Source organism: Colius striatus, chromosome Z (genome assembly GCF_028858725.1).
Source record: "Colius striatus isolate bColStr4 chromosome Z, bColStr4.1.hap1, whole genome shotgun sequence".
Lineage (NCBI taxonomy): Eukaryota > Metazoa > Chordata > Aves > Coliiformes > Coliidae > Colius > Colius striatus.
Window position 1 is genome coordinate 85176852 of NC_084790.1, and position 288358 is coordinate 85465209.

Below are 288358 nucleotides of genomic sequence, written 5' to 3' on the forward strand. Positions count from 1 at the left end.
CTCCCCTTAGTCTCCTCCAGACTAAACAGCCCCAGGTCCCGCAGCCTTTCCTCGTATGAAAGATGCTCCAGTCCCCTGATCATCTTGGTGGCCCTGCACTGGCCTCTCTCCAGCACTTCCCTGTCCCTCTGGAGCTGAGGAGCCCAGAACTGGACACAGGACTCCAGATGAGGCCTCAGCAGGGCAGAGCAGAGGGGGAGCAGAACCTCCCTGGCCCTGCTGCCCTCACCCTTCTCGATGCCCCCAGGCTGCCATTGGCTTCTTGGCCACAAGGGCATGTTACTGGTTCATGGTCAGTTTATTATCAACCAGGATACTAGTTTATTATCAACCATCTCACTCCTCTCCAACTCTGACACCAGGGATTTCACAGAATCATAGAATGGCAGGGGTTGGAAGGGACCTTTAGAGATCATCCAGTCCAACCCCCCTGCAGAAGCAGGGTCACTTAGATGAGGTCGAGATTTCTCTCTCTAATGCCACTCAGGTAGCCTAAGCAACAATACAAGAAGGCTAAAATCGTGGTACAACACCCAACTCAACCCCAAAACTTGGCAGACACCATCTGCCTAAAAGGAGTGGCCAGAACAACAGGAAATAGCAACCGAGGGCACAGAAATACATCACATCTAGGCTGGGCTGGAGGAGACAGTCCTGTCCCTCCGTTGCTCTTACCCTAGGACTGCAGCTTCCCAGAGCCAGACTCTGTTGGGTCTGTAGCAGATGAGTTGACAAGAGCCATCCCTGAGGTGGGATTCAGCACGGCACTGCAGCATGACACATCCCTTCTTCCACCAGGCACAGATTTAAACAGTCCTCTCCTCACACAATCAATAATATAACGTTCCTCTCATTACACATCACAGAATCACAGACCGCTAAGGGTTGGAAGGGACCTGGAAAGCTCATCCAGTGCAACCCCTCTGCCAGAGCAGGACCACCTAGAGCAGGGCACACAGGAGCTCGTCCAGGATGTTACAGAACCTCACGCACACTGGGCTTGGTGACCACACCACGGCCATCATGTTTCACCACGCAAAACAAAGACCAACCACAGCCTGGATTTACAGTTGTCTTTATTTTTATTATTATGCATAATAAATCCTTCACACAAAGTAATGAAAAGGATCCTTAAGGTGATACTTTACAGATCTGAAGGAAAACAGAGTATTTGTGACCGTGCCAGGCTGCAGACATCAGGACACTGCCAGACCCATACAATGCTCAAACTTTTGGGACAGCCAAAGGTGCTAGCGTGGTTTTCAGCATAAATCTCGGTCTGGCTCTGCTGTTTCAGCTTTGGATTGTTAACTCCAGCTGCTCCAACCCAGCTGGGCTCTGGGAGTACTGCATGTTAATGAAAAGCACAAGGAAATTATGTGATTGGAACAAATCCATTCCTCCCGTACTTCAGTGTCATCGCAACAAAAGGAGAGTGAGAAACAACTTTCTGTGCAACTCGTACATGGGATCAGCAGCTGGTCTGACCCATTCTATCAGATTGCTGTTTTGTGCACCCTTCTCTTTATAAAAAGCCCTTTCAAAGAACAAAAGAAAAACCCATCGCCTTCTCTCCAGCCTGACACTTGGCTGATGAGCATTTGCTCTGGCTCAGCCCTCTTTTCTTCCACTTGTGCTGTAGGGAGTGGAGTGCAAGGTGCTCACCTCAGGGCAGTTTGAAGTGCTCGTGGGCACTGAAGACAAGACGAAAACAGAGCCATGCCAGAAGCTTCAGAATCCACCCTTTTAAAAGTGCATCTTGAGGCTGACCCTTCTGAAGGCTGCGCAGCCTGGCTGACTTACAAACACTCGTGAGTCTTTTAACAAAGATAAAATCACAAACCTCTACAAGAACCAAGAAGAGCCATTCGTCTTTGGCTGAAAGACTCAAAGATCCCCAAAAAATATTCCGAAACACAGCATAAAAACATGCAGCTCAGTCACGGTGCATTCATTGCTCATATTTTCCTAAGGAAAAAAAAAAGCTGTATCCCCAGTCTTGCTATTGCTTTTTCTCAAAAGCTTCTACTGTTGAAGTCCTAAAGGTGCTTGGGCTGTGTATGTCACTCTGTAGCTTTGTTCAAATGAAATTGGAAAGCTTTTCTCTTTTTGTTGGGTTTTTCTTTTGGTTTTTCTTTGTTTCCAAGCCAGCATTTCCATTTGTTTAGGACTCAAATGGACTTTCAATTCTGAATAAGCAGATAAAAGGGAAAGTACAACCCTAGTGCATCCTTCAGGGGGAAAAATAGAGAGAAAAGAGAGAGCAAGAAATTCTAATTCAAGCCACTCCAAGGACTGTCTGAAAGCAAATGCACCTGACTCTTCAGGTCAGTAACCAGAACATGCTGGAGCAGGCAGTGAATACAAGGGGTTGCTGTGTACATATAGGAGCTAATTCCTGGGTATTTGTGTTTTGGCATGCAGCACGTGGGATTTGGAGAGCGTCTGCATGCGTGTGTGACGGGCACCGTCAGCAGCCTCCTCAGAGAAAGAATGATCCCCATGTCGGAAAAGGAGCTGCTCCTTCAGAATCAGGTCGAGCCACTTCTTTTGTTCTTCCAACTGCAGAAACAGGTATATCAGGAAAGGACACTTTAAAACAGCAACAGCAACAAAAAAAGGAGAGAAGTATTCTACATTCAGGTAAACTTACACTTCTGCGGTAAAACCTTTAATAGCGAACGGGGTTTTCAACACAAAACTTTGCCAAGGATCCCCATGACACACTGTCACCATTACACACAGTTTTGCAGGACGTTGCTCTATTTTATAATCCCGTAACTATTTTCTTTGGAGATACTTTCCCACTCCCCACCCTCCCAACGCTCGATTTCCAGGAACAACTTTTGCACGGGAGCACAGCAAAACACGGCCTTGGATCTGAAAGCTGGTGTTTCTAGCTCTCCACTACACATTTGCCAGTCAAATAAACAAACAGAAAAATAAGACTTGCTCTTGAAAATCCTCCCACAAACATTTTGACATCTAAATCAAGTGTTTTGAATCTGCCTGGGAGCTAATCTGGTTAATGCGCTGCTTTGCTTAGCTCGCTCGGATGACAGCGAGGACACCGGTGTAGCAACTGCAGCCTTGGCAGTGTCACCAAATTAAAGGGCTGTGAGTGAAAGCACAGGATCAGGTAACAAGCAACCCATGGCAGAACCCAAGAGACCACAGAAAACCCGACCCAACGGGCGCTGCCTGGCTTGAAACTTAACGAAAACACAAAGGCTGCTTCCAAATCAAACGTCTGCGATCTCTTTCCTCATTTACCCTGTCAAGTTAAAAGAACAATCAGGTTTGTGGTTGGCAGTAACATCACACCCCATGTGTAAGGCCTCATTTTCATCGGACAAGCTCTAGGTTATGGGACTATAAATACAAGGGTGCCTACAAGCCATCAGTCCCTCACACCACAGCCTGTTGCCAGCGTATCGGTGGCAACCTGCTCCCAAAAACGCTGACGTCGGGCTGTACACGAGCGGAAAGCTTCATTCTCCGAAAGCTGTGGGGTCAGAGGGTGCACGCTGGAAGGGGGTCACGTATCAAACACGCCGTGTGAAGTTTCTTTTTCTGTAAGAAGACGGAGTTGGGTTGGGTCGGCTGGGGCATCCGCTTCAGCCAGAGTCCATAGTGAAGAGCTGGATGTCGTGAGGGTTCCAGTACAGAGCCACGGCAGAGTTGTAGACCAAGGACCACACGTAAGGGATGAAGAACTCCTCAGGCTGCTCCTCCTCCACGTACTTGAACTTCAGCTCGGGGAACTTCTGCAACAAGAAACCAGAGACTGTTGAGGGAGGGTTTGCATGTCTGCTTGGAAACAAGCAGCCCATATAAACACTGAAGACAGAGGTCTGGTGAACAAAATAATGGCAGGAACTGCATCACCAGACCCAAAGGAAAAGATTTAAGGGATAAATAGGTCATTTATAACTTCTTCTTTGAACTTAGTGCTACATTGGCATATTGTATTCAACCCTTTTACCATTGGTCACACTTAATTTGCCTGTTAACAGCAACTAAACATGTGAATCCTTTACGAAACACAAAGGTCTTAAGGAACACTGCCAGGTTTAGCAGCCTCACAAAAACCTTCTTGCTTGTGCTATGAACTGTACTCAGCTCCCAAGCAGGACAATCCTTTGGAGAGGCTGTAAGAACAGACACAGCCTGTGACATGTTTTCAGGAACATACTGCAAGTTGACTTTTTCCATCTCACTCTCAAAGACTTGGTGTGTGGAGAAGTCTCCGGGAGAGAAACTCTCTTCCTCCAGTACACACGGTGGGAAGCGTGTAGACTCTGTGGGCTGCCTCCTGAGGCCTAGAAGGCCCAGTTTTGCTCTGTACTTTTGAGTAGGTCCTTACCTCCAGGCCTTGTCCTTCCCATTGCTGAGGAGCATCAATGTGGCACCACTGTTGCAAACAGAGCGCAAAGCCCCGTGAGCTCCTCGACCCCAACACATCATGCATCTACCCCACCCTGGCCTCTAAGGCCTTATTGCCCATCCACGCAGACATCTCGCCCTCCTGGATCCTTCAGGCTGAATGATACAATTGCCACAAAAGCCCTGGTTTCCAGCACCAGCTTTAAGCAAAGCACGTCCAGAGTTAACACACACCAGACACACCAGCCCAGCCCATTCTAATTGGGCAGACGTGCTGCATCCTTCATTGTCCCTGTTTCTCTCGTTTCTTCCCTCCCAAAGCAGCACACACACTTCAGACCCACTGTGTCCACTTTTGGGAAGGGTGTGTTTCGAGGGAGAGCTGAGACTACTTTTGTACCACGCTCTTCAGTCACTTTATCTTCTTCTAAATGTTGCCTGTGTCGAGAGCTTGGCAGAGCCTCAGATAAAAGCCGCATTACAATGATCACTGGGGTAAGTTAAAACATGACCCACTGTATTATTTATAAGGCTGTGGCTAAGACTAAGAATAACTCTACAGTGTGACATGAGCAGAACAAGCACAGCAATGGCTAAGAAGCCTCTTTGCCCATTAATAATGAAGGGACACAATCATCTTCCTTGAGCTCACAGCACCCTGTTTCCTCGCATAAAGGTACAAGACTCCTTTGAAGGGGCACTTCTTGGCCACTTGGCTTTGAGGGTTATTCATTCCACTTTTACACACCTGGGTTGTTTGTATCCTTGGAGTCAGGAAACGTGGAAACTATTCTACTCCTTCCCTGCGTGGCTGCACCTACTGCAGCAGTTTGGTGCAAACACCCAGCACGCAACTACACCGAGCCACGAAGGTGCCACGTGCATTGTGCTTTCTGAGGAAGATGTCTCCATGCACAGCTTCATTTGACCACAGGTGACAAAGTGTCATCTCCTACCTGTCTTCTGTGGACAGCTTTTTGGGTTTCACTCAACCACAGCCTTGGGTAAAAATGTGCTACCTCCCTGGTCGATGAGGACCCTGGTGGCAGCTTCCAGGGTGCTCCAATGTCCTGGAGCGGCCATGGTTTGGCTGGTGTTGGGGCCAGGCCCTTCACCACAGCTCTATTTCACTAGACCTCAATACTTAGCTTGAGAAGAACCATTTTGGCCATCAGTGTGGCTGTCATTGTTGTACTTGATGACCTCAGAATGTCCTTACAGCGATCGGGGAGGGGAGGGCACTACTGTTTGCACCACTATGATCTCTGTTTAAGGAACTAAGGCAGCTACAAGATAAGGTTGTTAAAGGCATTTCTGCATCTTAATTCCTGTTGAGTTCAAAGCCCAAAACCTCAAAGGTACATCAGCAGGTTTCATTTCCTGCATCCAACAAGCAGTTTGAGGTAAGGAAGCTCTTCCATTGCCCTTTTGTGCACCTAAACCATATTCTGCCACCTCTCTGCACCCTCTCTCCCTAAGTCTGTTTTGACCAGCCTTTTTAACCTTCCACATTTTGTTTCCTCATTCTAAGCTCTCTTGCACCCATACTCACCTCAATCTCTAATTTCCTGTCTCTTAGTACACTCCCACCCACAACTCCCTTCCACTGCAACTTTACAGTCTCTCTTTAGTGTAACTTTCCATGTCATAGAATCATAGAGTGGCTTCAGCTGGCAGAGACCTCTAAGCTCATTGAAGGCAGCCTTTGTCCCAGCTCTATCAACCACTAAACCCTCTGTGCAACATCCACCTGGCTCTGAAACCCCTCCAGGGACAGTGACTCCAGCACCTCCCTGGGCAGCCCCTTCCAATGCCTCACAACCCTTTCCTCATCAGCCTTGTGAGATCCTCCTTTTCACCTACATCCTCTATCCTTTCCCAACTCATCTCCAAGTCCTCAAGCCGTGCCTGCCTTTCCCCTCTGCCTCCCCATCCCTCATCTCAGGACACCACAGTTCTTTCAGCAGCTGAAGCCTGACTCCAAAACCTTTATACCAAACCCTGATATTCTACTCTGTTTATCCTCGGTGTAATCTTCTCCACCTCCTTCTTAAACGCTTCCTGACTTGTGGTCGGTGTAGACAGGAACACATTCAGTTCAGTATTGCATCAGCAGAATGAATGGTTAAACCTCATGATTAAACCACTGCAACATTTCCTAGCAGAGAGAAGCCCTTACACAGCTGTCATTCTTCACCCCAAAGGTGGCTGCACGCTAGTACTGCAGCCTCTAGCAGCCCTTGTGGGAGTGAAAGGGGGAAAGAAAAGTGATTAAAGATGCTGATTTGAGTAGAATTCAACACAGATAACTTCTTTCACCTTCAGAGTCACAGACTGCAGGTACTGGTTTTGCTACTTGGCAGTAGTCTGGGGCCATTCTGGACTCTCATGGAGGTTAACAAACATCTTTAGCTTTAAAGCAGCAGGAGATAAAACTGTGTTAGAAATTCCATCAGCTGCATCTGAGATGCTCAGCTCTTGCTGTGCCATTACCTCTCAGCTGGAAGGACAGCATAAAATAAATGAGACAACATTCATATTTCCAGGTGATAACAGGCCTGCATTGATGTTATTATTAAGCCTTCCCCCAGACTGATCGATGTTGCCATCTATTGTGACCTTACCCTAGCAATTTAATACTCAATTTCAGATGAAAGACTATAACTCACTGCAATCAGCTTGGACTCTCTCACACTCAACATATGCCTTCAACAGTCTGCAGGTTTGTCTTGGGAACGCAGACAAGGGTAAGGAGGTTTTTTAACGAGATCTAACACATGTTGCCATTACATACCCGTGATTTCAAATGCATCTATACAAAGATGGCAAGTAATGGCAGAAGTGATGGATTTTGGGTGAACAGTGGACCCAGGACAGCTCAGTGCATAGCTAACAAGGCACAGAGAATTCAACTTCCAAGTCAGTAATTCAAACCCAGCTTCTGAGTGGCTGCCACGATCCATGGTTGTATGATGGTCACATCTTCTCATTCGTTAACAATGAGAAATTCTAGAGGCCCAGCCTGGAGACAATTGCACCAGGGTCTACCTTGCAAGATGCACCAGTGTGGCAGTCATCCACTGCTGAGATAAAAAATTACTGACACAGTTTCACCACTACAGTGCCCACTGCGAACAAAAGTTGTTAACACTCAAAATCACCAAACTTAAGTCATCTCAAAAAGCTTCTGACTGACTGACTTTAAAACAATTCATAACAGCAAGGGTTAAACACCATGTAAAAAGCTTGACTGATGCCATAAAGCCTTAAGGTTTTTGATGGCTGACAGTTGAAGGAATGTTTAACTTCAGCTCTGTGCCATTTACCTCCTGCATGTGCTGCTTCTGAATCAGCCATCAGGAGCCTTAGCTATGTGCTTCAGACAGACAGGAGATGACACCAAATGAATGTTTCAGGAGAGCTGTAGAACAATCAGGTCACAGGAGTCTCAGGGCACTCCCAGAACCTGCCCAGCCATCACTGGTGAGGGTTTTAGCACAGTTAACACGATTCCCAAAGTGGCACATCGAGGCAGCGATGCAGAAAACCATTTTCTTCTGCTTTGCTGCTGTTGGCGTCTGACTCAAACCCTGGAAAGGCATTTGCTCTCCAGCTGGTGACACCCAAATGAACCTGATTTTTAGCACTTTCTGAAGAGAGACCACTCTGAGGCATCTTAAATGGTAGTCTTAATGAAAGAGGAAAAGCCTTGGCATGGGATAAATCATCCCTTTCTTTTCCTTCACGGGCTTGTTCATTCAGCTGGATGGTGTTGAAAGATGTCCAAATACTTCGTCCGCGTTGCTATTTAAGTTTTTGAACTCATTGCCCTGACATAAACGGGTCCAGTGGAGACATTATTTGCATTTCTCTCCAGTCATTACCAGAGGAGAGACAACCCCAGTTAGTTTAAATCAAACCACCCCGAGACAGTACTTGAAAACCTGAGAGCCAGAGGTAACGCCAGGATTTGAACGGCACAGTTTAAAACACAGACACACCACTTATCAGCTCTGGTGAATCAACCTACCACAGCACCCTATCTTGTTTTCTTCTGCCAGACAAAGCAGAAGTCAGATTTAGTGGTTGGGGTGAGGGCATAAACTAGACAGACCAAGAACTCTGCAGACTGTCTGTGCTGTCAATCATATGATTCGATGAAAAACCACAGGAAGTCCAATGAACAGATGCAGAACTGAGCTGCAATAACTCCCTTACCACAAAAGTTCAACAACATAGGGTTGTTTGTTGGTTTGGTTTTTTTTTTTTTGGCTTGGTTTTCTTTCTTTTTTGTATTTTCTGGCAGTTAACGATTAGGGAGATAGCATCAGGGACAGCCAACAGCGGCTGGCACAGCTCCAGGCAACTCGGTGGCATTTCAGCTACAGGGTTTGAGCCATGCATGGAATTAAACAAAACCACCCAAATTAAGAAAAAAAAAAATCCCCCTTCCCTTCACAAATGAACCATCAGAGGTGCTGTCAGGCTGCAGTGCCGTGTCAGCAGATCATCTCCACACAACAAGGGCAGATGGAGCTGCTTCCAGAGAGAGGGAGCGAAGCCGTGTCTTTGCTCCTTCACTGATCTAGACTGGATCTGACTGGATGAAAAGCAGCTCTCATCAAAGAAACAGGGCAGTGGAAAAGAAAGAAGTAAAAAAACTGGATTAATATAAAACTGGAGAATCCTCTTGTCCTGGAGGCCTTGGTTAGAAACACTCTTCCGAAACAGGACTCCATCGTGAGATGGTGTTTTCAAAAGCATGTGACTGGTTCAGGTACTGTTCAAGTTCAAGTACTGTGTCCAAAGGAGACTGAACACATTTGAGATTCAAATTTCATGTTAACCTTCCATCAATCCAAAGCTTCAAAGTCCTTCTGAAAATGGGAGTGAGTTTGAAAAGCTTACCATGAGATCTGTTTGGTAACCTAGTGACGTGCTGGCAAATGATGTGTTTCGCACTGCTTCAGCTACATACAGTAGTATTGTCTGGGGAGCATGTGCAGGATTATCACTAATCACATCTTATTAGTGATACATGTAAACTGGCAAAGAAAGAAGAAAGGGCTGAGATTCAGCACTGTACCACAAAGAGTATTTACCTCAGCATGGTTTGGTCCTACAACACGCCTTGCACCACACGCACCAGCCTGTAAGGAGTCTGAACTGGGAAAGGACATTTATAATGCTGTGCAAAATCCACAACGCTGCTTTGAAATCTGGCTCTTAAAATCCCTGAGTCAAATGATCTTGGAAACAACAGTCATAGAACCATAGAATCAATGGTAGGGGTTGGAAGGGACCTTTAGAGACCATCCAGTCCAACCCCCCTGCAGGAGCAGGGTCACCTAGATCAGGTCACACAGGAACGTGTCCAGGTAGGTTTTGAAGCCCTCCAAGGAAGGAGCCTCCACACCCTCCCTGGGCAGCCTGGGCCAGGGCTCCATCACTGAAACACTGAAACAGTTTGTCCTGATGTTTAAATGAAACTTTTTGTGTTCCACATTCATGGGAAGAAACAACCCCATGCACCAGAACAGGCTGGGGGTCAAACTGGTGGAGAGCAGCTCTGTAGACTTGGGAGTGCTGGTTGATAATAAACGAAACGTGAGCCAGCAACGTGCCCTCATGGGCAAGAAGCCAATGGCATCCTGGGGGCATCAAGAGGAGTGTGGGCAGCAGGTCAAGGGAGGTTCTTCTCCCTCTCTACTCTGCCCTGGTGAGGCCTCATCTGGAGTCCTGTGTCCAGTTCTGGGCTCCTCAGCTCAAGAGGGACAGGGAACTGCTGCAGAGAGGCCAGTGCAGGGCCACCAAGATGATCAGGGGACTGGAGCATCTTACTGATGAGGAAAGGCTGCGGGAACTGGGGCTGTTTAGTCTGGAGAAGAGGAGACTGAGGGGAGATCTCATTGACAAATATCTCAGTGGTGGGTGTCAGGAGGTTGGGGCAGCACTTTTTTCTATAGTATCTAGCAACAGGACAAGGGGTGATGGGATGAAGCTGGAACACAAAAAGTTCCACTTAAATATAAGACAAAACTATTTCAGTGTTTGAGTGAGGGAGCCCTGGCCCAGGCTGCCCAGGGAGGGTGTGGAGGCTCCTTCCTTGGAGGGCTTCAAGACCCACCTGGACATGTTCCTGTGTGACCTGATCTAGGTGACCCTGCTTCTGCAGGGGTTGGACTGGATCTCTGAAGGTCCCTTCCAACCCCTGCCATTCTGTGATTCTATGATCCCATTACCCCTTGTCCTGTCATTAGATACCATCAAAAAAAGTGCTGCCTCAACCTCCCGACACTGTTCATGGGACACATATGCACATAAACACTGATACATTGAATTTTTATACAAATATAAGCATTTAAGTGCTTTGGCCGAGCAGAAGTTACTGAAGAAAACTTCTCAGTACTTTTAAAACACCGACAGATTGTATTTGATGCAATTACCTATTTTTTTCTGGGCAAATACTGCCGTTTGACCTTTCTCTGTTTTTCCTTGTGTCTACGGCGCGTCTCTTTGACTTCAGACAGAGTCTGTGTGGCTTTGCTGAAATATCTGTATGGGCTACACCACACCTGCACGATATCATCTTGTGTCTCCTTCTCAGGCCTGAAGTACAGACAGCCCAGCAGAAGATAATGCTGGGGAGATGAAGGCAGCAAACAGGAAATCTGCTAGACTAAGCACGAGCCGCACGCCTTGTTCAAAGATCTGCGCAAGGAATCGGTGCACACTTAAAGGCAGAGAAGAAAAACAGTGGCTCGAGGCGTGTCAGGAGGTTTAGAAAGAGAAATAGAAAAGACAAGATGATAAAAGGAAGTTCAAAACAATCTATGTTTGGGCTAAACACCCCTAACTTAAGCAATCACATGAGCTGTAGTGGAGCATATCATCCTCTTCTTTTTCCCCCAAGGAGTAAAACTGGGTAAGTTACCATACTCATCTAAGGACTCAGGGAAGTTCATCTACAGGGAGACAACTGTTTCAGCAAGTTGGGGTCACTGATATGCCATTTCTCTTTGCAGACCACTCAGAGTAAAGGTTTGCAGAAGTATGGCTGCAGGAAAACACAAACTGAATTGGCACTGTGAGCCGTGAATTACCATCGGAGAAGCAGACGTGCCTCTGGGGAGAGTTCAGCAACTGCAGTTTGTTTTAACTGAGGAGGCAGGTCAGTTTTGGAAAAATCAACCACACAGCTGTGCACAGCCTGGGCCAGGGCTCCATCACCCTCACACTGAAAGAGTTTTATGTTTAAATGGAACTTTTTGTGTTCCAGCTTCATCCCATCACCCCTTGTCCTGTTGCTACATACAACAGACAAAAGTGCTGCCCCAACCTCCTGACATCCACCATTTAGATATTTGTAATTGTTAATTAAATGCCCCCTCAGTCTCCTCCAGACAAAACAGCCCCAGGTCCCGCAGCCTTTCCTCATAAGGAAGATGTTTCAGTCCCCTGATCATCTTGCTGTCCCTGCACTGGCCTCTCTCCAGCAGTTCCCTGTCCCTCTGGAACTGAGGAGCCCAGAACTGGACACAAGACTCCAGATGAGGTCATTAAGCCAGTTCTTGATCCACCTCACTGTCCACTCATCCAAGCCACACTGCCTCAGCTTTCTGATGAGGATGTTGTGGGAGACAGTGTCAAAAGCCTTGCTGAAGTCAAGGCAGATGACATCCACTGCTCTCCCCTCATCCAGCCAGCCGGTTATGCACTCATAGAAGGCATCAGGTTGGTCAAACAGGATTTCCCCTTGGTGAACCCATGTTTGCTGGTAAAAACACAATGATTTAAAGAAGTGAAATATTTGTAGTAACCCTGCCAGGGTGCAAGGCATTGTGGAGTACCACATTGCTAGAGGGAAAAAGATTGAACTTCCTTACATACAGGTTGGCAAACACTGAGAGCTTTGAAGTCCTTCTAGAGTCAGGGATGTTCACACATAACACATTTGTTTCTTTTCATTAGAGCCAGGAAATACTGATGATAAATGTCAATAGCTCCAAACTGTGCCATAGAAATCACTTCTGTCTGCACACTGAGTTTTCCACCCAGATGGGCTGTGGAGTCTCCTTCTCTGAGGACACTGAAAACCCAGCTGGACGAGTTCCTGTGTGCCCTACTCTAGGTGGTCCTGCTCTGGCAGGGGGGTTGCACTGGATGAGGTTTCGAGGTCCCTTTGAATCCTTGAGATTCTGTGATTCTGTGCTCTGTACAAATTCCAAAAGCACTGTATAAAAGTATTCAGACTGTCCTCAGAAACATTTGGCTCTGAGATGCTTCTAGAAGGGACAGTCAATAAACTGGACCACTGGTTTGCAGCTTCTTCATCAAACCCATCTGAAGAATATGCCACTTGAAGACCTGACCCAGAGAAAACCTCTCAAGTGGTTAGTTAAGAGAACATCTGATTCCTGCTCAGCTCTGGGGATACTGTGTCTACCTGGAGAAGTTTAGAAATGGGAAAGAAAGACGAAGAAAAAAAGCACGACTAAAGTAGGACTCTCCTATTATGTGCTGTTAAGCATCATTAATCTCTAAATAACATGGTATCATGCATATAAAATCACAGTTCAAGGATTTACAGTTACAATTTGCTTGCCTTGTCAGGACTGTTCTGTACACCACGTTGTCTGGATGGATGTACATCTTTTCAGAGCACTTCTGAGATGACAGCTCAACTGTTAGGAGCCAGACAGGGCTGTGACATGCTGCCAGACCACAGTGAGACAGGGAAATGCAGCAGGAACATGACAGAGGCCTTTGTAAGACTGCAGAAGTTACGATAGATGCTGGCTTTGACAAACAGTAAGGAAAAAAGGACTAAAGACATGTAGTTATACCTTAATCCTGAGTTTGAAGGCATGATGTGCAGATAAGAAAAAACAGAGCTTTCACCCACTTCAGGGCTTAACCTGAAACAACAATCCTTTGAAAATAGAGAGGCCTTTGAGAGGAAAGAACGCAGGCATGGGATCTGAGCAGACAATGAAGAACCTCAGAATGACAACAGGTAAAAATAAGAAACAGCTTAAAAAATGTAATAAAACTAACTAATAAAAGATTTAAACACATGGTGAGAAGAAAGCGACCGGCCCAACTCACCAAAATGTTCCAGTGCCTGACTGCACCAGAGCGAGTGCAAGCCCCAGGCTGGCTCAAGGACAAGTGCAGAGTCCTGCACCTGGGGAGGAACAATCCCCTGCACCAGAGCAGGCTGGGGATTGACCTGCTGGAGAGCAGCTCTGCAAAGAGAGACCTGGGAGTGCTGGGTGATAATAAACTAAACATGAGCAGCAACGTGCCCTTGTGGCCAAGAAGCCAATGGCAGCCTGGGGGCATCAAGAAGAGTGTGGGCAGCAGGTGGAGGGAGGTTCTGCTCCACCTCTGCTCTGCCCTGGTGAGGCCTCATCTGGAGTCCTGTGTCCAGTTCTGGGCTCCCCAGCTGCAGAGGGACAGGGAACTGCTGGAGAGAGGGCAGTGCAGGGCCAGCAAGATGTTCAGGGGAATGGAGCATCTTCCTTCTAAGGAAAGGCCGTGGGACCTGGGGCTGTTTAGTCTGGAGGAGACTGAGGGGGGATCTTGTTAATACAAGTATTTGAAAGATGGATGGAAAAGGGATGGGGCAGCACTTCTTTCTGTAGTGTCTGGTGACAGGACAAGGGGTAATGGACAAAAGCTGGAACACAAAAACTTCCACATAAACTTAAGGAAAAAGTGCTTAACTGTGAGATGAGGGAGCCCTGTCCCAGGCTGCCCAGGGAGCGCGTGGAGGCTCCTTCTCGGGAGGTTTCCAAACCTGCTTGGACGAGTTCCTGTGTGACCTGACCTAGGTGGACCTGCTTTGGCATGGGGGGTTGGACTAGATGATCTTTTCAACCCCTACCATTCTGTGACAGTGTGATTCTGTGAGCATTTGTGATCCTGTTACATACACGCACTGGCTACTCACGTAAGTAACTCAAATCCTTTGTGTGCTTTTGAATTTAGGGCATTAAAACCTGAAAACCAGAATAATCCTTGGACCCATTTCTCTGTAGCATTAAAGGGCACCACTGCACAAATGGGGATGAACCTATCAACTCAGAACTAACTTTAACTGATATGAAGTGGATGTGTAAGCCTTCCTACCACAGGATTTGCAGAAAATGCACATTTTGTAACAGCAGACTCTATTTTTGCCAGTGCTAAAGAAGATGTAAAGGAGTTTAAGCCCTGGCTTCTTCCATTTCAGCTCACAATCCACCCCTCTCTAGAACAATATACAAAGTTTTACACAGCAGTGGAAACCAGTATATTTGCAGCAAATATTTGTGTTACAACTGGAATACATTTAGAAATCACTCACTCATTGCCAACTTCATATAGAAGATTTGCATAGTTGCTAAGAAAAGATTAGGAATAGGTTTTGGACGCTTCACTCTGCTACAGCTCACAAATCAATGATGCCTCAGGAACAACCTCAGAGAAGGGCTTGGACATCCTTGAGTTTCCCAAGTCTATGAATGAAACCCTGTAACCTTGTAACGACTTCCCAACACACCATTCTCCCTGCAAACAAAGCAGACTCAAGGCTGGCTTTTTTTCTCTTTTCAGAATTTTATGAATGAGACAGTTGAAAATCTGCCACTTTCCAAGTATGCTGAATGTAAACTGTAAACAAAGACATTTAGCTTTAACACTGCAGCTGGGAACCTCTCGCTCACTTCTGCGTATTGTGTAAAACCAGAGCAAGAGGGGAACATTAACTCTTGGAAGGTCTTGGATTGGGGAACTTAAGCTGTCCTAAATCCTTATGTATGCAGCTTGGATCACTCTGCCAAAGCTAAGAAATACTAAGTTTAGCTAGCAAGTGAAGGCAGGTGAGGACTGGTTATGAACAGTCAACCAGCAGGTCTGTGAGAAGCTGAGGTGCTCGGTCCCTCCAGAGAGAGCTCGCTGATACCACAGAGCTCCAGCATCACCTGCTCAGTGGTGAAACCCTTATTTAAAACAAAAATAAGCTGTTTATGGGTCAGGACTTGTCAGAGATCAAAAGAATTCATCCCGTACAATTTGATTATTTGCAACAATGTGGAGGAACTCGAAGGAGAGTAAAGCAGAGGTGCAAAAGGCAAAGTCTCCTCTTGGAGATATTGACAAGAGAAGCCTGACAGGTGAAGACAGCAGAGAACAATTAATTCATGAATCTGGGCTACAAAAATCTGCTCCAGCTCATGGATAAAAATTACAGATCTACCTTCCCTTCATCAACTTTATTTTTGTTTTTGAAAGCAAATCAATACTAGAAATGCCAAGACTTTCATCAACAATGTTCATCAATGACCTGGCTGAGGGGACAGAGGGACCCTCAGCAAGCTCCCTGCTGGCACCAAACTGGGAGCACTGCCTGATTCACCAGAGGCTGTGCTGCCAGTCAGCGGGATCTTGACTGTCTTGACAGTTGGGCAGGGAGGAACCTCATGAGGTTCAACAAGGACAAGGGCAGAGTCCTGCACCTGGGGAGGAACAACCCCCTGCACCAGGACAGGCTGGGGATTGACCTGCTGGAGAGCAGCTCTGCAGAGACAGACCTGGGAGTGCTGGTAGATAATAACCATGAGCAGCAACGTGCCCTCGTGGGCAAGAAGCCAATGGCAGCCTGGGGGCATCAAGAAGAGTGTGGGCAGCAGGTGGAGGGAAGTTCTGCTCCCCCTCTGCTCTGCCCTGGTGAGAGGAGACTGAGGAGGGATATCATTAATATTTACAAGTATGTAAATGGTAGATGTCATTTACATTAATGTTGGGGTATCCCTTTTTTCTGTTGTACCTAGAAAGGCCTATGAAGCGTGTGAACAACAGGAGGTTTGGACAATGGGTATGCACTAAAATGTGTGTCTATATGCTGACAGACATGCCGACCCTACACAAATCTTGGCACCACTTGTACTATATTTCTACATTTAAGTCCCAGCAGCTGTTTTGACTTTGACAGCTGACCACTGTAAAATACAAGGAATGCTATTTATTGTGGAAATGCTTTGTGCTCCAGGTAACATCACCAGTGATGCTCCACTCCATCCTCCTAAAGCAAAGCACAGATAAACCTCTCGCTGCCCCTCAACCTCTTCTGCTCCCACCAAAACCTCAGCAGTGGTGCAAATAAGACCTTTGGCATGGTGTGTGCCGTGCGACCAGCAACACAAAAAGAGAACAGGGTGCTTGCTACAAGTGTGACAATGAAGGAAACTATTAGACTTCAAGAACATGACCCACGGTTTTGTGTTTTGGTAAGGCACTGGGGCAAGCACTCATCTGCAACAAGGACACCTTGGGAACATTTTCTGGACAACATGCAAATTCTGACCCATTCAATTCTTGCTGGGGGAGGTGGTGACCAGTAATGATGACCATGAAGTCTCTAGCTCTGATCTCTCTGCTCTGAAGGGAAGCTGCTGACAGCATAAACCACACTCATTTAATAGGGGATTTTTCCTTTGGGAAACTAACTACATGAGCCCACTTTGCTTTCCTGCTACAGCCTTGGGATTACCCATGTGAAGCACAGAGGCAGAGGAGCGACAGGGCAAAACGCTGTTTTCACCCACCTACTTCCTTCAACCAAAGGCCAGAGCTCCTGCAATGCCACAGTTGTTTGTTTTCTCGTTTAGTTGTGTAGGACATATTCCCCCAACACAAAGGTGGCAGGAGAAGAGCAGAGTGATTCAGTTTGCATATTTTTCCAGTGACGAGGTCCCAGACATGCTTTCACTGGAAACTGGTGCAACGCTGCAGCAGCATCCAAAACATCCCACCAAGCCAAAAAGAACATTCCTTCAGACAACAGGGACCAAAGCCCTCTGTTATCACTGTACAGGGGTCCAGAACATCGCCTAGCCTTTGGCTTCGTGCACGGACCAGGGAAACGAGACCCTCCTCCCCGCTGAGTTTAACACCTTGGATGTGCCTGGCAGAGGACGACGTTTACAGCGCGTTTCCTCACACCGAGGGCTCCTCACGGAGCGTTTTACAAGGCCTGACTTTTACATAACAGCAGCCACAAAGACGAAGCTCGAGTCGACATCCTCGTCCGGTCCCTCCTCCCCAGCACGGCGGCACGCCAAGCCCAAACATCCCTTCCCCACCCCCCGTCCCCGAGCGCCCGCGGAGGAAAACCTCCTTTTGATTCTGTTGCTTTTTAATCTGAGAGAGCCAGGCCTGTAAATATTACCAGAGAAAAAAAAAAAAGTGATAACAATGACTTAAGAACAGAGACAGACTCGCTGTCACCAACTGTTAACTCTCAGATCAGGGCAGCCTAGGAAGTGGACCCTTATCTGCCTGAGGTTCAGGACGTGCTGACTAACACCCCTATTGAGCCTGCAGACCTTTGGCTCCCTAATCTCCCCAAACTGGAAATATGTACACCCCAGCGGACATACTCCCTTCTTAAGCATTCCAAGCCTCAGCAAACAGACAAACTGTGTTGTGAGACGAGCAGTGCTGCCCTGCTACACGCAGGAAATACAACTTGTTTGTCTTGAGGAGCTGAATGTGAAATGACAGTAAGACCTTTCCAGCGTGCCAGGCTGCTGCCTTATCTCCGCTGGGACCGTGAGACAAGGAATTGGTGCCAAACGTGGACATTTACAGTCTTTAGTTTGTGGATGTGGACTTCAAATGCTGAGAGTCCTGTGAAGACAGATCCAAGGCAGGGGGAGGGGTTTGAGTTGACCTCAACATGTAACACCAGGGTGTTTTTTCTTAAATAGATTTCTTAGGTCACTCATCCTGTTTCACTCATGAAGGACGTGAGGCCTGTGATAGCATGTTCAAATTAGCTACTGGAAACAAGCCTTTATCAATGATAGAGGCAAACAGTGTGAAGGAGGGAGAAATACCTACTAATGAGTAGGACAAGGATTCCTTCAAGGTTGGAGACATCTTGAAGCTGGGCAACTACATCCTGACTGGCTAAATACAAGCAGCCAGGAGCTGATTGTATCCAAGAAGTGGTCTGTACACTCGGTGCCCTCCTGAAGCCACCACTTAAAAAGCAGCACTCTCCTACAGTGAAGCTGCTTTTTTTCCTAATGCAAACTATCGCCTCCATCTGAAAAGCAACCTCAAGTGAGCTTCTCTTTCAATAATGCATGAAAATTACTTGTGTTCTGTTTTACTGTGCTTCAGAAGCAGTACTTCCAGATTGGTTTGCCTTCACTGACCTTAACTGTATTAAGACCTCCCATTCTGCTAAAGCTTGGCTTTAGGATATGAGTCAGTTCTAGAGAACACTTCACCTCAGGCTGGGCAATTTAAAAAGTCATTTATTCATAAATGGTATGATGTTCCTTTGCTATCAAACATACCTGCCCCCTTCTACCCTGTGCTTTCAGGTCAAGGCTGTTTACCCTGGTGAAAACAACCAGTTTTCGCTGGTCTTAGCACAGGAGGATGGAGCTTGGCAAATCCTGATGGGACACATAAGAAGGGGGAATTCACATAAAATTCTGCTGCCTGACCCTGAGCTCACTTGAATCTCTTGGGTCTTGCATTAAAGACAACACATAAGTCTAAGGCCTGTGCTCTTCTCCCACTTTACTGCATAGATACAAAACCTCCTGCCCTGTTTTGGAACTGCCAGTTGCTCACACCATCTAGCAGATCTTCCTTCAGTGAGCTGCCTCGTTTCCTGTATGTGAAAAAACAGTCCTTGCTGGGTTTTTGATAACTAACACGCCGTGGCAAAGGAAGGGAAACCTTCCTCCTGGAGCATCTGGAGGCTGCTGCAGCATTATCACAGTGGGAAATTTTCACCCCCCTGCTACCCTATCTGTCCTCCAGCTGGGCTCACCTCAGGAGCCACAGGTTGGTTGCTCTCCCCACAGTTTAAACATCTTTTGTGACAAAGAATTAGTACAAATTACCTAGCTGGCATGCAAGGAGTAAAGTATGCCCTGCAGGGCTTGCTGTCTTTCCTCATTTCTCCATGTCCCAGCTCCAAGGTAGCTGAAAACACTTAGCACCTATCTGGAGTGCTAGGACAGTCATTAAGTGTAAGGAGAAGAGACTCTAGTAGTGTTTTTGTTAGGGTCAGCAGTCAATATGAAAACACAGTCCAGAGAAATGGCTCCTTGTTTCCAAGTTGAGTTGAGCATTACAACCTTAGGAACCCTAAACCCAGCCTAAACTCACGTGGATTCGAGACTCAGTGCAATCATCTGCTCCTACGTCACAGATACAGCTACAGGAAAGGCATGGTGACCTAAAGAGCAGCTGCTCTCTAAATCCTAATGGCAGTGATGCTGATATACGTGAGAAATGCCTTGTTTGGCCAGGAAAAAGCCATCTACATCACTAATCATCCTAAGCAGGAACAAACAGCCTGTAAATCAACCAGAGAGAAGCACTGCAACTTGTACCAAAGGTTGTGACAAAACTGAACTCAGTATGGGAACGCAGTTGAGGCAGCCATCAGCTGACAAAGTACATTTCTTCCTCATTCTCACTTCTTAGTGTAAACACTCAAGACATGTCTCTGATTTATGCATTTAATTAAAAGATATCTGTAACATTCATGCTGTTTACACTTAACCCAACTGCTGCAATGAAAGCTGCAATTTCGCCTCAGATTTATATTACGTACTCAAATTTATTTTGATTCCTTGATTTAAACACACACAGAAGTGAAAGTATATCAAATCATGAAAATGGAAATGATTACACTCCATTATCTAGTTCATCTGTCAGCTAGGGCAGAAATCCTCTTCTCAATCTGCCACGTGTTATGGAAACATAATTTAAAAGACCAATTCAGAAAAGACAGCTAAACCTTGAAAGTGAATGAGCAACTGGGCTGGTATGACTGGAAGCTGGTTACATGACTTTTTTCTCCTTCTATCTTTTATTCATTTGTTCATAACCCACTGAATCTTGCACCTTCTGGGATAAAACTGTTGGCCCCCGACACATATTTCTCTATGCAGTAGAAAACCAACACATAGGTTGGTAACAGCTCTCGAGTGAGGAGAAAAGAAACAAGTAATTCAGAGCATTTCAGTGCAATTTTACTTCTCTTTGACCAAAGTTGCAAGATATTTGGAATCAGCATGCCATGCACATGCAGTGTGTTTGTCGATGGGCTGTTCATTAGGCTCACAACACATGCAGCTAAGCAAGGGAAGGCTGCACAACACGTGTAAAGCAGATTTGGTCACAGCAAAAAAACGTAATAAAAATATAGGGTGGCTTTCTAGGGTATGGAAGAGGGAAACCTGGGCAATGTTCCTGAGCTTGAGGAAATGTATAGCTCCTAAATTCATTGGGGATGGGCTCTGGCTTGCAGTCCTCCTGTAAGATGTACTGGACAGGGAGTTATGGGCTGCTCATGAGTACTGGGCTCCTGCCAAGCTGCTGTGAAGCCAGCAATGCTCTGCAGCTCTGGGCAGGGAAGCTCCTCTGCACTCTCCTGCAAAAAAATATATATGGGATTATCCTTGAAGGTTAACAGAGTTCAAACGATGTGGCAGGCGAGCGCTGAGGAGAATGGAAGTAGCTGCAATGAGAAAATATACACACAAAACGTTGTTTACCAGTCTCAGGGATCTGTTACTATGGGGAGAGACTTGGAAAGTCTCACACTGCTTTTCCCATCCTCTCATTTCTCCAGTGCCTGCTTTCTGCCTTGATATTTTCTATTGCTGTCTTGTAGTAGCTTCCTTAAACCAATGAAATCAACTAATTTGAAGTAGCTGGAGACAAACAAGCAAACACACAAAGACAAGACTGTTTCATGTTACAGTCTCTGTGAAGTTTAAATTCTTCTGCCCAGCCTCTGCTTGTGCCTGTCCCTCCTAGAGAATGACTCTCTCTATATGTGCCACTGAAAAATATAAGGAGTATTTCTTTATTTGTAAATGGCACAGCCAGATCAAAGTGGATGCACTGACAGGCAATGCAGCTTCTCAGGAGCTCACGTGGAAAAGTCAGATTTTGCTGCTACACTCGCTTCCAGACTCGTCGGGTATTTCACAGCACAATGAAAGGCCAAGATCAGACCTCAGTTGCACATAAAGAAACATTGGATTGATCTCTTTTGGCAAACCACGCTCCTTTCAGTGACTGGAGTTTGTATGTCATGTCCCGACCCTTCCTCTGCACACAGGTTGCAGAGCACCTAACTTCAGGACCTCTGCTGATCACGACCAGCAATGCCTTGGGCAAGGATTCTCTGCCATCTGGAGAGGAGCAGCAGGAAGGAAACTATTCCTCATCCTGGGTCATAGAAAGAAAATGCCACCATTTACCACCGTTTTGTGTTCTCCTCCAAAACAATATTCCTACCAGTGTAGTCTCCTGCTCATTACTGCAAAACAGCTTCCTTCTGGGTGTCTGGGCATGAAACAAAGATGCTGAAGGGCCCCTCTCATGCTGACTATGCCACCAGCAGAACACAACCAGACTCTTCTGATTCAAGGCAGAGGATTGTTGCAGTGGACTTCCCTTCTGCCCCTTACAGAAATAATTTCCTGCTCCCTACAGGATTTATCAAGAATTACATATCTATTTCTTAAGAGTCATATTTAGATACCTGGATATTTTCATACAACACCAACTTTGTATGTGTTGCTCTAGATCAGGAGAAAAGGCAAATGTTAACTGCTAGTTAAGAGGTACTTATTGTTGTTTGGTATACTTCCCTTCACACTCCTTCCTAGTTTTCATCACCATGAGTGAAAGGATGCTGATTACACCCTCAGCGAATGCTGAACAGCCAGTCCCATGCTCCTGTCAGTGCTGCTCCTTCCCAGGGTACTTGTCCAACAGCTCTTTCACCTCTTTCTTAGTGGTTTTGGGGTTTTTTTTGTTAGGAACTTTAATCACAAACACGAATAAACAACTTTATTATTACCTGGCCACATGATGCCTTTGAAAATCCTGATAAAACCCTCCACCTTCTCCTGTTCTGCCCATACCTCAGCTCTGCTTCTGCTCAGGTTCAAAGGAATCTGTAACTTTACAACATCAATAGTTTCCTGATGGCCTAATCCTGGGTCAGAAAGCAAAAAAACCCCACCCTTTAATAACTGTTGTTAGAGGACACTATTCCATCTTCTAAAGCCTCTGCATGTAACTGCATGAATTCTCATCTGCTGTCTTAATGGGAAGCAGTTAATTACAATCCACAAACTGCCACAGGCAAGGCTGAGACATTAATCGCTTTGGCTGTGTATGGGGCTGTAACTGCAGCTACAGCTCAGTGTAGCAGCAAAAAGACTAAACCCAGGTGATGGCAAAGTGAAGGCAACCACGTGAGAACCCTACTGGGGAAGAGCAAAACTCCAGCACTGGTGATCACCCTGCTCCTAGAACGGTTTATTTCCCCTTTCTCATTTTCCTTGTTTTGAAGAACTAGTCTCAGAATCACTAACAATATATATATATGATTGTATTAATACAATGTGATTGCATTTCCATTTATACAATTAAACTGCAGTTAACACTACTTATTCCATTTCTCCCGGTTGGGTAGAGGGGACTTTGTCACCTGAAAGCTTCAGTTCACACTCAAAACTGGTTTTGGGTAACTGAAATACTGTCCAGACTTCCACAGAGAGCTGACCTGCAGAACAACGTTACTGAAGAGCTCTTCTGAGGCAGCTGTGGCAACTCCAGAATAAGGTGATTTCATTCCACAGTGTAATTGTTCAGCTTTGTGAAAAAAGCAATTACTCTGGAATGAAGTGACTGAATCCAGAATGCAGCTTCCAGAAGGTAACTCGGAGAGCCTTCAGGGGTGGAGGGAACAGACATTAAGCCTCCATGTAAATATTAGTCTCCATGCAGACAACAGCTTGGGAATAGGAGTGTCCTGTGCTAGCCCACCCTTCATCTTCATCTTGGCCAATGCACCTCATTCCTGAGCTGCAGAATCACTGTTACTCAAGTCACTCACTCTGGTGGAAGCACCACCCTCCCAAACTACCTTGTGTTCTTGTGCAATGGCCAGCAATAAAATTTGCTTCTCTGGATTCCACGGAATCACAGAATCTCAAGGGCTGGAAGGCACCTCAAAAGATCATTTAGTCCAACACCCCTGCCAGAGCAGGACCACCTGGAGTAGGTCACACAAAGTAGATCATTGCAATAAGGAAACAAAGTCCTGTGTACGAACAGGATGCATCTTTCCAAGAGAAATGTGATCAAACCACAGGTAGGATGTAAAAGAAGTAATAAAAATACACAAAATGTTGGATTTAAAACATACATCTGCCACCACAAATCCCAAAGCCAATGAAAGCCTCACCAGTGCTTCTGGAAACCATACACGTGAAGGTTTCCTACATTCTGTTTGCATTTATGCAATTCACTTGTTATTATTATCTACTACATAAAATTAGTCAATTCTCGGCCTGTCATTTATCTAGTAGATATTAAAAACAAAAAAAGAAGATCCTATGCAAAGGCTGAAGAAAGAAAGTGGATTAAACTGTCTGGAGCTTTACCTGATGATAACAACTGTTTGTCTTTCTAGGACCGTGACAGGTTCACGGATTCTTCAACAATTAAAGTGAGCGTGGATTTGAGTGTTAGGGCCTCTGTGCCCTTCACCATCACCACCATCTCATTGACAGACATAAGCAGTGGCCAGGCAGGCACAGTCCTTAGCAATCTGCTGGCTTCCCTGGCTCCGAATGGGAAGGACCAATGTTCTGAGAGCCCCAGCAGTGTGTACGGTGCTCTTAATTTAAATGTCTGGATTTTTAAAGGAAAGCCACGCTTCTTCTGCTAAACCACAACTCCTTTAAAAGCAAAGAATGCTAAATGTGTAATATTTTAAAGTTAACTTTGAAATATCTGTTTTTTAACACATATCAGTTATGTCAGCAACAACCCATCCTCTGCAGCAGCCTTGCAGGGTGCAGGCTGTGAACGGGGCCCTCACTGGCATCGGCCACATGCTGATCCTGTGACATCAACAAGTTCACTGAGTGGTAGATGAGACATCCAGGGTGCTTTCAGACGCAGCAGACAAACTGCTCTCAGCAAATTTTTGTTTACAAAGGATCTAAAATGGCAACAAAACTAAATGAGCTAGAGAAGCTCCAAATACTTTCACAGAAACCCTGAATGGTGGGGGCTGGAAGAGCCTTCCACAGTGTATCCAGTCCAACCCCCTGCTAAAGCAGGTTCTCCTCGCTCAGGGGGCACAGGAACGTGTCCAGGTGGGTTTGGAAACCTCCAGAGAAGGAGCCTCCACACCCTCCCTGGGCAGCCTGGGCCAGGGCTCCCTCACCTCAGCACCAAAGGAGTTTCTCCTCCTGTGCTGGGGCTGTGCTCCAGCCTGTGCCTGTTACCCCTTGTCCTGCCAATACCTACCACAGAACAAAGACTGGCCTCATCCTCCTGACACCCACCCTTTAGGAATTATCAGCATTGATAAAGGGCCCATCTCAGCCTTCTCTTCCCAAGACTGACCAGCCCCATGTCCCGCAGCCTTTCCTAGACCGAGAGATGATCTAGTCTCCTCAGCATCTTGGTAGCTCCCAACTTGATCACTTTTCACAGTGATCCATTTTTAATACACAGGAGAAAGAGCTGTGACATAACACAGTGCAAAAATCCTCTTTAAAGGATCATCATGTAAGAAGCACTGAAATTATGTAAGGTTGTTATTACTCGCTACTGCTATCAATTAATGCAGCCACCACTTCCAGATGTAATTATTACCACATGTGCATTGTGCTTTACCTCTGGGCTTATTAATTTCATACATAGGAGGTCACAGCTATCGATTGCATTAAAACTTATTTGTATTTTCCAGTAGAAATGCTCCCACTGCAAGGCAGCATTGCACAGGCCGGAATGAGTCGGGTGGTACGGAAACAGCCGTCGGTGGGTGACTTGCTGATGGTCATTTCTCCATCCCCTTAACCACACACACAGAGTATTGCACGAGGAGGAGGACAGCATTTAGTTCAGCTGCTCAAGGACAGAAATTACAGGGTCCTAAGAGACAGATGTTGACCACTGGATAAATGCAAAGCTAGTAGTAATACATTAATAAAAACAAAGCTCATTTCTGACTGCTGTTTGCCTCACTCTGCATTTGCTCATGCAGAAGCGATTACTAGCCAGAGGCTCAGGGAAACAGGCCTTTGGATTTTTAAAAGTGCATTTGATTTTGCAGGTTCACTGCAAACTTGATAATGGAAGAGAATGACACTTAAACAGCACGTAAGAAAAGGGGTGTCTGCATTGCCATACCCCAGCTGGGTGTCTACATGCAAACACAGTGATACCTCAGGAACAACTGCACTCTGTTTGCACTTGGCTTTTTTTTCTTGCCATGCTAGCTGCATAATTGAAGAGATATTTCCATGCAACTGTGGTTAAGCTTCTACAAATCAAATAACCCATCTGAAAACCTCCCCGTAAACAACACAACATTGTTTGTGTTTTTAATGGATTTTAGTTTTCCCTTTTCTACTTCAGACAACATATTTCAAAAGCAGGAATCCACTGAATTCAGTAGGTGAATCTCACATTAAAATAATTCAACTGCCTTGAAATAATTCATCTGTCCTAAAATAATATTTATAAAGACAGTGCCAACCGTGATGCAAAGGAACAAACGTTACAGGCAATGCTATCCAGTTTGCTGCACTGGTGGTAGATTCACACAGAGTCCAAGTGCCTCAGCAACTTCCAGAAATCTTTATGAGTTAGAAAGAACCGGGTGTTGTTTTATTTTTCCAACAGAAGCAACAAAAACAAGTACCAAGCACAAAGAATTAATGCATTCTTCCTACTTCTGAAAGCAGGAACGAGCCCGATTTCGTCAGTGAGGTTTGGCAACGTGCGAAATCCTGTAACCAATTTCATTTCCTGATAAATGAACGGTCCGCAGGGGAAAGTCAGCCAGAGGCTTTGGGAACTGTGAGAGCTCAGACATGACCGAGAGGCTCCTGGAAGGAGCCAGACTGTCTCTTTGCTTATCACCGCTCAGCCAAACGGCACCATCCAAACGCCGCCACTGCCAGACTCCGGGTTGAGCCGGAGCTGAAGCGCAACGTGATCGTGTTTCATCAACACACGGGATGCCCTGGAAAAACAAACCAGTCCCACCACACATCCCTGCACTGGACTTTAAGCAACTGGGCTGAAAACACATGGTTGTAGAAAACAGACGTTGGGATGTAACTTGTAACGCTCTGCGTTGTTTATGTGGTTTAAAAGCCAAGTGCTAGGAGTGACTCGGATTTCTGGAGTTTAGAATCTCCCTCCTTCGCCCTTCCAACAGGAAAAAGCCAAACACAGAAGGATAAATCACTCGTTATTGGACAGACTTTGGCATTAATGGGACTGCAAAGGATGCATTTCCAACTGGAATTCTACGCCGTGATGCGTGGAAAGCTGAACGTCACACGGTTTTAAACCATTCTCAGTTTTAGACTCAAACTTGAGTTTTAGACTCAAACTAACTTTTTAAAAGCAATTCTCAGAAATGTGACTGATGATCTTACTGAACGTTAACAGTAAATATCAAGCCTGTGAAACGACAAATGTGCCTCCACACAAGCTCAGCCCTGAGCTTCTGAGTTATTTAAACATAGTCACAAAGTCAACCTGAACGTTTGTTCCCTTTGATATTACTACAAATTGGTTCACAGCTCCAACATTTTTGCAGGAAATTTAACTAGCTTGACACACAGAGATTAGAACTTCTAAAGAAGTCTAAAGTTTTGAGCCTGTAAAAAACCAAAATATTGCCAATCTGATGACCCCTGAAGGGAAGATAAAAGGAAAAAAAAAAAAGAAAGAGCTCAAATAATAACTTCAGGCCCTTCATTACCAAAATCCTGGGTAACTTTTCAAGTGGCTTGCAGGCTTGTAATAGCAACAACATCTGCAACTGATTAACTACCCCACCACAACCAGATGTCACAGTGACAGGGAGAAAGTACTTGGTTCTAGAGTTTACTGGGAAGCAGAACATCGTCTCACTGAAAAGCAAAGTATTGAAAAAGGAAGTTGGGGGACCTAAAGAAATATTAGGCCTGTCTTCAAGCAAAATGTCCAAATTCAGGCTTATTTAATCTTCTAGTTCTCTGGAAAGCCCGGGATGAGTTCTTTCCTGCTCTCAAGGAAAATGCTGCTCACTTGACTCAGTCTGCCCTTTGTCACACCATCACTACTCATTCCTCTGCTGGGATCTTTGATGCATTCTGCTCAAGACAATGACTAACACAAGCTGATAATATCAAAACAAGAGAGTTAACCACGTGCCCAGGTTTGCAAACAAGGCACATGGCCTTGGAGGAATTACAGAGCACTACTCCAGACACACTAAGATCTATGCTTAGAGCAAACAAACTCCAGGAGCTCCTTCCCTGACTTTACTCGTGTTATTTAATGCATGCTTTAGACCCCACGTGAGAGAAGCAATGAGACTACCTGAAAGACGACATGAAGAGGATCAGTTCTTCCAGAGCATCTTGATAGTCACAACACTGTAGCCTTTGAAAGTTTCCTTCATACTTTTTGAGATTCTGCTTTGCTTTGTCCAAATATTGTCATGACTCCACACATGAGTAAGAAAGGTTATGGCAGGAAAACAAGTAGTCCACTTTCTTTTCTCTACAAGGCTGTGGCATTGAAACAGAGGATAATACTCCAGGGTATGACACATCATAGACTGGTTGACATAAACAAAAACCAGCATTGTAGTCTTAGCATTCATATACTACTTCAAAGACGAGCACTCAAAGGACATGGAAGGGATTTAGCTGTAGATAATGATGACTCACTCCCAGCTCCTCTGAGCTGACCCGTTTACCAGTTAACAGGCTCTACCTCCATCCCTTCTCCTCCAGCTGCTTCTCTCAAGCCACTTCAACTAAGCTCTCTGAAGCTCACCAATTCATTTTTGCTGCTTTGTTCATGGACAGCACAGGAGGGAAAACCAAGGTCTCATGCTGTGAGTTCTTTACCGTCCTGCTGACCACTGTGGGCATGAGTGCCCTACGGTGGCATGGACAGCTTTGCTTGGCAGCCCTGTGAACAATTGCTTTAGGCAATTTAGGCAATGGGGCTGGTGTCCTTACACCTACATCATGTCATGCAAAAAATCAGTCCCATGTTGTCCTCTAAAGCTCTCCTCCAAAGAGGAGAGACTAAGCCAGGATAAACTGCTCAATTAGTTTAACCGCTACAGAACAGGCAAATGAGGGAGGAAGGCGACAAAGAAAAGGGAAGCACAGTCCCTCCTCTCTCCTATCACCCATCAGAGTCCCATCCTGCACATCACAGAATATGCAAGTGCAAGGCACCTGCCCACATCGTGCCTGGTAGCATCTCAAAACGATGAAGACAACATCTTGAAAACCTGAAGGCTGTTGAAGCCACCAGCAGAACGCTTCAGTGAGAGCAGGATTTTCCTCATGGACCTCTGAAGCATTAGGACATAGCAATGAATTTCAGTTTCAGTGGCTGGGAAAAAAACAAGGTCGAAGTTCTCCATTCACTCTCAACCTGTGATGGAAGGCTTTATACAGTGCTCTCTCCAAGTTGTTCAAAGTGATTTTGGCTGCTTTACAGTAAGAAACTGATATTACATGAGAAACAGGATGAAGATGAGAGATTCAAGAGTTTGCTAATGCATGTTTTCCTATGCTGATGGTGCAATGATGTTTACATTACTCCTCAACAGGGAGGTGTCACAAAAGCATTAATATGTTTTGAACTGTGTGCCAGGCAGGCAAGGAAAACAAAATAGCTGTTGGGTTTTTTTTTCTTGTTCTGGTCAACAACACCAAAAGTTGCTGTTTATTTTTCTCCACCCCCATGGAAGAATTTATAACTGTTGAAGTAAAATGAAGTTTAAAAGCTGGTTTTAATCCCAAAATTGACTGACAGCTGCTATATAAAAGAAAACCCCTTTGGGTTCTCAGGAGCATTCACATTACGTTTCCTGGAACCACTGGAGGGGTGTTTTGGGATTTTTTCTGGTTCCTTCCCTTCCATAAAAAAAAATAATATTCCTAAAAAAAAAAATATTAAAAATGTGATACTGAGTAATTTTTACATTCAGAAGACAACTGGGGAGAGGTAGAGAGCACATCCCCTTTTCAAATAGCCTTGCAAGTAACATCTAAATATGGTATTGGTTACAGCGTTCACTAACTCTCTCTGGGAGTGCCAAAGAGAGGTTGTGAATGCCACAGAACACATTGCTGCTGTTAGACCTGGCAATACTCAAACAGATAATATACTCAGCTGTAACTGAGACCTTATGTCGTACACCACACCAAAAAAACCCAAATCTTGACATGCATGACATTCCAAATCCGTGCAAACACTTACTGGAATGGGAACTGTGTGAAGAGTGCTGGTTGGTTTTTGACTTAAAAATATTAGAGCAAACTTGGAAGAATAAATAAATACGCTTCATAAGTGGCTCACCAACACTAAGGCAACATTTTAAACACCTTGAGCGCAGCAATGTGAGGCTCTGTGGCTTTCCGTGGATTGCAAGTTTCAAGTCAAACTGCATTTCAAAGGATTGCAGTATCCTCTGAGTTAACTTCTGAGTTAACCCATTTCCTCTGTCTTACCTGAAGGGTGCTTCTGAAAAGCAAGTGTTGTTAGCATTCAATCCAACTCATCAACTGTATTTGCATTATACACAGCTACAAACAAGTCTCTCAAACAGCTGAAATCCACTTTACAACTGTGGAACAGGAGTCCACGCTTAGAATCCACAGAGGCTAAGAGCAGATTTCCTTTGGCCCTTGGTTTCTTTGGTGTTAAAAACTCCATGAGCAGACATAATAATCAAAAGTCTTTTGTTACCAGGCTATATATTCTAACCAGCTACTCTGGTCTACCTCCCACTAAGGACGCATTTCTGTGGATTACCACGTTAACGTTTAAAAGTGATGGTGCCATTTACTTCTGAGCTACAGCCCCAAAGTTTTGGTTTTCTTCTGGGATGACAGAATTAAAAGCTTGATTTCAGACTTTCTCTGATTTTCTGAAATGCCTAGTCAGGCATTCCCCTATCAGTACATCAGCAAGTACCTAAATGCTATCATAGTCACAGTTTTTCCACATTTTTCACATACTTTAGACCTTGCCTACAACACAAGCTTGCACCATTGAATTAAGTAGATTTAAGTGATATAAAACTCCTGCTTGGACATACTTATTCATACTTATTCATACTTATTCTTACTCAGTTTAGTTTCAACTCATTCTCGACAATTTAAGCAGCTAGGCTTGCATTAACAGAAGATCACATGTGTAAGGGTTTGCCCTGGTTCAGACAGACAGGTTTATAATCTCACTTCAAGATTAGCCAGAGCCAGCTGAGTGCAGACATGTCTTCCACTGCCTGCTCACAGCTTCACGATGATAAGTTATTTTCTGACCACAAAGCCCACCAAATCTTTCAAGATCATTTTTCCTGGAATTTTGATTACCCCAAATCCTCTTTCTCAAGGGATGGGGAGTATATTCCTCGCTACCCGAGGCCTCTGAGAATCTGACCTCTAAAATGAATGCCTTTAGAAAACCTGTGAACTATTGCTCATCATTTACAGGTCAGCTCACGGAAGCAGGGAAGGTTGACATCTTAATTGAGGGTATAAATTGTCAGAAGGAAATATACAATCCATAAATATTATTATTCTTAGCATATGTTTGGTGTTTTGGAAAGGACCAAAAAGCCTTTTTGTTTAAAAGTTCCTTACACTCCTCTCACTAATCCAATCTTCTTCAGGTTAAGGGTTAACAGCAGCTGAGGGTCAGCAAAAGGAAGCCTGCATTATAGATGCCTGCCTAGCCTCAGATTTAAGGATGTATTAGACACAATCGGCTTCCACTACAGTAAGATCTTTGACCCTTCAGCTAGCAAAACATAAATCAGGAAGAATTTGATTAATTTCTTTTTAAAGGAAGTCTTCTGTCTCTCTTTCTTAGTTTTACGCCCTGGAACTCTGTAAAGGAGTCTGGTCTTGGTAACACCTCTGCCCAATTGTCTTTACAGAGTATCAGAGTTAATTTGTGCAGCCTTCTACCTAAAACCTGTGGTAGTGGGATACTGTCACAGCTGTAAAACAAATGCAAGAACACCATACAAAGGCCTGTAGTGACAGAACAAGGGGTGATGGCTTCAAACTGAAAGAGAGGAGGTTTACTTGGGACATTAGGGACAAGTTGTTCCCTGTGAGGGTGGTGGCTCCCTGGCACAGGCTGGCCAGGGAGGCTGTGGCTGCCCCATCCCTGGCAATGTACAAGGGCAGGTTGGATGGGGCTTGGAGCAACCTGGGCCAGTGGAAGGTGGCCCTGCCCATGGGAGAGAGGCTGGAATAAGATGAGCTTTGAGGTCCTTTCCAACCCAAACCATTCTATGAATTACAGATCTGTCCTGAGGTTTAATTTAAATCATTAAAGACCACTGGTCTAGATTCTGAAACCAGCATCTTGCTGTGGCCAAACAGCCTCTGAGGTCTAAGGACATTAGGACTGTGAAAAAAACACCCACATGAGGAACAACTGTAATGGACGAAAGGACAATGAGTGGTCTCTTGGCATCAAAATCACTTCAGGTAGGGTGCATATGTAAAAAATGTCACCCATCTCCTACACGGTGGTGGGCATTGAGGACTACCCATGTCCTGCCCCTCTGCGTGGTGTGATGGTGCAAATGACTATTGAACAGACGACGACTCCTCCCTAGGAGGGGCACCTGCAGAAGTAGAGCAACTTTTCCAGAGCAAGTTCAGTAACTAAACCAAGGGACTGTTCATAGACTCTCCCAGTTCTGAGGATTTCCTTTATGGCTACACCTTCTTTTCAGAGTTGAAAGTCCCTATGCTTGATGCCCCCCATCAAAGTCACCTCCACCTCAGTCAATAACTGTGTTACTTTACTGATAGTTTTGGCAGATGAACTTTTGGTGTTGGCACTGCTTCCCTAGGAGCGAGGACACAGACACAAAGCTGCTCTGGCCCAGCTACCATCACTCTCATTTACTCTCTTCCCATGTGCTCTAGTGCCTCGATGATTGGGGCTTTTTCCATTGGGACAAAACAGATGCTGAAGAAGCTGGAAGTACATCATTATTAGAAGGAGAAACCTATGGGAAATGCTTTTAACACCTAGAGCGAAGCTTGTTCTGTCAAGAGACTGAAAGCTTTTACATCTGCTCCTTTTACATATTCTGTGAAATTTTAATGCCCAAACTCAAATGCATTTCAATAAATATTAAATTTTGCACCACATGTAAAAGGTGCAGGTTGATGGCATAATGGCATGTCTGCATAGCACATCGAGGCCACGTGACAGAGTGCACACTAATGACAAAATACTCATTGACACAGCGAGAAAAGGAACAGCAGAAACAAAAAAAGCAGCTCAGAATACGTTCATGAAAGTGAAATCTCTGCTTTAAGTGCCTCAGCTAATGGGAACTCTTCTTTACTGCAGCATTAAATGTGGCCTCCCAAGTGTGATCGTCCCACGAACAAAAATGTCAGCTTCCAGTCACTAGCTGGCCATTAGAAACAAGTTTTCCCACTGGTTGTAAACAAGTGGTTATCTGTTGGCTAACTCTCCTCAAAACCCTGAGATAACTGGCAGGCTCCAGACACAGCCCCACTTCTCTCACGCTCCTAATCCTGAAAAGTACAGATAGTTCACCAAAGGGAAGAAAGGCAGCCTGAAATCTTTAAAAAATATATATAATAGTAATGAAAGAATGAGGCCAATTTTCACCTATCAGTATGATCTCTAAATTGCCTTTAATAAGCTTCTGCAATAAAACAGGGAGCCTGGATTGTGGGCTGCTCGTCTGTGAAGGAGACAGCTCTATCTCTGCGCCGTGGCTTCTGCCTCCGTCCCAGGCATATTAACTTCATTTGTCTCCTCCCACAGACTGAAGGAGAAATAACTAGCTCTTGATTTCAGCACCTGCCCTTTATCTCTCTGTTTATGCAGAAGTCTTCTAAAAGGCTAATTACTCAGCTTGGACTTTCCCTGCCTTCCACAGTACACGGCTAAAAGCGTATGCTTAAAATAATGTTAATTATATTGTTTGTCTCCAGTCAGATTGCTCCAGGACTGGAAGGAAAATGTGAGTTAGATCTCCCCTTTCCCAACAATTATTTGCTAAGAAAACGTAGCATATCTTCCCTAACACGCACATACGACCCGTTTCAAACACACACGCTCGCTTTGCATCTCATGTTGCTTCCCACAGTGAAAGGCAGCAGCAGTGCTAGGGTGTGCTACAAAACTGGTAAGCTCCAGATCAGGATGCAGATCAGGATCGTGGCTCTAAGAGCTGTTATTTTTACTTAATGTTTATTCATGGTTGAACTATATGGTCTGAGCAACAGACTCAAGACCTAAAAATTCCTCTCGAATGTTCACTTCCTCCACAAAGGCCAAGATAAGCAACTTGGAAACATTCACTATATTTATCTGTGCATATATTAGATGCTTATATATGAGAAAAACCCCAGCATTGTCTGAGCTGCAGGGAAGCAAGTGAGTAAAAGTGCTGCTTCAGTCCTCATTTTTCCAAATCAAAACCTCTTTGTGTCTCAGCCGCCTCCCTCAGGGTGCTTCAGATGAAGATGGTGATTTCTAGGGGGTAGGAGCAGTATCTCTGCAAGGTTTCTTATACTTCAGAGCACTTCAGTATGTTATGGAAAGGATGGCTTGAAAATTAATTAGCAATTAACTGAAAAGCTGAGCTATGAATTCTCAGGAGTAAACTCCACAGCTTTGAGAGTGGTAATGACGTGTATGTCACATCAACCCAGATGCAACAGACCCACAATGCCTCCACATACTAGCCAAGCTGGCCAGGCACAAGACAACTCCTATCCAGAAGCCACTTCTCTGAGCTGGCTGTGCCCAAACCAGCCTGTGTTAGAAAGCTGTCCTTTCAGCAGGTGATATTCATTAGGCTATACAGCTAGAGAGCTTCCAGCTCCCAGTTGTGAGCTTAGCGATGCAAACAGACGTGGAGCCTACTGTGCAGGCAAAGCAACTGTGGGTAGGGCTGCTCCCACCCATCCAGACATGCCCAAAGAGTGTCATTAAAGACCTGTGGATTAAAGCTTTCTCCTTTATTTAGCGGCTGAAATTCCTCAGAGTTGCCAGAGCTATTGCATAACAATATCTTCAGTCTGATCTTAATGTGATTTTGTCAAGCTTTTTCCCCTGAAAAGCTGAGAGACTGAAGTGGGAAGGTGTGAGGAACTGCAAGGCTGCTAGGAGAGAGAGACAAAGACAGAGGGTGTGAGGACCCACAAGGTAATTTCTGCATGAGAGAATCACGTGCTGCTCATCACTAGGACAAGAGAGAATGTCCTCAAGTTGTGCCAGGGAAGATTTAGACCGGATGTGGGGAAGAATTTTTTCACAGAGGGAGTTGCTAAGACAATGTCCCAGGCTGCCCAGGAAGGTGGGAGAGTCCCCATCCCTGGAGCTATTGCAAAGCCGTGGAGCTGAGCTGCTAAGGGACATGGGTTAGTGGTGGGCTGAGCAGTGTGAGGAGAGGGCTTGGACTTGATCTTAAAGCTCTTTTCCAACCAAAATGATTCTGTGGTTCTGTATTTATTTTTACATAAAGACGTTATATGAATTTACAAATTAATGTGTGACCTTGAGGATATCAAGGTCAGTCTCACCAACTTTTCTCCACACAGAAGTCACCTGCTCTGGCCAAACTGCTGCTTAGCAAAAGGATTTGGGCAAAATTATACAATCCAGTAGATGAGAGTGAATATTGTAGAAGAACTACGTGCCGGATTGACTGTGTTCACTTGTTAAACCTGTCCCCAAACTCAAATCCTTCAGAGGAAAGGTAAGTGCTCTAAGTCACACTATAAGCATCCTTAAAATTGGAGGCACTTGACTGCTTGGTGAGGACTTACAGAGCTTGGCACTTGTCAAAAAATCCTGCTCTGTTGATTTAAGTGGCAATATAAACATGTCATTTTGAATGCTGTGTATCATTAATGTGCAAAATATAAACCTGATGGGATTTCACTCCAGAAGCAACTTTTCTTTAAGTTGTGGCCCAAAACATAGATGATCTGGTACAACAAGTAACAGATAAAAACTCAACCTTTTTGTAAGCAGGGAATGTTTTTGGTGATGGTTCTATGTCAAAAAAGAACCACTGTAGCCTCCTAACCTAAGAGCTTTTAGTTATGTGCATGTAAGAATGAGTTGTCATAGAAAAATCATAGAGCCACAGAATCTTAAGGGTTGTATTGGACCTCAAAAGCTCATCCAGTGCAACCCACCTGCCAGAGCAGCACCACCTAGAGTAGGTCACACAGGAACTCATCCAGATGGGTTGGAATGTCTCCAGAGAAGGAGACTCCACAGCCCATCTGGGCAGCCCCTGCCAGTGCTCCCTCACAAGACTGGAGAGATTTTCAGAATGGAACAGAGGGGTGGATTATGCAAGATTTTGCAGAAACCTCATCATGGTGTTGATCAGACATCCAGGTCCCCATTTGCACCTGGTTTGTTAATTCTTAACTAAAGTCCCACAGATTTACCTTTGTAGCGTTTTACACAGACCCAGATGGAGGGGCAGAAGAGTAGAGAAAGAAGAGTAAGTTTGCCTACAGCTGAACTAAACAACGGATGGAGAGGTGAGGCGGCAGCTTTGAGATACAACAAAGAAAGCCTCAGCAAATTTTAGTTCCTCCACAGGCTTCAGATTAATAACTAGTGAAGAAAATTCACCTCAACATTCTAACACAAATCGGGAATTCAAATTGAAACATACCCATACAGCAACCCACGATGTAATACTTCATCAGTCGCTATGGGTAGGAGAAATGATGTTTGGACAATACAGATACAAAGGGTACCGATGTAATTGATTGGAATGGTACACTTTAATTGATGATGTCTTGAGCACTTACTCTTAGCCTGTCTTTGGGCAAAGCAACAGCTCCTTGCTTGATGATTTCCAGAACTCGCTCCACTGACAGCTCAGCTCCAGCTTGCTCTAAGCGGGAGCTGAAAAAGCTGATCACCTGCAACGAAAAATCAGAGCACATAAATAAATACAAAAGATCTTTGTATCAGTTTACACATGAAGCTGTCATCTTCCTTCCTGGTATCACTATATCCACACTTCTGAAAGAATAATCACATTCTTGCTTGGGTTGCTGCAAGGGAGGTTTTGTTAATGTCAGATATGCACAATTACCAGCATCCTCCTGCAGTCATTTTTAACAGATAGATGATTTTACAATATAATACACCCAGATGAATCAATACATTCACATTTTTGAGTACTGTGCCCTGACATAGGTTTACATTCCTATCAGTCAGTACTTCTGCATGTCACGATTTTTGAGGCCTTACAGTTTACTTTCATTTTCAAGCATTAAAGTAAAAAACATTGCAGTTCCAATGACTGCTGGACAGAAGGCTTTCAGACAACTATTAAATAGTCTCAGTACTGCTACGACAATCTTCACAACTTCCTGGTTGTTTTGTTAACAAACCCCTCTTCTCCCTAAGACTCACAGTGCCCCAAGTACCTTCCCCATCACAGATTCCAGGCCCGAGGACCTGTACATTCCCCCTCAATGCTCTCATCCATCTATCTCCCTGGTGAGACCAAGTTGATTTTCACCATATTTCCCTTCCTACCTCTTTTTCTGTTACCCAGCTTGTCCTTGTTAGCTAGAACACAGTTAGGTCAGGCTTTAACTTTCATCCCTCTCCAAGCTCAGCAGGTCACACCAGAAGCAGGCACCCCACTGACAGTTCTCCATGTGGGACATCAGAAAACCTCCGTTTCTGCAGTTCCTTTCATTCACAAGGAGCACACTTTGCAAACCCCATCTCATACTCCTGAGGAACTCGGCAGTCACACAAGGAATATGAAACTCAAAACAACACAAAAAATAAAAGGGTGCAGAGCACAGTTTCAACACCTACTTTGAGACCTTCGAAAGTACCACAAAATGGTCACAAAATGGTCAGAGAGGTTGGGACATCCCTTTTTTCTATAGTAGCTAGCAACAGGACAAGGGGCGATGGGATGAAGCTGGAACACAAAAAGTTCCACTTAAACATAAGAAAAAACTATTTCACTGTCAATTGAGGGAGCACTGGCCCAGGCTGCCCAGAGGGGTTGTGGAGTCTCCTTCCTTGGAGGTCTCCAAGACCCACCTGGACACGTTCCTATGCGACCTGATCTAGGTGAACCTGCTTCTGCAGGAGGGTCGGACTGGATGATCTCTAAAGGTCCCTTCCAACCCCTGCCATTCTATGATTCTGTGACTTGGTAAAGCCCACACACGTGAGCACCCAGCTACCCCTTGGCCAGAGGCTCACCACATAGGTTCTCAGACATCTCATAGGCTTCTGACACACTCTCCTCTGGAAAGTATTAATGCCCACTTGCATCTGAATCACAGCTCACACTACAGAATCACAGAACCAAGTAAACTTTGTTACTTCTCTCAGTAAAGGGGGAGAAAAGTGTATTATGCTACAAACTCTCTTTGTTCTGCAGGGAGACACAGCTGGAGCCAGAAACCATTACCCTAATTATGCCTCCCAGCTCAGCTGCTGTTAATAAAACAAAGACAGCCGATGGCTTGATTACTGTGAGATTCAAATTTGTTGTTCCTTGCTTGTGATCCCTGAAACCCTAGCCCTTGCTTTCAGAAGGTAGCCTTGCTGGATGGCAGAGCAATTCTCTCTAGAAGCTGAAGCACCAAGGGAGACAGAGGACACTTGCGGGAAGTTTTCTTTTGAGGTTGTTGTGGGTTTGGGAGGGTTTGGTGGGGAGTTTTTTGGTCCTGTTTTGTTTTAAACAACAGAAATATAGAAACCAGTCAAAAGAAAATTCAAATTTAACCTTCTGTCCTGCCCTTGAGACTTATCTCCATGCCTAAATAGAAGGGAGAATATCACTGCCTCTGGCAGGTGCTGCAGGTATGTTTCACATTCTTACAGATAAGGACCTGGTGTAGTGCTGTGATCTCCGGTCCTTGGAAGAGAAAAACTGGAGTAGGGAGATGTGCTGAGTTCATAAGCAAAGGAGCTGGAGGAAGGAACCAGAAATTACAGAGGCGAATGGCAAGAAACAGCTTGCGCAAAGAGCGTGAGGACCTTGGAGTGCGGCTGACATGGTTTTGGCATAGAGTCTGCGACAAATTGCTGGTAGAGGATCCACAGATCACAGAGGAACGAGAAAGTTGCCCACAGACTTTGAAAGGAAAAAAACCCCATCTTCCTGCGTTTCAACACTCCTCTGTTGTCAGTAATGGCTGGTGAAACCCATCCTCGCCCAGGGCAGGCTCACGCAGAGAATCCACCCCGCTAGTGCTGCCTTGTTAGCTCAAGTTTTGCTAAACCACAACAAAAGCAAGATGTATTATTAGGCTTTTAATCAAAAGGACAAAATACTATCATAATGCACACGCATAAAAAACCTGAATGAAGCTCACAGATACTGCCTGGGTTCTGGCGCTTCCTATTGTGGAAAGTCAAAGCCTCCAATTTCAACATGTTTTTAAAATACTTTTATGTTTTTGTGGTGAAGGTACTAATCTTGGTTGAGTTATATTCCACAAAGAACAAAAGAGAGATAGGCTTCCAAAAATTTTCAGGCTATGTCAGCATTTCACAGAACTTTGTGTGACTATTTTTGGTGTGCAGTTGACAACTGAAATTAGAAATATCTACTTCAATAATGACGCTTATGTCTAAGAGTTATTTGCCTTACTACTTCAGACAATATCAAATGGAGTAATTCTCTTTCTAGCCTTGATAGCACAGTCCTTCAAGGAGATACTCAGGTACCCAATGAGTGCCACAGTGAACTATGAAAAAAAAAACAAACCCAAAAAGGGAGAAAAGAAAAAACAGGAGTTGTACAGCAGAGATCCTAATAGAAGCAGTTGCTTAGTACCATTGGATCAGCAATAAAACCAAAAAGCATCCCTTTTTTTGAAGGTAACTAGCAACAGGACAAGGGGTGATGGGATGAAGCTGGAACACAAAAAGTTCCAGTTAAATAAAAGAAAAAACTGTTTCAGTGTGAGGTGAGGGAGCCCTGGCACAGGCTTTTCCTCCCAGGGAGGGTGTGGAGGCTCTTTCCTTGGAAGCAGGAACTTTGGCAGCAGAGATAATAATCATAGGATCACGGAATGGTAGGGGTTGGAAGGGACCTTTAGAGCTCATCCAGTCCAACCCCCCTGCAGAAGCAGGATCACCTAGATCAGGTCACACAGGAACGTGTCCAGGTGGGGCTTGAAGCCCCCTGAGGAAGGAGACTCTACAACCCCTCTGGGCAGCCTGCGCCAGGGCTCCCTCACTCAAACACTGAAACAGTTTTTTCTTCTATTTAGGTGGAACATCCAAGTCAAGCTGTGTGCTGAAAAGCCCTCTCCATGCAAAGGAACATAACTTGCTTGAAAAAGTTCTCTCTTCAGTCTGGCTTCCATATTAACAGAGATTAAAAGGCACATCTAACCCTGCATCAGACAACCCCTCATCAGGAGCAGCTCCTCAGTGCCCAGACGAAGCAGTGTGCCTACAGTGATGTGCCTGGTGCAGAGAGCTCAGGTCTGGCTGTGGAAGATACTCAGCTATGAGGTGTGACGGGAATGCAGTGATGTGGCTTGGTCACCATCAGCTCAGGGATTCCCAGGCTTTCTATAGCGATTTCCCCAATCACATGCACCGGTACAGGCTGGGGGTGAGCTGCTGGAGAGCAGTTCCACGAGAGGGACCTGGGAGTGCTGCTGGATAATGCACTAATCATGAGCCAGCAATGTGCCCTCGTGGGCAAGAAGCCAATGGCATTCTGAGGGGCATCAAGAGTGTGGGCAGCAGGTGGAGGGACATTCTGCTTCCCCTCTGCCCTGGTGAGGCCTCATCGAGTCCTGTGTCCAGTTCTGGGCTCCTCAGCTCCAGAGGGACAGGGAACTGCTGGAGAGAGGCCAGTGCAGGGCCACCAAGATGATCAGGGCACTGGAGCATCTTCCTAATGAGGAAAGGCTGCGGGACCTGGGGCTGTTTCGTCTGGAGAAGAGAAGGCTGAGACAGGCCCTTATCACTGCTGGTAAATCCCTAAAGGGTGGATGTCAGGAGAATGGGGACACACTTTGTTCTGTGGTGCCCAGTGCCAGGACAAGGGGTGATGGGCACAGGCTGGAGCACAGGCAGTGCCACTGGCACAGGAGGAGAAACTCCTTTGGTGCTGAGGTGAGGGAGCCCTGGCCCAGGCTGCCCAGGGAGGGTGTGGAGGCTCCTTCTCAGGAGGTTTCCAACCCCACCTGGACACGTTCCTGTGCCCCCTGAGCCAGGGGAACCTGCTTTAGCAGGGGCTTGGGCTGGATGAGCTCTGCATGGCCCTTCCAACCCCCAACATTCAGGGATTCTATGAAACATTTTCCATTTAAGAGGTCACTTTTCCCCCTCAAGAGACTCATTTTTCATCTTTTTCTTCTCTAAACATACAAAATATTTCCAGAGATACGTAGTACATAGCACTACGTTGAGCTTCCTAAGTGCTACAAGAAAGCTAAAATGATTTAAAAGAGACATTTTAGGTTTTGGAGATATATTTTTTTTAAGACCATGAGGGAATAACTATGATGTCTTCTACTTCCCCCATCTATTACTTTTTCAGTGGATGCTCAAGTGATGCCCCAGCCCATTCCCAAGCAGTGCTGCTGCCTAATACCTAACACTACAGCTCCTGGCTTTCTCCTCCAGCTAAAAATAAGTGTGATTCGCTGCCACCTCATCTGCCCATGACTGCAAAAGAGAAAAAAAAACCCAAGTTGGTACCAAATGAGAAAGTTCTAATTCCTTGTTTGCCCTTTTTTTTTAAAAAAAAAGTACTTTTGGACAGTGATGAGAAGGATGCACATTCTGACACTAGCTATTCTGCATTCCCAGCCACATTGACCACACTGCATTGACAGCACACAGAAAGGAGATGAAAAGGAGAAAACAAGCCTCTTGTTGTAAAGGACTGCTGGATTAGCACTTGCTAAGCAGCTTCCTTAGGAAAAAATCAATCACAGCAATGTTAAGCAGCTGATAGTCATATCCTCTTGTCCTGGTGCAAAAGTGAGGGAAAGCCAACTCTCTGTGATTTAAGAAGGGCTCCCCAGCTCCAGAGGGACAGGGAACTGCTGGAGAGAGGCCAGTGCAACGCCACCAAGATGATCAGGGGACTGGAGCATCTCCTTTATGAGGAAAGTCTGGAGGAGACTGAGGGAGGATCTCAATAATAGATACAAATATCTAAACGGTGGGTGTCAGGAGGTTGAGGCAGCACTTTTTTCTCTTATATCCAGTGACAGGATAAGGGGTAATGGAAAGAAGCAGCAACTCAAAAAGTGCCATTTAAACATAAGGTCAAACTGTTTCAGTGAGGGAGCCCTGGCACAGGCTGCCCAGGGAGGGTGTGGAGGCTTCTTCCTTGGAGGGCTTCAAGACCCGCCTGGACACGTTCCTGTGTGACCTGATCTAGGTGGGACCTGCTTCTGCCAGGGGTTTGGGCTGGATGATCTCTAAAGGTCCCTTCCAACCCTAACATTCTGTGATTCTATGAAATGGTTTCAGGTGCTTGAATAGCAGGAGAAACATAAAAGGTTTATCAGCAAACTTGAAGTACTGAAGTTTTTCAGACTCAACATGAAACTAAGAGCATGTTCAAAGACATGAGAACTTTTCAAGGGACTCTGTTCATCTCCCCAGATCCAGTGAAGAAAGTAGGCAGGAGTAAGTAGGAAAAAAAAGAAAACAAACCCCACTTAAAGCATTTTATCCAGGCTCTAGTAATCAGCAGGATCAAGGTTTTTCTATCAGTGTTTTAAGGAAAATCATGACAAGTCAGTTCTCATGTCCACTGCAGGCCAGGAAGCAGAAGTCCACTCAAGCAATTTTAAAATCTAGTATGGAAAGGTCTTTGGAGCATTAAAGTCTTAGTTGGGATTTACATCAATTGAACTCTTTGCATCACTAAACTATTCCTCCCAGCCTCCTGATTTCTTTCAGACTATTTTGCAAACAAAATTCTAGCAGCTTCTTAGTTAAGCCTATTCAACCACATGATATCTATCACTAGCTCATAGGAAATATGGAAGTAATCACACAGAATCACAGAATGTTAAGGGCTGGGAGGGACCTCGAAAACTTATCCAGTGAAACCCCCCTGCCAGAGCAGGACCACCTAGAGTAGGTCACGCAGGAACTCATCCAGCTGGGTTTGAATGTCTCCAGAGAAGGAGACTCCACAGCCCATCTGGGCAGCCCCTGCCAGTGCTCCCTCACCTCAACAGGGAAGAAATTCTTCCTTGTGTTTCTTTGGAACCTCTTCTGTTCCAGCTTGTACCCATTTGCCCCTTGTCCTCTCATTGGCAATCACTGAGCACAGCCTGGCTCCATCCTCCTGACACCCACCCTTGATGGATTTGTAAAGATGAATGAGGTCAACCTTCAGTCTCCTCTTCTCCAAGCTACAGAGCCCCAGCTCCCTCAGCCTTTCATCACAAGGGAGATGCTCCCCTCCCTTCATCATCCTTGTGTCCCTGCGCTCAGCTCTCTGCAGCAGCTCCCTGTCCTTCTGGAACTGAGGGGCCCAGAACTGGACACAATATTCCAGATGTGGTCTCACCAGGGCAGAGCAGAGTGAGAGCAGAACCTCTCTCCACCTACTGCCCACAGTCCTTCTCATCCACCCCAGGATGCCGTTGGTCTTCTTGGCCACGAGGTCACGTTGCTGGCTCACCAGCACCCCCAGCTCCCTTTCCCCTACACTGCTCTCTAACAGTTCATTCCCCAGCCTGTACTGGCACATGGGGTTGTTCTTTCCCAGATGCAAGACTCTATACCTGCTCTTGTTGAATTTCATTAGATGTCTCTCTGCCCAGCTCTCCAGCCTGTCCAGGTTGAATGGCAGCACAGCCTCTGGGGTGTCAGCCACTGCCCCCAGTTCAGTATCCTCAGCAAACTTGCTGCCAGTGCCTCTGTGCCCTCAGCAAGGTCATTAATGAATAGATTGAACACTACTGGTCCCAGCACTGACCCCTGAGGGACTCCACTAGACACAGGCCTCCAACTAGACCCTGCCTCATTGATCAGCACTCTCTACCTTCTTCCACCAGTTCACAATCCACCTCACTAACTGAAAATCCAGCCCATACCTTCGCAGTTTTGCTGCCAGGATGCTGCGGGTGACAGTGTCAAATATTCTACTGAAATCCAGATAAACCACATCCACTGCAATGCCACCATCTGTGAGTTCTCAGAATGGCCGTGAAACAAACACATCTTTAGGAATTCCTAGAGAAGAGTCCCCACCAAATTCCTGATACATCTGAAGTTGCTGACCAAATTACAGACCACCTCTGAAACAGACACAGACAGACAGTTCACAGCTGAAATCTTCTGCAGGAGGCCAGAAGGAGAACCATAGCATTCCTCTTTGTTCATCATCCAGAGGAAGAATATCCCATTTAGCTAAACAAGATGCACAATATCCAATTAAGATGACTTTCTAAAATGAAAAGTAAATTAATAGGAAACAGAAGGTATTTTGATTTCAGTCTCTTCTGCTCAGCATTAACTGTTCCCACATGTTCCCCATCAGCTGGCAATGGTGATTTTTTTTAGCTTATTAATAAAAACCCAGAGGCAAATAAGTAGTTTTCAATAATGTGTTCTGCACACTGATGACCTTTAGCCATTCATCCCTTTTTCCCTCAACGATGAAGCACACAGGAGTTAAATGTTATATCCAGAGTAACCTGAATGGTCCAAACCCTGAGACAAAGTTCTGGGTCACTGTGACCAAATCTGTACCACAGTTAAGTGCTCTGGAAAAGCCAGTGGAGCTGCAGAGCCATCTCCATATTCACATGTGCCTACAGCCATGTCTGCTCTGTCCTCTGCTCCAGTGTCATCTTGCCAAATATCTGCTATCCAGAGGTCTCTGACTTAAAGTTCCCAGAAATCTACCACAGTGCTTTGTTACTAGTCACATTAGAAAGCCTTTCCTTATGCTCTACAAATACACAAGCATGTGAAACAGGGCTGTCCAGCCCTGTCCCAGGCTGCCCAGGGCAGTGGTGGAGTCCCTATCCCTGGAGGGCCTCCAAAGCCATGTAGCTGTGGGGCTGAGGGACAGGGGTTAGTGGTGGCTGTGGCAGTGCTGGGGCAACAGTGGACTTGAGGAGCATTAAGGGTTTTTCCAACCTCAACGACTCTGTGATTCTATGATTTCTGTAGCACACAGCACAAAGACTGGTTCTGTCTGGGATGGCAGCGCTGCTGATACCATGTATGAGCTGGAGGATGTGACAGGGTAGAAGAAGAGTCAGCTGAATCTAATCTTGTATTCAGATCCACAAGCCTGACAGCTCTCACCACCTGCCAGCTGATGACAGGTACATTTGAAAAAAAAACAACCCATCTTTTTTTTGACATCCTTGCTTCTCTAACAAAGGAGCTATTTAAAAATTCAACACACTCCCTTGGAAAGCTTTAAATAGTTTCTGAATGTAACTGGCATTATGCTGTAACCCAATATTAAATATCTTCGGGGAGGAACTGTTTAAATTGTGGAAGAAATCCTACATGTAAGTGTTACAAGGAAAGAACATGCTGCTGTCTGTGGGAGGCATGAGGCTGTCATGCAGAAGTATGTGGCCACCAGCTTTCCTGGATGTGGACAAGTACCCAGAGAAGGTCCCTGTCTCAATCAGGAATGAAGAAGACTGTTATCTTTGCTGCACCATATCCTCTCTTAACACAACTTGTCCTAATCATCCAGCCAGTATCATGCTGGCTGTATCTGCCAAAAAAGTTTTGTACCTGCCAAAGAGTTTTAAGCTCCAAATCCTCTGCCCTCCGAGCAGACCAAAAGATATGAAGTGAGAACAGAAGAGGAGGGGATAGGTACAGAGCAGGATTTCAATTCAGCATTTAAAACCAGTTTCCTTTATGGATCATCAGGAATCTGTCAATCTTCTGTAACATTTTAAAATAAAAGCATATCAAGCCAAAACCTCAGCAGATTTTGATTCACACTGAATAAATGTGCTGTTCACTGCAGTAAGAAATTTCACATTCTGTTCAGCCTCCTCTTCCAGTATTTAACATCCAGTGATACCAGTGTGACTCCAAGTGTTGCTCTGCTCTGCACATACTGACTGGAGGACAGAGAAATATTTCTTGCACTTAAAATCTGTTGCTTTCTAGCAGGAACCACTACTTGGGTTCTTGATATGAACATGAAAGCCATTACTAGATGAGAAGCAATTAATTAGCCACTAACTGTTTTCCAAAGTCTTACTTTGGAAATGTATGGAGAGGCACACCAGTAACAGCTTCTGATCCACAGCTATTTCATATTGTTTTCTTACTCAAGGAGACTGCTGCATAGAGACACTTTGGAGGTGAAGGCAGCACACATTCAGATACAGCCCAGGCAATAAGGCATCTGAATGGGTGCACTTCGCTGTTTAAAAAACATATTCTCTGTAATCATTAGTAGGCTGGTGATAGGAGTAAGAGGAAAATAAGGGGACTCTGCCCTGCTGAGGCCTCATATGGAGTCCTGTGTCCAGTTCTGGGTTCCCCAGCTCCAGAGGGACAGGGAACTGCTGCAGAGAGGACAGCACAGGGCCACCAAGATAATCAGGGGACTGGAGCATCTTCCTTCTGAGGAAAGGCTGTGAGACCTGGGACTGTTTAGTCTGGAGAAAAGGAGACTGAGGGGGGATCTCATGAATATTTACAAGTGTCTAAATGGTGGGTGTCAGGAGGTGGGGGCAGCACTTTTTTTTATTATATCCAGCAACAGGACAAGGGGTGATGGGATGAAGCTGGAACACAAAAAGTTCCATTTAAACCTAAGAAAAAACTGGTTCAGTGTTTCAGTGAGGGAGCCCTGGCCCAGGCTGCCCAGGGAGGGTGTGGAAGCTCCTTCTTGGAGGTCTTCAAGACCCACCTGGACACGTTCCTGTGTGACCTGATCTAGGTGGGACCTGCTTTGGTAGGGGAGTTGGACTGGATGATCTCTAAAGGTCCCCTCCAGCTGTTACCATTTCTGTGATTATGTGATGATGAAAACCTGTTTTTTCTCCCCAGAAACACAGGTTTCTAACCAAAGGGGCATCTGTCATCCCTAGGAGGAGTGAAAGATGTGTCAGAGCTTGGCAATTCTTTCCCACAGGCTTCTCAAATCCTCCTAGCTTTGCTGAGTTCCAGGTGCTGCCCAGGACACGTTACAGTGGAGGCCCAGAAAACAGGGGTGAGAAACTCAACATTTTAGTACTTTCTGAAAGAAACTGATAGAAATGATAAATATTTTCCACCTCTCCAAAGGACAAAGAGATCCAATAACGATATGTAAGCATCCTTTAAATACTGTATCACTCACCAGATCTATATTTTGCATGATGTCCTGGAAGGAAGGGTGAGTCCGAAACTGCTCAAACAGATCCCTCTTGTAAAGCAGCGCGTACACCAGGTTTGGGTTGTGATGAAGGGAATTGGTCAGGCAGGAGTTGATGATCTCCAGCATCATTCGGATCACTTCCTCGATCACATTCAGGTCTTGTGCCTTGAAGAAAGGGATTAAAGGTTAGTGTGCCCTTTTCCAGTGTAAAATACACTAGGTAATAAAGGCAGCACACAGGTAATGATTATGAGTGGAGCTAACAGCTGGTTAACTTCTCAGTGGTGAGCAAAGCTGGAAAGAGATCTGTTTTCTCCTGTAACAACCAAAATTTTAACCAATATGTACTGCACTCTAGTTTTCTGCCTCATGGCTTGATGCTCTCAACAGAAGACATCTTCTCATGCCAAAAAGCAGTAAGGTACTCTTATCAGCCAAATTCGCTAAGAGTTAAGTGAACTTAAGAAGAGAGAAAAAGAAAAGACTGTTGAATGACAAAAAAAAAGACAGGAGAAGGAAATCTGAGAGGATCAAGCCCCATTCCACCTTGAACATCTGCCATTGCTCTCCAGACTTTATACTTGGCCTTTGCTTTTCTTTTTTTTCTGGTGTTTTCCTGGCATTGAAGAAGACTTGCAATTAATGAAAAAGCGAATCTCCTTTTGTAGTGCACTAAGCCTTAATGCTTTGTAGAGCTTGTAAAACTCATAGAGCTTTTCATCTTGTCAATGCCTTTGACAAACCACTCCTGATGATTCTGAAACTCTAACTTTGCAAGCTGAACCCCCACTAGCCCTCTGGATTTCTCTCCTTGGGCTGAACATCAGGATATGCCTGATGCAGTTGTTCAGACCAGAAAGTTATCTGTCCTCCCTTGGGATAGGGTAAAAAAAGGCAAATCTACTTTGCTGGTATTGTTAGGTCTCTCTACCACATCAAACATTGGACTGTGAGACTTGATAGGTCTGGCAGGAACGTGAATCATACCAAACCAATGTGAGGTTTTGTGAGTAGGAACACTAACACTGCTGGCATTTCCTTTTGCCAACTGCCTACAAAGCAATCATTTTCTGAGTTATTGTAAGGCACTTAATACTTCATCACAAGGCTGTACTTGCAAGAGCATTTTGTTGGACTCTCATTCAGTCTGGACAGAGTTGAGTGATTTTCTCCTATAAGGCTGTGTTGTTGCAATTGTCATTCATCAGATCTACAAGGCAGAAGAGAATAGGGGAAACTTGCCATTATCCTGGTTTACATAAAGAGTAAAATCTTTTGCTCTGGCTACTTTCAGTGGAAAGCAAAGGCAAGTTTCTTTCTGCAAGTATTGACGTGGCCCTGCAGAAGGCAGCATCATTCCCCTAACCTGCTCCTGCATCTTTTCCATGGTGTTGAGGACCATGGAGAAGGGAGTGCCCATCCTCATGCAGCTGCTGATACACACTTCTCTTCTGCACATGCAGAGGAGACTCAAGTGATGAAAACCTTTGGAAACTCCTGTTTGAAGAACAGTATTTGGTGTGCATGCTGTAATGAATTTTCCCTCTTCAGCAGTGATGTCTGAGTGACTGTGGAGGTTACAGATCCTTTTTCAAACATAAGGATCTCCTCCTCTTTCAGCTTTGCCTCAGACACCTGAATTACCCTTGTAGTGCAGCTACCCCTGTAGTGCACTGTTGGCAGAAACCCTTACAAAGCTGATCACTGCAATGGGATTGCACTCCTCTATGACAGAAATAACCTTTACATTCAAAACACAGGTGGTTCCTCCGTCTGTAGGTTCCGAGCTGGGGTGCTATGAAGTAGAATCCCAGATAGATGCTGTGAAATGGATGTAATGCAAAATATTAGATAAAACCTGAAATAACTGCTTCAGCTGGTATCTGAAAAAAACCCCATAGACCTGGCTAAAACCTCTGTGGAGTGACATGTGCTTAAATTTATTTCAGAATATGGTGTATCATGGCAGCCTTTAAAGAGCTCTGAGCATTGGTGTAATTCTCTCCCCAGTGCAACGGAATGATCTAGTGACTGATACATCATCCAAAAATACAAAATATGTTACTTCTGCAGAAACATTATGACTTGGGATCAAGTGAGATCCATCAGTTACCGGAAAGGTAACAAGCCTCACAGTTGCTTTTCAAGTTAAAAGTCACCAGAGGTTAATTCTCAGTGATTGTATCTGAAGTTTGAGAAGCTCATGGACAGAACCAGCCACCACGTTCCAGGTGAAGAATCTAGGACCCAAATGAAAAAATCCAAGAGCTACAGCATACCCATAACTGACTACACAAAAACCACCCCCATTTATAAGAAGAATGAGCTCCATAAAACACAGAGAAGTGGGACTGCAGCCCGGCCTTGCATATATGCTATCTGTAGATAGAGCTGTATGCTCCTATAATTAGTGATTAAAGCATTTGTAAAGGCTTAAAAAGTTTTCAAAACAGGAAAAAACAAGCAGAAAAGCCAAGGACAGCATTTGGATGAGACAATGGAGAAATGCTGTAAGAGCTGATAAAATGCTGTGGGCTTTTGTTGCTCTTTATCACCAGTATCAAGCTGTGGCCCCTCTGCATCTAGATGTGGCGTCACGACAGATAGAAATAAGGTTACAAAAACACTTCACAGTTGAAGAGAAGAAATCTCTCACCCTGAGTATTAACTTTCAAACCAGCTGAACACCTATGGCCAAGACAAGGACTATCAGATCATCCACAGCAACCTTGCAAGATGATTTTTTTTTTGGACAGAATTACCTGTTTTATGAAAAGCCAGAGTTTGATTTGGGGGGTGGGGACAGTTAGATGAGTTTCAATCTAATAAACAGCATATTTAAGTGAGAAAAAAAAAATTAAAGGGAATGGCTTAGAAGTGAAAAATTCAATGTGACATCCACATTTAAAAGTATTACAGTATTCCTTTTCAAAACAGGGTTCAGATAATGCCTCTGTCAACACTGATGAATGCCAGTCCTCCCTCTCCCTTTTTTTCCTTCAGTTTATGACCACGGAAATAATTACACCCATCTTTGAAACAAATGTGGAAGTTAAAGCTTGGTATCAACTTTATGAGTTGCCTCCAACTAGGTACCAACTTTATGAGCATGCCTACAAAAGGGATGGAAATGTAGGCAGATTACTGTGGGTAATCCCAGGTAATCACCTCATGGTTCCTTCTCAGAATAGGAATTAAATGTGGTAGTTGTTTGCAAATATTTTTATTCTTCAAGGCAAAGAGTCAGATGCTTGGTCATGTTTTAATTACACATGGCACAAACAAGTCAGCAACAGATACAGGAGATACAGGTAAGATTCTGGGTAGTCTGGGTCTCTTTTGTTGAAAGAAAAAGGAACAAACAAGTGTTAATGCCAGAAAAACAAGAGAATGGAAACAAGCTGAGAGGATGTAGAGGAAAACACGTCGAGCACAGGAATGAGAACATCATCTGGAGAAAAAATAATCTGAGTTTGATAAACACTAACGAGACACACACAAAGGTGCAAATGCAAGGCAAACTGTGGGCAGTGTTGGATGTTCTCAATCTCTGATCATCCTGGAATACTGCTGCTTTCCTTACTGCAATATAATGAATAATTAGCATGACATTCTCCTGGGCAAAGACTTCCAGAGAATTCAATGCACACGGATGAAAAGAGCTGATACATAAACACAGTCAGAGAAGTCAGAGAACTGATACATAAAATGTCAGAGAAGTCATAGAAACATAGAATGGTAGGGGTTGGAAGGGACCTTGAGAGATCATCTAGTCCAAGCTCCCTGCAGAAGCAGGTTCACCTAGATCAGGTCGCATAGGAACGTGTCCAGGTGGGTCTTGAAGCCCTCCAAGGAAGGAGCCTCCACACCCTCCCTGGGCAGCCTGTGCCAGGGCTCCCTCACTCAAACACTCAAACAGTTTTTCCTTATATTTACGTGGAACTTTTTGCGTTCCAACTTCATCCCATCACCCCTTGTCCTGTTGCTAGATACAATAGATATAAGGGATGACACAACCTCCTGACACCCACCCTTTAGATATTTGTAAATGTTAATAAGATCTCCCCTCAGTCTCCTCTTCTCCAGACTAAACAGCCCCAGGTCCCGCAGCCTTTCCTCGTATGAAAGATGCTCCAGTCCTCTGATCATCTTGGTGGCCCTGTGCTGGCCTCTCTGCAGCAGTTCCCTGTCCCTCTGGAGCTGAGGAGCCCAGAACTGGACACAGGACTCCAGATGAGGCCTCACCAGGGCAGATGAGAGGGGGAAAAGAACCTCCCTGGCCCTGCTGCCCACACTCTTCCTGATGCCCCCAGGATGCCATTGGCTTCTTGCCCACGAGGGCACGTTGCTGGCTCATGGTCAGTATCCACCAGTAGTCCCAAGTTTCTCTCTGCAGAGCTGCTCTCCAGCAGGTCACCCCCAGCCTGGCCTGGTGCAGGGGGTTGTTCCTCCCCAGCTGCAGGACTCTGCCCTTGTCCTTGTTGAACCTCAGCAGGTTCCTCTGTGCCCAACTCTCAGCCTGCCCAGCTCTCACTGAATGGCAGCACAGCCTCTGGTGAATCAGCCAGTGCTCCCAGTTTGGTGCCAGCAGGGAACTTGCTGAGGGTCCCTCTGTCCCCTCATCCAGGTATTTGATGAAGATGTTGAACAAGACTGGCCCCAAAACCCATTCCTGTGGAACTCCACTGGCCACAGGCCTCCAACTCGATTCAAGTAGCCTAAACACCAAACCCCGGTCCTGTGCTCACAAATAGGTTCCTTACAAGCAAAGTTACCCACCAGAAAATAAAGCAGTTGAATCACTGTCAGTGCAAGATCTCAAGGTCACCAAAAACCTGCTTCATGTTACTCATCCTCTGGTTCCTAGATTGACACCTTCTGAGTGATCATCCTTTTAATTTAATTTGACAATAACTTGATTTTAATTTTTATAATTATAGAGAAGTGCTTTAAAAAGTTCTATTAGGAATAAATGCAAATCTCCACTCTCTAAATGTCAACAATTCTCAAGAGAAAAAGCGAGGCATGTCCATGTGATTCAGAGTAACTCCGCTTAAGCATCCCTCATAGCTTGTATTGTCTAATAAAAACCAAGGCTAAACAACTGTGCTTTCTGTTTTCCTCCCTCCTATGTCAATTTGTACAGAAAATAGCAGTTGTTTGAAAACCAGAATTTCAGCCACTCGAGATGTTATGAAAAGACATTTCTGAGCAAGGGTGGACATGAGGTTTTGCAATGAATTAAGCTCTGTACTAAATTTCAGAGAAATGAACATGTTTTTTAAAGATTTCTGGTAGTCTTGATGAAGCCATTTCCTCTGTGACTGCAGCCTGCAATTTCAGCAGCCTGATGTTCACTTCTGCGCGACCTTAGCTGCCACCTGAGATGTGTCCTCACCACAGAGCTGATTCAAGTGCTCCTGTGCCTGCACAGAAGCCCCTTGTTTGAGCCCAGCTCATCTTTTGACCTTCAGTCCTGGGTACAGGGCTTAAGAACAAAATTCTTTATGCTGAGGGTGGTGAGGTATTGGTACAGGCTGCCCAAAGAGGTTGTAGACATCCCACCCCTGGAGAAAAGAAGGCTCAGGGGAGATCTTACTCTCTACAACTACCTGAAAGGAAGCTGTAGCCAGGTGGGGTTGGTCTGTTCTCCCCATTGACAATCAATAGAACAAGAAGAAACAGCCTCAAGTTGCACCAGGGGAGGTTCAGGCTGGATGTGGGGAGGAATTTCTTTGGTGCCAGGGCTGTCAGGCATTGGAAGGGGCTGCCCAGGGAGGTGCTGGAGTCACCATCCCTGGAGGGGTTTCAGAGCCAGGTGGATGTTGCACTGAGGGAAATGGGCTGGTGGGTGATAGGGCTGGGACAAAGGCTGCAGTCCATGAGCTTAAAGGCCTCTCACAGCTGAAATGATGGTATGGTTTAGTGGAAGGTGTTTCTTCCCATGGCAGAAGGCTTGAACTAGATGCCCTTTGAAGGTCCCTCCCAACCCAAACCATTCTGCCGTTCTGTTCCATGACTCTGAAGTCTCATACTAAGTCCATGTGATGTATTATGATTACATTTACTGTGAGCTGGAATTCACTTAAATACAACTGTTTTGTTTTTTTTTTTTTTTTTACAGGGATATACAGCAATGCACAATACAAAGCAACTTCAAAAATCAGAGATCTCACAGCAGCACATCTTTTCCTTTGTGGTGGTACCCCCAGGAACGGTGCTGCGCAGGACACAACAGTATCTGTGTGCACATCCAGGACATTCTGCCTGGGAAAAAGCTCCACTTCTCACTGTGCATTTTCCACCCACCTGATAGTTTCAGCAACATAATTGCTAGAGGTTTCTGCCTGTTGAAATGGCACAATGACAAATGCTATCAAAAAAGGTAGTTGTACAGTTAGCACAATCCAAGCAGGATGAAGCTTATCTGCCTAAAGAAACAAACCCTGAGCAGGGATGGGAAATGCAATATGCTGCAACTGCACAGTGTAAATAGGGTAAAAAGGAAAAGGAAAATCCCCAAACAGGAAAGGCACACTGTAGTGAAGCCTTAACTCAAAGAGACCTGATGAAATAAAGTGGAAATGCCACCTAAAACAGCAAAAGAAATATATGATGGAAACACAGGCTGATAAAAAATACGTTCAAACACAGTTCTGAACCTACTGCTTATGACAACAAGTGGCTTTTAGTGAGTGGTACCCTGCTGCTGGTAATAGGATGCCTTGACATTTGAATTTCTGAGAAGTGTGAGTTTCTCTAGGTTGAAGTGGCTTTAGTGCACCACCACTGACAGTGCAGGCCCCTCTCCAGCAAAGCAAGGAGTGCAGTCAGCAGGCAAAAGCTGTAAGGAAGTTACCCTAAGGGGCTTCAGTTTGTGATGCTTTAATAGTTTCCTTCCTAACAACTCTGCAATTCTAAGCAGCAAAACTATCTATGACTTTCCACTTTCCCAGCTAGCTCTGACTGCCCCCTCAAGGTCATTTCACAGAATCCTAGAATGGTTTGGGTTGGAAGAGGCCTTAAAGTTCATCCTGTTCAAACACCCCTGTCATGGGCAGGGCCACCTTCTACTGGCCCAGGTTGCTCCAAGCCCCATCCAACCTGCCCTTGGGCACTGCCCTGGATGGGGCAGCCACAGCCTCTCTGGGCAGCCTGTGCCAGGGAGTCACCACCCTCACAGGGAACAACTTCTTCCTGACATCTCATCTAAAACTCCCCTCCTTCAGTTTGGAGCCATTACCTGTCACTACACGCCCTTCTGAGAAGTCCCTCTCTGACCTTGTTTCTTCACTCCCTTTGCCTCTCTTTGCAAGCCCAGTCTTCCTCTGCCAGCCAGGTAACATGGAGGAAGACTCAGAGGAAGGTTTAGCAAGCCGCAGGGATGGCACTCTGTGTACCAAGCTGTATCACATTTTGGTGGCTAAATCCATGTGGTGTGGCCAAATCATCCTCAGATCTGAGGCTGAAGGCTACCAAAACGATAAGGGAACAGACAGAAGAAAGGTGAGGGTGAAGGTTGCACAAGGCAATCGTAATTACAGCTTTTCTTCATTCTGAGCCCATGTCCACGATGCCTTGTTGTAAATTCTCCAGGTGTAATATTTTCAGTGAGATTCCCCCTCTCCAAATACAGTTGCAAACACAAAAACTTGTAAACAACCACTTCATGACACAGAGGTGACTTCAAAGGCAACTTTACAATGGGAAACAAAAGAATACACGTATCATATACTGAACAGTTACCAGAAAGCCTAAGAATGCAAAATTAAACCCAAACAGACAGCTCCTGCCATTCTTCTTTTTATCAGGGAAAAACAAGAAGGGAAAAACTTGGTTAACTCCTCCAGACCCATGACTGCATCCAGAAGAAGTCTAGATGAACAGGCAGCTTTATTTGAATTTCCCTCCAGCTTTATATATGTTAAGGAACACTTCAAATAACTACGTTTTCGGACATTTACCAGTTAGCTCTTCCATGCCTGCCTGTCAAGCAGCTATTATAAACTCCAGGGTGATGGAGTCTTTTGTGTGGCATAGACAAGTTGACACTCCGGGGAATTTCACCTTGATAACATAATTTAACAGCATTCACAGTTATAATGAGGTAAACTTCCTTTTCCTCCTTGGAGGGGAATTTCTGCAGCTAAATAGTTTCAAATAATTTACTTTATTTTTAGTTACTTTAAGAGAAGCATATGTATCTTGTTTGTATTAGCTTTGGGGAGCTTCCAAGAGAGCTGTCTGAATTTCCTGCATTTTCAGCAGAAAATAAAACCTTCAACAAAATAAACTCACTCTGCCAAAGGAGTGGAAGAGCAGAGGGGAAAGAAGGAAGCGCCCAAGAAAGCTGCTCTTAATGTTCAATGCGCACACGAACTTCAAAGCCAAGCCTCTGGTGAGAGTTATCTCATCTTTATCTATTTTACTGGCACACACACGGCACAATGTGCTCTGGCTGTTGTACGTCAAAAGCAGATAACTTTTGGCCATAACACTGATTTGTGGGAAAAAGAGGTGTCACAGAATCACAGACTCACAGACTGTTAAGGGCTGGGAGGGACCGTGAAAGCTCATCCAGTGCAACTCCCTGCCAGAGCAGCACCACCTAGAGTAGGTCACACAGGAACTTGTCCAGCTGGGTTTGAATGTCTCCAGAGAAGGAGAGTCTGGGCAGCCCCTTCCAGTGCTCCCTCACCTCAACAGGGAAGAAACTCTTCCTTGTATTTCTTTGGAACCTCTTCTATTCCAACTTGTACCCATTGCCCCTTGTCCTATCATTGGCCATCACTGAGCACAGCCTGGCTCCAGCCTCCTGACACCCACCCTTGATGCATTTGTAAACATGACTGAGGTCACCCCTCAGTCTCCTCCAAGCTACAGAGCCCCAGCTCCCTCAGCTTTTCATCAGAAGGAAGATGCTCCCCTCCCTTCATCATCTTTGTGGCCCTGCACTGAGCTCTCTCCAGCAGCTCCCTGTGCTTCTGGAACTGAGGGGCCAAGTATTAAGTGAAAAATTGCAGGGCTTACACTGAGCAAAACCTCAAAAGCTAACCCCAGCGTCTCAGACCACTGCTTAGAAATGAAAGTAGAGCTGTTGTCACACTGAGAGCACTACATCAAAATATCACCTTGGTGCTCACTATCGTTGCCTTCCCAAACGACTGAGTATGCTGAAAGAGCAGGTTTTCCTCAATGTCTCCTCGTTTTGTCAAGCCAACCCACGTTGAATGCAACGTTTCCCAAGAGAAACACGACGCTCTCAGCCCAGATCACAACACAAACCTCCAGGACAGCCTGCGGCGTGGCTACAGGAGAGGAAATGATGTGGTGGTGTGCCCCGTGCCAGGGAAAACAGCCTGGGAGCAGTCTTCTCCAAGGGGAAACATGCCAAATGACACCTGCCAAGGTACCAAACCCAACTGCTTTGATCCTCCAGGGATCTGTTTGCCACAGGATTTGACTTCAGTAGCCACTGACCAAGGTAATATAAAGCTGTTTCTGAGAACATGGATTATCTGAGTGAAGGTGCAACTCTTTTATTGGTAACTTTTATGTAACTTTACCGTGTTTATTACTTCAGCTAATCTACAGCACATCTCTTGGTCTAATCTTCATGCTCATCTCTTCTTTCATCTATTCACTTGCTGTCTTTCAAATTCCTGACCTGAAACACTTCATACTGAAATACTTTTAACTTATGTCCTATTTCCCTACAAAGCCAGGCTCCCAAATCCATCCAAAATTTCTAAACTTCGGCCTAAATTCCCTCTCTGCTGGCAGCATGGCAAGATTTAAGGAGGAGGGACAGATCTTGACTCCACTTGCCAGATCTACTGCCTGGTTATTAGGGAGATGTGGGCTAAAGGAGTTTCCCTTCCCAGGGAGACTACAAAGCTATTATCTAAGTAGCGCTCCTCTGATTCGAACGAGCAAAGAACAAGCCACCTGGAGCCAAAAAGATGGAGAGGCACCTAAATGCAAGACAGATGCAGACTTTGGTATTTTTGTGAGACTAGGATTCAATATCATGACTGCAGAAGGTGTTCAGGTCCAGAAAACAGGACTTTAAGGACAGTTCTCCTCTTTGATATTTCATCTCAAAGTCCCAGCTTTTCCAAACTACATTCTTGGGAACTTGTCATCTAATCCAAGTGTGGAATTCCAAGTGTAAAGCAGAAGTCTTACAAGTCCCTTTCTCAGTAATTTCCTAGGATGGCAAAATAACAAATCAAACAAAGTAGCTTAGCAAATAGTAAACGACTAAGCAAGGTGTTGACTCAAGGTCAAGCTTCAGAAGCTCCTCTAAGCTGACTGAGAAGCTCTAGTATGAGGGGATTCACCATGGTCACCAGCCAGGGACTCCAACAACGTCCATGCCAGGACACAGTATTTCCAAACAACATGCAGCCAGGACAACAAAATCCAGCTAATATTTATTAGAACTAAACCAAAACATTTTATAAGGTCTCACAAAACCTAGGGAGCAACTGCTGCTAAGAAAATGACAACGTTCCTACTAAGAAAATGAAAGTTTAAACTGAGAGTATTTCTCTCAAACCGTGCCTGAAATAATAACAAATTTTTTCCTGCTGTGGAAAGGAAATGGAGAATTCTCCGTTTCTCTTTGAAACCAAGCAGTATTCCCTAGAGGTATGCGAAGGCTTTGTTTGGTTTGACTGGTAGAACAGGAAAGGACAAGTTCCATACGCAACCCCAACTCCACTGTACAAAGGCAAATAGATCATCATGATATAGTCTTTAATTAACTGAACCTGTCTACCTTGATTAGAGTTCAAGGACTTTAAAGATGTTACTCAAGTGAAAATCTTTATGATTCCAGCACTCCACATGCAGCTCAGCTGTAAAATGTCACTAGCAAAACTGTTTGGAGGTGTTCTGCAGTAATTGCTGTGACGTGAACCGAAACTTCCACGCTTTCTGCCTTTTTTTTTTCCTTTAATTGCATGGCAGGTCTTATTTAAAACTCTCACAAATCTCCACATTTCTGCATTTAATATCTAAGTGCTACTTAATGAAATGCTTTCCATAAGGATGAATTCTGATGAACCTCTTAACACTGTCTGCAGGAGGGCACGGTTGCTAACATATGCACACACGTTTGTGCTTTAGTCCAGATTTCAGAAGCCTTATCATCTCTTTAATGCTTGTTTGCAATGGGTTCTTACCCTTTTCATCCTATGTGATGTTTACCCCAAATACAGAAGGCCTTGTTTCTATCACGAAGAAGCCCTTGCAGGACAGGTATGCAACTCAGCTAAGTGGGGATGGGCAACGATCAGGATGATGGTTCACCCGGAGGTGTCACCAACATGCAGGCAGCCAGTGCCCAGCACCAAAACAGTTTCTACAAAGGACAAAAAATGATGGGTCATCATCACAGGAGGCTGCCTTCTGAAGGGAGCAGAGGGGCCAATATAAAGACCCAACCGCTGCTTAGGGAAGCCTGCTGCCTCCCTGGGGCACGGGTCAAAGACGTGAGGAGAAAACACCTTGCCTTGGTTTGGCCATCAGACTATTACCCATTATTGACTTTTCAGGTGGGAAGAGATGGAGGGACCAGAAGTTCAAGGCCTATCAAGGAAGACTTCAAGGCCTTGAGATATCTGGTTAAGGGACCAGAAGCACAGGTATTGTTCTCCTCTATCACTTTTGCTCTGAGGAAAGTCGAGTTAAGCAACTGGAAGAGACAACACATTAATACCTGGCTCCAAGCCTGGTGTCACTGCCAGAACGTTGGGGCTTTTGAGCATGGGGCAGTTTACAGGGCATACGGGCTACTTCAAAGAGATGAGACACACCTGTCACAAACAGGGAAAAGGATACTGGGACAAGAGTTAGTGGTACTCACTGGGAGGGCTTTACACTAGATTTAAAGGCAGAAAGGGGCAAAACCAGGCTTGCCAGAGATAAGCCTGAGGGTCTCAGTGGAGGTAGGAGATGGAGAACCCCATGGCAGCACAGAGGCAAGGGTTAATGTGTTTTAGGCCACAGAAACACCCAAAAGTGGTACTGTGGAGGTCAAGACCTCTTCCCCCTAAAACATGGCTGGATTGGTAACCCATTCAAAGTGCATCTACACCAACACACGTAGCGAGGGCAACGAACAGGACGGGCTGGAAGCCATTGTGCAGCAAGGGAAGTGTGACATAGTCACCGCTACACAAACACGGTGGGATGAGTCACACAACTGGAGTACTGCACTGGATGGCTACAGACAGCATAGGCAAGAAAGGAGAGGCAGAGGAGTAGCCCTCTATGTTAGGGAGTGTCTCCACTCTGTACAGGTCGATGGTGGTGATGGGTGTTTAGATCAAGTGCTTATGGGTAAGAATCAGGCAGAGACACAATAAGGCTGATATCATGGTAGGAATCTGTTACAGGCTGTCCAACAAGGATGAGGAGGTAGATTAAATGTCCTATAGGCATCTGGGAAACCTCTTAAGATCACTGGCCCTTGTTCTCACTGGGGACTTCAATTTACTAGATGTTTGCTGCAAACACAACACAGTAGAGAAGACAGTCCAGGAGGTTCCTGGAGCGTGTGGCAGATAACTTCCTCATGCAGCTGGTGAGGGAGCCAATGAGGGAAGGCACCTTGCTGGACCTGCTGTTTAGAGAAAGACTTGTGGTAGATGTGATGGCTGCAGGCCTTCTTGAGCAGAAGTGATCATGAAATGATTGAGTTCTTGATCCTCAGAGACGCAAGGAGGGAGATCAGCAGAACTGCTGCCTTAGATTTCTGAAGGGCAGATTTTGACCTGTTTAGGAGGCTGGTTGCCAGAATACCTAGGGAGGTAGTCCTCAAGGGTAAAGGACAAGAGGAAGTGGCATCAAATTGTGCCAGGGAAGCTTTAGATTGGAGATTAGGAAGAATTCACTGAGAGGGTTGTCAGCTCCTGTCCCAGGCTGCCCAGGGAGGTGGTGGAATCCCCATCCCTGCAGATATTGCAAAGCTGTAGAGCTGAGGTGCTGAGGTCCATGGGTTAGTGGTGGGCTTGGCAGTGTGAAGTGAGGGGTTGGACTTGATCTTAAAGGACTTTTCCAACCAAAATGATTCTATGAAGATAGGAAAACATTACATCTTGAAAGCAGACAGAGAAAAAAGACCAATCAGCAATTTAAACCAGTTTTCTGGACATTTTCCCTTCACACCTCCCAAACTTTCTTCCATATAGTACATCAGTCACAGGAATGTAATCTATCCACCAGTTCTTTACAGTCTCAGCATCATCTCTGACTATATGATCAACTATACTTTTCATCCTTGGTATGTTTGGCAGTAAGAAGTATGCCATTCATTGCAAAATATCTATATATACACACATATCTAAGAGCATATTTCCAAGGAACCAACTGCTGCCATTCAATAATATCACCCAGTGCTACAGATTTTCAGGACATACTTTTAGTGACTAAGCAATTTTAATTGAGAAAGTATCAAAACTAACTGAACAAATACCAATCCCTTAACTAAAACTGTCAGCTGCACAGATGACGAATTCAGAAGCTCTCTACTGGCTCCTCAATGATTCAGTCCTGTGGTTCAGCATCTTTACCAGGACATCTCAAAACCATCACTGCCTTGGAACTACGACAGTCATCTTTCACTGAAAGCACCACTCTGAATAATTTTGACCCTACTTAAGAGAAGAAACACCACAAGTGAGACTGTGGAATGCAAATCTTCAATAATAAACATAGACTGCAACAAGTTTCTGTAATTTCCATTCTATCCAAGCAGAAGATCTCTAGTCCTCACGACGCACAGGATGTCAGTGGGAAAAGTCAGTGCTGCTCTCCACACTCAGCAGCCAACAGACTGTATTCTTGCCCTTAGGGTGAAAATTGCTATTGAAATTTCTGTGGGAGACATCAGAAAGTCAGAAGGAGTTTGCAGAGCGGATGTTTCCATCATTGCAATTTGGGGAATGTCAAGGAAGCAAGTGAAGCAGTGTTACTGCTGAGGCCACTGAGCATTCCTCCTGTGCCTCAGCAGTGTGCCCAAACAAGAAAAATCTCTGCAAGGGTAAGACATTAATAATAATTCATAATAATAATAAAAGAGGTTGATTTGACATTCTGTTGTTCATACAGAAGGTGACAGTACACAAACAGAAAGCTTTTGGTGATAGTGCAGTACTCTTTGCACATTACCACTTCTTAAATACTTGCAGTGCATGATAAAAAATGTCAGGTCCCAGGTAACTGACACTTGGTAAGGAATTACAGTATAAGACTCCCAAACTGTTGTCAGCAGGAATATGCTGGTTTGCAGCAATCATTTCACCCAAGAGCTGAGGATAAATCATGGAGAGTAGCTGAAGATAAATCATGGAGAGAGCTTTAATTTCTTCTGATATATTAAGGTATAGCAGTATGTCTACAAGAGTAATTCAGAAACACAACTCTCTTTTCATACATACTACAGTAATTCTTTCAGCAGTGTTAAATATTTTGAAAATTAAAGGGGAGGGATGAACAAACACAAGAGAAACTTATCACAGTAAAAAGAAAACGGTTTAAAAAGGAAAAAAAAAGGGACATGGTTCGGTGGTGGCCTTTGGTAGTGTTTCTAAGAGGTTGGACTTGATCTTAAAGGTCTTTTCTATTCCAACAGTTCTATGATTCCATACAGCATCTTGGAGCATCTTCCTTATGAGGAAAGGCTGTGGGACCTGGGGATGTTTAGTCTGGAGAAGAGGAGACTGAGAGGGGAGATCATTAATAGTTACAAATATCTAAATGGTGGGTGTCAGGAGGTTGGGGCAGCACTTTTGTCTGTTGTATTTGGTGACAGGACAAGGGGTGATGGAAAGAAGCTGGAACACAAAAAGTTCCATTTAAACCTAAGAAAAACCTATTCTACTGTGTGGGTGAGGGAGCCCTGGCACAGGCTGCCCAGGGAGGGTATGGAGGCTCCTTCTCTGAAGGTTTCCAAACCCACCTGGACGTGTTCCTGTGTGACCTGATCTAGGTGGGACGTGCTTTAGCAGGGGGGGTTGGACTGGATTAATCTCTGGAGGTCCCTTCCAACCCTTACCATTCTGTGATTCTATGAAAAACTGCATTATTGGTCTTTATACCTCTTCAAAACTAGTCATTGCTAGTTGTAGTATCATTTGTTCTATAAAGGTGGGCTTGTAAAACCTCCATAAGCAAATTCAAGAACTGCTTTCTCTAGTTGAATAAAACGCAAACAGGAAGATGAGAAACAGCCTTCTGAGAGCTGAGCAGGTTAACCAAATCAATGGAGAAACTTCTAATTTAAATGTTGTTTTTAACACATTCCATCTTTTTTTTTTTTTCAAATGCATTCCCCTGGACACTGCATCAATTCTGATAAACACAGAAGCTGATGACCACTGCTCCACTTCCAGCACAATGGCCTGGAAGCACATGGCAGCTGTAGCCTGAATGCTGAAAACTGAACCTTTACCTGACATTTAGAAAACCCAGAACTGAGAGAAGGGTTGGAAGGGACCTCGAGAGATCGTCTAGTCCAACCTTGCCAGAGCGGGACCACCTAGAGTAGGTCACACAGGAACTCATACAGCTGGGTTTGGATGACTCCAGAGAAGGAGCCTCCACAGCCCATCTGGGCAGCCCCTGCCAGTGCTCCCTCACCTCAACAGGGAAGAAACTCTTCCTTGTGGTTTTTTGGGACCTCTTCTGTTCCAGCTTGTACCCGTTGCCCCTTGTCCTGTCATTGGCCATCCCTGAGCACAGCCTGGCTCCAGCCTCCTGACACCCACCCTTTATGTATTTGTAACCATGAGTGAGGTCACCCCTCAGTCTCCTCCAAGCTACAGAGCCCCAGCTCCCTCAGCCTTTCATCACGGGGCAGATGCTCCAGTCCTCTAATCATCTTGATGGCCCTGTACTGAGCTCTCTGCAGCAGCTCCCTGTGATTCTGGAACTGAGGGGCCCAGAACTGGAGACAATATTCTATATGCAGTCTGAAGAGGGCAGAGTAGAGGGGGAGGAGAACCTCTCTCAACCCAGCTTCTTTAAGGTCAAGAGTTTGTATTAGCCCACACAAAGGCTGAACAGCCTCTGTACACACTGTACCAACTTCATATCAAGAAAAATGCAGCAGAACTCGGTGTCTTTGGAGACACAGCTCATTCAGCCCAGGCTCAATCTGAAATATGTGCAAGAGCACTTCTGGAAAACCTCCACAAGATTCCAGTACTAAAGGGCAATGAAAAAAAGTATCTGACTCATCTCAACTTTGTTTCAGACCAGTGTAGGCAATTACAGACATCTCCCAGCAGTACTGGGGTAAGAACACGGAAGGATTATATAACAGTAACATATTAGAGCTTCTTCTTGTTATGAATGCTTTAAAAGATACTTCTCCAAAATGCCTTTTGGTTTGGTATTTCACCAGCAAATGAACAGATGTAGAATATGACTGTTAGGTTAGAAACACTGAAAATGTTACATTGGTATAAATCAAGAAAAAAAGAGGAGTATTTATTTATGTGTTAATCTGAATGCCTTTGCTTTAAAATTAAAGCTGAAGATTAAACCCTCAAAAACCAGACCTTGGTCTAAAAGCATAGGCATCCCCTTATCCCAGTGTACTTGTGTTAACATGTTCCTTAATTACAGGTTCACATAGCTATCATCACACAGAGCCCTTGAACCATTATGTTCGTATCCAACAGACAGCACATCAAGAATTGATAACGTGTCTTCAGTTTCTGGGTTTTATTTCTGTGATCAACGCATTCTGTGGAGGAAACCCTATTTACAAAATCTGATTTATGGTATGAAATGTGCAATGTACTCCTCTATCCTGCTTAGTTCCTCAACTACAAAGAAATGAGAAACTTAAGAGAAATGCTGGTTACTTGAAAGAGAACTAAAAGTTTGTTCTTCTAATTACACCATGAAAAACATTAGGGTGACTTTAAAGAACTCAGTAAACATGGAAAACAGATTATTCTAAATTTCCGTCTCTTTCAAATATACTCTTTGTGTGCTTTGACACGTTTCCCCTAGTTATTTCACCAAAAACAATAACCTTTCTCTATCATTAAGGACACACATTAAAATTCTCTGTTTTACATTTATCTTCAAGCCAGGTGATAAGAATCATCATCAATGTGGCTTATTTTGCTCCATGGGATATTTCTTACATATAGCTGGAGATGAACCAGCCCTGGCAGGGTCCTTTTTGTTTTCAATTTCTGCCTGTATAAATTCTTTTCAGTCTCCATCCCATTTTCTTTTTCACCTAGACAGTCTTTCCACCTTATTTGACTCATTCCCCTTAAAAATATGCTTCTTTCTCTCTTGCCATCATTTGGTCCCATGACCACTCACACTGCCAATTAACAGCAGTTAACATTGCCTACAATGTCCATGCAAGTTAACAACGGCCATTAGTGGGAAAGCTTGCCCTCGGTGAAATGTGTACTTTGCTGTTCAAGTGGATAATATCTCTCCAGGAAAATAAATTCTAAGTTGATGAGACTTTGCTTCTGTGACTTTGACACAAACGAAATAAATGTGACTCTGCTGAGGTCAAAAATGGTCCTGTTTTCACTTCTTGATGTTCAGATGGATTTGAGCACCTGAACAATTTCATACCTGACTTTATCAACTATCTTCTTCTCACCATCTCCTTCAAAAATCACTGTCTCAATTTACCTTCATTTCTCTCATTTTCTCTGTCTGTCTTTCCAATTCCAATTAATAGCACTCTGAAGTAAGGGAATCTAAAGACCTCTGTTGTGCTGTTTTTTAAACAACTTGTTAATACTTTTTGATACAGATGGAATGACTTTTCTTAAAACAAGTAAAAAGAGTTCCCAGACCCCACTGATCATTCCATAAGTGTTCCTGGAAAATACAGAGACAGGAAGTTGAAAATAGAAAGTGAAGCATCAAAGATTTCTTCAATATTTCACATAGAAAAAGTAGTGTAAAAAGATTCCAATTCCAGTTAAGTATTTAGTACCAAACAACCTAAAAGGGTCTGAACAGACTTTCTTCTGCATCCATTTCCTTTACTTTATATGGCTGCATGTTTAAAAATGAATCACTGAGATGTTTATAACATATGGTAACATACTTCTGGGGTTTAAGCACGACATTTTTCAATCAAAACCTTGCTTTAGGAACACTAAAAGTTTGTTTTACTACATTGTTGAAATACATTGCAGTTACAAAAATAAATCCTACTCTTTAGAGAACTACTGCACTGGGGTTTTGTGTTTGCCTATGGAGGTTTGACAAAGCCCAACCATCCAGAACAATCAACTTCTACTGAAAAGCTCTGAACTTGTGTGAAGGAGGCAGCACGAAAAGCAGCTGAAGACCAAAACCAGCAAAGAAAGATGCTCCCGAAGATCAGTACTGTTACTTTTTTCATCCAAGCACTAAAACAAACATCACTAGTCTGAGATGAGAAAATGTTGGCTTACAAGGCAGTAACAGTATTTACAGAGAGACCTGTGAAGTCTTCCTTTTAATACATCACATATTCTATCTATAGCTTATGTTGTATCACACCTCAAGCCCTCATAAAATCCCATCTTTGCAGCAGGCTGCCAGCTCTCTCAAACACAATGTAAGTAGATGCACAGTAGAGAAAACAGCATACAAAATTCCACTGCTTAATTTAGGGAGGTGTGAAGAGACCCTGAGGTGGTGCTTATCTGTTTCTGAACTAGCCCACACATCTTCAAAAAATCATAGAACGGTTTGGGCTGCAAGGGACCTTAAAGTTCACCCTGATCCTACTCCCTGTCATGGACAGGGAGAGCTTCCACTAGCTTAGGTTGCTCCAAGCCCCATCCAACCTGCCCTTGGACACTGTCAGGGATGAGACAGCCACAGCCTCTCTGGGCAGTCTGTGCCAGAGTCTCACTGCCCTCACAGGGGGGAACTTCCTCATTACCTCTTGTACTACAGGCGTTTGCCACACTTTCTCTTTTAAGGACACTCATGTAAGTGGTAATACTAAAACCATGTATTTTAAGTACAAAAATGCAAACAAATGCCATAATTTATACCCTTTACTGCACAACAATAGCAATGTCCTAAACCTATAGAACTATTAAAAGAGGAAACTGACTTAAAAAAATTGATGTTTAAGCTTCCTTCAAATGTGTGTAAAGACCACACTAACTGGCTTTTAAAAATACTTTAGTTGGTCAGCTAATTTACTCGTGTCAGAAGCTGTCTGCTTCTTCCAATGTCTCATAAATCTGAAGAATGAAAGATTTTCAACCAGATGATCATCAGAGGCTGCTGCCACACTAAACATTCTTTAAAAAAGAAAAAAACAGCAATTTTCCCACTTTTCTTCCAAAACATTGAGAATTTCTAAGACAAAGAAGGCTTAATGCAATTTCTGTAATACCAGACACCAATGAGACTTCTGTACAACTCGTGAACGATGAGAGAAGAGCATCTTTTTTGAAGAGCATCTTGATGTTCTTCAGCACATTTGTCCAAAAAGCCTTCAACCACAGCACGTTATTAAAGATACAATAACACAAAGGTCAACGGCAAATAACTGTTAGTTCTTCTCACTAACGTATGGAAGTTTAAGTAGACTGAACTTCACTGACATCTTTCCCAGAGTTTTAGGATAGGTTGTTCTTTCAGTTTAAGGATAATTTATGCAGCATTTTTTTTAGGAAAGTCTCAGATTCATTTCAAGGAATGAAATGATGAAGAATTCAGACAGTACCGCAGAATTTGGCTATCACTCGATACAAAATTGCTTTAGATTTGGGTTACATTGGTTATTTTGGTCTATTCTGAAATTCCTATTTTTTAATGATATAAAAATAGGGAGATAAGTAGGAGTAATATTCTTCAAACTAAAATATAATTCATCTGAAGGAGGGTATGACTAATATTTAGAAAGTGTATTTATAGGCCTCTGGCTCAATACTAGAGACAGTATAGCCAAGAATAACCTGATATTGCAAATGTCACTTCTGTCATGAGCCATCAACTCACAGTAATCTAAAAGAAGGTAATTTTATGCAAAACAAGGCAATTCTCCTATTAAATGCAACTTCTATTGCGAAAATCTACACACCATACAAAGCATTAAAATACATTAGTTTACCCTGCTCTGCCCTGCTGAGGCCTCATCTGGAGTCCTGTGTCCAGTTCTGGGCTCCCCAGCTCCAGAGGGACAGGGAACTGCTGGAGAGAGGCCAGTGCAGGGACACCAAGATGATCAGGGGACTGGAACATCTTCCTTGTGAGGAAAGGCTGCGGAACCTGGGGCTGTTTAGAGAAGAGGAGACTGAGGGGGGAGCTCATTAATAGTGACAAATATCTCAATGGTGGGTGTCAGGAGGCTGGGACAGCACTTTTTTTCAATGGTATCTAGCAACAGGACAAGGGGTGATGGGATGAAACTGGAACACAAAAAGTTTCATTTAAATATAAGAACAAACTGTTTTACTTTTGAGGTGAGGGAGCCCTGGCCCAGGCTGCCCAGGGAGGGTGTGGAGGCTCCTTCCTTGGAGGGCTTCAAGACCCTCCTGGACATGTCCCTGTGTGACCTGATCTAGGTTGATCTGCTTCTGCAGGGAGGTTGGACTGGATGATCTGTAAAGGTCCCTTCCAACCCCCACCATTCTGTGATTCTATGATTCTGGTAAACCATACCCTAAAAAACAATGTATGATCATATTTCAAGTTTATTACTGTAGACAACAAAAGGATCTAAAACTTCACACACAAAAATGAAGTTTTTTAGATTATTAACAATACATGGCTAATGAAACAAAAAAATCTGTGTTAGTTACAGAAAAAAAATGGAAGATAACATTAGAAAAAGAGTATTTAAGAGATATAGCCAGCGCTTCTGGTGAAAAGTGAGTGGCTTCTGAGTTTTGTAGAAATGTTATGACAAACTTTTTTTCCTCTCCACCCTGTATTTGTCAAATATGGATGTACCTCAATTAGGAGTTTTGATCTAATTTGATAAAACTTGTTCCATTCTGCCAATGGTGTTTTCAATTCTGCAACTAAACAGCTCGTATGCATTTTGTATGTTCAGATCAGTTAACACTAAGCAGTATTTTTATAGACTACCAGCTAAACAACATTAATTGCATCACAGTAACTCTGTTATGGCCAACCAGTTTACTTGGAAGAGGGTTTAATTTCATTTCTGCATCATTACCAAAGTCATCAGATGACAGCAGGGGAAACTTCCTATTTCTTCACAGTACCACACATTTATAGGAACTCATGTCTGGTGGCACAGTTGTGCATGAAACCAGTTCTTTAGATAATTAACGAGAAAAAAAATCAGACAAAGCTGCAGCATGTTGAACGTAACATTCGGTAAGTGATTAGCTTGATATAAAATTAAATGCTTGTTTTCTATGTGGCAGATAGACTAAAACTGTTAACTTATTTGCAGGACATCCTTTGAAGATGTATGTCTTCAACCTTAACTAAAACACCAAACCATTACATGGAAAAGCTCTGGTGAGTGCCACGAAAGGGACAGAAAAGATTTTTATGGTAGACAAATATCATGGATCAGAGATTTCAGTCTACAAGTGTTACATATTTCTAGAATATTGGTTTTGCTGTAGTTGTTTAGCAAGGCCACAACTGAACTGTGTATATTGAAGATAAGGCTGACTTCAGTCAGTTCTTTTTAGAATCGTTTCACTGTGTTTACAAGACAGCTAATACTGCAGTTCATAGACCTTATTCTACCTATTCCAGCAATCCCAAATTTAGAAGACAAATATGAATTTATATTACTTATAAAACACAACTTCTTCCTAGAGAGCAAATGAAACAGGAAAACCTTTTAACATCTACCCTCATAGAGGAGGGAGATTAGGTTAGTTCTCTGTTGGAGAAACTAAAATGAAGAACTATTTATGAAGTACTTTGAATATAATCAACTGTAATAAGAAGGCACAAGTTACAAAAGAGAAAATTCTTTTTCTTGAAACCACTTTTGTAGTACTGTTTTTTAATAACCCTCATAATGGCCGAATTAGAAGGACCCCAACTGAAGTCATTCATCCCACATAAAACAAACATTGCTTTTTCTTCTTAGCTTTGTTTTACAAGCTACATTATTTCCAGATGATGCTCGAGGGGCCTAGGAGTTTCAAGAGTTAGATGCTTAAATAGACAGCTGCTTTCTATTTACCATTTAAATCAAGGATAAATCAAAGAAGAATCTGAATATCGAACTTTATTTAGTCCACTATGGAGGACAAACTGAGGAGACAAAGAACCCCACCCCAAAAACAAACCAGAAATCTAATCATCCAAATGCAAAGTTTAATTCTTGATGTCAGATGAGAGAAAGACTCACTGACATTCACAGAATTCCAAGCCTTTGTAGAACACCAGCTCTGCACAGCAGGTAGATTTAACTGGTAAGGAGCTGGGAAAATAGTCAGCTCTGACTGGGAACTGTCCCATTATCACCAGGCTTTGCTACTGCAGGCTTTATATATATATATAAAATAAAATCATAGAATGGTTTGTGTACGGAGGGTCCTTAAATCTCATCTAGTTGCAACCCCTTGCCATGGGTACGGACACCTTCCACTAGCCCAGGTTGCTCCAAGCTCATCTAACCTGGCTTACATACATACACACAGCTCACTGCATGCATATCCTTTACATTTTTTCCCTTTTCATTACCAACATGCAATTATTTCTATACCTGAACAGCAGACTTTGGGCAGGGAGTTAAATAATGTCTCTTCAGGTACTCAGAGAATACATTTGTAAATAGGAAAATTCTAACACTGCATGACATCATTGTTTCAATACCTGACAGAAATCCTCCACCATCAAAGTGCTGGTTAAGTGACAGTCCTATAGATGAAATAATTTAAGATACCCAGTGCGATTGTTTTTAGGATTTTTCCTAACACAGTTAAGCTTCATCTGGATAGAAAAAATGCCCCCTTTTTTTATAAAGGCCAAAATTTAGAAAGGGAAGAGAAAAAAAAGGAAATTAAGTGAATTTTAGGTTTTTTCCTATATGGCTAGTGACTATCTGACCGACCCTAATTTCTGCAAATATGGTTCCATTAACACAATTGAAAGCTGTAGGTAAAATCCCTGTGGATGGCAGAGAGAAGAGCTTTCAGCAATGGCAGTGCAGGATGGTCAGAAATGTGACCCCTGCCCTGGGTGTTGAGAGATTCTCAAAACATGCTCCAAAGTTTTTGTTTAACTACTAAGCTTTCACGTCCACCACCAGTAAACAAGAGTTTGGGCCTCCACTGATGTAAAATCCTTTGTCTCTGTGCTGCATTAGATAACGCTGAAAGAAATCAAGAAATCAAATCAAAAGCTATGCAGCCAAATACATACCCAACTGATGATACACGCCAAAAGTATTTGAATTCAAAACTAATCCTACATTTGATATTTATTTTCTTCAATTTTTGCATTAAGCACATTTTCTTTCCTTACATCAGCAAGAGAATTCTGAACCTTCGACGTAAGCTAGCCAAATGTCAAAATGTTCTCTCTTTGTCCCCTCGCTTCCTAGAAACAGTTAAGGACATTCTCTTGTTACCAAGTGCAGGGTAAAAAGTGTGGAAGTGCTCCAAAACTGCAGACAATGCTATGAAATGCTTAAAAGACAATCATTTCGGTAGATGGTAGCTCTGACAACATATCTGACATGCTACTTCTCAAGAGAAGTTAGCATGCCTCCTGTTATGCCGTTAACTATCTAGTATTTAACAAATTACATTTAATTGCGATAAAATCAAAGAGAAAACCATTGACATGTTTGCTTAAGTAATTGGTCTTGATTTGAACTGAAGGGAAAAAAAGGTCTCAATTATTTTATTAGCAGTTTTCTTGTTTGTTAGCAATTTTGCTCTCACTGAATGTAAGAAAGCAATAAAAAAAACTGACAGGATTTTTCCTCAAGCCTGGAGATAAAGACAACTTGACCAATGTGATGTTTCAAAATTGGTCGTTGCTGCTATGAAAATAAAGCTTAGTAATGCAGCTTATTAAACAACTAGTAAACAAACTGGCGTGAGAATTGGTCTAACCAAAGATCCTGTCCCTGAGATGATGCTCTAATAATGGGACTCTTCTGTCTTTCCTGCTGGCTTCTCCATCCTGGTCCTGAATCCACTGGCCATGGGAAGGTGACAGGAAACTGATGCAGCCTTAATAAATGAAACAACTCCTTCTTTTCTGTTTTTAAGCCCAGAAAACCTCAACAAGAACAATCTAAAAGCCAACGGGGTCAAGTTCCCTGTTCTAGTTCAGAGAAAGATATTCACAGCTTCGTTGGTACACCAGAGAACTGGGAGTAGGCTACAGCACACACTCATGATGGGACCAGAAGAAACATAGTGAAGGGGAATCCCAGTATATTCTTAGCACCATAAATAAACTGTCTCCCTTTCCATATTCTTTCTGGCTCTAAGTAAGAACACACAGCATTTACCATAATTTGTTTCTCAAAGTTTAGTACTCACAAATGATTACAAAGCCTCAAGATAAGCTCATAGGCAAGACCTATGGAAAAAGGGCCTGGTTTCATGGGAAGAGTATAGGAACAGTGCCAGAGCATGCGGCGGTACAACTAGGAAGGCCAAAGTCCTTCTAGAATTAAACCTGGCCAGGAAATTAAAGGAAAACAAGAAGGGGTTTTTCAGGTACATCAGCAGCAGAAGGAAGACAAGGGGGAATGTGGACATGTGGCTGAACAGAGAGAAGACTGAACTACTGAATGCCTTCTTTGCTTCAGTCTTTATGGCCAAGGCCGGCCCTCGGGAAGCCCAGTCCAGTAAGGATAACAAGATGGCCAGGACAGCAGAGGACTTGCCCTGGGTAGAAGACGAAGAGGTTAAAGACTTTTTGGCCAGGCTTAATGCTTATAAGTTACTGAGTCCTGATGGGATGCATCCAAGAGTGCTGAGGGAGCTGGCTGATGTGATTGCTAAGCCTCTCTCCATCATTTTTGGACAATCATGGAGCACAGACGAGGTGCCTGAGGGCTGGAGCAAGGCCAATGTCACTGCAGGCTGCAAAAGGGGCAGGAAGGATGACCCAGGAAACTCCAGGCCAGTCAGCCTCACCTCTATCCCTGGAAAAGTGATGGAATGACTCATCCTGAGTGTTATCACTGAACATATGAAGGAAAAGGTGGTTATCAGAGGGAGTCAACATGGATTCAGCAAGGGGAAATCCTGTTGACCAACCTGATGCCTTCTATGAGTGCATAACCGGATGGCTAGATGAGAGGAGAGCAAAGAATGTCATCTGCCTTGACTTCAGCAAGGCTTTTGACACTGTCTCCCACAACATCCTCCTCAGAAAGCTCAGGCAGTGTGGCTTGGATGAGTGGAGGTGAGGTGGATGGAGAGTTGGCTGAATGAGAGTCCAGAGGGTGGTGATCAATGACACAGAGTCAAGTTGGAGGCCTGTGGCCAGTGGAGTTGCACAGGGATGGGTTCTGGGGCCAGTCTTGTTCAACAGTTTCATCAGTCACCTGGATGAGGGGACAGAGGGACCCTCAGCAAGTTCCCTGCTGGCACCAAACTGGGAGCACTGGCTGATTCCCCAGAGGCTGTGCTGCCAGTCAGCATGATCTCGACCGGCTTGAGAGTTGGGCAGAGAGGAACGTCATGAGGTTCAACAAGGACAAGTGCAGAGTCTTGCAGCTGGGAAGGAACAACCCTCTGTCCCAGCACAGGCTGGGGGTGACCTGCTGGAGAGCAGCTCTGCAGAGAGAGACCTGGGAGTGCTGGGTGATAATAAACTAGTGGCAAGGCAAAGGGTAATGAAAAGAAGATGGAACACAAACAATTCCACTTAAACATAAAAAAACCCCTCTGTCACTGTGAGGTGAGGGAGCCCTGGCCCAGGCTGCCCAGGGAGGCTGTGGAGGCTCCTTCTCGGAAGGTTTTCAGAACCCGCCTGGACTCATTCCTGTGCGACCTGATCTAGGTGGACTTGCTTTAGTAGACAGGTTGGAGTAGATCATCTGTAAACATCTCTTCCAACTCCTACCATTCTATGATGATGATTGTAAGATGTTATTTATTTCTGTTGGCCCTTTTACAAACATATGTGTGTGTGTCATGCTGTTTCCACTACACGGTGGGGATGGTACTTTTTTTGTGTAGGGAAGAAAATACTAGGATCTCTCTCCATAAAGCACAGAATGGTCTGGGTTTGAAGAGTCCTTTCAAAACCATCTACTCATCTCCCAGCCTCTAGAAGTTACAGCTTGAATTTAATATCCATGCCCATCTTCTGACAGCAGGCCACATACCACTGCAGTCACCTAATCCGGGTAATAAGTTAGTGTTAAAAATTTCACTCCTATTCTCTAGGCATGTGGAAACGGTTGACAGTTATTTAATCAAGAACCTACAATTTCTCTGAGGTTAGTTTCAAAATACAAAGCCTTTAGCAGCAGTTCTGGTTTATGGAGCCTCTTTGCCCATAAACCCAGTCCCAAGTGTTCATTCAGCCCTTTGGGCTGTGATACTGCACATTATGCAGAACTATCCCATGACGTGTTACACGACATGATCCACTTCAGGCATAACAAGCTGTCGCTTCCACCAAAGCAACGTCCCTTTGCTCTGGAAGCCAGCTGAAGCACCATAGCTCTCGAGGACAGCTCAGCAAAGAGGCATGAGATCACAGAAGGAATACGAACATGTAGCAGTGTAATTGCTTAAGCCGGACCCAGGTATGACAGTGGGGTTAATTGTCTCTGAGAAATAAAGCCTCAGCAACATTATCAATCACAACACTCAGCTGAATGCTCAACACAACCAAAACGCTGCAGTCCTCAGAACCATCGGAGCCCCTGCACCATGAGTTCCTATTCCTTGAGAAGTGAACCCGTGGAAATGGATCACCAAATCTTCTCCAAGATGTCTGAAACCTTGGGGCTTCAGTTGTTTGTGCCCATGCAGATGAAAGAGCTTTATCCAGCCTGTGTGCCATGTTAACAGGCAAACAGAAGTGGGATCTCCTGTTCTTTAGCCAGAAACCAACTTGAGGGGGTTCTTGCTGAAATGTTTCCCGTTCTAAAAATTAAGTGTCAGAGAAAAACTTCCAGGAGAGAAACCAGAAGCCCTAAAACTACAGGTGCTGTAAGGAGCTGTACATGAATCAAAGCATTGAAAGGCAGCAGGAACACAGAGGAAAAACCTGTGATTCATGTGCTTTATAAACCTGTATGTCTCTGAACAACAGTGTCTCCAGTTTATATGGTACCTGCCAGTAACAGTAACTAAATGATGCAGGTTGAGAAACCTGGCTAGTTAAAAAGTTAAACTCTTACACAAACTCTGCTTTTAGGTACTTTTATACTTAATGTTATAGTAGTATGTTACATAAAGTCTCAGACAGATACATCCTGGAACACATATTCACACAGAAAATAAAACAGTTGTTCCACTTTCATCCTCAAAAATCCCCAGCAACAGATAAATCACTTTTTTTGTTGTTTGTTACACAGTACTGCAGTGAGAGTTCAGACGAGTACACACTGAAAACACTTCAGTAATACAAAGGTATTATTCAAGGTCTCCTTGTACCGAAACTAGAGGTTTTTCAACAAGCCATGCAATTAAATTACAAAATTGTTGCCTATCTGTGGGTATTGGCTGGGTAAACTGAAGAGGACTGGATGTATCCGTGTGTGCAAAACATACTAATTTACCCCATGATTCCTCCAAAGACTCACTGGGAATTGTTTCAATCTTTTGGAGGCATTTTAACATACTGTGGATGCCAAAGCCCTGTTCTTCAAAATAATGTCTTTCAATGGTATGATTTAAACATCCTGAAATACAAATGACTCGAGAACTACAAGCTGACAGGGTACAGTAAGTCTCTTCGCTATGAATAGTTGTGGTTTTGTTTTGCCATTTCTAAGTGCATTTCTTTTTCTTTTTTAAAGATGTTTCAGACGTGACATCATTCATACAGGTTCCTGCATTCTGGTGGTGGTGGTTGCTCAGCTGCCACATGTTTTGACAAATCTTTGCAGATTTAGGGATGTACCACTGCTGTTTCGAAGCACCTACTAAAACACAAAGTTTGATACTTACGTAATCAGGCAGCGGAGAGTCATTTGTACTGAGGGAACCTCTCAGGGACTGAGTGGCTTGCTCGAGCACTTTGTTGTGTTTTTTAGACAACAAAGAAAACAAACTGGAAAGGGGAAAAAAAAGGAAAAAAATATTAAAATAAGTTCCCCATAATGTTCTGAAATAGTTGAGACTACACAGACAGAAGAGATGTTTTATTACACTCACAAACTTGAATAAGGGGATTTTTAAATGCAACGCACAACAGCTCCAGAATTTATTTATTTATTTTAACATCTGGGCCAAGCGATGGCAGAATTTGAATCACAAATATTCTGTACAATAAATGACATAAAGAACATCATATGTTCACAGTCAAACTGTAGCAGAAGGAATGTCATACATGCAGTTTTAGTTCGTAACCAATATGTGTTTGCTGGAATGCATTTTCTTTATGTGCAGCACCTCATGCAACATGTCCTTCAGCCACTTCAATACCCTATTTGCTTAGTTCAAAAAGAGTATGGCACAAGTCATAAAGAGAGTTCAGGGATTTTACTAGTACATGTTGTTTTCAAATTTATTTAAACTTAAGTCAAGGAATAAAGCGTCACCTTAGCTTAACGTATTACCTGTTTATGTACACAAATAAACCAACTAAATTAACACTTTTTCATGCATTTGGGAAAAAAAAGCATGGCAATGACACTCAAGAGGATGGTATAATCAGATATAAAAGGAGAATGTAGCTTGCCTGCAGAAGTGCAAGGGCAGATCAGAAGGAAGCAGAAGCAGTGGACAAAGGCCACTAAATAGTGCTCAGCAGCTTCAAGGAGTCAAATTCACTGCACACCTCAACCATGATTTTCAATTCACAGATAACCCACTTTCCCTACTCCTGAATTTCTATATTTAAAATATCTTCTGGTTTCTTTTTGGAGCATTGCAGGACTATCAGGCTTTCCTAGGATGACTGTGTTGGTCCTCAGAGAGTAAAAAGCCGCCTTGAGAAACAAAACTTGATAATGTCTGAACATGCTGCTCTTGGAGCTGGCTACACTTAAGACAAGGAACAATGGCAGATTCTTTGTTCACCAGATTCAGTGACAAGCTGTTAAAGCCAGTTTAGTAATTAAAAAAGTGTTCTATTCTAGATAGTCCCTGTTTCTTGGAGCTAGAGGGACAGCTTCAGTGGCTGGAAGCATGTGCTTGGAAAGCTTTCCTGCCTCAAGAAATGATGCTCAACGTTTTGAAGAGTGCCTCTTTACTTAAAATGTATCATTGATATTGTCATCTTTCACAGATGGTAGATTCCTTGGATCCTTCCTTGTGCCATTGTGCTAGTCAATGAGCCAAGAGCCTCAGGAAAAGCTTTTCTAACTCTTCTCACCGCCACAAGGAATTAATCACGCTTCTCAAGGCTACATCTTACCTCTTGAGAGTCAACTCAATAAACTCTATTTCCCAACACCTCTTCAGTCAGATATTTCTCAGAACAGATTAACAGCTTCCTTTGAAGGACAATCTTCACCACACTCAAAGCATCTAATTACCCCCTGTGAGAGCCCTTGGGTACTATCCTCAGTGATAATCGTAACTGCACTGATACAACAAGGTGAGACACAAGACCTTCATGGTGGTTATGAGGACTGAGAACCTCTGCTGTTTTCAGGATAACACAATGTATTTGACATCATGAAAACTGAAGTTTTATTTCTTCCTTTGTGTTATCCAACAGAGCCTCACTCCTGTGGCCAAATGTCAACCTTCCACTAACTTACAGCTATTAATCTAAACCTACAGAACATTCCCTGCCAAAAAGGGAAGAAGCCACATAGAAATAAGAAATATTAGTAGGCTTTCCTCCTTTTTCCTCCTCTCATAATCTGCTATCTGAAAAATTTGGATTTGCAAACTGGTCCTTGGTCTCAATCAAAAGTCCCACTTTTCAAATCACTGGTATTTTTGAAAGTTTCAGAGATACTGTCATCAGCACCATCTAGTGCTGTGGAGACAGAATAATCGGTTAAAAACATACTGGTGATGCTTATGGGGGGCGGGCATGCAGCAAGAACAAGTTATATCTAGTGTCTGTCTGCTTCAGAAGACACAGACAATTTCACAAAGAGGAAGAATTTAGAATGAAAAGGACTTCCAACAGCTTTCCGATTCTTCTCCAAAATACATAGATTACTTGGAGTATAATGGAAATTTAAACATAAACAAAGAAGCAGGATGAGGGTTTTGAATCTGTGATTTATCCAATAGATGTGAAGGGGAAAATGCACATACATTGGCATTCTGCATGGAACCGCATTAGAGAAGAGCAAATTTATTTTCTCTGGCAGAAGTGCAGAGAACTGGAAAAAAGTAGAAGGGAAAAGGACAGAAGACTATTTCTTTATATCCTATTTTTGCTTCCTTAAATATTTTCTCTTTTAAAAAAAATTAAGTGTAGTGTAGAGTGTTTGTTTATGGCATAAGCTGATTTCTACTTCCAAAGCAGCAGCGAGAGAGTACAATCTATTACACATTATCTTTGGCACTGTGGCTTCCCCTTGCAAAGTTTCGCTTCCCTGACACATCTCATCACCTTCATACCTGTGCTGAGGCACTTCTTTGGGACTGCTGCCCAGAATATCAATATTCAGGTTAAAAAAAAACTCTACACAATTCTCTTCTTTACAAATTGTTTATCCTTCCAAAAGAACCATCCCTTAGAGGATCATAAAGACAGAGACACGTAGGCAGGAACTTTTTATACTGAGAATAAAAACATTTTGTAGAACTGCACCCAAAGTGATCTGAAAGAGCTCCACAGAAACACTGCAACTAAACAGAAAAAAATTAAGGCCTGATAATGTGATTAACTGATTCATCTGGAGCTCCAAAGGAAGAAGTGTTGCCTCATTAACTGGTGTAAAACTTCACCATCAAGTAATTCACTCAGGTCCCTATCTCCCTCTTTGAAAACAACATCGATAAATATTAACTTCATTTTTAAAGTATCAATCAGAATTTGTAAGAATCCTCAAGAGGTATTTGCATGAAATCAAGCTCATAGATATATTTTACCACTAGCAAGCATTGCCTTCGAAAGGAAAGGCGTGATTTTATGACAGTGACATCTTCAGTGTCTGTAAGGCTTTGATCTTTAAGGCATGAATAACACAAGAATAATAACGGACAAGAAACAAGTGCCAGTTCATGTAGGAGGGGAAATAAAGACTGTCTCCCAAATTTCCCTCACCTGTCTTAGTCACAGGTCTCACTCACTAAGGACACATTGTAATAACAACAAATTATGTTGAGAACAATGGAAACTCTTGGTACCACTGTCCAGCTCTCACTCACAAAAGTCCTTATGGACAAATGTTTAGTAAGTAAGATAATAGGTTGGAATAACAGTAAGATGAAATAACAGCTGGCATCTACTACAGACCTTTGAATCAGCCAATCTCAGAGTCTTGTGTTTCTGATTGTTAGGAATTAAGAAAGCACTGGTGACTCCCTCTATACAAATGAAGTTTTTAATTTAACACAAGGCCGAATCTCAATCAATAAAAAAATGATTACTGACTAAACAGTAATGGCTGCTTAAATACAAGTGATTTGATTATGTGCTATTTGCACACACAATAAAACTCAAACCAGCAATGTATGAATTTAACGCTTCCAAAAAGCCAATTCTACAAAAGCTGCGGATCAAATAAGAAAATAGAGAAACTCATTTAACAACATTCTTCTCGGTCCACCAAAAAAATCACAAGCCAACAATCATGAACAAAGAAAAAACTCTGCAAGTTCTGCAGAAAAGTCTGATTTACAGCAGATGGAAACAGCTAATAAAGTACAATCCTCACACGCAAAAAATGAAAGTATAAAATGGAACTTCTGCAACTAAAAAATATGGGGAAAAGAAAAAGATACGGTAATTAAAATTAAACTTGAAAGTAAACCCAAAATTAGAATCCGCCAAAACCTGGAGCTGTCTGAAAACTTCACACAATGGGAAGGAAAGGTACCAGCATACCTTATTTTGAGAAAGTAAGCAGGATGACAATGTCAAGTGTGTAAGTTGAGCTTAGACTGATGCTATGACACAAAGAAAGAGATGGAAGCCTGAAAGAACGGGGCACTGTCAAAGAGTGGGAGACAAGCAGGCCATTCTAGCAGAGGAAGGTCAGACTATAGGACAGAAAAAAGGAGTATGACAGGACCTCTCCCAATACCAACCACTAGTGAGCTTCTCAGGGAGAAAAATTTGTGAATATTTTATCGTTTTCTATATGTGCTAAGCAGAGAAATGCAAGAAAAGAATTACTTAAGGACCTCAGAGCAGCTTCATGGTACCTAAAAGGGTCTACAAGAAAGCCAGAGAGACACTTTTTACAAGGGCCTGTAGGGACAGGACAAAGAGTGATGGCTTTAAACTGAAAGAAGGAGACTTAGATATTAGGAAGCTGTTCCCTGTGAGGGCGGTGAGCCCTGGCACAGGCTGCCCAGAGAGGCTGCGGCTGCTCCATCCCTGGCAGTGTCCAAGGGCAGGTTGGATGGGGCTTGGAACAACCTAGGCCAGTGGAAGGTGTCCCTGCCCATGGCATGGGGTTGGACTAGATGAACTTTAAGGTCTCTTCCAACCCAAACGTGTGATGTTTCTATGACTGAAATGCTGCTCAACATAACTGATTTGAAGCTTGGAAATTCAGACAGTCTAAATCTTTTCTACTCACTCTCCCAGCTCAGAATTATGCCACAAACAAAAGGAGTATACTTGCACACACACAGAAACCACTATCTGGTGAAGGAAAAAACCCCAGTTACATGGACCAAAAAATTTGATGATGAATGTTCTCAAACAATTCAGCAACACGCGGTGCTGTTCCTTCTCTCCACTCTCATACACATGCTAAATGTACTATTGTTCTCAATTTTAAAGAATTAAATATAAGCCCTAAACACCAAAACCATGTTATGCAAATACTCCCCAAACAATAGGATTTTACAATGCCTGTATGAAAGCCACAATCACATCAGAAAAAACCCCCACAACTCCTTTGTACAGAAGGCTCTAAAAATAGCTTTGTTTTGAAACCTGACATCTAAAGGTTAAAACCATACTTCAGTTCCTGTATATGTAAGCAAGACTTCTTGGTTTTTACTTTTCTTTTTAATGGGAGCTCTAGAGATGTACTGGGTAAGAAGCTTCCACGACGTATTTCCAAGCGAGGGACATGAACCATTCATCTCTTGGAATGATGGTTCATCTATGGTCCTGTGTGAGGTTCCATCAAAACAAAGGCACTGTGTTGTTTTATACCATATTTGAGAAATGCATTTTCCTAGAGTCTATACGTGGGGACTGGTCACAAGAAAGTGGAGTAGGAGCAGTGGAGCAGCCTTCCTGCAGGCGACAGAGAAGTGATCTGTAAGCACTTAAGGAACCAGGCCTTGGGAGAAATCCATTTAACATGAATAAGCACAGAAAAAACTCACTAAGTCCCCAGATGCCTATGTCTACTGAAGAGCCCTTGAGGCACTTTGCATTTCAATTATCCAAGTTGCAATAAATAGAAATAACAAGACAGAATAGCCATGGAGAACTTCAAGGGCTATGTGGGGCAATTTACTCCATGGAGGGACACTGATCTCAGCTCCTTGAGCCCAGCTCTAATGCCTGGGAGACATCTGGGATGCCAGGAAAGAGAAGCTAATCAAGTAAGATATCAAAATTTTTGCTAAACAGAAAATCAGAATGGACTTCATATCTCCTTTTCTAATCTTGTAAAGTGAAGCAGGATTAACTGCTCCTGGATGAAGCTCTGCTGTATTTACTATTAAATCTATCTGGCTTGTGGAGATGATGTGAAGCCAAGAGAATTATGCTGTGCAGCCTCCACAGAGCTCATGTATGCAAATAAAATGGTTTGTAGGAGCACCACAGAATGGTAGGAGTTGGAAAGGATCTCTAGAGTTCATCCAGTCCAATCTCCTCCTAAAGCAGGTTCCCCTCCATCAGAGGATGCAGGAAAAACCTCAAGAGGAGACTCCACAACCTCTGACCAACAAACTGATTCGCTAAAGAATATTTAAAGGATCAAGGATGAAAAAGGTTTCTCCCAGGTAACAAAAGGTCCATACGAGGCTGCTATTGCCACAGTATGGCTTGGCTGGTTGTTGATCTGACTTTGACTTTTCTTGTCTACTGCCTTCTCAAAATCCCATGTTTGTGTCCCCTTATCTCAGCTGCCTCTTACTTCAGGGCAAATCCCAAAGCACCAGAAATGATTTCAAGGTGACGTGGGCAAACAAATGATTTCTGTCCCATCTTCCTGCTAAATAGCTACCAATAAAGGCTCTTTTTTAAATTCTACAGTCCTGAACTTGATCACAATAAATGAAGTGCTTCAAGACATCTTTAGTTCACTACAAAAGCTTCTCAGTTTTAAAAGAGTATTCTATTAGCTGCCACTGCTTCCATATGAACAGAGACCTGTAATTTACACACTATGAAGACATTCAAAATTTTGCAGAATTAAGCAGAAAAACAGTCACTTTATATGTGTGGCATGAGTGTAAGCAAATTCAGACATAACTTAGAGCAACTAATGAGGGCTTTTTATTAACAAAGAGGACTTCCTGTTAAAATGGAATAGAAAAGACAACAGACACTAGAAAAAACATGGAAGCAAGGAATTTAATGTGGTGAGACAAAAGTAAATATTTACAAAAGTAAGCTGAGAGTTTAATTTGCAGAGAGTAGGAAACATATTTTTCAACTGAAGGTATAAATTGTTAGGCAGCTCATGGCCACTTTCCCAAGATGTTGGGAAATAGATGTTCCCATCACTAATGAAGTAAAAGAAAGAGAAAGCAGTAAAAACCTTCCCCTGTGCCTTGGTACAGATAATTTCATCCCCCTTTTGTCTGGTTTTACAAGTAACATCCATGTAGCTCCACTTAAAGAACAGACTCAGGTGAGGACTAATAAACTAAATGAGCCAGCAACACGTCCTCGTGGGCAAGAAGCCAATGGCACCCTGGGGGCATCAAGAAGAGTGTGGGCAGCAGGTCAAGGGAGGTTCTTCTCCCCTTTGGCTCTGCCCTGCTGATGCCTCATCTGGAGTCCTGTGTCTAGTTCTGGGCTCCCCAGCTCAAGAGGGACAGGGAACTGCTGGATAGAGGCCAGTGCAGGGAAGGTGTGGAGGCTCCTTCCTTGGAGGGCTTCAAGACCCACTTGGACACGTTCCTGTGTGACCTGATCTAGGTGAATCTGCTTCTGCAGGGGGGTTGGACTGGATGATCTCTAAAGGTCCCTTCCAACCTCTACCATTCTATGATTCTACAAGGAGCATCACGTAGAAACATTTTCCTACCTCCACATATTGAAGTATAAACTCAATAGCCAGACTGTGATCTACCATAGACTGAAATCCCCCACTCAAATCCTACATGGCACTTAGCCAAGCACTGTATATCTGCTGCAATTTTGTTCTGTAACCAGGAGAGTGGCAAGTGTCAAATAAAATTAAGGAAGATTTAAAGCTATAGGGAGTAAAATATGTAGTCCAGGATAAACAGAAGATACGTTTGTAAAGGTAATTAAAAGGTTGACTCTAAGCTAAATATCCCTGAATCTGCCTTGGGTGTTTCAAAGCATGACTGTAATTCCTTTCAATATTCCCCGTGTTCGTCCTGTTATCATAAGAGTATTGAACTGGGTCCACGGCATTTCCATTTCATCCACTTGCTCTTAATTCAATATGATAAGTGTTTCATAGCTGCTGAGGGACGACATTTGTCTTGAATTAGGACAAAACTGTGGGTGAGAACTGAAGGAAATTGCTGGAGAAAACAGCCTCAGCTAAACTCCCACCCAAAACCCTAGACTCTGAACAATGAAACAACAACAAGAAAATTAAAAAGACATCATGGCCATGCAATATTTAGGTCCAAATCTTTATCCTCTGAGCAGCTTTTATTTGGCATGGCTTTGTTTATACACATTTATATATATATATTTGGGTCATTGCGACACAGAAGGAAAAATCACTGTGCCTCTCAGTACTCACCCTGCCAGGAAAGAGTCTGGATCCATGTTAGGAGTTAACAGACTTGTTCATAAGCAGATCGCAGGGTATGTGCATTGCTAGCAGCCCTCTTTAGGCCAAGACTTAAGCAATGAGTCTTGAACTGTGCCTCCTCACTGCAAGTCCTCACTGCTAGCACTGTACTCTGTCCTTACAACAACACCACTGGTGTGGGTTTGGCTTGCCAGTGCCTTGAAAAAGAATCATTCTATACATTCTTCCTTGAGCTTTGGAAATGACATCATGGCTTTGACCTAACTTCACAAAACCGAGTTTCAATTTTGAAGCAGCAGAACAAGAAACAAGCTGCTAGAAAGACACATTATGGTGCTGTAGACAGATCATATTAGTTTTGTCTTACACCTCCCCTTCCTTTTCCCCACCTTTCTTTTCTTCAAAGCCCTGTCCTCTCCACCATTCTAGCTCCATAGGAATGAGTTTTATTGTTTTGCTGATGCACTGACCTTCTCTTCAGTCAAGTGTCCCTCCTGATCATGCCTTCCTCCCTCCTAGGTGATCCTAAAAGCTTTCCACTAAAAGCCATGGAAAGCATTCATGTGCCTCTCCCTAATTAGTTTAATTACCCTATCGAGACAAACCCATTTTAACAAACTGGAGTATTTTTTGGGGGAAATAGGACAATCGGTTGCATCTATCAGGATTCTACTGTAACGCTATTGTGAGGGACCTTATAGAAATGACCACAAATTCTAACTAGACACAGGTCCCACTGCTGAGGTGTGCTCCCAAACACGATTTGAGATGCAAGGACCTTCTCTTGCATAACCCATGAGATAATTTCAAGACTTCTAAAACCCTACAAAGAAAGAAAACGTGAAATAGTATGCATTTCTATCCGTAGATAACTTCTATAAATGTTCACAATGGATAGTAATTACTTTCAAAGCCAAATCTGTATATATTTTGTATTTTCTCTGTACTTGTGAACCACTGAAAAAACTGTTAAGTATCATGGGGCTGGAAAAAAAATATCACTAATTAAGGAAATTAACATGTCTTGTCTTCCAGATGGCATGTGCTCTTCAGTGTGTCCTGGGGCCACTCAGGGAATAAAGATGATTTTTACAAAATCGGTGAATAATGCTCCATTTGCTGAATACGCTGTTTCAGAACGAAAAACAATGTGTGCTCACTTAACTACAGGCTGTAGCTTTGCTTTTCAAAGCAAAGGTTGTTGATAGACGACCTTAATCTATTATTTCCTAAACTTTGAGCGAAATACAATGTTATCAAGGCAATCTACTCTTTTTAACGTAGTAAATGTGTAAAACGTAATCTGCAAAATTCAATTTATTACAACCTCCTTCAGCAGAGTGCATCTTCATCCACTCTGTTAGTGACATTGTCAGTGATACCAAATATCTAGTTCTAACCGTATTTCTAGGGATGAAAAAGAAAAAGGATATTTTGAGCTGCACTACTGCAAAGTCAGAGCAGCAGTTTGCTCCCCTACAATTTCACGAGGCAGCTATTCTTTCTTGGTAGGCAAATCGCAGCTCCAAATTTAGTATCCAAGTTCTCCCACCTCTCACACCCCAAGAGGAAGGATTTGAATCCAAAGGGATTCCCTCTGATGATGTTTTAAAAAGCCAAAGTCTGTATTTGTGTGACTGAGATGTGTAATTTATATTTCCCATGGAACCCATGTTTAAACCAGCAAATAAAGAATATCTAGGCCATTTTCAACTCTTACTTATGCATTCCTTCGTGAATACATTATGTTGGACATGAATCATAGAATCACAGAGTCACAGAATGGTAGGGGCTGGAAGGGACCTTTAGAGATCATCCAATTCAATCCTCTGCCAAAGCAGGTTCACCTAGATCAGGTCACACAGAACATGTCCAGGTGGGTTTTGAAGCCCTCCAAGGAAGGAGCCTCCACACCCTCCCTGGGCAGCCTGGGCCAGGGCTCCCTCACTGAACAGTGAAATAGTTCTTCTGTATGTTTAAATGGAACTTTTTGTGTTCCAGCTTCATCCCATCACCCCTTGTCCTGTCACTGGATACAACAGAAAAAAGTGCTGTCCCAATCTCCTGACACCCACCACTGAGATATTTGTCAACGAGATCTCCCCTCAGTCTCCTCTTCTCCAGACTAAAAAGCCCCAGTTCCCGCAGCCTTTCCTCATCAGTAAGATGCTCCAGTCCCCTGATCATCTTGGTGGCCCTGCACTGGCCTCTCTCCAGCAGTTCCCTGTCCCTCTGGAGCTGGGGAGCCCAGAACTGGACACAGAACTACACATGAGGTCTCACCAGGGCAGAGCAGAGGGGAAGGAGAAGCTCCCTCAACCTGCTGGCCACACTCTTCTTGATGTCCCCAGGCTGCCATTGGCTTCTTGCCCACGAGGGCATGTTGCTAGCTCATGGTAAATTTATTATCAACCAGGACTCCTTGGTCTCTCTCTGCAGAGCTGCTCTGCAGTAGGTCAACCCCCATGAAATACATTGAAAAGAATACAGAGTTTTCTCTTAAAAAATTACAACACTTCAGCATGAACTCAAAATGCACACTACAGTGTTTGGTGCAACAGAAATATCTGCACTTACATACAGATAAGCACGACCTCTAAAAGAGATATCTGTTGGAAATACTACTTCTGTCTGCAGAAAGCACTGAGAGGCTGGTACACACGTTTTGAAATGATTGAAACACTTAATTTTCAGAGACACATGAAGGTACTACTACTTGAAAAAAGGAAAAAATGTAAGAAAAATGTGCAACGATGTCAAATAATGTAATTTATTAAATAGTTTTCAATACCAAGATAAAGTTTAATCTCTACCACTAAACATTTGCTGTAAAACAACGGTGTGCTTTATAAATAAATACCACAAACAATAATTGTCTGCATCTTTCATTGTAATGTCAACAGCAATAACCTTTGTTGAGTTTCCGTGGATATGTACCCAGATATAAACCTGCAAAACCTGCAAAAAATAGGTGTTTTTGTCTTGAAAAAGATCAACATCACTGAAAGAAAACACTTCTCAAAAATGATATTTTTTGTTTGTTTTTATAAAAATTAACCACCATATTTTCTTTAAAGGATTTTAGTATCAGTCAGAAGCTAACAGCAGCAGATGTTGAACAAAACAAGGGATAATGAAGCATTTCGTAAGAGTTCAGTCCACTATGGAAATAGTTGCAGTTAATGATCCATGTGGAGGTTAACTTTGCTTTAGGAAGGCCCACTGTGTGCTTCCCAGTAGAGCACAAAGCGATGTGCCAGCTTCTTGGGAAGCCAGCTCACAGCATTTTCCTTAATTCCTTTTATTCCACTTTTCTCCTTATTTTCTTTATTTGTTTCCTCCTAACAGCTACAGTCTCTCAACAGCACTCACAACCATTCCTACACACGCATTAGAAATAGCGCCAAGACCTTTCATCTGCTTCACTTTCTGTGCTCCTTTACCATGAACAGTAAAGCTGCCCTTCCTAACATTACATCTGGAATTTGGAGAGTTTGCTGATTTTTCTCCCCGTTGTCCTACAGCTCTTAAAAAAAAGATGTAAAAGGGAAAAACAACCTGTGTAAATATAGACCAAGGACATGTAACAGTTGTTACAGGCTCCTTCCTTGGAGGTCTTCAAGACTCACCTGGCCACATTGCTGTGTGACCTGATCTAGGTGGGACCTGCTTTGGCAGGGGGGTTGGACTGGATGAGCTCTAAAGGTCCCTTCCAACCCCACAATTCTATGAAAAAGATTGTCAGCATCCTGAAGGAACTCTGTCTTTGACTTCCCAAATATAGCAAAAAAGCATGTCTTACTCATGTTTCGTAACCCAACCTTGCCAGAGCTCAAATGTAATCCTGTTCCTTCACTGTAGTTTGCCTGTCAGGGCTTTTAATTTTGTTCCTAAAAAGGTGTTAGAGACATTACCCGCTAAGATTCAGAAACATTCCATGGGCATTCCTTATGTAAGAGAAAGGTTTTATTTTAGGCTGACACTTCAAAGTTACTGCTCATTACTTTTTCCAGTAGGAAAAAGGTCACTATTTCCCACATACAGCATCACCCCAGGTTACCTTATTCACTTCTGAACTTATCATTCTAAATAGAGGCTATTTTATTGCCTTCAGACACGTACACTCAAGTCTCGAAATTGGTGGGAAAACCGATACAGATTTGATTTAATGATTCGTTTCAGCAAACTTGCAGTTGTGTAACATTTTTCCATCCTGAAAACCAACATGAGATATATTTCTTTAACATCCCAGTCCCTCAAGCTGCACAGTAATTAAATTTACATTGTCTTCAATTTATCTGGAAATTAACCTCATTCCCACAGAGAAATGAGGTTGCTCGTCTGTGCTTTTCCTCACGCTCAATTTTATACATCTTATTCCCCCGTGTAAATCTCCCTGCCTCTATCAAGTCAAAAATCCTCCCAAAGTAGTCCTAAAAAAAACATGCCCTCCCCAAAAAGTAGTCTCTAAAAAGACAAATTTCTGTGATGTTCTAGGTCATCCTCTGTTTTTCCCAAAGTAAACAAAACAGTTCCAAGAACCAAATTAGCATGAGGATAAAGCAAAACCCAATAGTTTTCTATTCGACATTGTGCAAAAAGCAGGTACAATCCTCATCACTTGGGGTGTTAATTCTCCTCCACCTTGGGAGACAAATGACAAATACAAACTGTATTTCAATAGGATATTCAGAACAGACATAACATGGCTTTCTAGGCATATATAAACATCTTCATTAATGACCTGGACAGTAGGACAGGGTGCACCCTCAGTATGTTTGTAGGTGATACAGAACTGGGAGGAGAAGCTGATGTGCTGTGAAGGTGGCTGTGCTGCTATTGAAGGGGTCCTATACAAGCTGAAGAAATAGGCCAACAGAAACCTCAACAGAAGCTCAGCAAATGGAAATATCAGATCCTGTGCATTGAGGGATGACCAGATAGAAAGTAGCTTTGCAGAAGAGGATCCTGGTGTACATCAAGTTGAATGTATGCCAGCAATGCATCCTCAAGGCAAAGAAGGTCAATAGCACTATGGGCTGCATTAGGCAGAATGTTGCCAGTCCATCAAGAGGTGATCCTTCCTCTCTGTTCAGTAAAAAGGAGGTGAACCTCTCTGCTCAAGGAACCCTTAACTGGAGCACTGGGCTCCCCAGTAGCCAAAACGTGCACATACTGGAGCGAGCGGGGCAAAGAGCCACAAAGACGATTAAGTGATTGGAGTGTCTGACATGCAAGGAGAGGCTGAGAGATGTAGGACTGATTAGCCTGGGGAAGAAAGAGCTCAAGGCAATCTCAGTGCATATAAATATCTGATGGGAAGGTGTAAAGATGGTAAAGCCACACTCAGTGGTGCCCATAGAAAGGACAAGAAGAGAAGGGCACAAATTGAAACTAAGGAAGTTGCATTTAAACACAACCTAGCCAGAGAGTTTGTGGACTTACCATCCTTGAGGTTATTAAAAATTGACTGGACACAGCCTCAGGCAACCAGCTCTACTTAGGCAAGGGCTTGAACATGCCAGTCTTCAGAGGTGCCTCCCAAGCTCAGCCACTTAGTGACTTCCAGAAATCACCAAGACCATGGCTGAACATTTAGCACAGTTGCAAGAAACAATAAAATGACTGCTGCAAATGAGCACCAAGTCAATGTAGAAAACAACAAAGCCACAAGGGCACTATTAGGAAACACAAGACATCTATTTTAGGGTAAAATCCTGCAGTGGCAAGAGGATGACTTGGTGATTAATTAGAAGAATGCAGCATCAGAAATATCTGATCTTTTTAAAAATACTTTTAGGGTTTTTTTAATAATCACTCATTTTTAATTTCTGCTGTGTCAACACCACATTGCTAGTAATGACTTGCACCTTACTTGTAAAAATATCTATGCTGAATTCTCTTAAACCTATTCTGCAAAACCGAGAAGCAATCAAAGCAGAGTCTGTGGGAAAACAAGCAGGAAAAAACCCCACAGCTCTTTGTAGGACTGTGCACTACCAAACACATAACAAGAACATCAGTGGCATCTAACAGTCAGTAGGGTGAGGTTCACCTTTAGTAGGGTGGAGGCTCCTATCAGGCTCACTTCTCAGTGAGGACCACTAAGCTAGACTGCACTTCAGTCTACACAAGCTTGTAAAACGCAGGGGTTGAATCTTCACCAAGTGGAAGTCAAAAAATCTGTCACACTAAGGCTGATGGGTGACTTCTCTTTAGAGGTATCTTGTTTCATCTTACCTGAAAAATTGGATTTTCCTCTTTTATGAAATACTCTGGGAACTAATAAAGGAATGTAGATTCGAGGTAAAACTGCGTGCTATGCACCTAGCAGTATTTAAAGTAACCAAGTACATGAGGCAGGAACATTAAATGGAAACTTTAAAATCTCCTTTCATTAATGTACATGTACTGAACCTAGTTTTCAGCTAGGCTGACGCCCCAGCTGACTTTTCCAGCATTTAGAAGAAAAGCCAAACACTAATCACTGTCCTGGAGGTTACGCTGGGGCTGCAGGATTAGTCATCTTTGGAAACCAGTTGCGGTTGTTCTTATTTTCCTCTCCCACTGCTTTTTCTGATCTGTGGCTGGTGCAGTGGGAGCATTCTCATCCACGTTTTCTCACAAATTCAGCTTACAAACACGAAAGAACAAAAACACTTCAGAATAGCTCACAGCTCTCAACCCTTACATCCTGCTGTAGAGTAGGGATCCAAAACCTCCTTACACAACTTAAATCAATCCTTTGGAGGATTAGAATAAAAAGCTGACTAATTTCTCCTCACCCCACCTCTTTTTCTCCAATCTCTGTGTTTCTTGGTCAAATAGGCTGTGGTGAAGAGTGGCAATACCAAAATGTGAGAAGTTAGATGTTTTAATTAGAACAAGCTGGAAGTGAAAAAGAACAGAAGAAACAGTTCTTACAGTGTTACTAATTCTGCAAATCTGGAATGTTTTGGGTCATTTAAACCAGTATTAATGGATCTGGATGCTAGTTTTCAAGTTTTCAGCAGCCACACCTCCATTGAGCAAGTTTGCACTGTTCCATGCTCACTCTGACCAGCTCCTTCCCTTTCCTGGTCACCCAGAGACTGTGACACCTCCATGTCCCCTCTGGGAGCCAAGCCAGGTCTGTGGGACTCAGCAGCTCAGGGATTCTGCCTTTGTTGCAATGTGCTTATGGCATCACACTGCTGGCATTTGGCTCTTTGCTGGAGAATCACTAACTTAAATTGAATGGTGAGACAGCAGAGAGACCACCCAGAACCAGGGGAATCAAGATGATGCTTCTAATCACTTATACTGGTAATTGTATACAAAACAAAGAGTTTTTTAAAAAAACACTTGTTTTTCCACACTCATGCTGCTTTGAGCTGCAATTAATTAGGAAAGTGAAAACTCTAGGAAAATGCAAACTCTCAGGTATTGTCCCTAAGTAGTTCTACTCTGTGGCTCCTGTGCAAAACCTCTGGCCAGCACATATCAAAACATCTCATTTGAGACAGCCCAGGCCTACTGAAACAAAAAAAAAATCTGGATTTTATTGTATCGGGTTTATCTCTTGGACTCATTAGACTAGCACATCTTCAGTCAGACAGTACGTGCAGAATAACTAGGTGTGTTTGCAGCATCAGCCCACACATCTGATGCACAATATCCTAGTAACCAAATTACATTCAAGTGAAAGCCACCTACAAAGTAAGACCATGTTGGGAGGTTGGGTTTTGGTTTTTTTAATTTAACTACACTATTGATTCTTGGGTTTATTGATTAAAAATTACTGCTGAACTAAAATGGTATATGTTTTATGGAGTGGGATACTTTATATCTGACCTTAAAAGCCAATGTCTTGTCTCTGACATGAACAACATAAAACTGTTATTGCTTCTTTTCTTCAGAGACCTTTGCCAAAACTTCATTCATCAGCTCCATTCATATGCAAGATTTGAATCCCTTAATCACCTATATCTTTATCTCCAAGAGAGATCTGCAGAGTTACTTGCTCCATCATTTTGCTGTGGTACTTGTGAATCACATGTTACTCACGGATTGCAAAGCTCTTTGAAATATTTTACGACTTAGGCACTACCTAGTCCATGTAGAAATTGACACTGCTGAGGCCTCATCTGGAGTCCTGTGTCCAGTTCTGGGCTCCCCAGCTCAAGAGGGACAGGGAACTGCTGGAGAGAGGCCAGCGCAGGGCTACCAAGATGATGCTCCAGGGGACTAGAGCATCTTCCTTCTGAGGAAAGGCTGCAGGACCTGGAGCTGTTTAGTCTGGAGAAGAGAAGACTGAGGGGGCATCTCATTACTACTTTCAAGTATTTGAAAAGTGTTTGTCAAGAGGGGGCAGCACTTTTTTCTGTAGCATCCAGTGATAGGACAAAAGCTGGAACATAAACAGTTCAATTTAAACATAAGGAAAAAACCACTTTACTGTGAGGTTAGGGAGCCCTGGCCCAGGCTGCCCAGGGAGGGTGTGGAAGCTCCTTCTCAGGAGGTCATCAAAACCCACCTGCGTGACCTGATCTAGGTAGACCTGCTTTGGCAGGAGGGTTCCAGCCTTTGGTAGAGGGTTCCAGTCGCTACCATTCCATGATTCTGTGATTCTATGTTAAGCCAAAATGCAGCTTTGGTGAGAATCTGTGCTTTAATTTGACAAATTGGAAGATGTTTTGAATCAGTAACATATGTTTGTTATTTTCTAAGTGAATAATTTTCTATATTTAGGCAATAATTACGCATTTTACAAAGTTGCCTTCACTAGCCAAAGTTCATGCAATGCTGTCTGGGAAACCAAAACTGGTAATAGTGCCTCAACTAGATGGTCAAAACAAAGAAAACCAATGCTGCTACTCCATGCTGCCAAGGATAATGATTTATCAAAGCTGTTGGAAAGATGATGTTCTGCAACCTAGGAAAGTCAGCAGATGCTACAGAGGAGCTGAACCTCAGTAAATTTGAACCCCCTTTTTGGTCTAAGCAGAAGAATGGCTTACATGAGCTTTCAGCTACCAACTATTAAACTATGTTCAGTCCGACATTCATTTTATTGGCCATCTCCTGAACTCTTCAGGAAAGCTATGGAATATTTCTCTTTTTAGTCTCCAAACAACAGTTTATTTACACACTTATAAAAGAATAAGACACCCTCCCTAACCCTGATTAACTGCCAGACATTACATATGAATGTACAACCCCCGGACTCTGAACATACTGCTACAATGGAAATGTGTGAAAGTCATTTCGTTCCAGTTTCATCTCATGGGAATGTGGGCTCATAAAGCACTCAACTAAAAATAATCCCACGTGATCGAGATGTGTTTTAGTTTCACATGTTAATGTGGTAGAATGTGTCTAGATCATGTCTATGATAAAAGTTTTACCAGGGTGGAAGGAAACAAGATTATTACATAGAAATATGACAACTCCTGCAATTTCCCCCATATTTTTTCTTTTTCTGTGTAAGAATGTAGGGTTTTGGCAACTTTTGCTGTTTTGTACTATTTGGATCAGACCATCTGAGGGATAGGTACCTGAAAAGATAATGTCTGCAATTGCCAAACTCTGCATCCCAATGCAGCCTCTTAAAGAAAGATCAGCAAAACAAACCCTGCCTGGCATTCTGCCTATAACTCCAACTTTTAATGCCAAAAGAAGACACTTTGATCAGCTGTCTGACACAAGCCAAAGGAATTCCTGCAGCTACTTCCTCCTTCAAGTCCAATAGCTGTGGCTGGACTTGGACATATCTTTTAGGAGAGCATCCAATGTCATTTAAAAGTTCCAGTCTTGGGAAATCCAGAACCCTTGTTAAACTATTCCAGTGAATCATCCACCATGTAAAAAAAAGTATGAATCACTCTCAACTGCTTTTGCTTCCTACTGCAGTGCATTATGCTTTTGCATACTAAAGGGCCCCTTATTAAAGACTGTATTTACCCTTCACATCCCAAATCATTTCAGGGTAAACTAATAAAACTGTACTAGAGTACTTTTCAAAGTCTTTTCAAAGCAAATGCTACCTGGACCTCTTATCACCACAGTGTGACCTAAGTGCATGAAATTCTACCAGCTCTATGAAAATATACCTTGCTTGCATCACGCTTAGATGGTTACTTTTTGGTACCAGCCATCACTGCATCCCTAAAAGCTATTCTCAATATGCTGTTGTAAATAGGGTAGGAGTTAAGAAACCCACACACAAGAGTTCCCACTAGACGTGCACCTACTTGATGAGCATCCATTCAAACTGCATTTTGAGACCCATAAGCTAGGCAATTTTTTACCCACTGATTACTTTCTGTCTCACTGGTTTCTTGATCAATGTGCTGTGCAGTACAAAGACAAAGAATTTGTACTAGAATTATTTATAAACAATTCCTCTGTGCCAAGTCACTCGATGTGGAGTGTAAATTGATTCTTCCATAAAAAAAAAAACCCAACTCGTCAATAAAATTATCAGCAGCTGACTAAAAATCATAGTCAAAAAAGCACTAAAAGATTTTATTCGTTCAAAAGACTTCTCATCATTTCTTTTTAAGTTCTAATATTTTTTTTCTCCCCAGAGGAAAATAACTAAATGAGCTGGACTGCAGGGAAACTTTGTCCACACCACCATGGTGGCCAAAGAAAAAGCCTCATCTCCTGCTCTGGGATCCCAGATCAGGAACTGAGTCCATACAAAACATCTTGCGTGGAAGCTCAGAGAATGGGGTGCCCATAAAATTTACAGGCTGTTCTATAGAAAGTTCAGTATATTAGTACTAACAAACCAGCCTGCATTCTCAAAGAAATACTAACACAGCCTGATTGTCCCTTTTTTTCGCTTGGTGCATTTTATTTATTCTTACTTGTACTTACTTCTTCAGTGAGTTCATTAAATTGTCAGATGTTCCATAGTTTACCTAACTTTGAAACTGAAAACACACACCATAACCACTGAAATCAATGATTATCACAGCAACATGCAGCATTCAAAAATAAAAAACACTTCATGTGAGCCTCATTAGGAAAAAGTCCATTTTTGCATCTTTAGGTCACACACTGGCAATGGCAGCAGCTGGAATTTGTCAGTCTACAGGTGATCACATTAAAAGAAAAGCGTTGTTAATTGTCAGAGAAAATAATCACAATCTCCACCTCTTGACATTAGAAGCTGGATGAATAATGCCACATGTCTCAATAACAAGAACAATTTCACAAACAACCCATAATTACACTCCATGATGAATGCAAAGATATTCTAATCCCTGCACGAGTACCAATTCTGTTCTAATCAGTTTTCTGGCTGATGTCAGGAAAAAGGAGAGGAAAAAGAGCCACAGACCATCAGTCAGAAGGCAGGTTTGGAGGCAAGGTGCAGAGTATTACTAAAACACCCCACAGAAAAAGAAAAAGCTTTTAATTAGTATTATCAAAAAGGAGTATCAAGTTCATTTATTCTTGAAAAGGTACCTAAACCTACAGATATTTTTAGACTTCTTCACTGGAGAATTTTTTTGGAAAACCAAAACCCACCAATTTCACAAATCAGTTGTCTACCTTTACAAAAATAGTTTGCTTTGGTGATAAGTGAAGGTATCTCTTGCCTGGGATAGATCTAGACTCTAACATTTTCATTATTCTACTTCTAATCCTGTAAGTGGAGTTACTCATAACATGTGAAAAAAGCTGTTGTTCAAAACTTATAAAGCCTTAAAAGTCTTTTCTATATGACTGAATTACTACATCACAAATTACTTTCCTTCTCTCATAGGTTTTTACCAAGTTATTTACCAAAAAGCTGGAACGCCTTATAAGGTTCCAGAACAATTTTCCTGCAAAGTACAATTTCCATCACCTTTGGAAACTGATTCTCAACCAATTTTATCTGCCTATAATGATCTGCAACAACACTGTTGTTTTCCCACACCACCTTGGATGGAAGCCCACCTGCACTGACTTCACTTTGTTTGGGCAACTTGTTTGCAGAGACGGTTGTGTTTACTCAAGGTGTGACACCAAACAGAGACTTCCCCATTCAAATGATCATTAAAGTCAAAATAACATTGCTCTCTTGTTGATTTCTGTGTGGGTACATTGTCTCATTTAACAGGTGTTTATAATATAACTGTTCTTCTTTCTCAATAATGGTTTGATTCTTTTTACATTTGAAATTTCAACATCACTTCTCATGGGTTAAGCTCCCAGTGAAGTGTGTATCTGGTACTTCATAGCTAAAATATCACACAAAGCAAGTATCAAGTAACTGACACAAAATATTTTCAAAGGTTATAATTGAGTGCTTTAACTGTAAAAAGCAGAAAAATAGAAAAGGAGCAGTTATTAGAAGGCTGAAGGGGCTCTTGAAGAGAACATCCACATCTTCCGTTATCCAGCTAATACTTGTGTAAGGCTGATGAGTTCTTTTATCCGCCCAAACTTAGGGTGAGACTCGAATATTAACTGCTTAAAAACTGAACATAAACAATGTTCAAAGTGACCTACAGAATCAGAGAAAAAGAACTTCACACCAGTCCAAACCCATTTAAAAGAATGTTAATTGATATACTTCTCCATACTGCATTAATCCATGCAAAAAAACCCACTTTAGGTTTAATAATAAATGTTTCTACCCTCGTTCCCTTCACAGACTAAAGGCAAAGAAAACATGCCACACTTGCAAATGCTTCAGCTGTTTTCAAGGATGATACTCTGACACCTTTCCTGCACCTGCTGAAGGACAGGTCAGTAATTCAAACCATGACAAAGGGCTGTCTATACCTTCCTGGGATCCAGTCCCCATGAAGCTCACACTCCACAGCAAAAAGAGAAGCCTGTAACTGGATAATGAATACAAGTTGACTTTAAGCAGTACTTCTCCATCACATTGCAGCAACTGAAACATTTCTGGTAATTAGCAGTTGTATCTCAAAAAGAACCTCCAAGGCCCTGATCCCACAGACTGCACATTCTTAAATTAGTGTAACTGCATATCTCCATCGACTCTGATGGCATGGGATGAGGAGGAGTACAATTGCAAAGCTTCTCCTCTACAGGGTGCAGACAGTGTGCCAGAACACTTCTAAAAGCGGGTACTAAAATCTTATTAGACACATTTTGCTGTTTAAACAAGCCAAGCTTTAAGTAATACATGATATGCAAAATGGGTAAACTGTGTGAATTTGACGTTTTTCTTTGTCTTTTTTTTTTCCCACTGGGCAAGAAACTTCCTTCAAATAAATCCACATGATTTTTCCTTTTGCCCTATTACTTTCATTTGTTCAGCATCCTGAAACAAATCATTGCTTGTTAACTGCCTTTTGCTAGGACATGCACTAAGCCAGCTGCATTTTAAGAAACAATTTTTCCTGAGATTGACTGCAACCAAAACTCTTTTGTTTAAAACAAAAAGGTAACACACACAAACATCAAAACATCACACAAAGAACATGCAATTCAAAAGAAAGCCATAATGGAAAGAGTGGGAGAACATATCTCACGTCACGAAGCACAGTTACTGCAATAATCAATAAATACCATAGCCACAACAAAATTATTAGGCAACAGTGACACATTACAATCCTGGACTCACTGTTTATGTTATGCTAATGAACTGCACAATAAAATAGGGATTGCATCTCTGCTTTTATAACTGAAGGAGAGATAGCAAAAGCAACACTGGCATTAGATCCCAATCACAGAGTCATTACAGCTGGAAAAGACCTTTAGGATCATTGAGTCCAACCACTCACCTCACACTGCCAGGCCCACTACTGAGCTGAATCATATCTCTCAGCATCTCATCTGTGTGCCTTTTGGATATCTCTAGGGATGGTGACTCCACCATCTCCCTGGGCAGCCTGTTACAGTGCTTAATAACCCCCTCTCAGTGAAAAAGTTCTTCCTCAGCTCCAATCTAAACCTTCTCTGGCTCAACTTAAACCCATTTCCTCGTGTCCTTCATTACTAGACGAAAGAGACCATCTTACCCTTTAGGTAGTTGTAGGGTGATGGTATCTCCTCTCAGCTGCCTCCTCCCTAGGCTAAACATCCCCAGGGCCCTCAGCTGCTGCTCATAAGGCCTGTTCTCTAGACTCTTCCTCACTTCCAGTGCCCTACTCTAGACACACTCCAGTCTTTCTACGTCCCTCTTGCAGTGAGGGGCCCAGAACTGGACACAGTATTCAAAGTGTGGCCTCACCAAGGCCCAGCACAGGGGCATAATCACTCCCTTGGCCCTGCTCGTCCCACTATTTCAGACCCAAGCCAGGATGCCCTTGGCCTTCTTGCCCCCTTGGGCACGCTGCTGGCTCCTGTTCAGCCTCTGGCACCATCCCCCTCAGGCCCTTTCCCTCCAGCGGCTTTCCAGCCCCTCTGCCCCAGCCCGGAGCGGGGCCTGGGCTTGGTGTGGCACAAGGGCAGGACCCAGCACTTGCCATTGCTGAACCTCACACAATTGGCCTCAGCCCACGGTTTCAGCCTGGCTAGGGCCATCTGAAGAGCTTTCTTGCCCTCAAGCAGATTATGCAACTGTCCAACTTGGTGTCATCAGCACCAGTTAAAGCTGCCTGGATATCCAGTGTTGTGGGCTTGCTCCCTGCAGGATAAAACCTTGAGATTTTTACAGTCTCCCTGGCTGATCCATTCTGATGTATCTCAACTGGTGTGTATATAACTCCCACTTAAGGAAGTAAGACCTGGACTATTTGCCCATCAGTTTCAGCTCAGGGACAAGATAGAAGAACTTCTGCTTTAAAAACTTCACAAGCTTGTTATGCAAAAATGTACACAGTGTTATTTGCTCCTATTTTCACCCATAAAGCCATGTGAAAGATGCAATATCCATGAAGCAGTCTCCCAAGGGTGATTTTGCCCATTTAATGCTTCAGTACCGCCATTGTACACAACCAGAATTTCACTGAAACAAGCTGGAAGAATTCATAGAATCACAGAATCATAGAATTAAGCTCTTTCTTTTATATTCTCAGTCTATGATTCCTACATGCAAAACAATCCATTTAAAAGAAGAATTTTGGTGTGGACTGCCCTCATTATTGTTATTTAAGTAATGCCTTTGAAATCTTAGGGTCTTCCCTATGTTGAGCACTGTACCTCTGTTCCAAATTAATCTTGGCTATGCCCTTGGGACAGCTAGATTTTCATCTACTGTTGAGATCCTTCACTGTAGCTCTCCATCATTATGTACTACTATAAAATGCCTTTTGTACCAAAAGAGCTATTTCAGCTCGCATGCCGTATTTTTTCTGTCTTGACAATCAAGCTGGTTTTACTTATGTTTACTGTGTGGTCTATTGCTATTGTGTGCCGGCTTTGCTGGGAAGCTGCATTTCCACCCTGGATGCTTTCCATGTTCTCATCAACTTTGTCATGCAATTTTTGCCTTGTTTTCCTAAAGCTTCCAGCATCTTGGTTAATACATTTAATTATCTGTAGCGTCAACAGTGAAATAGTAAAACTTAGAATTTCTACATGGGGTAAACAGCTTGGCGAAAACATCTCGGTATTGCCAGTAGAATTTATCTTAAAATTCCTGCTATTTTTCAGTTTCAGTATAATATCTACATTTCTGCAACACGAACAACGATTTCATGTTGTCATTTTGGGCTGATGGACTCTCATCACTCTTATTCTGTACAACCAAAACTGATCAGGCACATCAAAAAAGGCAGATCTTTCTTAATTTATCATGAGGTACCATGACAATTTGCTGTACTTGAGGTAAAAGTTCTGTCATTCCTGTTCTCAAGAAGCAATTAATATAGACAATGTTAACAAAATAATGGTCGTCAAGGAAGTATTAGACACACACAAGAAAAGTTATATATCTCTGCACTAATTCCAAACAGACTAGTCAACTGTATGGAAGCTTTGAGAAGCACAGCTTATGTTCTTATGTCATAGCTTTGGAAAAGGATTGAAATACTTCAATGTAAAAAGCATTAAAAACTTCCAAAGGCCACACATTACAGAAACCATACCATAAAATTAAAAAATCAAAAACCAAACCCAAGGCATTATTGATTCTCATTTCTACCACACTTTTTAGGACACACGTCAAGTATGTCATAAAGACACAAACCATCTCCTTAGAAATTCATGTTATTCCCCAGTTTACTGAACACATGCACAGATCAGTCACAGAGCATGCAGCATGCAGTAAATGGAGAGCAGAGGTTAATAACCTGGAAGCATAGGATCTGAGAATGTGAGAACAAGTTAAAGACAAGAGTTCCTCTCCATTGTCACTGAGGGTCGAGAAGCAATGCTGCAGCGTAGAGCAGTGAGAGTGGGGGAAATACAGTTTGTCCAAGACATAGACATATCTCCGCAAGTGGCGGCAGGTATAACTGAAAGACAAGGGTAAAGGGAGAAAAAACAGAAAAAAGAGGTATTTGCCTTTAAGAAAGCTAATTCATGGTTTAATGTCCCTGGGTTTCGTGCCAAATGGATGATGCTAAGTAAGCGATGGAGCAGTTTGACATAAAACAACAGTTTCAAAGACAGAAGGATCTGTTAGTCTGTGCCCATATGCTGGGTCGGTCACTACCACAAAGGGAACTCACCAAGTCTCACGTGTTACAGGGGCAAGAAATTAGGCTTTTTGTTTGTTTGTAGTATTAAGAAAAGTTTTTACCTCTCCTAAAAATCTAAGTGTATGAGTCTGAACCTTGTTTATAAAGTCTAACAAGAAAAAAAGCCCGAGAGTATTCACAAAATTTAACTGATTTTCCTGGTAACTGACAACTGACTTAGTGGGAAAAACTCACACCAAACTACTGATGAGTGCAGTCTGCTTCCACAGCCTGAGCAGAGTATTTCTGTAGTTAACTCTAGTTCCTCAGATATGGTGCTTTACCATAACCAAGTTATACAATTCAGACCTGACCAGCTTTTTCACGAGAAACTACAAACACTTCCATGGAATAACACTAGGACAATCAGTAAAACATCTAACATCCATAGTAACCACTTCTGAATGCTCTTGAGTAAGAGACATATTGCCTACACCCATTCACAGGATATCCTCCCACTCCTAATGGAAAGGAAAATAAATTAAGGACAGTAATTCACCCTCAACAAACTGCATTACTGGTAAACTGAAGCACATACATCACACAGCCTCAAACATCTATTGCTATAGGTTTTGCATAGAAAATATTTCCCTGTGTATTGGTGTACTACTTACACAAGTGATACCCAGGGGAACTCTGCTGTTCCTACTGCAGCCTGAATAGAAACCTGAACTCTAGGCTGCAATCTCCTTATCAACTCGTAAAAACATAGTTTCATAGCTGCATAGGTTGAAACTTGGTCAAAGAGATATCTACTCCAAGTGTCTGCATTCCACTGGCTAGTATCCTTCTGCAATCCCTTTACTGGACATGAGTGGCTAAAACACTCTTTTAGGATACCAAATTATCTGTGTACCTTGGGCCAAGAAAAGGACAGCAAAGCATGCCACTAAGAGCTGACCCCTGGGGACAACCACTGGAGTCCTAAGACTTTATCAAAACCACTGTCTCTCATTGCTTTAGTTGAAATAACATTCACTGCAGGGTTGAAGTCAGTCACCTACCTTTGCTCTGGAGGTTGAGCAACACACAATTGCTTTTGCCATTTCATTTGCAGACATACTAATTTTCAGGAGAGGGAGCAGCTGCAATCCAGGTAAGGCAGAGGCACTTTCTTAAGCCATCATGCCTTTTTTTTTGACCGCAGCATGATTTGAGCAACACAGGCTATTCTCTTCTCTCCACGGGTCAGGAGGGAGAAGATAACAATGACATTTACAGGGGCCCACATCAAGGGGAACCCCTCAACACATCAACCTACCCTTCCAGCTACCCACAGAGGTCACAGAATTTTTTTCCAAAACCAAAATAAAGAGCATCTTACAGATTAATGCTATTTAGACAATGGGTTGTGAATCCACTACTTCCACTTAGCATAATGTACTAGTCCTGCTACTAAGTATGGTACCTTTCATCAAGCCTGTGTTGATCTCACGGCAGCCATTTGATCTTGTTTCATTTTTGTCAGAATTGAAAGCATCTTCCACTATGTAGTTTTGACTCCTGTCAATACTCTCCACGAGTAGGAAGAACAAGACTTGATCCCCAAAGCATGATGAGTACATTTAGGCTTAACTAACAGACTAGACAAGAAGAAAGTATGGGATGGGACAAGAAGAAATTTCGCCAAAATTTCAACTAGAGGTTTCATGCCCTGTTTGGTGCCAGCTCACGGTGATGATGGAGCCACACTTGGGAAACAAAACTGTCAAGTGTCATCAGTCCTCGGGTATATTTACACAACATGGACAACACAGTTCTGCAATCCTCCCTTTCACCATTTCAAGTAAGATTGTACAGCTGTTCCTGTTTTCCAAGCACAACTTGTATACTGAAAGGTCTGTTTTTAAACCCATACCAACAGCCATGCAACCCCATAAACCTGCAACTTCCAACTCGTATTGCAGCCACTACGACCAGCACAGCTCACGCCAAAGCAAAGACTAAGCATTTGGCATTATTAAATCCTCTAAGCTAAATCTGAATAAAATCAAAGTTTAGATCCCCCTAGAGATATGTACGTTGAGGAAAATTTACATCCAACTTTCACTGACTAATCATGGATATTAAGTCTGAAATCAGACTTGCTTGGTCCACTGGAAACCATTTTTCCAACAGTTGCTGTATGTAGCTACATGTTACTACCATTTTTCTTTGCTATATGTTTTATGGGGCATATTGCTTTCATTGTACAGCAAAAGAAGGCAATCCTCAACTACAACATAGTACTGAAAAGCTTGAAAAAGTAGCATGGTAGAATGTAAAGAACACTGTATTTGACAGGGATCTCATTAACATTTACAGGGGATCTCATTAATATTTGCAGATATCTAAATGGTGGAGGCCAGGAGGTTGGGACATCCCTTTTTTCTAATGGTATCTAGCAAAAGGACAAGGGGTGATGGGATAAGGCTGGAACACAAAAAGTTCCACTGAAACATAAGGAAAAACTGTTTCAGTGTTTCAGTGAGGGAGCCCTGGCCCAGGCTGCCCAGGGAGGGTGTGGAGGCTCCTTCCTTGGAGGGCTTCAAGACCCACCTGGACACGTTCCTGTGTGACCTGATCTAGGTGACCCTGCTTCTGCAGGGGGGTTGGACTGGATGAGCTCTAAAGGTCCCTTCCAACCCCTACCATTCTATGATTTCGTGATTCTGAGTGATGGTGTATGCTCACATATTATTCATGTATTCTGTTTGACCTGAGGACAAACTGTAGCTCATACTGTGCTAAACCATAGCTCATACTGTACTAAAACCCCACTCCAGAGGATTAATATTTTCTGTATCAAAAAGCCACTTGAACAGTGTTTTGAATTCTGATAATAAAACTTGACAGTGTCAACTCTGGATAGATAAAAAGTAGAGCATCTGCTAACGTAAGTCTGGGAAATCAGGGTGGACTTGACTTATCCCAACTAAATACCTGTATTCTTACATAACAGTAAACATTCACCCTTTTTTTGCTGAACTTAAAAAAAAAATGAAGTTCCTCTAATGTCTTCTCACTACACAAATATTCTCTAGAAATTTTAATCTATTGAAGACAAAAAATCCTCCATATGCTCCATTAAACGTAAAGTTACCAATATTCTTTGTCTCTAACAGTCGCGGCTCTTAAAGTCACAGAACCTCAAAATTTTTCATATACAAACCACAGACATTAGCCATTAGTATTTTGGAGACTTTGGACAGTGTCCTTTCTGTCTGGTAGTCATCCATCTCTCACATTTGATTAGCCACTATTCCTTATGATTCCAGAATATAAACCAGATGGACTGGCCCAGGCTGCCCAGGGAGGGTGTGGAGGCTCCTTCTTTGGACACATGGACACATTCCACCTGGACACATTCCTATGTGACCTGATCTGCTTCTGCAGGGGGTTGGGCTGAATGATCTCTAAAGGTCCCTTCCAACCCCTACCATTCTATGGTTCTACGATATGAACACAAACACATAAACACAAGGACAGCTTTAAGATAAGATGCTTAAAAAACGTCAGGGATCAAATCAAAGCACCAAATTGAATCCTGTTCAAGTCAGAAAGCAGCAATTAGATGTGTCCAAGGATTTACTACCATGGGGAGCTTTTTGTTTCTTGTTTTTCACTTTCTCTGTTACGCATTACAGGTGGAGAATTAAAAGAAAGATGAAAGTGAACAAAAACGCAAAACCGACACTGAAAAGGCTCACTTGCTAACCATGAAGTGTGTGTCTTTTTGAATAAAAGTATATCTAAAATAATGGAATGCTAAAAGACACAGCATAAAGAATATGACATCTGGGAAGAGGCCTGTATAGTACCTGCTACTTGAGGATTCTTTTCTGCTCATGGTTCTGGCATCTATGATTATGTTTTGCTTCCCTGATCCTGGCACTGTCTAATCTTGCCCAGTGTTTGGTATACAGTGAGGAAGTAGGAAGTCACTTCAGTACTTACTGGGCAAATGAAACATCCCCCCCCCAACCAAAAAACCTAAACAAAAAACCACATCACTTAGATATACCACTTTTTCAGAAAAAGAAAAAAAAAGAAGTAAAATTGCTCATGGGGAAAAATTCTCATCCTTGTAACTCTGCCCAGTTCTGAAGTTGTCCCTCCTGTTTCCATCCTGAACAGTCAGCCTGCTCTCATAAATCTTCAGAGAGGTGACTGTCTGCATTCAATTGCCATGAGGACACCTGGAGCCCTGGTCCCCCCCTCCTCAGAGTTCTTCAGATTTGTCTGAACCAGTATTAGTTAACATGCTCTCATCATTACTTTGGCTTCAGAGAGGGGACCCTTCCTGTACACACACTTCACTGCCTGCCACTCAGGGAAAGCATGTAATTTTTGTGTGTGTATACAGATGATCCCAATATATCTGTATTTATTTGTAATTTAGTGCAGATTTGAGGAAGACAAAGAAGTTTCTTTTCCATAGAGTCTAGACAATGCTGACCAGTAAAGGTATTGTACTGATGGCAGTTACACAAGAGTATCAAAGAAGCCTTTAAAATCACATGGAGTTTGATGATGAGAGCCACTGAGGTGGTGAAATTTAGCTGTGAGCTGAACTGCTGCTTGTGTGACAGTGGAGCCACATTCCACGCGACTAGAATAGAGTATTTTCAGTTAGAAGGGATCTACAATAATCTAGCCCAAGTACCTGACCAATTTAGGGCTGACCAAAGATGACAATCTCATTAAGGGCAATTGTCCAAATGACTCTTGAGCACTGTCAGCCTTGGGCCATCATTCCCTCTCCAGGAAGCCTGTTGAAGTTTTAGGCAAGTCCAAAGTTATCAGCCATATCCCACAGGACACGATTTCCAGCCCTTCCACCAGCTTTGTCATCCTCCTCTGGATGCAATCAAGGACCTTCAAGTCCTTCTTAAATTGTAGGGTCCAGAACTTCACATAGTACTCGAGGTGAGGCCACACCAATGCTGACTACAGCAGGGTAATTCCCTCTTTTAACTGGCTGGTTATGCTGTCTTTGATGCACCACAGGATGTGGTTTGCCCTCGTAGCTGCCAGTGCATGAACTGATGATCGTCCCTGGCCATCTGGAAGCCCTCTGAGGCCTTTGTGTGAAACACATAGATATTCAAAACCAACAAACAAATGAGACTTTGCTGAAGATTCTTCCAAATCTGCTGTTTCTCATGTTTGTCTGAAGGAAATTTCATGTCCTAAACGGACAGTGCAATTGTTTCAGTTTAGGGGATCACATCACTTCCAATTTTTAACTCAAACTCTGTGTAACTAAAGCGGTGTACACAAGACTACAGCCACAGACTAAACACTGAGCAAAAGTAAGTTAAAGTATAAGAAGTGCTGAAATTCATTATATACACACATAATTTTTTTCATCCAAAACTTTAATGACAGGCTTGAGACAACAGCACGAAGCAAAACATGCAAAGCTACTTAAATCCTTATTTATTTAAACCAGAAAGTTGATATTTTCTCTACTGAAGTCAACTGCAGTTTTAAAGTAAATATACCAAAGACAAAAACATAAACAACACAGAGAGGAAGCAAACTGGGCAGGGTATAGAAAAGCAGTATAAAACAAGTATTCACTAACCTCTCTATAAATACAACCTAGTCTGAAACAGCATATATGTGATCCAAAAGAAGAATTCCCAGTGCTAATGTTTAAGCAACTGTAAATCATAATCTTCCTCCCTCTTGGTGCATGCCAGATTTTATGAAGGCTATAAATCTTTAACATTATTGAGAAAAAGTAAGGTCTTGGAGACACACATGCCACATGTATTAGCTGAGAGAAACTAGATTAATCTGCAGCAATAAAAAAAAACCCCAATTCTGCTAAGCCTGATTAAATATTTAGGTCATATTGTTTCTGCAGCAGAATCTGGAAAACGCACAGCAAATAAGAATATCTTCCGCTGAGTTTGAAGACTTAATCACTGTACTTTCAAAAGAGAGTTATGCTACAACGTGACTCTCTGGGAAAGCCAATATGAAAGCATTTAAAAATAAAAAAAAAACCCAAACACAACAATCAAAGTACAAGCTCATTAAACTAGCACCCCAAACTCTGCGAGTCAGCACCTCAAACTATCTGTATACCTGAGCGGGGAATATCATGACATGCTATGAACATTTTACTCCTGTTCATGTTAGATAACTTGTGTTCATGTTCACTACAAGTCATGACTTAACATTCTCAAAGACAAATCCAACCAAAACACATTCTATACCCAAATACTACACAGATGATGACAACAACTTATTAGATCATCCACTCCATGAGAACGGTTAATTTATCCTCTGCCTCTCCACCTACTGATGCCGTTTCATACTGTATAAACAGCAGAAAGGCAAGTTGTCATAAGCCTGTCATCTTGCCAGTTGTAAAATACACCATATACATCATCCCAAATTAGAACTTTGGATTACAATTTTCATGTCTGATTAGTTCTGTGCTGCCAATGACATGATGAACTGTGGTACTGATGAACTGCAGCGGAGAGAACGCTATGTATTTGTTTTTCAGTACCAAGACTATAACAAGAGATTGACATGCCTATAACCATGGAAAGGTGGATTGGGGTTCTTTGGCCTGGGTTTCTGCCAATGTGGTGTTAGCACAGTTAAGCCACTTAGTTTACAATAATAATCAGAACTGGGGGTGCGGGAGATGGCATTGTCCTTTACCATACTGGAACACTTAAATCAATTCCTCCTTTTTCGGAGACTTTCTTCTTCTTTCTATCTTAGAGTAATAATTAAGGTTGTAAGAGAAGGAGGTGTCCAGCTCAATTTCCTGTGAAAAGCTAGGGTACTACTTAATCCAAACCAAACCATGGTCTCCAAAGCTTCCAGGGACAAAGACTCTATAGCTTCTCTGGGCTGCTCTGCCAATGCTTCCCTGATCATGATCATGCTGGAACCTCCTGATTTCGGTTCATGACCATTAGCTGTCATTTTGCTTTTACACACTTCAATAAAGACCTGACTCTACGTTCTCAGTAACCTCCTCCTATGTGTGGGAATGCTGCTAACCCTTTCTCTAAACTCCTGCCATAGCTTTAACCCAAAGCCTTCTCCAGGTGAAACAAGCCCAGTTCCTCAGCCCATCCTCCTCCCAGTACTCCACAACCATCATGGCAGCTCTCCATGGAACTTGCTCCAATTTATCATCACCTTTCCCATGTCTGTGGATTCAAATGTGATCCAGATGACAGTGTTCTTGCAATGCTATAAAGTAACTCACAGTGCTCTCCAAAGCATCTCACCAGGTCCCAGGGACATGTACGTGTTAGTTCTCCAATCATCCTTCACTTTTCACTACTGGTACTTTCCTTCCTCCTTGATTCCTTTTTAACTTCCTAATCTAAGTAACAGAGTGGCTTCTCTTAGCTTTCTAAAAATACTTTGTTCTCACAGGCCTACTTTTCAGATACAAGTATCACTAAATTTTTATCTTATAGCACAGAGTGATGACAGGATTTTAAATCACATTATTGCAAAACAGCAGTTTGGGGGCGAGGGGTCATTACAGGGTTAAAGGTGCCATAGCAACACAGAACAGAGAAGCATGAAAATTGTTTAAATACTTAAAAAGCGATTATTTACGACAATGCATCACAGACATGAGTTCCCATGCCCTGAAGCAGCACTCTGTCACACGACTGGCCAAGTGTACATGACAGGCTTATGAGAGGAGTATTATCTTTATGTATGAAAGTATTTATAGTGAAGGAGGGCGAGGAAATGAAAACCAAACAAGTTCTGGAGATGTTTGATACACTGAAAATCAAATTATATTAGATTCTTCTATAGAAAGGCCAAATTGCCTCTGTACAGATGAAGTTCTACCAAAAGAATAAAAGGATTTGTATATTAGAAGCAGACACAAGTAACTGATGATCTGTAAGAAAAAAAACAGATATGAAAGAGCTTGGGGCAAGTGTCTATTCAGTACCGATGCTTCAGACAAAGAGCGGAGGTTTTAATCACCCAGATGCACCGGGCACTGGGAAGGCAAATACCCCTTGCAGCTTAAGAGATGCTACTATGGGAATGTTGCTTTTGAAACCTCCTGCACCATTATCCTTTGGCTAGACACTTGTGATAATTCACAGGCTCTGCACAGGATTACGGGAGATGCCTACAACACCCGCATTAACTCGGACGTTCACCTCAGTCTGTGTGAGCCAGAAAATCCTCTCTCAGGAGACAAGGGCTGCAGCACCGCGGGAGACGGTAACGTGGTGACTAGGCCATGCTCCTCTGAGCCCAGCCCTGTTCCATGCAGGATCCATCCCATCTGAGCCCACATAAACCGTGGTATTTGCAGGAAGACCTACTTGTGGACCCAAGAGCACAATTAATGAGCTACAGTAACATGTCTCTGCATAACTTTGCAGCAAGTTTATTTATTCATTGCAGAAGTAAGTGCATTTACTTTACCTAAAAGCCTGTTTATTCCTAAACTGCTGAAGGCCATTACCATTAAAAAGGTTGAGTCATTCAACAGTTATAAAGACCTGATGCACATTAAAATTGTTAAACCCTGATTATTTCTTCTGTGCCTATAGTTTCAGCCTTCATTTAAAAGTATCAGATGTTTCCAAGTGCAATATTCTCTTCGTAAACCACGCAAACTATGCTGAAAATATACTGCGGGAGGGAAGAACCTTGGCTTGAGTACCTAGAAATTTCACAAACATCTCACAGAAGGTTTTAAAAGACCTTAAATCTCATCCAGTTCCAACCCTCTGCCATGGGCAGGGACACCGTCCACTAGCCCAGGTTGCTCCAAGCCCCATCCAACCTGCCCTTGGACACTTGCAGGGATGCAGCAGCCATAGCCTCTCTGGGCAGCCAGTGCCAAGGCCTCACCACCTTCACAGGGAACAACTTCTTTCTAATGCCTAATCTAAATCAGTTTGGCATTATCATCCCTTGTCCTGTCACTCCATGCTCTTGTAAAAAGTACCTCTCCAGTTTTCATGTCAACCCCTTTAGGGACTGGAAGGCTGTTCTAAGGTCTCCCTGGAGCATTCTCTTCTCCAGGCTGAACACCTCCAACTCGATGGGGTCTGAAGGAGCTCAAAATTTCCATGTGTTATAGAATGGAAGGTTTTCAGGAGTAATTTGGAGGGTACCAACAGTTCAGTTGGGTGTTACCAGCAACTGTTCTAATTCCCCCCTTGTAGCCACTCATAGCTATCCTGGCTTCACTAACCTGGAGAGAAAAGTCAGTTCACTGAACTGCAAAAATGTTAAGACATATATAATGACATTACTTAAAATGTCAAAAAAGCAGTACCCCAATAAGAAGGAAAAATAAGTTTATTATCAATGCTATATTTTTTGTGTCTAAATTCTTGTTGCTAATGCTTGCTTACAGTCATAATTGCCCTGGGCTTGCTGCCCAGGGAGGCTGTGGAGGCTCCTTCCTTGGAGGTCTTCAAGACCCACCTGGACACGTTCCTGTGTGACCTGATCTAGGTGAACCTGCTTTGGCAGGGGGGCTGGACTGGATGATCTCTAAAGGTCCCTTCCAATCCCTACCATTCTGTGATTCTATTATAACAGTATTTTACTTTGTCAGATAAATCCTTGCAAGGTCATTACTCATTCATTTCTTTATAGAGTATAGTCCACAGTTTCTTCCAAAGAGAAAATTTCTGAAAGAGTACATGCTGTATCCGAATAAGGCAGTTAACAAAGCCAAATACCCTGCAACTGAAGATAAAAGACAGGTTCAAGCAAGTCATTGTCTTGAGTCACCTCTATTTTCTTTTAAGGAACACAGTCTTATAAATACATTCCATTCCAAACACACTGAGAAGACAAAGGAGGCAGTTTCTAGGATTCTAGTTGGAAAGCAAGTAATAGTTTCTGAAAGAGAATTCCCTTGTTTTTTTAAATCCCAGAAAAACATATGTAGAACAAATTACTGCTATAAACCAAACTGTTTAAAATGGAAAAGCTATGTTCTATGTACTATGTTAGACACTCCAATTCCAAATAACACAAGGGAATACCACCCAGTAAACATTTTAGTGGCCTTAACTCTTTTTTTTTTCCCAGGAGAAATAGCAGATACAAGAAGCAGGATTGGAATAATGCTATTGGCTTTCTCATTCTTGCTTGCTTTCACTGCTAAACATGCAGAAAGCTCAAGTGACACAACTCAACTTCAGTCTACTCTGCAAATTATCTGTGTAACAACACTGAAAGTGTATCATTAAAATAGATATTTCTGTACAGGTTTCCTCAAATACTTCTTCCTCTCCATCAGAACAGATTCACAAGATCAGAAGTTTCTAAAGCTGCAAAGTTCTATCAAAAAAGAAGAGTTTAATCCCCCACTTTGTTACCAAACTGTACTGTTTCCAAAGAGCTTAAGTGGCACCATGAATGGGCCACTCACAATAATCAAAGATGGGACAATGGGACAATCTGCCTTCAAACTGCAGCTCTCTGTTATATGCCAATATCTGCACGATGCTCTGGATTCCCTGAGACAGGTATCAAATCTCCAATAGAGCTCTAGTTCTACAGCCAAGATTCCAGGTTAATCATGTTCAGTTAATCACACATTCTGCCAAGTAATAACTTGAAGGCTGTAAGAGACTGAAGTACCCCACAACTTCCTGGATAGCAGAAGACTAATGAGTTGTAGTAACGACTTTCCCCCAGAAAACAACAGGATATCCCTGATGGCTGTGTCTTACATGTCAGTAGAGATGTCCAGAGACGGACAGGTGACAGAGATGATCAAAAGAAAACTATCTTGTCCAAAGCTGAGTTTATAGAGTGGTAGATATTTAGGTATCAAAAACCTTTTTAAGTCAGACCAGCAAACAACAATGTTCTTTTCAAGCAGTGCTGTGTCACGATATGCAGAGCAGAGGATGTTGTAGCTCAACCTGTCTGCTTCATGTGAGAAGATCCCAAGACAGAGAAAAGCAACAATTTGCCCAAGATCCCTCTGTGTTTCACACTGGTCCAATCCATTTCATAATAAAGCTGTGAGTCTGTCCATCTGGGAAGTCTCTCATGACTAACCAGATCAGGAGTCCTGGGCTCCAAAAATATCTATAATGGCATGCAGGGCATTTGACTGCTCAAACCAGATGGAGGACGAGGGTATTACTGTTCCATCAGGTGCCCACTCAGAATCCCCAGCAGGTTCAACCAGGCTTAAACCAAGTTCAATGATATTTCCATGTTGGAAACAGCTGATATCAGCCTAAAATCTCATCTCCATATGTTACACACAGGCAAAAACAGGCAAGCCCACATGGAACACTCTTCTTTGTCTTCATACAGCTAAAAGACATTTCAATACATTTGACCACAACTGCATCCCATGCATATTAACAAAGGATGCTTCACCCCCTCTAAGAATTAACTTCATAAAACTTACTTTCCCAAGTCATACCAGTAAGAGGATCTTTTTTACTAATATTGTCTTTTCCTTTATGTGAAACAATTGTTGGTCTCTCCTTTTGTCACAGCTTTCCTCACTAATTGCAATGACACCTCCCAATTTTGGAATGGCTGATCAGCTTATAAGCTTCTCTACAGCTAATCTAGGTCAACAAGCTGCTAATAAGGCCAGCATATGTTTCTTTCATTTAACGCTATTGAGATCTTAATAAATTGGTTCTGTCTCCTAACAAAGGCCACTCCACAGATACAGGAACCTCCATGTAAGACATAACAGTGATACAGTAGAGGATAGAGAGCAGAAAAAGCATCTGCAAATAGACTAATGGGTCTGTGCCTGTGAATAGCTCATGAGAGAGCAAGCCAAAGCTACCCAAGTTTGACCAGTTGACACAAATCTCTCCAGGTATCCTGCTGTGCACACAATTTCTGCTCTTGTGAGTCCAGAGACTGAAACCAAAGTTCAGACTCGATGGCTTGGAGCTGTTTGATCTTCCATTCCCACAATGTCCTTTTTCAAACCTGGCCTGAACATGGGAATATCCTAAGAAGCTGTTGGTTTTGAGTCTACTTGGAACAGCTAACAAAAACAGGATTATCACTTTTGTAACATACTGCACTGCACAGGGGGGTAAAGAAATCTCATTATAATGCAGTTTCTTACAAACAGAATATCATTTTAGATGCAAAGTAGGTAGTAAGTGGTTTACCTTCTAATCTAAACTACCACAGAACTATTTCAGAGTTAAGAGGCATCTCTGAGGTTTTTAATTCCTATTTTTGAGGCAATGTCAACCAGTCAGTTCTGTGGCCTTCCATACTGAGGAGAATTTACTGCTAAGATCTAAGTCTTACAGCACATGGTAAATGCCATCGAAGTGAAGGACAGCGGGAAAAAAGTGGACAGAAATATCTCAAAGTAACAAATTAATCAGGCAGAGTACTACATGGCAATGAAAGCTTGCAGGGATGAACAGGTCATTTGCTACTGCTTTAAAGGAAATTCACAAACACAAACAAGCTGCCTGAGCTGGAGATAAATCACCCAAAGTCAAATCCATAGGAAGATGCTTCTTCCCTGTTTATTTCAGTGACGTGACGTACCAAAAGCCACTGTTTGTATCGACAGATCCCCTCAGAGTATCAAATCCGAGTCCAGGGCTGCAGGGTATCCTACATGCTCACCCTCTGCACCACATGCACTTCCAACAAAATCTAACGTAAGCCTGATGTTAAAAAAACCCTCTTGCTTAGAAAGCTTAGAAAAGGGTAATGTCTTTCTAGCACAACTATAGTCTGTGTGTGACAAAAAGAGAACAAAAAATTATCTGTTACTCCTGAACAGCTCAGATTGGAGATACTTCCATTTGACTATCAGAACCCAGGGATTTGTGACTATGCTCCTGCAAATATCTACAGAGGCAGATGTCACTGGTTTAGTAAAACTGTTCATTAGCCTCAATTCCTTTAGTTTTTCCTTTTCTTATGGTTATAAAAAAGGAAGAAGCAAGCTCACGCTCAGCAGATTCAGTAGTTAACAGCTCTAGGCACAGGACATCAGTTCCAAGAACCCACTTCAGAGATTGATCTTTTATTATTCTCTAATTTGACTTGTTAAGTCTCTTGATATACACTGGCATGAGGGCAGAAGCAGCCTCTTTTCTCTAGGGTTTGCTATTATGAACACTGTTCTACGACAATTAAGAGATCAGTAAACTGAGATTTAATTTAATGGCCCAATTAAGATTTGAACCCAGAATACAGAAGGCTTGTCTACTGAATCTTCTTACAGTGGCATTAAAACCTACCCATGGGCCAGGCTCTCATTGTGCATGGTATGATGCAAACCTGCATGTTCCAAGCATTCTAAGAGTCACGCAGCTTCAGGCATCAGAAATCCCTTGTTAAAACAGTACTGACAGAGAAATAATCAAAGCAGCAGGAACTCTGTGTTAAGAAGACACAGATTGGCTCTGTAACTTTATCACTGACATCGTAGTAGTCTTATGCAGCTTTTTGATTACTGCAAACTCAAAGCTGATGTTTGTGAAATAACACTTTCCCAAAATAAGGTTTCACAGGGCCAAGGGGTTTCGACTCCTAAATTCAGAACAATTTTAGGATATTTATCTGAAATATGCCTCTAATCTGAAGCCATTCATTCCCCTCCTGCAGGAAAGAAGCCAGAAACATAAGTGCAATACAAATATTGCATACACTGTTCGTCTAACCTCTTCTCAATTCACACATCTCCTTTGAAGTTTGAAATGCCTAATGAGATAAAATTTTACCATTTAAAAAAAATCACAATTCTTGTATGAGAAACAACTCTTCTGTTCTTACACTTAAATTTTCAAAGGAGAATTATATGAGAAACCAAAGACTTTGAAGCATTCATGAATCAACTTGGCTTTTTTTTTCCCCCCATGTTTTCTCCTTAAGAGGTGCCTTTGCCTTGGGTGGCTCCATTTCATTAGCTTTCTGCACCAACTGTCTCATTGCTACTCTCCAATGAAAGAGGAAGCTAAAGGTTAAAGAGCTTCCTGAAAACACCATAGACATCAAAGGAAAAAAAGTCAGAAAAACTAGAATGCTTGCAAGAGTCTAAAGCCAAGTGGGAGACAAATTTGTTTATCTTCCTATGTGAGCAGCCTAATGAGTTTTGAGCCAGCAATTACAGCTCATTACTGGCATGGTTTAAAAGGGTTTTTTTTTAAGCAATCAGTAAATTCTAATTTCGTCACATTCACACAGCAACACTTTTAGATTTTTCAGCTGAATGTAGCTCCTTAAGGAGCAGGTCATATGGCACACACGCTGGACTATTTGAGTAAGCAAATGGCTGACCAACTCAAAATGTCTTCTGCTTTATACACAGAGATCCTTGCTGAAGAAAGTTTGGGCTTAAAACACATCACCTACACACATACATATAAAATAAATACAATTTTCAGCAAATGCTCATAGGCTGGGAGAAGGTGAATGTGATAGCAACAAGATTAACTTGTGTTACAGTCATCATCATTCTGATGATGATCAGAATCATCAGCAACATGTGAAAAATTTGATTAGGTTCCTTCTTACCACAGAATCACAGAATGGTGGGGGTTGGAAGAGACCTTTAGTGATCACCCACATCCAACCCCCCTGCAGAAGCAGGTTCCACTTAGATCAGGTCACATAGGAACATGTCCAGGTGGGTTTGGAAACCTTCCGAGAAGGAGCCTCCACACCCTCCCTGGGCAGCCTGGGCCAGGGCTCCCTCACCTGAACAGTGAAATAGTTCTTCTGTATGTTTAAATGGAACTTTTTGTGTTCCAGCTTCATCCCATCACCCCTTGTCCTGTTGCTAGATGCAATGGAAAAAAGTGCTGCTCCAACCTCCTGACACCCATCAGTGAGATATTTGCAAATATTAATGAGATCCTCCCATAATTTATAAAAGGAACAACTGATACAACCTAGGGGAAAGCAGAGGGAAGTAATATGTGTTCTTCTTTTAAGGTCAATACAATATGAAAATTGATAATTAATTGATAATTAATCCACTTACAGCCTAGCAAAAGACAGGCAGGAAAAACAAGGTCATGAACTCCATCAAGTAATATGGGAATATTACAAAGATGTACAATTCTATAAAGGTGACTGAAAAGGAAAATGTTGCAAGAAAAATTTAACCACTTTATTAAGGGACACCATGAACTAACTAAAATTCAAAGTCACAAACCCAACAGATATTTACATCATAAACAAACCCTGTAAGCAGGGAATTCTGTTCTGGAGACTAACAAGTTTCCATTTCTGCACACACACTCAGGAATTATACTAGGACCCAAAAAATCAAGGAACAAATTAAAATGATTAAAAGTTGTGAGCTACAACAGAAGAAAAATTTCATGGTAAATGTTTTTTTAACTCATCCTTTAACTTGGAGTTACTGTTTCCATCACAAAAGTTTTACAGCACTCTGACAATTTTATTAAGAGCAATCAGGACCATTGTTGAAAAGTGGCTGATCAACTTGAACCTCTCAGATTCTAGATGCACACACTCCACATTTGAAAAACACTAGCTACACAGCTTCACATGCAGGAATATAAAGCACACAGTTATATGCACCTGTTACCAAAATCCAGAGACATCCTCAGGAGAGAGACCAGTTATGAGAAAAGCATTTTCTCCTCGCACCACATGTGTTTTTCACACCCTGTAGCGTGAACTACAGTCAAGCTTTTTTCCTCAACCAGCATGAAATTTGCAAAGCAATACAGGAACTCACACATCACAACTTGAAAGACAATTTGTAATCCAGCATCATCTTAAACTGAGTTTAAAAAGTGCAGTTTGAGGCAGCATCAGGTCCTCTTATTCTTAAAGAACTGTCATAAATACTTTTCACTCAAGAAAATCCTGTCAGACTACTATGGAAACCATAGTAGAAGAAATAAATTACTAACATATGAAAATGTAAAACAAATGTTTTGGACAGGGAGGGGGAAATTCTCAAATGAATGGGAATTTTTCGTGGTATCTTACGGAACATAATTGACTCTACAAAATGATGAAGTCTTTTATGAAGAGTGCAAAGGAAGAGAAGGGCTTCAAGTCTCCTCTCAGGTCATAGAAACATTTAGGTTAGAAAAGTCCTTTAAAGCTCACTGAGTCCCACCATTCTCCACAAACTGCCATGGCCACCACTAACCCATGTCCCTCAGCCCTACAGCTACAGGGCTTTGGTGTCCCTCCAGGGATGGGACTGCACCACTGCCCTGGGCAGCCCGGGACAGGGCTGGACAGCCCTTGGGGGAAGAAACTATTCCTGTTCTGCAATCTAAACCTCCCCTGGTGCAACTTGAGGCCATTTCCCCTTGACCTGTCACTTGTAACTTGGAGAAGTGACTAACCACCATCTGGCCACAACCTCCTGCCATGGAGTTGTGGAAAGCCATTTAAGCACACTACTTCAAACTGTATTTTAAACACCGAGCTACTCCAGTGACCGGCATCATGCTCCAGGATATCCTACAGGATTCATCAACGTCAGCTTCAAGGCTGGCTGACCCATGATAAGTACGGTTAGTATCTCTGCTTCTTCCCAGACAGCAACAGAATTGGTATGGGTGGCTCGATGGCTTTGGTCTTCTAACAGGTGTAGCAGGGTTATAGTGACATTGAATTACAACATGCTGCACCCTATAGCTTGCATAGGTTAAAGTATCTTCTTAACTTTTAAACACATCTTTTCCTTCCTGAATTTCACCTGACTTCTATGAGCACTGGGAAGGTAACAGAAACTTCTTTCTTCATATCATTCCCTGAATCTTACTGAACCCTCTGCGACATCCAAAGAAATCAACAAAATGTGACACTGACATACGACACTGTGCCATCTTCTGATACTTCAGTCATCTAACAGGGAGAAGTGCGATCGATAAAGTGCTCTTCACAGCTCACAGAGTCCTGTATATCAACAGCTGTAGTAATAGTATAGAAAAAAAAGCCAACTGGATAGTGTCTCCAGCTCCACAAAGTCATTTAACGTTAAATGTTCCTGCCTAACTAGCGAGGTGTATGGCAACCTCTAGTGGTATATGCCTGCTCAGAAAACAGCAAACTTTCCAATACATGAAGCTGTAGCCTGAGGTAACTCATCTTCCCCTTTTAGCTGACTTCATTGGAAGGACATGGTGACGAGATGTCATCAGGGAAAGACTCTCCAATCCCCCATGTCACACACACTACAGCGGGCAGGTTAGAGCTGTTTTCAAACAGAGTGAAGGAATTAATGTCAGCAGACTGGCAGTTTTAAGTCACAAATCGAATACCTCCACTAATATGCCAGTTAGGTGCATGGCTTCACTTTCTGTTAATTGTACTTGCAGAATGGAAACCACATAAAGGAAAACCCTACCCTCATTGCAGGTATGTAACACTCTGCCTGGTCATGCTTTCACAGAATCACAGAATGGTAGGGGTTGGAAGGGATCTTTAGTCTAACCACCTGCTAAAGCGGGTTCTTTATTGCTCAGAGACTATACAGCCACCTCTGGTAGGTACTGGTGACAAAAATGACATCAATACACAATTTATTTCTTTAATAATAGTCTACCAATATGCTTTGAAAATACTACATATGTCAGCACTCCAGAAACATGACACACACAGAGCGGTGCAATATCACCCTTGGCACTATGCTGATACAATAGCTCTGTGTTATTAAAAACAAACCAGTGGTAACAGCAGATAGAGAAGGGAAGGAGCTCCAAGTCAGGGAAAACAGGACACCCAGCATTAAGTCAATCTTGTTATGAAACATTTATTACATCTATTCTTACTTCCAGCAGCTGCTTGTGATAGTTTTATTCAAATCTGTCAATTTCCACACTTGCTGGAACCTGACACAAACTACCCAGCATCGCGAAGTTGTACTTTACCGAGCTCTTAAGTACACTACATTGAATACTTCCAGCTAATTATTTCATACAATACGGTCTTCAGAATTTAAAACAATTGTCAGTCTCTGCTCAGAACAGTATTAGGAAAAAGCCTGCATGGAAATGGAATTACTTCTCACATTAAGGAAGGAATCATTACAACATCTGGTGAGGCTTAAATTATGACTACCTACTCACTTGTATTGCTAAGTAGATCTTAAGTTAAGAGGTTCACAGCCACTTAGTTTAAAAACCTATAACCTGAAATACTTTACATTATATAAAGTATCATCTCTTCTTTTAAGGCTTTTCCTTCACAGAAACCACTTTTTCATTATGGATACCGTGGGGGATTTTTTGTCTGGTGATTAAGAGATCTCATAAGGCAGGAAAACAAAGGACAAAATATACTTCCAAAACCCAATCCTATATGCAAGAGCTGTATTCTTATTGCTCTTTTTGATAACTGAAACACAGATCCGTGTATTCTGAGAAGGAACAATGTTCAAAAACTTCCATCTTGGTGCTTATGCCTGCCAGGGAACCAACGGCTGTAACGCTCCTGAAAAGCTAATATTACCAGACCAGCAGTGAAGTCTTACATGAGAAAGGCTGCTCCTGGAGCTGACTCTTCCTTCCAGCCTGCCCACATCACAGGACATTTTACAGCAGATTTTAATCCACTTTAGTAGTAAGGACTTTTGATTTAAAAGCAATCATGATCATATTGACAAACTGAATCCTAACCTTGGTGGCCATTCTTACCTACTGCCTAAAAGTACAGTTTTCTAATTGCAAAGTCTGATCTTCCGTCAGAATTACACATAAAAACTGTGGGGAAAAACCAAAAATCAAACATCCTCTTGTTTGTCTGGTTCTGTTCTAAATATGAATTCACCATTAAAATTTCTACACTATACTAAAATGGAGCATCAGGCTACAGGGCAGAAGCTTAAAAATAACAGCGTGGAATATCTTTGGACTGTGAAAGAATATCATATTATGTATGATATAATAAATATCTTGTTATCTTTTTGCTTTGCTTCTTCAGTTTTGATGAGTATGTCCATTTTCTGTATCAATCTGGCACTCAATGGCTGGGATAACCAGCATCCTTCCCAGACTGCTACTCTACCACGCTACAGGTGGTTGGATATTGTCTGGGTGTTATTTGTAGTCCTCCCTAGCTCAAACTCTATGCAAAGCCATACAGGAACCAAACAACAGTAGCTACTAAGAGCTGACATCTTTGGAGGAATGGGAGTTCTGAATGTGCCAGTACTATGTGCTTGTTCTAAGATCTCCCTTTCTATTTGGCTCATTTCAAGCGTGGCTTTGTTAGTCCTCCACACAATAAAAGACAGATCACTTGACACACAATTTCAATGTGACAGTATTTTTCCCCCCATTTTCTGTCATTGTCTCCTATTGCTTCCTTTCTGCACGCAACAGTGCCAAGCAGCAACAGAAGTCTGTCTGCCTTCAATATCAGCACAATTATTTCACAGCTAAAATCAAGCAGCTATGTTAAACTCACATTGTAACTATGTATGTCTAGAGAGATGACAAATAAGGCATTAAAATGTCACAGCAGACTGTTGAAGTGTTGAATAAAAAGAGAGCAGGAGATTTTCTGGGTCCTGAAGTGAGTCTTCATACATTAGAGAGACAATCTGCCTCTAAGATGCCATTATGCTGGGTGCAAACCCTGTGTGAGAAGGCTGGAAAAGGCTGGTGTAGGGAGAAGCCTCAAAGCACAAAAGGCTCCTTCTGTTTCTCATGGGTTTAAAGGCTGGGTGAGATGAGATGTGAGTGCAAAGGTACTGAGGTTGCTGCTTCTCCACTGATGGCTGCCACCTCTTCTGATAAGCCAGCAGACCACACACTTAGCCATTTCATAACCCAATTAAATTAAAATGATCCAGATGAGCTTGCTTTGAACCATGAGTTTAAATTTCAAACAGCAGATGTCCATAAACTCACAGCATTTTGACAGGAGCCAAGCCACACAGAAATACACATGCAGATCTGCTAGATGACTACAAGGTTACTGAGCATTGGTAACAGGCAGCTGTAACAGGACTCAAGACAACCTCTTCCTGCCCTAAATGTAACCTGAGGAACACATCTCACTTTGTTGCAGATACAGCAGTAGAATAAAGTGGAACAAAATCAGAAACTGGCAACACAGGGAAAAGCTCTGAAGTGGCAAACACTAAAATCCAGACCAAGTTTTTGAGCATCAAGGTCACATATTCCACACCACACCGGGATCTATGATTTCAGAAACGAACGTTTGTAAATGCTCAGAAAACTGAGACTCCACGTCTATGACTTGAGAAACAAAGACAGTGGGTATTTAAGATAATGTCTGATAGGTAGGAGGAAAATAGCTTCAAGTGAAATGCTGAACACTCAACGTCGCTGCAAAGGGTGTGAAAAGGTGACGATCAAGCAGGGAAAAGGTAATGGCAGAATGCATTCATCCTGGTTCTTGTCCATACTTTTACAACCAAACACATCCAAAAGAGAAGGTGCTCAGAGAGGATTAATCCCTAAGGAACAGTGGTTTAAGCACAAGATGTAACTCTTGTTAACTCAGTCCTTTACTAAGTGTACAGGCACGCAATTATCATTTACTTATTTCTGGCATGCTGTCTGTACTTGACAAGTACTTTCACAGTTTATTCCAGATTGCACTAACCAGGACCTCCCTGGTTCCCCTTGGAGCAGGGCTGGCTGCCAAGATGAGGATGCCTGACGCATCATTACCTGCCTTTACAAAGTGGTCTGCAGCACAGACACAACCTAGGAAGGGGCAACTTCACTAGCTACCTCTTTATAAAGTTATGGTCCTGTTTCAGAACCAGAGCAGATATTGACTATTTTTTACTACTCAAGCTATTAAACTTTATCAGTTGAAAAGCATGGCTGTAGGTTTTATCGCCTGTATTTGCAGGGAGTCTTCACAAAATGGTCTTTGCCTTATGCCTGACTGAAGAAACAGCTTCTGCCAAACAGGCAGGAAGAAGTAAAGCAATCTAAAAATCCAGTCTGCTTAATACTTGAGAACCAGCACTCAGTGCATTTTGATAGCAAGGCGCTACACGATCAAAAAGCGTAACTCACACAAATCTCTGAAAACCTTCTGGTTTAAAGGCAGCTACTGAGCCATTCTTGTAAGAGAATCAGAAGTTAGGAGTTTCTCAGATAGAGAAACTAGTATTTTCTGTGCATTCAGAGGCAGATCAAACACAAAGCAAGCAGGATTATTCTGGGATTATTTAGTTATTCAGCTGTAATTTCAGCTATTTGGTTCATCACTATCTGTTAAGGCATACAAAGTTCAACTTCTTCTAGTCTTGAGTTTCAGCAAAGGTGAATTTCAAAAGAAGCCTTTATATTTACCTGATGATCCTCTGAGCAGCATACTGGTGAAGTGAGCGGAACTGTGCTGACATATTTGCTAAGGCTGCCAGACAATTTGTATGAAGGTATTTGTCCTGTCAGAAACAAGAGGAGAGAAAAAGAAAACCAAACTACATCAAACTGTCCTTTTGATGTACACTGACAACCATTCCTGGAATAACCCAAAAGACTGAGTAACAGCTGTTGATTTAAAGGACGTGGTCAGAAGTTTATATCATAGTTTTCAGAGCATGTATGTGTACATAAATACACACCCCTGTATTATCACAGGATCATTTAGCTTGATGTCTTCACACCTTTAGCAATGTTGATTTGAAATGACATTACAGATGCAATAAATACTAAAAGACATTCTCTTCCTCTCTCCTTTTTACCCTAAAAGTTTTACCCTAAAATTCTCTGCTTCATAGATTGTCTCTCTATTAACTCTTTCAAAACATTCTATATATCACAGAATGGCAGGGGTTGGAAGGGATCTTTAGAGATCATCCAGTCCAACTCCCCTGCAGAAGCAGGTCAACCTAGATCGGGTCGCACAGGGACATGTTCAGGTGGGTCTTGAAGCCCTCCAAGGAAGGAGCCTCCATACCCTCCCTGGGCAGCCTGTGCCAGGGCTCCCTCACTGAAACAGTGAAACAGTTTGTCCTTATGTTTCAATGGAACTTTTTGTTTCCAGCTTCATCCCATCACCCCTTGTCCTCTTGCTCGATACCATCAAAAAAAGTGCTGCCCCAACCTCCTGACACCCACCACTGAGATATTTGTCAATATTAATGAGATCCCCCCTCAGTCTCCTCTTCTCCAGACTAAACAGCCCCAGGTCCCACAGCCTTTCCTCACAAGGAAGATGCTCCAGTGCCCTGATCATCTTGGTGGCCCTGCACTGGCCTCTCTCCAGCACTTCCCTGTCCCTCTTGAGCTGAGGAGCCCAGAACTGGACACAGGACTCCAGATGAGACCTCACCAGGACTCAACTATAACCATACGATACTTTAGAGCTAATCTGGTCCCCTTTTTAGCATCCCTGAAACAAATTAACCAGATAAGCATTTAAATAATGGCCCTATCGAAGCCCAGGGCTTTCACAGAACCAAACGTGTTCACTTATTCAATCCAGTAGGGATTTATTTCCTTATTCCAATCTAAAATACATATTTACATCACAACAGATTCTAAATCCTACAAATATATGCCAAGATTGTTCTCATTTCTTCCAATTCTTTTGATCATAAATGTGAAAAGTTTTCCTATTTCACACAGTTAATTTTTTTGTACTTTTTCATGTAACAACTTCTGTGCCTTTACTTGTTGAGAAGATTGAGAAGTGCACAGGAACATGCTTTTATGTTTGACATAAGGAATACAATCAAATGCTTGAAAAACACAGAAAATCAATCTGATAGTAGGATATGAAGTGGAAAGAGTTTTACTTTGCTAGAGCTCAAAAAGGTTTTATGGCCATGTCCCTATCCTACTTCATAAAAACAGTATCAATAAATAGAGTTGAAACACCTCCTTCTGAGATATCAAAGAGAGGCAAACAATCTATAATGAATCATTTATTCTCATGAAGCCAAGAATCTTTTCTTCTCATCTGAAAATGAGTTCACTGAAATATGATCTTTAGAGAATCCTCCTCAATGAACTGGATGATAACACAGAAATTGTGTTAGAAGTTTAGAACTGTTCAACATTGTGCTTAGTTAAAGAGGCTCATCTTCCCATTTTCTTCTCTCCTGTAAATCCAGGTGCCAACTAGTTGCAACAGAATGAAGAAAATCCCACACCCTGTTTGAATTCGTGCTGCTGAAGTTACAAATCCACACTATGTGCGTAAGCGCTACACGTTAACTCTTACCCTTGTCCGTGTCATGTTGTACTGGATGGTTCTTATCACCACTAGTATCAGGAGACTCCCAAGTGAGATCTCTGTTAAGACACGCTCAGCATACCAAGTGATATTTTTCAACATCTGGAAAAAAATAAAAGAAGAAATTTCTACAGCACCAATCATAGAATCACAGAGCTGGCTGATTGGAAAAGAACTTTAAGATCATTGAGTCCAACCACTAACCTAAGACTGCCAAGCCCACCACTAACCCATGGCCTCAGCACCTCAGCTCTACAGCTTTGCAATAGCTCCAGGGCTGGGGACTCCCCCAGCTCCCTGGGCAGCCTGGGACAAGGACTGACAACCCCCTCAGGGAAAAAGCTCTTCCTCATCTCCAACCTAAACCTCCCCTGGCATAACTTGAGGACATTTCCTCCTGTCCTGTTGCTTGTAGCTTGGGAGCAGAGACCTCTTCAAGTAGAACTAAGAATGCAGAAAGCTGTTGAAAGAAAAAAATCCCCAGACCTCTGCAGTGTTACCACCTCGTAGATCTCATCAACGTTACCATGTTTCACACAGAAACACACTAAGTGTAGAAAGATGATTAAAGTTGGTAATTCCCTCGTTTTTATGCCCTGTGCCACCACAATCCTATATCCTTTCCCATCTTATCCTTGACACTTCAAAACGTCTCCAGTTCCACCCCAGTCACCTGATTAATATTGCCAGCTCCTTCTCATTTTCCCTTTTTACAAGTTGGGCAAGAGGCAGCACGTACACACTCTGACTGACTGGCAAGAGTGCACATGCTGAAGGATGCAGGGCAGACCAACAGGTTAATTGCTGCCTTCACACTGAAGCCCTTCTCCTGCCAGAGGTGAGGTCTCTTCCCTTAGTAACTTAGAGAAAGCCATCAGCTACGTTAAAAGTTTTGTTATCTTTCAGCGCTCTCCATTATATAAGGATGGATGAAGTTTACCATCGTCTCTGAGTTTATAACAGAAGTAGAATCAATCTCTTAAGAGTACATAACCTGGAGTGACACAGCAAACTTATGCACAAAAACCCCTGCCTTAAAGGGCTCTTAAAAATGAGTCAACAGGAACTGTTCATTACACATGGCGAAGATGTAGGTTCTGGGTTATTCAGGGTCAAACAAAAAATGAGTCAACAGGACTACTGCACACAAAGCTGTTACTCTGCAAACCTTTGATATTATTGATATATTGAATACATTTCATTAAAACTTCAGGTTGAGGGAGCTGCAGAGAGTGAGAAGGGCTCCCTTCAGACTCCTTTTCTCCAGGATGTGCATCCTCAGGTTCCTCAGTCACTCAGCAGACTCGTGCCCCAGTACCTTTCCCAGATCCATTGCCCTTCTTTTACTTCACAGACAATTGTATGTCATGTTTTTAAGTGATGTAGTTGCTAATCACTGACAGAGCACAGAACTGGAATGCAGAGTGGTCACCCCATATTTTTAGTTTCCACAGTTATATATTTAAGGGTATCAGTACTCATGGTCATGCACATTCTTCAGCTCAAAGGTAGCCCATTATGGGGCTTTTTTTTTTCACTTGTCTATACTTGAGAAAGAAAGAAGAGACCAAAGTTATTTTATTTACACAGCTTCTTCCACTCAGCCAAGCACCCGAATCTGTGCAAACCCTGCTGAATTACTTTTACATTCAATTTGTGTATTGGCAGATTACAGTATTTTAACAGGGAACAGAAACAAAGGGAAATGTGTTTTACAGATGAGATGAAGAGAGGAAATCCTTGAGCTTATAAACAGAAAATATTGTGTTAACTTTGAAATCCCTACCATTGGTCACTGAAGTGGATCTTTTTTTTTCCCTACAGCACTACACACACTGAACACATTTAAATGTTAATTTGCTTTGTTTACAACTATTATGGAGATTATGAATCACAGAATTGTATTGGAATTTGAAAGAAATGACTCATCCCATCCTATTGCCAAAAGAGGATTGGTCTTCAGAGCCTACCCTGGAACAAAAAATAATTAGAAATCTTTGCTTAGTCTTGTTTTGCACAACTGAAGCAACCAACCTTCCACGCTAGGTAGGTTATCCCACACTCCACACATCTTAGCACTTGGGATTTTTTCCACCTGGCTTTCAGTTTACCATATTTACCAGTTTAAATCCACTACTATTTGTGATACTCCACAAATAGCCAAGTATACTAGAGATTCACTGACTAACCTGATACTTACGACCATATTTTAATAAAAAACCCAAACAAATCCTAATGCTAGTGAATGTAGTTGGTTACTAAACACCTTCTGCCACTGAGAAATAAAAAACTCCAAAGTATGCACTGATAGGATTCACAGAGAGTTAAAAGTTGTTAATTTTAATACTATTTAATACGTGACAGTTTTCGCTCAGTGGAACATGAGGAGGATATATCGGATTCTTATCAGAACACTCACAGCAGAGTTGTCATTGTAGATGCCAATCTGTTTTTAAATGGAACATCTTTGGGGAGGAAATTAGAATTTGTATTATAAAAAGAACACTTTTTATAATAATGTTCTTTTTATAATACAACTAGGAAGTCCATGTTCTCTCTTTGTAATTATCTTCCTCATCTTCGCTTCTCTTTCATCAGTCTGCCTTGGTATTGAACTTCCCCATGCTCCCCACAGTTGGGTTTGGAATATCACTATTACAATCAGCCAACAGATTGCTGTTGACTAGTCCTTCTGAATATGAGTTGCACCAAGGCAGTTAGATGTGTTTTACAGTGTGCCTACTGCTGAGTTTCTTTTCTGGTCAGCAGTCTTCATTTTTGCAGTACATTTCAGACACACACACAGAGTGCATGCCTCCAGCAAAGCCCCATAAACTAAACAAATGATTTGCATTACAATCTGTGAAGCATCAAAGATACTAAGTACTATGCTGTTTTGAGGACCCACCAGGCACTCAAATATGGCAGTAATGCAAGTTGTACTACTGTTGAGAATGTAGAGGTTATATGTCCAACACTTGGGCCCACAACAACCACAGGCATCACTCCAGGCTGGGGCAGAGGGGCTGGAAGCTGTCTAGCAGCTGGGGATGTTGGTCAATAGTGGCTGGCCAGGAGCCAGCAGCATGCCCAGGTAGGCAAGAAGGCCAAGGGCATTCTGGTTTGGGTCAGCAATAGTGAGGCCAGCAGGGCCAAGGCAGGGATTGTCCCCCTGTGCTGGGCCCTGGGGAGGCTGCAGCTCCAGGGCTGTGCTCAGTGCTGGGCCCCTCACTCACTGCCACAGGGACACTGAGGGGCTGCAGCGTGGCCAGAGCCCGGCACAGAGCTGGGGAAGGGGCTGGAGCACAAGGGTGCTGGGAAGGGGCTGAGGGAATGGGAGAGTTCAGCCTGGAGGAGGCTGAGGGAAGAGATTCTTCATCTTGACAGCTCCCTGATAGGAGGATATGTTCAGGTTCTCTGCTTCTAAACTATAAGTGACAGGACAAGAGGAAACAGCTTCAAGTTGCCTGAGGGGAGCTTTAGATCAGAGATAGGGAACAATTTCTTTCCTTGAGGGCTGTCCATCCCTGTCCCAGGCTGCCCAGGGCAGTGGTGCAGTCCCCATCCCTGGAGAGATCCCAAAGCCGTGTAGCTGTGGGGCTGAGAGACATGGGTTAGTGGTGGCCATGGCAGTGCTGAGGTAGTGGTTGGACTTGATGAGCTTAAATGTCTTTTCCAAGCAAAAAAATCCCCCATGATTCTACTCTATGATTTAACTTTTGTCTTTAAATCCCAAACACGTACGTCACAGGTTTTCTTTGCTTAAAGACTTCTTCTTATTATGAGCTGGGATCAAGTCCTCTCTCCCACATCATACTCCCACTGATGCCTTTGAGAGCAATATCATCAGTTCCACCACAAACCAAAGAAAGATCAAATTCATAGCACAATAAAACAAAAACCTTTGGGAAATGCATTTGACAGTCTCTTTCTCAGCAAGCTTTGCTTTCATGACAGCCCTATATGTGATCACTCAGAAATACTCAAACCAGCAGAATTAAAAGGAAAAAAACATTTTTCTAAGGAAGCTTTCTGACAGGACTCCACCATTGGAGCAGAAAAGCAGAAACCACCTTCATGTAACTGATCTTCTCAGCTACTCTCAGCTTGATACCCCCATAAGTGCCCAGTTGCCCAGGCCACACATCAAAGTACTTGCTTTTCTATCATTCTGCCCCAGAGCTCTGCAACAGGTACCGTGGCGTTTCACAGCATTTGTGACAAGAGGACTGCTGGCAAAGATTAGAGTGTTATTTAACAAGAGGTGCTGGGAGATATATTTCCCTCAGTATTGTGTAGGACCCTACTGTAAGTAATACTTACTACTCAATATATAATTATATGTAGGTTTTATGAAAACTCTTAGCCAATATATTCTAAAGCAAAACCCAGTGAGGTAAAAAACCAGAATCCTATGGAGTTTATACTAGACAAGGGTAATACTTTATACGTACTGTCTTTAAAGTGCCTTTTTAAAAAAGATTCTTTTTAACCTTTCAGGCTCTACAAATTCTACATGCATGTAGAATTCTTTCATTTACCTCCTGCCCTCATTCTCACCTTACCTCTGTGTCTTTTGAAGCTCTTTCACAGAACAAGAGACATCTGAAACAGCCTCTTAACTAAGATCATAGAATCACAGAATGGTAGGGGTTAGAAGAGATCTTTAGAGCTCATACAGTCCAAACTCCCTGCAGAAGCAGGTTCACCTAGATCAGGTCACACAGGAATGTGTCCAGGTGGGTCTTGAAGCCCTCCAAGGAAGGAGCCTCCACACCCTCCCTGGGCAGCCTGGGCCAGGGCTCCCTCACTGAACAGTGAAACAGTTTTAAATGTTTAACTTTTTTTGTTGCCAGCTTCATCTCATTACCCCTTGTCTGTCACTAGATACAGTAGAAAAAAGTGATGCTCCGAGCTCCTACCGTTAGATACCTGTAACTATTAATGAGAACCCTCCCTCAGTCTCCTCCAGACTAAACAGCCCCAGTTCCCACAGCCTTTCCTCATAAGGAAGATGCTCCAGTCCCCTGATCATCTTGGTGGCCCTGTGCTGGCCTCTCTCCAGCAGTTCCCTGTCCCTCTGGAGCTGGGGAGCCCAGAACTGGACACAGGACTCCAGATGAGTCCTGTCTGTAGTTTCCTGGGTCGTCCTTCCTGCCCTTTCTGCAGCCTGCAGTGACATTGGCCTTTCTCCAGTCCTCAGGCACCTCACCCGTGCTCCATGATTGTTCAAAAATGACGCAGAAAGGCTTAGCAATCACATCAGCAGCTCCCTCAGCACTCTTGGATGCACCCCGTCATTGACTTATGGTTGTTCAGCTTGGCCAACAAGTCTTTAACTTCCTCCTCTTCCACCCAGGGTAAGTCCTCTGCTGTCCTGGCCATCCTACTCTCCTTGCTGGACTGGGCATCCCGAGGGCCGGCCTTGGCCGTAAAGACTGAAGCAAGGAAGGCATTCAGTAGTTCAGCTTTCTGTGCATCCTCGGTCACCAGGGCAGGCTCTGTGTTTAATAGTGGGCCCACACTCCCCCTCATCTTCCTTTTGCTGCTGATGTACCTGAAAAACTCCTTCTTGTTTTCCTTTACTTCCAATACAATTCTGTGATTCATAATCTCCATAACAGTTGTAAACAAAACTAATTAACATTTAAATGTTAAATGTTTCCCACAAGGGAGCTAAAGTGAAGCCAATGACAAAACATTCCCAGCAACAAGTGTGACAATTTCTGGTAAACACCTTTGCTAAAAGGATAGAAAAATAAGAATATGGGGAAGAGGGCAAGACTTGAGAGGTACTTATGGGAGAAACAGTCAAGGCTGAGGAACAAATAGGAAATATGAAATCACTACTAGAAAGGTGTTATTTCTAGTTATAACAAGACACTAATACTTTTTTAAGCCAAAGTGATGATGGTATAAATGAAAGCAAGTCATTCAAGAAGTTTCATTAAAATAGGACAATTAGTTAGGACAGACATTAACAGAAATAGCCTGAAAGAAAGATCCACAAAGTTAGTTAGTTTCACAAAGCAGACAAGTGAAATGTTAAAGAGCTGTTAATAGTTTAAGTAATGGATTACACATCCAAAATTCACTGCAAGAAGATACTCTGCTAGAGGAGAACCTGATCATCCTGAGGCTGCTAAGCATAAACTTGTGATCAGATATAGCAAGCTAGTGGCTTATTTCACAAGTGAAAAATACTAAAATAAGTATATTTGCAATTAATTGCTTGGGATTTCTTAAAAAGAGTTTATTTATGACTATGTGACTATATCTATTTTCAAGAGGTGATTTTATATAAAAAAATAAACAAATCACTCTGCAACAAAAAAATATCACAAACTGAGCACTTGAACCTTCCAGAAGAAAAATATACTGTTACCTGAAGAATAGTGTGTGATCACTAAGCAATGGTTACGCTCTGCAATACATAAATAACACTGGGATAACTGTGGCTGAACGTCTTATTTCCTGACTTCTGAATGATAACGTTAATAAAAATGTAATATCCCCTTTGAAACAAAACATGTAACTATGAAAATGGGTAATAAATAAAATCTTACTTGTTCTGAGATGATGCACAATGCAAATCCAAGCCAATAGTACTGAAAGGGACAAGGTACTAGATTGTTATGGAAGAAAATTTCACTTACTTTGCTCAAAAATGATATCAAAGTGTTCTGTGGTAGATTTTTCCCTCTAAGACAAAGTACACTTGCACCAACAAATGAGATATACTTATTAATTACATCTCTAATGAGCTATTTCTCTTATAGTCTCTCATTTATGAGTGAAATAGCAAAGCAACCTCTTCCCACAAATAAAATGAGGCCCATGTTTCCTCCCGTTCCTTTTGGTGCTAATTTGTGGAGCACATTCCTGTATTTTATCAAGCAAAGTGGAAGTTCCTTGATTCACCTTATAGAAGAACTCAGGAGCCTTGCGTGTCATCATGTGCTCTCTCAGAAAGGGTTTCTTTACGGGACAAGAGGAATGGGACTGGAACATGTTAGTGTCAAGGAGGACTTAAGCCCTCCAACTTCTCCAGTCACATCTTTCTCATCCACCTATGGCTACCTGTACTGTACATAAGCCATCACCCTTCCCATTCCCCCCACCCCGTGGCACATTCCCAGCTCCTTGCCCTCCCAGGCCCCATTTCTTCTCAGACCTTCTGTCCAGCTTTCTCTTCCTCCCCCCACACTTTGCCCATTCCACACTGATCGAAACTGAGTCAGATTTCCCCTTTATTCAACATTTTGTCACTCTGCCATCCCAGGATGGTAGGATTAGAAAGGCCCTACAGAGCTCCTCCAGCCAAACCCCCTGCTAAAGCAGGTTCCCCTCATTCAGGGGGCACAGGAATGTGTCCAGGTGGGTTTGGAAACCTCCTGAGAAGGAGCCTCCACACCCGCCCTGGGCAGCCTGGGACAGTGCTCCCTCACCTCAGCACCAAAGGAGCTTTTCCTGTCCTGCCTCACTTCTCATTTTTTTGTTCAGGAATTCAAAATCTTACCTGTCTCTGTATTTCTTTTCCCCACTGCACCCATCCTCCATTCCTTGTGCAGCCAGACACAATTTTTTTCCAACTTCTCCTAACTGTTGTCATATCAGGCATCAGTTCCTATATACTCTCTTCAGACACGTAGACATAGTGCTGAGGGACATGGTTTAATGGTGACTGTGGCTGTGCTGGGTTAATGGCTGTACTCAGTAATCCTAAACTGTCCAACCTAAGCAATTCTGTGGCTTCAAACACTGCCAGGTAGCAGAAGAAGCATCACAGTCCCATCTCACAGGGGCTGGAAGCAGCGCTTGCACAAGCTTCAGTTTGTCCTCACATAACTCAACCAATACATGCTCCTAGGGCAGAGGAGGCTGCAAACAGCACAGCTGGCTGTAGGAGCAGCAAAAGAGAATATTCAATCATCACAGACACCAGGCCTCCTCCAGCTACGTATCTGCTGGCCAGATGGAAACAGACTGCTCTCCTTTCCCCAGAGATTTATAATTTGGTCAAGTTTAGTCAGATTATCAGCAGCAGAGCCCTAGCACAAAGGCCACCTGCCAAATCTCAAATTCCTAATGCAAAACATGAAGCTACCAGAGCTTGTTAAAGAACACGTTGACAGCTGTAACCATGAACAAGACATGTTCATGACCTAGTCTCACTCCAGAAGCAGCCAATGATTCTCACTGAAACTTTAAACACATCAGCTCTGGAAAATGACATTCACTGAGATCATAGTCCACTACTCTGATAAAAAACCCTCAAAAACCAAAGTTTAAAAGTTACATATTAGGCCTCTACTTCCCTCTTCCCCATACTGAGGATAGAAACCATAGCAGGCAGACAACTAAATGCCCGTTTAAAACAACAGCATCAACCACCATCACGCCTCACGTGGTTTTGGACTTCAGAAGCATGAAACAGGAAAGCATCTTACATTTCAAAACTCATCTACCTGAAATCAGTGCCACAATTGGAACAGTCGCATTGGTTTGAAGACAATATTCAAAAGCTAAAAAAGAAAACTAAAAAGCTCGGATCTGAGGTGGTCTTGAGAGGAAAACAACAAACAAATGTTTTGATTAATTATTCTTTTTAACACCAGGCTCTCAGACACCTATACCTCAGGGTGCAAGAACTGCAGAGGCAAAGAAGAGGAACTCAGTTCTGTGCATATACTGAGCACAAAGACTCCGAGTTTCCCAGAACTTGGCTTGTGAGATACTTCTTCACACAACAAACACAGTTAAATTGTGATTTTTCAGTCTATCACTATTTACTACAGAATGCAGTACTACAGATTACAGCTACATGATGTTGTTTGGACATTTGATGTCATTTTGTTTACAGTTTCATAAATCAAAAAGTCATCTATACTTGTGCCTTTTAGGGAATGCTTGCATTGACTTGTTTACACGATCGTCATTATTGTTATAGAATCAGAATCAGAGATCTTCAGAGATCATCTAGTCCAACCCCCTGCAGAAGCAGGTTCACCTGGATCAGGTCGCATAGGAACATGACCAGGCGGGTCTTGGAGACCTCCAAGGAAGGAGCCTCCACACCCTCCCTGGGCAGCCTGGGCCAGGGCTCCCTCACTGAAACACTGAAACAGTTTTTCCTTATGTTTAAGTGGAACTTTTTGTGTTCCAGCTTCATCCCATCACCCCCTGTCCTGTTACTAGCTACTATAGAAAAAAAACGATGTCCCAATCTCCTGACACCCATCCTTTAGATATTTATAAATGTTAATAAGATCCCCCCTCAGTCTCCTCTTCTCCAGACTAAACAGCCCCAGTTCCCACAGCCTTTCCTTGTATGAAAGATGCTCCAGTTCCCTGATCATCTTGGTGGCCCTGCACTGGCCTCTCTCCAGCAGTTCCCTGTCCCTCTTGAGCTGGGGAGCCCAAACTGGGCACAGGACTCTAGATGAGGCCTCAGCAGGGCAGAGTAGAGAGGGAGAAGAATCTCCCTTGACCTGCTGGGCACACTCTTCTTGATGCCTCCAGGATGTCATTGGCTTCTTGGCCACGAGGGCACATTGCTGGCTCATAATTAGCTTATTATCAATCAGTGAAATCAGTTATCAATCAGTTATTAGTGATAGAAATTGAGCTCTGTGTGGTACGAGGGACTACCTGCATTAAGCCCATTGCACAAACACGACCTATGGTTTTGATTGTATTTTCCAGGCAGTTAATACCACATTCATTTTATATTAAAAAAATGCTTCAGCAGTCAAAAAGAGTTTCTGTAGTTTCTTGAGCTCTCTACCAGTCAGTATAATCACAGGATTTATAAAACTCTGCTCACTAAAATTGATCTTAAAAATCAATAAATAAATGTAGGTTAAAAATCACAAAAGGGAAATCATAGAATCATAGAACGGTAGGGTTGGAAGGGACCTTCAGAGATCATCCAGTCCAACCCCCTGCAGAAGCAGGGTCACCTAGATCAGGTCACACAGGAACATGTCCAGGTGGGTCTTGAAGCCCTCCAAGGAAGGAGACTCCACACCCTCCCTGGGCAGCCTGGGCCAGGGCTCCCTCACTCAAACACTGAAACAGTTTTGTCTTATATTTAAACGGAACTTTTTGTGTTCCACCTTCGTCCCATCACTCCTTGTCCTGTTGCTAGATACTACAGAAAAAAAGTGCTGCCCCAACCTCCTGACACCCACCATTTAGATATTTGTAAATGTTAATAAGATCCCCCCTCAGTCTCCTCTTCTCCAGACTAAACAGCCCCAGTTCCTGCAGCCTTTCCTCGTATGAAAGATGTTCTAGTCCCCTGATCATCTTGGTGGCAAATATCCCATAAATGGACTGTGCAGTCATGCTTCTCGTAATAACAGTACACAGGATACACAGCAGCAGAGAGAAAAATAGGTTGATCTAAAATACATAAAAGCTGTTTTTCTTCATGCTTCACCCATGTGATGGGGAAAAAAAAAATGAATCCTGATAAATACTCGTAGTGAATAGGAGCTTAATGTCAGTTCTGTAACCAACACTAGATGTTCCAAGTTTACAGGAACACCTGTACAGCTTTCCTTATTTTGCTGCATCCTCTCGGGAGACGTGGAGTTCATATTTAAGTATGAGACTCATTTCTTACTTTATACTTTGTTTATTTAATAGTAAGTTGGTCACCAGGAAACATCCAGTGGAATAATACAAAAAGATCAGTGAGGGAACGTGATTTATCAGTATGATTTTTAATCCTCTTTCTACAAAGTGGGGTGCTAATTACACTCCAATCCATCCACTTGACACCAAGATTAACAACACGGGGCAAGAAAAAGCCTCCAAATTCAATAAGAAAAGCACTGCAAGGGTGGAAATGCATTCTGCTTTGCTTCCTCCTTTGGCACAAAACATACTCCATCCACCAAAGCATGGAGAAAAGGCTAAGAAAGAGAATTGCAAGGAAGAGAGGAGGACAGGAGGAAGAACTGAAGTTATTCCATATCTGTCCTCTGCAGTGCTGTAGCACTCCACTGGTATTTTGTGGCAAAGGTTCTATTCTTTCTGCTTTTCTCTGCAGTAGAACTGACAGCAGAAGTTCTCATGGACAGGCCTTCAGGCTCAGGTACTTCACAGCAGCCTCTCACTATCTAGCTAAGAAACAAAACAAGCAAAACTTTGTCCACATAATGTTATTAATGAATGGATGCTTCACACTACACACAATGAAGTGGAAAAACATCACAACAGAGTAAAAGAAAGGAGGAGTTAGTCAAAATGTGAAGTAAAATCTAAGATTAAATTGAGAAGAAGATGGAAGATAAAAGGCAGGACTGAGAAAGTCTGTGCAGGGAAAAACGAACACGGTGGGGCTTTGCTTTGGATTTATTTTTGTTTTAATTAAAATGGAATAAGCAAACAAATCTTTACATTGTATAGAAAGGACTACAACTATATTGGCAGGGATAATTGCAAAGGCAAGAATAAACTGAACAAGAAAATGTGATTCATGTTTTCATTCCACAGCTGGATCCTCATTAACAATTTTAGGGAAATCTTCCACTTTTGCTTATCCAGTAAGAAAGTTACTGAAAGACCAAGTAAGAAAGTTACTGAAAGACCAAGTGTAAAGCCTTTAAAATGAATGAAGAATACTGGGGGAAGAGACTGAGGCTGGAGTGAAACTTTGTCTGCTCTACTAGTAACTCTCAACAAGCTCATTTTATGAGCAAAGTTAAATGACCTAGTGATACAGAACCCAAAAATACACATCCCACATGGACATGTACGTGTATGTATAGCTTCAAGGCACAGGAAGGTGAGGCAGAAGAAAGCTTCAGGAAAACATTTCAGTCATCTGCATGGTTACTATAGGTGTTCCTCCTAAAGGCTGCTTCCTAAAAACCACTGCCAAGAAATGGCATAGGAACATCACCTCTTCTTGCCTTCTACATGCAGAGTTATAGGATACAATTTGATATTTCAGAGAGTAAATACTGCAAGTGTCCAGTGCTTGGCATCAAGAAAAAAAATGCCAGCTCCCTCCAAAACAGGCTCAAAATTTATCTGAGAGAAGACTTCTGCTTAGATACCTTGAAACTTGCTCCCAGCTTTTTGCATTTCATTCATTTCACTTAACCCTAAAAGAAAGTTTCGATGTCAAATGCCAAAACATTAAACAAAAGTCAGTGCAGACAACTTCTGCATTACTGTAGCTTCAGAAGAAGGGAGGAAACTAGAGCATAATTATCCAAGGTACCCTCCAGGACACACAGTCAAGGGCCATCAAAGCTAGTCAAAATTTGGATCACATTATTAATCTAACAGAGAGTCAGTAAAAGAAATGCCACTTAAGGAAGTAATATGCAGTCTGGAAAATAGAACCCCCAACTAAAAGCTCCTCTCAGCTGCATCAAACTGATGGTTTTCACGAGAAATGTTTAAAGTATCCTGGTTTTCTCTCTCTTCTACCCCCTCGACTTCCATAGCAACAGCATCTTTGATGCAGCCTGCCTGGCTATTATTACTTTAATTTGCAACAGGAAACACAAAAAACAGTCAGAAAAAGATGTATATGCAACATCTCCTCTACAAGAGGGAGCACGTTTGTTCACTGAACTCGGGGAAAGTTTTGAAACAACTCCTCTAATTTCCAGTTACCAGTACTTTAGGAAAGAAATATGTATCTGCTATCAAACTTGGAGGAACATCTACAGCCTCTGCTGAGGAAACAGACAACCTTTAGCGATGAAGATTATCTGGCAGAACAACTCACCACTTCATGAATGGACCGGTTGAAGCCATCGTCCTCTGTAAGGATCAGCAAAATGATAAGAGCCATGTAAACATGGTGTGAATTCCTTTCCTCAACATGATACAGGATTTCAAGGATTGGCAGAACCTTTAGGGAAGGAAAAACGTGTGTATTAGTTTAGTCTTCAGATACTTCAAACCATAAAGAGAGGAGACTCTAAACCTCCCGTGTATCACCCTGCCCTTAACAGGATCACAGCAATTCCTCCCTCTTGAAATAACCACCCCTAAATAGTGACGTACAGTGTTCAAACACCTTCCATCTGTTTTATTCTCTCTCCACAAGAGAGTCTAAACAAATTCTTTCTTGTGGTCAGACATGGAATTTCAAGTCCTAATAAATGAGATTTCCAGCCATACCAGTTACCATAGGCTCCAAAAGCTTTAGTTCCCTCTAGACTATGGGAAAATAACACTGCTAAAACAAGATTTTCACACACTAAATCAGAAAAACAATTGTTTCTAATCACTTGTGCTAGCCCAAAGGCTGGTCTGAAAAGACTGTCCTCATCAAATACAGCCAGATGCGTTGGAGCTGAGGTGCAGAGAGGCGTTTTGAGACTTGAAACTCAAATCCCACTTTGTTGTGTGCAGATAAGCCCAGAGAAGAATCAGTTTGGGTTGGGTGAAGACTAGAAAAGGCCTGTTTTTCTAATTCTGGCCAATACACAGTCAAAGAGAACTGAGATTAAAATGAGAGTTCAGCCCAAGGTCTTGCAACATTTCCACCAAGATGAACAGTTTAAGCCAAAGTCTTGCAATAATAACGCAAATGAGATTTCATTGCAACAGCAAGCATACCTGAACACTAGCCTAAAGTTAATACAGATGCAAACACTGTCTCTCAATCAACTGAAAATATCTCAGTACAATGTGGCTTCCCTGGGCTGCAGAAACAGGCCTAAATCACAAAATAATCTGGAAAAAGGAGATGGAGAAAAGTCAATTCCCAGATAGCGGATGAGATGTAGAATCCATTCCAACAAGCTACTAGACACTTAAAACCTTGCTGTTTTTCAAAATAGGCTGAGTGCAACAGGATGAATCATGTGAAACCTATTCCGGTAAGCAGCCAGGACACCGAGTACTTCACAAGCCTCTGAAGCTACCAGAACATTCTCTTAACAATCAGCCAGTCCCAAAGCAGTTGGAACACATTAAAATACACAACAGTTTCTATTAAAACCAATGAGATTGATCTCAATGCTGCAGGCCAGAAAACCTTTTGACAGATGCTCTGGCCAGGGTCAAGACAATATCACAATAAAAGCAGCGAGGGGAAAAAATGTATTCATTGCACGTATCACTTCAAAGGCTCCTTCATAAACTTCTCTCTCCAGATGAAACTGAAATGGATGGCTTTGAGTTCTGTGAAAGTAGGTCTTGAGAGTAAAGACCAGGTTTTCCCTAGAACACTTACTTAGCACATAGCAATAATGCCAAGTGCCCTTTTCCTTGGACGGGGCTAAAAATCACTACATTAGTCCACTATTCTAATTATCTGCCTCTCGAGTACTTGTATGGCACCTAGATTTGCATTCTGTAAGCTCAAAGTGACTTCAAAGTTCAGGCATTATGGAAGCAATTTTAAACTACCAAAGAATTGCATTTACAACTTGACTTTGTAAGAACAAAAACCTGTTTGAAGCTAACGTGGGGAACAAGTGAGTTGTTAAGACAGCTCCCAAATCCCCACATATTCCTTCAGAATGGCCCAAAATATCTCCTCTGTCTGTGCACAATATCAGGTCAAACTGTAGCTGAAAAAGAGCTTTAATGTTCTTTAAGTGCTTCAAGGCTTAAAAGTGTGTTGCTACAAATTATACTTTAAAGGGGTACCTTGATTCTGACATTTAGACATTTATAGGAGTCAATATGTGAAAGTACTCTTGGTAAAATTTCATGCTGGCTACTGTAATCACTCTCACTCTGATGAGCAATTTGGCTCTCTAGATCACCACATTTGGTCTTCCTGCTTAAATACACCCTGAAAGCTTTCCAAGCCTCTTCCCACATCCACCTTCCTGGACATACTTTCCTTTCTGTTCCTCTTTCAGATTCCTCTCCATCTACATACCAGGCCAAACTCAGCATCTACATACAGAGGGGTTCTGGAGTCTCCTTCCTTGGAGCTCTTCAAGACTCGCCTGGACATGTTCCTATGAGACCTGATCTAGGTGAACCTGCTTCTGCAGGGGGGTTGGACTGGATGATCTCTAAAAGGCCCTTCCAACCCCTGCCAATCTATGATTCTATAGCAGGCCAAACTCATGGACAGAAACTTAACTCTCTCTACTTGCCACTTCCAGATGAAAACTAAACCAATTCACACAGCTTCTAAGACCCTTCCTTCTTCAAACACTTTTTCCTTTGTATACTGGTTGCTGAGGGACACACGTGTTCAGGACAAGTGTTGCTGTTCTCAGAACAATCCACCACTTAAAGTAAAAAAAACCCAGTCAAGATGTAAAATTAAATTCAAATTTTAATTACAGTTCTAAATTAAAGCTAATTAAAGTTTAGAATTTAAAAGCTTGAATTATGTTCAAATGTATCTAAAATTGTACCCAAAATGTATTTCTTCACCTTGATGTTATGCACATACCTTAAGACTTACATTCTTATGCAGTGGTATTCTCCAGCCACGTACTAAGAAGACAACAATCAGTTCTTTTTGTGCTGATGGACCTTTTATTTATAGTCATTAAACTATCATTACTGGGCTACTCTACTAGCAATCCTCCACTAGGAGCAGCTTTTAACTGACAAGACACAGCCACCACCAAAAAGTTACTTTTAATCCTCAAAACAAGGCACAGGTGAAAACAGACACTGAAAATTGCAGGTGCTATATATTCAGCCCCAGGACAGGAACATTTTCCCCAGCAAAGAGTTTTAAAATAGCTTCTCTTTAGTGCACAACAAAATACAAGACCACATAGCCACACAACTAACCAGCTTAAGCCAAATTTATACCACAGGAAAAAATACTGCTGTACCATCAGCTGGTATAAATACATCATAATACATGTTCTTTCAGTCCAGTCATGTTGACCAGGAAGAAAAATGTCAAGTCAGCAGCCAAAGCAATCATTTACAATAGAAACAGCTTATTTCTTGTAAGTAGATAGCTCACTGGTATTTTTACCTGCAATATGGGTGTTAACTGCTCTCCCAAAAAAGAAAAGGCTCAGCCTTCTCCTATCCACAGATCATGACACTATGCTTCTCAAAAAAATTGGTAATTGACCCTTATTCCACCAGTTCCCCCACTTGCTGGAGAATCTCTGGAGGTACTTTCAAGAACTGGGCTGAACTTTCAAGAAGACAGCCACATTCCAGATGTGAACATCCCTAACAGCACTGGGTATTTCAACCAATTATTTAAAAAAATTACCCAAAAAATGCCATGCTAGAAGATATGGAAGACAGACAAACATCTTATTCCTTCTGCCAAGTCGATTTGCTCTAAGAGTGCAAAAGATGCACTTCTTTACTAATGATGAAAACCCAGTATAAAAACCCAACAGAAGATGAGGGGGACAGAAGCAGACTCATGCCAATCAGGAAGCAAGCTGAGATATTACCTATTAGAACAGTTAAGAAAAACACAGTGAATCCATTTACAAATTGAACTGAATTCACAAAGGAGTAAAGACATTTCAAAACCCCTCAGGAAATATCACAGAACATCTGCTAGTGATGCCTCCTGCGCACCAAAACTGAGAAGAATTAAAGTAGAGGAAAACACACCAAATGTGATGCACCGAGTGCAGCAAAACAGGAACAACCTGCAAAACCCTACAAGTTGAAAACGAGCACTGAGCTGACTGCTGACACAACCTCTCAAGTAGCACAGACCCTTATACTTTACCCAACTGCCTCTGAGTGAACAGGTCACTGATTTATGCCATTTTCCTCCAGAAAGTCATCTAACCTCATTCAAAAATATCCATTGAGAGCATTGTTTTGTCTCTGATTTAATTACCTGAACTCCCACCTCTCAACCATGTGGGACTGAACCTCCAGGCTTTAGTTTTCATCACACCTCTGTGAGATGAGCAAGCAGAGTCCTTTCTGTTCCAGGCTTTCCCCTTGTGAAGGCATGTGCAGATCCTGATGCTTCTCAAGCTCTTTTCTGACCCACTCAGCTAAGTTGGCATTTTATTGTTAATTTTTAAGCAAAAAAAAAAGGAAAAAAGTTTCTCTATGCTCTCTCAGCCTGTAAACATTTCATAAAGTATAGCAGTATACTACTAGGATAGTATGCAGTGTGTTAGCATCACTCTCACAGTTGCCATATAGGGAAAGAAATAACGAGCTCCATCACTGTTGCCCCTTTGTCTTGTTTACAAGCCTGAGACTGAATTAGCCTTTTTCACCACAGGGTTGTAATTGCTAGATCATTATTTCTTTGTCACAGAATCTCAATGGCTGGAAGGGACCTGGAAAGCTCATCCAGTGCAACCCCCCTGCCAGAGCAAGACCACCTAGAGCAGGGCACACAGGAACTCATCCAGCTGGATTTGAATGTCTCCAGAGAAGGAGCCTCCACAGCCCATCTGGGCAGCCCCTGCCAGTGCTCCTTCACCTCAACAGGGAAGAAGTTTCTCCTTGTGTTGCTTTGGAACCTCTTCTGTTCCAGCTTGTACCCATTGCCCCTTGTCCTGTCATTGGCCATCCCTGAGCACAGCCTGGCTCCATCCTCCTCACACCCACCCTTTACCTATTTGTAAACATGAATTAATCCTCTCAGTCCCTAGACCTTTCTGTGTCTTGCTCAGCCTGTATTGCTAAGCAAGTAAAACTGTTTTCCTCAGTTGGCCACTGCTCATCCTTACCTACTAGCCCACTAGAAACAAAAGGATGAGACAAAGATGTCAGCAGCAATCACAAAAAGCAACAGCATGCATGAAGAGCAAATTAAGCAGACAATATCAAATTATAGTATTAAAAAACTCCAACCACATACTGCTGACTTTTCAGCGAAGCTCTTCTCATTTTTTCCATCCTTTCCCACAAAGCATTTGCTGTTGCTGATTATTTCCGTGATTTTGTGATTTTCTTTCATTTTTTGAGGGAAAGACAAGTGATAATACATGAAAATATCCCACATGGCACAGCATCTGAGTACCTGCATCTGGAGTTGTTTTGACACATGCACCTCATGCTTTTTCTGGAAGTTTTACAATATATCAGACAACATAATTATAAGGTAATGCACACACCTTATCTTTTTTCTTCTTATGGTTAGCAGCTGTGAAACTTGGCATATTACATACTGACAGCCCAGAAAATTAAATATGACCATTTGATGACAGAACTCACGCAAAAATGACTCAGCCCTCACCTACATAATCTGCATCTGACTACACAGTCTTGAATCAATTCAATATCAACCATCTCACCCAAGTTTGCCAACAGTGGTGTCTATCAACTCTGATTTTAGCAATACATCTGCTAGAACTTGGACTGAGACCAAACTCCTTCCATATCTGACATCAGACAGGCAAGGGATCTAATTATCTGGCACGATTTCAAATATTAAAATAGAAAGGCTCCTCTGTTTTGTTACCAGTTCCCCTAGACAGCCATTATCTTATTAAAGGAATGCTTTTTAATAAGTGAGATTTGTTAAAGTGGTTTTTGCCATTTCTAAGCATAGTTTAGAAACATTTCTAACCTACAAAAACTGTACCAGGTGCCTGTTATATTGTCTGCTAACCACAATCCTATTTAAAGCAGCTGAAAAGTCACTACAGTTGCAATTCTATAAAATCTGTCAGCTGCTCTTGGAGGAGTTTCAGCCGCAGGTCCAGACTACAAGACCTCTGGCACATTAGTCAAGCTACAGTTCATTTTGTTGCATATTATCCCTGTACACACTGAGGAAGCCTATGAAACATTTTGCCCTGGATATCTAAGTAAGAAAAAGTTACAAATAGTACAGCATCCACTACCAGTCAGCAGGTTTGACCTCGATCAGACTAATAGCAGCACTGAGAAAATCACCAGCCTAGCAGCTTTATCTGCAGTGACATGCTTACCAGCATATCATGGAGTCATAAATGTAACTCAACTCATTCCAACCCCCTGCCATGGGCAGGGACATCTTCCACTAGCCCAGGTTGCTCCAAGCCCCATCCAACCTGCCCTTGACACTTTTAGGGATGGGGCAGCCACAGCCTCTCTGGGCAGCCTGTGCCAGGGCCTCACCACCTTCCCAGGGAACAACTTCTTCTCATCTAAATCTCTCCTCTTTCAGTTTGGAGTCATCGCTCCTTGTTCTGTCACTACAGGCCTTTGTAAAAGGTACCTCCTCATTTTTCTTGTCAGCCCCTTTAGGGACTGGAAGGCTGCTGTAAGGTCTCCCTGGAGCCTTTTCCAGGCTGAACACCCTCACCTCTCTCAGTCTGTCCTCACAGGAGATACTTCATATGCCTGGGATGACATAGTGAGTCTGGTGAATTCACCAGAGCTGGTCAATAACTGAGCCAGAACCTATTGTCTAAACCACAGAATATGGGACAATGCCAAATGGTGACATCCAAGCTTCCAGGACCAACCCCTCATGAGGAGTGTAAGGCTAGCAGAGCAATACTTACAAGGTTTTCTATGTCCGTTCGTGCCAACACGTATGTCCGTACGTTGCTGTTCTGATGCAGAAGCATGTATAAAAGAAGAGTCGCTTGATCAGATTTTTGCTGCTCACACAAAGCTGTGTATAAACTGTTAAAATTGATCTGGAAAGCGTGTGGATTTGATGATGGAAAAGCACTGCTATCTGAAACAAAGAAATAAAAAAACCCCATCTTTAACAAACGTATTTGCCACCCATAACTTCGTAAAATATCTTGCTGAAATGTTTTACATGGAAAGAGTTGTTCCTACCACAGCAAGAAGGAAACAAAAATCACCCATGACTCTTATCACTGGTGGTCATAAACCTTAACAGAGTCTCATGAAGCTTCAGTTGTGCCAAGAAGCTGAGGTTGTCCTCCCATGTAAGCTCCAGTAAGACCCCTGTATGCAGCACAAGGCAATCATCTCCATGAAAAAAGCTATCCTGTTTGTCCAAACAGCTTCTGCTGTTCTGCAATCCCTTCTGTGAGGAGAGCAGTTACACTGCCTTCTCTGGAATCAATATGAGGATGTTTCACTTGTTTTTGAACCCAGGTTTAGTTCACTGGCATCAAGGTGGAGTTACCTCCTATCCCTTCCTTGACATGAAAGACAGACGTTCATAGGCCAAGACTATCAGTATGTTTTCAGTGAAACATAGGTGTCATCAGAACTTGAAAGATGTATGTGTGGTGGGGAGTTTAGTGGGTTAATTACAGTGATTTAAACCACCACGTCATACAGTCTAACAGCCCTCACAGTTAACAGCAGTTTGTTCATGTTCTCAACATAATCAGTGCCAGAGCTGGAAGTGAGAACCAAACAGATTTCTGTTCATGGCACCTTTTTGCAAGAGGCTTTACCAGCTTCAGCAAAAACGTCCATCAACACAGATCTCTAACATCTAGGAATTTCCAGTGGAAATGGGAAAAGCGAATATGACAGTCAATGTACTCACACTCATGTCAGAAACCAGATTCATGTCCTTACTTAGTCTCCTGATCTTTCCAAGCCAGAGATTTTGCCTTTGCTTTCTTCACATAAAAAAAGAAACCCCAAACCTTTACAAGGTTTTGTTCCAACGCAGAGTGGGTACATTTCTCAACTCTCAAGAACCTTTATTTTCCTGTCCAGCTCTGCTCAAAAACATCCAACCAAAACATGCATCTTCTGTGATGACACATGGAGTAGGACAAGTTTATTTCAGCATCCTGGCAACTGAATACAAAGGCTACCTTTTCTGAGCACACAAACAAGCGATGCATAGGGGAAAATTACAGCAATGTCATGGCAAGATGATACTCTGGGAACAACAGCAGTTTGGACTATTCAAGTATGTTAATGGTCTGGACTTAAAAATGTACATATTACTATAAACAAGATGTCCAAAGCTGAAGAATTTAACCAAAATCTCTTAGTTCCCACAACAACAGACTACAGATTTCTGGCTGGTTAATCATTAATTAAAATTGCATTAATCTGGGAGAGCTCTGCTGTATAAAACAGCGCGACAATACTACCACTCCTCCTCCTGCACAGTGATTTCTAGACAGAATGTAATTGAAGGAAAGAAAAAACTCTGAAGAGTAAAGGGGAAGAAAGGAAAAAACAACTATGCAAATTTCAAGCTCTTTGTGTCTACAACTCATGTCACACAAAACTGTACTATGGCAACTGACATCACCAGCAGCAACTGCTGTCTTTCATCCAAATCTTCCTTTTCAGGATTTCCACAAATCCTGAAAGATTTCTCAAACATTATAGGCTGCATCACCACGGAAAGCGTGTGCCCATGGACAGCAACTGTGAGCCAACACAAATTTGGCTCTTAAATGAATACTCCTATGGTTTCTTACCCAAGTTTTCCACTCTTCTGGAGAAATCTCTATACTGGTAGACATGATCACACAAACACTCCCAACGTCCACTGAGATGTGGGTGTCTTGCTTTCCTCCTTTTTTAAGCCTGTATTCTTAGCAAAATTTCTAAATAGCTTTCAGTGTGGAAGAATGTGGTAGTTCTCACTTATTTGCAACAACATCTCCACCCTTTTTGGAAGGAAAAAGTGCTTGGAAGAACTGCAGGAGCCCCACAGGAGCCCTGGCTCCCACCGGGTTTCTAGGGGCCCGGCAGAGACGGCATGCTGGGGAGCCACTGCTTCTCTTGGCCTGGGTGAGGGGCAGCAGCTCCAGCCATTCAGCTGAACTCAGCAGGAGGCACTGGAGCACAGGCTCCTGCTTTTGTCAAGAGGCACTGCTGCACACATAGAGGCAAGACACAGCCCTTTGGTAATGGAAACCCTGCTTCTCTCACCAACAGCCAGACCAAAACCTGGCTTTTCTGAACTAGCATTTCTGTCCCTGTGCCCTCTTCCATCACTGACCGTGATTACACACCTGCTGGTTTCAAACTGTCCTGCTTCAGGCAAGTGAAAATTTGGCTTTAGACAGTTAAATCAGATCAAGTCAACGTGCTCTATCAAGAGGCAACTCGATGCCATGGTTCATTAGCTGAGGTTTGTTCATTAACTTTCAAGCTTTACCTCTGTGGATGTTTAAATCATGACACTGATATTTATAGCACTTCACAAGGACACTTTAAAAAAAACCTATTAAAAATGTAAACAGCATTAAATAAACTTAGCAGCAACAGCAGCATATCCTGTATTATTCCACACAACATTAAACTGACCAACGGAAAGGTAAATTATTCTACACCATGCAGAACAGAGAAAACTATCCAGAATTTTACTAGGTTTGTCCCAATGAAATCCAACAAATCACTTTTCATTTTATAGTCACACACTATAGATCATTATGATGGCAACCAGACAGCAACCACATCTCCAGTCTGAAGGAAGGTGTATCCTTCTCTCCCTGCCTCTTCCATTTAAACTACAGCAGCTGAGGAACTCCACCTCAAAGGTCCCAGAAAAAAATGTACTACTGCTGCTCTTCCACAGGCTGGCTGGAGGGAGTAGAACTTTTGGAAAGAGAACCTCTAAGTAGTCACAGCAACTTAACACTTCATTTTCATCAGTTTATGCTTAGAAGTAAGAATAGATACAAACCTTGTGTGTTCTTGAAGGACATAATAGCTTGCCTGTAGGGATTCGGAGTGTCTGGAGCATCAGTCAGGTTAGCCAAGACCAGCAGAAGCAGGAGGCTCTGGTTAGCTAGAGGGGAACACTGCTCCAGCTGTGATGCTGCTTTACTCCCCACTCCACCAAGAGTGAAGACTGTCCACAGGCCAGCTGGAGAGAAAAGGAAAAGGAAAACACTCAGTTCATGTTTAAAGGAACAAAGCTCATGATCCCATCAGACTCACAGGTAAGAGGGAAAAACAATTCACCCCTGTACAATGAGATCACAGTCTGGCTATTTGATTTCCCAAAATGAAAATGTGAGCAGTAACAAAACAGTAGGCATGCAGGGGTGAGAACTAAAAGATTGTTGGAAGTTCAAGAAAATTAACACCAAGGAATATAAGAAGAGGAGATTGTGAGAGGTGAAATAAAAGCAAATGTTTTGGGCCTTTCACCATGAGAAATATACTTGAAGGTCTGTAGCATGGCCAGAGCCAGGAAGAGGAGCTGGGGAAGGGGCTGGAGCACAAGGGTGCTCGGAGAGGCTGAGGGAATGGGAGAGTTCAGCCTGGAGGAGGCTGAGGGGAGACAGGAGCACTCTCTGACACTCCCTGACAGGAGGCTGTGCCTGGGGGATATCGGTCTCAGCTCCCAAGCTGTGACAGGACAAGAGGAAACAGCCTCAAATTGCACCAAGGGAGGTTTAGATTGGAGAATAGGAACAATTTTCCCCCCAGGGGCTGTCCATCCCTGTCCCAGGCTGCCCAGGGCAGTGATGCAGTCCCATCCCTGGAGGGATCCCAAAGCCCTGTAGCTCTGGGGCTGAGGGACATGGGTTAGTGGTGGCCGTGGCAGTGCTGGGGAACAGTTGGTCTCGAGGAGCTTAAAGGGCTTTTCCAACCTCAACCATTCTGTGATTCTGAGGGGAGAAAATTCACAGAGCAGATACCAGCTGATGGATTGATGTAGCAATCTTGATAATGCTCACATATTGAGAGATGAAAAGGAACTTGTGTGTTGCCTTTTTATTAAAACCAACTTGCTCCATCATACAGCAATTTTCTCATGCGTTCCATTTTTAATAAACTCAGCATATTTTAAGCAACAGACAGCAACAAAAGCTAATACTGCTTAAACTGGAACATCCAGATCAAGAGTCCTGTAGAGATCATCATCAGTGCTCGCTACTGTGGGTAGACAACATAACAGCAAATGATAAACTTCTTGGAAAAAAAGACGGGGTCAACAGTAATTTAAATTTCAAGGAATTAATAAACTCAGTCTTGTATTTTCACATTCCTACAGAAGAAGAACCACCTCCAAGAAGCACTCAGGCTGGAAGTACTTACATTGTCTTGAAATGCCTTTTTAAAAGATTGTGTATGAAATGTGAAAGTATGGAATTAAAAACTGTTGACAGTAATTTGAAGTTAAAAAATCTAATTAAAAAGAAACCACAGTCTGAAGTGACAAATCACTATTGACACCATCAAAAAAAACCAGACTGCTCGATTCCTCTTGGGTAGGCAAGTTTTTGTTGTCTCACAACTGCCCCAGAAACATACATGTCAGAAAGTATCACCATTTCATTCATTTTAGACTCACAAAAAATTTTTAGGTACAAAAACATAAATAGCTCATTATTCCACACCAACTCTCAGTTTCCTGCTCAGGAACTGCAGGTTAGCACACCCTTCCCTTTACCTACACATATATACATGGTGCTTATACAGCGCTGGTATTAAGGCACAAAGTATAAAAGCTAAGGCTCCTGAAGTCTTAAAACTCTCCTTATCACACTGGTTAAACTTTGATGTTTGGGCCTGAAATGGCCAATGATTTTCACAGTGAATCATTAGAGCATTAAAAACATATATATCTATCACTAAGTCCAGCACTAAGCTAATGAACTTGAATTTCCTAATTATGGCAGCATTGGTCAACCAAGTTGACCAGGTACAACCAGCTACATGCCCAAATACTCATTAACGGGACTGGAAGGCAGAAGGAGCGACAGGGGAGGATTAGAGGATGCTCCTCAGCCCTCTCCATTACATCCTTCAGTCCTTATTTCCTTGTAGGCACTCGTATATTACACCAGGAAAAAATTAAACAAGAAAAAAAGAAGAAAACCACCAAAAATGAATGTGGTGGCACATGACAATTTCAGTGTCACTGAACTTCTACATTCTGCCACATCTGTGCTTCTGATCTATCCCCAGGTGATATGTAGCACCCCCTCCCAGTCACATTGGATTATATTCATCCCCAACTGTCTGCTTAGCATTTTCTTTAGTGCATCTTGAAGTTTCACGGCAGCAAATGAACACCTCATTACACCAATTCATTTCATATGTCGAATTCTTGAATTATACAGGACAAAATTTTAAAATAAAATACCACATTTTTAAAAATCCTAAAATTCTTATTTCCTGTTTTATTAATGCCAACATCAAAAATGTTTTATGGGCTCCCCAGCTCCAGACGGACAGGGAAGTGCTGGAGAGAGGCCAGTGCAGGGACACCAAGATGATCAGGGGACTGGAACATCTTTCATACAAGGAAAAGCTGTGGGACCTGGGGCTGTTTAGTCTGGAGAAGAGGAGACTGAGGGGGGATCTTATTAACATTTATAAATATCTCAATGGTGGGTGTCAGGATGTTGGGACATCCCTTTTTTCTATAGTAGCTAGCAACAGGATAAGGGGTGATGGGATGAAGCTGGAACACAAAAAGTTCCACTTAAACATACGAAAAACTATTTTACTGTCAGGGTGAGGGAGCCCTGGCACAGGCTGCCCAGGGAGGGTGTGGAGGCTCCTTCCTTGGAGGGCTTCAAAACTCACCTGAACACATTCCTGTGCAACCTGATCTAGGTGACCCTGCTTCTGCAGGGGGGTTGGACTGGATGATCTTTAAAGGTCCCTTCCAATCCCCACCATTCTGTGATTCTGTGAAAAATTCTTTAGAATTCTTAAAAAGGACAGAAAAATGAAGAATAAAGTGCAAAGGGTAAAAACCTGTAAGATATGTGAGTGCAAAGCATGAGTATAGCAAAACCAATGAAAAGAATTTAAAGTGCTCCTAGTCCTACAAAGTTTCAAGTCAGCCCCAGAGTTATTTTCCTCATAATTATATGGTCAGATTTCATACTAAACCAATGCTCCCCTCGCAAAGCAATTAGTGTCACGTCAAGGGCAAGGGAACTAATGTCAATGACTGTTTGAAGGAATTCTTATGACAACAAGCACTATACCTACAGACTCCTTAACAGAAAATTCACGTTACTTTAACAATCCTTTACTGCTATGGGTTTGACCTGCTGTCCTTAAAGCCGAACTAAGCTGAATAAAAAGGCTGACCACGAAGTTATCTTTTAAACTCTCAGTAGTTATAGAGAGAATTAACATGTAAATTTATTTTTAAGACAAATAAACATGTCTTTATCATCATGTGTTAAATGAATCCAAATTTGGCACATTTCCTTTCACAGAGTTTAGTGTAGTTCTCATTTATGATTTTCCACTATCCCACCCTTCCGTGGTTGGCATCTGCCATTACTACACCTTTCCTTGCTACTTAGGAAAAGAGGGGTATGGCCAAAATATTGGTAAGTTGAATCCTCCACCAGGGAGAATGAGGTAATTATGTCCAAGAGAATTCTGCACATTGATATATGACTCAAGTAACTTCCTGAAGTTCTGGCTCTAAGTGTATTCCCCCAGAAAAACAATCCCATGACAATGGATTTATAATCATAGCTCAAAGAACGGCTTGGGTCGGAAGGACCAACTTGTGCCAGGGAACTACTTCTTCATCTCCTTGCCCTGTCACTTCAGGCCCTTGTACAAAGTCCCTCTCCAGCTTTGCTGTTGGCCCTTTTAGGGACTGGAGGCTGCCCTAAGGTCTGCCTGGAGCCTCCTCTTTCCCAGGCTGAACCCCCTCGACTCTCTCAGTCTGTCCTCACGGCAGAGGTGCTGCAGCCCTCAGACCAGCTCTGTTGCCTCCTGTGGACTTGTTCCAACAGCTCTTTGTCCTCCTTACATTTGTGTCCCACTGCTGGAGGAAGCACTGCAGCAGAGTCTCAGCAGAGTGGAGCAGAGGGGGTAGTCCCTTCTTTCAACCTGCTGTCCACACTGCTTTGGATGCAGCCCTTTCCTTTCAGTTCCAAAAGGCAATGGCACATTAGGTGCTTAGTATTGGATGGTGCTCCAAAGGTAAGAAACATATCTAAGACACATATTCTTTCTGATCATTAACAGTAGATTAAAACATTAAATAGATTGTGTTTCTAGTTGTATTCTCTATGTTCATGTTATTTGAAATACCACTTGTTTTACATTCATGTGTATTTCAAAGTCATTAAGCCAAATTTATTAGCAAGCAAAATAAAACTAGTTTATGCTGCAACTCTTTAGAAGCTTTCCTTACTCTGTACTTTTCAGATTTGAAGTTACAGTTAACAGGTAAAATATGAACAATAGACATTGATCTATAAAAAGGGGCCAGAATCACATTTGACATTCTGCTTTGTCAGAATATCACAGAAAAGAAAAGGAAGACAATTCCATGTTTACCATTCCTGTTTGAGTCAATATGATAGCCAAAGGTAGCTGTAACTGTGTTGTACTGGTGCTGCCTAGCATTACAAGCATGAAATGACATTTGCCTAGACGTTTTAACATACAGTGCTTGGACTTCCTTCACATTTAAATTTAACTTTAACGTTCATATTCTTGTGTCATTATAGTATATAGTCCCAGGGAAATGTGAGGTACAGGAGTTGTCTTAAAGCATTCTGTATCTCTGGGCAGTGGCTAGTCAAAACTCCAAAAGTCAGAAGGTTGGGACATCCCTCTTTTCTATAGTAGATAGTAACAGGACAAGGGGTGATGGGATGAAGCTGGAACACAAAAAGTTCCACTTAAACATAAGAAAAAACTATTTCACCGTGGGAGTGACGGAGCAGTGGAACAGGCTGTCCATGGGGGTTGTGGAGCCTCCTTCCTTGGAGGACTTCAAGACCCACCTGGACATGTTCCTATGCGACCTGATCTAGGTGACCCTGCTTCTGCAGGGGGGTTGGACTGGATGATCTCTAAAGGTCCCTCCCAATCCCACCATTCTGTGATTCTATGAAAACTAAACCACTGAAATGTGAAAAGGATGGAGTGTTTGGATTACCCGCAGCAGCATCATGACCCAAAGTATTCCTCACACTCTACAAACTATTGAAAAGGTTCTGCATCACCAAACACTACCTTCCTGGTGCTAATTCTAACCCTGATGAAGTTATTAATACATAACCCCAAACCAATTTCTTCAACATTTATGTATTTGGATCACGTATTTCATCTACACAACTGAATGTTTTCTGCACAATACTTGCAATCTAATTTTAATTGTAATTAACATTGTTTCTTGGCTCAGTTCCATGTGGAACTACATTACTACAATTTTTGTCAATTAGAGAGATATTAGCATTCTGTCAATTCCTTCTGGCACAGACTTTGAGAAGGGACAGACTGCTTTTCTCTTTAGAACAGAATGAGCAGATCTACTTTTTCCTTCTTTCCCACAAAACTACCCATGGAGGCTCCTTTTTTCCCCCCCTATTCATACAATTCTATGCAAGGCACAGAAAGGAAAGCAAGCCTTGCTTAAGAGTCAGGTATGTTTTTTTGCAGGATTTGTAAGACAGCTAGAAAGACTGGTCATAGCCATGAAAACAAACCCAAGTGGAACAACACTTAATGGCAAAATAAAGTTATGTTACAGGCATGAATAAAGACCTTTCCTTCACCAGAGTGTTATTTAATATACACTCAACTGGCAGAAACCTCAGCCTAAAGCTCTGGTGTGGGTTACACAACAAGGTACAAACCAGGTTCATGTTTGTACCTACTTGGAGAAAAGTTTAAATGCACTTCTTTGTAATTTCATGTGACAAAGCAAAATGTGAAGAGTTTTATTTTAAAGACATTTCAAAACCAAAAGACAGACAAGAAAGGCAGAGGGTACTTCAAACACTTACTCATTAAAAGGAACTGAAATTCATAGCCAATTGAACTTCTGAACCACTGTTTCAAGTTAATTTATCAACCAAACGTAAGTTACAATCGATTGGTGAACTTTCTTGGGATATTACCCTGTTGGTGTAATTTCTTATTCACTTCCTACTCTTCAGTATAAAGGCTTGGAAGACAAATTATCTCAGCTTTTTCCCTGGAAAGAGCATTAAGTTAACACAGAGGAAACTGGAGGTACTTCTTTCTGGTAAAAGGAGAAAAATGTGTATGTTTTTGTTTAATAGCAGTTGCAAAACGCTTGCACGTTAATAATTAGTAATCATATTAATAATTGAACCTCATCAAGTTTTCCCTTGAGCAGCTTATCCTTCATTACATGTAAAACCAGGCATTAAATTTCAATTAATGTTGGCAGAGCCTTTCGGAGTTGCTCATTTCGCTCCTTACTGGAGCTTGGTAACAAGCACATCCTTTTCCCATACACACAACCCGAATCCTACCATACATCATTAGGAGCCTGCCTTTTATTGCTTTTCAAAGTATTTTTGGAGGTGCAGCCCTGGGCTGCTTTTGAGACTGAAAAGGAAGAAATAACAAGCTTTGGTAGGCACAAAGATCTTGAAAAGATCTTCTTGAACACTTCCTGTCATTTTAATATTTCCAAAATGACAACCTGCCACCTCACTGCAAAACCAGGAAGGACACAAAGAGATGAGGCTAGAGAAACAGGTTAAAAAAAAAGCATTAAACATCAGAAAGAAAACGCAACCACAAAAAAATCCCCACCAAATAAAACCAATCCAACTCCTGTTTCAGCAATCTGTTCAAATCAGGTCCTAGCTCCACACCCTGCCTCCCTATTTATGAAACTTGTAGCATCCAGACGATTGTTCGATGCTGCAACACCATCCAATACAGCAGTAAATACAGACTATAAAGAACTAAAGCAAAAGTGATTTTTCATTGCACCTAATTGATACCATCATGCACTTCCTCCGCCAAAACCAGCGAAGAACATGTTATCCAGAAACATTACAATTACTATTTCATTCTTCCTAAATTCAAGCAGCAGCTTTGGGAACTTGAGGGTTGGTTTTTCTGGGGGTTTATTTATTTATTTCATGCTTATTATGCGTGTCACATTTCTGAAGTCAATTCAAGAGTTCTCACATTGTGGTCTGATGAACACTTTCTGGTGGCCCACGGAGAGCTGGCAGTTCATGTTGTGCTGGCTCTTGTCCTTGTTTCCAGCTGCTACATTGTGTTAGAAGAAAGCTAAAAATACATGAATACTTTCCTACGATTACTTTTCCATGTAAGCAATTTCTCAAGTTGCCAGGGGGGTGTTATGTGATAATGAATGGGAGAGGAAAAAGTGGTCCATGGAATCCTGAACGAGAGAGGCTAGATCAGTGAGGCAACTGCTGTACCAAGGCGTAGTTCACATGTCTCAAGCCAAATTCATTTTATACTTTATAAGCACGTCCTGAACATCTCAGGTATCTATTTAAGCAACTTAAAACTGTTAATGGTGAGGAGCAAAGGATATACTTGCTTAAAAGACTATAAAAAGAGCAGCTACATTCATTTTAGGAAAATCCCATTGCAAGTTTTTGGAAGACTCGTTACAGCATGAAACCAGCAGAGCTGAAGTATAGGAAATAGGGAATAATTTTAATGTGGTTAATGAACCAGCGTGTAAAATATTCCATCCTTAAGCAGTATAATAAAGCTCATAAAGAGCACAAACCCACTGATGTACACACAAACTACAACCTCTGACTGAAAAAGTGGACCTGATTACAGAAGAGATTTTTTTTTTAGGTAGCGAAGTCATAAAACTCAGAAGCACAAAAATGTCTGTCCTAAATATTGCAGTAACTTTGCATCTGCATTTAACGTCTTCAGTGCACATATGTTTTTAGAGGCAATAGATTTTGCAATATCATGCCTGATATGGTAATGCAAGTGACAAAAATAACAGGTTTTAATTTTGAGCAATATTTTTCATGTTCTCCATTGTCTCGCAGGCTAATAGAATTAACCCAAGCTAGCTTGAGGCTTGGAACAAAATAGGAGAAAATATGTTTTGATCACAGAATGGTAGGGGTTGGAAACGACCTCTAAAGATCATCTAGCCCAAGCCCTGCTAAAGCAGGTTCCCCTCAATCAGGGGGCACAGGAACGTGTCCGGGTGGGTTTGGAAATCTGCAAGAAGGAGCCTCCACACCCTCCCTGGGCAGCCTGGGCCAGGGCTCCCTCACCTCAACAGTGAAATTGTTTTTCCTTATGTTTAAGTGGAACTTTTTGTGGTCCAGTTTATGTCCACTAGCACTTGTCCTATCACTGGACGCTACAGGAAAAGGTGCTGTCCCATCCTCTTGAAAAACACTTTTCAAATACTTGTAAGTTTTAATGAGATCCCCCCTCATTCTCTCCCAAGCTGAACAGCCCCAGGTCCCACAGCCTTTCCTCATGAGTACGATGCTCCAGTCCCCTAAGCATCTTGCTGGCCCTGCACTGGCCTCTCTGCAGCAGTTCCCTGACCCTCTTGAGCTGAGGAGCCCAGAGCTGGACACAGGACTCCAGATGAGGCCTCTGCAGGGCAGAACAGAAGGGAAGCAGAATCCCCCTTGACCTGCTGCCCACACTCTCATTTGCCTTCTTGGCAACGAGTGCACATCAGTGCACATCACTGTTTAGTTTGTTGTCAACCAGGACTCCCAGGTCCCTATCCTTGAGCTGCCATCCAGTAATTCAACCCCCAGCCTGTACTGGTGCAGGCGGTTGCTCCTCTCAAAAACCCTATAAATGACACATGGCCTAGGCAAAAGAAATTCAACATTTTAAATACTGGCAGTGTACTGGTTTCTAAGTCATCATCATGCTTCAGAAATTCACACATTCAAAAGCTTGACTGCTGTGCTCTGAGCATTTTGAGATAAGAGCTATGTACCAGTAGGAACAGTAAATGTGTGATCAGTTGAAACAGCATATCTAGACCTAAAATTCTGTTAAGTCACCATTTAGTCTGTGGTGCAAAGTGCTGTACGAGGCGCAAGTCACAGTTCTCAACAATTTACATAGTGAATTGCCATGGGCCTTCTTTCAGGTGCTTTTTTATTACTGTACTTTGTTTTCAGTATTTAATTCCTACACAAAAGTGTAGGAGAAAGAAAGAAAGAAAAAGAAAGGAAGGAAGGAAGGAAGGAAGGAAGGAAGGAAGGAAGGAAGGAAGGAAGGAAGGAAGGAAGGAAGGAAGGAAGGAAGGAAGGAAGGAAGGAAGAAAAAGAAAGAAAGAAAGACAGAAAGACAGAAAGAAACAAAGAAACAAAGAAAGAGATTAAAAGTATGTTTTAGGTGACTTCTTTAAATGTTTAAGAGATAAATTGCAGAAGGTGTGTTTTAAAACCAAGTGGTTCTCTTCTCACTAAATCAATGCCACAGAACCTCTAAGACCAGCTTATGTATATGACTGAGTACGACATGTTTTGAGGGTTTTCACACCTACTAATACTACTCTAGAGATAAGTATTTCACCCTTCTTGCCAAGAACAGAAGGTAGTAATTTCTGTCAAGCCAAGCTCTACAAGATGAATTCTGCTGCCTGCCCCATTCCTGGCCACAGCCTCTCCAGGAACAGCCCCGTTCATGTGTTTGTATTTTTAAAAATGCACCCCAGGCACCTGATTTTTGCCCATCCCCATTGCTCCTGGCACTGCTGCAGCAGAATGGGAAAGCTGCAGGGAACAGCTGAGCTATAGGAGATGCTGGAAAAAAAATAAAAAGAGAGCCTAGCAAAACTCCAAATAAACTCTGCAAAAGCTGCGGCACCAAGAAGCACCAACATGTCTGAGGAGGCCAGGGCTGTGATGTCATTAACACATTCTGGATGCAGTATTTCAGGAAATGAATCATGGAAGCAAGTGAAATGTGAAGATGTATTAGGTAACTCTGTTCATCCCCTACCCATGCGACAGTGTTCCCTCCCGTACATTTTGTTATTCTATCCAGTCTCGTTTTAAGGGACTAGTAACTGAGCCTGAACCACATCCTTTGGGGAGAGTGTTCCATAATCTAATAAACCTCAACGTTAAGATTTCTTTTTCCTAATATTCAGCCTAAGCATTACTTTGTTCAACTTCATCTACTTACAAGTGGTTCTATGTAATACCATAAAACACTTCTTCCCAGCCTCAGTGTTTACAGCCTTTAAATAAAAGGCACAGTCATGTCTCCTTTGTTGCCTAGCCAACTTAAATACACAGACTTCTCTTTCCTTTCTTTGAAAGTCTTTGCTACTTCGTTTCCTGAGATTAATCCCAGAGCTCCATCACTTTGCATCACCTCTCAGACATCACTGCACTGGAAAAGATTAAAAGTATACAATACACAAAGGATACAAACTACTGCCTAGATTTACTATAATAAACAAGCATATTCCTCAATTCACTGCAGAAACAGCGTGTACTTCATTTTAAACTAGTCATCCTCTTTTCCTCTCACTAGACATCAGGAGTTCTTTACTGTGACACCTAAAATGATGTAAGATTTTTTTTCAGGGCAGAAGCCTCATCACAGAATCTCAAGGATTGGAAGGGACCTTGAAAGATCATCCAGTCTAACCCCACTGCCAGAGCAGGACCACCTAGAGCAGGTCACACAGGAACTCGCCCATCTATGCTTTTAGATTGCTCAACTCTTCTTTCTCTTTCTTTTTTTTTAATTTCAAAAGATGGAGACAATCACCTTCTCCCAAGAGCCTGAAGTTCAGCTGGAGACTTGCATTCCCCACACAGCTTTTGGCACCACAGCTGTATCAGGAATGTAGAAAGAAACCAATAAAAAACCCCTATTATTTAATCTGAAAAACTACAGAAACATTTACAAACACACACCTTGAAACTACCTCAATGAAGTTACACACTTAAGATTTCCAGATGAGGTCTATTTCTCTTACTCACATACAGATGCTGAAGAAGGGCATAGTTTTTTTTTAGTTGAAAGCTCTGAAAACATTCTTCTATATCTCTAACACAGAGTATTAGACACACCTGGTGACAGCCAGGTGAAGAATTAAGTGAGATAAATTACATACCACATTCCTGAAACAAAAGACTATAAAGTTACCTAATAAAGCTGGAAATAACTCTAATAGACCATCCATTCACTTTAAGAAACACACTTTTAAAGAAACCTGCAGAATGGGAACACCTTAACTAAGCAAGGAAATCTTCACATTTACTTAACTCCACTCTTGAGTGCATTGCTACTCCAGGTACAACTAACACAATTTCTGACTTTGAACAATATTTCTGCTGTGCATTTGAAGACTGTCCTGTATAACTGAAGCTGTAAAAGTGATCACAATATATACATATTAAAAACAATATAGGTTTTATGGTGTAAGAACATAATACCGTGTAATACCAATAGTACTATCACTACTTGAAACCTAGGAAAGTAAATGCAAGCTAGAAGAAGGTGAGAGAAAGGAAAATGTATGAAAAATGTGGGAAAAACTGAAAATCCACCCAGGGTTGGATTTAATTAACAACAAATGTCTGACTCAATCAGCTCTCAATCCCTGGAGCACCAAACCTCAAGCCAACAACAAACTTACATAGTGAGACATTAAAAAGGAGTTGCTGGGATTTGGAAGCTCTTTTGCTTTGAGGTTTTTTTGGTTTTCAGGGGGGTGGTAGTTGCTTTTTGGTCTCTTTTTTGTTGTTGTTTTAGGGGATTAGAAGGGGGCACTAAATAGAAAACTCCTCTGGCTTTTGCCCAGGGCACTGTCCTGTACTTTCTTGTTGTGGTCAGAATTGGGAAGGAGCATAGTGACTGTGTATAATCTCACTGACAGTGGGATTTTCAGTAACATTTTTAGTCAATGAGACAAAACTGGGGACAGAAACAAACACAGAACGCGTTCACAAATTATCCTGGCAAAGCAAGACCGACATTTACTTGCTGCACTGACTTCAGCAACAAAATAATCAAGCCAGTCCACTGCAGAAAACTACTACCAGGACCAAACTCATGCCTCAGAGAAATCAGATTAAAAGGATGGAAACGAGTTGGGCACAACCAATTTTTAAAGTTGAAAAGTTGAGTAGAAAGAAAGAATTTTTCACAGTGTCGGATCACAGGATGATGCAGGCTGGAAGGAACATCAGAAGGGCTTTAGCTCAAACTCCTGCTCCAAGTAGGGGCAGCTATGGGGTCACATCAAGTTGCTCAGGCCTTTATCCAGCTGAGTCTTGGAAAACTCCAAGGATAGAGATTGCATAAACTCCCTGAGCAACCTCCTCCACTGCTCAGCTATCCTCGTGGTCCTCACTCAAATATTTCCATAGGACTCCCGAATCTCTTTTCAAAGTAATCACCCTATCGATCCTAAACAACTGGATAAAGAGAGACAATGAACAAAAAACAAGCATTCAGAAAAACTTTCAAGAAGAAAACAAGATGTATTGACACTGACATCTGATCTTCTAATTTCCCATTCACTCCTCCCTCTAACTTCAACAGACTTCAAGTCAGGTGCACAGGACTGTTGCTGAAATGATTCTGAGATGTGTACATGCTTAAATGGGATGCAATTTGAATTAAACAATACCTTTAAATCTAGTGTTGGCACATAAATGAAATGCTAGCTTTACTTACGAATATCTGTTTACTTTTACTAATAAAAAAGTCAAACACTTGTCAGCTGTACTTACAAATCATTGTTTCTTTTGCAAAGAAGTCACCAGGTTTTTAGCAGCAATCTGAGCTACACCTGCCTCTGTGCAAGGCACTGTAATAGGCCAGAGCGAAAGCACACAGCTGTTTGAAGAGTTTATCACAGAGAACAGAAGGAAACATACCCAACTTAAAGAAATGCACAGAGAGTAAAAGAGATGAAGGTGGTAATGAATAGTATACTATGTAACAGTTAGGAATGATTAATTAATTTAATACATCAAGTTGGATTTATTGAGAGTTGGGCAGAGAGGAACCTCATGAGGTTCAACACGGACAAGGGCAGAGTCCTGCACGTGGGAAAGAACAACCCCATGCACCAGGCCAGGCTGGGGATTGACCTGCTGGAGAGCAACTCTGCAGAGACAGACCTGGGAGTGCTGGGTGATAATAAACTGATCATGAGCCAAAACGTGCCCTTGTGGGCAAGAAACCAATGGCTTCCTGGAGGCAGCAAGAAGAGTGTGGGCAGTAGGTCAAAGGAGGTTCTGCACTCCCTCTGCTCTGCCCTGCTGAGGCCTCATCTGGAGTCCTGTGTCCAGTTCTGGGCTCCTCAGCTCAAGAGGGACAGGGAACTGTTGGAGAGAGGCCAGTGCAGGGCCACCAAGATGATCAGGGGACTTGAGCATCTTCCTTCTGAGGAAAGGCTGCGGGAACTGGGGCTGTTTAGTCTGGAGAAGAGGAGACTGAGGGGGGATCTTATTAACATTTATAAATATCTAAAGGGTGGGTGTCAGGAGATTGGGACATCCCTTTTTTTCTATAGTAGATAGTAACAGGACAAGGGGTGATGGGATGAAGCTGGAACACAAAAAGTTCCATTTAAACGTAAGGAAAAACTGTTTGAGTGTTTCAGTGAGGGAGCCCTGGCCCAGGCTGCCCAGGGAGGCTGTGGAAGGTCCTTCTCAGGACGGCTTCAAGACTCTCCTGGACACATTCCTGTGCAACCTGATGTAGGTGGGACCTGCTTCCGCAGGGGTTGGACTGGATGATCTCTAAAGATCTCTTACGATGCCTACCATTCTGTGATCCTATGATTCTATGATTATGATATTGATCCAGCTATGAACAGCTTGAATATTTTGACAAACACAATGCTTGTCTTGTGTGACTCTTCTTGGAAAAAGTCCACAACAATCACACTCACACTACCCCAGACAATAACGCCTACGCAGCCACGTCAACATTGGGCAGAGAACAGTTTACCAGAAGTGTTCAATGTTGTACGTTTGGAGATGGCATAACAGGAAAATGGTTTTCTGAACTTAACAAAACTTCAGAAAATTCCAAGTGTAAAGTCTTCAAAGGGTTCAATGTCCAAGATTGCTCTATGCACCACATACAGGCATTTCCAGGAGAAATTATCTCCCATTTATGCACTGTAGAACAGCTTTTAGATCTTCAAGGAATGATCTGGGTAGAACATAAAGTGTGCACCATAACAACAACTAGAGTTGCTGACTGCTAGACACTTCTGAAAGTCTGAGTGCTATTTACTGGAGAGTTACAGTCAGAAGTTTTTAATTAGCTCCTAGTATATTGCGAAATACTCTCTGGATTTCTCCTGATAACCTTGTCCTCAAATCGTTTTTGGTTTACCATGCACTCAAGAGAATTGCAAGTATTTGTTAGCACAAATTTATATACACCTTGATGAACCTTCCCTTTCAGAGAGAGGGAAGAGACATCTTCTAAAGTCCACTTAACAAGAGGAAGATTTGACAGATTCCAGACCAGGGCTGCCAGCATGAAATCCAGGACAAAAAGGTCAGATATGGCTTTAATGGAGTTCAGGTTTTCAGGGGTTTTTTTGTAATGTAGATAGGTATATTTGGGGTTTAATATATGTACATATGGTTTATATTATGCATAGCAATAGAATTTATAATATACATAATTTGTATTTATAATTTATGTAAGATTATCAGCTATATCACATATCAGCTATGAACATCAATAAGCTAGAATCATGAAGCATTTACCATTTACAAATAAACATTTGCAATGCATGCAGTAAACTCTAACTTTCTCCAAGTGGTGAAGAACTTCAACCCCACATATAGAGGGAAAGAGGAAGAAGAAACTATTGACTGAAGTGAATTGTAATGTTGCTATACAGATCAAGGCATCCAACAACCGACTTTTCCAGACCTGTTAGGATTTTATATCACCAAGCAAGTTTTGGACACTGTTCCTGTTGACTCCTTGTAACTGCAGGCACTCAATTCAAAACAAGTCCCTTTCCTAAATAAGATATGAGAACGTGAGGAACGTGAGTGAGTGCTCCTGGGAAAGTCTCCCTCTAAAACAATCTAACGTCCTAAAAATATCCTGAAACCACAAAAAAGCAAGGAAGAACTGTTTTTTTCTGGATTCATTTGCCTAAAATACAAGATTTGCTCCGTGGTTCCTTTACTTGATGAGCATGTGTAGCTCAGTTTCCCTGTATCACAACAAGACATATCCCAGTTCCACAACAAGACATATTCCTTGTTGGAAGACTTCAGAGCTCATTCTTGCCACCACTCAAGGAGGCAAATCCAGATTTATGTCAAGTCCAGTACCCAGGAAATAACAAGGGTCAGCTTTACCAGGGCAAAACTCAGCATCTCTCTGTGTCACACCACATGAGAACTGAGCAATTGCGATGGGGCAGGACGAAGGAAGGGATGAATTCACTGCTGGAATCACAGGCAGACTGATCTGCTGGAGCTTGCCCTGCAAGAAAGAACTTCTCCTCCTGGTCCTAGTTTTCACCATTCCTTCCATCTCATCCCTGAATTACATCTAAACCTCAGCATCTTCCCCAGTCTTTTCACTTCTACTGAAGTAAATGCTGGCTTGTTCCTTAACCCTGCCAGTTTTTCAACAAGCTTCTCCTCAATATACACAAACAACGAGTTTCAGGACTTTATAACCGTATTAGATTTAGTAAACAAACTTAGGGATGGCAAATGGCACATCTTTGTTCATGGTTTCACTCCCCTGAATACCCCCCACCCCCCCCCCCAAAATCTCAGGAGCCTGTTCCAAGGCATGAAGGCTCTAAAGCTCCTCAATAAAACAGATGTAAGAATTCAGCATCGGTTAAGTAACATTTTTCCCTAACTTCATTCTCAGAAACAGCAGAACTGTTTTGAATTAAAACAGTGCCAAGAAAAAAAAAAAGAAAAGAAAGAAAATCAGCCTAAGGAAGATACTCAGCATGAAAAGTTTCATCACAACCAACTGAAGACTGAGAAAAAATTACGAGCAATTGAAAATTGGATTTCACTACAGAAAGTGCTATATAAGCTTATCTACAGCCATCAATACCAGCCTCAGATATATGAACGTTATTAAAATGCTACTTTTAATGATGAAGTACTGAGGAAAATGGCAATCCCGAAGAATGAAGTCCTATCCCTAGAACAAGTGTACCACAGGCAAACCAAGGCAAAATTTTTCACGATCTTGATTAGCAGAAAAATGCATCCTCAGCTGAAAGAATCGTGTATCTCTGCTCATTCTTCAGAGCAGGACATAAATCACTGCCAATGCTGATGAGCTGGTTTATGTTAGCACCTGCCCTTTGGCTTCAATCTCTGAACTGAAACCAACTCCAGAGGCATCAGATAGTAACAAGTTTTTTGTCACCAGACACCATGGTTGGATTCAAACCAGTAAGACAGAGCTGCAATACACAGTATCCTATTTGAAGTCCTCTCATGCATTTAATACATATTTGGTTGTATGTCTCTTGGATTGATGGCCAGCATAGAGCGAATGCTGTTGGGAAAGGTTTTGGTGTATCAAATTTGCTGACTACAAAAATACAGTACTACAGGGGGAGAAAAAGGCTGACTAAGTATTACTAACTCTGCCTCTATATACACAGTTTTTATAAAAAGATCGTTTTTTTCCTAACTAAAACTGATAGTTAACATTGAAATTATATAGAAACATGTGCTAACACTCATCAACTTCAACAGTAAAGACTAAAATTACATATAATGTATCACAAATGTTTTGGTTCCAAATACCTGATTTGCCAGTTGTTATTAAACTACATTATGGCACGAATTACATAAAAATTCACATTTATCCCAATATGAGAAGCTGCATTTAAAGACACTTTAGTGTGCCTCGAGCATGCATGTTCAGCTCCAAAAATGTTTCATCTTCAGTACCCAAAAATGTTTTACCACAGGGCAAGGTTCTCCTTTAGGCTTTTCCTGTTCATAAGGATTTTGCAATGGTGCCAAGCTATAAACAGTAAAGCAACTAGGAAATACTGAGAACTACCCATGAACACCATCTCTGCTATTATCTACAATAGGTCTATGCCCAAGAGAAGCTAATGTAACTTTTTAATATAACCCACAGTGCAATTCCCATTCTGTACGAGACCAAGGTGTTAAGGAAACCAATTTGAGCAGCAGAACAGCCCTTGAGGGTGACACCCAGCACCACCACTTCCAGAGCTACTGCACTCCCTTTTTGCTCCAGATTTTCACATCACTCTGTCTTCTGTGGAAATTGTTTGGCAAGTTGTACCTACTCAAGCAAGCCCTACGTTGCACACAAGCATTGTAGCCCTTCCACATCAGTGGCCGCCACTCACAGGGAGTTATCCTTTGCAGGCGACCTGCTTTTGAGTAGATAATTTGAATACTGTAATATTTACCATAAAAACATTTTTTCTATCCCCAGCATTCACTCTGTATTTGCACAAATGAGAGCTGACAGCAGGGCCTTGCACTGGCCCCTGCCCAGGTCTGGCACCAGCAAGGCTGGTCCGTGGCTCCAGGTTGCCTTGGAGAACGGGTATCACGGTGTTCCAAATGCCTGGAGAGCCAGCTGAACTCCTCTTCCTGCTCTTCTCCTCCTCAGCTGCCCTCTTACCTCCCATAATCACCCTTATTGAGGTTGGTTGATGATACTGTCACTTTTAACACACAATTTCAAGCTCTGAGAACTTAAATATTTGTATATTAAGATATTCAGTGGTATTTTTATCTATTAAAATTACAGTTGATCTGATTGTGTTTCACATTAATTATCCTATTATGGGGATTCTTCAGGAATACTGACAACACACTTCCTCAGAAGGGAAAAATGGATATTGATTGACCTACATCCGAAGCTCCACTTAGCAAAACAAAGAATTAGCAAGACCAGACAAGGAGAGACGTGTATATGCTGTATATACATCTTATAACATCACCTGAAGTTGTTAGTTAAGCGGGAATATTACACAAGTTATCACATGCAAACAGTATGTTTTATTAACCTTGAAGCAAGGCCTAGCAGGTAAATTATGAGGATAAAGATCAGGACACTGGAATTTTATTCCTAGTTGTAATGTCAACTCGTTGTATAATTTCAGTCAGGCTGCAAACATGTTATTTCCTCTCCATCCCCTATCTGTAAAAAGGAGAATTTTCTACTTAATAAAGGCATCTACCTCTCAGTGCCCTTGGCCTGAAGACACACAGTTTGGTCTTGTTAAGGCACTGGACACTATTCATTAACCACCTCCACCGAGATCCCAGGCCAGCAAGGCACATAAGCACAAGAACAAATTCACCGGCTTTACCAAAACTACTCTTGTAATTACAGTTTCCCATGGAGGCAGAGAGTGAAATAATATTTCTGGAAACAATCATTAGCTTTATAAGCAATTCCTGAATCCAGACCAAAACAACAATTATTAATGAGTAGTAAACCACCCAGCTTCCCAATTACCACTTAGGGAAGTAAAAAACAACATCGAGCTGGTGCAAGTCAGGGACGCAACTGACGGCTGCTGCTGCAGTGAGGAATCCAGAGCTGATGTCCCCACCACCTAAGTAATCTCTGACTCACTGAAGAGTGGTAGAATGGATGACACCAACATTGGAATAGATTATATGTTCACCGAGGGGGGTGGTGTGTGTGTGTGTGTGTATGTAGTCTTATATACACATACAATTACATAAATATACAGCCATAATATATAAATCCAGAGAAAGATGGATCCTTTGTTGACAGATACTCTGAGAATACAAACTGCTGAGGTAAGCAGTTCCATTAATATAAGCTATTGAGGCTCAGTTAAGAAGTCAGTGGGTTACATGGATATACCTGAAGCCCTATGCAAGCAAAATCAATTGTTTTCAGCCCTATTTTTATATTTGTATTTCATCTACATTGTCTATATCTATATGAATTTTAATATATTTACATGTATTTTAGATTTATATAACATACCTTTGTTTATATTTACATAACAAATTATTCTGATAGTAAAGTTATGCATCTTTTCATTTTTAGCTCAAGGAACTTTGATACCTACAAGGGATATATATAGTTGCATATACACACATTAATATATATTTATACAGTGTCCTAGATCACACATATTTTTATGTTACAAAAAAAGTCTTTATGCTCATGTATTTTATACATAGTTACTATATTTAATTGATACTCAATAGTTTTTCTGTTCTGTAAACACATACATAAAACTGCAGGGTATCAAACAAGCGAAAACTACTGTGGTGCCTAAACACATCTTCCATGCTTGAAGGGATTAATTTGACCCAGATTTCCCTCCCAGATTCAACTGAGCTAAAGCCTCCCACACTTCTACTTTTCCTTCCCTTTCAGACAAGGAAAATCTTTGCTCAAGGTCATGATCTGATTTTCTTCCTAAAAGCCAACCCCCTCACCAACCTCCCACATAGGTTATTTCCACAAGCACTCTTAATCAAAGTCTGTTAACAATAAAACATTCAGAGGATTCTTCCCACTTCCAAATATCAAAGTGGAGTTAATTTTACTTGTTAGCAAGTTTAGCATTGACAGAGCATCTACCCAAAGGATTAAGGAACAGGTAAAAAAACAGGCTCAGCTTATGATGTGCTTGTAGATGGCTGTGAGACAACTTACAAGTCATCACATCAGGGACTCAGAGAGGAAGTTTATCAGATACTAGAGGCCTGAAAGACACTGACAAAATGGACTCAACTGCAGAGGAAGGAGACTACTAAATGTAAAAAGATTAAGTCTTTTCCAAATCAGGAAAGAAAAAGGTACATAAGCCTTGGCAAACTTGCTAAACCATATCAAGCAAAAAATAACTTGGAAGCAGCTTGCTAAAGGTATAAAAATTAACAGTAAAAGCTATTTCAAACCACCTGAAGTAGACAGCTCCTCAGAGAGGGCAAAAAGTGATGGAGGTGTTAAGGGAGCACTCCAATAAAGTTAAGCTCTAGCAGCTGAGCTAAATGAAGTACGTTGGGTGCATTTTCCAACACCCTCTTGATATACCATCAGCAAATCTGATGCAAGATCAACGGAAGGGGCAGTTGCTATGGTGCCTCTGCTCAGCCTCCTTCAACTACAGGTCACCTTCAATCAGATTAAGGCTCAACAGGAGGCTGCCTTTGGAGGAATAGCCTTCAAATGAAGGGTTGGGAGAAGATTAAGGGACAAATTCAGACACAACCACCCTCTCCCCATGCCTCTGATTTGAGGTGAAAGTGTAAACACTGGAAGACATTTATATGTTCTGACACAACTAAGTGATGGAGCAATGACGAGTCACCACTCTTCAAGCCACTGTCCACCTATCAAGACCACAACACTCCATTACGAGATGCTACAAGAGACTGTCAAAAGACTTAGTAAAGCCAGCTAGACAACATCACTCACTGTTCCGTTCATCTGAAAGCTTTGTTGTTTCACCATTGCAAGCAACATCAGTGGCCAAGCAACATTTGCTTTTGCTCCAACCACCCAACTGCTGTAGCTAAATCAGCACCACTTCTACAGGTGTCTAAGGCTGTGGCAATAGATCACCAGACAGGTTCAGAACTATAATTTCACCTTTAAGACATGTGGCATTTTCAGGTCGTCTCATAAGGCTCAGTATCCCCATCGAGTGATAATGCTCAGTATTTCTCTGTATGCAGAATACAGAGCTTCAGCAGTTTGATTCAGGCAATGCACATCTTTCCACCATTCACATTCATCTCTCACCTAGGAATCCTCATAGACATGATTAGAGTGAAGTCAAGCTTCTCTTGCTTGAGTTTATGCATTTAAGAAAAACATAAGTTCCCCAGAGGCTGTGCTGCCATTCAGTGGGATCTCAACCAGCTCGAGAATTGGGCAAAGAGGAACCTCATGAGGTTCAACAAGGACAAGTACAGAGTCCTGTACCTGGGAAAGAACAATCCCCTGCACCAGGACAGGCTGGGGATTGACCTGCTGGAGAGCAGCTCTGCAGAGACAGACCTGGGAGTTATGACTGATAATAAACTAACCATGAGCCACCAACGTGCCCTCGTGGCCAAGAAGCCAATGGCAGTCTGGGATGCATCAAGAAGAGTGTGGGCAGCAGGTCAAGGGAGGTTCTGCTCCCCCTCTACTCTGCCCTGGTGAGGCCTCATCTGGAGTCCTGTGTCCAGTTCTGGGCTCCCCAGCTCCAGAGGGACAGGGAACTGCTGGACAGAGGCCAGTGCAGGGCCACCAAGATGATCAGGGATATGGAACATCTCTGTTCAAGAGCAAAGGCTGTGGAACCTGGGGCTGTTTAGTCTGGAGAAGAGGAGACTGAGGGGGGATCTTATTAACATTTATAAATATCTAAAGGGTGGGTGTCAGGAGGTTGGGGCAGCACTTTTTTCTATAGTAGTGAGCAACAGGACAAGGGGTGATGGGATGAAGCTGGAACACGAACAGTTCCATTTAAATATAAGAACAAACTGTTTTACTGTTTCAGTGAGGGAGCCCTGGCCCAGGCTGCCCAGGGAGGGTGTGGAGGCTCCTTCCTTGGAGGGCTTCAAGACCCACCTGGACATGTTCCTATGCAAACTGAGCTAGGTGACCCTGCTTCTGCAGGGGGGTTGGACTAGATGATGTCTAAAGGTCTCTTCCAACCCCTACCATTCTATGATTCTAAGTTGGAGGTCCCTTCCAACCCTTAAGATTCTGTGATAAGCAGCTACAGAAATGCCTGCCTCCACAATAAGGAATGCCCTGACGTAGTGACTGCAGTTCTAACTCAAAATCCTAAAACCAGTGTGAAGTTGTGTAAACACATCTTACACACTGAAGCAGAACCTACGGACATCAGTACTAGTATTTAATTACTATTTAGTACAAGCCCAAACGAGAGAAACAGAACTATTTATACAGGTACTATTTAATTAATATCCCTTTCAGCAAACAAAGCATTAAGTTCTCTGAGAAGGCTGTGAATTAAAGGACTCAGAACAAATTTTAGGTAGCAAGTGTACAATACACCGACTACTTTATCACAAGCTTTTATTACCTCCCACACTTCTCACGCAGACGTAAGAGTTCAATGATAAGACACCCACACGCATGCATGACTACAATTTACGGCTAGCAGGCCACATGTGGCATTCCAGCAGATTACAAAATCCCTTCCTACGCTTGAGAAAGGATATAATGACACTCTCCATAGCGGACACCACGCTTCATGAGGAATTATGTCTAGCGTGACTCCCACACTAACCAGAAAGAACTATAAATTTAATTAAAAGAGTTGTTATGTCTTTTCAAAGTCTTCCTCCTAAGGAGGATGAAGTGACAGGGAAAATGTCACTTCTACGCAGCAAAGCGATTCATTTGTACATAAGGTGCAACGACTACAAGACTTTCAGGTTTCCATCATGACTAGTTGCCTTCTGCTTGTTTCAAGTACATGCCAAACCACAGCAAAAAAAATCTAATTTAAAATTAATTAACTGGAGAGCTCTAAAAACGCACCGGAGCAAACTTTTACGCAGTTTATATGCTTTAGGAACTGACTACTGCCATTTGCAAATGTGCCAGTTTCTCACATACCAGTAAGATGCTGAAATGACTTTAAAAAAATGACTTCAAGTCACGGGTTTTAAGAGAATGGCAGTGGTTGTGGTGGAGAAGAAAGTGTAAAACACAGAGGGGAAAAAAGATGCAGCCGAGACAGGAAGAGAAACGCTGTAACAGTGATTGAGAACACATTATTTTCCAACACACAAACTGCAAAGGCCCACAAGGTTATGTTTTCTTCTTCCAGTGAAAATACTAAGAAGGCAAATGGCAAGAGATAAATGTTTTCTATTTAGCGAGAACAAAAATTTCACAAGTAGCTACAAATGATGTGACAAATCGTTAACCCGGCTAGACAAGCTTCACTGGACTAAGTTTAAAACCTTTTAGCTGACTGATTTAGCAGTCAGTTATTAAATTTTATTCTCTATATTTTGTTCAAAATAAGTTTACCTAAACCTTAATTTCTTAGAGACTTTTACAAGCTGAAAGAGTGTACAAAGGGAACAGAAAAATCGGAGAAGAAAAAACAAGTCTCACACAATCTACAATTTGTTTTCTTCAGATCACTTGATGGACGTAGTAAACTTACAGTCCATAATGTATTTTCAAGTCAAAAAACAGCACTAGCACAAATGGCAAATGCACTGAGACCAGTCATGTTCTAGAGCTTTCTGTGCATTTGTTCACTTTAATGCACTTTTGGTTGCACCAAGTGTTATCACCACGACTTTGTTTTGTGACCACTATAGCAGCTAAAAGTTGTTTGGGAAACAGTGCAACGACTTTTGCAAGGCTTCAGAATGTTTTAGAACTCAGGGTTAGTAAAGAGATCTCAAAAAAAGGGAAAATAAATCTGCACTAATAAGCAATTCTATCTAATACAGCAATTGCAACAAAAGTGTCGTGACAGCAAGCTCAAAGTTTACAGAAATACTACATAGAACATTGGGCAAGAAAAGGAATGTGGCTAATGAGCACATTTTCCATCCATGTTAAGACTATCTGAGGACAGCTTTCTTAATTGCAGAAATGTAAAATGCTGTACTTTTCAATTGCATAAAGGCTTTACATAATAAGCAGTTCTCTAACCCAGATTACGTGTAATTCTTTTCCAAGAACAACTGTTAGAGAAATCACAGGCTCTATAGCTTCTCTCCATCTCCCAGGCTGCTCTGACCTAGAAGCAACAAACACCTTGGAAGCTGTGTTGTGCAACAAATCCCTAACTTAACTTTTAGTAGAAATGACAGCACATAAAATCTCCAAAGTCAAAAACAGAGGAGGAAGTCAAGGAGGAAAGAAAAATGTTTGAAATCAGTAAAGATTTCTCCGTAACAAACAGGGACTGTGTTTAAGCAAACCCCATTCAGTCATCACCAAACTATTACTCAAACTAGTTGAAATAGCAGAGCTGACTTTAAAAGCTGTGCTGTACAGCCTGAGATCTGGAAGCCGATGCTCCAGATGCTGTTCAAGAGCAACCTTAAAAGACTAATGCTTCATCTGAAAATGACAATGGAAGAACACTCTGCTTCCTCTCTCTTCTTGGTCACAGACAAGGTCATTTAAAGAAACTCAACAAAAGTCAAAGAAAGGTTTAGGTTGAAGGGGATCCTCATCTCGTTTCAATCCCATGTCACAGGCAGGGACACCTTCAAATAGCTCAGGTTATTCCAAACCTCAGCCAATCTGCCCTTGGACACTGCCAAGGATGGGGCAGCCACAGCCTCTCTGGGCAGCCCCCACTCACCACCCTCACAGTGAACAACTTCTTTACTTCTTAACTCAACCTCCCCTCTTTCAGTTTGAAGCCATCACTCCTTGTCCTGTCACTCCAGGCCCTTGTACAAAGTCCCTCTCCAGTTTCCTTGTCAGCCCCTTTAGGGACTGAGGTCTCCCCTGAACCTTTTCTTCTCCAGCCTGACCCCTCCCAACTCTCTCAGCCTGTCCTCACAGCAGAGGGTCTCCAGCACTCAGATCATCTTCCTGGCCTCCTCTGGACTCATTCCAACAGCTCCTCTGATATTGGAGGCAGCACTTCAGGGGAGGGTCTCAGGGTCTGTTCTCTTTTGAGAAAGAGCTACATAGTTTCTAACATTTTTGCATTAAAACTTCCAAAGTACTCAGAAAGGATTGCAAGACCAGCTTATGCAGTGGGGGAAAAAGAGAAGCCTTCAGGCATGTAGCCTCTAGTTAGTTTCTGTTTAAAGAAATGATACTCCCTGCACGCCACCTGGACATGTTCCTTTGCCAGTCCAGAGTAAAAGTCTGTAAGTCTGATAACTATAATACAGGACTTTCCTTGAGAAGATAGAGGAAAAAATAGCCAAGACAGTTCTCAGTAAATGATTCACTGCTCATGTTTCTATGGGCCAATCCTTCTCCCCACTTTTTTTGAACTTCACTTCACGAGGCAGTGTATTCAGGCAGATGTTATGTGGCTGCTACAGCAAGAATAAGTGAAAGAGCCATTTCTTACCTGCAAAGTCCTAGTTCATTTAATTCAGATCTCCTGAAAACTGGTTTGTTCTAAAGGCTCAAATGAATTTATAAATCCACCTCTTCCCAAGAGATAAAACCTAACTCTGTGACAGCATCCATCAGGCCATCTCACTTGTGTAGGCTCTACCCGTTATAGCCAGAAATTACACTGGACAGTTATTACAGGTCATGTTCAGTTTGGTCAGATAGGACTCTATATTTTTCAACTACACATCCTAATAATCCAAACACATTAATCAGGAGTTCTAAGAAATTTATTCTTCTAACCAGTTACAAAGGATTACTTTAGAGTTAGACTCATTCTGAAATTTTTCATTTAGACAAAAAACCTCGTCCTGTTCCTGACCACAATTCTCTTATGAAACCTAGTTTTGGATTTATTACCTACACTGTTCAGCAAAAGAGTGGCAAGGTCTCAGCCCTGTCATTATTAATATCCACAGCAGGAAGAGAAGGTTTGGATCTCAGCCAAGGAAAAATCTGTCCATTGAACTGGAGCAGTTCCCCGGTAACGGTCTACTTCAAACCTCACTAAATGCTCCAAAATGAGTGGGCAAGAGGGCAATGCTTGGCACAAAGGAAAAAATACAATCCAAGTAGAAAACCTCTAGAAATGCCAAACATTAAAGCATTTGCTTAACATGCTAAATATAAATTACATGCAAGAACTTGTCAGACCAACATGCTCCCTATTTTGCATGAGCAAGTCCCTAATGACACCCCAACAAAGGATGTCAATGATTAATTTCTTTACGTATACGTTCACAGCAGTAATGTTTCAAGATCCATTACAGTAATTTACATATAAGCAAGAGCTTTCCTGCCAGTTTGATCGTACCTAAGTTAATGAAGTATCAGAGTTATCCTTCCCCCTTCATCTACTCTGCCTTCTCAGCTCCATGCCATCCCCATTCCTTCTGTCTTACAGGCCAGAAACAGAAGGTGGAAAGGACCAGAAGATCACATGGGAAACTGGTGCAATAAGGGATTTGCTTCTGTGCCTTCCTCTCCAGCCAACTGCATTAACTGGTCTAATGAAAAATATTGCCTCTCTCTACAAACCTCCCCTTCATAGATCATCATGACTACAACACCACCATGACAATTAGACCTTCTCTTCTGGACACCTTCAGTAATACCACTATATTTTTAGGACAAAGGGTAATGGCTCCAAACTGAAAGAGGGGAGGAAAAGTTGTTCCCTGTGAGGGTGGCACAGGATTCCCTGGCACAGACTGCCCAGAGAGGCTGTGGCTGCCTCGTCCCTGGAGGTGTTAAAGGGTAGACTGGATGAGGCTTGAAGCAACATGGGCTAAGGCAAGGTATCCTTGGGAGGGAAGCTGGAACAAGATAAGCTTTTGGATCCTTTCCAATACAAACCATTCTAAGATCCTATGATATTATGCAGTCATCAGCAAAGCATCCTTGACACAGTGGAAACCTGCAAAATGCCACTTCTTTCTACTTGCTCCGCAGCACAGGAGGAGCAGAATGATCATGGTGAAGCTTTGTCATTAAAGCCTGTTCTAACAGGGCTGCACCCTCTCAACCAGCAGCCCAGCATGCACAAAAGCAGCGCATCACTTAGACATGAGCCATGACACCCTTCCTGTGACAGCTACAGACATCAACCTGACTGACACTGCTTGACAGCAGCACAACTCTGGACTTGGTGCAGATTTAAAATCCAAACACTGAGAAACAAGCAAAAATTCATACTTTCCTATAAGGATAATAATTGAATTTCCATGTAATACAGAAATTCATTTCTCAATAATGGAAATCCATTCTTTTCATCAGGATGTCTACTCCTAGGTGCCACATTCTTTTCTTGTTAATAGTATTTTTCTTTCCCCAAAGTGAGTCACTCTGGAAAATGCCACTTGCTTGAAAGAGTAAAATTGACAAACAATCCCAAGTGTCACGAAAACGAAGGTCCACCGCTCTATACTACAACTGACACACCCCGACGACTTAAAACTTCCATCGGGAAAGAAAAGTTCCCAATTGCTCAACAATAGTAACTGGCTGCAGGACAAGGAAATAAAATTGAAATCTGCAACTGTTAAAATAGTCTCTACTAATACACCGCTAAGCACATGATCTATTTGGCTTTGCTCTAATTTGGCGGGGAAGTCTTTCGCAGAAAGACGGAAAATGTTTTTGATGGCTTGTTCAAAAGGAAAAATAGCTATTTATCAGGTTATGTAAAAACCTCATACTTGTGATGGAAACTACAGTTTGGCAGAACGCAATTACCATTGGCTCTTCTGGAACACTAAGTAAAAAATAACTGTGTTATAATCGCATTAAGACAAAGATTTTAGTCAAAGGCCTCATTAAATCTTAGATCATTCTTTGCAAAGCTTAGCTCCTCCGTGAGTCTACAAAAACCAGGAAGTATAGTCATAATCCATAGAAATAAAAGAAAGACTTCCAAGCTTTTTTTATGCTCAAACGTAAAGGGGAATATTTTCCTCTCTCATACAAAAATTGCTCATTAGGAATCAGAGCTGTTGAAATGGAATTCTTTGTGAAATCAGATCTCAGAGTCGAACACTTCAATCCACAGGGGCAATATTGTAAACAAGTGCTCTTGACTACATAGAATCATAGAACGGCAGGAGTTGGAAGGGTGCTTTAGAGATTACACAGTCCAAGCCCCCTGCCAAAGCAGGTCCCACCTAGGTCAGGTCACACAAGAACGTGTCCAGGTGGGTTCTGAAGACCTCCAGAGAAGGAGCCTCCACACCCTCCCTGGGCAGCCTGGGCCAGGGCTCCCTCACCTCACAGTTAAATACCCAAGAAGGCTCAAGAGGAAACACATTGAGGCACATCCAGATGCAGTGATGCTTCAGCAAGCTGATACTACCTCGAAATTCATGACAACTAAGATTTCCATAGCATGTTCACTTACCCTCCAAAACACTTTGGTCTTGCACTAAGCAAATTCAATGTATGCTTCATGCACTGACCACAATCAGAAAAACGCACTACACAACCGAACTAAAAACAACCCTGCTGGATTCCTGTGTCCAGTTGTGGGCTCCTCAGCTCCAGAGGAACAGGGAACTGCTGGAGAGAGGCCAGTGCAGGGCCAGCAAGATGATCAGGGGAATGGAACATCTTTCATAGGAGGAAAGGCTGCGGGAACTGGGGTTGTTTAGTCTGGAGGAGACTGAGGAGGGAGCTCATTAATATTGACAAATATCTAAATGGTGGGTATAAGGAGGTTGGGGCAGCACTTTTTTCTCTTGTATCCAGTGACAGGACAAGGGGTGATGGGATGAAGCTGGAACACAAACAGTTCCATTTAAACATAAGGAAAAACTTCTTTACTGTGAGGTGAGGGAGCCCTGGCCCAGGCTGCCCAGGGAGAGTGTAGAAGCTCCTTCCCAAGAGCTTTTCAAACCTGCCTGGACACGTTCCTGTGCGACCTGATCTAGGTGGACCTGCTTTGGCAGGGGGGTTGGACTGGATGACCTCTAAAGGCCCTTTCCAACCCCACCATTCTGTGATTCTGTGAAAAGTAAAAACCACACATTTGTGATCAGAGACAAGGTTGGAAGTTTCCATAGGAATCTGCAAGGCTGCAATTTTTAACTACAGATGCACTAATGTACACAAATATTTTAGTTAGAGATAAATCAGATTCAAGCATTCATCAGAATCTGGGTTTTGGCTTCAGTTAAGGATTTGCTTTTGTAATACACTCAGGTACTGCGCCATTTCCCTTACAGCCCCTGCAAAACCTACCCCAGCCATCATATCCTAAAAGTACAGTGTTTCTTTGCACAATGCATGTTCCACAGCCAGAATGACATCTTTCTAATTGCATTAATGACTGTGGTAATGAGGTAGTTAGTGACCCACCTCCTTCTGGGTAGGTTCTAAGCACTGGCTAAACAGCAACTCCTTTCTGCAAGAAACATTCTTGTCTCCTAAGTACCAGTATTAAATAAGAGTTCACCTGCAAGCTCCTTATGTAAACCACTCTTTATATTTAAACATTGCAGTTGAGTAAATTGAAACCACAGAATAAGGCTGTATTCATTCTAAATCCATATATGACATGTGACCTGTTATATAAGTTAAAATATCTACTGCTAATCAGAAAACCATAAACTCTGATGTATCTCCAAGATGTGTAATTAGGAAGTTCTGCTGCATCAGTTTAAGCATTTAATGCAATTAACAGGTAAGCAAACTAGTTGCTCCTCTTGTCCACTTCAGTGACAGCTGTTGCCTCACTCATCTGCCAGCCATGACCACCTCTCTAGCTTAAAGAATGTATCCTTTAGGTAATTCCAGTCTCTTTTCAATGCCAAGGCTGTTTTAATTCATTTTAAGCTTTAAAGTAAATTCTCCTCTCCCCTAACAAAATTATTGGCAAGGCAAATAAAACTGTTTCAGAACTTGAACTAATTTGAGCATGACACAACACTTCCAGAACTGGCTCATGTTGCTCCAATCAGTAGTTCATTCTATGCCCAACGTAACATATGCCATATGAATAGAATTACTCCTCTTACACCTTGTACATACTAAAAAAAACTGTAACAGCCTTCAGGAATTATTTCAGGATGGGTTAAAAATACAGATGCACTGAAAAAAAATCTGTCATTACTTATTTTGGGGAAGGAGCAGGAAGCTAAAGGTGAATGGGAAAAGGGCACTAAACAGAAAGCACATAGACATAGTTTCACTTTCTCCATGTGTCACCTATGCTGCACACCTAATGAAATAAAATATAATCATAAAGAAAAAAATGCAAGATAACATGGCAGCTTTACAAACCAAACACAAAGAAACCAGGAAAGTGGAGCTAGCCAACCAGCACTTCCAGCCAGGGAGGCTACACCATAGCCTTTTTATTTCTTCAGCTTTTACAGACATGACCAATAACTGAAAAACAAGAACTTGACAACAAAAAGGTGCCGAAGAAGTTCTCACATCAGCTGGGAAGCAAAGCAGTTCCCCTACTCCATTGACATTGGTCAATAGTTAATCTCAATACCAAAAGATGGTACAGACGTCCAGCAGGAGAAGAGAAAGCAGTTAACATGTAATTTAATAACAAACGCAGCTCTGGATTAATTTAATCCATTAGCAACCTGAAAACTAAATTCTGACACAAAGTGGTAAGAGAATAAAAGAATTTCTTGTGCTTTATCAATGTTCCTTGCCTTGATCTGAAATACAGCTCCATTTCTCCTGTCCACTCCCTTTTCAACCCCTCCAAGAGACCTACAAGCAAACAGACACCAAGTGTAAACCCACTCATAACACGCTATCAGTGCACCTGAATTCAAACAGACTATCCTTTTTCCTGAATTACTGAGACACTTGCAATCAGAAAATGTGCAGAAGAGTATGCCCTGAGTGGATGTACAGCACTGCAGATGCTTTCAAAATCACTATAAACCTTATGGAGTTAGAAGACATGGGTGTTACTTTAGTACCTCGTGTGAGTGCAAAAAACCCAACCCTTTCAGTCACATATCAACCCCAAATACTCTTTATCTATTATCCAGAAGGATAACCATAAAAAAGTTTAAGATCTGCTTATACGAGTAGCATTGTGGAAGGAGATGCTGAATCTGATGACCTGTCATTCCCAGGTTTTGGTCAGTTTCTTCGACAGCATGGTTAATCCTCTCTACCAATTTGCAATAGGTTGAAAAATGAAAGTGGAAATAATGGTGTTTGCCATCACTTTGAAGCATTTTCACATTTATTGCTAAAATAAATGCTATGTGGGAGATTAACATTCTTGTTGACGCTGAACTGTAAAGTTTTTCTTACCATTCCCTAGGTGAAATCCGTAGGATTTTAAGAAAACCACAAGTATAACACTTAAAAAACCCCTGATTATTGAAATGTTATAAATACAGTATTTTTTTTCCATTTCTGGAATTCTCTAGAGCTAAGAATAGTTTGGAAAACATGCATTTTTTTCTTTTCACCAATATAAAATCACTTCTTTCTAGTCCTCATGCTTGTAAGATATCAACTTTTAGAGCCTTCATTGTTACAATGCATCAGCTTGATTCTTGGTTTCCTTTAACAGGCAATTTCCCCTGAAGAATTAAAGAAGAAAAATAATTTTTGAGCCAATAGGTTTTCTTTTTGTTTTATAATGGGTTATTTGAAGCAGCTCAGGTTTTGGAATATCAGGATAAATGTCAGGGAGATAAATCACCAACACACCTCGTGAAACTCGCTGCAGCAGTCCCAGTAAACAAGCTGGAACATATGGTTACAATTATGATTTCTGTGGCCACAGAAACCAGAAGCTCTAGTCATGAGCCACAGCCTCACCATGCTGTGTACATACTCAACAATGGTCTCAACTCTAAACAACAATCTACATATAAGGCAACAGACAAACTGGATTAGCATAGAGAGGGGCTGACAGGAAAGAAGAGGCAATCAGTTAGCACAGCAGAAGAGTTCCTGGTACACCACAAGCCTAGACAATGTCAGGGAGATATTGTAGAAAAGAAGCTTTATAAAAAACTTCAAAACACATAAGTCTTGAGAATGTTTAGTATGAAATACTTAGTCGCAGCCACAGGAGTGGAGGGGTGACAGTCAAGTGTCCCCAGGAGCATATGCTTGTCTTAGGGGAAGAACAAAAATCCTACATTTTCCTCCCTGCAAATGTGTAAGTCTCACCAGCATCAGTGTAACAAGTCCAGGATCCTACATTGTAAACTGCTCTTTGGGGAAAGGACACTTTGCTATCACTGCCATAAGGCTCCCTGAGAAGAGCAGGTGTCCGAGAGTAAAACTCTATGCTACCTGTACAAGGAGTTCTGGACACCTATGAGTGGTTTATTATCGAAAATATGTTGGTGATGTTTGTAAGAGTGATCAAGAATTCCTTAAATAACTGCAGAATCACAGAAACACAGAATTGTTGAGGTTGAAAAAGCCCTTTAAGCTCATGGAGTCCAACCATTCCCCCAGCACTGCCATGGCCACCACTAACCCATGTCCCTCAGCCCCAGAGCTACACAGCTTTGGGATCCCTCCAGGGATGGGGACTCCACCACTGCCCTGGGCAGCCTGGGAAAGCACTGGACAGCCCTTTAGGGAAGAAACTGTTGCCTATCTCCAATCTAAACCTTTGCTGGTGTAACTTGAGGCCATTCTTCGGAGGTTTCCAAAACCTGCCTAGACATGCTGTATGACCTGATGTGGGTGGTCCTGCTTTATCAGCGGAGTTGGACTAGATGATCTACAACCCCTACATCATTCTATTATTGTATTATTCAACTCTTACAATTTCAGAACCTTGTGATTAAAGGCCTCTAGAGTTTGCTGGCCCTGGGGCTAAGACACGCTAACATAAGTATCAGTGCTGTGTAACTCTTCTATACTCTGGTATCTTTCAAAACCACAAAGATAAACTAGATTTCAAGAAAAACAAAAAACACAACACAGTCTAAGTGTGTAAGAGCTTGATAGGGAATGCATCTTTGGTCTGCAGAGATTTGTGCCAGAGGCAATGTTTTTCTATGCTACTGTGATTAAGATAGAAGATGAGCTTTGTATCATAGAAATAGGCAATGAAGAGTCTCAAAAGGGGACACTCAGGCACTGCTCTGACAGTAGTTCAATTCAACTTCAAAACAGATCCTATGGTCCTGACAGTGGCAAAAGATTTTGGTCAGGATGAAGCTGCTCTAGAACCCAGTTTGCTGGGCAGCTTTTGCAGGCTCAGTCTGCCACAGCCACACTACTATTAATGCTCAACTACTTAGTCTCAAAGAATGTGTGATTGAACTGCAGCCACACATTTTGCTCCAGTTTTCTTAGAGAAAACAAGAGAAAGGTTGAAGAACTGGACACTAAAGTCTTCATCTTTAGATAGCTTAAAAATCCATCAATACAAGAGGGTAACACTGCTACAGACTGAAAACAGGATAGAAGAGGGACAGAACTGGGAAAGAAGTCTCAGATATACAGTTTCACTTGAGTGAGCACAAACAGGTAATTAAGGATTGACCAAGCACTGGGGAGATAAGACATGGCTGTAGTTACATTGCACATCATACACCTGATCATACACCAGCAAAGGCTCTGGGAGACAGAAACAACCAGTCAGAAATATCTGCTAGTAGAGAAAAAGCTTGATGGAACCTTAAGAAACAACAGACACATCATTAGTCAGTTTTTTGCACCTCTGTACTTTGACGGGTTTAATCTAGATATTACTAATCAGACTACATACAATTGAAGAGGAAAAAAAGATATGAACATAAAACACTAAGTAGGAATGGTGTTCTCTTTATTTTAAAATATAACCATGCAAGTGGTTCTATTAACCAGAATGCAGCACCAAAACATGAATACAATTAAGCTATAGTCTATACAAGTCACAGATGTACAACACAAATCATCAGATGCCTTCAAGTACACAAACACTCAACAACATCATGCAGAGTAAGGTATATACTGACAGGTTAGAAAGCCATGAACGGTCAGAAACATTTGTCTAGTTGCAAAGAGTATAGATGTGAGAAAATGAGTCATAATTGAGCACTACTCCCTGAATTCTGGAATTGATGTCAATACCGCAACAGTACGTTTGTGAGTCAGGTTAGTTACAGTGATTTCTTAGGTTATTAATGGAGATTAATCCAGCTATAGCCTTTTCAGGCATTCCTCACAGGTACGACATTGTACTCACTAAACTCATTTCACTCTCTGCAATTACTTGAAAGGGAGTTGTAGTGAGAAAGAAGGGAGTTGATCTCTTCTCTCCAGTAACGAATAGGAGGAAATGGGCTCAAGTTGCATGAGGGGAGGTTTAGATTGGACTTTAGGAAGAACTTTTCCCCTGAGAGGGTTATTAAGCATTACAGCAGGCTGCCCAGGGAGGTGGGGGAGTCACTATCCCTAGAGATATTAAAAAAACATGTAGATGAAGTACGGAGGGCCATGGTTTAGTTTAGTGATGGGCCTGGCAGTGTGAGGTGAGCGGCTGGACTTGATCCTAAAGGTCTTTTCCAACCATAACAATTCTATGACTCTACGAAATCCATAATCATCTAAAGAGCACTGTCTACATCAATTAAATCTTAATGTTGCAGCAATACCTAGGTACTGCAGGATGCATTAAAGTGCATTTTGAACAATAAACTGGATCAACTATTTAAAATGAAACCACTTAAACTGGTTTATTTTTCAACGGTTTGAGTATAGCACCAACATTTTCCCGTCTTAGCATATCATCTGTTTGGCAGTTCCTCACTGTAGCACGAATTTTGTTTTGCAAGAAATAAAAGGACTAATTAAAAAAACGTTGCTTGGCCGCAGTAAGTTCTCTCTCCTTGGTTAAGAGTGAACCATGGACTGGCAAATGCAAGTATCACTCAAAGGAAAAAACAGGAGGGGATTTAAAACCAGCATTACATTTTTTGAAGGGTTAGTTCAACGTACCTTGTGAACCATGAGAAGCTAGCTTTTAATATCTAATCTATGTGGTCTAATCTCATGCATACTGATGTCACTTATGCCTTCCACAGCACATCAACAATGTAACGCCTGATCTGGGAGCACTTGACAACTAGAGAAACTACAGTCTACAGCAATACTGCAAAGACAATGCAAAGCTGACTCAGTATAGAAGAATGCCCTTTGTGAAATTACAAATATAAAATGTTACTTCCCCTCTCATTCCAAACCCACATTGTTTCCTTAACTACCGTAAGACAACATAATTGGTTATACAATCCTCGTCTGGTATGTTACATATAGGATGAAGAAAGGTTCTTGAACACAGATAACTTGCACACAGTCAGAAGACAAACCAAGGAGAAGGAATTGGTGTGAAGATGTTGGTTATATGGTTTCAGAGTTAAGGAGGCTCATGAGAAGGACAAACAAAAACAGGCTTCAAAGGACGAGAAGTAGGAGAAGGTTAACTGTGGGAAAGGGTAAACTTCTGCTCATATCACATGTAATTATCAGTCCTGCTGAAACACAAGGAAGGAAAGGGGGGGGTGGATTTAAAAAAAATATAGTGCTTTTAAGAGTTTGTTGATCTACTGCTATAAAATACACGTAATGTAACACATGGTAGCGTAGATGACCATGATATCAAGTTAAAGTATTTCAAATTATCAAGTGCTGTAATTATTTTAGACCTTGAAATTTCAAGTGAAAAATAAACTATTTTTAAAACCAGGCTCCTACCTCCTTTCAACCTGAACAGATTATATTTTAGACTACTTCAGTAAAATTATTGGAAGTATGATGTGGCATATAAATGTATTTATTGTCCTGTAAAGATTACAAAATAAACAAAAATAATACAATACACTAATCAAATCTATGTTTTCCACATCCTTTCATTACTCAAAACTTGCTTTTGTTCCTTAACAGGCTCTCAATTTGTGTTGCTCTCTTCTAATCTTTATCACACTCTACCCATGTACCTGATGTTACATAAAACAAAGGATTGCAAAGGGTTAAATCAGAGATGCTACAGATGGGCAAATATGCCTCTACTAATCCTCTTGTGTCCAATTTTCATCTATAGTCCAATAGAGGCAAATAATCAGACACAAAAAACATTAACCAACTGTTTGGTAACAAACAAGGTATTTCAGAGTGTGGGACTTTTCCCCTTTTCCCAGGTAGGTCATTAGAAAGCTCTTCATAAAGGCTGTTTTACTTAGCAGCTTTAAATGAAGATCCTCAATTCACTGGGAGAAGAGGTGGCACTTCAGGTACTCACCAAAGAAGCAAGAAAAGAAGTGTAGGAGTATGCCAAGGGAGTCTTAAGAGAACGGATCAAAAGGAGTGAAGGGGGTGGAAGTGCAGGAAGAGACAAGAACAGACGTAGGCTGAAACCTTCAGAGGTTGCACTTCAAAATGCAAACTCAATACACAAGAACTAAAAAGTCACGGAGGGACACATCAGAGGAGCTACACAGGAAGGCAAAAGTGGCAGCAATTTAGATGGACTTTATAAATCAAGCAACAAGAAGACGGGGGAAAAAGCTATTTCGCCTGTGGCAGTGCCAAGGCAGAAAAACACTCAAGTGTGACTAGAGAGAGGAGAATCAAGAATAAAATCATCAGGTAAACAGAGGTATCGAAATATACTGTGAGAAGCAAAGTCCACTCATAAGCAAATGCACAAACCACATGCTGAAAAGCACTTCAGAAAATCATTCTAAGACCAATTTTCTCTAGCAACTGAAAAGAGGGAAGAGAATGTACCTGAGAGATTCTCGAATTTGAAACACTGTAGGAACAATTTACTCTCTTCTCTGTTTAAATAAACTGCAAAGCGAGTAACTGTTTCTGATGCATTTACCTTATGGACACAACCCAAACATGACACTGGTCTAGGCTTGAGCACATAAACTGGAAACCAGAAAGGAGACGCGTGTCCCGGCGGCATGTTGAGCTATGTGTAATCTCATCTTAGGCGGCAGCAGCAATGTGTTTGGCTACAGAGACATGCTCTTTTACTGCCTCCATGAGGAAATCCACGTCCACTGTCACAGGCTGTCAAATATTTTCTGGCAGACCCCTTGCAGCCTGAACTTTAATACTCTCTAGGGCTGCCACCGCTGAAGGGATTGCACAAAAGGGCTAAATAAATAATACCAGTTTTAAGAGAAACTCGCTCTCAAAGTATTACTTAGTTTACCAGGGAAAAAGAAAATAACATATACCTTTAGTGGTAGCAATTGTGTAAAAAAGAAAAACCTTTAGGAATACTTTTTTATACATAATACACCAAAAAAATAGATCTGAATATGGGAAGAAAGTTACCACCAACCAAAACACAGTACACAGCACGACAAATATATTTTTCTTAAATGAAAAATGACATCAATACCTCTCTATGACAACCAGTCCACCTACAAAAGGTCAGAATCTAGTCATACTATTCAGGAAAAACAGGCAACCTACTGGGAAAGGCACACACTACAGTGTTTTACAAAAACTGTTTTCTAGCTCACTCACATCACAGAATCCTTAAGACTGAAAGACACCTCTTGAGACCACCTAGTCTAATCTTCTGTTCAAGCAGAGCCACAGACCAGGCCACTGAGTAATTATAATGAATAAACTACGCATGTAATAGTATTTCTTACAACATATCGAGTAACTTGAAGCATGTGATTTATCAAATGACACACCACTTGCATGGTTGGGGTGTTTTTAAGCATCTCAATAAAAGAAAAACAGGGACTAAGCGTTACTTTTACCGTGTGCTGTCCTGTAGGAACCCCTGCAGCTATAATTCTGTCTCGAGATGGACTGTATAGGATTACAATCCAAGCAGGCCTGCAGACAGCTTTTCCATACTGGCACGCTGGTATCACTTGGGGAAAAAGAAATGGACTACAGGTGTGTCTGTCAGAAAGGCCACCTAGAAGGCTATATTTCATAAGCTTTGTAATACAGTTTACAGAAAATAAGACTCACTTGCCACCCCAGATGCAATTCCATAAAGTAGTCCTCCTCCATCTGTTTGCTGCTGAAAGACACGAGACCCTGGAGGAGGGCTTCTTTCTTGTCTAATGAAATTATATAGTAAAGTTTTCACAAGTCTGCTGGTATATGGGAGACTGAAAAGAAAAAGAAAACATATTTAGTTGACTCACAGCTTGTAAAATTTGGCATAACAAAGCCCAGGCAGGGTGCAGAGGCTAGTGTTTGGCATTAAACATAGGCAGTAACTCTCCCAGTGCTGAAAAGAGAAGGAACACCAAGGTCTCGCCCATGCAAAGCTGCACTAACTTCAGCAGGGCTCTGCAGAAGTACCTTCAACAGCAGGACCATGGAACTACTTTTTGTTCCATTTCTTCAACATTACTTTTAAATCAATCATTTAATTTGTGGAATCATTGTAGTCTGTTGTTTCATAACTAGAGTAATATTTATGTAAGGCAAAGAAATACATTTGTTTAGGTTTGCTACATGTTGTGGTTACACAGAAGAGGTAACAACAGTTTTTCTCCAGACTCACACACCCTCTCCAGCCCCAGTACTGTTGTCAATCTGAGTGGCTGGGTCCAGTTTGCAAAGACCAATGAAACATTTGACTCTGACCATGAACCTGATGCATGTAAAATTTGTTGGATTTAAATAAAAGGTTACAGTATTTCCAAAATAAAGAAGGATTTCACAGAAGTAAATAGTTGGTTCCCATTTTCATACAATTCAGAGGTGAACAGAGAGCGGCTGTGTCCTGACAAACTCCAGTTCCCCCTAATCAGCACCTCTCCAACTCTTCACACTGCCCTAGATCCCCATTCTTCTCTCCAGAGGCCAGGTATCTGCTAGAATGGGTTGGATTGGAAGGGATACTAAAGCTTGGGATACTAAAGCTTATCTTTTTGCAGTCCCTCTGCCATGGTCAGGGACAGCTTCCACTAGCTCCAAACCCCATCCAACCTGCCCATGAACAATTACAAGGCTGGGGCAGCCAGAGCCTCTCTGGGCACATACACATGACCTAAACCTACAATCTCTTCTCCCAAATGTTCCCCATTTTTCCCCACATTCTGTTCCTTCAGCCCAGAGATTTAAGTACCACCCAACCCCAGAGACATCGTGGCTTTGTCTCTACCTTGCTGCTCATTCAGGCTGAAGTCTGCTCCACCCTCCCTCTGCCCAAAGCCAAGCTGAGCCTCGCTCTTCTCCCTGCATGTCACCCCAGAACAGTACCTCTCTTACATCTAGTGCAAATTTTAGAAGGACAGACAATAGATATGCTCACCAAAAATATGCCTGCGTGTAATTTAAAGCTGAAAGAGGACAAATGGTAGCCTGACTGAAATGCATGTAAGTCAACACGACAAAGCACTTGCCAGAACAAACGGTATTACTCACACAGCGAAGTTTACCACCGAAGCATTTCCACTGTTGCTGCTTAGAACTCGGTGCTGCATGTATTTCTAATCTTTCGAGGGATTGCTATTTATTTGTATCACAAGAAGGCTCATTAGCACTTGAAGGACAGAGTTTTCTAGAGCTCAGTGTTACTGGAAAAGACCTATCACAGAATCAAAAAAAGATCCCATCCTGAAAAGTAAAATCTGGTTTAAATTAATCAAATTGCCCTCAAAATAGTTTTACTGAAGTCTGAGCTGTGAAATTTAAACCCAGTCCTTCCAAAGCCATTACAAATGTTTGCTTTTGTGTTCTGTTTTCTGTTGAGCTGAAGGAGTTTTCTGTCAAAGCGTGTTACTTTGTCTTTTGGTTTTTAAGTTCAAACAGTCTAAATAAGCGATGAGGAGCCTTTGCTTTGCCATTAGGTACCACCACAGAACAGCACATACCATCGACCGCGCATCAGGTACTTGTGAATGATGCTCTCCCGTAGAATTTCTTTGTGGAATAATTGGCAGGAGAGGAAGACAATGAGAGTTGTCACAGCTTCCAATGAAATGCTGTATGTAATATCTCTGCAGGGAAAAAAGGAATATTCAGAAAGATTAATCTATGAGGTTTGTTTGTAAACTTTCAAGAACAATTGGTAGCTTCACCCGAAGTTACACACTGTTTAGCACTGCAAGTTTCAATAGAGAAGACATAAACAACAAATTCCAAAACCTTAGAATCAGTTCATACCAACAACGGGTTGTTGTGCTTAGACATAAGCATTTTTTCTTTTGATATGCCGAAAAACACAACAATGTAAAAACACTGAGGTACTGACCAGAACATTTCAGCTGCAATTTTCAGACTACATTCTAAACACAATAAACATATTTCAAACGCATGTACTTTGTCCTGTTAAAGTCAGGGAAACATCCAGACAGTCAGACACATCTCCATCTGCCAGGAAAAGCGGATCGCTAAGAAAGCAACAGAATACACAAATGCTACTTGAAGTGTAAAAAATGCTCAGAATATCAAGATACTACATACAGTTGTTTGGTTTTAAAAGGTATTTTTGAGGGAAGAGTGATGTCAGCCAGTGTCAAAGAACGTGCTGTCAGGCCTCTCAGTTCCAGAAGGACAGGGAGCTGCTGGGAGAGCTCAGTGCAGGGCCACTGAGGTGATGAAGGCAGGGGAGCATCTCCCTTGTGATGAAAGGCTGAGGGAGCTGGGGCTCTGTAGCTTGGAGGAGACTGAGGGGTGACCTCATTCATGGTTACAAATCCATCAAGGGTGGGTGTCAGGAGGCTGGAGCCAGGCTGTGCTCAGTGATGGCCAATGACAGGACAAGGGGCAACAGGCACAAGCTGGAATACAAGAGGTTCCAAAGAAACACAAGGAAGAGCTTCTTCCTTGTTGAGGTGAGGCAGCACTGGCAGGGGCTGCCCAGATGGGCTGTGGAGTCTCCTTCTCTGGAGACATTCAAATCCAGCTGGACGAGTTCCTGCGTGACCTACTCTAGGTGGTGCTGCTCTGGCAGAGGGCCTGGACTGGATGATCTTCCAAGGTCACTTCCATCCCTTAAGATTCCACGATTCTGTGGTTAAGGTTAATTAGGAAAGGCTGTGCAGCAAAATCCATGAGAGATCTCCACTATTTGGGTTATCTCATGCTTTCTGTGCTCACTGCTGTATGGAAGGATTCTGTTATGTATCTTACATTTTAAAGGGGAGAGAAAATGGCATTTGCCTTCTTAATCAGTAATAAATTGCAGGCTACATGAAACCTTTTAAAACACAATGAAATGACTTGGGAATTGTTCCTTTCAATCAAATCCCTCTTCTACCTCCTCCAAAAGCAAGGAGAATTGGCGCAACACTACCATCCTGTAATCCATTAGAAATATTGTTACTAAGTACTATTAATATTTACCCCACTGCTAGTATTGAATTTCCACAGAATACCTCACAATCCAACACCATTAAGTCCCAACAGGTCTCCAGCATCAATTATGAAGATTTTTTTGACCTGGGACCTACCAGAAATTCAAAATACTTCTCAAATTTGAAGATCTAAAAATATCTCTTTTTCTTTAATCAGCATCAACGTGTGTTCAAGCAGTGACAGTGGGCTTTTCTCTGTTAGTGTCAGTCTGCAAAAAATGATGGTCTTAAAAAATGTATTCTTAGAATTAATCTTATTCTTTAAATTACATTCTTACAAATAAATTAGCAATGGGAAAAGACTGGCTGAAGTAAAGCTCCTTAGTCTGAGGTGCAGAACTGGTGCGGTCCTTACCAAAATGGACAGGATTCCTTTTAGAAGAAGTCAGTTTGATTTTTAGCACCCTGAAATACAATTGGTATCCTTGAGTGTGCTGTTAGAAATGCTGTAAATAACAAGCATTACTGTAAAGCATAAGGAAGAAGAGTTCCTTATATCATGCTGTGCAGACAGCTTAAGCTCTCCTGCAGTAGCTCTGGGCCAGTTTCTGAGCAAAGAGCATACTGTTATTTCCTCAAAGTCTAGAGCAAAGTCTGGAACACGAATTTCCTGGATCCCAGTCCACACAACTGCATTACATTTGATACAAAAATGATTTTGAAAGTGAAGTTTATGCAAACTCTCTGTTTTCACTTTTCTCTCTCACGATGTAAGTATTTGAATCTGTAACACTTTAAGCTCTAGGCCAGGGAGAGACACACTGCTTGAATAACATTCTTCCTGAAAATCATGAAGCACATTTTAATTGCTTTTAAGTTTTGTGAGCTACCTGACTTTTTGCCTAATACTGAGGAATTTGGCCAGTGTAAATGCTAATAAGTAGATCAGGCCAGAGGTTATACTGTGATCTCATTCCACTGCAAATTCGTCTCAGTAAGGTCGAGCTAGGAGCAGTTCCCATGCCCTCCCCAAAACAGAAATGCTTTGCAATCCACTGCCCACCTTCAGCCCAAGAAAAGCAAGGAGGATCTATATGTATGTTCTTCTTAAAAAAAAAAATAGTTTGGAAAAACACTTTTTAGCTATTGAAAAAAGAATTCAGAATATTACTTGGGAAGAATACAGGAGCCTTGCCAGAGCACGCAGAGGTGCAACCGGGAAGGTCAAAGCCCTGCTAGAATTAAACCTAGCTAGGAAAGTAAAAGAGAACAAGATGGGTTTCTCTGGTACATCAGCAGCAAAAGTAAGATTAGGGCAATGTGGGCCCACTGCTGAACACAGAGGGTGCCCTGGTGACAGAGGATGCAGAGAAGGCTGAACTACTGAATGCCTTCTTTGCTTCAGTCTTTATGGCCAAGGCCAGCCCAGTCTGGCAAGGATAACAGGATGGCCTGGACAGCAGAGGACTTGCCCTGGGTGGAAGACGAAGAGGTTAAAGACTTGTTGGCCAAGCTTAAGGCTCATAAGTCAAAGGGTGCTGATTGGATGAATCTGAGAGTGCTGAGGGAGCTGGCTGATGTGATTGCTAAGCCTCTCTCCATCATTTTTGGACAATCATGGAGGACAGCGAGGTACCTGAGGACTGCAGAAAGGCCAATGTCACTGCAGGCTGCAAAAGGGGCAGGAAGGACGACCCAGGAAACTCCAGGCCGGTCACCCTCACCTCCATCCCTGGAAAGGTGATGGAACAACTCATCTTGAATGTTGTCACTGAATATATGAAGGGTAAGATGGTTATCAGGGGGAGTCAACATGGATTCACCAAGGGGAAATCCTGTTTGACCAACCTGATGCCTTCTATCAGCTCGGGAAATGAGGGGAGAGCAGCAGATGTCATCTACCTTGACTTCAGCAAGGCTTTTGACACTGTCTCCCACAATATCCTCATCAGAAAGCTCAGGCAGTGTGGCTGGGATGAGTGGACAGTGAGGTGGATAGAGAGCTGGCTGAATGACAGAGCCCAGAGCAGGGTGAGCAACAGCACAGAATCGAGTTGGAGGCCTGTGGCCAGTGGAGTTCCACAGGGATGGGTTCTGGGGCCAGTCTTGTTCAACATCTTCATCAACCACCTGGGTGAGGGGACAGAGTGACCCTCAGCAAGTTCCCTGCTGGCACCAAATTGGGAGCACTGGCTGATTCCCCAGAGGCTGTGCTGTCAGTCCGTGGGATCTTGACCAGCTTGAGAGTTGGGCAAGAGGAACCTCCTGAGGTGGGTGTCAGGAGGTTGGGGCAGCACTTTTTTTCTGTTTTATCTAGTGACAGGACAAGGGGTGATGGGATGAAGGTGGGATACAAAAAGTTCCATTTAAACATAAGAAAAAACTGCTCCAGTGTTTCAGTGAGGGAGCCCTGGCCAAGGCTGCCCAGGGAGGGTGTGGAGGCTCCTTCCTTGGAGGGCTTCAAGACCCACCTGGACACGTCCCTGTGTGACCTGATCTAGGTGGGAGCTGCTTCTGCAGGGGGGTTGGACTGGATGATCTCTAAAGGTCCCTTCCAACCCCTACCATTCTGTGACTCTGTGATACCATTACCAAAGCTGAGAACACAAAAACAATGTCTCCCAAATTTGTTGACGAATGAAAAGGATAATAACTCCATGGCACAGTGGTTCACTTCAGTGAGAGGATGTAAACTTTAGAGTCTACTCTGCTTTTTCTCCATTTGCATAATTTGTTCACTGTTTTTTCTGATGAACCATAAAAGTGGAGATGGGGCAAAATTATTTTCTATCTTTAGAAGATTCTCTGTAAAGAACTAAACAAAGAGGTTACTGTAATGCATTGAGTGTTTTTTTACAATCTCCTTTCAATATCTATACATAACCCTGAAAAAAACCAAACCAAACCAAAAACCTAACAGAAAGAGAGTTAAATCCATGCTGCTCCAGTTAGTAAGTGATTCCAGTGTTCTTGCTATTCAAAACTGAGTTAGGGCACATTTAACTGCAGAAATATTTCACTCAACCTGTAAAATGCATTGAAATTAAATCTGGTCTGACAAAAACATACACAGACTCCCGGCATCTGGGATAACCCCTCAGCTACAGCTTTCCTTCACTTATTAGCATAAGGATAAAGCAGAATTGTTTTCTCCACCAAGGGTCAAATACACAGTTTTCTGGAACTCAAACATTTCCAAGGGGTCACAAGAACTACCAGGAACCTCTTTTAACTTCAAAGAAAATATTGTTTATTTATATAGAGAGACTACAGAAGAGGGGATTTTGGTTTTGAATTTATTTTTTGATTCAAAGCTATCGGTCACATAGAATGACTTTACATGGAACTCGTGCTGGTCTCCAGCTTCCTCTGAAAACTGCCTGCTTGCAGATAAGAAGGAAACTAGAAATAATGAACTCATGGATCAATTACATGTCAAAATTATTTAACTATTTATTTAAAGAAAACATCAGAATAACCACATGACATTTTGAGTTTCTGTGGGTATTTTTTTCTTTCCTTTCCAAGTGCCTTATAAACACAAACAAAAACCCCACTAAAGTCAGATAAAGTTCAGGTCCCAAGTAAATGGATTTCATGGAGCAATACATCAAAGCACACACAGGGCATCTAGGTTTTTCCCCTCCCTTTGCATTTCCTCTTTTTGAGATTTCAAGTCATTCTCACTTTCTTCCTCTTTTTTCTCTCTCCTTCCCACTGGAGGATATATTCCCTTATCACAGAGGCAAGCTAACAGATAGCATGTTCTTGTCCCTCTTTAGATGTACCTCTTTCACAAGGGAACAATGTGCCATAGACTGAACTCTAGAAACCATGGCAACTCTTCCACTCCTGCATTTGGGTTTTTTTCCTTATTAGAAGTAGCTGCTCTCCTCAGTATCGTATTTCTTACACAGTGGCACAGAGCAAACACAGGGCGCTTTAACCAGATGGAATAGGTCCAGGCTGGCTGTTGTATGTGACACCCAAGTTACAACTGATTTCTGGCAACAAATCATACACACACACACAATTAGTCTCCAAAGCAAAGACATATCATTTGTATCCATGATTATCTTATGAATTTGTCAGAGAACGATACTTGAGCTCCTAAATGCAAGACTCCTTGAGACTAGCTTAACATGAACATGAATGTATTTAACACACATTTAAGTATCTACACTTCCATGACAAAAGGTTAACACATTGTGGTGGGGTGACTCTGGCTAGATGCCAGGTGCCCACCGAAGCTGATCTGTCACTCCCCTCCTCAACTGGACAGAGGAGAGAAAATACAATGAAAGGGTCATGGGTGGAGATGAGGACAGGAAGAGATCATTTGCCAATTACTATCACAGGCAAAACAGACTCGACCTGGAGAAATTATCCTACTCTGATTTGATTGCTAATAAATTCGGCTAATGAGACATAAAACCTAAATCTTAAAACATCTTCTGCCCACCCCTCCTTTCTTTCTGGGCTCAACTCACTCCTGATTTTCTCTGCCTCTTCCCCTCCAGCAGCACAGGAGGACAGGGAAAGGGTGCTGCAGCTAGTTGATCTCACATTGTCTCTGCTGCTTCTGCCTCCTCAGGAGGACTCCTCACACTTCCCCTGCTTCAGTGTGGGGGTCTTCCCACAGAAGACAATCCTCTACAAAATTCTTCAACCTGAGTCCTTCCCATGGGCTGCACTACCCCAACGTGGGTCTTGTCCATGGGGGAAACAATCTTTCAGGTAGGAAGTGCTCCAACGTGGGTACCCCATGGAGTCACAAGTCCTGACAGCAAACGTGCTCCAGCTTGGTCTCCTCCTTCTGTGGGTTCTCAGGTGCTGCTAGAAGCTTGCTCCAGGGTGGGCTTCCTACAGGCTCACAGCCTCCTTCAGGCATCCATCCGCTCTGGTGTGGCCTCCTCCATGGGCTGTGGGTGGATCTCCACGGCTGCAGAGGCAGAGCTTGCCTCATCATGAGCTGCACCAGGGGCTGCAGAGGAATCTCTGCTCTGGTAGCTGGAGCACCTCCTCCTCTTTCTTCTTCCCTGACCTTGGAGTCTGCAGAATTGTTGTTCTTGCTCATTCTTACTCCTTTCTCCAGCTGCAATTGCCAACTTTTACTCCCCATTTTCAACACGTTACCTCAGAGGTGTTACCACTGTTACCGACGGGCTTGGCCTTGGCCAGCAGCAGATCCATCTTGGAGCCAGTTGCCATTGGCTCTGTTGAACAGAGGCAAAGCTTCTGGTAGCTTCTCACAGAAGCCATCACTGTAGCTCCCCACCAAGCATGAAAATGTTTCCACACAAACTCAATACATACTCAAGAGACTCCTTCCAAAAGCAATCTTATCAGATCACTTCATAAAACACTTCTAAGCTAAACAACCATGTACAACTTGCATTACAGCAACTGTTAGACAACCCATTAAAACCAAATGCCACAATTCTAACAACTCAGAGATAATTTTCACCTTAAACCCTTTTGTCAAGTAGATAGCAGAGATCCTGGGTTCACTCTTTGAGAGGCCTATGGACCTGGGTGTACAGCTTTAAAGCAGCACTGCAGCTAGATTTAAAAGAAGTAGTGCTTTAGAAAAAACTCGTAGAGTAACTAATTCTTCCAGGATACAAAGTGGAAAGGTTATCACTTCTTTTCTGGTCTTAAATCAATAAAACTGTGTGTTCTTATAGAATCACAGAATGATTTTAGTTGCAAAAGACCTTTATGACCAAGTCCAATCATTAAATCACACACTGCCAAGCCCATCACCAGCCCATGGCCCTCAGCACCTCACGTAGATGGCTTTGCGATGTCTACATGGATGGGGACCCTACCACTGTCCTGGGCAGCCTGGGACAGGGCTGGACAGCCCTCTCAAGGACAAAAAGTCTTCCCCATCTCCAATCTAAACCTCCTCTGGTGCAACTTGAGGCTGTTTCCTCTTGTTGCTTGTAGCTAAGGAGCAGAAACTGACCTCCTCCTGGTGACAACCTCCTGTCAGGGAGTGTCAGAGAGTGCTCCTGTCTCTCCTCAGCCTCCTCTTCTCCAGGCTCAACACCCCCATTCCCTCAGCCCCTCCCCAGCACCCTTGTGCTCCAGCCCCTTCCCCAGCTCCACTGCCCAGCTCTGGCCACACTCCAGCCCCTCAGTTGTTGGCCAATAACTGAATTTAACTCTATTGACCACCACTCTCTGGGCCCAGCCATCACCAGTTTTCCACCCAATGAAGAGTCGGTCCATCCAAGCCATGGGCAGCCAGTTTCTTCAGGATGATGCTGTGGGAAACGGTGTCAAAAGCTTTACTAAGGTCCAGGTAGGCAACACACACAGCCTTCTCCTCCTCTATCTTGATTTAATAAACTGTGTAGGAAGACGAACCTTTTGGGATTTAGGGGCTGGAGAACTGCACCAGATCAACTGTCTGCTGGAATTTTGTCTGCCTGAATTGGACCAAGGTGTCACCTTGCTCCTTTACAGATACTTATTTCAAATGTATCACAACACTGATACTTCACTTAAAAAGTTCTAAATGTGAAGATCATAATAGCAAGGTCATCTGTCAGCCATATCCTCTAGGGAAAACAGAAAACCAAAATACTCCTGTCTACACAGGCAGACTCAAGTATAAGCAATAGGAGTAGTTTTCACGGGTCTGATGCTACCAGTGGCTGATGTATCTAACTTGGAAAGAGGAGAGATATTAGCATAACTACTCTTTCAAACTGATGCAAACACTCCCCACAAAACAAGACCTATGATCCTGTTAAAACCTCAGCTCCCCCGTGTCCTGGCATCTGGTTTTTCCATTCAAAACCACGTGGATGACCTATTACCAGTGTCATCTTCAGAGAACTTCAATAATCTCCCCATGTGTCACCATCCCGCTTCTGCTGGCTTCTCTCCAATGCCAAGCACTCCTCACAACTCCTTTTTGTGCTCATCACATCATTCAGCTTCATTCCCTGACCACAAGAGAGAGGTCTGTGAAACAGAAAACCCAACGAAGCATCCAGGCAATATAAAGGAAAATCTCAGCAAGGAACTCCAGTCACCACTCTGAAAGCATATGCTATTGTAAATACCTTAATTTCTCAATGAAATGCTGCTATTTCTGTACCTTAGCACACAGAGACTAAAAGCTCATAAATGATTTCACACCTACAGAGCAAACAAGCTGAACAGCCAGAAACAAACCTATGAATTTCAACTCACACTGCTAGACCAAGCCCCCTCCCCATTTAAATATGGTCCTGAACTTTCACCCAGCCAGAGCTGCCTACTCTGAGTATTAAAAGGTTAAAAGGTAGCTCATTTTCTAATTTAGGAGAGTTGCCAAAAGGGCTGATTCATACAAAAACGCTCAAATCATTCAGGAACCAGGTTTCATTTCCCCGTTTCCTGAGGGCCCACCAGAAAGGTGAAAGAGGAGTCACCACAGAGAATAGGATCAGTTTTGAAAACTGAGAAGCAAGTAGAATATCTGCTTATCAGTCTCAGGATACAACAACTCAAAGTGAACAAAATCTTTCCTCTTGGACTCACTCCTAATTTTACACCCACTGATGGTACATACACACCGTGGCAGCCAATAATGCGCTACACTCATCACAGTTGACTCCAAACGTTTGGGAGATCTCCCAAAGAGTGACTCAAAAAATATCAACTGGAAGCAGAAAGCATCTCTGACATTTCCTGCTGCATCTCCCTCACACTGGGTATTGTCAAGTACAAGACAGAATGAGGATGAGAAAACAAAAAAAAGACAGAAATGCTCCAAAGAAAGTATCTAAAAGATTAAAACAACAGTTGGATTCATGACTCTTTATTCCCAGAAATGTTCCTCAACCATCTGAGACTACGCGGCTGTGTCCTTTTTCACTTCATTGGCACTTACTTGTTCTCTCTACATATTAAATATATTAGTCTAGGACTTCAGTGTTGCACAGAGAATCTATATTCCTCTACAGTTTTATTTCACATCACAGAATGGTCACAGAATGGTAGGGGTTGAAAGGGACCTTTAGAGATCATCCAGTCCAACCCTGCTGCAGAAGCAGGTTCACCTAGATCTGGTTACACAGGAACTCATCCAGGTGGGTTTTGAAGAACTCCCAAGAAGGAGCCTCCACACCCTCCCTGGGCAGCCTGTGCCAGGGCTCCCTCACTGAAACACTGAAACAGTTTTTTTCTTATGTTTAAATGGAACTTTCTGTGCTCCAGCTTCTTTCCATCACCCCTTGTCCTGTCACTAGATAAAACAGGAAAAAAAAGTGCTGCCCCAACCTCCTGACACCCACCATTTAGATATTTGTAACTATTACTGAGACCCTCCCCCCATCAGTCTCCTCTTCTCCAGACTAAACAGTCCCAGGTCCCGCAGCCTTTCCTCATAAGAAAGACGCTCCAGTCCCCTGATCATCTTGATGGCCTTGTGCTGGACTCTCTCCAGCGGTTCCCCATCCCTTTGGTGCTGGGGAGCCCAAAACTGGACACAGGACTCCAGGTGAGGCAAGTCTCATTAGCAATATCCACTAAATCTAAGTTAAAGACCTAACTCTTCAAGATCTCAAGAAAGCTACCCAAACATCCATAAAAACAAATGGCTCAAATGACTGGGCTTGTACTGCTTTCAGTCCCCAGGGCAATGGCAGACATAGATGACTCAGGTGCTCAGAAAGCTACCACAGACAATTGCAGGTATCTGGAAAGTCAAAGCAGAGGAATCGCATCTCGTGTTCTAGCTGTGCGGCCTGGGAGAGTGGCAGACCTGCTCCATATCTCTCTGTAACACCACCTCTCCAATGTGCTGCTTGTCTTTGACAGAGGGGCAGCACAGAGCAGTTTTAGTCTCATGCTAGTCTAGGTAACTGGGGGAAAAAAAAGTTAGGGTAGGGTACTCATTACTGATTTGAAAGTATGTAAACTCTTAAGGTGACAAAAAGAGAGATGCTCAACTTCAGTCTTTGCTACCCAGACCAGAGACCAAACCCTAACAAGTGGGTGTTTTTCAACATACACTCAGTATCTTTTGTGAAAACAGGGCTGAAAACCGCACCAGCAAAAGCAGGTTGTTAGGAGATTGAACGTAGTGCGTGACATATGATAATAGTACAGACCTCTGATACTGCGCTCTGGGGTAAGAAAGCTTGTTCCAAGTTGACTCCAAGTTAAAGCTAGTGAAAAGACAGGTCATAGAAAACACTTAAATCTAAAAAAAAGAACCACTAAAACAGTCTGTTTTTCTGTCCCAGAACAGAAAAAATATGTGACAGGGTTTCTTCCGCTTAGGACCTTCAGACACCTGAGGCCTCACATCTGCTATTAGAAAAGAGAAAATATGAAAATAATGAAGAAAATCTTCCAAAGAAGTTATTTTTTATTTGGTGCACCACCACAAGGCACAGCAGCAAATAAAACTCCCTTTATACTCATCAGATTCTTCCTTTACGGAGCACAACATACTCTTACACTTTGAGAACCTTCAAGGTGAAGCAATACAAATCTTTCAGTTTGTTTATTTTTCCTAGCTTCAGCTTAACTTTCAAAAAATTGAAGTTTCCCTTTGATGATTACACAAAGTTGCTAAAAAATGCTAAACTCAAATTGTTTTTCATATAGTGGAGCTACAATCTCGATAGAAGTTCCTTGAATAGTCCTGTTATAAAAGTCACGATCATGATTTATATTGCTTTGAAAGCAACAAAAAAGATTACAACATGACACTTCTGAAATAGGAGAGAAAACAGTTCTTAACTTCTCTGCTGCTCATAATTAACAAGGAAAAAAAACTAACCATTTCTCATCATCTGCACATAGTTTCATTCCTACGGTGCAACAATCCTGTGCAGCTTTGTAATCAATTAATCACCCTTCCTCCTCCCACGTCCAACTTTGAAACTCACAGAAAATTCAGAGCATCCCTAAACAAATCAAAACACTGTTAACATTTAAATTTGGAAGTAACTCAGATTGCAGCCTAAACTAACTGCAACTCCATGAATAATGGAATCTAATACAAATATCAACTGACTCCCACTGGCACTGCAGGGTGCTACTTAACAGTGATGTAACTAGATCACAACATTTTATTTTTCCTCAACACGCATTTATAGTTCTAAATGAAGTGAAAATGTCCTGATAACAACCAGATGTTCAGTTATGTGTACCAGCTCTTAACAAGCTGCTGAAAGATGTCTTTATAATTTAAAGCTTTGGGAGCTCTATCTTGCAAGGAACCGTTAGCGAGAGTCTCTATATAAAAGTTATACAATTAAACACTAAAGTTGCATGTTTTTGCTGACTATGCCGTTTTAGCCACTAATGTAACACTCTTGAGTGCTAACATTAACAAAACTAAAGAAAAAGCAGAGTATCCATGACATAACCAAGGGAGCTATAAATCAAACATCAACATAACGTAACCCAAGTGTTAGGAGGGACAGAACATGCCTAATTCTTGAAAAGCAACAATCTTGTAGTTTCTACAAAATGTCTTTAAATTAAATGTTCATAGATAAACCCTTTTCTCCTTGGCATTGTGCACAACGCACCAGAGGGTTATTCAAGATGTTTTTAATAACTCTCAGATGTAGAGTCACAATCTGGCAGAGTCATATGGTCCCTGCTACAACCTGTTTGAGCAATGTTTGAGTGCAACTGCCTTACAGCAAGCTTGCCTCTCCCAACACAAATTGAGACATAGTTACTCAAACTGACCACGAACAATTCTGAGACATTCCTAGCTATGCTCTGCTGTACACTTCTGCAATATTCCTCAACAAAAACCAACAAATTTTGGTTCTTCAGTTATATACCGTAGTAGGGGATATGGGGAGGTGAATTACAGACTTAGCACTTGTCATCTTCCCCATCTCACACACCTTTCTTATTAATTTTGAGCTAGACTACCCACCTGTGTTTTCCAAGTGCATCTGTAGGTTATTCTGTAGGCAGACATGAGCTCATTCTGCCAAGGCTTCTAGTAGAGCAAACTTAGAGGTGAGAGCAAGCTATACCCATGCTCAGGAAAGACTCAAGCCTTCATGAACTCGGTGACACCATCAAACCCAAACTCATTGCTTTTGGTCAATCTGGAATATGGGTTGAGATCATGAACCTGCCTGAAAAATACCACCCACAGGTATCCTAACATCTATCTCCTCCCAACAGTACTTGTCATCTTAGACATCTTCACAGCATAATATTCAACAGTGAGGAATAACAAGATCTATGTTAAAATCGTGCATTTCTCACTACTCTGTAATAGGATCTAAACAGCACCATCCAGCAATGCTGTCCACCTCTCAGTAACACATTTGCAAAGGTAAAAAGCAAACAAAAACATCCCATTAAGACAGTACATCTGAAATTATAAGGAGAGGGAGAAGGAATTACAGTCCCCCTGAAGCATACACCAAAAAAGCACCCAGCAAGACATCTCAAAAGCAGAGTGCAGACTTCTCCTGCATTTTGGACACAGAGATGGTCTTTAGACAGAATCTTTGTATTTCAGTGAAGAAGGAAAAAAAAGGCTTAAATAGGGGAATAGAAAAGCAACATATTTAGACAGCAGCTGCCAGCTGCATCCACTCCATCATAAAATTGCATCCACAGAACCCAAGGGACACACTAATTGTGACAATCCTCTGTTAAGGCTACTGAATGCTCCTAAGAAAAACTTTGCCATTCTGAACGACACTTCAAAGGCAGGCTCAGCATGGAGATTTTAATGGTCTGTCACAACAAAAACTCATCTTTAATAGCAGCTTTACAAACAGACACTCTGCTAGCAATGCTGTTGTAAGCTGCCAGAGCTGCCTGTCGTCCTGCAAGTGATTTTAAGTCCTGCTACAGAAATCATTACAAGTTTGAATATTTTGCTCAATCTGTTCCTTCCCAAAATTCACATATTAGGCTTCTAATTTACTTGATTTGTTCCAGCTCAAGAAAGAAAGTAACTACTCTCTTGATACAAAGTGGAGAAAGAATTTACAGTGTAAATCTGATCAGGTAGAGGGAGATAAGTAAAAAGCAAATTCACTATTAACATAATCCCCATTAAGCCCCTGAAAAAAATAGTACTGCAGTAAGCAAAAATGTCTCAGCCTTTAACATCTTTATGAAGAAGAGAGTTGCACTGTGCATTAGAGAAAGCCAGTTTTTCCATATCTCCTTTCCCCTACCCTACTTACCCTTTGATGACATGGGGATAAAACTACTGGTTAATGCATTACCACATTGTTAAAGATGGCACACTGGCAAACAAGACAATGATAACACACTTGTGTGTTAGTATCTTGTAATTCCTGCTATTCCAGGAAAAGTTTAGCTAAGAGAACTTACTTGACAAAAAAAGCCCCCAAAACCTTTCACATCTCTCTCTTATAAAAAGTGAGCATGTTTTCAAACATTAAAGATAGGCTTTGGTTTTTTTAATAAGCCATTATTACCACTATATTACATAGTCAACTAAGTGTTTTCAACAGCTACTTCCATTCCCAGTAACCACATTCACCCAGAAATAAAGATGCTGACAGGTTCAGCTGTTGAGTTAAGAACAATCACGGCTATAAAACTTTTTCAGCCAGAAAGACAGAGTAAATGATATTGGACTCCACACAAACACTGGGACTTCCAAGAAAGAAAAATAAAACCCTGCAGGATTTATGAACCTACCCATATATCTCAGTCCTTTCACCTCTTTGTACTTCCTCTAATCTGCTCCAAACAAAAAGGGTATCTGTTCCAGGAAGTCCTGACAAGCTTTGCAGAATGACATCCTAAATCATATCACTAATTCGTTTCACACTACCTACACAAAACCCTCATGCAATGTTGACAGAGTTGTATTTAATGAGAGCAATGTTTCAAAAACTATTGCAACTTTGTCAGCCTTCCAACCAAAGGAACAATCCAAAGCACAAAAACTAAATCATCATCAGCATTTACTACTGTAAGAGACAAGCTGAAACACTTCCAAAGCTGTGACGCTTTAATTGGGGCGCTATAGTTTAAGCATAGATTACAATGCATGTTAACACAAAAGGTCCTGCCAACATTAACTTTCATAAAGCTTATCTTGGAAAAAAAGAAGTTAAAACTTATCAGGACAGGTGTGAAAAAACAAGCAGGTGTTGGTCTCTTCTCCCAGGCTACAAGTGGCAAGATGAAACAGCCTCAGGTCACACCAGGGGAGGTTTACATTGGAGATGGGGAACAATTTCATGCCCAAAAGGCTGACCAGCCCTGTCCCAGGCTGCCCAGGGCAGTGGTGCAGTCCCCATCCCTGGAGGGATCTCACAGCCATGGGGCTGGGGGACATGGGTTAATGGTGGCCGTGGCAGTGCTGGGGAAAGGGTTGGACTCAAGGAGGTTAAAGGGCTTTTCCAACCCAAATAATTCTGGTTTCTTATTTCCAAGGAAGAAATTAAATTCTCCTTCATATAATAATAAAGTCTGTTTCGTGACATGCATCCCATTGAGATGTGGAATCATAGAACCATAGAATGGTAGGGGTTGGAAGGGACCTTCAGAGACCATCCAGTCCAACCCCCCTGCAGAAGCAGGTTCACCTATATCAGGTCACACAGGAACATGTCCAGGGGGGTCTTGAAGACCTCCAAGGAAGGAGACTCCATATAGCAGATGCATGAAAGAAGCCATCCACACAAACCTAGAGATCTACAGAATCATTCCACTTATTTCTCTCCTTCAGACATCAATTAACTGATATTTCAGAGATTAGTCACATGACTTGTTTAATGCACAAGCAATTCAAGATCCCACGCAATTACAGAAGGGGAACTTTCATTTGCTCTTTGCTGCAATCCCCTCTGTTGAAGTGATGCCTCCAATATACTTTACCCTGTACTATCAGCACAATCATTTCTCGCCAAAGTTAGCACTACCTGTATGTGTGCCAACAGAGGTACCTGAAATATATCTCAAAACTCCTACAAATTAAACCAGGATAACTTCTGGTGACGGTTTGAACTGAGTGTGAGATGTGGATCAAGTACTTATTAAAAGAGCATGCCCAGAGTTGGTACTGGCAGCAGGTTCTGCACCATCACATAAATCTTTCAAAACAACTACTTAAACATTATGACCCTATCACTCAAAGTTCCATATTCTCTCATGCTTAATTCATAGAAAGTAGCCAGGAAAAAAGAGAGCAAAAAGCCAACTTACAGGAGGGGAATTTCAACAATGAGCTGGATGAGGCAACACAGCAACTCTTCGATGAGGTCTTCACACTCTACTCCTGAAAAAAAGCACACCAAAGGTTTTCTGGATTTTCAAATACCAATAGAATCACAGAATGGTAGGGCTTGGAAGGGACCTTTAGAGCTCATCCAGCCCAAACCCCTGGCAGAAGCAGGGTCACCTAGATCAGGTCACACAGGAACGTGTTCAGGCGGGTCTTGAAGCCCTCCAAGGAAGGAGCCTCCACACCCTCCCTGGGCAGCCTGGGCCAGGGCTCCCTCACCCTCACAGTAAAATAGTTTTTCTTATGTTTAAGTGGAACTTTTTGTGTTCCAGTTTCATCCCATCACCCCTTGTCCTGTTACTAGCTACTATAGAAAAAAGGGATGTCCCAACATCCTGACACCCACCATTGAGATATTTGTAAATGTTAATAAGATCCCCCCTCAGTCTCCTCCAGACTAAAAAGCCCCAGGTCCCGCAGCCTTTCCTCATATGAAAGATGTTCCAGTCCCCTGATCATCTTGGCAGCCCTGTGCTGGACTCTCTCCAGAACTTCCCTGTCCCTCTTGAGCTGGGGAGTCCAGAACTGTACACAGGACTCCAGATGAGGCCTCACCAGGGCAGAGCAGAAAACAAAGATTTAAAGACACAAATCCAGACAATCGGTATTTTAACTAAGGAACAAACATCAGAAGATAAATTCTATTTGTTTATAGAGACAGCATTCTTTCCTGAAATAGGAAGCTGCTGGAATTATCACCAGGGAAAATGGTTACTCCTTTCTTTGCATACAGTAAATAACAATTGGATAAATGAGGTCTTGGTATTTCAGGATTATGCTAATATTAAGAACACCAAGCCTCATCTAAGGTCCTATTAAATGGCATTATTACCTCTCACTGGTCCACAGCTTGAGTCTGCTCTCAAAATTCCCTGCACTCTGCCTCCTTCCCTCCTCCTCTTTTTTTAATACCAAGTGATGAATAAGCAGAGACAGAAAAGTTTCACCTGTCTAACACGCACTGAGCAATATTCCATCAACCATACACATCACTGCTGATCTTAAGCAACTAAATCTACACACTATCATTCCATGAATACACAACCATTTATTTATTTATTTATTTACAGAAGGGTTTATGCATTTCAAGGACAAGTAAGGATTCATTCATTTCCAAAGGGCATTTTAAGTTGAGTAGAAATTATTCTCTAGCCATACCCAATATGACAAAATGCATGGGACGAGCAAAAAACTACTTTTAAGACGCAGCTATTCCAAGCAATAAAAGTGGTGGCACCTTGGATGAGCACTGTGATTTTTAAAGGCAACTGTGAGAACAGACTTACAACACTTGCAAGGAAAAAGATTATTAAATCATTTGCGATTGCCATATAATGGTAAAAAATCAAATAGAAGACGTATCTCTTGGTTCATCGGGATTTTCCTCCTTTCAAAAATCAAAATTGTAAAGAAAAGCACAGGGTTTTTACACTGCTGAGTGGCCCTAGAGAAGGCATGGTTTTCCCTCTGCATTACCTGACAGGTATTACAGCACAGTGATTGTCCAAACCCTTGTTTGTTTTGTACTTCCAAATAAATACCTCTTGCAATAAACACAACATTACAGCCAGCTTATGGTGGTGTTACTCTGCTGAACCCAAGTCTGCTCCTACACCCAGGACTCAATTTTAAGAAGCACACCAGAGGGAATAGTCACAATAAAGCAAAATTATTTCTTTCCACAATCCATTTATTAAAAACACATTAAAAATTGTCACCTAGTGAACTCTACATTCTAAAGGAAATCAGTTTTTTATAACGGAAACATGGTTTCCTTTATATAGAATCCCCCATGAGTAACACAATGCAGCTCAGTTAGTAAAAAACTGAGACCTGCTAGGAGTATTTAACCTTGGGCAGAAAACACAGCTAATAATGAAGCCCAGACAATGTATGCCAAAGCATCTTGAATGTGACAGTTTCCTAAAGTTTTCTGTCTCCAGCAAATGCTTATAGAGCAAGACTGCTACCACTTCTCCGAAGGTCCGTATTTTTTCCTCTTGGCAATTGAGGAAAGGGAAGGGGAGAGAGGGAAAATGACAAAAAAGGACAGTTTCTTTCAAGAATATCATTTCTTCACACACCACATTTGAACTATATTATTTGAATATGAAAGAGGACTTTTCCCCCCACACTGTACAAAAAAATAAAACACTAAAATAGTGGATTAGCACAACCACACAGAATGGAAGATGTTATTCTTTCCTGCTCTGTTTTCCAAAAAAAAAAAAAGGCTTAATTGCTGTAATCAATGTCATTCAGCCACAATAATTAATGTATCCTTTTCCCCATTGGGGCACAGGCATTCTTGTTTAATTCTTGTCTTGCCAAGACAATAGGGCAGATGCATGCCAAATCTGTAACGTGAGAGTGAGCTATAAACACAGAACACTATGTATTTTCACAAACAATGCCTTTTTCAATAGCAGGATAAAGATAATACACACAAGGCTCATTCACATTAATACATCACATACTTGGATCAAAGACCTGTGTAAAGCCTTGGGGAAAATAAGCAAAGGGTGAATCTGTCCAGATAAGATTAGAGAGGACTTGCAGAGAGACAAATCATAGGTGCCTCTTCTAAACCCCCTCACACTGCAGGTAACTGCAAACACACAGGTTTTAAAATGTCCAGTTATGCTGTGACACCATTTTTCACGAGCCATATTGAAGCTCTCAGATGTGTGGATTATTTGCATTGGGGAATTTTGGGCTTTCTTGTGAGGTCTGTTCAAATTGGGGGGATGTGGTGGTTTACATAAATAATATTTTAGAGGGTTTTTTATTCTTTCAAAGCTATGCACATTACAAATACTGGATTAGCAGAAGCTACACAGGCAAAAAGGCTTCTCCGGGACAAAGGGTATGTGCCAGAAGAGTCACCTTCTAGTAAAACCAGCCCCACTCCACTCTTGTCCATGACACATGGTCTAACACAGACAGGACAACAGTCTTTCTTCTCAAGAATCTAACTACTGTGTTGTAAAGACCTGATCTGAGAGGTTGGATGTGCCTAATTTTATTAAGATCACAAAAATCACAGAATCTCAAGGGTTGGAAGGGACCTGGAAAGCTCATCCAGTCCAACCTCCCTGCCAGAGCAGCACCACCTAGAGTAGGTCACAGAGGAACTCATCCAGCTGGGTTTGAATGCCTCCAGAGAAAGAGACTCCACAACCCATCTGGGCAGCCCCTGCCAGTGCTCCCTCACCTCAACAGGGAAGACGTGAAGAATCTAGTGAGGGAAGATGTCGTTAGTACTGTTAGTACTGTGGTTAGTACTACGGTTAGAACTGATCCATTGACAAGGCAATTTGCAAGAGTCAAAGAATTTAAGCACAATATTAAAAAATAAGTGCATGTCCAGGAAACAAAACACGTGTTATGCAACAGGAAATACGGCAAGGAAGATGCTCCAATAATCTAGTTGTTCTCTTTCTGCTCTCTGGTCCACCTTTTTGAATGTGAACGTGTTGAAAATCAGTGTGGTTTCAGCAAAAAGAGAGTCATAACACTGTCTGCCACAGATCTTTGTGAAGCACCATATCAAGATGCTGTTTCAGACCACACGATGGGTAACTCTGGCAAAGGAGCCTTGAGTTCACTTGCTTTGTGGTAAAGATACTGTCGAACTTAAAATTGGGAGCAGCTTTGTGGAGAGGAACCTGGAAGTGCTGGTAGGCAGCAAAATAAACATAATCAGCGATGTGCCCTTGTGGGCAGGAAGGCCAATGGCATTCTGAGGAGCATCAAGAACAGCAGGTTCTGCTACCCCTCTGCTCTGACCTGTTGAGGCTTCATCTGGAGTGTTATGTCCAGTTCTGGGCTCCCCAGCCCAAGAGGGACAGGGAACTGCTGGAGAGAGGTCAGAACGGGGCTACCAAGATGCTGAGGGGATTGGAACATGTCTCTGATGAGGAAAGGCTGCGGGACCTGGGGCTGCTCAGCCTGGAGAAGAGACAATTAAGGGTCAATCTCATTAACATTTACAAGTATTTTAGAGGTGTTTGTCAAGAAGTTAGGGCCGCATTTTTTTTCTGTAGTGTCCAGTGACAGGAAAAGGGGTAATGTACATCAGCTGGAACACATAACATTCCACTTAAACATAAGGTAAATCTACTTTACTGTAAGGGTGAGAGACCCTTGGCCCAGGCTGCCCAGGGAAGGTGTGAAGGCTCCTTCTCAGGAAGTTTCCATACCCACCTGGACATGCTCCTGTGGCTCCTGATCAAGGGGAACCTGCTTGAGCAGGGGGTTGGACTGGATAAGCTCTGGAGGCCCCTTCCAATCCCCACCATTCTAAGATTCTATATCATTGATTGCATAAAGCCCAAAAATGGTCTGGCAAAAAGGACTAGTATCAGAGTGTTAATACAGTGTGAGTGAGCTATGGAAGAACAACCATAAGTATCTGACTGTGGTTTTCCTTCCTCAGTCGAAACAGCAAGGATGGATGTTGAGACAACCTAATAGCTGCTTGCTCTTGAATAGTGAAAACTGTTCATTCAAATCTGTCTAACTTCTTGGCACCTGCCTTTTGCTGTGGGGAAATCTTTGGTGCCACAAGACTGAGTGCTACGTGTTGAAATAGTTTATTGTCTTTTAAACTGCAATGGGTGATCTCCAGGAATGAAAGCAGAAGGAATGAGGGTAGGAATGAAGAGCTTCCTGCCCTCTTGTGTTTGAAAGTAACACCTGCTTACAATAAGCTATCAATGCAGAATGACTCTGGGTTTATATGTGCTTTCAAAAAATTGCCCATCTCTTGCTTAGGTGGTGTGGTGTAGCAGATTAAAACGGATGGAAAAGCTGAGACCCTTTGTTGTCTTGAACCCTCGCCATCTTTATTGCTTATGCTGGGAGTTCCATGCAGCATGGTGTGGAAAGTGATTCTTGTCACTGGAGCAGATCTGTGTTTATACAGTGTCCAGCAGCACTTCAGTGTAATTCACAGTGACATTTATTAGCAATAATTTTGTGCGTATCAATGGCAAATGATACTTAGCAATTATCTTTGAAGAGATTGTTCGCTGGATGTCATTGATTAGGAAGGTAATTGTGTGTGGTCTGCTGGTGAGAGTAAGGGATGGCATCAGGAAAGGAGCCCCTCCTGTGCTCTCCCTGCTCAACTGTGGCTCGAGTCTGCTGCTGCTTTCAACTCAGGTTTCCAACTGGAGATGAATTTTGTGACCTTCCTCAAGGTACTGAGGCTCATAACGTGCTGTGATTACATAGCCATTGTTTTTGGTTCCTAATAAAACTTCACATAGGTTTTAAAAAATACATATACAGCATGTTTATAGGGTGAATGCCTTCCTATAGCTTTTGTGTTTAGCTACAGGAAAAGTTTAAGTACTGTTAATAGAGAGCAATAAACTACTGTTGTGTTGTGGCCTGTTCATGCAAGCAGGAAGAAATACAATATTTTTTGGTTTGTATTTTCATAATGAAGTCAAGTGTAGCTTTCTTGAATTCTTGGTGGTTTTTTTTTTTTTTGAGAACTAGACCCTGACTTGTTGTTGTGAAGCAGATAAAGACTTGCTAGAACTTTTACTGAAGTTTTACATACTTTACATCATTTACAGTGCATGTGCATCTTTAAAAAAATAAACTCCTCTTAGTTGTTTTTTCTGTCTTTTCACTTATCAGAGCTTGATATTATTTTATGATTCCTTAATTTTGAATGTGATAAACCAAACCTTATAAAAGACATTATTAATTATGTAATGTAAATAAAATATCCAAATACATATTGTGGGATCTCAACCGGCTGAGAGTTGGGCAGAGAGGAACCTCATGAGGTTTAACAAGGACAAGTGCAGAGTCCTGCAGCTGGGAAGGAACAACCCCCTGCACCAGCACAGGTTGGGTGTGACCTGCTGGAGAGCAGCTCTGCAGAGACAGACCTAGGAGTCCAGACTGATAATAAACTAACCATGAGCCAGCAATGTGCCCTTGTGGCCAAGAAGGCCAAGAAGAGTGTGGGCAGCAGGTCAAGGGAGGTTCTTCTCCCCCTCTACTCTGCCCTGCTGAGGCCTCATCTGGAGTCCTGTGTCCAACTCTGGGCTCCTCAGCTCAAGAGGGACAGGGAACTGCTGCAGAGAGTCCAGTGCAGGGCCAGCAAGATGATCAGGGGACTGGAACATCTTTCATCTGAGGAAAGGCTGCGGGAACTGGGGCTGTTTATTCTGGAGGAGATTGAGGAGGGATCTTATTAACATTTACAAATATCTAAAGGGTGGGTGTCAGGAGGTTGGGACATCCCTCTTTTCTATAGTAGTAACAGGACAAGGGGTGATGGGATGAAGCTGGAACACAAAAAGTTCCACTTAAACATAAGAAAAAACTATTTCACTGTCAGTTGAGGGAGCCCTGGCCCAGGCTGCCCAGACGGGTTGTGGAGGCTCCTTCCTTGGAGGCCTTCAAGACCCGCCTGGACACGTTCCTGTGTGACCTGATCTACATGGAACTTGCTTCTGCAGGGGGTTGGACTGGATGATCTCTAAAGGTCCCTTCCAACCCCTGCCATTCTATGATTCTATGAAATAAATAGGTACTTTAATACAGTGTCTGAACTTTGAAATACTGTTTGCTTATTTTCTTAATGGCTGGTGAGTAGTTACTGGAAAGAAGAGTAGAACCCATCAACAATGCAACCAATCTCTCTCTCCAGCCTTGTGCAAAAAGGTAATCGTTCTTATCAGGATCATCTTAAAACTCTGCCAGAAAGGAGTCAATCAGAGCACCAGTATCTGCTGTACAATATTTGGCATGCTGGGCAGAAGTGTATAATGTATGACCGAGACTTCTTCAGAGCACAAGACCGCTGAGGAGTGGCTGAGGGCCCTGGGGATGTTCAAACTGGACAAGAGGAGGCTGAGGGGAGACCTTCTTGCTCTTGGCAATGCCCTGACAGAAGGCTGTGATCATGGAGGGGGTCAGTCTCTGCTCTTAAGCTACAAGGGACAGGACACTAGCAAATGGCCTCAAGTTGCACCAGGGTAAGTTTAGATGGGGAACAACTTCTTCCCTCAAGGGCTGTCCAGCCCTGTCCCAGGCTGCCCAGGGCAGTGCTGCAGTTCCCATCCCTGGAGGGATCCCAAAGCCATGTATCTGTGGGGCTGAAGGACACAGGTTAGTGGTGGCCATGGCAGTGCTGAGGGAATGGCTGGACTCCAGCAGCTTAAAGGACTTTTCCAACCCCAATGATTCTGTGATAAATACATCCTTGTCACTGGCTACTCAGCAATGTGCCTTGTATTTCGATAGGTTATATGAGACATAGCCACTTTTGTTTGGTTAGCATTTTTTATAACAGTCTTACCCCGATGTACTCTCCTTACAGGTTTTGCAATTCATATGCTTTCACTTTTTCTGAATGTCCAAATTGTTTTTTTTCCCTGCTAGATTGTATTTTAAACTCAGAAGGAAGCTGTGTGTTTGTGCTTTGTGTCATAAAATACGATTATTCAAGCTTTTAGTTATGAAGGAAGTTGGAGTGCGTGGATGTATTGCAGCCCACCATAATAAAGTTGTAATGAATAAATAGCAGAGGATAATGTCTTCAAACCAAAACAAGGTAAACATAGATACGAGGAAGAAGTGGTTCCCTGTGAGGGTGGTGAGGCCCTGGCACAGGCTGGCCAGAGAGGCTGTGGCTGCCCCATCCCTGGCAGTGTCCAAGGGCAGGTTGGATGGGGCTTGGAGCAACCTGAATGTCCCTGCCCATAGCAGGGGGTTGGAACCAGATAAACTTTTAGGTCCCTTCCTTATAGTATTTGAAATCAAATCATCAATTAATTTAACCTATTACCTGTCCCATAGTAGGAAACTTTAATAATCCTCTATGTGAGAAGTGTTTGTCACAAGGTTGCAAAAACGTGTATTTACTGTATTACAGTAAATAAGAGAGCATAGAAGAGGAAATAAATAGCAGTACATTTACTGCAGCCATTAAATGACTTAATGAGTATTCAGCTATCATATAATAGAAATGAGGGGTGGCAATTAGTTTGCATAGTCATTATTCTCTTAATTGAGAGCTGGGAGGTTTTAGAGTCCTTTCTGCTGAGTCCTTAGGGCTGAAGCTACAAACCACAAAAACCAGAGAAACTATAAATCTGATTAAGTAATGAATTGAATGGGTTAGATTGTAGGTACTGTTTTACAAGTAACAATTATTTCATTACTGGTGTCCAGCTTCTATCCTATCTGCAGGAGTAAACATGCAGAAAACCATGCAGCATCTAAGGTGATGCTACATCTTGCTGTGCCTGAATATCTGGAATATTGTGTCCAGTTCTGGGCCCCTCAGTTCCAGAAGCACGGGGAGCTGCTGGAGAGAGTTCAGTGCAGGGCCACCAAGATGATAGAGTGGAGCATTTCCCTTCTAATGAACGGTTGAGGCTCTTGAGCTTGGAGGAGGCTGAGGGGTGACCTCGCTCATGTTTACAAATGCAAAAAGGACGGGTGTCAGGAGGATGGAGCCAGGGTGTGCTCAGTGATGGCCAATGACAGGACAAGGGGCAATGGGTACAAGCTGGAACAGAAGAAGTTCCAAAGAAACACAAGGGAAAACTTGTTCCCTGTTAAGGTGAGGGAGCACTGGCAGGAGCTGCCCAGATGGGCTGTGGAGTCTCCTTCTCTGGAGACATTCAAACCCAGCTGGATGAGTTCCTGTGTGCCCTGCTCTAGGTAGCCCTGCTCTGGCAGGGGGGTTGCACTGGATGAGCTTTCGAGGTCCCTTCCAACTCTTGAGATTCTGTGACTAAACAAAGGTAGGTCTATACGATCACCTCTGAACAACCATCTAAAAACTGCCAAGTGAAGTTTGTAAATAAGTGATTATGTTAAATTTAACACAAAACATTAAAGAAAAAATAAACCGAATAATTTAACCCCTGCTCCAGAAGTCTGGTTTGCTACCCAAACCTGTAATATGCCAACAGCTTGTTATCAAACAATTCTAGAAGATGACAGTCAACATGTTGCTAGAAGCTCTCACCACATTTTGAAGGTGTTCTCTTTCACATGTATGTTTGGCTTACACCAAATTACTTCAGACCTCGAGGTAAGTCAGTTTTACTATTACCAGCACACTTTCCATCTCACAGGTTGTCCCAAACAGTAAACACACATGCAACCTCATCGGTCCTTCCCTTCTAGTTTTAAAGCAAAGTTTAGGATTCTTAGTCTAAACAAAACATAGAGTCATGGAATTACTTAGTGTGAAAAAGAACCTTAAGATCGTCGAGTCCAATCATTAACCTAACACTACCACTAAGCTCAGCACTAAACCATGGCCCTAAGCACCACATCTACAAACATCAGAACTTCTCAGTTTCTCACAGGATGTTTGTTTCACTAGCACTGGTGTACACGTACCATAAGAGCCTGGTGTTTTCTCTTCGTAAGTAAAATGAAGTTGCAGATCTTCTTCTGACATTTGACTGATGAACACTTTCAGCAAACAGCAAATAATAAACAGTGCATTGTGAGCTTGCCAAATAAAGAGGTGACTAGAAAAGAAGTAGGAATAAACAAGGATCAGTAATGCTTAACCTGTGAACATACATCAAAAAAAGCACAAGAAAATACATGCCAGAGCAGTTGAGGCAAGGGAAAACACAAATGCTTAAGCAGGGAGTCTTCAGTCAATGCTCCAGAAAACAAAATGGAAATATAGTTAAGTTTGGGTTTCTTCCTTCTGCCCCAAGAGAATACAGTCTCATTCCTAACTGAGTTTGTACTGCTAAAAACATCACAATTGCTCAAAGTAACATTCTGCAAAGAGCCATCAGATGGCTGGGAATACTTCTAAAGGTTACTAAATACTAAAGGCTCAAGCCACTCAGACATTCAGAAGTTTCCTACAGCTCTGGATATCAAAGCTACTCAGGCTCCTGTTTCCTTTGCTCTTTCCCAGCCAAGCAGCCTTCAAATGACTGCAGGCACTTATGGACCTGAGGAGCACAATACAGCAACATTTTTCAATGCAACACACTGCTATTTTTCAAGCTTTCTGAATGCAAGGGGAATATAGTTTCATCATGTCTGAGTCTCAGCAGCCCATACTACAACATTTAGTCAAGCTTTTGCTTGAAGTTGTACTTTTAAGGTATTTCTGGATTAAAACAGCAGGAGCTATCCAGGCAGGAATAAGTTATTTCTCCAGATAAAAACAAAAGTTTAAGGGTAGTCCTGGCAGTAACAGGGCATTAAAAAGAAAGCCTTGCTTTTTGAAACCTCAAATTTGAAAGGAGTTTGACATTTGTCTATGAGAGTAAAATTACACAGTGCTGCACACGTAACCTCTTGGAGTTCCTTCCTACTGCTGAAAGGGGCAAGCAAATCCAATGGCAGTTGCATAGTATTATTTGAAAGCCTTGTGTTTATAAAGAAGTTTATGTTCAAAATCAATACAGCTTAAAGTACTCCCAAAATAAAACACTTGTTCATACATTAAGTTAAAAAAGGTCAGGTTGTTTTTAAACAGCTCTTAAATCCCTAGTAACCAGAAGTCACACCTTTTGTACACAGGATGAACACAAACATGTCTTTTTTCCCCAGGAATCTATTTGCCTAGTAATTTTCTGTGTTTGGAAAAGCAGGAGATACTTAGTTTCAAACAATAATTGAAGAGAATCCTAAGTTTCGGTCTGTGATGTTAAGGAGCAAAGTAAAAAAAAAAAACCTCAAGTGGCAGCAGCAGAAGGAACACTGAACAAGTGAAATGGCAAACACAGCTCTTGTCTGGGTACCTACTTCTGACATTCTGCTGAAATTTTTAACTCTTTGGTTCTGGAGAGAAAGACTTTAATCAACGACCCAAGGTTCCCTGTTCGAGGATTCTTCTCAACTAGGACAAATAAGAAACAATTTTAGCACATGGAAGTTGATCTTATTTAGTTCAAACAATACACAGAATGAAAACAAATAAACATTTGTACATAAAGCATGGTATGTCTGGTTTCCTGTAGAGCTGTTGCGCTTCTAAGACTCTCTAGTATATGCTTTACTACTCCATAATTGCTCTTTGAACATACTTCTCATCCTTGGTTTAAAATATTCCCAAAGTGGAACTCATAAAACCGTTGCAGTTGGAAATCACCTTGAAGATCATTGAAACCAATCATTCAACCTCACACTGCCAGGCCCATCACTGCACTAAACCATATAGAATTACACAGCCTACTTCCTTTCCAAGATTTGTCTCCAGAACAACAGTCTCCCATCAGAAAATTAAGCATGTTTTCACAACTAGCTTTTACCTTCTTGAAGCATCATTGACAAACACTTATATTATTTGTTCCTTTCGTCCTCTGACTAATTTTTTTCCCCTTACTGAATAGCTTAGAAGGAAAAAAGAGGCAGTAGGGATGGAGTTATTGGTTTTATAGCTCTGTCATTTCAAGTTCTACAAAAGTTAACAATGGAAGTCTCTAGAAGTTTGGGATCTACATAAACACATGCTTTTCATTCCTTTTATCTTCCTAGTGGAACCCATATCAGTACAGTTAAGTACACTGAAGACATGGATGCACACACGAATGCTGTTTCTTAATTGTTTTTGACAAAAAGATGTTAATGATTTCTCACCTAAAGACTTGCAGACTGAGACTGTGGCTTCTTCCAAGAGCTTTAAGTCAGAACTAGGGGAGAGACAAAAGAAAATTAAAACAGTTACACAAGCATTTGGGTTCCTATAAGTGAAAATTAATTACAAAGCAGTAGTAAAATATTTCTATGAAGCACTTAATTAATCCATTAGCTGGTTTACATAGGAATCACAGAAGCATGAAGTGGTTGAGGTGAGGAGATCTTGTTCAACCTCATGGCCGAGGCAGGGCCACCTAGATCAAATTGCCCAGGATCATGTCCAGGTAGCTTTTGAATATCTCCAAGAACAAAGACTCTGCTACCTCTCCAGGCCACTCATTCCAAAGCTCAGTCATCCTAACATCAGGCAGTACAACTCGCATTTGAAGTACAATGACTATAAAACAAGAAACTAATAGTGAATTATTCATCTATCATTAGTGTCACTACTAATTTTGTGGCTTTGATGCTGCCATGCTTAGCTTGAATCCACTGAAAGTACACAAGGAACAGCAGTCTACAGAAAGAACTTGACTTTTTACAAGAACTATCACATGAAATAACATCTTTTTAAAAAGCATGTATTAAAGAATCACCAACCTGACATTTAACCTCACGCTAGGCACCACTTCCCTTTAAATCATGTTACTACATTAATGCAGCAGTCACATCAGATTGACTTAATTTTTCATTACTTCATTAATTGCCTGTTGGTATACCTCAATGAAAATCATCAGCTGAAAAGAACAACAAAGCACTAAAGCATAACCTGCCAACAAGAACTGAAAGTAAACACCAGCTGCATCAAATATATAAAAAGATATTTATATACTTCTATCACTACAAACCTACCAGTACAGAGTAAGGGATCCTTGAAAACAAAACAGAGTACACTGACATATATTTTTCCTTAACAGAAAAAAAAATGACAAATAATTATCAGATATTGTGCCCAATGCCACACGTAGGAACATGAAGGTGTCTAAAGAGTAATCTGTCCCAGTGTTTCACCACCATCACAAAAAAATTCTCCCTTTAGTCTAAATTTTGCCTCTTTCAGTCTAAAACCACTATGTGTTGTCCTATTACTACAGGCCTTACTACTCAGGATACTGGAGAAGATGGTAAAGCCTCTCTGTACTAACCCAACTTACAGTCTAACCTATAGGTATGGCTGTGCTTCTGAAGCTCTCCAAATTAAAAACCAGACAAAAAAGAAAACAGTTTGATGTTTGCAGACATAACATAGAATGTAAGACGGGCTGAAAAATTCCAGAGGTCATACAGTTACATCCTTGTAATTAAAGGTATGAAAATCACCATCCTCCAAATAAACGGGAAAGTAGCAATATAATGAAACCTGAACAGTAATCAGGCCAAAGAAATCAGTGGTAAGGCCTCTGCTCAAACATCCAGTTCACAGTGCAGTCCTAGGACCTGCTGCATCAATCTGAGATTAACTGTGGTGCTGGTGTGTGAAGCCTCTAAACCAGATCCACTCCTGAAAACCTCTATGGAGCAGTGCTCTTGGAAGCTGTTGAGTCTGAGCTATGCCCAAATTCCCGAGAACTAGAAAAGGAGGCAAAGACACTGGTAGAAATGGCCCCTAAAAGAATTATTTCTAACCTTTTCACTAGGAAATGCTTCAAGATAGACACATCAAACAAATTAAGTTTTAAGATGCCTGGAAATATTCCTCTATCAGACTAATTTACTGTCAGCAGACAGCTCTTTAGCTACAGCCGAATAGTCTACGACAACTTCAGATCATGCAGACTGGCGTTTTATGATACCAAATATCAGCACTCACTCCTCCCTTACAAACTGCTTTGAAACGCAGGTTTCAGAAAGAACTTAATACTTTCATACATGTTTTAAAAACATTAGACTTACTCTCTAAGGTGGTCTTGTTTCAGCACTGAAAACACGCACAGTAATTAAAAACAAATGGTATCAAGCTAAAAGGCCGTGCCAGCAACTACAGATGACGCAGTTTTCTAGGTCTATGTGAAACAAGGATTTTTTGCACCTTAAAAAATAAATAAATCTAAATCTGTGCACCAGGCTGCTTGTCATCAGGATGTATTCCTTCCTAAGAGCTGATGGGCAGGGTGAGTATTACATTGGACACCTACTCAGAGTTCACAAATACTGAATAATCGTAATCCACTACAACATGATTCATCTCCCACTATCCAAAGATGCTGGGCACTTCAGTAATACAGCCTGAATGATTATAGTAATTAGAATCATAGAATCATAGACTGGCAGAAGGTGGAAGGAGCCTTTAGAGATCACCTAGTCCAACCCCCCTGCCAGAGCAGGTCCACCTAGATCAGGTCACACAGGAAGATGTCCAAGCAGGTTTTGAAGCCCTCCAATTGCTCCAGTATTTACAATATAAATGTAAACATTCAGCTTTTAATCATGGTTCATTATTCCCCTAATTTTTAAGCAGATAGGATTTAAAGTTGAGCATTCTTACAGGTTTTTTTCTTACTTCCCTTTCAGTTATTAAAAAAAAAACCAAACACACAAAGTCCTCAAAAAAATTCCAGAGTTGCCTAATTTCTACAGGTCTCCAGGATCAAAACCAGTGGCAAAGCAAACCTTCAGATCTTCTGCAAAGCTTTCAGCACTTGAGTCATTCTTTTTCCTACCAAAATGAAGTTTAATGCAAAAAAATTAACTACAGCCCACTCCGCCTTCCAAAATTGCCTTTTTCTCATATTTGAGACTGGGCAACAACACAGAATCACAGGATGGCAGGGGTTGGAAGGGAGCTCTAATGGCATCAGCCCGCTCAGTAAATTTGCACTGTGGGAATGCTGACTTGAATGGATTAGGTGGAGGAAAGATGTCAAAGAATAAAAAGCTGCATATAATTTATTGTACCAATTTAAAAATGCACCATATTATGGCAACATAAAAGTCGCTCATTTATATGTCTTTCCATTGAAGGCTCATGCACACCATTCTTGAAGCAGTGACTCATTAAAAACTCCAGGGAAGGAACAAAGTGGAACAGTAAATATCAAGCACATGATTTTCAGCAAGTTCTGTGTTAGTTAACTCTGGTTTAAGTTTTCCATCAGGAAAGAATTGTAACGAATACCACTGCTAAGGAGAAGGTTGCATTCTTGGTAGCAACTCGTAAAAGAACCAAACACAAAGGTCTGCCTAAACTGAGAGCTAAGACTCGAAAGTAAACCTCACGGCTCTTACTCGTAACAATAACTAAAACAATCACCCAGAAAAGCTGTCTTCTCTTTGAATAACATCTGGATATTGGAAAGATTGACAAGTCTGCCACTTGAAATGTAGGAAGCAGTAGATTTAAGAGGTTTTATACGATTTTAGTTCAGCTCCCTTGAGTCTATTCTGTGCAACAAATAAGGATTCACAAAGGAAAAAAAAAAGCCTGAACACGCAGGAGTGTGAATTTAGACCACCAGGTACTTCCCAAAGGCTGAAACCAGAAAGTTCTCAGCAGACACTCTGGAGCCTGAGGAGTCTTCACCTGCTTCATGGAAGAGGAGATCACAATACACCTTTTACAGTAAAAAGCATGAGGCAACCTAAAACTAAACTGCTGGTAGCTTTTCCTTTTACTATCACTTATGCATGGATCACATCTCCCTACACTCTTAAGTTGTGTAAGGCTCCAGTGACTTTACCTGCCCAACACTCACGGCTGACTCTGGCTCTTATTATCTCTCACAGCAGGGGAGTCACAGGCAGCAAGCAGGGATTCTATTCACCATTAGCAAATTGCTGATTACTGACAGATAACTCATAATCAGGGTTTGTGAATGCACAGACTAGAATTAATCCCACTTAATATTACCTCTTAAGAAAAATAATATTATAAGAGGAAGACAGCCAGGAAAAGCACAATAGGACCCTCCCAGCAGCCAGCTCTGGTTTAACCACATGCTTTCACTTTCATTTTCGGATGGGACATCAGGTTTAAGCAATCCCATCTTTTAGCCCAAGTCTGTTGCACCCCAAAAAGCAATTCCTCATTAGAATCATGGAATGGTAGGGGTTGGAAGGGACCTTTAGAGATCATCCTGTTCAACCCCCCCTGCCAAAGCAAGTCCACCTAGAACGCATCCAGGAGGGTTTTGAAGACCTCCAGAGTTTTGGAGTGCCATGCTATGAATCACTCTAGGGAACTAACTTGGCTGAAAAATATACAGACTTATTTTTGTGGAGTTTTTTCTTTCAGACGGATTAGTTCCTGATTAAACCTACAGTGGATCCAAATAAATACTGGAAGGAATAACAAAAGGGGAGAAGTATTTTGCATCAGTACTGCTGACAACACTTCTGCAGTCAGCAGCATTGATTGGTGTTTGACAAATTTTATTTCTCCTTGCAAATTATCTTGTGTTCTTCACAGAAACAGAAGAAAAAGTTACCTGGACTAAAAAAATCCAACCCAATAAAGAAGATATGGCTGAGTAAAGAAGCAATGCTAAATAATGGAACCACACAAACAGAAATTAACATGTACAATAGGGTAGAGAGAGAAAGAAAAGGAGCAAGAACTAGGAAGATCAGAAACAGATGAAGGAAGAGATCAAACTGAAAGGGGAATGGGAGAAGAGCAAAACAATGACAAAGAAAGGAGTACAAAGTGTAAAACAAAAAAAAAATCAGAAGAGCAAAAAAGCAGAAAGCAGTGCCATTAAAAAAAAAAAAATCAGATATGGTATCACGCCTTTATCTTTCTCAGAGCAGAAAGCCAGCAACTCCCCAGCTCTCAAGCAAAGGCTCTGGCCTTCTGATTTGGTGGATTAGAAAACCATTGTTCCTCAGAAGACCCAACCAAGTTTGGCAGCCCGAAGCATCTTCCTTTGGCAGCTGAGACCAGCAGTACCTGGATTAATTCAGAACACTTCTGTAAAGTACTATTCCCACATTGCTTGCAAGAGAGAAAACATACCCAGAAAAGCACTAAAACTCCCACAAACTATTGATTCACATTTCCCTTAAATGTATGTCAAGTGCCCTTTGTCAACCACAGAAGTCCAGAATCCTAGGGGTTGGAAGGGACCTCTAAGGTCTAGTCCAATCCCCCCTGCTAAAGTAGGTCCACCTAGATCAGGGAGTTTCCCCCTTTGTCTCCTCTTTTCCAGGCTAAACAGCCCCAGGTCCCACAGCTTTTGCTCTGAACAGAGACATGTTCCACTCCCCTCAGCATCTTGGTGTCCCTGCACTGGCCTCTCTCCAGAAGTTCCCTGTCCCTCTTGAGCTGGGGAGCCCAGAACTGGACACAGGACTCCAGATGAGGCCTCAGCAGGGCAGAGTAGAGGGTGAGCAGAATCTCCCTCGACCTGCTGCCCACACTCTCCTTGATGCCCCCCAGGCTGCCATTGGCTTCTTGGCCACAAGGGCACGTTGCTGCTCATGGTCAGTTTATTATGATCCAGCACTCCCAGGTCTCTCTCCACAGAGCTCCTTGCAGATATTGGTTCCTTGCTGTGGACAACGATTCCTGACAACAAGGTGAACCTATCAGACAGCTGTTGCTGGAAGGAGTGAATCTATCCCTCCCACTTCATGTACATCGCTGGTTTTTGAATTTTAATGTCTGTTGCTTGCTTGTCTTACAACCACAAATTTTCCTACTATCTTCTCTCTTCATCTTTTTCTCATCTTTCCCTATACTACCGATGTATGTAGAAGTACATCCAAAGCAGCATTCAGAGAACAGGATCCTCTTCTCCCTGGGGACCATATCAGACTCATCTTTGCACAAATATGAAGGAGGGGGATAGTTGTTTTGCTCTAGAATACTGCCAATTACCTCAGTGAAAACAACATACAGCACTTACATGGCTAGGAATGACACTTGCTAACAATCACCTAGTATAAACACTCTAATTTTCCAACAGACAATTGGAAAAAGTAGCATTTGAAAATAAAGAGTGTCCTGTTTGACAGGTGTAAATTGGCTCCTTTCCACAACAGCCACAAGCTAACATCTTGCTCCTGTCAAAAGCATGACCTACACTCAAGCCTCATTAAAACAAGATAGAGTTAAATTGGTATATCACAAGCTTTCAATCTCAGAAATGAACATTGACCTCTATCATTCTATCCCTGCAGGCAAAGTTATCCAATTCAGGTAATGGCCATGCAGCCAACATCGTCTGACACCATTTGTAAAAATGGGTCTCTCAGGTAAATACAACTTAATGGTAAATTTCTGCTTCCTTCCAATTACTAAGCTGCACGAGAAGCTGCCTCTAAAAATGTGTCTCATCTAGCTGCCAGGCAAGAGCACCATCTGGTGTACAGTTAGACTTTCAACCTGTTTTTGGAGCAGGCTTTTTGTTTGTTTGGGTTTTTTAATTATGTTGCTTGTTTGCAGTTAGGGGTTTTTGTTTTATTGGGGTTTTTAGTTTTTTGTTGTTTTTTTTTTTTTAAGCAAACTTACTTTGCACTGGATCTAACTCCATGAAATAGGCACAAAAAAGCTTCAAAGCAAGCTATGAACAGCTTCTTTACTTTGGTGGGGGAGGGAGGAGAAGTAAAACAATTTAAATTGGTGGGTTTTTATAGATAACTATTTTCCCCTAAAAAAAAAAACAAAACAACAAACAATGCTGTATTACATGACTTCTCAGAAAGGTCATGGATATGCTGTAATAATTGTTGTCAGGGATCTCAGAGGAAAAAAAAAGCTTCATCAGATGCTGCCAACTACGTACCACCTTTACAAGCTTTAAAACCCTTGACAATACCATATCTTCTTGCTAACCTCTGGCTATTCTCCATGCAGAAGTCAAAAATCTTTTGTCCTCCTCACTCTTCACAAAAATAACATCTAGGAAATGCTGCTTCATTTACCCTAACCATTTTCCCTCCCAGTTATCTTAACTTTTTCACTCGCAGGCACTCAGGAGTAGGAGACAGATCACCTACCCAATCTGCTCCTAATTGTGGGGAAAATAAATGTGTGTCTCTGCCTTCCAGAACCTACTGTGCACAAGACACAGCACACAGGTCAGTCACGTAACACTGTAAACTATACCCCCCTAGAAACTGTATTCTTATTCTTCATTCACTAGTTCGTATTCAAGCTTTGAGAGTTCAGAGTAGCCACAAATCTGCACCAGTTTGTCACCTTCTGAAAAAAAGCCACAGGACAAACCTTTGACTAACATTCATTTTGAAGGGAGCTCTGCTTTAACCAAAAAATATAAATTTAAAGATGGCAATAAAGTTGGCCAGAACAGCTCCCAAATACTTCTAATTTATTAAAGATTGAAAGTGTTCCAAATTTTAGCAGTAACACATCATGGCCTAATTGAACCTGTTACACAAGTGTTTAGGTGTAGTCTGTTACAACTCTGTGAAAAACTTGGGCCCTTTGCAAGGAAATACTGCTAATATTAAAAGGGTTAAATAAGACATTCACCTGACAGAAAAGTAGCTGGTCACAATATAAACTGCAAAATCAGTTTAAGTGATGCTCAAAAGGGATTCAGTAATATCAGATTGTTCTTGTAAGACTGATAATAAATACACCAGCCAATTAATTTCGCAATGGATTGGGGTTAACGTAAGTCAGAAGGAATTATGTTCTGATTTCTGGAGACGTGATACAGATTCTCTCAAAAATACAAACTCTGCTTATACCTACACAACTTGCTAGAGTGAAAAGACAGGCAAAACATCAATTTTATATATTTAGAAACTATTTTTATGGAACTATTTGTCAAGCTTCTTTTTAAAGTGTAAAAGAGTGGAGATAAAAAAAGCCATACAGTCTAAGAAACTCAACAGCTAACCTACAATTAAGTTACAAAAGATGCACAATTCACTGAAGTTTAGTGGAAACATTATACATTGGGAGTCTTTAGCAATTCCAGAAATACCAGAGGCTCTCCAAGAAAAGCACCCCAAAACAACCACCAACAAGCACACAGGAGGGGAAAAAAGAAAACTGACACTCCAACGCTACAGACACTACCTCTGATCTTCTGTAAACACATGATCAAAGTTTAGTTCTTCAAAAAGTACTCTCTTACCTGTTTGTTGGCGTGGTAAAGCTAAAAGACAGCAGCTGATTCCAGAATGGGTCATTCTCAGAGATGGGCTCTGCTCCTGATAGTTTTTTTAGGTATTCATTTTCTGGAAGCTCACTGATGCTGCTATTTGCTCCCATCTTCTTTATTTGGCAAATTTCCTTCTAAATTTTCTTTTCTTCAAGGGAAACAAACAAAAAAAAAAGAAGCATTTGTAAAGTTTTTTGTATGAATAAGGAATATAGAGATCCAAAGTCAGCTATCAGTAAAGCTTCAGTTCACTACCTTGAACAATTACTGAAACACAGAAAGCAGGCACATAGGAAGAGATTAAAAGGGTTTTCTTTCAACAAACTTAGGACAACAGCATCTTCATCCAAGGAAGTTAAAAGTTACCGTGCTATATACTTCAGTCATCATCTCATTTGGACTTCTTAAGTTACACTCCACAAGAACACAGTGTCATAATTGTGTCAATACCAAGGCTGCTAGCAGAGGGAAAAACTGCAAGGAATTCACAATTGAGACAAGCTATTCAAGACATATTCAATTTATGCAGAGCTAGAAAATGATTCCTGTTGTCACTAAAGGCAATTCACCAGGCAGGTAATTCCTGCGTGCCATCACTGTTCTACACCTTGAAAGCCTCACCCTCACCAGAGTAGGCCCAGACATTATCACTGCTGCAGAGAAAACCTGTCTCCAGTGAGGAAAGCTATTGCTGACCAGCCATCAATCTCCTGATCTCTGTAAAACTATGTGCTTGATTCCAGGCAACTGCTTCCAGGGAGGCTAAAGCTAAAAAGTTAAGACATCAGAAATAAAATTGTGTTTTGAAGTCACACCACAGAAGTTGGTAGAGATATGCTCCAAATCCTCTTTCCATTACTAGCTTGATTTGTGCAAAGAATCAGAAGATTTCAGTTCTACGTGCTGCTTGTCAGCACTTCTCAACTTTAGAAACATTTTTTGTAAAGAAAAATAGTGTCACAATGCTATTAACTATGTGTCAGGGATGCTCCTAAGTATCTTACATCTTTCAAGTCCATCTGCTTCAATAATCTTCCACATTTTGAGGAGAAATAACTGTAACATTCTATTAAAAAAGAAACCCCATCATCTAGAGAAGAGTGCTTTGCAGTCAGTGTATTACTGTGTAAGCTACATTTTCACTTCTGAGCTGGCAGAAGGCTTAAGAACAGGGACAACTGTATTAAAAGACGCAAGATACTACTCAGCAGCAACTCTTCCCTTGGTCTCAACAAAGACACAGGAACGGTTTCAAGAATCAATCCAGTGCTGATTCTCACAAACTCGTTATCTTTGCAGAAGGAGTTACTTCCAGAAAAAGACCATGCTAATAGCAGTTAATATTAATAAAGAACAATACAAAACCAGGGAAAACATACTAAAAAGAAAAAATACACAGCCAGGACAGATGGAGAGTACAATACAGGATAGTGTTAAATAATAAAGGTCTTTAAAATGTAAGATACTAAAAAAAAATATAAGGAAAACATTTACTATTTTCTAAATTTTGTTTCTAGGGGACATTGTAGACTAGGAAAATATGACTCCACACTGCACAGAATTGATTTCCACCACCTCCCTGATGGGCAAAAGCAGACATACAGAAGGGAAAGTCCTGAGAAAGTTAGAAAGACAGGATTCACTGTAAACTAACACCAAGATAAGAAATCTCAGCTCACTGAAATTCGAACTCCTCGTTAGTAAAGGCCTTGAAGACCCTGAATGCTAACAACTAAGAAGCTGGTGTGCAGACAGCTGCAAACAAGAAGGACTTGGAATGTGGAAAACAGAATTGTTTGCAGCCTGCTCCCTGGCATGGAAATCTACCAGAGATACTGTACAAGTGTAATCTCAAAGAGGACTTATTACAATATGAAGTGGGGATAGGTCATGAATATGTAATAGGCACTTATGCATACCCCTACCTGTACCCTATAAGTAGCTCTTTGTTAGACAATAGTGTGTGAGCTGAGCAGAAGTATCTCCCTCGCACCCCTAGTGTAATACATACCTGCTTTATAACCCTTAACCGTGTTACAGAGTTTGTTCCACACGTCATCCCTTTATATCTGACCAAAGAGGAGACAGAAGCAACAACCTTATTTCATATATGTCTCATTTTAAAAAAAGTTGACACTGCCTACAGCATTTGCAGAGCCATTTTTGTCACGGGGACTACCTGCAGGAAGAGAAATTTAAGTCTTCAGTTCCCCGTGCCAGTGCTCTGACCTTGCCCTAAATCTTTAGCCTGTCCTCCTAAGGTGAGTCACTCCATTTAATTTGCTATTTAACAAGCTACTTAGAGAGCTTGCTGCAGCTCCCGAAGCTCCCCATCCATTTAACCCATTTCCTCAGCAATACAAGAGCAATGGGAACAGCTTGCAAGCCAGTTCTTGAAAAGAGTCGGCATGCTTTCCAAATTTCCCTCAGTATCCTGGTAGGTCAAATTCCATTAAAACAAATCCTTCAAAATAAACAATGCCTTAAAGGCAAGTTTTAGCAGGAGTATTTTCAGGGTCAGTGTCAAATTCACATTGACCATGAACACATCCACTTCTGTAGCCAAAGGTATACTCGTGAGTAAGGGGAGAGTTGCTGGCTAGAATCTCTTGGGAGCTCTCCCTATCACCCAGCTGCTTCCTTTCAAACTGCAGGGAACACTTTTTTAATTCTACAGCACTGCCTCCAAGTGACAGAAAAATAAAGTAGTAGCTTATTTGTTTTCCCTATAAATGAAATACACATCAAGCCACTGAGATCTGCCAAAAGAATCCAGTCGCTAGCTTGAGCTCCAAATACTCACAGAGCTAGTTAGTAGGTATATGGACTTTGTGAGCTTTGCCTTCTACTCATTTCTGAGCCAGTAAATCTTACAGCAATCAAAAAAACACACAGATTTTTAGCTGATGCATGCCAGGAGCACTTCTGCCTCTCCTAAGAATGTTGTATTCAGTATACTCCTCTCAAGTAAAAATCTCATCAAGTTCTACTGCCACTTAATGTAGATGACCATAACAAAGCTAACTCCTCCTGTCAGGGACTTCTGACTCAAAACCTCAGTGCTCTACAATGATTTTATGATACAGCCAAAGCACCTCAGTTCCTGCAACCTCAACAGCCATAGGTCCAGCTTTAAATAAAAAAGACATTTCTCAGGAAGATCATCCATCAGGTAACAGAGGAAATAAGACTTTGCCTTGGAGTTCGTGAATATCCTACAGGAAGAACATCTAAAAATAAAAACATAAAAGATACCAAGATTTAATTTCTGGGCATTTTGACAAAGGTACAAGATTAACATCAATGCTTTAACTTAGATTGTTAGATGTTATCCATGCTCTCCAGTGTTTCCAAGATAGATGCTATTTTACATTTCCCACCCTAAATCAAACATACTAGTAAATGCAGACATGTTTCTTTCAGAAACAAGTGCCTTTAGCTGAGAAGATCACTCAAATATAATGTGTAACCACTTCAAGTTCCAAATTTATTTTGCTGAAGAGGCACTATTGCTGTGCCTCTAACACTATATGCTGGTTAAGGCAGTCGAGGTTGAAATCTTCAGACGTAAGGTGGGTCAGTACTCGGAAAACAATTGCCACAACAATTTTTAGATAGCATCTAATTCTCATTTATCCATGATTTTCCTTAAACTTGACCTGCATAACAGCTCCTGATGGAAAGAAAGGCTCCTCCAGGGAATCCCAAAGTCACTACTGAATACAAGGTTAAACAGATTCTGTTTCCTCACATGCTGAAGTGTGATAGCCACAAGAAACAGGAAAACTCCTTTCAATCCAAAAAAGTCAGCTCTAATCCCAACAGTAAATTACCAAATGAAATGTAAACTTTTTTTTTCATGAAATACACCAAATATGTCCATGATTAATTTTTTAAAAAGTTAGGCATTCTCTGGAAAAGCTATTAATTTAATTATTTGCCAAAAAAAAAACCCTTATAGACACAATTGGTTAGCAAGTCATTTAGTTAAATACAGTATTATTAACTCTACCAACACCTCTTGCTTTCTAAATAAGCTGGAAACACTCCCAAAGAATCACAGTCTGGTCTACAAGTGTTACGCTCTATTAAACCCAACATCTATTTAGTCCCCTGATGTGGCTCCACAATGTTGAAGCACTTAAAGCAAACAGGGAGTTTGGCTTGCACATGATGACTATTTCCAATCTCATATAGCTAGGGGTAGATACAAATCCCAAGTACTGTCCCTTCTAAAAGATTTTGGTATTAATTATTAACAATGTTTACAAGAATATCAATTATTCTCAAGCTAAAATCAATTCAGCAGTACATATATGCTGTGTCTAAGGTCAGATAAAACTCAAGGTACAGTATGTGTAATGTTGAGCTTGGAAAAAAAACCTGTCACACTCCCTAAGCCGACTACTTAAAGGCTATTTTAGACAAGTAATTATAGTTCCATTAGGTATTGAATCTACTAGTCTCACAACTTAATTGCCAATGCTGACATTTGGTAATCCATCCAGTATAGCCAGCTTCCCCTTCCAAAACTATCCCTGCTATGATTGCCTGGCTCAGTCTGCAGACAACCTGGATAATAAAGATTATATAGATTTTTTTTCTTTTCCACATGAGTACATTCAAGTCTCAGGACTGGAGACAGTCATGCAGACGACTTTACCATCTCCTCTGAGATCTGGTCTCCAGGTTGGGTCTTTAACAGAATCATATGAAAATAAATTAGGAATTGATACTACTAAACATTTGAAAATCTAACAGGATTTCATTTCCACATACAACAGGACTTTACTTGTCTTTACAGTTCACTGCTGTATGAACTAAAACAGACATTGCTTTCCTTTGAGGCAAAGCAGCCAATGTCACTGCAAAGATAAGAACGTATAAGACGTAATGCTGCTTATTCAGGTATTAGAAAAGCTGCTGCACTGAGATTTTTGGCTGGTTCTTATTTGCATCCAAGAACTGTATCCTTTAGACCGTCTTTCACCCGTGAGACATTAAAACATCCCACAAGATTCTAACATAAAACTTCCCACATAATTATCAGTCTACTGCAACATACATGTAATCCTCCACGTAACTGAAGACACAGACAACACGTTAACAGTAGGAATTGTTCAACTACAGTATTTTACTGTCCACACAACATATTTGAATTCTGTGTACTCAGTTACAAGAATATTTATACCTACGGATCAATAAGTATCACACATACCCACACGTTATGTACAGCTATCACATCCACAGATAACAGTCTAAAAAGAACTAATTTACATCTTGCAAATGTATATTCTCGTGCAGGACCAGAGTTAGAGGTCTGAGGTACGCCAGAGTCTCTGGTCTAAAGCAGTTGCACAGTCTCAATGCTGTGTCTTAACTTACTCACAAATATGAGGTTTTGTTCCTATTAAAATATCCCTATTTCCCACACAACACGTCTCAAAACAGGTCTAGGCCCACGGAAAGGAAGGCAGTCAAGGAGATCAAGTAAGTCCCAGAAGATGTAAGCATGTTGAAGATCTCCAAGGAAGGAGCCTCCACAAGACCTGCCTGGATATGTTCCTGTGCAACCTGATCTAGGTGAACCTGCTTCTGCAGGGGGGTTGGACTAGATGATCTCTAAAGGTCCCTTCCAACCCCTGCCATTCTATGATTCTATGTGCTTGCACGCAGTGCTTTAATCTTCAGCGCTCTACACCTCAGCTTCACTAAGCTTGTACCACGTTTCATCACATCCCAAAGACTGCAAAATCTTCACGACGTAAGAGTTGTTATTTCTGTCCCTCAGTAAACAACCACACAGCACCCTGGGACACAAAGCAAACGTTCCGAATGAAAACGTAACCCTAAAGAAACAATGTCATCTGGTCACCCACTGTATCTGAAAATCAGAATCTCTGTATTGATTGTGTTTAACTGCTGCCAGAAAGACCTGTGCTGTCTATTCAGAACAATTTTACAAGAATACAGTGAATTAGGTACTACCCATACGCAAAAGGTGCCAGAAAAGAACTGCAGAAATGAGCACTGATACTGTAAAACCAGAGATATGAGTCCAGCAGCTAAATTCCAGTTTCTTTTACCTACATAATCTCCAGATGCTTTCTGCCTGCTTCCAGAAAAACAAAAAAGCCAACAGTAAGCCGACCTTTTAATTCAAATCAGTTAAGTTAGCTCTCTGAAGCATGCACTTACATATCTGAAAAGCAAAGTGATAAAACTTATTAAGAACGAAGATAGCTCTGCAGCTTTCCTGGCATCTTGTTTATTCAACTGCACTGCTCAGGGAACTGTTTGTGGGAAGTCTTGGTGCTGTTAAGTGAGGGGTGAAAAACCATCCAAAACCCAAGAAATGTGACTTGATCTTTCTTCAAAGAGAAAAAGCAGTTGTACAAATATTTCACTCATACCAAGAGGTCATTTGTTAGGTTGAAAACATACTCCAAAGTGCAAAAACATTAAAATCTTTGATCTTACCAATTAAATGAGTAAACTTCTGCTCAACAGAAATCATGATGCAGAAATATACAGTAATGAGAATTCAGGCCTGTAAGAGATCTTTAGGAAAAAGAAAAATCTTTACAATCCTCAGACATTATTATTTTTTCTATTTTTAATCAGAGGAAAGCACTGAAATAATCTGTTCATAATGCATGTTAATGAGTTAAACTATTTCAGCTGTAACTTTCAGTGTAACCACTGCTTGGAATCCAACTCCTCTCATACACCAGTCACAGGCAAGCAGGAGGAGAGATTTCAGAACAGAAGAAATGCATCCTTCAATGACTACAAATTCAATGAACAATTCCTATTGGGTTTAATTTAATCAATTAGGCAGGAAAGACCGTTTCTTCTCATTTTACATTTCACTGTCCTGATGTGTAATTTTCCTCTCCCTTTCTCTTGCATAGTTGGTGATCACTCCTTTCTCCACTTTCCTTTACTCATACCTCTTACCTTTCCACACTGAAAGTGTTCAGACACATACAAGCACCATAAAAACACACACACAAAAAAAGGGGGTTTATGAAGTAAGAATGCCAAGGTCTTTTTGTGAAAAATGCAACACATGAGCACTTTTAGAGAACCTGTTTGACCATAAATGGAATCTCTCCTTGCAGGCTGGAGGTAAATACAATCTTTCTTTGCATTCTAAATTAGGGTCACATTCTGTTTCTCCTCTATGCACTGTTTTTCAGACTCTACCGAGATTGATGGCTACTGTCTGATGTCACAAAAGTCTCTGCTATATCTACAGTCCCTTAATCCTTCAAATTTTTTTGGGAGCAGCAATACACACTAGCCATGCACCAGGTACCAAAGTAAGATTCCTTCAAGCTCTACACCTCAGGACAGATGTACTTTTGGACAGCAGTAAGAAATGCAACAAAACCATTAAATGGTCCAAGCAATACTCAAGTACAAGAAAAATAAAGAAAAATCACATCTTAAAGTCTTTAGGTAGCTCACAAGATAATTGAATCTGACTTGTCCACTGTTTATTCTGCTTGATGAACAAACACAGCAATGATTTTGGGCCTCTTGGCCAGTAACTTGTTCTGATGCCTTCTATTTCTCTACCAAGAGCCTAAAGAAAGCAGCACGGCAGTGCTGTTAGCATGGATCTTTCTGCTGAAACCTAAAGAGTCTTGAACATAGCAGAAGTGATTAATCTTGATGGATTTACTGCAGGCAAAGCAGGCCCTGATAGGGAAGGAAAACTGCAGCTGAAAACACTAGTGACAATACTGTGTCTTCTGCTCCAGTTCCTTTTCCACACGCACTTGGGTGGGAGTCAGTTGTCAATAAAAGTCTAATTCTGCAGAGTACAATCTGTTTCCTTCATGTCCCACCTACAGGACAGCTGTTCTTCCCACAGCTGAAGAGATTTTTCAAGACCTTCTCAGGTAGTGTACTTCAAGTGGAAGAAATCAGACAGGAGTGAGCCCAGACACTGTGGCTGTTGATCAAACTGCTCCACAAGGGATGCTGTAAGTCACCTTTGTCATTGCCACTTCACCCTACGGTAATCCCAAGCCCTGCTGATCTTTAATAAAGTGTTCTGAAAAGAAAGTGAGAGAAAATTCAAATTATAACTTCTATAAATGAGACTCAGAGGCATGGCGTTCCTCAGTGCCATCTCAGGACCCTACATTTTGTTCTTTTCTTCACAATCAATTTGTGGTGATCAAATCTACTACTTTTGATCACTAAGGAGCAGCTCATTTACTTATTATCTCAAAATAGCTTATTTCAGACAAACCACCTTCACTGGTCACCTCCACAGCCTTGTCCTAACTGCAAATACTGATTCATGGGGTTGGGGGGAAAAAAAAAAATCAACCTTGCTCCAATTGCCTTCCTCTAAAATGATAAAAGATTCAAAAAAGCTTGACATAATAAGGCCATTCCTTCTCAGCTTTTGCCTCAGAACAATATCATCTGACACACAGTACTCTGAAAAAGTACAAAAACGTTATGTTATGGCACTGGACATCATTAAATAAATATACAATCATTTGTCACGAGCATGTTTTGAACACTTAAACCCCAAAACTACTGTATTTCTCTCCACCATATATCGGCTGTTACATTCATTAAGCGGGGTAAGAGACTCATTAAGTGACACAACTAATTGATATGAAGCATAGTTCTTCTCTAAGACACGTTTTCTCAGAGGCAAGACAGCAGGCTTTCACTGAAAGGATGCAAATCTCACCATTACCTTTCTGTGAAGAAGCTGGTGTCACTTCAGAGAGCTTCCATTTCACTTTTACAGGTAAAAATGCATTTATAGCATTGTAAGTACTTGTCTAATTTACACAGATGCAACAAAATATGTCTCTAGTTAATGTATATTAATTCCACAAGGTCTGTTAGACATTCCTTAAATGTGGCTATTTTAATGCTGCTAGTCATATTCCCACAGTGAAACACAGTACTTGAGGTCAAATCTCCCTGAAGGTTCAAAAGCCTCTAAAATTTGTCCTGAACAAAATGTAAAGCTACAAAAGCTACAAACATCATTTTTCTGACCTCCTACATCATCTCAATCATAACATATTATTAAATAATCACTGCACCGAGCCTACAGATGACTGTAGAGAGCAGAATGAAAGCAACAACTGTAGAAATACATTCTGTCCTAGAGGGCAATTCAAACAACTCAATTACCTCTTTCCTTGCTTTTGCATTACTACATCCCACGTCTAAGTCAGAACTCAAATGCAGTAAGTGATTTCTGGAATACATTCTGAAGTAATTTGTTTCACCTGATTAGCTACCCACCAGTCGAAGGGAGGAAGGCTGGGTCAAGCACATCTTATGTTTCCGTGGAAAAGGCTCAATTTTCCTCCACCTGTTAAATAACTACCACAGGTATACAACACATTTTTCAACACTTTCAAGAAGTGAAAATTCAAACAACAATTCTCCTTTGCACAGTGGGCAGACACTTCTTTAAAGATTTGCCTTCACCAGTGAGATTCCTGCTTACAGGACACTTGCACTGGAACTATAAAATGAGAACAAACTGAACTTTAAACAACAGTATCAACGGAATATAGATCTTAAAAAAAGCCCAAACTCTAATCAAGAATATCACACACTCTCAAGGGCTGGAAGAGACCTGGAAAGCTCATCCAGTGCAATCCCCCTGACAGAGCAGCATCACCTAAAGTAGGGCACACAGGAATTTGTCCAGCTGGGTTGGAATGTCTCCAGAGAAGGAGACTCCCACAGCCCATCTGGGCAGCCCCTGCCAGTGCTCCCTCACCTCAACAGGGAAGAGACTCTTCCTTGTATTTCTTTGGAACCTCTTCTGTTCCAGCTTGTACCCATTGCCCCTTATCCTGTCATTGGCCATCACTGAGCACAGCCTGGCTCCAGCCTCTTGACACCCACCCTTTACATGTTTGTAACCATGAATGAGGTCACCCCTCAGTCTCCTCCAAGCTACAGAGCCCCAGCTCCCTCAGCCTTTCATCACAAGGGAGATGTTCCTCTCACTTTATCATCTTTCTGGCCCTGCACTGAACTCTCTCCAGCAGCTCCCTGTCCTTCTGGAACTGAGGGGCCCAGAACTGGACACAATACTCCAGATGCACAACACGTGCTGAGACTTCACTTAACAGCTTAATAATACACTGCATAACAGTGCCAATACTACTGCATTTGACCACATCTTCTTCCAGTGGCCAAAAAGCAACAAATATAGCAAAGCTTTTCAAATTTGACACAAACTGCCTGATAATCTGTGATGGATTATAGTGCTGGAAATTTTGTTCGACAGGAAAATGTTTTATGATTAATTTGTCTCTTTGGATTTGTTTTTTCTAGTTCTCAGCATAGCTAACCTAAAAATCAATTTATGGTAATTAGTTACAGGGAGAAGGGTTGAATACAACAAGCCATGCTAAATCTAGCACAACTTAATAACGTATGTAGCTACTAGCTTGGTATAGTTATCTCTTTAAGGAAGAGATGTTAAGATTACTGTCACATGCATTAAGATTTTCTCCCTCTTTCAATCTGAGACATAAATAAACCTGTCTAATGGCCAAAGTGATGTTTTAAAAACAAAAGCATCTTTCTGAAGCTTAAAAGGTAGTTGAACTTAGGTGTTCATTAAAAGAGCTGGGATTTTTTTTAATATTTGTGTATTTTGCTCTATTTCAAAGGGTACACAATTATTCAGGCATCTGTACTCTTCCCACAATTGGGTATTATGCATGTTTTTACAACACAGCTATTTGTCTCTGCTTTAAACATTTCCCACAGCTAGGAATCTACCCACAGCATTAAAAAGTGCACGCTGTACACAGGAGGCCAAATTTGTTTTGTATGTCTACCTAATTTTACATTATCCTGTCATGATTTATATCACCCCTCTCCAGGCTCTACTGCAAATTCAATTTTACTTGCCAAAACGTGCAACTACTATAAGGTGCAATAGGCTTCCCACACAAGAGAACACACTTTGAAGACATATCACTCTCATCTTTAACCATCCCCTTTAACAACAGTTCATTGGGCATCACACAGGATTTCCTAGTTGTAATATCTTCTGTCAGTCCTCAGTATGTTAAAAACACCCTGGAGTTCTCCTAGTCATCTAACAAAATTACTGGAAACATCGTCAGAGCCATCAAAGTTTGGTATTACTTTGCTATAAATACCTTTCTACTGAATTTATCACAAAATATTAAGTAGGAGATGCTGCACAAGTAAAACACCAGCAGAGGACAGGAAGAGAAGGAGCTGATGGCTGCTTCAGACAGGTGAGAGTGTTGAGCATAGTCCAGCATCCCCAGGGCCATCCACGGTGCTTTCCTGATGCAGCAGGAACATGAAAAGAGGAAACAGCCCAAGAAGAGCGGAGAATAAGGCCTATCTGAGCTCCTGGCAATTTAAGGAGCAATAACGATTTTTAAGTCACCCAAAGTGGAGTAACCGCAATGGTTTTCACTTGGGAATCAACAAAATGGTAGGTTACACAACCCAGTGGCCTGCCTTCAGAAACTGACCCAACCACCCAGGAGCTTCTTTCCACCCCCCTGTACTCAAAAAGCGCTCAGTGCAGGAAATATTAACAGTCTACTTACTTCTGCAAATACCTCAAATGACTGTAACCGCAGCCCAGGGTGTTATCCCTCGTTCCACTCAATGAACAACATCAGATTACAACCTCGCAGACTCACTACACTCAGCGTAAAAGATATTTTTAAAAGATAAACAATGCTTGGCGTGAAAGCCTACAAGGCAAAACCTGCTGCCAACTAAGATAAGATACCAATTCTCTTTTACATCCAAATATTCCCCACTCTTGCTAGATGTTATCCTTCAGAAGCATGAAAACAAACTGGCAAGAGCAAGGCTGAGAAGACCCGTTATATTACGATGGCAATCACCGAGCACGATTAGAAGTGTCCAGTTTGCAAAAACAGAAAGGGAAAGATCACGCTTTTACAGTCTTTTCACTAATAAGGTATGTCACTAATAGCACAAAACAAGAAACACCAGCATGAAACTCTCTCACCCCGGTCCTGACCCCTGCGCAGGCCCGACGCCGAGCGCAGGATCGCCGGGGACCCTGCCCGAGGGGCTGGAGGGGCACCGCAGCCCCCCGAGCTCCCCCGTGGGTGCAGTGCCGCGGGACCGGACACACGGCAGAGCCGGAGGCCCCGGGAACTCTCCGCAGCGACGGTGCTGAGACTCACAGCACCAGCCCTCTATCGCGACACGGGGCCGAGTAACGATGAGTGTCGCGATAAGCGGACAACCGAGACGTTCAGGGGCGCGTGGCAGCTCCCTGCGCTTCCTCCTCCCCCTTCGCAGCCAGCACCGAGGAGGACGGGGCGGGACTCCCGCCATCGGCCGCCGCCCGCGCACCCTCCGGCGATAACCCGCCGGTACCGCCGCGGCCCCGCTTACCCCGTCCGCGCGCAGCTGAAGCGCAGGAGGCGGCCCGTACCGCCGTCCCGGCACGCAGGCTCCGCCGCTCGGACGGCTCCCTGGGCCCCGGCCGCTGAGCTCCGGGCTCGGCTCCCCTCAGCGGCCGCCCGCCCCCTGCTCCGACCCGCGCGCCGCGGGGGCGCTGCCCAGGGTCCCCCGGCCGGCGCACGCGCGCTGCCCGCTCTGCCGCCGCCTCCGGCCCGTCCACGTCGCCACCGCGCCCCCGCGGCGCATGCGCACGGGCCGCCAAGGGTGGGAGGCGGTGGCGGCCGCGCGGGGCATGCTGGGAGTTGTAGTCCCGACGGCGGCCGCTCAGCGCCCTCCCCTGAGCCCTTCCCACGGCAAAAGGAGTCTCGTCATAACACCCTCCCCAACCCTGCCCCGGGATCGTCTGAGGCACCGACCGACTGCCTCGGCCGCCTCTGCTCGGAGGGCAGCGTTTTCAGTCAGTGGGACGGGAAGTAACTCGAGCACGTGGAACCCAGCGCCTGGAGAAGGGAGGGGAATGTGCCAGGTACCGCCCGTCCGAACGCCTCTCAGAGAATCCCTGGATGGTGCGGGTGGGAAGGGCCCTGCGGAGCTCACCCAGCCCAAGCCCCTGCTAAAGCAGGTTCCCCAGAATCAGGGGGCACAGAAATGTGTACAGGTGGGTTTGGAAATCTGCTGAGAAGGAGCCTCCACACCCTCCCTGGGCAGCCTGGGCCTGGGCTCCATCACCTCAGCTCCAAAGGAGTTTCTCCTCCTGTTGCTGTGCTCCAGCCTGTGCCTGTTACCCCTTGTTCTGTCACTGGCCACCACACAAGAAAAGTGTCACCCCATGATCCTGACACCTAGGTACTTCAGGTACTTGTGTTAATGAGGTCCCACTTTAGTCTTCTGCAGGCTAAACAGCCCCAGGTCCCACAGCCTTTCCTCTTAAGGACGATGCTCTAGTGCCCTCAGCATCTTGATGGCCCTGCACTGGCCTCTCTCCAGCCTGTCCCTCTGGAGCTGGGCAGCCCAGAACTGGACACAGGACTCCAGATGAGGCCTCAGCAGTGCAGAGCAGAGGGGGATCAGAACCTAACTCGACCTACTGCCCACACTCTTCTTGATGCCCCCAGGATGCCATTGGCTTCTTGGCCACAAGGGCACATTGTTGGCTCATGTTTAGTTTGCTTTAAATAATCACTTCTGGCTCTAGTAACCTCCTGTCTCCATACCTGAGGTGGTCTTTACATATCCAATGGTTCCTCCAAAAAGGACCCCCCCCCCTCCCCCATCCAGAGGACAATTTTGTTTATTACAGTGTGTGACTTTGTATCTGCAGCCCAGCTCTTACATGCACCTTTAACTGGTCTGTGCAAAAAAACAGCACTTATGCAAAGAGCACCTGTGCAAAGGTGTGCTGTGGCATTTCATATATGTTGCCACGTAAAAGCAAAAATCCTGGCATGGGGTTTGGCCTCATGTTTGCTATGGCAATAAAAATGGTGCACAGTCAACAGTTGGAGTAACTATAAAAGAGGCAGGTCTGTGTGCACAACAAATAATCCTCATGGAAAATACAAGTAGTGCTACATCTAGAGACATGTAAATGCACCTATTTACAACATTTCAAATAATTCATTGCTGGAGAGAGCAACACCGGAGAAATGACAGACATCAATATGGTTGGGTCATAACTCCAGTTTTACTAACAAGCATCAGACTTTTATAATCAGCAGCAAAACTGGCATGTTTACACTACTTCTAATTGGTCCTTTCTCTAAAAGCTAGCGGCGCTTTTCTCTGATAAGCCTTGTGGTTTCACATACTGCTTCAGCCTCTGCCTTGCTCGAGCTTCTTATCACGTAGGCATCATTTTCTCTTCTTCTTTTCTCACAGTCAAGAACAGCTCCAGGACAAGCCGCACATTAGTTCTCAAAGCATGGGTTGCTCACTGTTACCAGGTGTCCTCTGGGGGTCTAACTGCTGAAGAGCAGCTCTGCAGAGAGAGGCCTGGGAGTCCTGATTGATAATAAACTAACCATGAGCCAGCAATGTGCCCTCGTGGCCAGGAAGCCAATGGCATCTTGGGATGCATCAAGAAGAGTGTGGGCAGCAGGTCGGGGGAGGTTCTGCTCCTCCTCTGCTCTGCCCTGGTGAGGCCTCATCTGGAGTCCTGTGTCCAGTTCTGGGCTCCTCAGCTCAAGAGGGACAGGGAAGTGCTGGAGAGAGGCCAGCGCAGGGCCACCAAGATGATCAGGGGATTGGAGCATCTTCCTAATGAGGAAAGGCTGCAGGGACCTGGGGCTGTTTAGTCTGGAGAAGAGGAGACTGAGGGGGGATCTTATTAACATTTATAAATATCTAAAGGGTGGGTGTCAGGAGGTTGGGACATCCCTCTTTTCTATAGTAGTAACAGGACAAGGGGTGATGGGATGAAGCTGGAACACAAAAAGTTCCACTTAAACATAAGAAAAAACTTCCTGTGAGGGTGAGGGAGCCCTGGCCCAGGCTGCCCAGAGGGGTTGTGGAGGCTAGTGACCCTGCTTCTGCAGGGGGGTTGGACTGGATGATCTCTAAAGGTCCCTTCCAACCCCTACCATTCTGTGGTTCTATGATTCTCTATCAGATAGAAATTCCTCCATAATTCATGTTTCAAATACAACAATGAAATAAAGGTACAGTGCTATGACCTAAAACCTTTTCTAAACCAAGAGGATCACAGTGGCAAACGTGGCCTTCTAGATCCTTTCAATTACACCACTATGGTCAGGTTCACAGGGAAGCAAAAGTAAAGACAGTCCATGAAATGCAAGATATGATTTGGTTCAGCCAGCGTGTTTTAATAGTCAGAAAACTGCACAAGGAAGATAATCCCTTCTTTCTTGTCTTAGGCAGTTTAATGAAAGAGAATTAGTTCTAATTGAAGGCACACTTAGTTAATCTAAGTGTAACCTAATTTTCTCTTCATTTCTTCTACCTGCAGCCCCTGAAAGACTGTTCCTTCAGCAATAACATTCTGCACTGTGCAGAAATCAAGAAGGAATGACTCCAAGGACTGAATCTTAGCCCAACAGTTCCCACAATGCTGCAGCACGAGTGCTACATTTGGGTAACAACAGCATGTTGGATTACTGTCATTAGATAAGCTCTGCGGATAGAATTTAACTGTGTTCTAGGAGCACATCTGAATAAAGATGATTCTGCACACAATTTGCTGTCAGTTTAGACATCCTTAGAGGCTGAGCATGTTCAATTTAAGCTGCCAGCATTTCCTTTGCTTGCAGAATCAGGCCCATCAAAATAACTGGCAACATAAAACCTTCTCAAATCTTATGTAAAAAGGCTCTTTTTTTTGCACATACTTGCAGTATTTTCAATATGTATTTCAATTCAGTTTAAGTCTTTGCCATCCAGGCACACATGCAAAGCAGCACCATGAAGGTACAACGTCACACATCTTCCCATAAGGAAAAAAAATGTTTGAAGTGAGGTTATTTCATTAATTTTCTCTGTTAAATTACATTTTACATGTTTTTCTCCTATGTGCTTCCTTAACTTCTACTTAATTTTTCTTAAACAAGGCACTGTGCACTTTTCTGGCCCCCACCAGATGATCTCCTGCACTTCCTCCCAGGCTGAGTCAGCTTCCTCACCTGTTTTTTTTACTTATTTTTTGCTCAACTCTTCACAACACAATAGAATTACTGACCTATTATTGGAAGATTTTTCAACACAAATCTGCCAGGACTTCCAGCGATGTGCCTTCATCACTCAGGAAAGCTTTCTGATGAAGCTTAGTCACGTTCATGTTGAACTGCAGCTAATAAAAGTAATGAACCACCACCCCAGAAAGCACAAACAGTGTGATTTTACTTGCATGATCTGCGTGTTTTGCTTTTTGCACTCTTCCCAGTAGGCCTGGTGTTTAAATACGGTGCTGGCTCACAGCTGGAGGCCCATTTCAGCTTGCAGTCTGACTGACTATGCTGTTTATTTTCCACATTACTGCCTGACGTACTTCCATGTATCATACTATCCTAAGTATCTCAAAAGAATTAATTCTGTACACTTCACAAATTGACTGCATAAGCTTACCTTTACGAATCAAAGGAGTCCCATCACAGCTCTTTCTCTACTTTTTGTTATGTTCACAGGTATTAAGAGGTGATACATCACCCCAAAACTCTGGCCTGCTTATCAGATGCCCATTGTTTTAAAACAGCAGCTAAGGTAACCTGCCCTGCAACAGCAAGTACAGCAGAAGGGACAATGTTTCAGCAGTGCACGCAAGGTAAGGACACACACTCACGCTGCAACAGGTCTTCATTTCTACAGCCATTTCAAAGCCATGGGCTCAGTTTTGGGGGTCACCTTCTCAGGCAATTTACTTCTTTCTCATTGCAAAGTGAAACCCTTAGAAGTTTCCAGCTTTCAGATTTAGAGCATCAACTTTGACACCAGCAGTATTTGAGGAATTTATTGTTTGGGGTCAAGGTGGGGGTTGATTGGTTTAGAACACCCACACCACCACAGCAAAGACTACATCCACCTTTTACCAATGAATGTTTGACCGACAGGGTACAATTTGTTGCAACAACATGAGCAAAATACCCACAGACATGGAGGACACGAAAGATGATAAACCAGCACAGCTTCTCCCTCACTTCTGCTCTCCAGTCCCTGTCTTCTCTACAACATGAACCACACAACAGTATCTGTGAGGTTACAGGAGTGCAGTTAGTATTGTTATTTTTTATTGTATGAATTATATGATGCATGCAAGCTCAGAATAAAACAACCAGGTTTTAATATCACAAAGGATAGGTACTTCAGCTGTGTAGGAGAAAGCGGTATCTGCAATACACTGATCAGATAGAGGCTTATCTTCTCAGGATGATGCAAAAGCTGATTAAGCAGCAATACCAAATTCACTTCTTAATAGACTGGCTCATTAAGGGAGAGCAAACAGCATTAGGCAACATGTTACAAGGAGTTTTCTGTGATTCAGCTCATGACAGAAGTGATGGTTGTAGCAACAAGAGCCTGAGATCCAGCTGTGAATACTGCAGATGGGTTCACCCAAGGGCCTGACAAAACCCAGCAGCAGTAGGAAACAATACACCTCACCAGAAGCTTTTGTAGGGCATTGTGCAAGCCTTTGGAATAATTAACTACTTAACAAGAGGAAATACAGTCTCAAGAAGAACACTGAACCTCGGTGACAGTTCAGGGACCACGTATCTAAAAAGACATACCTTTTTAGGTATTCCTTAGGCAGAGCCTTTGGGAAAGTAAGCAGTCCTAAATAGCAAACCAAAATTGCTGAAATGGTTTGTGCTGCAATTTTTTTAAAGAGTGCACTGGTTTGGCAGAGAGGACAAAGCCGGAATTATCACCCTCTATTCCTTACTAAGCACTGGGACTTCTGAAACACTTCACGATTGCACTATGGTGTTTGGATGCAAGTCAGGACCAGAACACATCTTCCCAGGAGGAGGCAATGCTGGACTTGCTGTGTTCACTTCCTTTACCATTAACTCAGTAGTTTTATGATTTCTGTCTGCCTGGGGCCCCACTACAGGTCTTATTATCACTTCTAGATATTTATAGCTCAGAAGCTTAATATGAAGCAGCTTACTGTTAAATAAAATCCTAGTTACTTATAATTCAAATTCTACACACATGTTCAACACCTTTTCAGTTGCTCTTTTTTTCTTTAAAGACAGAACTCCACCGTTTTAAACCACTGCAACAAAACATAAAGCATCAGTCTCTTGCATCTTGCCTCTGCTCCTCCTCCTCAGGAAAGAAAGGCACAATATTTAAAGGAAAATAATTAATGGAAGTATCAAATCAAGACTTCCTGCTTTTTATTTAGCAAAGTAAATTCTTCTCCTTTAGCTCATTCACAGATTTTACATTAAATATCTATGGTCTTCATAACTTCACCATGACATTTACATTGCCAAATGCAATTCATAACTCCTCAGCAAGGTCAAGTACAGCTACAGTTTTTAAAGGTGAAAGCCTGAAGTACTGCACTAGCAGTTAGTGAAACTAAGATGCTAAGATAACATTTGACTTCCAAACCTAGATTTATTCATAAATTATTTACCTAATCTCTAATCACACTGAATAGTAACAGTTGAAAATTAATTACAGTGAAGAAAAGAAAAGAAAGAACTTCAGTTTTCAAGCAGTTTAAATTAAGAAATATGCTAGCTGCCATGTTAGTGGCAAAACAGAACCTCTCCTATAAGTTTTTATTCAGCAAAAATGTGCAAGGAAAAAAAGTCTCAAAGTGAGAGAAATATCACCAGTTCATGTTAGACACAAGGGAATTAAATCCTTATGAAGGAATTCCTTTAATCTGTTTTCTTGTCAGAAACGTCTGTGGATCTCTTTGCAGCAATTCCATTTGCAAGGCCGTTGCTTTCAAACTGCAATTAAAAGACAGCATCATTAATTGGATGTGCAAAAAGGACTTCAGGCTCAGAAGAGGGATGAAATCAGTGATGAAAATGGCTTTCAGAAGCAAGGCCAGTGAGGATCTATAGAGAGATCTGCACGGGGGACCAAAGTGGTGATGTCTCTTTAGATTTACACATAATGATTGCGTTGGGGGAAATGAGGGCACAGAAAACAGACACAAATCCCTGCATTTTGTCAGAAGAGATAAATAATAAATGCAAAGCTGACACACACTAAATGTTTTCATAGAATCACTGAATGGTAGGTGTTGGAAGGGAACTTTAGAGATCATCCAGTCCAACCGCAATGCAGAAGCAGGGTCACCTAGATCAGGTCCCACAGGAACATGTCCAGGAGGTTCATGAAGACCTCCAAGGAAGGAGACTCCACACCCTCCCTGGGCAGCCTGTGCCAGGGCTCCCTCACTGAAACACTGAAACAGTTTTTTCTTATGTTTAAGTGGAACTTTTTGTGTTCCAGCTTCATCCCATCACCCCTTGTCCTGTTGCTGGCTACTATAGAAAAAAGGAATGTCCCAACCTCCTGACACCCACCCTTTAGATATGTGTAAATGTTAATAAGATCCCCCCTCAGTCTCCTCTTCTCCAGACTAAACAGCCCCAGTTCCCGCAGCCTTTCCTCATAAGGAAGATGCTCCAGTCCCCTGATCATCTTGGTGGCCCTGCACTGGCCTCTCTCCAGCAGTTCCCTGTCCCTCTTGAGCTGGGGAGCCCACAACTGGACACAGGACTCCAGATGAGGCCTCACCAGGGCAGAGCAGAGGGGGAGAAGAACCTTCCTCGACCTGCTGCCCACACTCTTCTTGATGGATCCCAGGCTGCCATTGGCTTCTTGGCCACGAGGGCACATTGCTGGCTCATGGTCAGTTTCTAATCAATCAGGACTCCCAGGTCTCTCCGTTTTCCCTCATTATGAGCAGCAGAGATGGATGACAAGCAGGGGTTTTAATTCTGCATCGTGTATCTGGATCAGAAGCTGCCTTGAAGCAACTATTTCTAGCAGTCTCAGTACCAATAACTCCCTTCCAGAAGAAAACAGCTACAAAAGCATCTGTGAAAATGCCCAACTATTTAGCCTTTTGCAGCACCCACCCCAAACTATTGCTGAGTGCTTTATCTGGAGTTTCCTTGGTTAGCTCAACACATTGATCTTACTTTATAAATTCCAAATTCATCCTCCTGATCTCTTTTCAAGGCTGAAGGTGCCCGTGGGTTTCCAGCGCTGCCTCCTTGCCCTTCTTTCGTGGCTGCTGGTTCATGCACAGCTTTCTTGGGCCATACACGCTTGATGAAAGGTGCAATAACAGGATAGATATATGGTTCCAGGAATTTCTTGTAGACCCAGAGGAGAACAGGAATGACAATACAAGGGATGCACACCATGGCGGCTTCTTCTTGTGCTGTGACAAAGCTAGTAGAGGAAAAAAAAACCCAACATCAACTGAGAATGTGAGTGTATGCCAAGAGCTAAGCAAACAGACTGACATAGTGAATAAAGATTATAGCTGATACTCAAACATAAAAGATTATAGATTAACTGTTAAAGTTTCGGAAACGTCCCATATTAAGCAGTCCTCAACAAGGGAAACGTTATTGACATTTTAACACAAAAAAGGGGCAAAGTTTGCTATTAATTCATCAGTTATGACAGCTAGAACTTAAGAAAACAGATTCAGAAAGGTAAACTTTTTGCTAAAACCAGAAAAAAAACCCCAGTTCAGCAGGAAGCTGCAGGTATCAGCTCCGTTCTTAAAACAGGGGTCCAAAAGTTTTCTTTTTTCTTTCCCTTTTAACTTAAGGTGAAATTTAATGCCAGAACTCCAATCCCTCTAATGGCTTGCAATCACTGAAAGGCAGGACAGTAGGAAGGGGGAAGAGAATCACAGATTCATTAGGGTTGGAAAAGCACTTTAAGCTCCTCGAGTTCAACTATTCCCCCAGCACTGCCACAGTCACCAAGAGCCCATGTCCCACAGCTGCAAGGATTTGGGATCCCTCTGCACCACTGCCCTGGGCAGCCTGGGACAGGGCTGCACAGCCCGTGAGGGAAGAAATTGTTCCCCATCTCCAATCTAAACCTCCCATGGGGCAACCTGAGGCCATTTCCTCTTATCCTCTCACCTGTAGCTTTGGAGAAGAGACCAATTCCCACCTTGCCACAGTTGCAGAGTTGCAGAGAGTGCTCCTATCTGCCCTCAGGCTCCTCTTCCCCAGGCTCAACACCCCCATTCCCTCAGCCCCTCCCCAGCCCCTTGTGCTCCAGCCCCTTCCCCAGTTCTGTGCCCGGCTCTGGCCATGCTGCAGCCCCTCATTGTCCCTCTGGCAGTGAGTGAGGGGCCCAGCACTGAGCACAGCCCTGGAGCTGCAGCCTCACCAAGGGAACAATCCCTGCCCTGCTCCTGCTGCCACCCCACTGCTGATCCCAGCCAGGCTGCCACTGGTCTTCTTGCCCCCCTGGGCACGCTGTTGGCTCCTGTTCAGCCACTGGCACCAACCCTCCAGCAGCTTTCCAGCCCCTCTGCCCCAGCCTGGAGTGGGGCCTGGGCTTGGTGTGGCACACGTGCAGGTTCACAGGTCAAATCCTAGTCAGGATTTGAGCAAAAGAGAATATGGGTTCATTTCTTCCTCCTGCACAGGAGGATCACCCCATCCTACAACATTTCTATACATTTGGCCAAGCTATTAAAAATTAATCCTTCTCTCTCTGTCTCCCCAAACTAGGAAGAAGTTCTCAAAAATGGCAGTGATGCGGAAAAAAAAAGCAGAAAAGTAAGGCCGAGGAACAGAAATGTATAACTGGGGAAGGAACTATGAGCAATATTTTAGATCCACTCTGCTACACAGCCCAGCTTTGCCCTTCACATTCCTGCTTCCTAGGCTGGCATCTGAATTCTTCAAATAAGAAGCAAAACAAAAACTTGGAGAATGAAGGAAAAGGAAGGGGCTACCCTCTCCACCACAATTTCTTAGATACTAAATTTCCAGCCAGATGTTGTGGCTTTATTAACATCAGTTAAAGAATGTGCTGGGAAGAAACAGCCCAGGCTGGTTCTGAGGTAACAGGCAGGTGTCTCTGCAGCCACTTGGCATCAAGATTCCAGACTAACATCAAGCTATACCTCTGCCCGATGCAAAAGCAAACCACTGGCAGCTTAAAACCAGCCCTAATATGTTGAAATAGCACTCATGAGTTTCTTGTGTGTTTTGGTGACCTTCTGTTGGCTGGTTAGCAGGCAGTTAATTCTTACAGGAAAAAAACAAAGAGTAAAATAGCAAACGGCCCCATTTTCATAGCCAGCCTATTTCTTTGTGATACCAGCTTTTGTTTCTCTCTAGGCCACTATTCAGGAGAGAACATGCATGGCATTGCAAATTTAAGCACACTGGGGCTTTGTTTCCCACATTTAACTCAATCATCAGTCAACTGCTTTATGGAAACAGACAGAAAAAGACTATTCGGACCAAAGGGCTTATACTTTTTTCTCCAATAAAGGACGACCTAGTCTAGAAATGCTAGTTTATGTAACACAGCCCAGTTCTGCTTCTCCCCAGCACGGCGCCCAGGCCACAACGTTCCCCAGAAGGCAGGCCGGCCTCCCCGGCTCAGGCCAGCGGCGAGCGCGGGGCATCTCCCCTTGCTGTTGGCGGCTGGAGGGCAAAGACCGTGCCAGTCGATGAAGTTACCCTCACACACGCGCTGGAACCAGGGAGCTCCACGCCTCGGCAGGAGCCGATACAATTCGGCACCGCCGCCCGTCCGCTCCCCGCTAACGGCGCCGCTCGGGGCCCGGAGAACGGCAGCCAACGGGCCGGCGAAGCCGGGCCCCGCGGACGCCTGCAGGCAGGCCGGGCCCCGGCGGGTGTGTGCGAGCGGCGGAGCACGCAGGGGCCCGGAGGGGAGCGGGCGCGGCGCCCGGCCCGCACTCACCTCAGCCGCAGCGACCCGCCGCCGGCACCCGCAGCCTCCCCGCGCCGCAACGGAAGCGCCCGCGCGCTTCCGGCCGACGCGCGCCGCGGCCCCCGCCAATGAGACAGCGCGGTGCGCGCGTCACGTGACTCCCGCGCCCCGCCCCGGGCCGGGCGCCAGCGCAGCCGCTCCCGGCAGCTGCCCCCCCACGGCGCCGCCGCGCGTGAAACGTGCTTTGCATTACCCTGGTTAATCTACACTTAATCCCGGTGAGGCATCACCCTTCCCTCGCTGCGGGAACGTGTGTGTCCGTGCCCCCCGGCCCTGCCCCGCTAAGATGCGGAAAGGCAGGCAGCTCCCCAGGAAAAGCCTCCCTCCGCCAGGCAAAGCAGCAGGCACAAAATCCTCAGCTTTTAACATTTTATTTCTGTACAGCTGTTGTATCACATTTACTCCCGAGCCATCAGCTTCTGCTTCTTCAGCTTCTTTTGGGATATCTGAAAAACAAACACAGCACTGAGGACACAGCGCCAGACACCTCCCGCAGCACCCCAGGAAGGAGTAACCCACCCCAGGAAGGAGCACATGGTTACTCGGGGAGGAATACCAGGAGCAGTCAGAAATGTTTCTTCACTCATTTGCTAAGTGACTCTCAAATCACATCTGCACCTACATGCCCTTCCACCTTTCCACGCTGCTGTCAGCATGATTTCAACGTCAGTACAAGACAGGGCACTGTGACACACACACAGGGGGTGAGGAGTGGGCTGTGACTGCTCTGGGGCAGAGACCACAAACCACTGTGTGATGGGATGTGTGTGAATGGAACCACGCTGAGCAGGGCATTGATCTGAATAAGGGCACAGACACGCTACAGAGGCTGTATGGATGGGACAAAGCCAATTGTGTGAGGTTCAACACAGGTTGGTGGCAGGTCCTGCCCTTGGGCTGCACCGAGCCCAGGAACTGCAGCCGGCTGGGCCTGAAAGCTGCTGGAGGGAACAGGCTGAACAGGAGACAGCAGCATGCTCAGGTGGGCAAGAAGGCCAAGAGCATCCTGGCTTTAGTCCTCAACCCTGGAGGGATCCCAAAGCCACATAGATGTGGGGTTGAGGCACGTGAGTGGCCATGGCAGTGCTGGGTTAGCAGCTGGACTGAAGGAAATTAAGGGTCTTTTCAAACCTAAACTCTGTGTTCTATAAACTGCCATGAACTATTTCCCCAAGTTCTCAACATTATGGTTACAATATTGAGGTTGCTCAGAAATAGCTTTGAGGTTTTTTTCATGGGTATTCCAAAGGTGTCCTAAGATTGTCATCACAGCAACCTCCCTGCCCGAAATCCACGAGCACGAACACTCGGGTCTCTTGACAGTGGCACTTGAGGATGTGGCACTCTCTACCTTTTTCTTTTGAGCAACTTCCTCCTCTGGTTTGGGAACGATCTGCTCCTTCTCAGTGAGGATCATCTCGATGTGGCAGGGGGAGCTCATGTAGGGGTTGATCCGCCCGTGCGCTCTGTAGGTGCGCCTGCGCATTTTGGGAGCCTTGTTGACCTGGATGTGCTCGATGACCAGAGAATCCACATCAAGACCCTGGGGTGAGTGGGACAGATCAAACTTGTAACTTCTGTCTTCAAATAAAACCAGGAGTAACCACACACAGCCCACCCCAGCAAATTAACATCCCGTAACTTGGCAGTCACAGACCTGAGGGTTTACCTGCTGAGGTCAGAGAAGTGGCAACCACCCCTCTACACATCCCAACAAACGTAAAATGATACTGATGGCTCAGAAGAAAGTTATTGTTTCATGGTTATTCCAAAGGTGTCCTAAGATTGTCATCACTGCCATCAGTTACCAGCTGGCTACTGAGTATGTTGGAAAGACTCAAGTTGACCACAACTCCACTGACTTTCTTTTGTAGATACTAAGAAACCAAAACCACACTTCCCAAGTTGATAACCCCACTCGAGTGCTGTGTTCAGTGTTGGGCCCCTCACTCACTGCCAGAGGGACAGTGAGGGGCTGCAGCGTGGCCAGAGCTGGGCAGCAGAGCTGGGGAAGGGGCTGCAGCATAAGTCTCATGGGGAGAGGCTGAGGGAATGGGGGTGTTAAGCCTGGAGGAGGCTGAGGGGAGACCTTCTCACTCTTGGCAACTCCCTGGCAGGAGGCTGTGGCCAGGGAGGGGTTGGTCTCTGCTCTCAAGCTACAATAGACAGGACAAGAAGAAACGGCCAGGGGAGCTGTTTCTCCACAGGGCTGTCCAGGGCAGTGGTGCAGTCCCCAGCCCTGGTGTTACTGCAAAGCCACATAGCTGGGGCTAAGGGACACGGGTTGGTGATGGCTGTGGCAGCACTGGGGGACTGGTTGGACTTGATGACTTCAAAGGGCTTTTGCAATGTCAATAATTCTGTGACTCTGTGAAACCAGCTGTGAAAAAATATTACTCACATTTGAGCTTGAAGAACACACACAGCCCAATTTAAATGAGCAGTACACCAAATGACTTTGTGCAATTCAGTTCCACCTACAAAGCAGGGTCATCTGGCTGCCCACATCCAAGACACAAAGGTTGGGAGTGGCCGCACGCCATGGGCACTTGGCGCTGAACAATGCCTGCAGGACCCACCTTGAGCTCAGCGTTGCTCTCCGCATTCTTCAGCATGTGCAGCAGGAACTCTGCACTTTTCTTGGGCCACCGCCCCTGCGTCCAGCCCCACTGCTTGGCCTGAAAGGAGAAGGAGAGCTCCATTTGTGCCCTGGGACAACGAAACTTGCCTTCCACACATGACAACTCACTGTTACATCCCATTTCATTATGACTGCCTCCCAGAATAACTCAACAGGATCCATTTGTTGATGCTGCAAGCAGATGGAACGCTTGCTGTATTGGAACTGAACATTTTCACGCAAAATTATCACCACCTGGCCATTTTCTCCATGCTGAGCATCATCTTTCCCTCTTAACCCAAGCGTCCTTCCCACCCTTTCCCCAGGGCCTCACCTGGGCACAGCGCCCAACTCCCCCGTTGTAGCGGCGGAAGGGAACACACTGCTTCTTCAGGGTCACGTCCTTCAGGTACTTGGTGGCCTTGCGGATGTGCATGCCCTTGATGGCCTGGGCCGTCTCACGAGTGTTCTGGCAACGTAAGAGCACAGAAAAGCTCTTTTTAACACACCTTTCCAACTTACAACACAAGTAAAAGCACTCCCTTCCCTGCACCCTGTTCATTTTCCTGCAACCTCTGTTTAGAAGCCTTCCTTCCCACAAAAAAACATTCAAGAATTAAGAATAATGAACATTGTTTCTTTTGCTACTTACTTCTAAAATTTATGGTATGACTTCCATTCCTGACTTTGCAGCTGACATGTCCTTACTGCTTTTTACCTAGTGGCTAGATCTTTCCAGCCAGCAATATTAAAATGTGCATGGTTTTACTTTTCATAGCTGCTTGTTGCCTACTGAAAAAAAACCAAGGAGCCTAAAGGAGAAAAATCCTACAAAAATGTCAAATATGGCACCTCAGAAGAAACAGTAAAACAAGCCAGACAGTCAAGCTACAAACAATTACTGATGTAATTACTGATTTGTCTCTGTCAGGAAATTATCAAGAATAAAAGGCTCTGAAAGAAAAAACAAGGATGAAGTATCAGTGCATAAGACAGCATCCTAAATGCCAACATCAGCAGCACTGCTGTAACCACAGAAAACATCATAGGAAATAGATGAAAATAGTATGTTCTAGGTCCAGATGCACTGGTGCTTTGTAGTTAGAACTTAAGATGGTACTGAGCAGAAGAAACAGAGATTCAGGACAGACACCTATCCTCACAAAACCCAATGACAGGACAAGGGCCAATGGGTACAAGCTGGCACATAAGAGGTTCCAAAGAAATACAAGGAAAATATTCTTCAGTGTGAGAGAGCACTGGAATAGGCTGCCAAGATGGGTTGTGGAGTCTCCTTCTCTGGAGACATTCAAAACCCAGATAGACAGGTTCCTGTGTGACCTACGCTAGGTGATCCTGCTCTGGCAGGCGAGTTGATATTTTGAGTTCCCTTACAGCCCTTAAGATTCTCTGATTCTGTGTGTCCTAGTGTTAACAGCAGACCTCTCATAATGAAGAGGTGAATGGGGTGGGCCCAGTCCCATCATATGCAGGACTTGGTAATAACAGCACTCTGACCATGACCAACAGCTTGATGGGGTGGTGCTGGTTACTTTTTATGTGTCGCTTGTTAAGAACTGCATTCTTGAAGAAGGATCAGAGATTGGTAAGGACAGAGTCCCCTGTCTGGTACTCAATATAGAAACCACGTTGGAGGACTCAATAGATAGACAAAGAACATGTCTTAAGACAAGATTTTGTATAAATACAGGTATGCAATGGGGTGTGCTGCTTTGTGGAGCTGCCTCCCCGTACCCATCTCTGCACAGACAAGAAATAATGCAGTTACTCTGCTGCTGTGTAGTCTGTCCGATGGCACATGAGGCAGGAATCTGCTTTTCGGACAGCACTATCTCACCACAATAAAACAGCACATCAGAGTAAATTAATTCTCTTTTAATCTGCACTGTGTAACACTACATAAAAAAAGCAGCTGCTCAGCTTTGGTTCTGGGCTTAACTAGAACATGTCTCATGTTCACTGATGCACCCAAACCTTTTCCAGAGTAACATACACCGCTATGTGCAGCCCTCATGCCAAACACCCCATGCCTCTCCATAAGGATTCTTGAGCAGTGGCCTGATCATGTGACTCACAGAAAGGTTTGGGTTGAAAGAGACCTTAAAGATCATCGCAACCTCCTTGCTATGGGCAAGGACACCTTCCACTAGCCCAGGTTGCTCCAAGTCCCATTCAACCTGTCCCAGGGATGGGACAGCCACAGTTTAACTACCCTCCTCACAGGGAACTACTTCCACCCACTATTTTCCTTCCAAACAACCAAAAAGGCAGGGTCAGACAAATTAATTTAACCACTTATTTAACACTAGTGCAAATCACTCTCCTAAATTTGCTGCAATTGTTTTCCTACTGTATCTTACTATGTTTAGCCAAGAAACTCTTTAGCCAGACACCAGAGATGAGAACTACACCTGGAAACGATTACGGGGAGCTTACAGCAAACACAGGCAACAACCAACACTACTACGCTTCAGTTACTGTAATGACAAAGCAAAATAAAAGACATTTGCTCAAAAAACACCCCAACAAAAACCCAATCCAAAACAAAACCCAACTAAAAACCCTCAAAGCTAAATGATTTTGCATTTTCTTCTCTGCACTCACCACGTACCTTGAAATGCACTCGCAGGTTGGATCCCCGTGACTTGCATGCTGGGGAGGAAAAAAAAGACCAGCTTTTTAGAATTAAAAGCTTAATGGCTTTGGTGAAATCCGACACGAACGTTTAAGAAAAACAACTCACATTTCGTAGGGTTCTCGGGATCCAGGGAGTAGCGCACCATTTTTAACGCTCAACTGCAAAGAGAAACCGTTTGTCAAGCACCCTCTTAGGCTTTTGGAATCCATTTTACAAGCACCCCGTTACGCTTTTAACACAGATATGCAGAACCTGGAGTGCTCATGGTACTGCCGATAGCTAACGGAAGAAGCTGCTCAGGAATTATGTTTTCTTTTCACAGTTAAATCCAAAGGTGTCCTAAGAATGTCATCACCGCAGCCACGGCCTCTCCCTGCGGCCTGCTTCCCTCTCACCCGCCATGCACCCCCGATCTCCGCCACCGCCATCCCCAGCCCGTCCCCCTCCGGCAAATACCGAGGGCGTCCGGCGAAGCGGACCGAGCCCTCGCCCTCTCATCGCCTCCCCGGGGCGCCTCGGGCAGGATGGCGCCGGATGGGCCCCGCTCCCCGACGGTCATGGCTTCCTCACCTCAGGGCGGCGGCGGAGAAAGAGGAAGAGCAGAGCATGCCGGGAGCCGAGAGAGAGCCGGCCGCTCTCGCGAGATTTCTGGCGCCGCGCGGTTTCGCCCGGGGAGCGTGGCGAAAGTGCCGCGCTGAGCGCGGGGCGGAGGCCGCCCAGGGACCGTCGCCAAAGTGGCGGCGGCGGGTGAGGGGCCGAGGGGCCGGGCAGGGACACGGCCAGGGCCCCGCGCTGGGTGGGAGCTCGCCATGTGAAAATGAAACGTGTGCTCCAGCCGGCGGCCTGCTGTCCGGGAGCGTGGGCGCTGACACGCACCTCCGCCAGGCTCCCCACAAGCCCGTGTTCTACCCCCGAGGAATGGCGCCGCGTCAGCGGCTCCGAGTGGCTGCACTGGGCAGGCGGGGCTGGGGCGAGGATGCCTCACAGCGGAGCAGAGACACGGCTTCACTGACCCTCAGCGCAAGGCCTCAGTTGCCTGTGGTCCACCAGGTAGCTGAGCAGAGGAGGAACCTCCTGAGGTTCAACAAGGGCAAGGGCAGAGTCCTGCGTCTGGGGAGGAACAACCCCCTGCACCAGGCCAGGCTGGGGGTGACCTGCTGGAGAGCAGCTCTGCAGAGACAGACCTGGCAGTGCTGGCTGATAATAAACTGACCATGAGCAGCAACGTGCCCTCGTGGGCAAGAAGCCAATGGCAGCCTGGGGGCATCAAGAGTGTGGGCAGCAGGTCGAGGGAGGTTCTGCTCCCCCTCTGCTCTGCCCTGCTGAGGCCTCATCTGGAGTCCTGTGTCCAGTTCTGGGCTCCCCAGCTCCAGAGGGACAGGGAACTGCTGGAGAGAGGCCAGTGATGATCACCGTGGTGATGGGCTGCCAAGATGCTCAGGGGACTGGAGCATCTTCCTTCTGAGGAAAGGCCGTGGGATCTGGGGCTGTTCAGGCTGGAGAACAGAAGACTGAGGGGGGATCTTTTCATTGCTGATAAAGACCTTATAGAAGACCTTATAGACCTTATATGGGACCTGGGGCTACTTAGTCTGGAGAAGAGAGGACTGAGGGGAGACCTTACCAATACCTAAAGGGCAGGAGACAAGATGATGGGGCCAGTCTTCGTTCTGTGGTGGCCAGTGACAGGACAAGGGGTAACAGGCAGAGGCTGGAGCACAGGCAGTGCCCCTGGCACAGGAGGAGAAACTCCTTTGGTGATGAGGTGAGGGAGCCCTGGCCCAGGCTGCCCAGGGAGGGTGTGGAGGCTCCTTCTCTGGAGGTTTCCAAACCCACCTGGACACGTCCCTGTGCCCCTTGATTCTGGGGAACCTGCTTTAGCAGGGGGTTGAGCTGGATGAGCCCTATAGATCCTTTGCAATCCTGACCATTAGGGATTCTGTGATTCTCTTTCGAGTAGATGGAGGAGCAAGCACAAGGGCTGCAGCTAGATGGCAGTTCAGGATGAGAATAGAGGGTACGTAAAAGATGAGATTCATGTTTGTAAATTGCAGTTGCTGTTTATTGCATCATTGTAAAATCAAATACTCGTTAAAACGAAAGATACTTTTCCCATTTTAGGCTGTTTTTCCACCTATAACTGCTTGGGAAATTTGACAAAGTAGCAATTCTATAAAAGCAAAACATTCCTCAAAGTGGTACCCAGCTCCTGCAAAAGCCTCATCAAGAACAGTTAGAGGGAGGAAATTAGAGTGATGTGGTGAAGGGTCAGCATGACTGAAACACACGCAGGACAGCCTTTCTAAGTCAAGCCTAGTAACTAGGGAAAAATAAACAGGCAAGAGCAAGTGTCCTCGCTGGGGTCTCGTGACTTCAAGGAAACAGTAAATATGGAAAAAGAGATCTCAATGGTGGCTTCCAATCTCAATGATGTTCCTTCCTACAGAACAAGAACCGTAACACCTCCAAGAGTGCCAAATTTCCAGATGGAATAAGTGAAAACGAGCAAAAGCTGAGGTCCTGAGGCGTTGCCATGGCCTTCCCCACCCTACTGTGGGAATCTTCTACATCCCACGTGAATGCAGCTTGCTTCCTTTGGCATTTCTGCCCTCCCTTCTGCACCTGCTTCTGTGTCACAAACCAGTGCTGAGGGAGGAAACGGGCCTTTCCATGGGAAGCACCTTTACATGCAGCTGCTTCTGAGCAGCACAGCACAGAAGCAATTCGGAGAAGGCTGGGAGAGGGACGTGAAATGTAAGTAGCTGACACGTGGCTGGAAGTATCACACGGTCCTCATGTTCATCAATCAAATCCAAAACAAACAGGGCAGGTTTTCTGTTGGTTGTGTTTTCTGTTTCCCAAACACGTGGAGCTGTTTACGATCAGCTGCTGAGGGCCTACGGTGGTGGGAGTGTAGAGGTAGGAGCTTCTGCGGATGGTGTCAGGAAATGACACGCATGTTTTCATCTTTGCTGGGAGGTCAACAACTGCTTTCAGAGGCAGCCCAGCACATATCTCATGCTGAGATCAGGGCTGAGGCAGCTGAGCATGTGCCCTTGTTGAGATTTACCCAGATTATTGCCCCAGTGCACCAGCTGCCTTGGATATTTAGCTTGCATGAGCTGACTCAAAAAGAGCTTTTGGATCTGAAGCAGAAAATGTGGACACGTAAGCCCAAAATCATGTTCCTGGAAACTCCTGCAGCTGCCTCCTAATCCTACTGGAATCTCAACTCTATAGGACTTGATGTGAAACTCCCCTGGTGCCATCCCTCTTAGCCTCCTTGTCCCTAGCAGCCAGCCCTGGGGACTTTGCATGCCCGGGAAGACCTCACTCTCTCAGCAGCCGTTGAAAGCAAAGATCCAACTGTGTTCAGACCTGAACCATTGCTCTACTTTGTGCTCTGGAAGCTGCTTAGAATCATAGAATGGTAGGGGTTGGAAGGAATCTCTAGAGATCATCCAATCCAACACCCTTCTAAAATAGATCCTTCTGGTAGCACCCTCCTGCAAAAAGTTCATCACAAGGGCAGCAAAGGTTTCTACCATCTCCTGAGGTAAAAACCCATGGAAAGCCACAGTGCCCAGCAGCATGGTGGCCACAGCATGCTCCTAGGATGTAGGAGACCCACTTTCAATTTTCTTCCCTTTGAAAGGTTTCAAAGCCACATCCTCAGCACCAGGCCAGAGCCTATTCTCTGGCAAAGGTGTTCCCATCCTTTCTGCTGCAGGTTTTCTGCCAAGCAGCCTGCAATGTGTTGGCCTCACAGCACTCCTCTGGATCTGCTTCTGGGGCTGGAAGGGGGCTGCACCCCTGGAAGAGCCCTGAGGGTGGCAGGGAGTGCACAGGCACAGGGATGTTGTATCACATAAGCCCTTTGGTGGATTTAGCTGTGAATAAACAAGTGGCCTTATCAGTCCTGCTGGAATTGCCAAATGTTATCCTTAGTGACAATTGGTCAACAGCCTTGATAGCCAGCATCCCTCCTGGGCAGAGAGAGGTGACCTGTGAGACTCACTGGGGCTATGGTTTCACAGCAGGTCACATACAGCTGTAAAAAACACCCCTGCTTGCCTTCCAGCATCTCTGAAGTTCAACCACTGCCACAGCAGGTGGGACAGAAGCAAACCTGCCGTCAGCCACCAGCTTCAGAACCAAAGTGTTACTTTTAGAATCACAGAATCATGCAATAGTTACGGTTAGCAAAGACCTTTAAGATCAAGTCCAACGAGTCACCTCACACTGCCAGGCCCATCACTAAACCAAACAATATCCCTCAGCACTTCATCTCTGCATCTTTTGAATGTCTCCAGGGATGGTGCCTCCACCGCCTCCTTGGGCAGCCCATTGCAGCCTGTTCCCTGTTCCTTTTAGCCCCTACTCTGTCACATCTCAAGTGCCTGACTGATGGCTCAGGCACATACCTGTCTCTGCCACCTTACTTAGGGACTGTAATTCCTGACAGAGTGGCAGGCAGAGCAACAAGAGTGTCTGTGCTAAAATCCCCATCACATATCTGTTGGGGCTGACTGGCCAAGCCTAACTCTGGCTCACTAAAACACACCGTGTTTTCCACCGTGCTGCAGGAGAGGGATTCGAGCTGGTCTTTGCACAGGAACAGAAGCCTGTTCCTTGGACTTTTTGTTTAGATTTCTTGGCATTTATCTTACAGACCTGGGTGGGGTTTTTTGAGTGTGAGGGTTATATGGGGATGTTAACTGTTGTTCACAAAATCACACACAAATGAGTTGCTTGTCTTAACAGTTAAGCAGAAAATCTTGGAGAAATTTTAAATTGAAACCAGGTTGAATGCTGGGAACACTGAAGCTTTCCAGTGGCATGTACCTTCTTTCCCTCATTTGCCTTTTCCTTTCACAGTCAGTAAAACAACAGCATTTGGACACGTGGCAGGTGAGTTCCACGGCTAAAATCCTCTCCAAAACCATGTCCTAAAATCTACTGACCTTGGAAGTGAGTCCCAGGAGCAGGATCTGTGAGCTTGTGAAAGGTGGAAACACATCTCCAGAAGATGGACAGACCATCGTCTCCAGGACAAGATGCTGTGGGGGTTTTGCTCTGCATCAGTAATTCTGTCTCGGTCATTTGAAGAGCTCCATTATGTTATCTGTTCCTCCCAGTGATCTTTTTAGAGGAGATGCTTCCACAGGGGACATTCTTTACTTAAGCACATCTGTAATGTATTTATATTCATTATATAATGACCTGGGACTGTTCAGCCTGGAGAGGAGGAGACTGAGGGGGGAATCTCATTAACACAAGTATTTGACAGGTGTTTGTCAGGGGGATGGGGCAGCACTTTTTTCTGTAGTGCCTAGTGACAAGACAAAGGGTGATGGACATAAGCTGTAACACAAAATGTTCCACTGAAGGGAAAACTTCTTTATTGCGAGGGTGAGGGAGCCCTGGCCCAGGCTGCCCAGGGAGGATGTGGAGGCTCCTTCTTGGGGGGTTTCCACAACCCATCTGGACACGTTCCTGTGCCCCCTGATCGAGGGGAACCTGCTTTAGCAGGGGGTGGGATAGATGAGCTCTGGAGGGCCCTTCCCACCCCCACCATTCTGTGACTCTGTGATTTATTATATATATGTTCATGGGTGCATACACAAATGATCATAAGTATCAGCTAAAATACGTGAACAGCTGGAATGCTTTTGATTCCCCCTGAGCCCTCTGAAAACGCAGGCAATTGTTCACAAGAGGATTTTAGCTACGCAGTCCCTTTATTTCTGTTGTGTATATACTGTGCCCAGGCCAGGGATGAGGAAACAGCCAGGGGAGCTGGGTGTCATGACAGTCGAGTGTCCGTCCTCACCGTCACCAAGGCAGCAGGCACAGCACCATCCCCACGCTGCTGCTGAGCAGCCAGCCAGGAGCGTGGCCAAAACAAAACAAAACCACAGCCACTGGTGACATTGTCTTAACATTTTTGGCAAATGGGTTCATCCACCCCCTGCACGCCCAGCTAGGAGGGAATCGCTGGTAAAACAAACCTCCTACGTGATGAAATAACCTTGTTTGTAGCTGAAGGATGTGTTTATTCACTGAATTCCTTGCCAGCAAACCATTTGCGCAGGTTGTGTAGGTCTGTGACTGCTCGTTCATGGCTTTAAGTGCCAGAAATGGACCAGCCAATCACCTTGATGAGCAAGGCAGTAAATACAGAAATCATTTAAGTGCCTGATCATAAACACAATTCGAGAAAAATTAAGTCCTGGGCTTTTGTCTGCCCTAATCTGCCTGGCCCAGAACTGAGAAGTACTGCTTTGAGCATGCTTTTGGCCAAGGAGACCAAAAATATGCCTGGGATATTGCCCACAGTTTGCATCCACAGTTTAGGCACAAATTAAAATATGGGCAATTATGTTTAAACATTACATAAAACCCTTTTTTTTTATTTGCTTTGGTACTGGTTGAACCCTGGAAGATGTAGTCCAGAGAAGTCTGTGGAGTCTCCATCCTTGGGAATGTTAAAAACCCAACTGGAGAATATCCTGGCCAACCAGCTTTGGCTGATCCTGCTGAGAGCTGCAGAGGAGGTTGCTCTAGACAATCTCCACTGGCCCCTTCCAACTTCAGCCTTTCTTAATCTGTGAATCCAATCAACATATCTAAAGCTGAGTGTGCCTTGTACTACAAAACGCAGCCTCAAACTCTGTCCATTTCTTGCATTGCATCTCCTAACCAAAATGGATCAAGGAAGCCTCCTCATCTTGGTGGGCAGCAGGATGACCATGAGCAGCAATGTGACCTCGCGGCCAAGAAGACCAATGGCATCCTGGGGTGGATTAGAAGAGCTGTGGGGAGTAGGTGGAGAGAGGTTCTGCTCCCCCTCTGCTCTGCCCTGGTGAGACCACATCTGGAATATTGTGTCCCGTTCTGGGCCCCTCAGTTCCAGAAGCACAGGGAGCTGCTAGAGAGAGTTCAGTGTAGGGCCACAAAGTTGATGGAGGGAGGGGAGCATCTCCCTTGTGATGAAAGGCTGAGGGAGCTGGGGCTCTGTACCTTGGAGGAGACTGAGAGGTGACCTCATTCATGTTTACAAATATGTAGAGTGTGTGTCAGGAGGCTGGAGCCAGGCTGTGCTCAGTGATGGCCAATGACAGGACAAGGGGCAATGGGTACAAGTTGGAACAGAAGAGATTCCAAAGAAATACAAGGAAGAGTTTCTTCCCTGTTGATGTGAGGGAGCACTGGAAGGGGCTGCTCCACCATATGGAGGGACCCGAGGCAGGAATGGTCCTGGGAAACAAGTTTGGGTAACGCCTGTTAACACTACCTGTGCAAAAATTGCAGCCAGCAGACGGGGTTCTGTTCATTGCACATCAAGAACCTAAAGCCCTGAAACAGCTACTGTCTTCCAGACTTAATGTCTGTAGCAACCCTTGCTGCACCTTCGTTTGTCATCCCAGTGTGTGGTTTCTGTGCTCATTCCTTCCTATTGTTGTTGTCAGAGATTTTGCCCAAGTTTCTGCTCTCTCTTGCTCTGGTGATTGCAGCATCTTCCTCTCCACAACAAGCAGGCTTCCCCACTTTTATGTCAAATGTCACCTCTGAGGTCATCACCCCATCCTGCCTTGCTCCTTCTCTCCCTCTTCCAAACATCCGGCTACCTCCCCCTTGGCTATTGCAACAACTCTGACACAAGCCCCCCTCTTTCAAAGCTTTCCCTATCTGTCCATGCTTACTAATCCTCTCTAGCTGAGCCACCCTCCCCCTCTCCAACCTCTCCTGCTCTCCTCACAGTCTTTTCCAGCATGCATGGCCCAGTCACATGCTGGTGCTCGGGAAGGTCTTATGATGGGTAGAGACATCCGAGCAAGGCTGTGGCAGGCACCTGCTGAACGAGGCCCTGCCAGGTAGGACACCTCCAGCTCGTGCCCCATCCCACAGCCATCAGCCACCCGCTGACTCAGCAAGGACACCACACCGACTGCACGGGCACAGGGAGGGAGGCAGAGGCTGTGAATCTGGATTGCAAATGCAAGGTAGGAGTGTTACACAGAGGGAGGGGGTTAAGGGGACAAGTCCTGCACCTGTACTCCAGACTGGGCAGGTCTGCTGCCCCTGCTCCTATGTCCATCCTGCGTGGCAGGTCTCTGCTTACACCTCCTGCATCGTGCCCTGCTTAGAAAATATCACCCTTGCTCTGCAAAGTGTGTCACAGAATCATAGAATAGAATCCCAAAACAGTTTAGGTTGGAAGAGACCCTCCTCAAAGGCCATCTAGTCCAGCCCCCTTGCCACGGGCAGGGACATCTCCAACCAGATCAGGCTGCTGACCTGGGATGTTCCCAGGGATGGGGCAAGGACCACCTCTCTGGGCATCCTGTGCCAGGGCCTCACCACCCTCAGCCTAAAACAATTCTTCCTGCTATCTGGTCTGAATCTCCTCTTGTTAAAACCATCACCTCTTGTCCTATGGATACAGACCCTGCTAAAAGCTCTGCCCACAGTTTTCTTCTTGTCTGCTTTAGGGATTGGAGGCTGGTTTAAGGCCCTTCCCAGAGCCTTCTCTTCTCCAGGCTGAACCCCCCCAACTCTCTCAGCCTGTCCTCGCAGCAGAGGGGCTCCAGCCCTCAGATCACCTCTGTGGCCTCCTCTGGACTCATTCCAACAGCTCCACATCCTCCTGATGTTGGTGCCCAAAGCTGCAGACAGCACCGCAGTGGGCTCTCACCAAAGCAGAGCAGATGGGAGAGTCCCTTCCCTCATCTTGCTGCCCATACTGCTTTGGATGCAGCCCTGGATATAACTGACTGGTAGAGTTCCTGGGATGAATATCAGCAATGTCTCTACATCACAGGCAAGAACATGAGTGCAAAGCACTAAGAAACCCCCCCGAGCTCTTCTTAATTAATTACAGACCCACTGACTCTTCCTAATAAGATCCCCACACTCAACAAACACAATAAATGGGAGAAATGAGGCAATTAAGAATAAACGGCCAGAGGGTGAAGTAAAGCCCAGTGGGGGACCAGCATCCTCAGGGCCACCTCATTCTTTCCTGTCTTCGTATTGCACACGCTGTAACTGCATGGGCTAGATGCTCATTGAGACACCAAGGAACGCAGGGGCGGAATAACTGGAGGGTTCTCAAAGTAAAATGTGCAAGCTGGTGAAAAATTAAATGGATAATGTTGTCGGTATAAGTAAAGCAAACATCTGAGGACAGCAGGAGATTCCACATGTCTCCAAGAATGGCTCGAGGCTTTCCCCTGTCTCAGGCAGATCCCAGTGCTGTGCCCTGCTCAGATTTGAGAAGGCAAAAGGTTCAAGGGAGAGAGTGAATGAAAAGCAGGGTGCTGGAGAACAAATTGTATCAGCCTTGATGATGCACAGCAGTCTTGTGCTGCCATTTGTGCCCCCAGCTATCATGCCTTTTCTGAAAAACAGAAGATAGTGCATAAGGTATGTTTGTGGCTTAAAATACCACTCCCCTTGAGTGTGGATTGCAGCAAAACACTGCCAAAGGATCTCCTAAACACCAGTCAAATCACCAATCGGGACCACAAAGAGTGAAGAACCTGCATGAGCTGTCTGACTCAAGAACAGCCCAGGAAGAAAGGATTAGCTGAGATTTGCAACCGTGGAGCTTGGGTGCAAATTAGCAATATCTGTTAGCAAAGTAACATTCCATGTTTTCGTGGGGCCTTGCTAAAGTAAGTAGCACAGTCTTTGGTTTTAATAAATAGCTCGTTTTCTTTCCTGTAGGCTCTGGGGAGTGGCGTGCTCAGAGTTTCCTTCATTTGGTGTCCACACAGACTCACAGGATCAGTTTTGAAAGCCTGAGAGAAACGTCAAGTGGATTTAGGAGTGCTGAAAATGAAGCTCTAGATGTGGCTTAGTCTGGGAAGTTTTTGGAGGAGGAGTGTCAGCTTTCTAATTATTCTGCCAAAATGCCAACTTGCAAGATCTTTCAGTTACTAATTACCAGAAATGAGCCCAAAGACAGAGCTGTGCCTTGGTCTGACAGGCCTATCTAAGCAGGCAGGATTGCCAGTGCCGGTTCTGCCAGTTCTCACTGTCCCTTCTGGAGCTACAGTCCTGCTGAGTGTTGAGTACAGCTCACTAATGGTGCTATAACCCCGTCATCCCCAGACTTGGGCCAAATATTCCCGCAGAGAAAAAAAACGTGGATAAGGATATGCACTCTAAAGCAAACCCTAAACCAAACAACCACCCTCCAGGCTTGTCTCTGGACTTTCTAGCAGCTCCAGGATCTGCTTACACAAAGACAGGGGAGCAGTATTGGCAATTTATTACTTTCTTTAATCTTTTCCCTTTGCTGGATGCAGAAGAGTTAAAGCAGAAGCACTGCTAGGGGCTCACCGTTCACCAGCTGAAGGGTCAAGTGATCACGAACTTCTGGAGCAACCCGGGCTAGTGTCCCTGCCCATGGGAGCTTTAAGGTCCCTTCCCACTCCAAATCTAGGACTCTGAGACATTCCTCCAATCCCCCACCTAAGCAGGACCTCAACAAGGAGCAGAACACCCCCCTGGCCACCCACAACACCTCAGCACTGCCAATGGGCTTGGCTCCAAGTCTATGTTCAAGCCCAAACATGCTCAGCATTCATACAGCTTGGATGGAACAGCATGGGCTTTGGGTAAAGGAATAAGAAGAGAGAAAAATGTATGTCAGTCCTCAGCACAGAGCTAAAGACATCCTTGTCTGCAGAGTGGATGGAGCAGTCCCACCACCCACCCACCACTGGGTCCTCTGTCCAACACAAAGCAGCCGAGTGGCCTGGATCCATCTCACGTCCCACGGGACGTGCTGGGAATGACGAGCTGACGAATGACACTCGTCTGTTTGGACACAGGGAATAGGTGTCAGGACACCCTGAGCTCCTGCTGGCTTTCAGGCGATGCTCCTGCACAGCTCTGGTGTGGCTGGAGACGGCTTAGGGTCACCTGAAGGTCTCTGCAAGAGCAACACCGCTATCAGAGTAACCTGTTGACTAATGCAAGGAATGGGGCAGGGGTGAAAACAGTCCTCGTAAAAATCAAGTCTGGGAAAATGGCACAACAAAGAGTGGCCAAGAAGTTTGTCCTTTGTGAAGGGTGGTCTGGTGACAGGGCTGGGGACCTGCAATGGGGAGGGGCAGCCGGCGGGGATCAAAGCCTTCTGCAAACCTCTCAGAGGTGGACGGCGATGCCCAGAGGCAGGTACAAACTGTAACGTTCCTCCCTGTGTGACAACGCTCACAAGAATTAGCTCTGTGCAGGAATGTGGGGATTTATTCTTCAAGGGCCAGCGTATCCGCCAGCGCTACAGACCAAACACTGCACCAACAAGAGCATGTGCTTGATAAGAACCCAGGAACAGATGCCAGCGGATTTAATGTGGGACAGGAGGCCCATTGCAGGTTTGCAGACTGCTGGCAGGGTCAGCTGTAAATATTCCCTCACAATCAAACGCATTCATCTAAGGATTACATGCTGGGGGCTTTGTGGTAAAGTAAATTTGCAACTAACGGGACCATTAATAGTCAGACAGTTTAGTTGGCTCGCTGGCTGCCATTTATTTTCCCCTCAGTCATTTTTACTACATCTAAATACCATGGGGATGCAGGACTTGAATGATGTGGCCTAAGAAATCAGCTTAGAAGAGGCAGGAGAGGGGGTTACCTCCAACAAAGAGAGCTCAACAGGGATCGAATGGGGATATCAATAGTGGGTAATGCCACTGAAGCATGTGAGCTGATTTCATAACCTGATGGAGATTAGCCTCTTCTGTAAGCAGAAGGATATGAGGTGTCGGTCCTGTAAAGCGTGTCCACGGAGGGGCTGCATTTGAAAGTCTGAGGAGGGGAGGAGAGACACCATGGGGAAAGGAATGGCTGCAAAACAAAGACACCACAGCCTGTGTTCACCACAGTTTGATGCTCCCAGAACAAAAACATCCAGAGCAGAAACTGCACCACACAAATAGGATCTCCCTCCACTGCAGGAAGAGCCAAGTATAAAATAACTGGTGGCATGATGGGATGATGACAAACCGAGAGGTCGTGAGCTGAGCAGGCGTGGGGCAATGCAAGGGTTAACTCGGGATGGTGTTTCACCACAGACCCTTTGAGTTACAGTCAACTGTGCACACCCATCCTATGTTGGGGTTCCCTTGTGTCCTTCCCCCCAGCCCAGTGCACCCCAGTGTTCCCATCCAAGCAGCCCTTCCCTCTCTGTTCTCCAGTCCAGCCCTTACCCTCATCATCTCAGAAACAAAGTGAGCAAAAGGAGCCAAGAGGGAAATTAACACCAATCCCATCAAATTCTGCTGCCTGGGCTGTGTTTTATAATTGAAAAAACTGTTTTATAACTCAAAACAGGAAAAAAATATAAGAGGGAGAATAATTCTCTCCCCTCCTCCTCCTCCTCCTCCTCTCCTGCAAATCCTACTTCCTCTGTCACTGGAGACTGAAAACAGAGGAAAAAAAACCAGGCAGGAAGAATGGAGGGTGTGTAAAACACTCTCAAGTTTCTAAATGTGGACTTAAAAATTTGCATAATAGGAATAATCACTCAGACATGGAACATCTGACCTAAAACAATGAAGCCAATCATTGGCGGATGAGCAGTCCTTAAGAGGAACACCTCAGACTCTTCTTGTGCCATGGCTCTCAGTAACCAGCACCCCACAAATTGCTGAGCCACAGGTTTTCCCCACCAGGAGGGCTCACTCCAGCCCAATGCTCCACTTGCACCTTCCTAGCCAGGTGAACGGACGAGATGCAAGCCACACCATGGGAACACTGCAAATCCCTCCTGCAGCCGCTCCCCAAGGCAGTGATACCCTGTCCTGGGCAATCAAACACTCTCCCTGCTGCTCTTTCCATCCCTGGGACAATGAAGGGTGCAACAACAGCAGCATTGACATACCATGATGCTTTTTATTTCCCTGGTGATCTCCAGAGCCACTCACACCAGGATTACTCTTAGCTCTGCAGGTTTTTTTAAGAGGTTGTGCAATGCGGAAGGATTTTCCCCTTTCCTTTCATACTCGGCTTTGATGGTGCAGTTCATCCCTACTTCTTGCTGCTATTTCTGCAAGGAAAGGAGGTGTCAGCATGCTAATTTTAGACAGGGAGATAGAAGCATTAAAGATAATTATTTTGCAAAAGGCTCCATGACAGCCTGTTGCTATCACAGCTCCTGCAGAAGACACAGACCCGGGTCTGAGATGACCTGCTCATATAGAAACAGTATTGAAAGAGTCTCATTGCTGGATGCACAGACATGGAAACCTCTCAAGTGATGAGACTGCTGAAAAAACTGTCCAATCCTTCCCCAAGATCACCAGCAGACTCTAGAACTTTAAGTGTTTTGGCACATTAATTTCCATATCGTACTGATTTTAGCTCTTTGCTACTAAGAAAGAGACTTAACTGCTCTCATGTCCTTTCTGCCTCTCCATCTCATGGCTCTGCCCTGACTCACGCTGCTTGGTGCTGAGGAGGAAACCAGCCTCAGCCACGCAGCACCCACCTGCAAAGAGCTTGTGACTGCAGCTGAGTGGGACGTTTTTCTAGTTCTTATGAAAATGCTCATGATTTCTAAAACATTCCTGTTCTGCTTTTGGACCAAATGGAGCTCTTTAGGGGGATGGACAGAACAAAAGAGCCACAAAATCACCTCCAAAAACAGCCAGTATCTCACATCTCCCTGGGCATTGCCTGGCTCACATTAGCTGCCGTGACAAAGCTTCCAGCATCCAGTGCTGTAGCATATTGAGCTTCCATCTCTTTTGAAGTGGATTATTATCTATTTTACCCTGCTTTATTAGTACTTGCTATAATATCCAGAAGTTCCGTCTGGGAGCCGTGAAATCTTTCACAGTGAAAAAGTAATACAAAGTAGGAATTTCTCCTTAAACTATTATTGGACTTAAAGAACTGTTATCTTCCAAGCAGCTCTCGGTGGGAGCCTTCTTCCTGCCCCCACCCCAGGCCACGAGGGTTACAGAGAGGTCAGCACAGAGCCTCACTCGTGGCAGTGATGTGATGCCCATCACGACAGCTCCTGACCATCTCCCCGGACGATCGTCACCTTTTGGCTGAAGCAGCCAGGGATTATTTGGATGCACTTCTTTCCTTGCTGTTGCTAAGTTATTCTCACTGCTACTATCATTCTTGAGAGTCAGAAGCAAAATGCAGGACCTCCCCCCCCCCACCCCCTCCTTACTCCTGGAGCCTGGCTTTGCACAGACAAAAGAAGGACATGTCCCCACCCGTGACAGCTTGACAATAGGAAAAGGCATCAGCTGAATGCAAAGGCACTGGAGGAAGAATGAGAAGACATCACACTGACCCACGGTCTGGGGGTGTTTTATTGGCACCAGGAGTTTCTTTAAGTGGTGAAGCATTTGGTGATGAGACTTGGTGGATTCATTTCCTGTAAGAGTCAGTCCATCAGCTGAAAAACCTCTGTCCATTCTTTTTTAGGCCTCTGCTGTCGTTGAGAGGGACCACACAGCTGCAAGAGAGGCTGTGGCCCAGGACACGCCACTCAAACCCACGTTCCCTGGGGAGAAGCACCTGCTATCATATCCCCCATCCTGAAACTGGAGGTGTTGGAGTACCTCCCAGAACGGGTCAGAAACGAAGAGTTTCTGTAAGTGATCCCCAAGAGAAGAGCAGCAGACCCCAGACAAAACCTGCTGCATGTAGCAGAGCTATGAGAAAACCTTTTAGAAAAGAGAGGAGAGGAATAGATTTTCATCTAAATTCATCCTTGGATGGACCTAACACTGCTAACCCTCGTGGAGTCAGGAGGTGGCTGGGGGGTAGAGGAGCGCATCCCAGGAGAACAGTGCTGGAAAGTCAGCTGAATTCTGTCAACATCTACTAGTGAGAGCTAAAGCAACTCTCCTACCTGATTTCCTGTTAATTCCCCTTGCTGTTGACTGGTTTTAGATCTCAAGGTCTCCACTTTTTTCCTCTTTTCCAACATTTACCTGCACCTTTTCCCTGCCTTCATCCCTGCCACGTTTATACACCACAGCATCTCGTGCTTATTCCTTACTTTCTGCTGTGAGATTAGAGGAAAAGGGAAGGAGCCATCGGGCTGAGGAAGGGGAAGAAAGAGACACACGTGTCCTGGAGCATCACTTCCTCTCACACCACAGGATCGGTAAGAAAAAAAGAACCAAAAATAATAAAAAAGGCAGGATAGACGGTTAGCTTTTCTCAACAGAGGGTTCAGAACTCTTCCTGGTGCCGCTGGTGTGACAGCAGAGGGCTGACAGCCGGGAGATGCCCCGCGGGAGCATCCTGTGCCCATCCAGAGCCCTGCGATGGGCTGGGGCTCCGCGGGTGAAGCCAAAACCATAGCACCCACGCCGGTGTACGGGTGTGTGGGTGAGAGCAGCAGGGACACGCTCCCAGCCCACCCTGCCCTCTGCCATGCCATGTCCCACTGCCACTTTGCCCACCCGGGGAACCAGCCTCTGTGGGGCCGCCCCAGTCCCTGCTGTCCCTTGCTGTGGAGCCCACCCGTGACCACTCCATCAGGCTCACCGCCCCATCCCCCTGTGTGTCCCATCCCCTCCACCCCTGACCACCCCCACGGGCTGACTGCCCCAAACCCCCTGCATGTCCTGGACTCCTCCCACCCGTGACCACCCCGGCGATCTCACTGCCCCAAACCTCCTGCATGTCCCAGGTCCCTCCTCCTCCCCCGCCTCCACCCGTGACCACTCTGATGGGCTCACCGCCCCCTCCCCCCGCGTGTCCCATCTCCCCTCCACCCGTGCCCACCCCGGCAGGTTCACGACCCCATCTCCCCGCGTGTCCCATCTTCCCTCCACCCGTGCCCACCCCGGCAGGTTCACAGCCCCATCCCCCCGTGTGTCCCGTTCCCCCTCCACCCGTGCCCACCCCGGCAGGTTCACGGCCCCATCCCCCCGCGTGTCCCATCTCCCCTCCACCCGTGCCCACCCCGGCAGGTTCACGGCCCCATCCCCCCGCGTGTCCCATCTCCCCTCCACCCGTGCCCACCCCGGCGGGCTCACGGCCCCATCCCGCGGCGTGTCCCGCCCCTCCCCGCATCAGTCCCCCCGCGCCGTGGCCCCGCTCCCCTCCCCTCCCCTCCCCGCCCCCCCCACGCGTGACGGCCGCGCCCCGCCCCCCCCCCCCCTCGCCGGCGCGTGGCCGTTCCATTCAAGCCCGGGCGTGACGTCAGCGAGGGCGTGACCAATGGGAGCGGCGCTCGGGGCCGGCGGCGCCAGGGCCGGCCCCATCGTGCCACGAGCGCCGCCCCGCGCGGCCGCTTAAAGGGCCAGACGCCGGGCGCGGAGCCGCCGCCCGCCAGAGCCGCGTCCCGCCGCGCCGCGCAGCCATGGCGAGGCTCGTGCTCCTGCTCTGCATCGCCGCGACCTGTTGCGTCGCGGCGGGAACCGCTCCGCGGGTGGCGGAGCCCGCGCTGGCTGCGGGAGGAGGCGAGCGTGGAGGGGGAGGTGGGTGAGCGAGCGCGGAGCCGCGCGGGGATGGGACGGGGCGTGCGAGGAGCAGGTTCTCCTCTCGCAGGTGAGGAGGGCTGCGGCTCTGACTTTCTCTCCTGTTCTGCTTTGCAGATGCCGACCAGCTGGAGGAGAGGCAGGAGCGTGTGCCGGCGCCGAAGCCGCAGGTGAAGTTCAGTCTGCGGTCCGCGGCGCACGCCGAAGAGGACGGCTGCCCGCTCGCCATCGGCCAGCGCGGGCGGCTGCAGGGCTGCAACTTCAACGTGACGGCGAAAACCTTCTTCATCATCCACGGCTGGACAGTAAGTACGGGGCATGCCGCGCGGCTCGGGACGATCGACGCTCCGCGTTCCGTTTGTCCCCTTAGGACGGGGCAGGCTGCCCTGCGGCTCGGGGATCGGGGGATTTGGGACAGCCCTTCAGATTCTGAGCACTGTGGCGTTTTAGTAGGTGCACCTGAGGTGTCTGGAGCGATGCGAACAGAGCAGCGTGAAATCACCGAACTCCTTCCCAACTGCTCCGAATCGCTTCGCACCTGTGTCATGCGAACGGGGCACGGAGGACTTGAGGTTTTTTGCCCTGAAATCCAACTACCTGACTGCCATAAAGGTGGCACTTGTCTTGATGCACATACTCATTTTCTGAACTTTTTAGCTGTGTGTCCACAGTCTTTACTTCTGCTGTGAGATCCCCTCAATTAAAACAACCACCCCCCCCCAAAACCGAGGGAAGGGAGAATTCATTGAACTTTCTTCTTCAGCAGTTTGAGGTGGCTGAGTGCGTGGCACTTATCACCTCGACCAGGGCTTGTGCAAACAACGTACCAGGGCTGGTATAATAATATTGCAATCCATCAGAATTTCTGAAACTCTGAAGAAAAAAAGGTGATAAGGTGGCATGTAACGAATGCCTCTCCCTCCTGCCTTAAAAGGCAAGGCAGCTAATTACCTGCAGAGTCTCTCAAAACCTGTTTTTCTTACATCATTAGTGCAGTGCTGAGAAGTAGTGGGGCTTGCAGAGCAGCAGCCTCCTGCTGGAGCAGAATATGTAAATGATATCCAAATAACTGTGAATATGTCATCTTGGTCCTGCGAGCTGGAAACTAACAGCTGAATCTCTCTTTTAGATGAGCGGTATGTTTGAAACCTGGCTGGGCAGCTTGGTGTCTGCTCTTCAGGAGAGGGAAAAGGATGCCAACGTGGTGGTGGTGGATTGGCTTTCGCTTGCCCACCAGCTCTACACCGATGCTGTGAACAACACGCAGGTTGTTGGAAAAAGCATAGCGAGGCTGCTCGACTGGTTACAGGTAATGTGAGTTAAGCACAGCCTCTGTTGTAAGGGACTGTTGCACAAGGGAATGGGAAGCCCGCAGAATGGGGAAGGCTCTGGTGTAATCCCAACCCCAAGGCTCGGCGGGGCGATGGCTCATAGCTGTGCTCGGCTCTCACCCCAGCACACGCTGCCCTGCTTGCCTGGGAGATGCTGAAGTGCAGCAGGGATGTCAAAGAAGTGCAGCAGGGATGTCAAAGAAGTGCAGCAGGGATGTCAAAGTGGACTCATTCAGGAGTCCTGTCTGAGTGATGGGGAGTTGGGGGTTTAAAGTCTGTGTTGGCTTGGCAAGAAGGTGAAAAAGAAGCCCCACGTTGCTACATGTGGCACTGTTCCGGTATTGAGACCTGCTGGCAGCTCCCTGGGGGAAGCTGCTCCAGGTGCTGCTCAAAGAACATTGTAATTGGGGTTGGAAGCTGGGTACTGTGTCTGGGAGCGAGCCACAGGTGCTATCCAAACTGCTGAGCTTGTCTTGAATTAAAAATGAAGCATGCTTCTCTGCCCACTCCTTTCAATCTCTTCTTAGAACTGGACTTTAGAGTCCTGCAGATAGGAGCTGTGCTAGATGCCCTGAAACACAAGGTGGCAAATTACCACATCTTGGATGGTTTTTTTCCCCACAGGAGAACCCACTCTTCAAGCTCGAGAACGTCCACCTGATCGGGTACAGCCTGGGTGCCCACGTAGCTGGCTTTGCTGGTAACCACGTCCATGGGACAATAGGCAGAATTACAGGCAAGTGGCTTTCTGAGCTGTCTCTTACTTTTCCTCAGCAGCAGCGAGTTTCCCCGAAGAGGCTCGTTTCCTGTGTTGCTGCAATGTTTTGGGCTTGCTCACTCAGAAATGATGAGTTTCCTACCTATGGTGGCAGTGGGGAGTAGGAGTCTTTCGTTTTAAACCCCAAATGCAGGAGGGCATTTAATGAAAAACCATTCAGAGGACAACCTGATCCGGAGCATATCTGAAGTGAAATGAGGGTTCAAGTTCTTATTGCCCAAATTCTAAGCCACTGAGTGATGCTGTTTTTTATAACTGTGGCTTGTAAACTAATGAGCTAATAGAAGTGAGAGCTATTGGGTGCTGCTTGGTGTGCTTGCACTGCATGGGGTGTTTGGTGCAAAAAAAAACCCGACCAGCTCTTCATTCCGAAGGTATCTTGGAGAGCGTTTCTGCTTCCAGAAGAAAGCTGATTTCAACATGTGAGAACTAAGAGCATGGGTTGCATTAAGGCATTTAAATGTGACACTGACAGTAAGACTTTCTCAGAGCATATCAATAAATATCTGCATTTAGTTAAGCAGGAAAATTGCCTAACAGTGCAGTTGGGAGATGGCTCAGGAGCACAGCTTCAGGGTGGGGGTGATGCTCAGAGCTTAGCAGAATGGGATCTCAGATGCAAGGATTACCTGGCTGGTGCTTAAACTCTTATTAGTCCCTCCGTATGTCCAGTCTGAAAACGGATTAAGTGTCTCCAAGACAGCTTGGGCTACTGACAGTCTCTGTAGGGTTGTGAATGTCTTCTGGTGGTCAGTCATCTACCACCTCTCAAAGTATCCCTTCACTGTGACCTAGCAAAGACTTGCTGCCTTCAAGAGGCGATCTGGAGCTGTGGCTGTAGAGCAGACTGGTGCTGCTGCTGCCTTGTATTGCATCAAAACTGGTGTGGGACATCTTCACCTGCTCCATGGTGCAGGGATCTTGTGGGACAGGATCAGCAGAGAGCCAGGGACTGTCTGTGTGGTACCTGGTTAGGAGGGCTGCTCACAGCAGGCTCCTGGCTATATTCTGTATGCAGTAACCCATTTTCTTACCTGGCATCTTGTGTCCTGTCTCTAATGCCAGGCTTGGATCCAGCTGGGCCGATGTTTGAGGGAGTGGACCCCAGCAAGCGCCTCTCCCCCGACGATGCTAACTTTGTGGATGTCCTTCACACCTACACGAGGGAAACACTGGGCGTTAGCATTGGGATCCAGATGCCCGTGGGCCACGTTGACATCTACCCCAATGGAGGAGACTTCCAGCCTGGCTGTGGTTTAAGTGACGTCTTGGGAGCCATCGCCTACGGGAGTAAGTTCTTGTTGCTTATTTTGTCTGTTATCAATGTAGACTCCTCACAAATAGTTTTGGGTTGATGCTGGGGGATGACCTGATCTGCAAGAGCAGACAAAACTATTTTTTTCCTTTCTAAACTGCTTGTGCTAGTGGGAGATAGTTGCTAGAAACTAGGCTTGCTTTTAGTTCTGAAGCAGCGTGTTCTTACTCTAACAGCTGATTAGGAACTATCACATAATCCCTGAATGATGGGAGTGAGAAGGGCCCTGCAGAGCTCATCCAGCACAACCCCCTGCTAAAGCAGGTTCCCCTCTATCAGGGGGCACAGGAACCTCCCGAGAAGGAGCCTCCACACCCTCCCTGGGCAGCCTGGGCCAGGGCTCCCTCACCCTTACTGTAAAACAGGTTTTTCTTAAGTAGAACTGTCTGTGTTCCAGCTGATGTCCATTACCCTTTGTCCTGTCACTGGACACTACAGAAAAAAGTGCTGTCCCATCCTCCTGACAACTATGGTTGTCTTATGCTGAGCCTAGAATCCTCTTTAAAGCTCTTTTCATGGCAATGACTAAGTGAATGGTCCTCTTCAGTGACCTCTTGAATTGCTACTGTTTGAAACAAGTTAAGATTAGGCATGGCCAGCTCCTGTTGGGTTACAGAAAGGCACAGCTCGTTATCTTACCAGATGCTGAGGCGACAAACGCTTAAACAGAACGCAACTCTTCCTCCCCAGCCATCGGTGAGGTTGTTAAGTGTGAACACGAGCGGTCTGTGCACCTCTTCGTGGACTCCCTGGTGAACCAGGACAAGCAAAGCTTCGCTTTCCAGTGCACCGACTCCAGCCGCTTCAAGAAGGGCATCTGCCTGAGCTGCCGCAAGAACCGCTGCAGCGGCATCGGCTACAACGCCAGGAAAACGCGGCCCAGAAGGAACAGCAAGATGTACCTGAAAACACGAGCTGACATGCCTTTCAAAGGTATGCTTTTTCCCTCTTGGCAACAGCGTGGTCTTGTCTCCAAAAGGAGACTCCTGAAATCATCCAATCATTAAGGTTGGGAAAGAACTTTAAAGTTGAGTCCCAGCCCTCCCCTCACCCTGCCAAGCCCACCACCAACCCATGGCCCTCAGCACCTCATCTCCATGGCTATGCAATAGCTCCAGGCATGGGGTCTCCCCCACCTCCCTGGGCAGCCCATTCCAATGCTTAATAACCCTCTCAGTAAAAAGAGTCCAATCTAAACTTCTCCTGGTGCAACTTGAGCCCATTTCCTTGTGTCCTAGCTTTCATTACTGGAGAAAAGAGATGGACCCCTACCCTTACTGCAATCCCCTTTCAGGTAGTTGTGGAGAGCGATCAAATCTCCTCTCAGCCACCTCTTCTCTAGGCTCAGTCAATGCTGGGAAAGGTGCAGAGGTGGGAGAGCAGCATCACCTCAAAGCAATACAGCACCAGGCATTAGTGTTTCACTGTCCTGTGCCATGCCTTTTGAGCAGGACTGGAGCTTACATTTCATACTTGCAAGACCAACCAGCCCAACCTTAGAGCAGGCTAAGTTTAGGAGAGCCCTCTCCAGAGGGGGCCTGCTGCTGCTGTCATGTAAATGTCAGCTTTGTAAGCAGCAAGGGCCAGAAAAAGACATAGATGATGTCTCAAAGAAAGGGTCTAGCCTTTGCCAGACAACGTTACTGCACCAAGAGCAGTGCTGAGCAATGCTGTCTCTCAACAAAGCTGTTTCCATTTATGCTCTCCCTGTTTCTCTCCAGTCTACCATTATCAGATGAAGATGCATGTCTTCAGCTACAAGAGCTTGGGAGACATTGATCCCACCTTCTCTGTCACCCTTCACGGCACCAATGGAGACTCTGAACCCCTCTCTTTAGAAATGTAAGTAAACTGGCCTGTTGCATTTCATTAAGAAGGTCACTGGAACCAGACAAGGTGGCATCATTCTTTTGCCTCTGGTGACACTAGCATTGCACACCTGAGCCTAGAAGCCTCACTACATCACCATTCAAAACCTTTTAATCCAATAACTTAATTATAATTTCTTGCTGAGAGAGCAATTTGATGTGCCCAGTCCTCTACATATCTGCCTTCACCGCTTCTTGTTTCGGTTTCCCCCTCCACCCTTTGGGTATAGTCTGAAAGCACACATCTCTGGAGGCATTGCTGACCTCCTCTAGCCTCTCCCAGAAGAAACACGAGGCATGAAATCTGCCTTCAAGCTATGGAAGGATGGCTGAGCCAAATACATGATGCATTGTCTTGAACCAGCTCCCCAAACTCGCTGTGGTGTAATTGGCTGCTAACTGGTGACAGATGAATGTGGAGGGCTTACTCATCTGCAAAGGGCTCTGTTTGCATGGAATGAATGAGAATCTGGCATGCTTCCATAAGGAAGAAATAAACACTGAGCCTCTGCTTGTCTTTCAGGCTTGATCAAATTGGCCTCAACGCTACCAACACCTTTCTAGTCTATACTGAAGAGGACATGGGTGAGCTTTTAAAGATAAAGCTCACCTGGGAAGGAACATCTCAGTCATGGTACGATCTCTGGAAAGAGCTGAAGAGCTACTGGTACCGTCCTGCAAAGTCTCAACAGGAGCTGCATATCAGGCGTATCCGTGTGAAGTCTGGGGAAACCCAGCAGAGGTAATAATTGTGTTAGGCTGCAGATGGGCTGACTTGAAAATTCGCTGAAAAGGAGAAACAGTACCTAGCAAGAAAAGCTGATGCTTTGGACTTAGTTGGTGTCCTGAACTCTCATTTTTAGCGTTACCAGGTAATGCTCGCTCATGGTGTAGGAGTGTTGGGTTACTTGCCAGCATGAGGTTGCAAACTGGGCTTTAAGCAAAACTAGTCACTGCAGATCAGGTCTGTGGTGTTCTTTTGCTTTGTTTAGGTACTGTAACAGTGTCTTTCCTGCCCTTGGGGACTCAGCCTCCTTCAGGATGGTTTAGGTTGTACCTGGAGGGTTGGAGTACTGACAGTACAGAAACATAGATGGGCATGGCTATTATTAACAGGCACAACAAGCTAGACCTAAACTAGATGCTTTCTCTTAACTTCTGCTTCCTCCTCCCTAGGTTTGCTTTCTGTGTGGAGGACTCCCAGCTAACTGATATATCTCCTGGAAAAGAGCTCTGGTTTGTGAAGTGCGCAGACGAATGGCCAAAGAGGTAGGGAAAACCAGCGAAGAGGAATCCTGTCTGATGCGTGTGGCTGTGCTGGGATGAGTGGTGGCCTCCTGAAACACTTTTTTTTCTCTTAAAAAAACCCCAAGTTAGTAAATTCCAGCCCAAGATTCCCAACTATTAGACTTAATTTTCACTTGTGCCTTTACTAACTAGGTGGTATCAGCCTTGCTTCTGATCTTGGTTTGTCATCTTGTACCTTTACATGTTTAGTTAAATGGGTATAGCACAGTCTTTGGGTCCAAGAACTTGTCTGCTTGTTGTAGTGGTAGATGCTAAAAATGAGGTGCTACCACTAGCCAAGATCTGTGCCATAATAGAGAGCTAGTTAGAGGCATCTATTAACTGCTCTGTAAAGCAAGGGGAAGTTGGAGTGCAGGGAATTTGCCTCAGAGATTGTTCCAGTCTGGTAGAAGATCTTGAGCTGCCAGGAAATCTCTTGGTTCAAGTCTAAGCTCAACTGCATGAGCCAAGACATAGCTGAGGGCTTGGTGTTACGGTAGTGGCTCTTTCTGCTTTGCCTCCAGCCATGTTCTTCTGGTTCAGAAGAATGCAAGCTCAGCCCTTGCCAGAGCATCTCAGCCCTGCTTAACCTCTGGGGGACTTCCCAGATACCTAGGATCAGTCCTCAAAACATGACTTCCCGTAAGGCTGGTCCCAGCACTGACAGCTTGATTGCTTCAGACTGAATGAATCCCTGTTCATCTGACTTAAGTGACAGCCTCCTCCAGGAGGTGAAGCCCAGCCTTTTTGGCTTCTCAAATGTCAGTTTGTAAACTTAGAGCTTTGTCCCCTCTGATCCGGATACGAAGGGCTTGTTGGGGCTGGTAGAGCCCTGTGGATGTCCTGCTTTGCACAGCCCTCTCAGGCAGCAGAGCTCAGCTCAGGACCGTGAGCTGGTACAGTTCCAGGTCTGGCAGAAGCCAGTAGGCTCTGCTACATTCAGTAGCAAACAGTTCTGTGAATGAAACCCCTGTGCTAAAACTTGTTGCTCTGCCACAAGTCTTGAAAGATCAAGTAAATATTCCTACAGGTACAATGAAAGGCTGTTTTGATACGCTACTTGGTAACCTCCATAAAACAGAATTGCTGGCAGATGTGCCCTCCCTGCTTACTAGTAGAGTACAGCTTCTGCATGAGGCAGAGGAGCAGCTCTGATCTCCAACATATGGGTTTCTAGGAAACCATCCTTCCTCCCAGACATCACCAGCAATTACTTGCTGTTCAGCTCTCCACTCCTGCTAAGTCACTGGAAAATTCTAGTTCCCTTCTTGAGAGATGGAGTCTGCAAACACCCATTCACCCTGAATGGATCTCAACAGGCAGAGCATGGTGTCAAGGCCTGTAATTTCTGTGCATAATGTGGCCTCTTGTGTGTGTAATATCTGCTCCGGGCTCATTGAATAGCTACTGGGCAAAGTGCTGCTTTGACAGGATAAATACCAGCCTGTACTGTCTAAACCTGTTCTTGATGTTCCAGAGTTTTCTGGCAATTCTTTATTACTCCTCTTAGCTTTTGCATTTAACTAGACTTTTTTTCTTCCCCCACCCCTCTCTGTTTGTTCCAGATCTGTCTCAAATTTGCTCTGAAGACTTCTCTAAAGACCCACAACTGAGATGCATGAAGACCACACAGGTAGCAAGCTGCTCTGGCAGAAGTCTGGCTTGGAAGCACTTAAATCATCTAGCTCTTCATCACAAAACATCTTAGATCAGATGGAGTAAACTGGGGATCAATTGATAGACTGGGGTTCTAGACCTAGAGTAACTAAAACTACATCTTCCCTTCCCCAAGGAGCCTGGCTTCTGCACTTACCCTTACCTTGACCTGTGACACGCTGCATTTCCTGCCCCGCTCCCATTAGCGGGGACTGTGGGTGAGATCTTCACAGATCCAGGCCTCAGCAATGATCTTGTGGACTGCTTGCCAGTGGAGTTGAGAAGATAACCATGCCAACTGCTCATCAGACTGCTGCTGACATTGCTGCCAAGAGCAAACCAGCATTTACCGTAGGAGTCACCGAGGGTCCAATAGCGCTGTGGGAAGATGAGACCTGCACAGGTCAAGCGTGGGGGGGTTGTTCAGGGGAGGGGTGGGAATGAGCACAATGCCACTTAACTTCAAGTTGTCCTTTGCTAGCTTTAAAAATAACCCACTCTATCTGGCTGATAGTGAAATCTCAATATGTTGCTTTGTAAGAAGGTGGCACTCTGTCCTCCCTGTACCTGTGTACGGGAGCAGAACACGGTGCAAATGGCAGGTCGTGGTGTTGGCACCTGCTGCTTGCTCCCCAGTCAGTGTCTGCAGCGAGACTTGCCCAGTCATAGAATCCCAGAATGGTTTGGGTTGGAAGGGACCATAAAGTTGATCCAATTCCAACCTCTTGAGAAGGGAAGGGACACCTTCCACTAGCCCAGGTTGCTCCAAGCCCCATCATCCCGTGTGTCGATCTCTTTGTAAAAGGCAAGTGGCAGCTGTCCTATTGGCTGTAGAGGAGGAGGAAGGTTGTGAGCCTTCAAGAGAGCTGTGCACCTGTCCTTTTAACTACTGACATGTTTGCCTCATGTTCAGGTGTTGCTGTAGTACCAACACATAATTAAGACCTTGTTTTTGTGCCACCTGTTTGAGTCAAACAGACACCGTCCTACTCTCATTGCCATAGCATCCTGGTTGGATTCCCTGGTGCCAGGTGAAGCTGTCTTTGTCCAGACTCTACAGTTATCCTGTCTGCCACATCAGAGTGGACCTTGTCAGAGGTCAACTAGTTTCTTTTTGGTTTTTTCCTTTCTTTCTTTTCCTTTGTTTTTGGAAGGAGACTTGGTGTAGTGACTCTTGAACTTTTGGCGTGCAAAAGAGAGGCAGTTTGTTTTGTAAAGCATGGTGTTGCCAGATGGTGCACTGAGTTCTGAAGATTTAGCAAGTCCTTCAGAGGCCTGCAGTTCTCTGGGGTTTTGTGGAGCTTCAGTCCAACCAAAGCAAGCATATTGGGGATATTTTCTTTCTTTCTTTTCCATGGTTTTACACAAAGGCTTCAATAACTGAGGCCTTTGTAAGTGTCTGTGACTTGTCACCGTGCCATACATTGAGTGGTTTCAAAGTCCTATTTGTATATTGTGGTTTTTGTATGACTTAAACATAATTTATTTCTCATACTGTACATATGTAAAGTTTTCATCATTTTCATTGTGAGTAACTGTTTTTATAAGCCTTAAGACAAAAACAAATAAAGGGCTCTCTGAAAATTGGTGAAGTCCTGTTCTTGATGTACCACAAGCTTTGAGGTGCCTTGCCAAAACACCCGCAGTCTTGTCCCAGCAGAAAGAGGACATGGAGGCAGAGCAGCAGCAGGTGTGTGCTGACAAGTAGGTGCCCTTATCCAGCACCCTCCTTTCTGGTCCTCTCCGATCTGTCTTGCCAGGTAGGCTTGTTCCCTCCACTCTCCCACTTGCCACCCACTGTCGTCGGGAGCGGAGCAAAGCCACTCTGTCATCCTCCAGAGCTGCCCACCATTACAGCTCGAGTGCTAACTTTAGTCCAGCCCAGGGAGCATGATTTTGACAGTGCCCAAGGGATCATCTTTTTTTTTATTCAGAGTTAACATCACAGAAGTCCCCATCTGGGCAGCAGAGGGAGGTTTCTGTCTGCCCCTTCCCATCACTGGCTACACTTAGCAGGAGAGACCATGAAAAACATGAACTTTTCCTTCCCACCCTGTTTCTCTCAGCTGTAGCAAGACAACTACAGCTTTTGGCTGAGGGAAAGCAAGATTTTGTGTAACTTGCTCTCTCTGGCTGATGCAGTGAAGGGTGCACTCTGGAAAGACCGTTGCTTCAGTGCTAGCTTAGCCAGGACAAGTTAGGACAAAATCCCTCTTTTCTGATGATTTCCTGCATTAATGATTTCTTTCCTCTGTTATTAGAGGAAAACAAAAGGATGTATGTTTTTGCCTTTCCCTGACCTCCACAGTGAGTTCATTGGTCAATACATTCATGCAAACTTACCCAAATCTGATCACTAACTGAGTTTTCCCAGCAGCAATCCCATGGAACTTAAGGAAACCTCTGCCTATCCCTGACACAAATTGGTGGCACAAATCCAGCAGCAACAGAAGGACTTTGCAAACAAAGTAAACATCCCCAAGCTGTGGCAGACTTACATGAAGTTTCTTAGTTAACCTTTTCCTAGGAAAAGCCCAGCAAGGCCTGGGCTGCAAGGAAAACTTTCTCTAGTTGCAACAGAGCAAGGGGGAGGCTGTTTGATGCTTGTAGGGCCCCTAGTTGTTCTGTACTGGAGGGCTTTTTTTTCTGATGTGTTTCTGTGGAGCTACCTTCCACCCTGTACAAAGAGAGGGAACACTGATACCAGAAGTTATTCTGGACACCTAGAACTCTTTTTTTTTTCACATGCTACCCCTTAGATACAGCTGCAGTGCAAAGGCTGACGCATCTTGCAGGATGATTCTCCTGCAAGGACAAGGAGGAGCTGGACCATCTCCTGTCCAGCTGCTCTCCACAAGGAAAAGCTTGAAGAATATAAGCTCCTAAGAGAGGAGGAACAGACTGCAGCTCTTTCACAACCATGAGCATCTCCCCCAGGCATCTGGCCCTTCACCCAGCAAAGGTGGACACTCAAATGCATCGCTCCTGCTGCTCCATGTGTTGATGTCAACGTCACACCTTCTGGTATCACCACACATCACTGCACAGCTCCCCTGGTTATGAGTTTACTTGGCCAGTGAAAAAGAAAACAGAGGGGGAGACGTTGTTTTTTTTTTACTCTAATCACAGAATGCCAGCATGGTGGGGGTTGGAAGGGCCCTGCAGAGCTCATCCAGCCAAAACCCCTGCTAAGGCAGGTTACTCTCAATAAAGGGGCACAGGAACGTGTCCAGGTGGGTTTGGAAACCTCCTGAGAAGAAGCCTCCACACCCTCCCTGGGCAGCCTGGGCCAGGGCTCCCTCACCTCAGCACCAAAGATGTTTCTCCATTGAGTTTAAAGAACAAGCACAACAGGCTTATGCCAAACTTGTGCCAGGCAGGGCTGAGGCTGGACCTGCCATGGGGCTGACCTCTGTGCTCTCAGCTGGCTGGCATCACTTCCCCTTCTGGCCCCAGGTTCACAAATATCTGGGCAGGGTGAATTCAGGAAGAGAAAGCGCAGCCAGTCCTTTCAGGAGCAAGGACAGCACATCCTTTGCTGCCTTCTTACGCTGAAGTAACGAGATGAACTCATTGCAGCAGGTAAAGCTTTTCAGCAGCCCCCAAAAGCAGCCTCACCAAAAGAAGACCGTGGCTGCCCAAGAAACCCAAGATCTCGCTCCTCAGCCCCAGCGATAACAAGCTGTAATTTTACGCCTGTTGAGATGCTGACATTCCAACATAAATTATGCAGATCGTTGCCTTCCCAGCAATCCCATCCAGCCCAGCAGCAAACACCAAGCATCCAACAACTCTTCCAAATCCATGCAGAAGGATCGAGGGAGCTCCTGCTGCCCAGAGGGATGGGTAACGCTGCCTGACCCAGCGCTGACCCAAGCGTAAGCTGGAAATCAGATCACTTTTTATGGCTCCATTATTGGGTTTTCCTATCTCTGTCCTTTCTGTTCGAGGTCGTTTTGCAGCTGTTCCACAAAGCTTTAGGATGTTTGTGGCAAAGTGTTTATTTGTGGAAAGCATAAAGTGAAAACATTCAGGATCCTTTTGTTCTGATGTGAATCGTAATGAGATTGAAAAATGAGGAGAAGGGACCAATAAACGTAAGGCTGTCCAGGCAATGCTTCTCCACCTCTCCTAGCCAGCTGCCCTAATTATTGCAAACAGGTAAACCAGCCCAGACAAAATAAGAAGTGACACAAGACTTGGACAAAACCTTAAGGCAAGTCTGGTTGGGTTTTTTTTCCCCCCTTCCTTTCCATATGGCTTTCCACGTCCTGTTTTTGGCTGAAAACAGATGTAGCCTACCAAATAATGAAGAGAGAGGCCACATTCAACTTAGCTGTAGTGGAGCAAGTGTACTGAAACAGTCTTACTCCCATGTCATAACATCTGCAGATGTTAATGGGAAGAAGCTCATCGCTCTGCAGATCTCTGTGAAACAGCCAAATCTGTCAGTTCTTTGACTAATCCATTAAAGAAACAGCCATGGAAAAACTGGATTATATATTATCCATGCATTGCCATGGAGAGAACCTCCAGTGACAGATCTCAACATATCAGCTGGGTAATAAAGCTTGAAACACCTCTCTCCGTTTCAGAGCAGTGGATCTGGTTGGTGTACAGACGACTAAGGTTATCCAGAGAGCTTGCTGCTCTCTGTATAAAGGGTTTGTTAGCTTTGACTTTGCTGTTGAGGAACATAAATCCACATGATAGTCATTACTAACACGCCAAACATCAGTGCACCAACCAAGGAAACCCGGGAGAGAGGGAGAGCAGCACCAACTGCTTTCCATGACCAGGCAAGGCTGCAGTCCTCCATGACCAGGCAAAGCTGCAGTCCTCCATGCCTTGACACGCAAATAACTGAACTCAAACACCACAAAATCAACCTACAGCACGACTAGATAAATAGCTTTGGCTTAAGAGTGCTTCATAAGTCGGTGACAGAGACAAACCCCAGATGCTTTGACCTTGGATAGCCGCTCAGCACGCACACCAGGAAGGTTCAGGGTCTTCTCTTCCAAGCACAGAAAAATAGTTGAAGAGTTTCTTTTGCTTTCTGAAGCTTTCTGCTACTTGTTCAGCCTGGTCTAACATGGTCTGCACCCTCATCCCCGTATAATACGCCAGAAAGGAAGCAAACTGAAAATGATCGTGCAGCATGTCAAAAACTTCTTGCATTTTTAAAAGTAAGGCAGTGATTGACCTGCTGTTATGTGGAACAGCATTGTGGATTATGGGACTCTAGGAAACAGTCTAAAGGACAGGGTTGCACGAAGCCTGTGGGAGCAAAGCCATAATAATCAGTCTGTGTGCTTCAGAAATAAATATCCTATTTGACTAGAAAGCCTGGTGATTTTTTGTCTGCCCTGAAAAGAGCCGTGCACTGCTCGGGAGCATTTGGCATTTGAATCTAAGATGAACATATTAAGCACCAAACACACTTGGGTTTTCTCTTCTACTTGTTTTTGGGTTTGGCCATGAGGTAGAGGAAGGACACTGTCTCATCCTGCTCCATAATCATCAGCTGACATGCTTAAATAAATCTTCTTGTGAAAAGGGAGAGAAGGATGCTCCTAGTAGCTGTCACGATAGAACATCTCAGGGAAGAAGCAGCACGTTGTCCCACTGTACGTATTTGCCTTGAAGACTTCCTTACACAAAGCCAAGGCTGCAAGAGCAGAAGCACGTTGGCTTCTCTGCAAGTTGTGTCTGCAAAGCTTCCTCCTGGACTTATGGGGAAGGCAGATGGCTGCAGGGTCGTCCCTCCCAAGAGCTCTGGCAGCCGCGTTCACACAAGCTCAGGTTCACCCGTCGGGGCACTGCTCAGCAGGACATGCAGGGCCAAAGCACAGAGCATAAGCACCGGTCTTCCAGATGGGTTCCCTTTGAAATCTCCAGGAGTTTTCCCTCAGACTCCAGCAGAGATTGTGTGGGTTTTAGCCCACAGAGAGCTGCTGGTCCAGGAAGGTGACAGAAGCCGACTTGTTGCTGAAATGCCTCGGTGAAGAGCACCCAACTGGTTACAAAAATCGCAGGTTTAGAAAAACTAAACTTCATATGGACTTTCTCTCTTGTTTCTTCTTCCCATCATCCTCAGTTACTGGCCTGAATTCCTGTCTGAAGTCCAAGCCCCACGCTGCCTCCAAGCCAGCTCCAGTAACAACATCAAAGCCCTGACCTAGGCTGATTCTGCATTCTGGCCAACAGCTACTTAACAGAACATGATGAACTTGATATCTAGTGCATCTTGACAAAGCTGAGCCAAGAGAAGCTCTGTTTTTTCAGTTTGATCCAAAGATCCTCAATTAACTTCTGCTGCTCTGTAAGAGGATTTTAGCATTCTTCAAAGTTGCTTCCCCTCCCCAGCTGGATGAGCATGAGAAATAAGAAGAGAAAACCTGCCAGCTACGTGGGAGAAGAAATGGACCTGATTGTATAAATGAAATGCTGTCAGACAATTGAGGAAGAAGATGGAAATAAAAAGGTAAAAACCCCAAAGCACACATCAGTGTTTCCTTTCCTTCTCCTTCTGTCACAAGTTATTAAGCAGTGGGGGGAGGCAAGGATGAAATCAAACAGATTTATGATATTTAGATAGATACCATCTCCTTAAGATAATAATCACTGATACTGGAAATTGCTATGACAGGAGAAAACAAGCAGAAAAACTTCTCAACTCTTCCACTTGTTAGTAACATTATATGTTAAAAAAGACCTCAAACATTTTGATGAAGATCATGGTTAATTCAAATCACGTCCTGTATGGGCCAACTGAAGCCAAAGCCAAGCTCTGCTGTTCATCATTAGTTTCCATAAGCCACACAGAAGACAACTTTAGTTGATTCTGCATAATTGTAACCCCTCTCACCTTGGAGCTCATGAAAGTCAACCTGCACCCACGTTTCTGTAGCCACATTCTGAGGCTGGCTCCAACATACGACCTCCAGAAGATCTGTATTACTGTTCCTCAAGGCTTTAGAAGAGCCATCCCCTTCCACCCCTGCCTGCATTTGGAGAAACAATGAGCCCACACTTGTCTTCCAAAGGCTCAATATCTGCACCTCAACATTAGCTGGAGAACTAAGAATCCCAGTGACTGCTGGTGCAGTGCCACCAGTGCTGTGCCTGGGGTCACAGCTCGGCACAGCTTTTCTTTCAACCCCCAGGTCCAAACCCAAACCCACCTCCTTCTCAGTCTTTTCCTTCCACCTTTCGTTTCCTGTTAGCCACTATTAACTCCTCTCCATCATGAAGTTATGCTCCATCCATCTGCCCGAGCCCCATCACTTCCAACCCATCCACTGCCATGTCACCACCCAGGAGGTTCTTCCCACCACCATTAAGAAACAATCTCATAGCACAATGCTCAGCCAAGGACAACCTACATTTCACTTATCTCCAAAGCTCAGCCAACATCTTATGCTTCTCCTCATCTTCTTCTCATGTGCTTAGACCCTGCGATGTAACTCCTGGAAGACTTTGAGCACTCTCCCTCTCCTTAGCTGAGAGATGGTCAACTATAGAAAAGCATCCAGTGCAGGCTTTGAAGTACCTGAGGATAAGTTGCTCCCACCCTGGAGCAGAAGCTCCATGCATGGCCTCAATAACACCTGGGTTAAGATGAGCAATGACACTGCCTTTTGTAGTAGGCAGTGTGTACGTGGGCTCCCATGCCTGTGCACCTCCTGAGCCACACCTCAAAGCTGCTGAGGACAAGGAAGTGATTTTATAAGGTCTGTCTGCATGGATGGAGGAGCTTGCTGCAGTTGGCCCACCATCTGCTCCTTACCATAACCCTCTGGGTGATGAGGAAGCTGGACGAGATGCAGCCTCAGCTCTGCTTGTGCAGAGGCCCTTAGAGCTCAGTCTTATTCTGCATCCTCTCCTAGGACTTCTCAGGAGAAGTATAGCTAGGAGCCCCTCCTCATCCACATCTTATAAGGCAAACCTCTCTGCTAAGCTTCCACAAAGAGGTGTAAGATACACATACATTGCAGGGCCCTGTCCCTCTTGTCTGAGTCATGCTGCTTCTCGCCACATTGGCCACGTTGTAAAGTCAATGCAATAAATGCTTTCCAGGCCTTATGGAAGTGCCCACCAAGCAGCTGCAATAACAGCAGCAGGCTTCCTGCACCCAGCCATGCTGGAGGCCACCAAAGGTCACGACTGTTGGCCAGGTATTAGCAACTCCTTGCTGGAAGACGCTGTAGGAACCAAACACCACACCAAATCATAGAATCACAGAATTGCTTTTGTTGGTAAAGACCTTTAAGCTCATGGAGTCCAGACATTCCCTCAGCACTGCCACAGCCACCACTAAGCCATGTCCCTCAGCCCCACAGCTACAGGGCTTTGGGATCCCTCCAGGGATGGGGACTGCACCACTGCCCTGGGCAGCCCGGGACAGGACTAGATAACCCTTCTGGGGAAGAAATTGTTCCCCATCTCTAATCTCAGCCTCCTTTGGGACAACTCCAGGAGATTTCCACGTGTCCCATCACTTGTTACAAGGAAGAAGAGATTGACTCCCACTTTACTACAACCTTCTGTCAGGGGGTAATTGAGAGTGAGGAGGTCTCCTCTCAGCCTCCTCTTTTCCAGGCTTATTGAACAAAGCCATTTACAGGGTTCTCTCCTCAATATCTTTATGGACCCTTGCTTGAGCATCTGGGAAAAACAACTACTATGCAGTGAAAGAGTAACCTTTGGGTTGCAGTACTGGTTCCCGTGCTCTGTTGTCATAACAGCAGCTTGAGAAGGATAAACAGAACAAAAGCTCTACTCCTGTGTGCTTCTAAGCTATCATCAGCTGGTGATCCTATGATTGTATCCAGCCCTTACCTGCATTTGTGTTTGGTTTGGGAATTCAACTTGAAGAACTTTGTTCTCCCCCAGCCAGGCTCCACGGTAATGGGGGAACCACATTGCTGCTCATGTTCAGTTTATTATCCATAATAGACTCCCAGGTCTCTCTCTGCAGAGCTGCTCTCCAGCAGGTCACCCCCAGCCTGGCCTGGTGCAGAGGGTTGTTCCTTCCCAGATGCAGGACTCTGCACTTGCCCTTGTTGAACCTCAGCAAGTTCCCTCTACCCAACTCTCAAGCCGGTCGAGATCCCACTGACTGGCAGCACAGCCTCTGGGGAATCAGCCAGTGTTCCCATTTTGGTGCCATCAGGGAACTTGCTGAGGGTCCCTCTGTGCCCTCATCCAGGTTGTTGATGAAGATGTTGACCAAGACTGGCCCCAGAATCCATCCCTGTGGAACTCCACTGGCCACAGGCCTCCAAGTCGACTCTGTGCCATCGATCACCACCCTCTGGGCTCTGTCATTCAGCAGCTCTGCATCCACCTCACTGTCCACTCATCCCAGCCACACTGCCTGAGCTTTCTGATGTTGTGGGAGACAGTGTCAAAAGCCTTGCTGAAGTCAAGGTAGATGACGTACCCTGCTCTCCCCTCATCCAGCCAGCCAGTTATGCACTCATAGAAGGCATCAGATTGGTTAAACATGATTTCCCCTGGTGAATCCATGTTGACTCACCCTGATAATCATCTTTTCCTTCATATGTTCAGTGACAACATTCAGGATGAGATGTTCCATCACCTTTCCAGGGATGGAGGTGAGGGTGACCGGCCTGGAGTTTCCTGGGTCATCCTTCCTGCCCCTTTTGCAGCCTGCAGTGACATTGGCCTTTCTGCAGTCCTCAGGTACCTCGCTGTCATCCATGATTGTCCAAAAATGATGGAGAGAGGCTTAGCAATCACATCAGCAGCTCTCTCAGCACTCTAGGATGCATCCCACTCTCTGCTGCTTCACTCTCTGCTCGCTCTTCTTTTTTTTCTCAGTAAATCAGGCTCAAGGCACCTGCAGCACCTGCTCTACACCAGCTCCAGACCTGCCCCAGAGAACTGAAACAGCTGCTCACTGCCAGGGGCGAGATGAGGCTGATTTACGCCTTGGGAGATGGGCACACGAGCAAGTGTATTTGTTTGTAAACCAAGGATGATTTATTACTCTTATTAATTCAGTGTCCTTCAGAAGGCACACCATGTCAGCCCCATTCAGCAGCTCTTTCATTTATTATTTTATTCCTGCATAATCTGAGTGCCTGACAAAGATGCACATTGTTCTACTCTGTGGCTGACAAACAGAAGCTGGATTTTTCTACATTCCTGCTGTGTTGTTTTTTTTCCCACTTTCGCTGAATCAGCCCTTAACTTCCATTTTAAATAGATTTCTACTTAAGAAATAAGCAAAATCTGTTTTTCTACTCCCACTGAGTTACCTCCTTAGGCAGCTTGAGCAGCATTTTGTTCCTCCAACATGCCAGGAAGCTGTTTGTGCCAGCTTACTAAGACTGTTCTGCCTAGAACATCCCACCCTGCTGCTTTAACGTGACAGAGCTCAAGGAAACAAAGCAAAGGGCTGAGTTTAGGCTTGGGCATGTACTGATGAAACTTCTTCATCTTGCTTTTGAGAAAAAAATTACAAATAGTTGTTAACACGGAGCAGTTGTGGCCCAGCAGGTTGCAGATTTTAAGAGCTGTTAACGTGAATTTTGCTGAGAGCAGATCCACAACCCCATGGCAGAAAGGTCCAGGGATGATCATGTGGGACAGCAAAAAATTCACAGTTCCTGTTGGGCTGAAATTCCTGCTGGTCTCTGGACTCAGTGCAATTAGAGTTGATCTATTGCAAAACAGACATCAAGCATCTCCCTCCCTTCTGGCTACTGGTCTCCTGTTGACTATCTAGAGTCTCTGGAGATCACATTGAAGCAATCACAGATATAATATTTTGACTGGCTGGTTGACCACAAAAAAGGTCTCTGGTTATAGCACAGAACAGCAAAGTAGATCCAAGGTTGGTCATCAACACTGATATTCAAGGACAACCTTAAGGTCACAGACTAGTCCAGATGTACCAAATATGCTATAAGCCTTTTAGCAAACTGCCAAAATGAGACTTCAAGGTTGCTTGTCTCTGCTCCTGCTGCATGCTTGCAGCCTACCCAGGTAGTCAGGCCTTGAGCTCAGAAATCCTCCAACAGCATGTCCATAACTCACTGTTCTCGCTGCAGCTACTGTCCATGCCCACAGGAGAAACTGCTTCAGATCTCGGCACGAGCTGCTTGTTGAGGCTTGAGAATTCAAAAGGATGTTACCAGCAACCCAACCTGGCTGAAGGTGATTTTCAAGGGTAAAATGTGTTTAAAGCCCAAACATTTGTGCTGGCCCCATCTTGAGTTTGTGGTTTCTTTCTCAGGGCTGAAAGTCCGACAGCTTATTGCAGATCCCCAGCAAACACAAGGACAACGTTGCCGAGCGTATGAAAGCTACCAAGGGACATCTTACAACATGCCAAGTGTGACCCCAGCTATCCATGTGGCAATCCCAGACACAGCTGTGTGTAAGCACAGGTTAGAATAAGCAGAAGGAGACAATCCTTCTCAACCCCATGCGTGACGTCAAGGACCACCATTGGCCAAGGGTGAAAAAAGGACAAGCTTATTTTGGCAACTAGAGCCTTTTTCAACAGTAGGAGAATGTTATCAGAGATCTGACCTGGCTGAAGTCTGCAGAAGAAACAATCCTTGATGTTGAGTCAGCAAGAGGTAGCTTTGAATTCCCAGCTTCTGGGTACAAACTGGTCTCCAGGATGTTACTTACAACCTCAAGGGAGCACACCAGAAAGACAACATTGCTGCTGAGATCCTTGATTAATCCCTTAACACTGCAGGGCAACCTCTCACCAGTTACTGGAGAAAAACCAACTTGCTCCACTCATCCGTGGCCAGTCCTCTTGGTAATAGCTGAGGGATGTGGTCCCCAAACACCTCCAGTGTGGGGGTATTGTGGCAAGGGGACATCAAACCAGAGGGGCCATTTGCTGTCAGATTGCCAACCAAAGCTGTGACAGACTGTGACTAGGAACAGAGTGACTTTCTAAAGACCACTGGCATTCCCAGACCACCCTCTGAGTATAGCCAGCATTGCAAAATAAGTGAGGAAGAGTTAGGAGAAAAGATTTCATCCTTTTTTCCTGCTCAATCACTTTCTAATTACACAGAAAGTCCAGAGAGGAAAGGGTCACCAAAAAAAAGTCTGGGAGAAGAATTTGTGCAGTAAGATTACAGATAAAGCCCTTTGCCTGTGACAAGTCTGGTCTAATCCATATTGGCTTTTGTAGTCCAGGGTCCTAAAATAACCCAAATGAGTACTTGTAAGGTATTCAGGCACCAAAGGAGGCAAGTAGGAGCAGAGTGGGTTCTTCTGCAGAGCTGTCTTCAAAGGATGCAGATGTGGCTTCCCTGACTGGCCCTTGATGGCCTCTTCTTTGTGTTCATCATCTGCTGTTGGCATGTCCCTCATTCTTCAAAACACTCATAAACCAAGCCCAAGATGGTAATGTTACCTGAAAAAAAAGCCTTTCCCTTCATCAGAGAAGACAATATCTAAACCCAAGGATCCAGACCAGTTCTCCAGCATGTTTGCAAGTGCTCCTGTCAGAACTCAGTGTTTTATGGACTTTGTGTTTGATGCTTTCACTTCAAGAGCCAAGAAACACAGGTTTTGAACAGGAGTTTCTACATATGCAGGAATTTCAGTCTTGGAGCACCTCAGATTTATAGATCTGTAGATAAACCTTCTTCTTGAGTTTGTGCTCACCTGAGGCACAGGACCTGGACTGTATGTCAACTGTTTCTTGACCTCTTTTTCTGCCCCCTGGAAAAGTTGTCCCAAATAAAGTGAGAGGACACCCAAGTAGATCTCAATGTCCTGTAATTTCTGCCTGTGATGCAAAAAATCACCACTTTCAGGTTATGAAAAAGGTGCTTTGAGTTCCAAAAGCCTTATGAGGTGAGGAGTGGCTCCTATCATGCACTTGTCATCCTTTCACCTGCCTTTGGCTGGGGCTTTCTGTATGGGGCAAAACACAAGGTAGCTCCCCAAACAACTAACAACTACCACAAGAAGCACAGATTTCTCACTTTCTTGCCCTTAGACCTTACTGACAGGTATAGGGATGAGTCTGGAAAGAGCTAAAAAACACACACAGGACCACGTGTGTGTGTGGATTGAGTTTTGGGATGAGTTTTTGGAGAACATGGCTGCACAGTGCTCAGCCTTAAGCACAGTAGAAGGGGGAAGGTGCTTGCATACACCCTGTCCAAATCATCAGTTTCCTGTGGAGGATGGTCTGTGGATCTGAAATAGCCACCTGCCTACTAACTTAGATGAACCTGCTTCTGCAGGGGGGGTTGGACTAGATGATCTTTAAAGGTCCCTTCCAACCCCTGCCATTCTATGATTCTATGATTCTATGAACCTACACAGCGATAAACAACCAGTTACCGCTGATAACGCCCCTGTAGTTACTGTACTGAGGTCTTTACTCCTTTTTGTTGTTCCTTGAAAGAATCCATCCCAAAATAGACTCAATTCTACAGCGCTTTCAACAGGAAAAAACTTAGAAACAACCAAAACAGCTAAGGTAATAGCTGGCTTTTTGGAATGTAATCAAGGCTCCTCCCCCTCACCCAAACTACAGCCCACTTCAAATCTTTATGGGGATAAGGAACAGCACTGAAAGCTTTATCAGTTTTCATATAGTACAGAGACCTCTCAAAATCAGTCTTACCTCAATATATTGCCCTTATCCATCAAAACCAGGGTCTCCAAGGAAGGAATGGGGTGGCTTTGACAAAAATCTGCCACATAGCAAATCCTCTCTGCATTGTAACACAAGAAATTCTCCCAGTCCCTCGTCATCATCAAGTCTGGCTCAGTATCACAAGAAAAAATCCACACTTCTCTTGGCAATTCCTCCCCACTGCTGTTTGCTGGTTATTTGTTGGCTGCAGGTAGCTCTTCACTAAGCCAGTGAACTGGTCTGCATTGGCAGGAGACTGGGAGGGGTAGCAAAGTACTAGTTGGCCATATTTAAAACAGAGGAAGAGCAAACAAGGAAGCAGCTAGTAAGATCATCACTGCTACATGCTGAAAAAAAAAAGAGAAGAAGCCATGAAGAATTTGTGTCAGACACTGTTGCATCTGCACCCTACTTGCTACCAAGGAGAACAAGATAACATATATTTTTCCTTGTCTTTCAAACTTGTTTTCTGTTTGTTTCAAACCAGGTTTCCAGACTCTGGATCTGCAGTATGATATTTTCCTAGGCCAAGTTGAAGGATAATCCATTTTTCTCTCATCTGGAAACACCTTACAACAACATACCCTGCATTTATGGAGTACCTTTAATCTTGGCTGAAGTGTTTATGGACCATGGGCTTCATTCCACTTTCAGCTGCATCTGTGCAAGCCCGTGCTGGTTGTGAGAGGGACGAATTAAAGGAGGGTAAAAACTCACTGCAGTGTGTACAAGAGCAGAACAAGAATTAACTCCATATGAAGCCCATTTGGCTCTGGCAGCACTGATTTGTTTTCTCCCTGTTTTTCTTCATTCCTGTTTCTCAGTGTAAAGAGAAGATAAAGAGGTGTAAAGAGAAGATAAAGAGATGGCTGTAGATCACTCTGCATAATAGAGTTTCTTCCAGTGGATTTAATTGGTATGGAAAAGATAGTAGATCTTGGAGGCCTAAAAATAGATCAAAATCCCGTTTTTCCAGGTACTCAATACATCCAGAATCAGTTCCCAGGGATCACGTTGCATAAAGCAGCAAGATGAAGTGTGGGAAGGCAAATTAGGGTATAGAAAAAGTGAGATGAATCAGCCCAGGTCACAAAATGCATCAACAGTTCCCAGTCCCCTGCGGCACCTCCTCCATACCCACACACACAGGCTAAGCTGTCTCCCCAGGGAAGCACAGCCTCCCTTCCATGCCCTCCAGGCAATCTCAAGAGCTTGAGGTCTGTTCCTGAACAGATCCCACATAACACTAACATTACACACCCTGGTGTTCCTGAATCACCAAGTTATTAGGAGAACCTCCTCCCCGTTCGAGGTCTCAGCGCCCTGACGGCACTCGGGGCTCGCTGCTGTTGCTGCAGAGCTGGAGCACTAATGCTGTGTATTAAGCAATTCATGCTGCTCTGCCAACAAGCAGCTTGGGTTGGTGGGTTTGCAGGGGTGGAACGTCTGTCAAGGCTCTGAACTGAAGGGGCAGAGTTGGTGTAATTTCCTCCTTCAGAGATCTGGCAAAAATCATGGCAAAGGAGTTCCTCCTGGAATCCATCAGTGGACACACTGGGGAAAGAGAATCATAGAATGCTAGAATTCTCTCTCCCCAGTGCCTTCACTGATGGGTACCAGGAGGAACTCCTTTGCCAAGAGCTTTCCCCAGATGTCCATGGGTTTTAGAGGAAATACAGAAATTGGGCACACTCAGGGATTCTTACCTTACAAATTAAAACCCACCACACTGACACCTTCTCTAACCCAACTGCTTCCTCTGTCTGGATGAATCAGGGAATTTCTTCTCCAAAACATCCCCTCTGGGATACAGTAAAGCTTTGAAGGCCT

At 43.5% G+C, this 288358-nt stretch overlaps 4 protein-coding genes and 3 non-coding genes across 9 annotated transcripts; 1 reads left to right on the top strand and 6 right to left on the bottom strand.

The window, feature by feature from the left end:
• Positions 1–1059: 1059 nt before the first annotated feature.
• On the bottom strand, positions 1060–232620 carry DYM (dymeclin). 2 transcript variants are annotated; one of them, XM_062017992.1, is made up of 17 exons: positions 232444–232620; positions 219982–220156; positions 211937–211989; positions 211103–211196; positions 209723–209856; positions 200257–200329; positions 184645–184770; positions 182786–182928; positions 145227–145409; positions 142141–142319; positions 135498–135623; positions 122732–122845; positions 120853–120947; positions 74953–75055; positions 46832–47014; positions 36327–36440; positions 1060–3767 (listed from the first exon to the last, which is right to left on the bottom strand). In XM_062017992.1, exons 2-17 carry the CDS (start codon positions 220116–220118, stop codon positions 3618–3620), a joined length of 2007 nt encoding a protein of 668 aa, XP_061873976.1. In that variant the 5' UTR covers positions 220119–220156; positions 232444–232620; the 3' UTR covers positions 1060–3617. The 2 variants fall into 2 exon arrangements, with proteins under 2 accessions (XP_061873976.1, XP_061873977.1); XM_062017993.1 differs by lacking the exons at positions 209723–209856; positions 211103–211196; positions 211937–211989; positions 219982–220156; positions 232444–232620 and adding an exon at positions 200682–200768.
• Positions 232621–238282: 5662 nt separating this feature from the next.
• Positions 238283–242915, bottom strand: CZH18orf32 (chromosome Z C18orf32 homolog). The gene is made up of 3 exons (XM_062018139.1): positions 242854–242915; positions 240081–240336; positions 238283–238874 (listed from the first exon to the last, which is right to left on the bottom strand). Exons 2-3 carry the CDS (start codon positions 240306–240308, stop codon positions 238800–238802), a joined length of 303 nt encoding a protein of 100 aa, XP_061874123.1. The 5' UTR covers positions 240309–240336; positions 242854–242915; the 3' UTR covers positions 238283–238799.
• A 323-nt stretch (positions 242916–243238) lies between these two features.
• Positions 243239–248753, bottom strand: RPL17 (ribosomal protein L17). Of its 2 annotated transcripts, none has more exons than XM_062018138.1 (7): positions 248733–248753; positions 248268–248320; positions 248136–248176; positions 245838–245972; positions 245463–245561; positions 244235–244426; positions 243239–243329 (listed from the first exon to the last, which is right to left on the bottom strand). In XM_062018138.1, exons 2-7 carry the CDS (start codon positions 248305–248307, stop codon positions 243282–243284), a joined length of 555 nt encoding a protein of 184 aa, XP_061874122.1. In that variant the 5' UTR covers positions 248308–248320; positions 248733–248753; the 3' UTR covers positions 243239–243281. The 2 variants fall into 2 exon arrangements, with proteins under 2 accessions (XP_061874122.1, XP_010202897.1); XM_010204595.2 differs by lacking the exon at positions 248733–248753 and adding an exon at positions 248619–248720.
• LOC133628977 (small nucleolar RNA SNORD58) lies at positions 244087–244158 on the bottom strand. The gene has a single exon (XR_009820937.1). It is a non-coding gene; the product is annotated as a small nucleolar RNA SNORD58 (small nucleolar RNA).
• Positions 244617–244683, bottom strand: LOC133628976 (small nucleolar RNA SNORD58). Its single transcript, XR_009820936.1, has one exon. It is a non-coding gene; the product is annotated as a small nucleolar RNA SNORD58 (small nucleolar RNA).
• On the bottom strand, positions 248454–248522 carry LOC133628978 (small nucleolar RNA SNORD58). The gene has a single exon (XR_009820938.1). It is a non-coding gene; the product is annotated as a small nucleolar RNA SNORD58 (small nucleolar RNA).
• A 15738-nt stretch (positions 248754–264491) lies between the features above and the next one.
• Positions 264492–274415, top strand: LIPG (lipase G, endothelial type). Its single transcript, XM_062018803.1, has 10 exons — positions 264492–264636; positions 264754–264941; positions 265766–265945; positions 266592–266703; positions 267811–268035; positions 268751–268993; positions 269782–269902; positions 270452–270670; positions 271105–271197; positions 272781–274415. Exons 1-10 carry the CDS (start codon positions 264519–264521, stop codon positions 272800–272802), a joined length of 1521 nt encoding a protein of 506 aa, XP_061874787.1. The 5' UTR covers positions 264492–264518; the 3' UTR covers positions 272803–274415.
• The last annotated feature ends 13943 nt before the right edge of the window (positions 274416–288358 follow it).

Bases quoted from the DNA above. Each gene is read 5' to 3' on its own strand.
- DYM (XM_062017992.1), bottom strand. From the start codon at position 220,118: ATGGGAGCAAATAGCAGCATCAGTGAGCTTCCAGAAAATGAATACCTA. The intron at 145,410-182,785 runs GTGAGTCTTATT...TTTTCTCTCCAG, and splicing joins AATTGCATCTGGGGTGGCAA to CTGGCCTGTGGACAGTCTTC. The intron at 47,015-74,952 runs GTAAGTATCAAA...CCTTTCTTCAAG, and splicing joins ACTCTCCGCTGCCTGATTAC to GCACAAGACCTGAATGTGAT.
- CZH18orf32 (XM_062018139.1), bottom strand. From the start codon at position 240,308: ATGGTGTGCATCCCTTGTATTGTCATTCCTGTTCTCCTCTGGGTCTAC. The intron at 238,875-240,080 runs GTAAGATCAATG...TTTTAATTGCAG, and splicing joins ATGAATTTGGAATTTATAAA to TTTGAAAGCAACGGCCTTGC.
- RPL17 (XM_062018138.1), bottom strand. From the start codon at position 248,307: ATGGTGCGCTACTCCCTGGATCCCGAGAACCCTACGAAAT. The intron at 244,427-245,462 runs GTGGGTCCTGCA...CACTCACCCCAG, and splicing joins AGAGCAACGCTGAGCTCAAG to GGTCTTGATGTGGATTCTCT. The intron at 243,330-244,234 runs GTAGAGAGTGCC...TTTGTTTTTCAG, and splicing joins AAGTTGCTCAAAAGAAAAAG to ATATCCCAAAAGAAGCTGAA.
- LIPG (XM_062018803.1), top strand. From the start codon at position 264,519: ATGGCGAGGCTCGTGCTCCTGCTCTGCATCGCCGCGACCTGTTGCGTC. The intron at 264,637-264,753 runs GTGGGTGAGCGA...TCTGCTTTGCAG, and splicing joins AGGCGAGCGTGGAGGGGGAG to ATGCCGACCAGCTGGAGGAG. The intron at 270,671-271,104 runs GTAATAATTGTG...CCTCCTCCCTAG, and splicing joins TCTGGGGAAACCCAGCAGAG to GTTTGCTTTCTGTGTGGAGG.